The sequence below is a fragment of the Primulina eburnea genome, chromosome 12 (assembly GCF_022965805.1).
Source record: "Primulina eburnea isolate SZY01 chromosome 12, ASM2296580v1, whole genome shotgun sequence".
Classification (NCBI taxonomy): Eukaryota; Viridiplantae; Streptophyta; class Magnoliopsida; order Lamiales; family Gesneriaceae; genus Primulina; species Primulina eburnea.
The window spans coordinates 5438952-5727309 of NC_133112.1; the positions used below are offsets into that span (position 1 = coordinate 5438952).

The 288358-nt window shown below is 33.9% G+C and overlaps 25 protein-coding genes, 3 long non-coding RNA genes and 1 pseudogene across 46 annotated transcripts; 17 read left to right on the forward strand and 12 right to left on the reverse strand.

Moving 5' to 3' along the window:
- Nucleotides 1–4834: 4834 nt before the first annotated feature.
- Nucleotides 4835–8409, reverse strand: LOC140807351 (probable lysophospholipase BODYGUARD 3). Its single transcript, XM_073164163.1, has 4 exons — nucleotides 7388–8409; nucleotides 6930–7258; nucleotides 6216–6415; nucleotides 4835–5271 (listed from the first exon to the last, which is right to left on the reverse strand). The coding sequence occupies exons 1-4, from the start codon at nucleotides 7938–7940 to the stop codon at nucleotides 4947–4949; spliced, it is 1407 nt and encodes a 468-aa protein (XP_073020264.1). The 5' UTR covers nucleotides 7941–8409; the 3' UTR covers nucleotides 4835–4946.
- A 3295-nt stretch (nucleotides 8410–11704) lies between these two features.
- LOC140808356 (uncharacterized) lies at nucleotides 11705–14636 on the forward strand. Its single transcript, XM_073165457.1, has 2 exons — nucleotides 11705–11896; nucleotides 14346–14636. The coding sequence occupies exons 1-2, from the start codon at nucleotides 11774–11776 to the stop codon at nucleotides 14439–14441; spliced, it is 219 nt and encodes a 72-aa protein (XP_073021558.1). The 5' UTR covers nucleotides 11705–11773; the 3' UTR covers nucleotides 14442–14636.
- A 2634-nt stretch (nucleotides 14637–17270) lies between these two features.
- Nucleotides 17271–19573, forward strand: LOC140807391 (endoglucanase 1-like). The gene is made up of 7 exons (XM_073164222.1): nucleotides 17271–17492; nucleotides 17567–17776; nucleotides 18013–18213; nucleotides 18335–18427; nucleotides 18509–18670; nucleotides 18759–18870; nucleotides 19064–19573. Exons 1-7 carry the CDS (start codon nucleotides 17271–17273, stop codon nucleotides 19558–19560), a joined length of 1497 nt encoding a protein of 498 aa, XP_073020323.1. The 3' UTR covers nucleotides 19561–19573.
- Nucleotides 19574–20879: 1306 nt separating this feature from the next.
- On the reverse strand, nucleotides 20880–21491 carry LOC140807930 (uncharacterized). Its single transcript, XM_073164886.1, has one exon. It carries the CDS (start codon nucleotides 21489–21491, stop codon nucleotides 20880–20882), a length of 612 nt encoding a protein of 203 aa, XP_073020987.1.
- Nucleotides 21492–25004: 3513 nt separating this feature from the next.
- On the reverse strand, nucleotides 25005–28026 carry LOC140808117 (glucan endo-1,3-beta-glucosidase 11-like). The gene is made up of 4 exons (XM_073165143.1): nucleotides 27873–28026; nucleotides 26650–27767; nucleotides 26083–26197; nucleotides 25005–25392 (listed from the first exon to the last, which is right to left on the reverse strand). The coding sequence occupies exons 1-3, from the start codon at nucleotides 27925–27927 to the stop codon at nucleotides 26120–26122; spliced, it is 1251 nt and encodes a 416-aa protein (XP_073021244.1). The 5' UTR covers nucleotides 27928–28026; the 3' UTR covers nucleotides 25005–25392; nucleotides 26083–26119.
- Nucleotides 28027–37623: 9597 nt separating this feature from the next.
- On the reverse strand, nucleotides 37624–38440 carry LOC140808082 (uncharacterized). Its single transcript, XR_012112805.1, has 2 exons — nucleotides 38267–38440; nucleotides 37624–38021 (listed from the first exon to the last, which is right to left on the reverse strand). It is a non-coding gene; the product is annotated as an uncharacterized lncRNA (long non-coding RNA).
- A 1725-nt stretch (nucleotides 38441–40165) lies between these two features.
- Nucleotides 40166–44096, reverse strand: LOC140808089 (beta-1,6-galactosyltransferase GALT31A-like). Of its 4 annotated transcripts, none has more exons than XR_012112806.1 (11): nucleotides 43832–44096; nucleotides 42406–42508; nucleotides 42275–42327; nucleotides 41936–42144; nucleotides 41790–41853; nucleotides 41621–41693; nucleotides 41248–41368; nucleotides 41059–41146; nucleotides 40843–40968; nucleotides 40549–40755; nucleotides 40166–40439 (listed from the first exon to the last, which is right to left on the reverse strand). XR_012112806.1 is itself a non-coding variant. In XM_073165109.1 (11 exons), the coding sequence occupies exons 1-11, from the start codon at nucleotides 43960–43962 to the stop codon at nucleotides 40294–40296; spliced, it is 1224 nt and encodes a 407-aa protein (XP_073021210.1). In that variant the 5' UTR covers nucleotides 43963–44095; the 3' UTR covers nucleotides 40166–40293. The 4 variants fall into 4 exon arrangements, 2 of the variants coding, with proteins under 2 accessions (XP_073021210.1, XP_073021211.1); XM_073165109.1 differs by having other exon boundaries at nucleotides 40549–40658; nucleotides 43832–44095; XR_012112807.1 differs by having other exon boundaries at nucleotides 40301–40439; nucleotides 40549–40732.
- A 9717-nt stretch (nucleotides 44097–53813) lies between these two features.
- Nucleotides 53814–57156, forward strand: LOC140808041 (uncharacterized). Of its 5 annotated transcripts, XR_012112796.1 has the most exons (4): nucleotides 53814–54137; nucleotides 54234–54374; nucleotides 55117–55180; nucleotides 55313–57150. It is a non-coding gene; the product is annotated as an uncharacterized lncRNA (long non-coding RNA). The 5 variants fall into 5 exon arrangements; XR_012112798.1 differs by having other exon boundaries at nucleotides 54234–56565; nucleotides 56792–57156; XR_012112797.1 differs by having other exon boundaries at nucleotides 54234–55412; nucleotides 55556–57156.
- Nucleotides 57157–64867: 7711 nt separating this feature from the next.
- Nucleotides 64868–67409, forward strand: LOC140807407 (metal tolerance protein A2-like). Its single transcript, XM_073164242.1, is given in 3 exon segments — nucleotides 64868–65021; nucleotides 66024–66701; nucleotides 66703–67409. Coding segments are annotated over 3 exon segments (1350 nt in total). The 5' UTR covers nucleotides 64868–64931; the 3' UTR covers nucleotides 67285–67409.
- Nucleotides 67410–68876: 1467 nt separating this feature from the next.
- Nucleotides 68877–69576, forward strand: LOC140807839 (uncharacterized; annotated as a pseudogene).
- Nucleotides 69577–75894: 6318 nt separating this feature from the next.
- LOC140807454 (alpha,alpha-trehalose-phosphate synthase [UDP-forming] 5-like) lies at nucleotides 75895–79956 on the forward strand. Of its 3 annotated transcripts, none has more exons than XM_073164300.1 (4): nucleotides 75895–76149; nucleotides 76700–78789; nucleotides 78928–79201; nucleotides 79531–79956. In XM_073164300.1, exons 2-4 carry the CDS (start codon nucleotides 76799–76801, stop codon nucleotides 79828–79830), a joined length of 2565 nt encoding a protein of 854 aa, XP_073020401.1. In that variant the 5' UTR covers nucleotides 75895–76149; nucleotides 76700–76798; the 3' UTR covers nucleotides 79831–79956. The 3 variants fall into 3 exon arrangements, with proteins under 3 accessions (XP_073020401.1, XP_073020400.1, XP_073020402.1); XM_073164299.1 differs by lacking the exon at nucleotides 75895–76149 and adding an exon at nucleotides 76170–76504; XM_073164301.1 differs by lacking the exon at nucleotides 75895–76149 and adding an exon at nucleotides 76170–76464.
- An 841-nt stretch (nucleotides 79957–80797) lies between these two features.
- Nucleotides 80798–84101, reverse strand: LOC140807455 (uncharacterized membrane protein At4g09580-like). Its single transcript, XM_073164302.1, has 4 exons — nucleotides 83568–84101; nucleotides 81777–82047; nucleotides 81532–81702; nucleotides 80798–81130 (listed from the first exon to the last, which is right to left on the reverse strand). Exons 1-4 carry the CDS (start codon nucleotides 83795–83797, stop codon nucleotides 81002–81004), a joined length of 801 nt encoding a protein of 266 aa, XP_073020403.1. The 5' UTR covers nucleotides 83798–84101; the 3' UTR covers nucleotides 80798–81001.
- Nucleotides 84102–84280: 179 nt separating this feature from the next.
- LOC140807010 (ABC transporter B family member 2-like) lies at nucleotides 84281–94163 on the reverse strand. Its single transcript, XM_073163651.1, has 12 exons — nucleotides 93712–94163; nucleotides 92576–92630; nucleotides 92292–92467; nucleotides 88834–89034; nucleotides 88291–88550; nucleotides 87495–88035; nucleotides 87035–87414; nucleotides 86420–86847; nucleotides 86034–86275; nucleotides 85594–85841; nucleotides 85027–85439; nucleotides 84281–84935 (listed from the first exon to the last, which is right to left on the reverse strand). Exons 1-12 carry the CDS (start codon nucleotides 93976–93978, stop codon nucleotides 84397–84399), a joined length of 3750 nt encoding a protein of 1249 aa, XP_073019752.1. The 5' UTR covers nucleotides 93979–94163; the 3' UTR covers nucleotides 84281–84396.
- A 1753-nt stretch (nucleotides 94164–95916) lies between these two features.
- On the reverse strand, nucleotides 95917–101063 carry LOC140808137 (uncharacterized). The gene is made up of 4 exons (XM_073165169.1): nucleotides 100706–101063; nucleotides 100429–100567; nucleotides 96493–96578; nucleotides 95917–96259 (listed from the first exon to the last, which is right to left on the reverse strand). The coding sequence occupies exons 1-4, from the start codon at nucleotides 101030–101032 to the stop codon at nucleotides 96128–96130; spliced, it is 684 nt and encodes a 227-aa protein (XP_073021270.1). The 5' UTR covers nucleotides 101033–101063; the 3' UTR covers nucleotides 95917–96127.
- A 6506-nt stretch (nucleotides 101064–107569) lies between these two features.
- LOC140807744 (protein RGF1 INDUCIBLE TRANSCRIPTION FACTOR 1-like) lies at nucleotides 107570–109488 on the reverse strand. Its single transcript, XM_073164707.1, has 4 exons — nucleotides 109244–109488; nucleotides 108939–109136; nucleotides 108422–108637; nucleotides 107570–108300 (listed from the first exon to the last, which is right to left on the reverse strand). The coding sequence occupies exons 1-4, from the start codon at nucleotides 109244–109246 to the stop codon at nucleotides 108037–108039; spliced, it is 681 nt and encodes a 226-aa protein (XP_073020808.1). The 5' UTR covers nucleotides 109247–109488; the 3' UTR covers nucleotides 107570–108036.
- A 513-nt stretch (nucleotides 109489–110001) lies between these two features.
- LOC140808375 (binding partner of ACD11 1-like) lies at nucleotides 110002–183701 on the forward strand. Of its 4 annotated transcripts, none has more exons than XM_073165482.1 (6): nucleotides 110002–110005; nucleotides 180138–180172; nucleotides 181964–182067; nucleotides 182167–182242; nucleotides 182775–182858; nucleotides 182934–183701. In XM_073165482.1, the coding sequence occupies exons 2-6, from the start codon at nucleotides 180167–180169 to the stop codon at nucleotides 183507–183509; spliced, it is 846 nt and encodes a 281-aa protein (XP_073021583.1). In that variant the 5' UTR covers nucleotides 110002–110005; nucleotides 180138–180166; the 3' UTR covers nucleotides 183510–183701. The 4 variants fall into 4 exon arrangements, with proteins under 4 accessions (XP_073021583.1, XP_073021582.1, XP_073021584.1 ...); XM_073165483.1 differs by lacking the exons at nucleotides 110002–110005; nucleotides 180138–180172 and adding exons at nucleotides 180198–180488; nucleotides 180923–181134; XM_073165481.1 differs by lacking the exon at nucleotides 110002–110005 and having other exon boundaries at nucleotides 180038–180172.
- On the forward strand, nucleotides 131390–134092 carry LOC140808439 (uncharacterized). Its single transcript, XM_073165580.1, has 4 exons — nucleotides 131390–131823; nucleotides 131904–132040; nucleotides 132187–132284; nucleotides 133894–134092. Exons 1-4 carry the CDS (start codon nucleotides 131604–131606, stop codon nucleotides 134033–134035), a joined length of 597 nt encoding a protein of 198 aa, XP_073021681.1. The 5' UTR covers nucleotides 131390–131603; the 3' UTR covers nucleotides 134036–134092.
- LOC140807031 (transcription factor MYC2-like) lies at nucleotides 145739–148281 on the forward strand. Its single transcript, XM_073163680.1, has one exon. It carries the CDS (start codon nucleotides 146125–146127, stop codon nucleotides 147985–147987), a length of 1863 nt encoding a protein of 620 aa, XP_073019781.1. The 5' UTR covers nucleotides 145739–146124; the 3' UTR covers nucleotides 147988–148281.
- On the forward strand, nucleotides 156328–160120 carry LOC140807093 (heat shock factor protein HSF8-like). The gene is made up of 2 exons (XM_073163772.1): nucleotides 156328–156763; nucleotides 158774–160120. Exons 1-2 carry the CDS (start codon nucleotides 156485–156487, stop codon nucleotides 160001–160003), a joined length of 1509 nt encoding a protein of 502 aa, XP_073019873.1. The 5' UTR covers nucleotides 156328–156484; the 3' UTR covers nucleotides 160004–160120.
- LOC140807513 (syntaxin-22-like) lies at nucleotides 167985–171912 on the reverse strand. Its single transcript, XM_073164382.1, has 7 exons — nucleotides 171459–171912; nucleotides 170795–170888; nucleotides 169950–170089; nucleotides 169607–169681; nucleotides 169326–169483; nucleotides 169139–169239; nucleotides 167985–168489 (listed from the first exon to the last, which is right to left on the reverse strand). Exons 1-7 carry the CDS (start codon nucleotides 171647–171649, stop codon nucleotides 168424–168426), a joined length of 825 nt encoding a protein of 274 aa, XP_073020483.1. The 5' UTR covers nucleotides 171650–171912; the 3' UTR covers nucleotides 167985–168423.
- LOC140807935 (uncharacterized) lies at nucleotides 173028–174812 on the forward strand. Its single transcript, XM_073164895.1, has one exon. The coding sequence runs from the start codon at nucleotides 173028–173030 to the stop codon at nucleotides 174810–174812; it is 1785 nt and encodes a 594-aa protein (XP_073020996.1).
- A 1217-nt stretch (nucleotides 183702–184918) lies between the features above and the next one.
- Nucleotides 184919–190849, forward strand: LOC140808372 (uncharacterized). Its single transcript, XM_073165478.1, has 13 exons — nucleotides 184919–185105; nucleotides 185217–185278; nucleotides 185830–185895; nucleotides 186338–186416; nucleotides 186496–186566; nucleotides 186683–186784; nucleotides 187186–187275; nucleotides 187521–187595; nucleotides 188922–188954; nucleotides 189130–189207; nucleotides 189398–189439; nucleotides 189894–189994; nucleotides 190509–190849. The coding sequence occupies exons 1-13, from the start codon at nucleotides 185051–185053 to the stop codon at nucleotides 190528–190530; spliced, it is 876 nt and encodes a 291-aa protein (XP_073021579.1). The 5' UTR covers nucleotides 184919–185050; the 3' UTR covers nucleotides 190531–190849.
- Nucleotides 190850–192686: 1837 nt separating this feature from the next.
- Nucleotides 192687–193636, reverse strand: LOC140807327 (osmotin-like protein). Its single transcript, XM_073164134.1, has one exon. It carries the CDS (start codon nucleotides 193620–193622, stop codon nucleotides 192882–192884), a length of 741 nt encoding a protein of 246 aa, XP_073020235.1. The 5' UTR covers nucleotides 193623–193636; the 3' UTR covers nucleotides 192687–192881.
- A 22706-nt stretch (nucleotides 193637–216342) lies between these two features.
- On the forward strand, nucleotides 216343–220389 carry LOC140807339 (putative glucuronosyltransferase PGSIP8). The gene is made up of 5 exons (XM_073164148.1): nucleotides 216343–216798; nucleotides 218635–218893; nucleotides 219140–219341; nucleotides 219460–219607; nucleotides 219705–220389. The coding sequence occupies exons 1-5, from the start codon at nucleotides 216539–216541 to the stop codon at nucleotides 220243–220245; spliced, it is 1410 nt and encodes a 469-aa protein (XP_073020249.1). The 5' UTR covers nucleotides 216343–216538; the 3' UTR covers nucleotides 220246–220389.
- Nucleotides 220390–220786: 397 nt separating this feature from the next.
- On the forward strand, nucleotides 220787–228150 carry LOC140808373 (uncharacterized). Its single transcript, XM_073165479.1, has 14 exons — nucleotides 220787–220881; nucleotides 221872–221937; nucleotides 222049–222110; nucleotides 222927–222992; nucleotides 223437–223515; nucleotides 223595–223665; nucleotides 223802–223903; nucleotides 224227–224316; nucleotides 224566–224640; nucleotides 226023–226055; nucleotides 226232–226309; nucleotides 226517–226558; nucleotides 227015–227115; nucleotides 227660–228150. Exons 2-14 carry the CDS (start codon nucleotides 221883–221885, stop codon nucleotides 227679–227681), a joined length of 876 nt encoding a protein of 291 aa, XP_073021580.1. The 5' UTR covers nucleotides 220787–220881; nucleotides 221872–221882; the 3' UTR covers nucleotides 227682–228150.
- A 6716-nt stretch (nucleotides 228151–234866) lies between these two features.
- Nucleotides 234867–240316, forward strand: LOC140808371 (uncharacterized). Of its 3 annotated transcripts, XM_073165475.1 has the most exons (6): nucleotides 234867–234990; nucleotides 236974–237295; nucleotides 237824–238313; nucleotides 238720–239033; nucleotides 239310–239678; nucleotides 239939–240316. In XM_073165475.1, the coding sequence occupies exons 2-5, from the start codon at nucleotides 236993–236995 to the stop codon at nucleotides 239655–239657; spliced, it is 1455 nt and encodes a 484-aa protein (XP_073021576.1). In that variant the 5' UTR covers nucleotides 234867–234990; nucleotides 236974–236992; the 3' UTR covers nucleotides 239658–239678; nucleotides 239939–240316. The 3 variants fall into 3 exon arrangements, with proteins under 3 accessions (XP_073021576.1, XP_073021578.1, XP_073021577.1); XM_073165477.1 differs by lacking the exon at nucleotides 239939–240316 and having other exon boundaries at nucleotides 237824–238307; nucleotides 239310–239922; XM_073165476.1 differs by lacking the exon at nucleotides 239939–240316 and having other exon boundaries at nucleotides 234898–235100; nucleotides 239310–239923.
- A 12197-nt stretch (nucleotides 240317–252513) lies between these two features.
- Nucleotides 252514–255427, forward strand: LOC140807644 (VAN3-binding protein). The gene is made up of 6 exons (XM_073164588.1): nucleotides 252514–253066; nucleotides 253401–253791; nucleotides 254150–254308; nucleotides 254524–254573; nucleotides 254675–254732; nucleotides 255054–255427. The coding sequence occupies exons 1-6, from the start codon at nucleotides 252800–252802 to the stop codon at nucleotides 255236–255238; spliced, it is 1110 nt and encodes a 369-aa protein (XP_073020689.1). The 5' UTR covers nucleotides 252514–252799; the 3' UTR covers nucleotides 255239–255427.
- A 45-nt stretch (nucleotides 255428–255472) lies between these two features.
- LOC140807645 (uncharacterized) lies at nucleotides 255473–274302 on the reverse strand. Of its 2 annotated transcripts, none has more exons than XR_012112730.1 (3): nucleotides 274197–274302; nucleotides 268113–268210; nucleotides 255473–256260 (listed from the first exon to the last, which is right to left on the reverse strand). It is a non-coding gene; the product is annotated as an uncharacterized lncRNA (long non-coding RNA). The 2 variants fall into 2 exon arrangements; XR_012112731.1 differs by lacking the exon at nucleotides 274197–274302 and having other exon boundaries at nucleotides 255482–255728; nucleotides 256070–256260; nucleotides 268113–268584.
- Nucleotides 274303–274676: 374 nt separating this feature from the next.
- LOC140807283 (probable glycosyltransferase At5g03795) lies at nucleotides 274677–280332 on the forward strand. 4 transcript variants are annotated; one of them, XM_073164075.1, is made up of 6 exons: nucleotides 274677–274806; nucleotides 275257–275313; nucleotides 275929–276213; nucleotides 276304–276437; nucleotides 277517–277865; nucleotides 279113–280331. In XM_073164075.1, the coding sequence occupies exons 3-6, from the start codon at nucleotides 276061–276063 to the stop codon at nucleotides 279800–279802; spliced, it is 1326 nt and encodes a 441-aa protein (XP_073020176.1). In that variant the 5' UTR covers nucleotides 274677–274806; nucleotides 275257–275313; nucleotides 275929–276060; the 3' UTR covers nucleotides 279803–280331. The 4 variants fall into 4 exon arrangements, with proteins under 4 accessions (XP_073020176.1, XP_073020173.1, XP_073020174.1 ...); XM_073164073.1 differs by adding an exon at nucleotides 275091–275162 and having other exon boundaries at nucleotides 274698–274806; nucleotides 275257–276213; nucleotides 279113–280332; XM_073164072.1 differs by having other exon boundaries at nucleotides 275257–276213; nucleotides 279113–280332.
- The last annotated feature ends 8026 nt before the right edge of the window (nucleotides 280333–288358 follow it).

Consider the following 288358-nt stretch of genomic DNA (forward strand, 5'->3'; position numbering starts at 1 on the left):
CAAACTTTACATTTTTATCCTTTATTATTTAAATAAATATATTATTTTATACACAAAAATTATATTATTTTTCACCATTTAAAATATAATTTCAACAAAGTATTGTTTCTCAATTATCATGGAATAAAAGTAAATACTTATTTTGACATACCAAGTACCTATTATGGGGTTTCAGATACTTGATTTTGCTCTTTGAATATTCTAAATATATAAGCAAATACTATATTTTTGAGCATTCACCATAAATTCAGTCATTGTTGGTCTTTTCATGAAAATGGCATTAATATGACTTATTCATGTCATTTTATTTTAAAAAAAAACATAGGTCATCACTCATCATGAAATAAGATTAAATATTTATTTTCACTAACAAAATGCTTATTTTGGAGTTCCAAATGCTTGATTTTACTCTTTGAATATTCCAAATGTGTAAAAAAATATTGGATCTTCGAGTCATCATAATAAATTCAATAATTGTTGGTATTTTCATTGAAAATACATTAAGATGACTTATTCATGTCATCTAATTTTTGAAAAAACACAATTTCTCACTCATTGTTGAATTAGAAAAATTACTTATTTTGATCGATAAAATACCTATTTTCGGGTTCCAAATATTTGATTTGGCTATTTGAATACTTCAAATGTGTAAGAAAATACTTAAGTTTCAAGTAATATTGAGTGACTTTTGATTGTGTCATTTGTGAAGTTAAAATGTGATACTTAAATTGGTACAAAGAGTATCTAATTAAAGTATATAAATACATGATATTACCCCGTAAATACTCATATCCAATTATTTAAGAATGCCAAAATAAAATTTGAAGTTAATATTAAGTGACACCGATGATGATATTCGTGAAGCAAAAATGTGATACATAAATTAATAGAAATAATACATAATTCGAGTTCACAAACACTTGATTTTACCTTTTAAATACTCAAATTCGATTGAGTATGTCAAAATATATAATTTGAAGATAATATTGAATATTTTTTGATGATAAGATTTGTGAATAAAAAACGTGCTACCTAAATTGGTACAATGGTACCTAATTTGATTTCACATATAATTGATTTTACCCTTTTAAGACTAAATTTTGATTATTTTGGGATATAAAAAAATATAGTTTCAAGTAATATTGAGTGACTTTTGATGTGTCATTTGTGAAGTTAAAATGTGATACTTAAATTAGTACAAAAAATATCTAATTCGAGTCTACCTATAGTTTATTTTACTCCCTAAATGAGAAATATTTTAATTTGAGTTTTCAAATACTTGATTTCGTAAATTAGATACTCACAATATGTATTAAAATACTGGATATTCGAATAAGCAACTTAAGTTCATCAAGTGTTGGTATTTTTATGGAAGATACATTTAGATGGCATATTCATCTCATTTAATAATTTTTAAAAAAAAAAACAAATTCTCAACTAAGCATGAAAATTTTAAAGCACTTAGTTTTACTTTAGAAGTACTTAACTTGAGTTTGCAAATACTTGATTTCGTAAATGAGATACCCACAATATGTATTAAAATACTAGATATTCGAATAGGCAACGTAGGTCACCAAGTGTTGATATTTCCATGGAATAAGCATTTGGATGACATATTCATATCATTTAATATTTTTTCAGTAAAAGAAAAAACAAATTTCCAACTAAGCATAAAATTTTTAAAGTATTTGTTTTTATTTGTGAAGTACCTAATTTGATATTGTAAATATTTAATTTGTTCCATGAGATACTCATAATATGTAATCGAATACTGGATATTCGAATATGTATCGTAAGCTCACCAAGTGTTTATCTTTCCTTGAAAGTGCATTTGGATTACATATTCATCTCATTTAATATTTTTTGTAAAAAAAAACAAACAAATTCTCAACTAAGTATTGAAATTTTAAAATACGTATTTTTACTTGAGAAGTATATAATGTGATATCTAAATTAATACAAATAATACCTAATACAAGTCCACAAATACTTGATTTTACCATTTAAATACTCAAATTCGATTATTATTTGATGGTCAATATTGAGCTTTGAAGATGATAAGTAAGTCTGAGTGCTCAAATCGACGTTCGTATATAGGAGAATGTAAACGTTGTTTCGGTAACCTATAAACGTCGTTGATCTTGTGTATTTATAGAAGTCTTGAATCCAACGTCTATAAATAAAACGACTTCTTTGACATCTGATAGGATCAGCTTTATTACCTAAAAAGGTTCCTGCAAAAAGCTTCAGACAATAAGTCTTGTTTCATACCGCATTTGGTAAAACATATTAAATGACCTTGTTCAGCATTACGGATGCATTTAATACACGTCCTTAGTAAAGTAACGGTAACATTTAATATATGATCGATAGGTTTTGATTTAGCAAAAGTCAAGTTTTGCTTCTGTTTTTCTAATCTGATAAGTACACGAAGAGTACTGCTCTGTTAAGACGATACGAGAACTTCTGTTTTTATACGTTCTTCTGGTTTACTAACGAGATCAATTGGTTTTGACTATCATCACCACAATTAAATTAAGTCTATCAGAGAATTTGTTTTTTACTTTTATAAAAAAATATTAAATGAGATGAATATGTCATCCAAATGCATCTTCCATAGAAAGACCAACACTTGGTGAACTTACGTTGCATATTCGAATTACATATTATGAGTATCTCACTTACCAAATCAAGTATTTGCAATATGAAATTATGTACTTCTCAAGTAAAATTAAGTACTTTAAAATTTTCATGCTTATTTGAGAATTTGTTTGTTTGGTTTTTTTTTTTTTTACAAAAAATATATTAAATGAGATAAATATGTCATCCAAACGAATCTTTCATAGAAAACCAACACTTGATGAACTTACGTTGCATATTCGAATATCCAGTATTCTATTACATATTATGAGTATCACATGTACCAAATCGAGTATTTGTAAACTCAAATTAAATACTTCTCATCCAAATGCATATTCCATGGGAATACCAACACCTAGAGAATTTAAGTTGCATATTCGAATATCCAATATTGAATACATATTATAAAGATCTCATTTACGAAATCAAGTATTTTCCAACTCAAATTAGGTATTTCTCAAGTAAAATTAAGTAATTTAAAATTTTCAAGCTTATTTGAGAATTTTTTTATTTACAAAATATATATTAAATGAGATGAATATGTCATCCAAATGCATCTTTCATAAAAAGTCAACACTTGATAAACTTACGTTACATATTTGAATATTCAGTATTCTATTACATATTATGAGTATCTTCTATATCAAATCAAGTATTTACAAACTCAAATTAGGTACTTATCATCCAAATGCATATTTCATGGAAATACCAACACTTGGACTCTTGGAGAACTTACGTTGCCTATTCGAATATCCAATATTTTCATACATATTGTGAGTATCTCATTTACGACATCAAGTATTTGACAACTCAAATTAGGTACTTCTCAAGTAAAACTAAATACTTTAAAATTTTCATGTTTATTTGAGAATTTTTTTTACTAAAAAATATTAATTGAGATAAATATGTCATCCAAATGCATTTTTCATTGAAATACCAATACTTGGTGAATTTACCTTGTCTATTCGAATATCCAATATTTTAATACGTATTGTGAGTATCTCATTTACGAAATCAAGTATTTGTAAACTCAAAATAGGTATTTCTCAAGTAAAACTAAGTACTTTAAAATTTACATGTTTAGTTTGGAATTTGATTTTTTTTAAAAAAATATTAAATGAGATGAATATGTCATCCAAATACACATTTTATGAAAAGACAAACAATAACTGAATTTATGGTGATCGTTCGAAGATCCAGTATTTTTTTACACATTTGGAGTATTTAAAGAGCCAAATGAAGTATCTGAAACTTCAAAATAGGTACTTTATATGTCAAATAAGTACTTAATCTTATTTCATGATGAGTGAAGAACTATATTTTTTTAAAAATAAAATGACATGAATAATTCATCATAATGAATTTTAAATGAAAAACTAATAATGATTGAATTTAAGGCGATTTTTCAAAAAATATAATATTTTTTTTTACATATTTGGAGTATTCAAATAACACAATCAAGTATCTGAAACCTCATAATAAGTACTAATATTTTGATAGATGGAAAACACACAATTAATTTGGTGGGTAAAATTATATCTTTATTTAAATAATAAAAGGGCAAAAAAGTAAATTTATCTTTTTAGGTAGTTAAAACTAATTTATAGTGTGTGTCAGGTACTGATTTGTAAAAAAAATCATTTAGGTACTGAATCTGAAATTAAATATGGACAGATGTATTTTTTTCAAATTTACCCAATTTATTACCTGCCAACCTGAAATTTAATTGTGGCCACTGCATGTTCAACAGACAACAACCCAAAAGTCGTAAATCTGCGTGATTTATTAAATGAACATTCATTGAGTGAGCTCCTGACATAAAAATGCAGTGCATTTAATTTACGCGATGAATAATTATTTCTGGGAATTTAAAATTTCATCCACGTAGCAGGTTGGCAGTATTATATATGGGGCAAAAACTTGTGTGAGACGGTCTCACGAATCATATTTGTGAGACAGATATCTTATTTGGATTATCCATGAAAAAATATTACTTTTTATGCTAAAAGTATTACTTTTTATTGTGAATATCGGTAGGGTTGACTCGTCTCACGGATTCTCATGTGAGACCGTCTCACGGATTAAGATCCGTGAGACGGTCTCACATGAGACCTACTCTATATATACATATCAGTCAAAACCATGGTGAAATTAAATAAAAAATAAAAATGCAGTAAATTGAGAAACTAATTTCAAAATCTTTTGTAATTTTAACCGGATGAATATAATGCCCCGTAGGCGGCCCGTATTTGTTAAAAATGTACGTACGTTACCATGCACAGCTACATATATATGTATAATATTAATTAACCACTCGCATTCTTCCATATTTCTTCGAGCTCCCTCGCAAAAGTCTTCTGCCTCCCGACAACTATCGTAATATGATCCTTGTTTTCGACAATTTTAACGTGGGATCGTGGGATTCTGGATTTGACATGGTAACTACATTCGACTGGGATCAACTCGTCGTCTTCGCCATGATATATGGTGATGTCGCATTTGAGTGTGTTTTTTACCTCGTCCAAGTATCCTTCCATCTTCGCGGCGGCACCGCAGATTATGTTGTGTAGCGTATGCCACGCCGCCGTGTGTGTGTGACAGAAGAATCCCTCGATCAAGTATGTTCTAATCCTGGATCCATACATCAATGGTTAGACAAGGATATTGTAATATTTATCATTATATTTGTGATCAGACAGATCTTTAACTCGTCCCACCATGAAAAAATATTATTTTTTATATTATAATTAGTATTTTTCATTACAGACATAGATCATATTGACACGTTTCATAAATAAAAATATGTGAGATGTCTCTTAGATACCATCAAATCACCTTCTTTTGTGTTTCAAATAAAATAAAATTTCCAAGTATAGCAGAGGCTATATTATGATATAAATAATTACCAAGTCTCTTAAAAATTCATAGATAGATTGATTTAATTTCATCATGCGAGATGTGACGTCATATAAATTTGGGCATTAATTATGCATAATTCAAAGAAACTAATGGTCCCTAGCTATACATTTCATAAATAGCCCTTCACCCCATTGAATTATTAGGATGAAATTCGCACGTACAAATTAAATTAAAACTATTCTACATCTATAGCGCTGCAAGAATTCAACTCTTTTCATAAAATTATCTTTGGAGTCTTTAAATTTTTTTTTATAGTGAAAATTACCCTCACAAAGTTAAGGGTTTAAATATTTAAGAAGTATTTGCAATCTCTAACAAGTTATTATTTGGGTCATACTCCTATTTAATTTTATTGATATATATCTATATACTGTGGGATGTTGATTCTACTTCTACAAAAGTGATTATAGTAAAATATTATTATATAATAAATTATTTATCAAACACTATTCTCTTTCGATTTTCAAACTTTTCAGTTTTTTTTCTTAACACTATATACTTCTAATTTTTCTTAAATTCTCTATAATCCATAAAATTTAACCGGCCTATATGTCAATTTAAGTTTGTTGTAATTTAGCACAGGAACATTCTATTTGATTTCCGGTGCATGTCACGCTAATAATGTGCGCGTAGGAGAGTTAACGAACGATACACACCTATTCCTGGTGATCAATTTGGTAAGGAAATCCCAGAGACGGTGGTTCCTGGCCAGAAGTATACAGACGGTGCGGCTGAGGTGCTCGTACCAGCAAGCAACCGACGCTCCGAAAGATATGAGTGGCCACACGCGCCGTGGGGCCACCTTCCTCATGGTGTACTGTGCAGGCTGCTCGCCCTTTGGAGCTGGAAAAAATGGCTGCGATAATATTTTTCCAACCAATTAATTTGCAAACTTAAATATCAACAAGAAAAGGATGGATGCCATTTAATGAAATTATAACGTGCAATTAATGATGGAATCAGTGGTAGCCCTATTTTATTCTTTATTATTTATGTCAATAAGTTAAGATTCAAACTGGAACAAATTCAACCATAATCTCGGTTAGTTCGATTATGGGTGTGGGGGCAGTGTCCACACCCATATGAGTGGTTGAGATTCCACCTCATGGGGAAAAAAAAATTAAAAAAAAATAAAATTGGGTCAGAAAAAATTCTGACCCTTGAATGTACCCCTGCAGGCACTTCCCATAATATCAGACTTTTGTTTTTGTTTTTGAAAAATCTGTTTGTAATATCCAAGTACTTGATCCACAACCACTAGGCATAAATAAGCTATCTGCCTATCGTCGAAGAATTAATTTGAAACTTTTACGTTCAAATTACAATAGGGAATTACGAATAAAATGAAATGAACAAAAATTTGTGCTTACCGGAGCAAGCAAAGTTAATGATTTGACAGAGGCCGGATGCTTGACAGCAAGTGCAAGAGCTAAAATGCAGCCCAAAGAATGTGCCACAATGTGGAAAGATTTCACATTGTAAGGTTCAAGAACAGAGCTCTCGATCATCTCCAGATGTTCCCTTAGAGTGTACAAAGAATCATCTGGTTTCGGGCTTCTCCCGAAACCAAGCAGATCCACTGCAAGTAGTCTATACTTTGATTTTGCATTCTTCGAGAAGTTTGGGTACAATGTTTCGGTCCAAAACGCTGATGATGATATGAATCCATGAATGAACAACACATTTTCTTTCACATTGTCTGGGTTTTCGACCAAGGGCAACAAAAGTCAGTGACTATTAATTATGTGTGTGTGCAGACGGAAAAAGGTTAAAAACATTAAGATTCGTTTGCTCAAAAAGATGAGTTTTAAGGGTATTACGTACGTACCTTTTGGTTCATCAACTTTGACATAAAGTGTGTTTTTACAAGAAGTCATCCAAGAAGTGCAAGTCTTGCAATCGCAATCAGACCACCTTGGAATAGGGAATGTCTGCTTCGGACCAGTAACCCTCTCTTGCAGCATTCGAACACTGGTCGAATTTACCGTATACGTAGATCGTACGGCTCCGGCTCGTCTGTTGAGCTTCTTCGAGGAATGTATGATACCAGACTTTGATATGTCTGACATCAAGGAGGGGCGTGTGTAGAGGGTGTCGGAAATTTCTTCGAGTTGCAGTTTGTTCCAAGTTAAATGAAGTGTTCTCGATTCCCTTTGCTCGGATACTAAGATCTTCCCGTTGTAAGATGTGATTGCTTCTTTTGCTGACCAGCAATAACATGGCTTGAATTCTGCTTCCATGAAAAAATCAGCCATTTTGTACACGTAACAAAGCACGAAATCTAAGAGGTCTAGCAGAGTGAACACTAGAAAACTCAAGATTTCATTCAAGAATCTGCCTGACAATGTCAAAAATGATTTGATTTTGTCCTTAGCTCCCATTCTTTCACCACCTACTAAAGATCACTTAGAACAAGAACCACTGAGGACTTGATAGTGAAAAAATTTACAAGAGGAGACAAGATTTACAAATTGCGGAGGAATTCTAGTAAAGCTTCTCATTGGGCTGTAATTCATATATTAAGGACTGATCCATGCCCTCACTAGTTTAGTTTGAGAGGAAGATTAAGAAAGAAAAAAGGGGGTGTCGCAGCCTATTTTTGTCAAGACAGTTGGGACAATAAACCAACGTCTAGATTTTGCACGATAGCTAGCTAGCTTCTCTTATTTGTGGAAAAGTGTTGGAAAAATCTCTTTCTCCAAATTTTATCGAGGGAGAGCTAGGAAAATGCAACCCGCGGAGGTCTTCTCAGACGCGTAAACTTAGGTAAGAGATAAGTAAATGAATTCATTATTACATTAAAATCAGTTTGCTGGGAAGGGGAGAAGGGTTGGTGGTAGTTGAAATTAGTAACAACAAACAAGCTACGAGAATTCACCCCTCCATTTTCTATGCATTGCTTCTGTTCACAAATATATATATATTTGTATATCATTGTGTTTGTAAAGATTGATTTTTATACAATTTTTATGAGAAGAACATATAGTTTTATTCGTTTTATTAAATTATATCCGTTACCTAGAAGCTATCATTAAGTGATTGTAATGTGCTGCAACCACTTCTTTTATAAGTCAAACAAGATAGATAAAACGTATAAAATATCGAGATGTCCCCCATTGGTATGAACTAGGACAATCTTTTCTCTTGAACTAACTTTTGAGGTTGAGTCGAGTCAAAGTTTCAATCTTAACATAATGTAATAACTCAAAACATCAAATGATGCGAAGATTATCACCGAGACCGTGCATAGTACTCAAAACTATACAATATGCTTTTAGTTCACGATCACAATCCGGATAAGCTTAAATTTTGTATCAATGTCTTTGAAGTAACATAAATCGACCTCAACATTGAAGCTGATAATGATCTAGAAATTCCGAGTACTGTTTCTCACATGGAAATATTAGTGATGATACCCCTGTAAGATCCTGGGTCATGAATGACCCAGGATATCAAATGGATTCCCAAATCAGGATCAATTTGCAGGATGGATTCTTCTGAAGGCGGGCAAGTGCAAGCTCGGACTCTATTCCCCGGGCAACCAGACGCCCGGGCTCTCATATAAAGCCCCGGGAGATATTCTAACCGGGCCACCTCTAGAATTGAACCACACTCGAGTATGATTGATACATGCCGTCTAATCTGTCAGAACAACTTGGGCTTGAAGTGTCCTAGAAGTCATCAGAAGCTAGGGTATGGACAACCGACTTGCCATACTTAGTAGGTGGCACTGGAATCGAGGTACTTACCTCATTTTCTCCTATAAATAAGCAGTTATACTTCTCATTTGAGAGATCCCCTCTCTGGTTCTCTCTGGAGAATTCACCTTTACGCATATGTTATCACACATATTTACACCAGTAGCCTTTACTTTTATCTAAGCTACACTGGTTATCATCTCACCTGCTGACTTAAGCATCGGAGTGGCCACGCCGGACACCCCTCCGGCGCCCATTCACGAGTTTATCTTCTTATTTGCAGGTCACAGTGGAAGCTATAGCTCACGGGTTCATCTACCTTGCTCATTTTCCTTAATAAATTATTGATCTGATCCGGTGGAGCACCCGACCCTGCTCGTCCATTTCGCCGGGATCGCATCAATTAGCTATTAAACATCTCCAACAAGTTTGTTAAGGTTATATAGCTTTCGAACATTGAAATCTGTCATGTTCACAGATAATGAAGTTATATTAATGAAATTATATATAAAAACAATCGTGGAGCGTTACTCCAAATTAAGGAAATGAGTTGGTTGCGACAATGTTAGGAGATTTGTGTGTAACCAAACCATAATAAATGAGTTCCAAGAAATTCAAAGGTACAAGGCCAACACACCCTCTTGCATTTAATTATTTAAGCGAACGAACTGCCTCCTATCTCTGTTAAGCTACCTATATTTCAAACACCGACCCGTCTTTTAGCACATGCAGGACCGCAGAATCTCACTTTAAATGGTGATTCATCTATATAGATATACTAGTGGCCGGGTTTTAATTTGTAGCAGCATTCCATGTATTTATAATATTTTTTGCTCGTATAATAAATGAGTAGGTCTTTTGTGACACGATCTCATGAATCTTTATCTGTAAGACGAGTCAATCCAGGGACGGAGTCACCCCAAAGGCTGGGGTGAGCTCCAGCCCAAGGTAAAAAAATATGATTATTATGTATTTTAATTAAAGATTAGGTTAAATTTTTGTAAAACTCATTAATAAGTCAAATATTTATTGTTCCTTCAAACTTCAGCCTACGTTCCGTTGAATAAGAGCCCAGGATGAAAAAATTTCCTGGCTACTCCTCTGGGTCAACCCTACCGATATTCACAATAAAAAGTAATACAAGTAATATTTTTTCATGGATGACCGAAATAAGCGATCCGTCTCACAAAATACGACCCGTGAGACCGTCTCACATAAGTTTTTGCCATGATAAAATTATATTAAAAAAACAAGAATATTTGCTCGAATGAGTAGGAAACAAAAAGCTTTATATTCTAAGGTAAGCTTAATCAGTTACTCAATTGTATGAGAAATATTATGCTTTATAAGATTTTATGTTCGTGATGTATTTGTTATGTAATAACGTAGTTCTCAAGAGAAAAATAAAGTACTGTAAAATTTTAAAAGATACAGAAATTCGAATAGAAATCAATGATCGATGTCATGAGAAAATACATAAGATATTTATCTAATTTCCTTTTTAGTTCAATTTTAAAGAGATAATATCCTTACCTTTCATGACCAGAAGAAAATAGTAACAAATTAAGAAGATAAATACTGAGAAAATATGTATGAAATTTATGATTAGTTGGAATCTTAATTAGACTAATAAAAGAGAGACAATTAAAATTATATTCATGTTTTCTTTTGTTTCCAAATCATATATAGACAGCAAATTATAGTTTTAATGGTCATTTGTTCTTAAATTACTTTCTATATTTCATTGAAAATACACAAACTTGAATACAGAGACTTTTAGTTAGTTTATATGTATATTTTTAAAAACACAAGAGTAAAAATTATTATAAATAAAGTGTTTAGAGATCTAGAACTGGTATGCTAAAATTTAATTAAATAATTTACAATTTATGTATTTTTTCAATAAAATTCAACTCATGAACACAAATTAATTAAAATTTAATTTTAAGTTTTTTACATTTGTATTATATTTTTCTTTTTACTGATTATCGGCATGTTAAAATATATCACGGTTTATTTTCTTTGATTTTTTTCCCTCTTTATAAAAACATCAATGATTTGATTAGAGTTAGTAAACATATGATGAGTATGTCTCTTGTGAGACAGTCTAACGAATCTTTATCTGGTAGACGGGTCAACTCTACCGCTATTCATAATAAAAAGCAATACTCTTATTATAAAAAATAATATTTTTTCATTGATGACCCAAATAAGATATGTTTCACAAAATACGACCTGTGTGATCGTCTCACACAAGTTTTTATCAAATATGATATTTGAATTGATATATAATTTAACTATTTTGAGTTGCAAAATAAGTTTTAGTAAAATGATTAACGTTTGAGCATACAATTAGTAAAAAAAAATTATGTATTTGATTGTCATGGATTGCAAAATTATTAAAAAAAATAAGATATAATAATTGTCTACGTTCGAAAACGCTCGAGTTTTATATAATTATATGTGCACAAATCGGTTCGACGATTCGGTACCTTGAAATTGAAATTCGACAGATCATGGGTTATGTGCTGCGAGTGAGGCTTGCGTCGTTCTTCACCGGCGCCGCCGTCTCATCTGCCGCGGGTCTCTATTTATTGCACAAGGATTATAAGATAGCTCACCACGCCATTTCTGAACAGGTTACATGTTATGACCGATGTTTTAAATGCTTAAATTTTACGAGAGGTCCATGGATTCGTTATTGTTGGTAAATTTTGTAATTTCATAAATTAGATTCTTGATTGAAAGATACATGAAACCTTTAACATGTAATATTGTTAATTGTAGGTTAAAATGAAATCGATGTCTTTTCTTCGTCTTTTTATTTTTATTTTTTGTTTCATTTGTGGTATTCCTTTCCTAATAAACTGGGTTTAATTGCCTTGGTTAGTAGAAAATGGATTCACTAGACTTGAAGAATTAATTCAGTTTTAGAATATAATAGGTTGAGCTGTAAATATGCTCAGCTTTAGAAGTGGTGAAATTTATGTACGGCTAATTTTGGATTGCATTACATTTGCTGTGGCAGAATTTTGTGGATGAAGGGTTAACATCCATGGGTAGGCTTGTATGAAGAATGTTCAATTGTTCAATATCTTTGTTCCTGTTGAATTTCTTTAGCCACATAATCAACTCTTATTATGCAAAATATCATTTCAGTCACTTACCTTTAGGGCTATCGCGAAATGCATCCTTTATTTTTTTGAAACATTTATATTTCATTTCCAGTTTTAAACACAATCTGTCCTTTTAATTATTCAATTGTGCATTTTGTCTTGTATGTTATGTGGGCTAGTTCTGTATCTTTCCTAGTATCAAATTTCATCCTGAAGTCACCCCCTGCAAATTAATATCTCCCTAGAACAGGAAAGAAATTGGGCCTTTTTACAAGTATTGGGGGAGGGATGAAATTTTGGACATGAAATTAGGCCTGCTTTAGATATTAAAGGTACATAAATCTTTAATAGACCAGGGATTTTGTTTTGATTATCAGGTAACAATTGCAAAAGTTTGGTTAAAAGATAGTGACGTAGAAGTAATCTCACAGTTATATTTGGATGGCAAGGACGGTTGTTGACTGGTCAAGTGTTGGCAAAGATAGTTGTTTTGGTTTTAAGATCTGCCGCTGTTTGAGATACAATGAAAAGATGTTGGTTTGACTCTGGCAGATGATAAGAAACATGGTGGAAATAATGAAACTGTTGTCAAAAAGCAAAAGTAATACCATCTTCCAACATGAGTATATCATGAAGCGATATCAATCAACTGTGGCTACGTGCTCAAAAAATTTCCTAGACCAATAAATATAAACTAATGTGAGACAAGTAAGATTTGGAGTTCATCAATGCTATTAAACCACTTTGGCCGAGTATTAAATTCTAGACCATGGCAACCAACAGTAACAACTTGTTGCTTTGCCAAAAGTCTATAAATCCCAGTCAGGAACAACAATTTATGAAAGTTGTATCATTACAAGTGGGTCAGTAAAGAATCTGCGAACTTGAATTACAAAGGCATTGATGGGGCACATATTCTGTTTTTGTCCATGAAGCAGAGGTCTGTTGCGATGTGCAATCAAAATTCACACCTTTATGACCATTTGATAAATTACATGTAACTCTCTTATACGCACATCAAAATTGTCACACCTTATGACCATTAGGTAAATTACATGTAACTCTATAATACACTGTCCATCTCATACCCAAATTTCATATTAACTGGGGGATAATTTCACCATAAGAAGGTTGCATAGACTTTGTCCAAATCATGTTGTGTGTAGGAACAAATTGGCGTCTGCTGTCAAAGTAACTGAAACATCGAGGTATTTAAAAAGAAAATAAACGGAGAAGTACATTCCCAATCAATGTAATGCAATGAAAAATTTAGCAAGGTTAACGAGGACATAAAAGTGATGCTTTTGGAGTGATGCTTTTGGTAGAGGACTGGTAATAAGATAAGAAGCAGACATTCTGTCTATTGGTGATGTTAAATCGGGTGGGATTTTAATTTTAGCATGAAGGATTTATCTTTAGGATACCCATCCAGCCATTTGATTTGTGAATTCTCACTTGTGGCCTGAAGCAAAGAAGAGTAGACATCCATGATCTTGCATCATTTTAGTTGTCAAATATGAAGGCAATGTTTGCTTTCGTTTTATCTTATTTTCCTTTCATTTTCCGAGTTTAGTTTTACATCTCCCTTTGATTATTAATTTTAAATTAAATTTTCATATTTCTCCAAAAATGCCATATTGCTATATATTTTTTAAGGGCCATATTGCTATGTTTTATTGTAAAACAATGCCATATGTTTAAAAACTTGAAATACCCAAAAAAAAAAAAACCCGAAAACAATGGAAACAAAACCAATTATATCCTAAATGTTTCAGTATGAGATGGTTGGTGACAACTTTATACGACCTTATAGGTAGATCATTCTACTCAATTTTTCATGATTCTGAGGGTAGGTAATATTTTTCTTGATTGTGAATTTGAAAGTTCAAAGTTCATAAGAAATCCGGTGCTCTGAGAAACTCGAAGCTGAAAATTTTAATGTATGATTGGATATTCCTTACTTTTTTTGTAGATGAATGGCCTTTATAAATCTCTGGATGGACGTCTGTCATCTTTGGAGAAGTTAAAAGAAGTTGAGACACCAAATCGTGTCGAAGCTGCTGAGTAGAAGTTCATGCTGCACCCCATTGCACAAAAATAGCATGGCTTCTTGCTTCTTAGCTCTCTTATTTACGTTTCGGCCGCATATCCATGTAAGATCTGGGTAATTTTTCAAATGACTTTTAATAGTTTTATTTCATATCCCGAAACGTGTAATAAATGTTAATGTTGCAAGCTGAAATGTAAGATTTAATTTGAGATATGTGCTTAAAGGATTATTCCATGAGTTTTTCTCCTCTTATAATGTGGTCAAATGTTAGCCTTAGATCATCAACATGTATGTCAACTTCTATAAAAATGTGAGGGACGCGCACATGATCTAATGATATTGTAATAGATGGAGAAACAATCCCGTTGTAGCATAGACTAATCCGTGCTGAACATTGATTATTCTCACTCTATGAACTCTCCAGTAAACAGTAAACCTGTGTGCCACAGTTCTTAAATAGCTTCTCTCTTCACAGAGCTCCATTTTCATGGCCTTTTTCCGTTTTTCTTTTGGTTTTCCATCACTTAAATTCTTGCTAAATTCATGATCAAATTCAACGGGTCCAGAGGGCACAAAAGAATCCTATGTGCATGAAAGAATCCTATGACGGTCTTTTGTTGGGGCTGTATGAAATCGAATAAAAAAAGCACACCAAAATGGCTGCTGTTCTGCTGGCATATGCTTCCAGCTTCCCATCCTTTTTATGTGCATTCACGGGATACTAAAGGGGTGTTTGTATAGCAGGAATGTGTAATATATTTCCTGAGATATCTTTGAATTAGTGAATTTCAGATTTCTCTCTTACAATGTTTTCAAGTGGTTGTTTCCATCAAATCTTCCCTATTATTTCTATGCAACCTAAGATTTTCTGTATGAAATTTTAGTTTCAAAGCTTCGCACAGTATGTAATGTTCGTTTTAAAACTTTAATAAATATGCGTCAAGTTTTATGACGCATTGTTTATGGAGAAAACCTCGTTAATACAAAAGAGTAAAGTAGCATGAAATTATATATGCTGCAGTTGGGAATGGGGGCAATGTGAGCACACGTGAAATATAGAGCTTGTAGTTCCCGTGACTGCGATGCGACATCACAACTCACAAACGCCAAAACACCGTTCCAACTTTCGGTCTCTCTCGCACATTATGCTTCTGTTTTTGTGCAGATGACAATGATAATAGCACGCCTCCACCCTTTAATTACGCCCATCACCTTACCCAAATTCAACCAAAACCATTTAATTTTACACTGAAATCACGCAAGTCTCTATATCTTCTCCCTCAATGTTGCGATTGATTACGGCTGCTTTAAGTTTACCAGTTTCATGCCACTTCTTATTTTTCTTCCTCAAGAAGCAATGAGGACCATCGATATCTTTAAATCCGAGGCGCTCAACAAGTCCGCGTAATTATCGACCGGGTGTAAATGAAATGAATCGACTCGAGTCTAGCTAGTGAAATGTTGGAGCTGAAGCTTAGCTTCAGCATAGACTCGTCGAACTATAGAGTCAATTTCAAACTCATGAATTGTCACACAAGCCCAAGCAACGCCCCATAAGTATGCTGAATCAATTTCACTACTTTTTGGATGCCACTCCCAACTCAAACAATTATGACTCAAACAAAAAATCATTAATCTGGGAATTACTAGAGTTATGTCGAAATTGTTTTTATTTTGAAAAAAAGGAACAAAGGTATAATTTATCCGCTCATATTTATAAGAAATTATTTTTAAAAGTTCAACTAGGCACTGAAAATCCGAGAGGTGGTGAGTAGGATTTCAAACAAGAATATGTCTTTTTGTGAGACGTTCTTATATTTTATATTCGTTATGTAGTCTCACGGATGGTCACTCCGATTTATATGTAGAATGAAAATAATATTTTTGATATAAATAATAATAATTTTCATGAGTCAGATCGGGTCGAAAATCTGTCTCACAAACATCATATAAGTTTTTGTGTAAAAAAAATTAGTCGTTACATCAAATTTAAAAATAACCTCGTGCACGGTTCACATATTTTATACTAGTCAATATTATATTAAAATATGTGACATGTACATTACATTAAATTTTAACCTTTTATATTAAGTATTTTAATTTTGTGAAAACTATCATTTTTATTCTATAAAAAAAAACTTGTTCAACCCTTTTCTTCTCTCTTTGAATTTTCAATCAACCAACCAAAAACTAAAAACTATTTTATTGCTTAAAATAGTTATTAATGTTTTTATATTTTACATTTTTTTTCATTCGTTAGAATTAAATTAATTATATATTATTAAAAAATAATAGTTTATAAATGTAAATATCTGCTCACACAATACGTATACGTTGAAAACTTATGCTATATTAAAAATAAACCTATCACTATAACTTTCATCACTTTCACTCTCCCTCGTTTTCTCCTTGCAATCTCTACTCCTATACAAATTCTTCAATACTTAATATATTTCTATATTTATACTATTTTTCTTTAATTTCGAAATTAAATTAATTATATCTATTAAAAATAGACAAAAACTTGTGTGAGACGGTCTCACGGGTCATATATATATATATATATATATATAAATATATATATATATGTATGTGTATGTGTGATTTTGATATTATCTTAAAAGATTTTGTTCTTTCCACCATTTGGGACATTGAGATCAAAACTTTGTTTCCTCCGAACGCAACATGATGTCTGGTTTATCGCAGCTGATCCCGTGACTCAAATGCGATTTTCTTTATTTTATCTCACAAATGACACAACTGCCAACGATTTCTCTAACCGCACACACTCCTATAAATATATGCCAGTTATCACTAAATGATTAGACTCACAAGCTTTTCAAGAAAATGTCATCTTGTTCCTCAACATTAAATGTTATCATGCATGTTCTTTGCTTCTCTCTATACTTGCTTATTCTATCTTGTTCTGCCTTCACTTCCCAAGATTATTCGGAAGCCCTCGAGAAATCGATCCTCTTCTTTGAGGGCCAGAGATCAGGGAGATTAACCTCGAATCAACGTCTCACGTGGAGGGGTGATTCAGGGCTATCTGATGGCTCTACCAACCATGTAACTTATATTAGGAGATAGATGGTTTAAATAGCATTTCATTATTATTTAATATGGGGAAACTTAAATTTCAGGTCGATCTCGTAGGAGGATACTATGATGCAGGGGACAACGTCAAATTCGGATTGCCAATGGCTTTTACAACGACGCTACTAGCTTGGAGTGTCATTGAATTTGGTTACTCTATGCAAAATCAACTAGAAAACGCCAAGGAGGCCCTTCGTTGGGGAACTGATTATCTCTTAAAAGCAGCCACAGCTACTCCAGCCACCTTATACGTTCAAGTGAGGATAAAGCAATATCAACTTCTAAACATGACAAACTCGACCTCTAATCAATGTCAAGTGGCTAGCTAGTATATATCCCTTGGCCTGAGTAAGGCAACGCATATTACCGTAATGCTCCATTGTTGGATGTCTTAGACATGATAGGAAACACTCGTTTGAGTTTATGACAGGTAGCAATATGAGGCACGCCATAACAACGTGGCATTTAATGCAGCATTATCTGAATGACGCAGGTGGGAGACCCTAACATGGATCACCGTTGCTGGGAAAGACCCGAGGACATGGACACGCCACGCAACGTGTACAAGGTTTCGCCTCAGAATCCTGGGTCCGATGTAGCAGCCGAGACAGCTGCAGCACTAGCAGCTGCCTCGATCGTGTTCAAAGATTCAGATCCTCCTTATTCCAAGAAACTACTCAACACAGCAATGAAGGTGAGGCCGTTAATTATTATCATTGTATTCTTCATCGCTTGCTCAAAATCATCACAGAACTTCTTCTGAATAACATTTTTATATCTTCTGAATCACACACATATATATATTATATATGCAGTTGTTCGATTTTGCTGATAGGTACAAAGGTGCTTACAGTGACTCTCTTGGTTCCGTTGTCTGTCCGTTTTACTGCTCCTATTCAGGATATCATGTGAGGCATATTTGCGCCATTTACTTTATTAGTTTCAGAAAATCATATATTCCCAAGCTCATTTTCATGATTCGGACTCAGGATGAGCTTTTGTGGGGAGCATCATGGATTCATAGAGCTTCCGAAAATGCCTCGTATTTGGCTTACATTCAGTCAAACGGTGTCACACTTGGGGCCGATGAAGACGATTACTCCTTTAGTTGGGATGACAAGCGAGCTGGAACCAAAGTTTTACTCTCCAAGGTCACATTTCTTGTTTCTTAATTTCAGAAAATTTCAGCTGAAGGTTAAAAAGAACTCACTTTGTTTTCCTTTTCGGTTATATTTCCAGGCCTTCTTAGAATTGAATGTTCAAGAATTTCAACTGTACAAAGTGCATTCAGACAATTACATATGTTCTCTGATCCCTGGATCACCCAATTTCCAGGCACAGTATACTCCAGGTTACCTTCCCATAATACCAAACATAAATACCAATTTTAGAGACACATAACGAGAAGCGAAAGAGAAATGCAAGTTTATGGCACCCTCTAAATAGAAAATCTAGTTTCATGAGTCGCGTGACTTAATTCGTAAAAACATCATCATCTTTCGGACAATTGGTTCGATAATGTCTAAACAAAGTGTTGACTTCAGGGGGACTTTTCTACAAGGGAAGTGAAAGCAATCTCCAATATGTAACCACATCAAGCTTCCTCATCCTAACGTATGCCAAATATCTCAACTCAAATGGAGGAGTAATCACTTGTGGGATTTCTACCATCACCTCAGAAAACCTTGAGGCCTTAGCCAAGAAGCAAGTCGATTACATATTAGGCGAAAATCCATCCAAAATGTCCTATATGGTTGGATTCGGGCAGAGATACCCGTTACGTATACATCACAGAGGTTCTTCCTTACCATCTGTGCATGATCACTCTGCTCACATCGGATGTGGCGATGGATTCCAATTCCTGTACTCTTCTTCACCTAATCCGAACGTTCTCGTAGGAGCCATCATAGGAGGTCCAGACAGTCGAGATAATTTTTGGAATGATAGAAATAATTATCAACAATCTGAACCTGCCACTTATATCAATGCTCCATTTGTTGGAGTCTTGGCTTTCTTTTCACAAGAATTAACAGCACTGTAGTTTGTTTTTAGTTTGTTCCAATTCGGACTCTTCGTAGTAATTGTATTACACTTGGTCTCTCTACAGTTACTATTTTTTTGGTCCAAACATATCCCCAAACATTAATCATTAGCGAATCATTAATTAATCATTTCAATGGATGTTGTTGATAATTGAAACTCGAGAGAAATATAAATTTTTAGAAGAATTAAATATAAAATTATTTACGATTCAATTGGAGACATTTATTTAATATACCATTCTTATTCTTATATTTATATATATAAAAAATCACCCACACGCGAAAGATGTATCCATTGAGTTCCCAAGAGTCGATGGCCACTTTTAAAACTTGAAGTTAATTTACGATTCAGTTTTGATTCCCATTAGGAGATCGACATGGATTTTGGGCCAATTAAACTGTAGGACCAAAACTAAGATTTCGGATGATTGAAATATTATACGTTGTTGCTCCTCTTTCAACTTTTGGAAGTCTTGTACAAACATAAATTTAGTTTTTTTTTTATCAATGAGATATCACTCGTTTATTAGATGTACCATTTAAAAATGTGTTATCACATTCAATGGATTAGTAACACCTCATTGGTGGACATAGAGATTGACAACATATCAAAATTATATATACGTCCAATATGTGAGGGTCACATCATCAATGTTCACTTAAATATGCACAGTGATTGTACAATATATCAAAACTATATATGAACAATCATCTCTCTTTTGGGGCGGTAACACACACACACACACACACACACACACACATATATATATATATAAATACTTTTTAATATATCAAGAATATCCCTCTCAAGGTATAAAAATGATCCTATTCATTTAATAAAAAATGATACAAGTGCAGTTAGTGATATCCACTGAAAAAATTAGTTCGGAAATTAAATTGAAGACTGTGAATTGCGGGTCGAATATAAAGGTTCTTTGATTAGTAACCTACGTTCTGATATGAGGTAACAATTGGGAATTGGCTCTACTGACACAAAGATTGATTTTTTTAGAACTTCACTCAAATTTCTAGTTATCTCTAGGTGCTGTTCCAAGAGTGCACCAAAAGATGAATATATAATAAAACATATCGCAACTGAAAAATCAAATGATTTCACGTGTATAGATAAATGTTCACTTTTAAATGCAATATTATGTTAATTTCGATTATAATATAATTTGGGTCTATTGCATATCCAAAAATGGAAAGATTAGAAAAAAAAAAAAACAAATATGGCACATTACATGTAAATTGAGAGAAAGTGCGAGTAAATTAAACCAAGAAGTCCAACGTTGGATTGCACGTATCTACCAAATTTCTAGAAGTCTAACAATAAGGACGCATCTTTGTTAGAATTAGAAGCCGCATTTCTACTGCTACAAAAGCTCCACTCATCAGATCCGTACACGTAGCTCCCACACTTCCCCACAGTTCTTACGCTCTCAATGAGCTCCTCCGTCTTCTCCTCCTCCGATAATATCTCCATCAACTGCCCCGGGCTGATAACCAGCTTCACTTTCCAGAACCCACGCGCCGCCGCCCTTGATACGGCCGACTTCTTCGAGAGCCCAACTGGGCTGTGAAACGACATCCTGTAGGGCGCCACGGCCGCACCGGGTTGATCCGGGGCGCTGTTAGATCTCACGTGCCCCAACCTCGCCGCTTTTGATCCAGTACTGCCGCTGGTAACGATGTTGTCCAGCAGCGGAAGCAAGTGGTAGGACTCTCCGGCGGTGAGGAGTTGGCTGTGGGGTAACGGCTTCCAGAAGAGGTCGTGGCTCGGGAATATTCCGTGACCGGGAAACTCGTCTGTGATGGATTCCGCCGTTACAGGGGCGTGGAATTCCATTATGCCGCCGTTTAACGTCGTAACTTTGATAACGGCAGACTTGTCGCCGTCTCCCATCCCTCCGATCAAGCAGTTCCCCATATATATTAGCTGAATTGTTCGTATATGACATGTATTTGTGTGGTATTTATTGTGTGTGTTTTTGGTGGGTGATTCAAATAAAGTGCAAAAGGAGATAAAGTGATGGAAGCATTGTGGCTTTAAGTTCTTTGACGATGATGAAAGTTAAAGTAGTTATTAACATATAAAAACAAAAATAAAATGTTTGTTTTCATTAATTGATGAACATACGTGTGTGAGACGGTCTCACGGATCGTATTTTATGAGACAAATATCTTATTTATGTCATCTATGAAAAAGTATTATTTTCATGCTAAGAGTATTACTTTTTATTGTGAATATCGGTTATCAGTAGGATTGACCCGTCTCACAGATAAAAATTCGTGATATCGTCTCACAATAGACCTGTTAATTGATAATTAGTTGTTATGTGTATCAAATTTCGATAAATTTTCTAATTACGTTATAAAATTTGTCACAACATTGAAAATTCCACGTGTAACGATGTTATAAGAAATGTTATAGATGATTTTTTTAAAAGAAAAGTTTAAGTATTTGCATGAAAACATGTTACTCTAGTGGTTCAATACCAGGCCACTTTTTAGTTGAGTGAGTCTCACGTGAGACCGTCTCGCGGATCTTAATCTGTGAGACAGGTCAACCCTACTCATATTCACAATAAAAATAATACTCTTAGCATAAAAATTTATACTTTTTCATGGATAACCCAAATAAGAGATCCGTCTCACAAATAAGACCCGTGAGACCGTCTCACACAAGTTTTTGCCTTTTTAGTTATGCCAGAATCGTATCAAAGCAAATAATTTATAATTATTTCTTCACGTATAATATTTTTTTCTCAAGTTTGGCTCTGACGTGGAATGGAAATACTATTCAAAGAATTAGTTCTTGACTCCAACTCCATGATAACCAATACAAATTTACTCCAAAATTTTTTGAGCCGGTCCAAAATCATTATATCCTAGGAGAGGGATCGGGTTTTGATCATTCTTAGAATCGGACGGAGTAAGAAAGACCAGGAGCCCAAAGATGGTCCCGAGAATCCAAGATAAGACTAGATGAAAGCCAACTTGAGTAAAGAAAGAATATCTTGCTCAAACCATCCCCAGACGTACATCAAATGTGTTTTCTTATTTGGTTCAAAATTTGAACCGTTTTGAAGTTAAAACTACATTAAATAGTTCAAAATTACATTTTTGTTAGACGATTTCACATATTTTGATCCGTGAAATGAACTCAGAAGATTCATAATTATAATGAAAAATAATAATTTTGACATAAATTGAATCAATTATGTTATAAAAGGCAAAAACTTGTGTGAGACGGTCTCACGGGTCGAATTTGTGAGACAAATATCTTATTTGGGTTATCCATGAAAAATATACTTTTTGTATGCTAAAGATATTAGTTTTTATTGTGAATATGGGTAAAGTTGACTCTCTCACATGAGATTCACTTGTTGTAAAATTTATTAGTAAGACGCTTTCAAATGAATTTTCATGACAGTTGAATGAGTACCAAGATGAATGTCTGGTCAAGAATTGGCGCACTGGCAAATTTTTGCTTTTTGGTTTAGATTCCATCATCATCTATCACATTATGCATTATCATACCAAGATTGTCCCACTACATGTCCTTCACGTATTGTCCCAATTGAAGCCAACATCATTGCTTTCCTGTATATATGATAATTATTTTTCTATATACAATATTATATTTTCCATATTAAACGTTAAAAAATAATGCCCAACTTTCGAAAATTCGATTATGATATTGGATTGATCCCCTTTGTGCAAAGAGTGAAGCGGAAGCGATTATTGAATGTGAAAAATAAAATGTAAAGCAGCCCGACCCTCGAAACCATGCCAACAATTCATCCTTTTTAGCAGTTCCTAGAAGATCATGCTACCATTTTTCCTCGAATCCCGATTGTTCTTGTCCTCACTCTATATGCTTTAGCCATGTAAATATTCTCCACCCATTAATCTTTATATTTTTCACATAAAAATTTTATTTATCAATTTTTTTTGACAAGAACTTACGTCGAAAATTTATGGTTTCGTAATGATTAAAAGATATAAAAAAAATTAAAATGTTGCTACATAATTACAAAAGTGTCATAATTTAGCATCATTTTGTCAAGCCCATTAGGAAAATTTGTGTTCGTATCTTTTTGGAATCCAATCGAACTTTAAGATCAAAGTGCCTTATTTTTGTTAGTATTTTGAGATTTCCTATGCATAACGTTATTGTTGTTTACAATGCTGCTGGTGCTGCTGCTGCTTCTTCTTCTTTTAACATTGCTACTTCCTCTAAATTACTAACATTTTATGAAGCCCCTTGGGGAGTCGTATTCTCTTTTTTTTTAAAATCCTTTTTAAGTTTGTCTCACCAATTTAGCGACGGAATATGACTCAAAATGTCGCTACTTAGCGACGGTGTACGAATAAACATTCGCTAATCAACGACAGTTTTGTCTAAATCCGTTGCTAATTAGCGACAATTTTCTATCAAATGTCGCTATTTAGCGACAATGTACGAATAAACCGTCGTTAATCAGCGACAATTTAGTCAAAACATGTGCTAATTAGCGACGGTTTTCTATCAACCGTCGCTCATTAGCAACGTTTTTTAAAAAATCGTCGCTCTTTGTTTTCATATTCCGTTGCTAATTGTTTCGTTTTTTATAAAAAAAAATGGTTGTTTGATAATTTCTTAACATAAAATTTATTGTTAAAATTATTTATACAAATTTTTAAATTATCTACTCAAGTCATCTAAATAAATTATTTTAAATTTGTAAATATTTTATAAACCCATTTTTAATTTTAAGATTTATAAATATAGATAAAAAAAAATTTATTAATCTACGCAAACAAAAACTGTCGCTTAATTTTGCGACGGTTTGAGAACCTGATTTTTTTTTGTAGTATCGTTTATAATTAAAGACCAGGGACTGCACAATTATCTATAGTTTCAACAGAATCTCGATCTAAGCAAGCTTCTTGTTCATCTTAATTTCCCAAACTAAGTAATTATGTGAGCGGAGTCATCAAAAGTGTAGGAACAATCACTTGGAATGAAAACTAAAAGCAAAAATAGGTAGAAACATCCACAAAACGTTCGTAAATTTGAATTTTTACATGATGTACATCTCATTTTATTATATAATTTAAAATCGCACTTAAAGCTCTTGAGCCCAAGATCGGACTCATGAACTTTGAAAGCCCATATATTTACTGTTTAGAAAACAAATCTGTAAATAGGAAAATGATATCCATTTTGGTGTTCTCATTCTTTATTCTGGAAAGCAATTTTATTTTCTTGGGGCAATTGACATTTGAGGGTCTCATGTAACGGTAAGTAATATTCTTAACATAAAAAATAATATTTTTTATGAATAACTCAAATAAGAGATTCATCTCACAAATACGACCCGTGAAACCGTCTCACACAAGTTTTTTTCTAACAATTAATATTTTTCTTTGAGTTCATCAAAGAGATAACTGCATATCTAATAATACTGTCCAACATTTGTGGACATTTGTTGAATCTTACTAATTCAGGTAGTGTTTTCCATTGGCTACATCAGTATAATAAAATAATTTAATCGCCTATTTTCCATTTTCATTGCTACTGAAAAGTTTTACGCCTCAATTTCCACTTAGAATCAAAGATAAATTCATAAAAAAAAATATAAATAGCACTGGTCATGAACAATAAACCACCACAAATGACCCATTGGTTCCTAATTTAACAAATGACGACTAGTACCAAAAAACAGACACACTATTAAAAAATAGGTTTGGGAAATCAATGCCTTCGATATTCCAAAAGCTGCGTTCATCATTGTCATGTTTGTTCCACCGGGATTTTTTTGGTCCATAACAATCATCAACCCCTGCATATCATGATGGGCCAGGGATACATTATAATTTTGATACGGTGAACATTTACTCTGATATTTATATGACTGCACGTCAGCTCGTCTCACAAAAAGTGGTCGCTATGTAAAAACAATAGCATCTTATATGATTTCTACTAGGAGATAAACTAGCATTTTGCCATATATCAATATGAATCGATGTATTGCATTAAAAAAGAGTCATATTCTGTCGAGATCAAGTAAATCAACATTATAAAAATTGTTTTAATTTAATTTAATCTACACAACCAGATTATTTTATATAAGAATAATTTCACGAGAGTGTTAAAATTGGAACTTGGACCTAATTCTACCCAAAAGCTAACTCAAGGAGGGAGGATTGTCCAAGCCCGTTTTAACAATTAACACACCCTTCTCACGCCCAGAAATAAACATCTGGAGCATGGAGTTTACAAATGACCCAATTATGGGCTGAACGGGTGGCCTAACTATAGGCAGTCCAATACGTAACAGTAGAACCTGAGCCCTGATATGGCCTAACTCAACCCAAAAACTAGCTTAAGGGGGAGGATTGTCCAAGCCCATATATACAACTACCAGATTATTTGCTCAATCGATGTGGGACAATTAACAAGGAGAAATATATTATCCGGAAATTTGATCCAACCACCATTTTATACGAGGGATTTGATTTTAAAGAAATACCTTGCACCAGCTTTGAATGGAAGGTCGGGTGTCTGAGTTACAAATGGGTGAAAGCCATTGCAGCAGAAACCATCAACCACACTAATAGCAATGAACATCTTAAACAAAGCTTCCCCTGCAAATTACACCAACATTTCATTGGATCATTCAACAAGACATGATTTAAAAATCAATCATCTTTCCTGAATCCAATTGCAAAAGCATTTTCCAGAAGAAAAAAAATCGAAAAAAAAAAGTGGAGAGAAACAGTAGCACAGAAGTAGCAAAAGTTACTCTCCCCCCAAGAAAGAGATAAGAAAAGAGAGAGAAAGGTAACCTAGATATGGACCTTTAAAACCATTTTTCTATGTTTTCAAAGAAAAAACAGTGGTCCATGCTTTGATTATTAAAAAAAACATATAATCCTTTTGATTTTAATTGGCTCAAATTTGGGACTGGGTAGTTGATACAGGATGATTTAAAAGAAAAATAAACTATGTTTCTGTTGAATGTGGTTTAAAAATATTAAATGAACGAATCTTTCAATAAAGTAATGGTAATTAGTGTGAATTAGTAGAATAAACTCACAGCTTGATTAGCAGAAATGGACAAATAGCCGGAGGACGTGGTCCCACTCCACGGCGGTGACAAAGAAGAGGGTGTTGCTTGCCCGGAGCTGTTAGTACTCTGCAACCCCGTCACATTGAATCCCAGATTATACACTGGAGCCCCATCGGGCTTGAAGAGCCCGAAATTCCGTTCCGAAGTCGGGCCTGGCTTCAAATTCTCATTAAACAACGCGAATAAATGAACATTCAAATTCAAATTGGGCCGCATCGGAGTCCCTTTCTTCTCAGAGATCAATTTCAGCAAGTTCCCGTTATACTTGCCAGCGTTTTCCGGCGTGGCCCCGGCCTCATCTGCATCCCCCTTGGATGGCCACCCCGTTTCCGAGATCTGCAAGCACACGTTTTTGTACCCGAGCTTTTCAATGGCTGAATATGCAGCGTCAATCTGCGCGTGAAACATGTTGTCGTAATGCAGAGCCGAAACCGGATCCACTAAATTTGTACCGGGACGTGCTTCGAACAGTACGAAATCTAACGAAACTTGCTTGGGATTGGCCTTGTAGGCAAAGTAAGGGTAGGCGTTGATTAAAAACGGGGTGCCCACTTTGCAGTGAAAATCCAAAATGGCGGAGAGCTTTTGAGTAAGATCTCGGCGAAACGACCCTGATGAGGGAGGATAAGAAACATCCAAGACGCCCAAATTGTGAGCTGTAGTAACCATAACTTGCTTGTCGAGGTTGAGGGAAACCAGAGCCCCATGGATGCTTTCCATGGCGGGGAGGAGATTAGAGGAGAGAACGGAGTCGTTCAAGGTGAGGATTTCATTTCCGACAACAATGGAGGTGATTTTGGTGGAGGGTAAGTAGGATTGGACGTTGGTCTTGACCCAGGATAGGGCTTGCTTGGGGTCCCTAACCTTGGCCAAGTACTCGTTGCCGAGGCCGACTATGAACTCGAGACCCGAGTTGGCAAATGCTTTGAGGACGCGTGGGTCAGCGTCGTAGAGCTTGACTCTGGTGGCGCCGATGGATTTGAGGAGAGGCTTCACGTCCTCCGGGTGGGGTAAATTGTTGGCTATCTGCCCGTAGTTTATGCCAATACATACCGAAGCTGGTATCAAGAATGTTGCTACTGATACTGCAACATTGCCATAAATATCATAGATTTGATTTCAAATTTGTGATAAAAGCTTAAAATATTGAAAGGATCAGTCAAAAAAAGTGGTGATAGGAAAATGAGTACCTGAAATAATGAGTAGAAACGTGGAGCAACGGCGAAGAAGGAGAACGAGATTCATGGCAATCGGCACGAATCTGATTATCTCAGAGGGAAGGGGAAGGGAAAGGGGAAGGGGAAGGGGACAAGTCACGAAGCTTGGTTGCTACAAAAAGAATCTTACTTTATATATTTATTCTAATTTTACTGAAAGAGTAAAGGTAAATGGAGTGGACTGAAGTGATGACACCTGTCCCCTAACTCCTCCGGCTACAAATTCAAACTCGCCGCTATGGCATCTACGATGTGTTATTTTAAATATCATCATTTATATTAATTTTTTAATTAAAAAATTGTATTTGAAATTAAGAAAACCATAAAAGACTGTGAAACCAAACTCACACTAACTAAAAAAAATAAAATTTATTATTCCCAACATAAAATTTTCATTGAACTTATATTGAATACTAAAATTACATAAAATATGTTTTTAAAATAATATATATAAGTGAATAACAAGAAAATTTAAGAAAAATTTAAATGAAATGCAAAGCATTTTAATAAAGGTATAAAGTAAAACTATTTAGGTTAATAATAATCATAATAAAATCAAAATAAATAAATAAATTAAAGATTAAATTTTTTAAACATAGGTTAAAGTTTATAATATAAGAAAAATCATTCTAGAAATTTATTGTAAATAACCTAAAAATTAATCGAAATAATTATATTATATTATATTAAAATAAATATATAAAATATATACTAAATTAAAAAAATAAAATAAGCACATGTAAAAATTAATGGAGTGTTTGAATATTATTTTAATTAATAGGAAATAAATATTACTAATTAAATTTAATAGCTAAAATGTGTCATCATGATATACCAAGGGTTATGGATATTGAGTCATCTCATCTTTTTCTGTCCATAAAAAGACTTTTGTGAGGTATTTTATCACACAAAATCCTTTGAAATTTGTGTCTTGCGAGGAAATTTTGAAGAAAATCGTGTAATTAGGAAATAATAAAAAAATAGAAGAAAGCTCAAGGAAAAATATCAAATATTGTCTAAAAATCCCCAAATTTTTACAGAACAACTCTTTCTTAACTACAAAAACCATCATGTGCAGGATGTGTAATATTATCACGATCCCGATTGTTCCAGAAAATTTAGATTCTTGAAGAATACTTATTGAAATTTTTAGAAATTTTAGTATCAGATAGCCACTTCAAGCTCGATTTACTCATTTTTTTTTTGAACGACTTTCCCTTTGGTTTTAAAATAAAAAGTTGTTTTAAAAAATTTCTAGTTTTCATTTGTGTTGGCCGATGGCTCTGACGATCAAGGAAATACTGTTTTTTGTTGTCTGAATAAACTTGATAATCATTATAATTTTTCCAGATTTGCTATTGATCGTTCCGAATTTTAAAAGTTGTTCAACACAAAAGATGTAGGAAATTTCAAGAATCATCTCCTGTAAACCTTCCAACCGCGGTGGCTGTCGGAGCTCGGCCACACGTCTGCAAGGCACGCGTGTAACAAGTTTCATGAACTTTCTAACTTTCAAACGATTCTGCCGTATTTTTAACATTTTTGCAAAATTTGATAAATTTTGAATATGTATTTTAATTGTTATGAATTTTTAAATTGTTAATCAAAACTTATCGGTACAAGTTTTGTAAAAAAAAAAAATTTAAATATTCCAACACTTACTATCGGTCCTAACAAGTGTAAAATCCCTCCAATGATATTTATAAGTTATATTGGCTTGCGACCGACAACTAAGGTGAATAGTAAGCTGTTGATGTGAGGATTCCATACCATGAGGTTTTCTTACCGGTTTCTTCAATAATAGAGTTGATATTTGGCCTTGAATTTACAACAAAGTTTATAAACTATTAATTTGTTCAAATATTGTAATTGCATCATGTTGTGCATGTAAGGCCCAAGATTTTGATTCTGTTAATATGAGATTATGGATGATGAATCGATATGATTATAGACAGGCTATTACGACACCAGATTGGCCAAAGCATATAAAGGGTGCAATTTTTAGACAGAACTATTGGAGCCCAAGCGGTAGAAAATAACCGCCCGAGCGCCAATGTTTATCATAAGCATATTTTGGGCAGAGGATGTGGCGCCCGAGCGGTAGTTTATGACCGTCCGAGCGCCAATGCATGATAAGTCTCAAAATCAGGCAGAACCTTCCACGCCCGAGCGGTACTTTCTTACCGCCCGAGCGCCGCTTAAGAATTGTGAAAAGAAGCCACGTTTCGTTTACATGCAACTTAGGATATATATATATATACATACAAACGTGTATTCAGCAAATAAAAAGGGGAAATCAAGGGAATCTTTGAGGAAAATTCTCCGTGAAATTTTAATCGTAATTTACGAGCAATTCGTCCGTCTGATTTCAAATCCGACTTCAATACCGAGTTCCTATCGACGTAGGCTGCAACTGGACGTGAGTTTTGCTACGTTCTGACATGTTTTGAAATTATATTGTTGTCAGAATTGAATATGAGTCATATATGATGTTCTTGACATAGTAAACATCGTATAATTGAAGTCAAATTAAAGAACGAACTGTTTATGTAATTGTTATGATTTTTGGAATCGATTTGACTGAGAATTCATATCATATTATGTGTTTTGATTTGAGTATTGATCAGAACAGGTTCTGAATTGAGTTGTTTATTGATATTATATCTGTTCGGTATTGTTATTATCAGATTGGGAATGGACCGAGATAGAGTCGGGATTTCTTCTTCTTCTGAGCGAGAAGATAAAGGTATAAATTAATGTTGAGTTGGGATTGCACAACTCGAGTGAGGTTTGACTCGAGTTTCCCTAAATCACATACTTTATTTTATGGGATTGATATTTGCATTGATTGACTGATGTATTTGTTCTCTTGAATTATAGAAAGCATGTATTAGTCGAGTGATCTTGTGACAGAAGTGCCTGCTAGTCGCGGGATCGCCACGGGCACATTGCACAATGTCACAGGATAGTGTAGAAATCTTGGGACGGAAGTGTCTGATAGTGGCGGGATCGCCACGAGCACATTGCACGATGTCTCAAGATAGGATATTAGTGATAGAGCTACAGTCCATGACGGTTAGGTCAAGACACCGAATGTTTGGTTATATCGAGTAAATAGAATTGGAATTTCTTCTATTACGGAATTCGATATAGGAACACCATATTTGGTTATATCGAGTAAATAGAATCACTGTTCCTTCTATTACGGAATTCGATATAGAAACACCACATTTGGAAACCGGGATCCTTAGGCTAGGATTGAGTCTAGTCTAAAACGTAGAGTCACGAGTCGGAATGACAGTTGTATCGATTTATATTGATTGATGTTAATTTATGTTCCTGAATATGGTACATGTCAATTTATGTTCCTGATGATGGTACATGTTTAGAATAGGAATTATTCTTGATAATGATTCATGATTCTGATTATGTTACATGTTATGAATAATTGATTCATGTTCCGATTTTCATACAGGTTATGAATGTCTGTTATATGATGTTATATGATTTATATGACTGCATGTATACATGATTTATACTGGGAATATAATTCTCACCGGAGTTATCCGGATGTTGTCTTCTTTGTATGTGTGCATGACAACAGGTGGGATTGGATCAGGGTCAAGAAAAGAACGAGGCTAGAATAGATAGCGTGGCGATCCGGGCTTCAGAAGCAACTTAGGATTCAGTACTGATATGTAGTTGAACCTAGTTGAATTATTTTAGATAACATCGGAGTTGTATGTTTATGTCTAATATGTGATTTGACGTTAATTACATTACGTTTCCGCTTTGTATTTTAAAAAAAATTTAAAACCTGTTTATTATAAATGATTAAATAATTCCTAAAGACGATTAAGAAATGAATTAGCGTCCGGGTCCTCACAGTGTACCTGACAAATTATTGATCGTATTGTGCTGCATATTTAAATATTTGGATTTATTGGTTCTTGACTGGTGACTGATAGACTATTATTGTTTAAATGACTGAATGAATTGAATCTGGACAATGGTCTATGTACCAGATTGCTAATCTATTGGTCATCGTGGCTTCAGCACATAAATGTGAGTTTAATGAACAATACGTTTAACCTTGGTGTATGGTTCAAATAAACAACATGATTTTGGTACGAAAATATGAGTTCATTTTGGCTCATAATTGATCGATTGTACGAATTCTGTTTGACTACATGAGAGAACAGCTACATCGAATGTTGGTGGGAGCCATCTCATTAGCCAACACTATTCACTTCAGAGTCCTGAACTGCCACCGCATGCCACTTGACAGAATATTTTCATAATGATACATCATTACTGATACATGTCATCTCATATTGAATTATTGCGTTAATGAATTTTTCCTTGACTTGTTATAAATATATAAGCCCAATTTTATTCTCTTACTAAGTACCCAAAGAATTAGCCTCTATTTTCTTTTGTAAATTTCAGATACAAGATTTCATAAATCTGAATACGATGTAGACTGAGAATGTAATTGTTGGCTTAACAAGGTCGCGACTGTTATGTTGAATTCGTATTTTTGTTATATTATGTAAATTAAAAGATTGTATACATTTTTGCTACTACAAATAAGAGATAATGAAAATGTTACTATTCAGACGTCTACACAACTGCACTAAAATTCGTAGACCAAAACAAAATCAAGCCAAAAAGTAGTTGTAATTAAACACTGAACCAAAATAAAATGTGAGAAAAGGGGAAGAGGAAAAATTGTGAAAAAAAATGGAAAGAGTGGGGAGATCATGAGATGAATAACACAATGATGGTGAATGATGTATTTTATAAATTGAGACAGTAATAACTGAATAATAGGTTAATTACCCAACTTCATAACAGAAACATGTCTGACATATCTGAAAATTTGTTCTCATCAATTCCTTCACGTCGGTGCCAAACAAAATTACATTCTCCCTCTAATAATTTACTGACAAAAAAAAAACTTAATTAAGGTACAAGAAATTGATGTTAAAAATATATATTGTATAAGAAATCGATAGAGCCCACGTTATCCGATCTTCCATCCAATCAAACCATCACGACCTTAAACAGTCGTAAACTAGTCTCGAGTCGAAGCAAATAATACCATAAAAATTATAACTTGATGTTAAGTCAAAATTACTATGAGAAATTTTGTTAAAGTAGTCAAATCGATCCATCAATAGAAATACTCCACTTTGTCATATATTCCATACATCACACTGGATAAATATCATATTTACAAGAAAAGAGTTCTGATATAAGAATCAGGTTGATACAGAAATGAAGAAAGGTATGCTTCATCTTTGCAGTTTTTTGCTAAAAATACTCCACTTTTGTCATATATTTCATACATCACACTAAAGATAGATATCATATTTACAAGGAAAGAGTTCTGAAATAAGTTTTTGAATCAGACTGATATAGAAATGAAGAAAAGGGAATTGATACCCTGGGCGCCCTTTGGTGAGCGCCCAGTGGGCGACAGCTGAGCTGTCGCCCACATGTGCAGTTTATTTTTTTTTAAAGATTTGACGTTTCGCGACGGTTTTACAAATACGTCGCAAATGGCGACGGATTTTAACAAACCGTCGCGAAGCCCACATGTGCAGTTTATTTTTTTTAAAAATTTGACGTTTTGCGACGGTTTTAAAAATCCGTCGCAAATGGCGACGGATTTTAACAAACCGTCGCAAAACGTCAAATTTTTTTTATAAAAAGAAAAGAGGGGACAGAGGGGCGTTCCCAAATTTCGTGTCCCACCTTCGCCCAACAGCCCTTCTCCCACCTACGCTCAAATCTTTACGTTAAGAAGATTGAGCGAACTTCTGGGGCTCTCGTGCGGGGAAATATTCCGACGACATCAGAAGGTAAATCGATGTAGTTCTAAATTTCATATTCCGAAGAAATTTCCAATTTATGATTTTGAAGGTTTCCGGTGTATTGGCATACATGTTCTTTAATGTTTGTGAAGTGTAAGTCTGCATATTTAATTAATTGCACTAGGAAATGGTGTTGATGATCTAGCTATTTATGTATCTGGAGTATTTATAAATTTATTCATTTCTAGTATGTTTTGTTAAAATATATTTTATACTTGATGTTGTTTCTCATATGATTATATTGTTACCGTCGCTAATCGTGCTCGGTTAATCCCCAGACAATCCTCGCCATCACCTTACCGCCCGCAAAGATTTTCGAGCACCACCCCACGTCTGCCTAGCGCCACTGTAGATGAAATGGATCAATATAGTGGAGATGAACAATCGTACATCCCCCAAGTCGGTGATGATCAGAAACCCCAGATTGGTATGAGATTTGATTCGTTAGAGGATGCATTCTCATTCTACAACCAATATGCCCGAGAATCCGGTTTTAGCGCGAGAATGAGTAATAGCAAGAAAAGTAAGAAAACAAACGAAATTGTATGGAAGAAATTTGTATGCTTTAAAGAAGGGCATACAGATGATATTCGATGGAGCAAACAGACAAAAAAAGATCAACCAAGAAAAGAAGATTTTGGATCGATAGATGGTAATTTAAATCTCTAAATATATGTTGTTAATCATCAATATTTTTTTTATTCATAACTGTTTTGAATTTTACAGGTTCTAACAACTGGATTTGATAAAGGTTATTATTTTATCAAGTTGAATATGTGCGATGGGGTAACCATTTTATAGTGCTTTATCAAACCTCTGTCGTGGATGAAACATCGAGCTTTGAGGTTTCTGTTTCTCATCCTCTGCTTAATTGAAGAATTAGCATTGTAGAATTTTCAAATTCAATATGATAACCATTCTCTGTCAAGAAATCTTGATGTTTTAATTTTCCTGCTGCCATATTGTTGTATCGTTCTCTTTCATATGACTTATGGAACATGTATAAAAACCCGCTGTGGTCGACGTAAAACATCATGTTTATGTCGCGTAGTAAATTATTTCTAATTTCCACCTGTCTAATGCATTTGTGGGCTGTTGGGCGAAGGTAGGACACGAAATTTGAGAACGCCCCTCTGTCCCCTCTTTTCTTTTTATAAAAAAAATTTGACGTTTTGCGACGGTTTGTTAAAATCCGTCGCCATTTGCGACGGATATTTAAACCGTCGCAAAACGTCAAATTTTTAAAAAAAATAAACTGCACATGTGGGCTTCGCGACGGTTTGTTAAAATCCGTCGTCATTTGCGACGGATTTTTAAAACCCTCGCGAAACGTCAAATTTTTTAAAAAAAATAAACTGCACATCCACTGGGCGCTCACCAAAAGGCGCCCAGGGTATCAATTCCCATGAAGAAAGATATACTTAATCCTTGCAGTTTTTTTTCCTAATGCTGGATTTACGATTTTGGACATTATTTGATTTCTTTTAAAAGCGATTTTGTCATTTTATGCTAGTAGGAGAAATCTTTGCTTTGTCCCGTGAGAATTGTTCTGTCTTTGTTTCAATGTGGTGTAAAGCTTCTCTTTTATAAAGTGTAATTGAATATTTCACAAAACAAATACAAGGAATCAAAAATATATAAGAATGTGAGATTTTTAAAATAGAAGAAATATGGGTTTGATTATCGAGAATATACATTACAAACTTTCTTATGATTTAAGATGGAGTAACAAGGGAATTTGAACGACATGCAAGAAAAGCAAAAAATAGGGAACTTGATTTCAAGAATTTAGAAGACTATCTATCCGTGTATTATTTGCTAGTTGGATCTGCTTTCCTGCTCACTTTTCCCATCCTATGATTTTTCATGTCTCATCATGGGTATGGCGAGGCTTGTCGCAGTGTGGTCACCCCAAACATGGGGCTTTTCATAGTGTTTCATACAAATTGCGTTTCGGACGCAACTAAGCCAGAAGTCTCACTGGTACCATGTGATAACTTTTCTCCAACCCCAAAAGCGATGAAGCTCCAAAATCAGCTTTACTCAAAGATTTGTCAATTCTTGGTTTTGAATGCCGTCTGCATATCGGTTAATCTTTAGATATTCCTTGAAAGCCACATCTTTTGCAGCAAGAGCCTGATTCTGACCATCTGATACCAAATAAACTTCCTTCTTCCTTCTGACCATCTGATACCAAATAAACTTCCTTCTTCCATTTTACATCAAGTTTCTCCCAGGGATCCTCAGTGTTCTTTGACAGTCCAGAAAACTGAGCTGAGGATTCCTTCTCTCCCATAATGGACTCTGACCGTCTGGATTTGGTTTTTCTGTGGATCACCAATATTGCCAAAATGATCATGAAGACTGTTCGTGCTGCTGCTCCTTTTTTATCAAAGCTTCTTGCTTTTGGCCTCCCGAGATGGCCGTGCAAATAATGTCTAGGGTCTTCTGGCCAGTGTGAGACAATAAATGCGGGTTTGCCATGCTTTATAGGTAACATTTCATTCAGACGTACAACATATTTTTCCATACGATATCTAAAATCATATTTTCAAAAGTATCATACTTCTGAAAATACTTAACACGAAACTGAACATAACTTTCAATTCTTACGAATTCATTTGAATAAAGAACCTACAAAATGAAACCTGAATGCTTCATTTTTAAATTTAATCCCTCTATCACCGTACAGTTCCAAAGAGAAACCACATTAATCTTCAGAATAAATAAATATAAGGGATTCATAATCATAGCACGAACACAACACAAAGAAACTATTAAGAAAATCATTAGGATACAAGTATCACACAGCTGGAGCAACATGGTACGAATGCTTTCTCATCATAGTTTCATCACATATTAAGCACCTGCCTTTTATAATTTTGAAGTCAATAATTAAAACATTTTTTTTATCCCAAATCCACAAATATCAGCATAAATTAAGTCTAATCATGGCAAAAAAATTCAAATCCAACTATGTTCAGCATTTCTGAGTCCGGTAAACCCAAGGTTTTCCTTATAAAGCAAGCTAACCAAATAGACTCCAATATCAACCAACTTTTCATATTCAAACTCGAGTTCAAATCACATTTGGGCATCATCAAGCTCAGTTCGATTTAAACCAAGAGAAACCTTAAGATTCCAGCTTGGTTTGAGCCTATTAAGCTTAAACTTCAAGAGGACCTATTGAGCACAACATCATTAAGCAAAGCCGGAACCCTAAACCCTAAACACGTCTTCCTTTTCCTATCTACTGGAGGTTTGATCTAATCTCCCAAGAAAAAGCGTCCAGGAGCCTAATTAATGTCACGGACTAGCCTCTGATTTGGTGCCTGTCTCGCATATTTTTAAAGGGAATTCTGCCACTAAAACTCTTGAGTTTAAATGCATTAAGAGGCAGTTTTATCCATTCCACAATTGATAAACTGTACTTGTGCAAGTAATTGGAAATTCAAGTACATGAGCAGCATAAACAAAGCCATTCCAGCGCTTTCTAGAAAGAGCTTAGGAGGCAAGTCCAACAAGTAAGAAACACAAAATACGGAATTGGATTCGAGCGAAGAAACCAAGAAAATCTGATGATCCTAAAGTATTTAGGCATGGAACTGGATATTCTGGCAACAATGATTCTAATGTATGTATTTGAGCACTCATCTTCTGAGGAAGGCCACATGAAAGGTTCAATATTTCAAGAACCAAGATATCAAATTGAAACACAATGCAGCTGTTTTACACATACAACAGTCACAAACTATCAATAAAAAATCATGATCCCAATCGTCCTGTATCAGATAAATGACATGGATAATGTCATTTATTTACCGAGTCAAGCATGAGCTAGGTACTGAGATTACCAATCAAACAAATACTTCCACAAAAAGAACTTCGAGTTAGTGAAAAATGGGAATACAGTTATCAATTTCTCTTAATTCTCAAAACAAATCCCACGGGGAGAACTTGGAAAACTACCAACCATGAGAAAAACCGTAATGTTAAATCCTACTTAAAAATGATAAAATCTTTGAACTTGCCCTAATCTGTTAAAAAATTACTCCAGACTAAAATGAAAATCAACAGAAATCAATCATATCTTCACACAACCGTGTCACTAGGACTTCCATTTTTGCCATTTGATCGGTCACCTGTGGCCCGTAATGAGGGTCTCTATGAACTTCAGACCATCGAACCTTGGAGAACAGTTATCCTTCTTCCCCACAAGTGCCAACGAGTTCGTTGGTTTTCCCTTCAAAAACAACAAAGATAAAATTTTTAAAACAATTGTTTATTACAATTTGTGGGTGACTGGCCCTGCAAATATAGAAACAAGAACAGAGGGAATCTCCGAAAGATCCCATTTTAGAGAGTACATATCAAATCTAGCGATTTAAACACCAAAACAAATTTGAATTGCACATCGTCGCATCCCATAAGAAAAAAGTTAAAATTGTTGGTGAAAGAAACTATGATATGGTTAAGAAGGATGAATACCTGATTGATGCATGGGAAGATAGAGACATCACGATCGGCGTAGGTGGTGAAGGAGAGAGCGGCGGTGGAAACGGCCAACACCGATGCAACGAGAGTCCAGGATCCCTTCATCTTCGACTGTCCAACCGGATACGTTTATACGTAATAAAATCGAGTCCTTGAATATATATATAATTAAATTAAAAATACTAATTTAAAATACTAATAATATTCATAAAAATAAATAATATCGCATGTAATCGCAATAAATATCGTTCTCGTAGTGTCAATATTATTTATTTTTATGAATATTATTAGTATTTTTAATTTAATTATATGAAGTAATCTGAAAAAGTTTTTAGTAAGATAATTATGAAATTAAATATTTTTGTGTCCTCTAACATAGTTATTTTGAGAATTTCACGTTTAATAATATAATATAATAAATCATAACAAATCTAACATAAGTTGAAAAATTCGATTAAAGAAACATAAACATGTGAAAAATGAAAATCTTAATAAAAAATGCCATAATCTGAATTTGAAAAACACGGATATACGGAATTTACGATACTAAGTTTTGTCATTAGCAACTGCTACAACAAGTGAAAAAGTAAAAAAGAAAAAAAAAAATCCTTACAAACCAGAGCAAATCGGTGTAAATCGCTGGAAAAAATAAGGGTCTCGAGTGTTTATATAATGGAAATAGCGACGATTTTTAAAGGGTATCACCGGATAGTCTTTGTCGAGAGGTTTCCGAAACTATGTTTATTTTCGAAAAATGATCACCGACGACTTCCGTAAACCCGTCGAAGACCGCCGCCTATTTTAGTCGGAAACTTTGGAAGAAACCTTGAGTTACGTTGTTTGAAACTTGAATTCGAAGCTTTGAGCAATTTTCGAAATTTCAGAGATATATTTCAGATTTTTGGTTTTCGAATTTTAGGTATTTTGATTCATTTGAATTCTAACAATTGATATTTATTATATTGTTGATTGTGTGATACCCTTGTCCCACATCGAAAAAATCAAAGATTTAAAATGAGTTTATAATGGCTTACAATGGACTTCTATAGCAACTTGGGTTAATCATTTTCGTAAAGCGAGGACGGATACGAAGTAGTTGCTATAGGAGCTCATTGTGCAGTCACGCAGTCGCGGGCCCGGGCTCGGGGCGTGACAGAATGGTATCAGAGCCAGGTTACCGGCATGGAACACCGAGAAATAAGTGCTATGTCGAGGCAAAGTGCTACGTGCATGGGAGCCACTTCTTGAACCTGCGGGGCAAAGTGCTACATGACGGGAGCCACCTCTTGAACCTGTAGGAGCCACCTCTAGATTCTCGGTGCTGGTGGATCGAGGGGTCAGGCCACGACGAGGACGTCGCGTTCTGAAGGAGGGGTGATTGTGATACCCTTGTCCTACATCGAAAAAATCAAAAATTTAAAATAAGTTTATAATGACTTACAATGGACTTCTATAGCAACTTGGGTTAATCATTTTCGTAAAGCGATGACGGATAAGAAGTAGTTGCTATAGGAGCTCATTTTCGTAAAGCGATGACGGATAAGAAGTAGTTGCTATAGGAGCTCATTGTGCAGTCACGCAGCCGCGCCGAGGCGTGACAGATTGTAGGTACAAAAATTGAGCCGATTAGAGGTATCTATCAGATTTTCGAAATTTAGTTGAATTAAATGAAATTCAAAAATTCAGATTTAATTACTTGGAAATTTTTTTAATGTCACTGTTTACATTAACGAATCACGTTTGATTGATCATTAAAAGTACAAGTCCCTACCATTGGTATCATATTAAAATGTCGCTTATTTGACTGATCAATTCAAATTTCAATTAGCGACGGACCGTCTGGTGTGATCTCGATTCGCGGTGGTTTAAAATTGAAAGAAAATAATTTGCAAGTTAGTCTGCAAAAATTAGCAACAAAATTGGAGCAGAGTGGCTATATTACATCGATAATGTTACAACTCTAAAGCAATAGGATGTGCAGTTAGATATTTCTGGAAGGTAGATCAACAAATGTAGATACATCAAAAACTGGAATCGATCCCAAATGAGCCCTCGCCACAACGCTGATGAACTATTTCCATCCTTTCAACTGACTTGCATACACCGCTACAGCTCCAATCAAATGACGCGCCACAAGGGTTTCCGGCCTGCGTCTTCCACTCGCAATCTTATTTAATAAGCCAAGAACGTTATGTCAAAATATGTCATACATAGCTCTAGTTTTATTAACTAGTAAATTTGGAGGTCCAACCGTATCCAACGGAAATTATCTTTACCAGGGGGCGTTCCACAGCACAGGCTTCGATCATCAATATGCTCAACATCAAGACCAATGAACCAAGATCCAAGAGATACATCTTCGTTTGCATACCTATGAAGCACTTCTCTGCAAAGTTGGCAGCCCATCAAAAAATTTGTCTTCGAGATGATCGTCTATTCGGCTGTACGCCTGTACCATCCCTTTAACTAAGCGAGAGATCTCGCTTGGTCCATAAAACAATCATCCATATAATATGTTGGGATATATTCTCTTGTGTACACACCACACACACATGAGAAACTGATTATACCTGTTAACAGAAATATAGGTAGCCAAATCTTTGGAGATTGCATAAATTTGTCCTGTTGCGTGTCTAAAATACTTGTTTCCTTCTTCGCCAAATTTCCAGTATTCTGGTTCATGGTACTTGACTCCTCTGTACATATCAACATATTAAAACACCATATTTTTTTTCTTTCAAATTAAAAAAAGAAGCAGAAATCACCATAATCTTCAGTATTCATACTTATGTGCAAGGACAGGTCCAGACTTCATGCAACCAATATAAACACGGGGTTTCAACAGATAGCGGGCTAACAAAGAACTTATGGTACCTGTCAAAGAAAGTTAACCATCTTCGGCGAGGAAAATTCAAAGATTTATAACTTGTCACTAACTCATAGGAAAGATAATTTGGAAATACGATTTTGCTAACCAAGATTGACATGTACATCATCGTCAACTTTAATATAGAAGTTGGCATCCCACTTGGCAGCAGCGGTTGAAAAGTAAATTTGGGTTTTCGCAGACAATTCATGATACCCTTCTACGTGGTTCTGATACAAAGAAAATGTTAACAGTTAGCACACTGTGAGTAGTGATATTAAAACAGATATTTTGAATTTTGTGGCAGTGGATAGGGACCAACGGAATGGATAATTTATTGTCTGGAAACATCATCACAATCTATGAAAACAAAGCTGCAAGTTTTTCACATGATTCAAAGAATGTCTAAAATCTTCTGATTCACATATTTTGCAAGCAACAAGTCAAAATGTTAGTATAACTAGTAAAATATATAGGTTTACCAATCGCAAGAAATCCCTGTGCTGTGCATCTTCAGCATCAATAGCCCGATCCAAAACCCCACCAGGTGCAGCACTGAGCAGCAGAAAATAAGCCTTATTAATCCACATACCATGCACAGTAACGTGCATTGATTTGATCAATGAATAACTTTCATATCCAAGAAAATACCTGTGTCCTATCACAAATCGTATGATGATTCCTTTCTCTTTCTCCAGATTCTTTAAATATTCTCCTTGTATAACATATCAAATTTTCTACGTCATTGAACTAAAATTGCCTATAAGAACTTTTAAGAGATTACAAAAGGAAAGAACCTTGAGGCATCCATGTTTCTCGAATGGAATCCCTGCGTTTTCTGCTGCTGAATGCAGTCATGATCCCCATGGCAAAGAGTAACTTTGGATGATTATTTGATGCCTCTAGTCCTGATTCAGTCCCGCTATGTTTTTCCTCTTTTTCGGCTTTAGCTGCTCTTGCAGCAACTAGCTGCATTTCTAGGGAAGATATGGTTTTATCTAATGTCCTTAAGACATCGAGGCAAGAAGATAACATGAGATTAGCCCAAATTAGTTTTGATGCCGAATTGTAAACTGGAGAACCTTGATCAGCAGTAAAATTGAAAATAAACATAAACAAACAATGGTTAAACTTACGTTATTATGTTGTTTGTTTGTGAAACTTGAGAAACTATGTCAAAAGGTTCTTTCTGCAGGACAGAAATTATCAATTTATATACTGCTGAACTTGACTTACAAAACTAAGAAACAAAAAACAAATAACTCACCTTTCTCTCACATCTAGAGGCAGGATAAATGTCACCAGTCACATATTTCCTCACAGATGTATCGATCTTTTCCGAATCAATTAAATTTGGTAGGGTCCAGAATCTAAAACAAAGTATGCACACATTAATAAATGACAGCTAGAACATATGACTTTAGTTAATTCTTAAGTGAGGAGAGTCATAATGCCTCAGATGTACATTAATTAATTAATTAATTAATACAGTCAGTTTTTTTAAAAGAATACAATCAAATTTAAGAGAAAATAAATAACATCCATGTGAACAAACAACCTCTTACAAATTTCTAGTATTTCTGTCGTAATAAGAACATCTTCAGCGAATTTACCTATAAAATGCACTGGTAACATGTTCTATACTTATAAGGCATGTTGATAGTCTTAAAGCATAATTTTCGAGTTTTGAGAACATTTTTAATGCCATGCTTCTGCGTTTGGAAACATGTTTTAATAAAGCAAACAAATATGATTTCCAGGAACATGTTTTCATACATGCCAAGGAAGTTTCAGTGGATATGGAGTACTTCTCAATTCACAACCAAGTAAACAGACAAGTGCACCTAAAAAATCGGCAATTACAAAGTTTTGGATCCTTTAATTTTTTACTCCTCATAATGCTCCTAGACATGTTTAGCCAAAGAGATGAAAATTTTCTATCAACTTAACCAAGGGAATGAATTGTTTCTTGTGTTATTGATTTAAACTTTAAAGACTAATAACTTTTTAATACATCGCATCAGTTTGTTAGTTACATTGGCGGTCACATTGTAAATACATGTAAGGCAATCATTCTTGGAATGAACAAAGAATGCGAAGTTTCCTTCTTTCCCTATTCTCTATCCAACCTCCCCTTCCAACTCTTCCTTCGATTCTTCTGCTGTGGTCCTGTGGTTTTCCTTTTATTGTATTTTTTGGAGCCCACACTGGCTCAAAGAGTGACTTCATGATACAATGTTCTGATTCAAAGATAGTCATTCGTGGTAATTACATTTGAAAATTAGAAAACCGTGTTGGAGTAAAGTCTCTGTTTTTATTTTCCAATTCTATTCAAATTAACAGGAGTCTAGTCTCGAAGAAATTAACTACAAAACCCGAATCTTGAGAACATAAGCCTGTATTGTAATTTGTACACGGTCCTTTAAAGTACCCAGTTTCAACTTTTAGACATCAGCTTAGTCTCCAACAAGCTCTCGTAAAATGCAAAAAAAAGTAGGGGGAAACGGATTTAAAAAAACAAAAAAACAAAAGCTAAAGTAAAAACCAGGCATAATCTTGCAACGGGGCTCGAGATACAAATTTCGTAACTAACAATGCGAGCAATTAAATAAGTCTAGGACTGAACCAAAACATTAGGAAACCATTGCGACCGAAGAAGATGAAAAAATGGAGAGGGTAACCAAAGTAAGTACCTGTTAACGACGAGAACTCCCAAGCAGAAGCTAAAAATGCACAACGCGGAGACCCATTTGACGGAAACACCTTTACTATTTCCGCCATTGCCAGCCTTATACTTAGGTCTGCTCCCGAAGATTAACCCCATTCTCTCCGCTGTACGAACAGTGGACGCCACGCCACCTCAAGTATGATAGTAGACAACGCAAATTTGGGGGAACCTCGAGGAGTCCAACACATTTATGTTTGGAAAAATATCACACCTTTGCAAAGGTAATAAAGACAAAGTATGACCGATTTATATTGTGTATTGAAGAATGAGTTGGATGTTTGTATAATATATTTATAATTTCTTATATTTATATTAAAATGAAGATAAAATATAATTTTGATATATAAATTAAAAAAAATTTAAATGAAAACTGAACCTGCAAGATGATGCTTATGGAAAAAAGATTATCCATTGAGCTACGGGAGATCTAAATAATAACTTTTTTTAGTGAAACTTTTTCATAATGCCAAAATTATTCTTTTATGTATTTATTTAGTTTAATAAATATGCTTGAATTTTTTTATAGTTATAATTTTTTTAATAAATTTCATATTATATTTAATTTAATTCGTAGAATATTATAAATAAATTAAAAACTTTGAGAAAAAATTGTGAATAATATTTACGTTTTAGATTATACATATCGTGTTTGCGTATTCTGTTGTTTTTATAAAAGAAGATACTTTGTATCGTATATGTCGTCAAGATGTTAAAAAATATGTTGAATTATTTATTTTTTTATATGTGAGAATTTAATAATAATAATAATAATAATAATAATAATAGTAGAATTATGTTTGAAAAAATGAAAAGTAGAATGTAAAAAAATAATCATATGGGAGACTGTGAAAGTGGGACAAAGATATATTTTAATAATAACAGTGGGTTAAGTTCGGTCATAAGTTGGCGAGAGTAGTTAAGTGGAACAAAAATAATGCATTTATATTATAATAATAGCATTAAATTCAAAAGGATTAAGTGAAATTAACCTAATCTATTTTTTTAAAAAAGGATATAAAGTAATAAATTTATGCTTTTGAAAACTAAAAATATCTGTCCTATGAGAGATGCGAGATCCCATATATATTTTTTTGAAAAAAATCCGATAAATTCAAACTCAAATTCAAACAAAAGAGTGGTTCATAATGAGAAAAACACAGTGTCGAAGACTTGAGGTCGTGCTTGATGCATAATCATTTCTGTGTTTTGTTTTTTTCTGTCCGAAAATGGCATGATGGGTTGGCTGCTTTCATGATTTCATTTGAATATCCTATACTAATGAAGAACTATTAGTTAATTATCAGCTATCTATCAATCAGGGGCGGATCGGGTGGAGCAAACGTTATAATTGGCTTTAGCCACTGAGATACGTGGACGTATCATTCATTTTGGGGGGCCATGTATATATATATATCTGTTTATATATTTAGTTTAAAAAATATTAATATATACTTAAAAAAAATTTAAATTTTTTGGGGGGGCCGTGGCCCCCGTTCGCCCTACACTAAATCCGTCCCTGCTATCAAGCTGCGAAATTCTTTGAAAGAGAAAATCGGGTCTAGTTGTCAACAGAAATAGGTGAGTTCTGCTGCAAATGTTATATGGTCTGGAAGACAAGTGCGTAAGTGCCCAAAATCTCCTAACGAGAAAAAAAATTTGTTTATTAACTTATGTGTTTTCAAATTTTGAGCTCACACATATACATGTTTTCAAATTTTGAGAATAAGAACATTTGTCTGTACGTGTTTTTAGCCATATGTGTGCTCAAGAATTTGAAAACATATGATACTTAATAATAATGTGGCGTTTTTAGCAATCTTGGGATTTTACAAAAGTAATGCATGTGAGTAATTAATTAACCCTTGTTTTAAATCATCTTTCATTTATCATAATAACTCGATATTTTTAAGCAGAAACTATATTTTCATCATATTTATGGATGTTTATATATTTTTTATATATAAATCATATCTTTATCTTTTTTACAATGATATATATTCATCGTCTTCATTTTATATGTTTTTTGTTTCTCCATCATCATCATTTTGGGTGTTAGATCATGTTTATTTGTTTGAATATTTTGGCTTTCTGAAAAAATGCAATGGTTCATCAATCGCTTCATTAATAATAGGTAAAACTTTGCTGTGATTTTCAATATTTTTGTCAATTTTGAAAAGAAATTTATATTATTTTCATGTTTCTTAGAATCATGTTCTTGATTTGTCTAATATCGAACAATAGATGCGAGCTTCACATCATGAACTTGATTTATTTTTCAGTTCATGTGCATTGCTTACCAAAATTGTATCGTTTTTACATACTAAATAAGATAATTTTAATGTACCTATTTACAATGAAATTTTTTAGAAACATAGATTTTATATTTTTTTGTCGAAACTGAAATTTAAATGAAACAAATAAAGTAGATAAAGAGATTTTTAATATGGTCGGACTATCATTGTAGATCATGAGACCACACACAGCTATCCAACAATCTATTAAGAAAGCCATTGGTACAAACATTAATCGTACTTGTACAATAATGGCATGATTGATACGAAAGGATGAAAATGGATTAGAGATGTGAATGGAATGATAGTTATATTTCATTTCAATAAATTGATATCATAAAAGATTAAAAAAAAAAGAATGAAATTATTTGTAATAATCAAATATTTATTAATTAAAAATTCAAAAGGGTAGATTGCTTAAGAAATATTATTATTATTTTTAAAATAAAAAAATAATAATAATTGATACTCTATTATTTAGAAATTAACGTTGTCATATTATTATATCGTTATTATTGTAATTATTATTATTACCATCATTATTAAATTATCATCATTTTATTCTTTTAAAATAAAAGTACTCAAAATAATAATCATAATATATTATTTATTATGATCAATTATTTATTATTGTGTTGATGATATAATCATATAGATTTAAGACAAAAACTTGTGTGAGACGGTCTCACGGGTCATATTTGTGAGACGGATCTCTTATTTGGGTTATCCATTGAAAGGTATTACTTTTTATGCTAAGAGTATTACTTTTTATTGTGAATATGGATAGGGTTGGCCCGTCTCACAGATTAACATCCGTGAGACGGTCTCACATGAGACCCACTCTAGATTTACTTTTTATTGTGAATATGGGTAGGGTAAAACTGGTTGTAAGAGATCAATTGGGTGGAGTAATTTTTTTTTCCTTTTTAAACAATATTCACTTTCACTTATTGAAACAACACGAGAGAAATGGGGTCAGAGATAGGAGCGAAGAAAAAGAGAGGAGTGGGTCGATACTTTTTGTAATTGTGCACTGAGAGAATCTCTCTGTTGTAACTCTCAAACTTTCTTGGAGAATCAATAAGATTGGCTGATCTCCAGTGGACTTAGGTAGAATTGACCGAACCACATAAATCTTCTCGTTGTTTCTTTTTTCTTGCAATTTTGTCTTCTTTGAGTTATTGTGAAGAGTTCTTTCTAAGATTGTGTGTTGTATCGATTCTTGTGTGTGATTGTTCACTCAATCACTCGTTCTGTCAATAGAAATATCAGCAGTTGGTTTAGATAGAAACGTTGAGCGAATTCTTTAACAAGTGGCGCCATTTATGAGAAGCAATGGGTTCTATGAAATTCGACATTGAAAAGTTCTCGGGCAAAAGTTATTTTGGCTTATGGAGAATCAAGATGAGGGCTATCTTGGTTCAAGCCTTGGAGAGGGAAAGCTACATGTCGATCTCTCTCTCAGCGGAACAAAAGATTTATTCACATGTTGTCAAGCACTGATCAATTAGATTGATCTTAGCATTAGTAGCTCAATTAAATTCAGAGTTGGAGCAGGTGGACGTGAAGACAACTTTCTTGCATGGAGATTTTGAGTAAATCATATACATTAACCAGCACGAGGCATGCATGAAGCCAAAGCTGTACCAACTCCTCTAGCCAGCATTTTAAACTATCTTCGAGCCAATCACCAGAAAGTGAAGGAAGAGATGACTCGAGTTCCCTATGCTAGCGGTGTTGGTGGTGTGAGTCGAAGGTTTGACGTGCATAAATCTTCTTGTTGTTTCTTCTTTCTTACAGTTATGTCTTCTTTGATTTATTGCAGAGAGTTCTTTCTAAAATTGTGTGCTGGATTGATTCTTGTTTGTGATTCTTCACTTAATCTGTAATTGGAAATAGCAGTAGTTGGTTTAGACAGAAACTCTGATCTAATTCTTTAACACCAACATTAATAGAAACTGAAAAGTAACAATTATTCCTCCCTCGGATTACAGTATCGAAATAGAATTTGGAGTTGGAGCTACAGTTAACAGTCATAGATTCAACTCGATAATCGTATAACAAGAAAACCCAATTTCGAAATGGTCAACCACAATCAAGATCGATTTCAAAAACCCAAGAAGAATCCACATAATAATGTCGTGATGGATTTGATTACACGATCCGATAACCATATTTGCTGTTCGGGGGGCGGGGCAACAAAGTAGATCTACACAAAGGGCAAGTGACCTGCCCCTCGTCAAGCCACGTATCCAAACAATCCCTATGGAACACATGGCTGCAGTTACACAGCTCTCTAATCTCATCACTCCACTCAACACATTCCAAGCATATTGTGCACACCTTTATGTCAGAATCAGAGCCCACCTGTCCTAGTTTCTGAATCAAATCTTGGTACTGAATGATCGGGACCTTTTTCTTGATGGCTGCCTTGACCGTGTGGACCGGGATTGGGACGAGCGAAGGGGAAGAGCCGTCTAAAATGAAGATATAATTGTTGTCCGTGGAACTGGAGTCCTCTTGTTCTTGCTCGGGGGGTAGTTTGTAGGTACCCAGACGAGTGAGTGCGAACGTGAACAAGAATCTGAGATGGGCTAAAATGTCGAGAGATGTAATTAAGGTGGGCAGTTTGATTTTGATGGCGTGGAAGAGGAAACCCATTGCTTAGTTTGGCGAGGAAGACCAACCAATTGGAGGATTCGAGGAATGAACAACGCAAGTAAATAAAGACAACAGCTACCAGCGCCGGCGCCGGATTGAAGGGAGCAAATATAGGGGAGAATACGAGAAAGAAAGCAATGTTGTTAGATGTTTTAAATCCTTCAAATTAGCGTGCGAATAAAAATGTTCGACTTTTATATATACAAACTTGGCATTTATTTTTAAGGATGTGTTTTGTGAGACGATTTCACGAATTTTCATATGTGGGACGGGTCAACTCTACTAATATCCACAATAAAAAGTAATACTCTTAACATAAAAAGTGATATTTTTTCATAGATGACCCAAATAAGATATCTGTGTCACAAAATACAACCTGTGAGATCGTCTCACACAAGTTTTTGACTTTATTTTTTATTTCGTCCGAAATATAATTTAAACATCTATATTCAATATTATTTTTTCTATTTTTTACCGTTCATCCTTATTCATTAAATATTAGTTATTTCTAATAAATTTTCATATTATATTTCATTAAATTTGAGTGAAATGAGATTTTCTTGTGATACTTTCTTTTGTAATAATTTATATATATATATCACTTTCTTTTGTAATAATTTATATATATATATATATATATATATATATATATAAATTATTAAAAATATTTTTTTTTGAACTCACAAAAAACTTGCTCTTAGATTTTTAATGTCTAGCTCACCCTGTTTAGAAAAGTCGCCTAATCAAAATATATTATTTTTTAAATGTAAAAGGTTTTTTAAAATAGTTGTTCGAACACATATTAATTCTTAAAATAACTTTTTAAAAAATTTATTAAAAAAATTATAAAAATGTTTGGCAAAAACTTGTGTTAGACGGTCTCATGGGTCGTATTTGTGAGACGGATATATTATTTGGGTTATCCATGAAAAATATTATTTTTTATGCTAAGAATATTACTTTTTAGGCAAAAACTTGTGTGGGACGGTCTCACGGGTCGTATTTGTGAGACGTATCTATTATTTGGATCATTCATGAAAAAGTATTACCTTTTATGCTAAGAGTGTTACTTTTTATTGTGAGTATGGGTAGGGTTGACCCGTCTCACAGATTAAGATCCGTGAGACGGTCTCACGTGAGACTCACTCTACTTTTTATTGTGAATATGAATATGGTTGATCCGTATCGCAGATTAAGATCCGTGAGCCGGTCTCACATGAGACCTACTCAAAATGTTTTATAGTATTTTTGTTTTTTTACAAGTGATAAGCTCTTTTTATTTGAAATAGAATATTTTTGAAAAAAAGATTTTATCTACCATTCTTCCGTTGTAATCAAGCTGATTTGATTTAATGGGAAATTTTTATGCCGACAATATAATGACATTCCACCAATTGCCAAGGATGCATGATATTTGTAAGTAATGGAGAAATACATACGGTACACCCAACTGGTGAAATTTGAACCCAAAATCAATAGATTTTAAAGCCTCGTCATATTATTATTAGGGTAAGGGATTCGTTGTCAATTTTTTGTTGGACTTGGCCATACGCATAGAATCACTTATTTTGTGTGAACCATGTTTCTGAATTATCATATTCGGACAATAAACGATTTGAGTTACTTACGAGTGACTCGATTTGACTAAGTTCAAGTAGGTCGAGCTTGAGTCTCGTCGAGTAGCTACTCGATATATATATATATATATATATATATATATATATATATATATATATATATATATATATATATATATATATATATATATATATATATATATATATATATATGACTTCTAATTGTGAATGTTCTAATATACCCTTATTCATTTAATTTAGTAAATTAAATCAAAAATTTTTTAATGGATTCTTTATAATTATTGTCTATCTTAAATATTTTTGGATATTAATGCATGTTGAATTCATCAATTTACCCATTATTTTCTTTGTTGCAGATAAAATTTGTTACTAAAACTAGTGTATTTTTTCGTAATTGCTAATGAATATTTAATATTTATATCTTATCTTTTATTTTAAATGTCTTTGGATATTAATGCATATTAAATTTATCAATTTACCCATTTTTTCTTTGTTGCTACTAAAATTTGTTACTAAAATTAGTATATTTCTTCATGGTTGCTAATGAATATTTGATATTTATATCTCATTTTTTTTTTATTTTACATATAAATAAGTCACTTTTATAATAAATTGATTTTAAAATAATAATTTTTTTATGGATTCTTTTATAATTTATTGTATATCTTAAATGTCTTTGGATATTAATGCATATTGAATTTATCAATTTGTCCATGATTTTTCTTTGTTGTTACTAAAATTTGTTAATAAAATTAATGTATTTTTTCATGGTTGTTAATGAATATTTAATATTTATATCTTATCTATTCTTTTATTTTACATATAAATAAGTCAATTTTATAACAAAATGATTTTAAAATATGAGCTAAGAAGCATAATATATTTTGTAGATATTGAAATATGTTAAAGATTATTTGTAAGAATATTTTTTTAACGTAAAATTATTCTGTGATTTCAATTTTGCTATACTTTTCTCAAATTATTTTTTTAATTGTGGTTTTACTACTTGTACATCTCATTGTGGGATAGAAAACCTTGTATCATATATGGGTGTAACTTGCTTTAATTTTTAAAATATAATTAATAAAATTTGTGAGTCCTTCAACTATATTTTTCAATTTTTTCATAATATTATAAACACGTTATATTATATTTTATAAATTTTATATATTTAATTTAAGTTATTTTTACTAATTAATGTCTATAAATTTGTGAAACTCTTGCTATTTTTATATAGCTGATAAGAAATACGAAAAATTTAAAATTTCTAATAAAATGTTTAATATTTTAGATATAACTATAAAATAATTTTTTTTGGAACTTAAGAATTTTTATGTATTTAAATTAATTTTTTTAATTAATATCATTGAATTTATGAAGCTCTTGATATTTTTATGTAGAATAGGTCTCAAGTGAGACCGATCCGTGAGACGGGTCAACCATACTCATATTCACAATAAAAAGTAATACTTTAAGCATAAAAAGTAATAATTTTTCATGGATTACCCAAATAAAGATCTGTCTCACACAATATGACCCATGAGACCGTCTCACATAAGTTTTTGTCTTTCATTAAATTTTTGACAAATTCCAATAAATTGATTTAAGTAATAATTGAATAGTTACTCAATAATTTAGTGATTTCATTTATGATTCATTATGTATTATGATAATATTTTAGATAAAAAAATGTTTTTAAAATTAAAGTTTCTATTATTATATATTTTGTTATCAATTTTCAATTGTGTTCTAAACATAATACAAAGTATGATTATATTAGCATTATTCTATTACGAAATCATCATATATAATATATTATGTGTTATATTGTTTGTTCTTTTCAACCTATTAATTAATTTTTAATTGTATATGATTAAATTACATACATAAAAAATAATTTTTTATCTTTTCTACATATTAATTAATTTAGTATTATATATGATGAATTTATATATATAAAAGTTATTTTTCACATTTCAAAATAACAGAATTGTTATTTAATATACTCACTTATTAAATTAATTAAGTTATGTTTACCAATTCATTGTGCATTATTATTATGATTGCAACTTAATGAAGCACATGTGAGGACATATAGTGGTCACCCTAACAATTAATATTTGTGTTTAAATTATTATTATTAGTAATTAAAACTAATTTTTGTTCGATGAAATTATTTGATTAGTGAGAATAAATTTGATTTAGAAAAATGATTTTTAGAATGTAAACTAACAACTATATCATATTTGTTATGTGCAATAATTGTTTATGTAAGGTATAACAATCGAAATGTGACGTTTGAATTGTTTTACGATTTTAAAAGATTTTAGTTAATGTTGCATCGTTACTCTGATTATAACTTTTGGTAAACCGGCACATGCATGATCCTACAATTGCTATATATAAGAGTCAAAATCATGAGATCAATTATCATATATTGCAATTAGTGTAACTATTGATATTGTTGGACTGCAATAATAGTCTTTGTTGGATACATCGATCGAATCATGACGATTGAGCTACTATATAGTTTAAAACATTTTGAGTTGATGTGTAATATCTATTCTAAAAAAAGAAAAATTTAAACAAAATTCGCAAGAAGTTAAAAATTAGCAAAAACACAATTGATATTTAACTTAATAACAAGTTTAGGGGTTTATTTTAACATCATTATGATAATTTAGTTAATTAAGAGAATTTTATTTGACAGTCACTATATGCACTCCATTTAAATAAATTGTGATTTTGGTTTTAGAAAAATTTACTATTCTCTTAAATTTATTTTTATTGTTTTCCATTATGAATGATATTTGGATGAAAAATATCTTTGTTAATTTGATAGAGCTGTCATTATGTTATAATCATGCAAATTGAAATTTTTCATATAAATAAGTGAATATATTTGATTTATCGTTATGTATTTTTATTTATTGTGTTTTGATATATTTAGATTAATAAATACTCATAAACAATATGTTATTCAAACGATTTTAAAAATTATCTAAATCTCGTTAGTATATATTTCATTATTAATCACCCACGTGCATCGCACCTGTTCATTCCTAGTGTGTGTGTATATATATATATATTAATATATTTATTTATTTAAATTTAAAATTGAGTTTTTCGAGCTCGAGTAGTATAATACTCGGGCTTGACTTGACTCAACTCGATTGCAGACCTGTGTAAGATTATGGAAGATTGACTATTGATCCATATCTAATTCATTTGTTTTAGGCTTGTAAGAAATGAACCTTTGAATTAGAACTTATGCTATTTATTGAGCTAATTTATAGCTAACATGGTTCTAAAAAATAACTATAACATTTTAACAAAAAATTAAACAATAAAATCAATTGCATATTTGAAGGCCCATATAAAAGTCCATACCATGTAGGCCCGATAACATGAACGCCATTGATTCCTTGTTTCTCTCTCACTGTGTGTGTGTGTGTGAGATCCGATCCACTCTTGGGTATCCTGTGATTGTTGCTGACAAAATATGGCTACTTCTTCTCTGACTGCTTACACTGGTTCCGTTTCGATTTCTTCTACAAATCTGAATAGGAATCATCAATGGGAGAACGAGGTTGCGCTTCAATCTTCTCTATTTTTCAATTCACCCCTCAAAACCCCTCACGCTCTCCGTCTCTTCAACTCCACGCCCTCTCACCATTATTTCCATGGCTCCTCCTAAACCTGGTGGGAAACCCAGAAAATGGTATCGCCTGTTCATTCTTGATAAATTTAAGAAGTCGTCTCTTTTTTTTTGTTTATTTTTTATTCGTTGGCAATTTTGTTTTTTGAAACTGGGTAGTGATCGGGGTTGTAAAATTGGCCCTGGAGGCGGGAAAGGCGACCCCGGCTCCGCCCGTGGGGCCAGCTTTGGGTGCGAAAGGTGTTAACATAGCAGCTTTCTGTAAGGATTACAATGCTCGTAATGCTGATAAAGCCGGACGTGAGTGCTTTTGCCTTTCAAATGCAATTCTTTAAAGTCTTTCTCGTCAAAGCCAATTTTATTCATGTCAAATCATTAGAGTAATAGATACAGAATGAAAGGAGGCCTTGGTTAATCCTAGCAGTTGTGAGTTTTATGTTAAATTGATTTTACAAGAGAGGAAAGAAACAATGAAATTCCATCAAGCAATCTATATTAAGACTACTGAACTGATTCATTTGTTAAGTTATGAGAATAGTTAGAAGAAAGTTAGTAGAAACTACCAGCCAAACACAGCTTTCTGGTGGTATACTACAACTGTGGATTTGATTTTACGTTAAGAGATTGAACAGGCGCAGCGATTAAACCAAGCATTTAAAATTTTGCGTAAAATCAGAGATTAGATTGATGCAGATACACCATGCAGTGATGAGTTTCTGATGGTATGCCATGGTAATTGGTTTATTGTTGTTAAATGATGAGAATGTCAAGCAGGTGGAATAGAGGAATAGATTATGGCAAGCAATTATGAGATTTAATCCATGAGCAAATGGCCAAAAACGAGAGTACTGTTACTTTCTATTAATTTAGCATTATATAGATAGCCTGTTTTATACAGGTATAGTATAATTACAGATATAGGAGTTTCAAAGTAACACAGGAGATCGCTCAATATATTACAACAGTAAATACGTAGACGTAGACGATGGTTCAATAATTAATTATATCAATAATCACTTTGATTTGGAACGATTTGTCATAGGATAGGAGCTTCACTTTTATCCTGAAGACTCCACCTGCTTCTATTTTATTGCTCAAAGCTGCTGGTATACTCTTGCCTTTTATTTTTTTTATAAAGTTTGTATATTATGTATTTGAATTCTTTCTGCACGCATCAACCGTTTGTACTCCAATTTCTGGCATTTTCTTATATTAGCTTGAAGTATGTTCAAATATAGGGCTCATATGGGGACAAGTGAGAAAAGATCTGAACTTGGTCTCCACCATGTTTTCCTTTCTGGCAAATTATTACTGATTTAAAGAACCTCTACAGTCTAGGTAATGGAAAATTAATTAAATATTACAAATGTATGTTTTTTCATTTATCATAAAATAGAGAAAATTGTTTTCCTCTACATTCTCGTAATCATGATAAAATGAGGTAACATGGATTTGATGTTGTACTTGTTCTTCATCTTAAGGCACATGGCAGAGCATATCTCAAAGTTTTGTATATTGGTGTGGTAACCTCTGTATGTTCATCGTTCTGTTTCTTGTGGTTTCCCTTGCGCCTCTTTAATTGGAGAATCAATGCCATTAGTCTTCCATATATATATATAAAGATAAACTGAAAATTGTCACAGCGCTCTATTGAAAGACGCAATAACCAGGTGAATGAATGGTTATAGGTTATGGACATTAGACGAAGATATGATCTTTGCATGACTTTTACATCCCGGGGCACTCACACTGTCGCCATGCTTTACAACTACACCAGCTCAGGTTCACAACTATCAAACAAAATACAATGTGTAACTCAGGTAAATTTGATGCAATGCTGGTACATACGAGTAAAATTTTCCTGGTATTTTTTAGTAATAACTTACCCTGTAGGCTCGTGGGATAGTTTGACTCTAACCTTCAAACAAAATTGTTAAAATTATGATTTCCTCAAACCAAAAAAATATACAAAAATTGTTTTAAGGATGTCATATTTTAAAAACAATTTTTTGGGCAATATGTATTTTCATTAAATTTCGACATGACCTCTACTGATGTCAAACAACCCTCTTCAGAATATAATTATAAAGATACCTTGTTATGTTGTGCTGAAAGTAAGAAAGAAGATATGATTTCTTTTATTTTACCATTGCACGCTCATCCAATGTAACTCAAATTAGAAGACAAGTACTGAGAAAGCAAAGCCCCTCCATTAGCTCACAGGTTGACTGATAGATGGGCACCATTTACCTGTCATACTTTCATAACAAAGTATATTATGAGTTACCCTTCTAATTTAGTTTTTGGTCTGTGTCTGCATGAAGAAAGATAACTTTTGTGCTCCTTCAGGCCAGATAACTTATATACAAACGAACATGTTGTGTGGACGTCTGTTAGTTCTTTTTTGTTCATCGATGTAGTACATGAATCAGACTTGCTAAGCGTGGGGAAAGAGAGTATGTTTCAGAAATAAAGACAATCAGTTTAAAAGGTACATTGCATTCGTGTTATTTTATTCAGTAGATGAGTGAATCCAGTGATTCTTATATGGGATGAAGATTCCCAACAGACAACAGTGTCCTCGTTATTCGAATATAAAATTTATCTGCCACCTGTTTCTGTACTTTCTTTCTGTTGTGTTGCTAAAGTTTGTTTAGGATTGATATGGTCTTGCATTTCATGTGGTTCATTTCCTACCCGTGTATGTATATATTTAGGCGTCGAGAAAGGCTCCAACGACCCAAAGCAAGCGAAAGTCTGGGAAAATCACAATCGAGCAGCTGCGAACAATCGCACAAGAAAAGTTGCTGGACCTGAATTGTACTACTATTGAGCCGGGGATGAGAATTATAGCAGGCACTGCAGCTAATATGGGAATCGACATTGACCCCCCAACTCTTGAACCAAAAGTGAAGCAACTTGTGTAGGTCTGAATTGATTGTATCGATCTTTCTTAAGATCATACAATAACTTTTGTCCATTATGGCTACAAAATTTTCCTGTTGGCTACGGGTGTGTCGGGTTCATGCTACACCTCTAACCAAATGCAATGTCTGGAGTGTATTAAACAAAGAACGAACCGAATTCGACGTCTCTACCATAACTTGTATTTCTTTCTTTTAAATAATAATAATTTTTCCTTGTAATTGTAATATATATATATATATATATATATATATATATATGTTACTTTTTCATTACAGATAATCCGTGTATATAATTTTTTTTATAAAACAAATAATTTATGTCACAAAAGAAGCTAATTAGATTATAATTATTGACGCTTAATAGTATATCACTGAGTTTGTTTTTTTTTTTTAGCGACAAATGAAGAGAATGCTCTATAATACTAAAATATACAATTTGATTTTTAATCAAATAGTTTGGGAAAAACCAATTAAAAATAAAATTAAATAGTTTATTAAATTCGAATATTAATGTATTACATCTAAATTAAATTCCAATATCCGCCAGATAATTTGAACAACAAATCAAATTTATTTGGGAAACTCACATTTTTATCATGTATATTTGCATTTTTGCGCTTTCGATCTTCTATGTTATCGAATTTTTGTTTTAATAATCTATTTCCAATTTTTGTCTTTTGTAAATTTGCTCGTTCATGTAGTAGCACTACACACATCGATGACACATTATATCGTATTGATGTAACATCAACGTCGAAAAAAAACTAAAAAGTTGTCAAATAAACAAAAAGAACGGACTAGAAATAAAATAGACCACCAAATTCATATATAAAAAACCATATAGGATATAAAAAAACAATTTGGCCATTTTATTTTGATAGAAAATAAAATAAAATCGAACATCAAGACACTAAAAAGTTTAAAAAAAAGTGTTTCCGAATAAATCAATGATGACAAGATATCGATGAATTGTTATTGTATCCCTTATTTTTTTTTATTGCTTAATATATTAAATCATAAAGCAAGAAGTATTCGTGACGTCATAATAACATATAATTATCTGATCAAGAGATTATTACTCCTAAATTTTATTCATAATATATTATTGTTTTACACATACGATTGTTAAACGCATGTGTAGATTAAAAGAATATAAAAGGACGGACAAGAGTTGACTGACATGGGTATTTAAGATCAAATTTTGTAATTAGATTTCTTTTGTAGTAGTTGGTGATGCTGCGCCTGCCGGTTGGTTACTTGTAGAGATCTAATCAAATGAAATGGAATCGAGTTGAGTCGAACTGATTTTTTTAATATTTGAGTTTATTTGTTTATAATCGAACTGAATTTGAATTTTATTTAAAAATAAATTCATGGCTCGCGAACGTATTCGAAATTTACCGAAAATAAACGAGCTTAATAAAAATAAATTAAAAATTTAATATTCATTAAATTCATTAAAAATTAAAGTATATATTTAGAGAAAAATATAATATTCTTATTAAAATATATAATTTAATTGCAATAAATAATTTAAATACATTTTTCAAGGTGTAAAATTTATAAATATAATATTAAGACTATTATTTTTCATCTCAGAGTTACTCAAAAACCCATCAACGAACCTGTTCACAAGCTAATGAGTCGAATATTGTAAAGCTTGAGTTTGATTCGTTTATCTTATTGAGCTTCATTAAATGAGATTTTTTCTAATCAAATTTCGAATAGATCTCTAACGGTTTGATTTATTTATATGCTTAATTAGTTCAACGTGTAGGCGTAATTTGGATAGCTAATTGTATAATATCAACCAATTGCGATATTGCATTATATATTGTATGACAACATTCACAATACCGATGTATTTTAATATAACAATAAAAACGTAAATAGCTATCGGAATCTAATAAAAAAAAGTTTTTTTTAGACTTAATTTAATTGTGATGATGAAAGTCAAAATCAATAGGTCGCGATATCTAAAACCAGAAGACTATATAAAAGCATAAGCTCTTGTATCGCGTTAACAAAAGCAGTACTCTTCGAGTACTTATCAGCTTAGAAAAAACAGAAGCAGAATATAGTTTTATAAAAGCAGAACTTAACTTAAGCATAAGCAACTTAACGTCTCTTGTTTGAATCGTTCTCGTCTTAAATGTTATTTTATTTACCTAGTACTAGTATTAATTGCACCATTAATGTTGTACGAAGACATTTAATACGTCTTACTAGTTTTGGTATAAAGGAAAGACCGATTATTCTGAAAGCTTTATGCAGGACCCTTTTTAGGTGATAAAGCTGATTCTATCAGAAGTCAAAAGAAGCCATTTTGTGTACATTGGACTCAACTTTCTATATATAAGAAGATCAATCCTTTATAGAAAACAATGTTATTATCATTATCAACGCAACGATTATTCCAACGTGAGTTTTGAGCTTTTATAAACTACTTATCTTCAAAGCTCAACATACAAAAAAACAGCACATGCTTTATTATTTATATCTGATTTTCTGAGATCATTTGTACAGTTACTATTTCGTAACTCTCTTCAAGCTAAAAAAATTTACTATATCATTGGCTAAGGGTAAGCCCTACTGAAGTGGGTGTGTACAAGTATTGTATTGTAATATCCAAAGTCTTTTAGTGATACCTTCTGGAAACAGAATAAGGAGAGACGCAAAAGATTTTATAATCGAACTTTCAAAAACAACCAATGATCAACTGCCTACTGTTTTATTATTTCTCATCGTACTCCATCGTTTTCGTACTTGTTGTTATCTGCTGGATTTACATTCGAACAAGACCAGCTATAATCTCTAACAACATTCTAGCACCTTTTGCAAAATCGTCAAACAAAATAAAGAGTTTATTTACACTCTCTGTAAACTCTTTATTGATCCCCAACAGTTTTCACGATATAATTCCATACAACGAAGTACTTACTTTAAAAAAAAACGTGCTTCATGAAAACATAAGTATTCTGGTAAATGTTTAATTATTTTAAATAAATCAAGACAACGTTAATTATTAAAGTTTTAATTTATATATATTTCCAATAAATCAGCTTACAAGATAATTAAGATTAATTATTTTTTTAATTTTTTTCCCTAAAATACAATATAATAATGTTATTACGGATATGAGTGAGCATTCGACTTATTCCGTTGTTAATCGAATTGAATTTCTAGATATCGAACATTTTCAGTATTTTTTTAAAAAAAAACTGAAATTGATTCGATTTTGATGTAAACCGAACAAAACCCAAAAAAAAAAAAAAAACTGAAACGGTTCGATTTTGATGTAAACCGAACAAAACCCAACCAGTTTAAAATCAAACCGAAATAATTGATCAATCAAAAAAAGTTAAAAATTATTTTAAAAAAAAAATCTAAAACTAACAAAAATGTAAAAGCTAAAGCCTATTGTTTAAAACAAAAATTAATTATGTATATTGTGAATATTATTTAAGCCCATATAAAAATTAATATTATTTTAAAAAACATCGGTTAACCAATTTTGTAAAATAAAAAATCAAAATCCAAACGATTTAACTAATATTTTTAAAATTAATCGAACCAAAATTTTGAATTAATTCGGTTATATCGGTTGATATAGTTTAATTGAATCAAGTGATCTTCTTACCCACATATTTATATTCATAAGATAAATCGTCTCGATCCATATCTAGAACAAAAAATAATAATTTTTTGTGAGTCAGGTCGAGTTCAAGAGTCATATAAAAAAATTGACATTTTAAATTATCACGTAAAAGTTGTGTATTTATGAATACGTATAGACATAGTGCATGCATGTGCCGTTTATATCTTAAAAAAAACACTGATCTACTTATTGAATGTCTGTCATAAATTAAAATCAAAGCTGCAGTCACCATCAAACTCGAAGACCGAAAGATTCCTCTAATTGTGTCGTTTGTTACTTGCATAATTGATTCTAAGAAAATTAATGTATAAAATGTAAATAAAGTGTAGATTATCTAATATATATTTTTAGTTTATTGCATAGAAGATAAATTATCATTTTTCTTCCATATTACATTAATATTTCTAGATCGTTGTTGTTTGTTTACTCACTATATTTGGAAACAGAACAATTTTAGAGTGAGAACAACTTACAATTAGTCGGTAGGTGAAAACTGAGGGGGTATTTGATTTATTTTTTCAATATCAGCATATCTTTTATTTTTAATCAGATATCGTTAAGTTCTTGAGAATATATATATATATATATATATATATATATATATCAAACTAATTTTTTAGTAGATCCATGGAAAACTGTGTACAATAATTATTTTAAATAATATTTATTAAAATAAAATTCATATTATAATTGTTGTTGATGATGATTTTTGGTCAAGTAATGAAAGGAATTTTTTGTATAATTTTGATGTACTGGTTTTTCGTACCCAAAGAGAAGCGAGAATATAATTTTTTTGACATTCAAAATGTTCATTGAGCGTAGTATGATTTAAATCATGCATATGGTGTTTTAGAATAGTTATTTTTGTGTATATAATGTCGTCTCCAACTATTCCAGATTTTAAGTGGAGATAATTTTTTTTGCAAAACCTTACAAACGGATCTTCATTCTTCTTCAATCCTCTAATCAGGTCCATGATTAGATAACTGGATAGATCACAGTAGAGATCTAAACGATTTTTTTTTTTTTGTCGAAAGGTGATCACATGAATTTCACAAATCCGACAGCGGCGAAGTCGGGAAGACGACGCGACAGTGCTGTGGATGAGCGGTCGTGTGCTTCCAAAAGACAGGTGGTTGATTTTCTTGTGTGAGAGAGATATAGATAATTTTTGTGGACAAAAACTTGTGTGTAAAATTTATCTATGTCCTTCAACTATTGATTACACGTATATTAAAAAGTCTCTTTTTGATCTAATCAGGACTCTTATTTTATCAAGATACTGTTTTTTCATTATTCAAAAGGTATGTATTTTCCACTATTGAAAATATAATACATTTTTTATAAGATATATCTATATATACGCGCGCGCGCACACACACACACAGATGTATATATATATATATATATATATATATATATATATATATATATATATATATAATTAAATAAAATATTTATTTTAAAACATTAATGAATATATACATATATATATGTTTTAAAATAAATATTTTATTTAATTATTCAATTAATTATTAATTGACTAATCTATATTACTCTTCATGTTTCATGAGAAATTTTCATTTAATAGTTACTACTATTAATTTGCTATTTAATTAATATATTTTAAATTTACTAAATAGATAATTGTGAACTCGTTATAACCCCAATCGATAATCAGATTTATAAACTTCCATTAGACGGAATCAACTTATAAATTTATTTATAAGTAATCTATTTGATTTTTATCAAACTACAGTTGTCAGATTCAACTCTTGGAACTTGACTATCTAAAAAGGAACACAAAATCCAATACTCGTGACCATCAATGGTTCAAGAATACACAAATAGCTGTGAGTTCACAACTTCATGTAATTCAGAGCAACATTTGTTTATATTCGGGTTAACCTTAATTAGGCTCATTTTTTCATCAGCACTTTGATCAATAACGTCAAAACTCAAGTCTGATTACACCTTTTGGATCATAGTAAGAGCGTCTAATAACATCGCCCTATTGTCTCCAAGATATCACTGATAGTGCTTGCAAGAACATTAAGTTGTGGTTGGCATATAGTACGGTCCCTTTAACTTATATATCATGATCGAATCTGCAACTATTGACATAACGAGAGTTGCAAATGAATTCAATAATGATGTGTTATATCTTTGAGTAATAATAATGACATGATATATGCAACTCAGGATGTACATTTTCAAAATGTACATGTCTTACTCTGACCAGATATTCCATGTACTATTAACTCATTAGATCACATATGATATCTTTACATGTAGATGAGCGATAAGTGATAATTGCTTAGAAAGCCCGATGGAGGGTTGTTCAGTGTATCATCGAATTATCACACATATATGTGAATGGACATCTTCGTGTCCTTACCAATGAAACATGAAGTTTATTTCACATATGTTAGTCTCAAGTTCGAACGATCTTTATATTTATTTTAGGCAGCTGAATTGACTAGAAATCAATTTAGAATATACAATACGCTTCATAATGAGTTTCATGATCTTACGTTTAGAGGCATACTTCATGATACCTATTGTATATTTGAGAACATTATCTATACAGCTTGTATGAATATACATATAAAGTTAATGTCATAACTGGATAAAAAAAATATTTTTAAAATAAAGATTATTTTTACATAAAAAAAAATAAAGCTCAAACAATAAGTTGGATAATTGGATGTCTACTCTAACATATAAATGATGCATGTATTTAAGGCTAATTAACTACACGCGATAAAAATGGAATCAACAGAATGAGTCGTCAATGCCAATCAAACTAATTATGCAATTCTACAAAATTGACAGCAACACCAACACATTTTTTCCTATACATGTACATATAACTTTTAAAGTCCTTATTCTTCTTTTTTCTTGGAACTAACATACACTAATTTTTTGTGTGATGTGGGTAAATATGAAAGACTAACGTAATAGCATGTAAACTATGTTAACTGAGTAAACTATATTGGACAAACTCTATATGACTGCGAAGATAGATGCATAAAATAATTGAACATCTGACATCTTCGTAGACGTTCGTTCCCCTACCATCTCAGTTACTTCTTGGCCAACATCCCCTCCTGTTTTTCATATACATGTACTTTATAAGCTATAAAGTTCTCAGTCTTCCTTCAAATGTATATCAAATGATTATAATTGTTTGCATCCCTAAGTATATATTAAATTATGCTTCAATATACACTCGTATATAGATATTAGCTCTCTAAAATTGGTACTCATACATGAATTATTGATTTATTATCAAATCGGTATATAAACTAGTATAAATAGTTTAAACGATACATATATTATTTTTTTAGAGCATACGTATAATATTATTCGAGATTACAAAGATATAATGTAAGTACCATATTACTGACGAAACTTGAGCATGAATACAAGACTTACTTATCTCGGACAAAGAAAGTACAAATAAACAACTAAATCTATCTATATAAATTAGAAAATTATCCTCAATCGACGAGACTCGAACCTGAGACCAACAAGTCTCAAGACCTCAACCTTAACTATTGAGCCAAGAACTTATAGACCGATACAAATATTATTAAATTTCGGACTGATATATGGATTAACTGCACATAACATAAGTTTAACAGTTAACTAATGCATATATTCTAAATTTATTAAATATAACCGAATTATTTTTACCTTCTTTGAGTGAATGAGTAAAAAAATAACATTTTTACCTTCAACATCTTTCAATTCGAACATCTAAACACTTAAAAACTACATGTAATATTCTTAAATTAGAGTAAGTCTTTTGTGAGACCGTCTCACGAATATTTATCTGTGAGACACGTAAACTCTACTGATATTCACACTAAAAAGTAATACTTTTAGCATAAAAAGTAATATTTTTTCATGGATGATCTAAATAAGATATATCTCTCACAAAATACGACCTATGAGACCGTGTCACACAAGTTTTTGCCCATACATTAATTAGCATATACTAATTTTTACATATCAATTTGAATTTTATTATAAAAAGTTGAATTTTTTTTGAGAGTTAGAAATTTATTTAAATATAATATAATTAATTTAAAATCTCACGTAATCGCCGAGATTTGAAACTTTTACGAAAAGATAAAAGTAACTTATCCATATTAAAAATAGACATGTTTTAAATAATTTATGTACAAATCCTATATTAAAATAATATTCTCCTTTCCTTTTTTTTTTAAAGATACTCTTTGTAAATAATGTAAGGCAAGCAAGTTCATGACTCACGAGTGGCGAAAACAGAGGGTACAGGAATCATCCCAAAAGGTTTTTCAAGATCTCTCCCAATCTCTCTCACCATTTGCAAAGGTACTCTTTTTGCATCATTCTTTTGATTCACTCTTATCCATTTATCGATGCATGCGACGAGGGATTCTCCTCTTTTTAGATTTCTGTTTTTCTTTCACCGGAAAAAATGCGAGATCCAGTGTCTGCTAGTTCATGAGTTGCCTTTGAATTCGTTAGTTTTTGTTTGTTTGTTTGTTTCATGGTGATATTGTTATAACGATGTTCGCTTTTTCAGAAAAGTTTCATTGAATGGCATGTGTATTTCGTGGAAAGGACTTGGCCCGTTTTGTTGATTTGTGCGCATACGTCACGGAACACAGTAGAGAGATTATTTATGATTCGAATAAGATAATGGGATTTTCTTGTATGCCATTCTTATCCTGTGTTCTTCTCTCTCCGTCCTAATTATTGGCACGAGGTACTTTAATTAATGTGATTAATTAATCTTGATTATTTGTATTGGATGCCTTAGTTCCTGTTTGCTGGAATACCTGGCGGAAATTTGCGGATCCTGTTTGATTTTCGAACTCATAATTTGGGATGTCTGATTTTCCTTTGGATTTGTTTCTATGTGAATTCTTGCCTCTTGTGTTTACTGGGATTTTAACTTTTTATCCTAATTGAGTAAAAGGTTTCTGCTCGAAGTTCGCGTGGTTGCTTGATGCGTGGTTACTTGGAACTAGTAATGACTACGACATCTGAGTTTGCCCTGAATTAATTAGACTGCCATCTTATGGATTATAGGAGTTATATTTCATACTTGATGTGGTAATTTTCTAGCAATACTGGTTCCTGTTATTAGATTTATTAAAGATTTTTCCAGGCAAATTATGTGGATATTGTTTTCTCCAACTTCTTGTAGATTCTCTTGTGAACAATTGGTTTTGTGTGCTGCTTGCTCAATGTAGCTAGCTGACTATAGATAAACAAATACTCGAGTGTTTCATGGAAAAATTTGTTCTGCAACTCGTTTAGCTAAAATAAGATGAACATATAATGAAGGTCTGTGTTATGTGCATTTAGATGGATACACGAAGTCCAGAACATGGGCATGTAATAGAGGTTTGCACGGATGTGATAGCTAGAGAGAGGGGATCTGCAGGGATCAAGGCGTGTGGGGGAGCAGCATGTGGTTTTTCAGATGCCCAGAGCAGTTCTAAAGATGCCCAAGAGCGTTCGGCGTCCATGAGGAAACTCTTAATTGCGGTTGCATTGTGCATCGTTTTTATGAGTGTTGAAGTTGTTGGAGGTATCAAAGCCAATAGTCTTGCGATATTGACTGATGCAGCGCATTTGCTGTCGGATGTCGCTGCTTTTGCGATTTCTTTGTTTTCACTATGGGCAGGAGGATGGGAAGCTACTCCACGTCAGTCTTATGGGTTTTTTAGAATAGAGATACTGGGGGCACTGGTCTCAATCCAGATGATATGGCTTCTTGCCGGGATCCTTGTCTATGAAGCCATTTTTCGACTCACACATGATACAGGTGAAGTCCAAGGATTTCTGATGTTTTTGGTCTCCGCTTTTGGGTTATTAGTCAATGTTATCATGGCTATCTTGCTGGGCCATGATCATGGTCACGGACATGGCCATGGTCACGATCATGGGCATGGTTCGGGGCACAGCCATGGACATCATGAACATGAGGATCATGATCATGGCTCAGAGGATGCTCATGTGCTGCACCACCATGGAGTCAGCAGTTACCTATCATGACCCAAGACATTCCAAACACGGCGATCATCACCATATCCATGATGGGGGATCTACGGAACCTTTGCTCAAGAATTCTGATGGAGGTGAAAATGAGTTGAAAGGCGGACATGAGAAGAAGAAAAAGAAGCAATGGAATATAAATGTTCAGGGGGCTTACCTTCATGTACTTGGAGATTCCATACAAAGCATTGGGGTTATGATTGGTGGAGCTATCATATGGTATAAACCAGAGTGGAAAATTATTGATCTTATTTGTACCCTCATATTTTCCATTATTGTTCTGGGAACCACTATTAGGATGCTACGGAACATTCTTGAGGTTCTCATGGAAAGCACTCCTAGAGAGATTGATGCAACAAGGCTCGAAAAGGGCCTTTGTGATATGGAAGAGGTCGTGGCAATTCATGAGTTGCATATCTGGGCGATCACTGTGGGAAAAGTTTTATTAGCTTGCCACGTGAAAGTCAAGCCTGAAGCTGATGCTGACATGGTATTGGACAAGGTAATCGACTATATCAAGAGGGAATACAACATCAGTCACGTAACTATTCAAATAGAAAGAGAATAGATCCCATAAGTCCTGTATGTGCTGGTACTGTGTCAAAGTCTGTTTTGAGTTGAGATGCCGCAATTGTTTTCATCTGTAAAACCGTATTCTAGTAGCCAAGTAATACCTTTATATTGGGTTTTCAACTAGAGTTTTGATTTTGACGACAGTCTGCAATTCTTTCAGCTTTCGTGGATTGATTTTAGTTTGGGGTAACATTGAGACCTTTATTCACTTTTGTCTATGCCTTTTTCTTAGCTTTGGAACCAGAATATATCTTATTTCCGTGTGAATTTTTTCAAAGGCAGGGAAAGGTTGTCTTGCTCCTTTTTCAGTAAAAAAAAACACCATCAAACAATGTGGGGTTAGGAATTTAGGATATTCGAGTCAGATTTAAGGTTCTTGAATTTGCATTATGGATCTGTCTTACTTTTTGTTTGTTTTTAATTAGATTCTTATCTGAAAAATCTGAGATCCTACTCAAATATTTGAATCTGAACAACACTCGAGGATATAAATTATCATAGTCTCGCTAAGCGAATGAAGATATAAATTATGTATCTACTGTATGTGAAAAACTGGATAAATCGGAGTATGTGAAATTCTATGCTACGTCGGATATGTTTCGGTGAAACATTCACGATTTATACAAATATTGGACCCCAATTAACTGTGTATATTAACTTTGATACCATTTTTGGGAATAAATATTAAATTCATTGTGAAATTATCAAATATTTTTCGCCTCTTAATGGCTTCCAAATGCTAATATAATTTGTAAAAGAAATGCTTACAATCAATAGAACATTTTGCTTTTCTTTCATATGATATTTTTTTGTTTTAAATAATATTTGCGTATATAATGTTGTTAAACTGGATAAGTATTAATTCTACTCCAATTAAGTACTTGACCTTTTCATATTATTAATTAAAAAGATTTGGATAAATCACTAATAAGGATAATTAAAAGGGTTTTGATGAAAACCATTACTATTTTGAGTGAGTCTCATGTGAGATCGTCTCACGGATCATAATCTGTGAGACGAGTCAACCCTACTTATATTCACAATAAAAATTAATACTCTTAGCATAAAAAGTAATACTTTTTCATGGGTGACCCAAATAAGAGATCCGTCTCATAAATACGGCCTGTGAGACCGTCTCGCACAAGTTTTTGCCTACTATTTTATGGGCGAAGTAAAATTGAAAGGCAAAAACTTGTGTGAGATGATCTGACGGGTCGTACTTTGTGAGATGGATCTCTTATTTGAGTCATCTATGAAAAAATAGTACTTTTTATGCTAAGAATATTACTTTTTATTGTGAATATATGTATGGTTTATCCGTCACACAGATAAAGATTCGTGAGACCGTCTCACAATAGACCTACCCACATTGAAAATGTTGATAAACTTAAAATTTTAGATATTTAACCTGAATTAATTTTAATAAAAGATATATAATTATAATGATAAAACTAATTAAATTATTATTATAGAAATCATTTCAAATGATTTCAATATTTTATTTTAAAATAATTGTGATTATTTTAAACGGTAATTTAAATAATAAATTTTAAATCCACTCAATTCACTTTTCTTTAGTCGGTGGCCAAGTGGTCTAGTATTTATTTGGCGGGAAAGAGTAGGAAACGTAATAGGCGGCTGAATGAGCTCGTCGGTGGCGGAGGAGGTGGAGGTTCCGGACTTGGTGTGTGAACTGGATTGCGTCCAAGGCGTTGTCGATGTCCTCACCTCTGTCCGGTGGAAACGCCATCAAGTATGTTTCATAAACCTTTCCAATTTTCTTTGTGACAACTTTGGATCATAATCGATTATTATTTACCATTATTGTGATTAGGATGCTGTTGTTGAAATATCAGAACACGGGATAGTAATAATTGTCGAGGAAACTGCTTGTCTTCAAGCCAAGGTTTATCTTCGACGCGAGGTATTCATATTAGAAGTTTTCTGATGCCCAGAGTTTTAATTCTTTCACAGTAGTTCATTGAGAGAACTGCTTTCGACGTGTTCAGTTTTTGGAGTTTTATTTTGTAGCTATTTGTTAAATATGACTACGGAGCTCACGGGAGGCCAGGATTTGGGGTGAGCTTAGTGCTCTTTGTTGACTGTGTCAACACATTTTCTGTTCCTGGACGATCCGTTATCCGGGGTCTGATATGCTACTTTTGCTACGGTTTGGCACAATGGTTCCTGCAATGCATGGGGAAATACAACTACGGGATAAAAATTATAGAAAACTAAGTTTTCCTGACCGTAATATGTAAAGAACTAAGATAAAAAAAATTCTGGTCGATTCCTGAATACAAGGTTGTAAATGGCGGGAGGTGGTGGCGGGACGGTTGGTAACCACCTACAGCTCGGCCGCCTCGGCGGTGCCCAGGCGGTTAAATTTTTTTATAGATAATTATGCAATATAATCACAAATAATCACAATTTTTTTTATGTAAAATATGCAATTGAACAATGTTTAAGCACAAAAAACTTCATACAATATAATATCATCTAGATAATGTACAATTAATAAAGATTCGTCATCGTATGAATGCTATTGTGCTAACAAAGTAATATAATTACTTTTACCAAAAAACTAAGTTTAAATTTCAAAGTTTCAATCAATTATCCATCATTAAAAAAAGTAGTAAACTAAACATAATTAATGTGTGGTGACTGATGCTTGAGAGTTGAGAGTGAAAACCAAAATAAAATAAAGAAAGTGAGGTGTGTTGGGGTTTTGATATTTAAAATTAATTAACTTTGACTAGGTTTTTAAAATTGTTGACTGCAACTTAAAAATCTTGACTGTCCGCCTCGCCCGCCTGCTCGCGTCTGCTCGCCGACTCCCCAACGCCGTATAACTTGGGCCGTCTAAAACACCCGTCTCATGCATAGGCGGTGCGGTCGAGGGGCGCCTACCTGCCTAGGCGGTCGCCTCGACCGCTATTTAGAACACTGCCTGAATAATTATATGACCATGAGCTTTTTTGTTGATCTCAATTTGAGGTTGGACAATTCCTGATAATTTTAAAACTGTTAAGTTTCTCTGCCGCATTGTTTAGGAAGTGTTAGTTCGTAAAACCTAACTGAATTTTCATTACTACTGAATATGATTCATATTTAAGTTAGGATTACATTGACAAATTGACTCATTATTTGATCTTTCTGCTTCCCTTGTCTTAGATCTGTTGATTCTTCTGACACTTGAATTTGTGCGGAGATGAGGACAAGGATACCAGAGACAGTATTGCGGGGCTATAATTTTGAAACTGCTGGAAACACTCCTATGAGTTTCACGGTTAAAGTATTCCTAGTACATTGGGCCTCTTCTTTATATAAAAATGTTTGTCGCTTATCATGCAGATAAACATCAACTAATATGCTTACACGGATCTTTTGATTGCCTTTAGTTGTGATCGGCAAATATCTCGCAGGTTCTTCTCATTGACTATTTCCTCCTGAATATTCCTTTGAACGTGTTTACATTGACCGGCTTGATGTTATGCAACATCACCTGCAATGTTTACAAGTACAAATTCCTACATGCAACGACTTCTAACATTCCGAGCATTGTAATTCGATAATCGAGGGAGCAAGTTTACTATTGGGAGAAGTGGGATGTTGAAGTTCAGCACCTTGTCGCGGTTGCAAAACCCAGTGCTTCGCACCCTCGCAATGATGATTCTGCTGGGTATCAGCAACCCAGCTGCATTGCTTACATCGAATTTTTCGTCTAGCCTGAGATAGAGGAAGATAACGCTAATGATTCTTAAGACCGATCCGCTTTGATATTTTCGTGGACGACGTGCTGAAAATTATTTCCTACTATTCTAATACGTCTCATGTGCATGAGCTATAAACGAAATTAGATTTGATTTGTAGAGTGTACCTCCTAGTAGTAATTTATTTTTGAAAATTTTATAATTTATGCTGTTTAAAACCATTTAACTATAAACGAAATAAGGGAAGTTGAGTTCTCATTTGTTTAATGTACCTCCAAATTATGATTTTTTGGTAATGAGTATTTTTGTAATATGTAATAATTGAACTTTTTTTTAAAAAAACTTTTGGTAGCACAACATGGGAACTAAACATTTTCAAATTTTTAAAGCAAGTAATTTGTAAAGCTGCAACAATCGCATTTCATTTGATTATGCTACTTGACAGTCTTCACTGTTTCACCTCTGCTTTTGTTTTATGTTTGTAGTATATTTGCAAGCGATGGAACGCCTTACTAGATGTGATCATGCTTCGAGAAGGGGAAGATGGGTGATAAGTTATGATCACATGGTAGCCTTCTTGGAAATGATTGGTAGACATGGAATTTATACGCATTGATTCGGAGACCTTGGTATTTTGGTTTAGTTTTTTTTTTGGTACTTCTCATGTAAGATATTTTGATAGGCTCGTAATAGTTGTATTTTTATTAACATATTTTTCATTGTTTTAACTTCCGACATGCTTAATTAATACACTTTTGTTTTATTTTGTTGTATCTTGGAGCAAAGTTGAGCTAAAAAGATGATTTTATCATAGTTGAAGTTGTCGAGAAAAAATTGTGAAAGAAAGACAAAAACAAAAAGAAGTCCTGGATCAAGACGTGATCACGCCTTGTGACTGTACTTCTGCTACATGTGAAACTTGAGTTGGTAAGAATTAGAAGGAGTGAAATTCGAAATTTGTGAAGATTATGCTAAATTTTAGAATTCTAATTATGATGTTTGACTTATAAAAAAAAATAATGGAGAGGGAATTTGTTATTGGGAGAAACAAATGCTAGATAAAATTATTCCATAAAAACTCTATATTCCTTTTTTATATCTTTTTAACATTATGTTTTTTTTTCTTCAGTTAATGAGCTTTTCTCTCGAGTCCAATTAACCATCTACAATGAAAAGCAAGGAGGCTCAAAAATTGGATAAAATTTCACTCTCTTCCATGTGAAAGACAAGCAATTTCTCATATTCTCTCCACAACTCAAGGATAAATTTTTTTAAAAAAATTTCTGATTCAAATAATATATTTATTAGTGATACAATTGAATAATAGAAACCCCTTGAATCAGAACTTAGTAATATTAAATTTTATATTTATAGTTATTTCTTTTATTGTTGATTTCTTTTTGTATACTGAATTAGTAATATTATTTGAAACCGAGCTTCGGCCTAAGTGGTCTCACCCATTTTCTCCATGTAGGTGGCTCAAGTTCGAGCCCTTCTCACCCCATAGTTTAGGAATAAAATAAAAGTTACATTATTTTATTTATTTTTAATTAAATAAATCTCTTTTTACTGTATTTCTTCGAAAAAAATAAATCTCTCATTCATTGTGATTCGACCTTACTCACAGTTACACTCATTTTATTTAGAGAACAGGAATCTACGTACTGGTGGTTCAACAACAGCACACCAAATTTGGCTCTGTTGCCAAGGAACGATGCAAGGTTAGTTTTTTTTTTTTGCTTTGTTATTTTTCTTCTTTTTTTTATGGCTCTTTCTTCTCGTATAGGTAATTCATGAAGAGAATAAAAATTTGAGAATTTTTTGTTATGAAATAATTCGTGATGTTCCATCAACAAATATTCATAAGATTTGTCCTACAAAATGGAGATTCATTCTACGCAGCTATGTGGAATATTAAATAATTTAACAACAACATTCATGAATCATGATTTTTCTAATTATATTCTTATTAAACTCTTCCTTAAGAGTTTAGATGCAATTATACGAATATGAGTATTTAATGGGGGTACTGACAACCGGTTGTCTACTACTTAATCGAGATGATGACAATGTGATATATTTGCTGGATGATATGGCTGACTTTGACTGCCATCAGTATTGGGATCCTTCGCTGCAGAGTTGAAGCTACCAATACCACCCAAAAATTAGCCAACATGATTTTAGAGACCGACCTTTCGAGCATAAAAAAAATGCGGAATATAGTCTTGATTTAATCATAAATTGATTTAATGATATGAAAAACAAGCGTGTGACATTGAATGAGAAAGCCATGGAGCTTCAGTTTGAAGATGTTTTGGAAGAAATAGCATAAGAAGATTATCCACAGTGAAGTTGAAAGATGAACAAGCTCCTAATACTATCAATTTAAGCTCATCGATGATATTATCATACACACATCTAGAGATCTTTGTCTTTTTTCCAACACCGATTTCAAAAGATTTTGACCTGCCAAGAGCAAATATTGATGTTCTCTCCCCATGCTTGTCATTTTATATGAAGTTTTGTTGAGGAGACGAGCTTACATTATATACATGAAGCCAAACTTGAAGGCACCCACACAATTTGGTCTTCATCCCATATGTCTTCAAGTTTAACTTCATGTATATAATGTACGCTCGTCTTCTTAACAAAACTTCAATCTATGAGATTGTCTAAAAAGAGAACTATTATGATAGTATATACAACATCAAATTTATAAAATATTTAAGCTAAAAAAGAGGAATACCCAACTAACTTTGTCTATGATCACATTGAGAAGAACGAAGAAATCGATTCTTCTCATTGAGGAAGAAAATAATGGACCATTTGCAATAAAACGCTGAAAGAAGTTTTAGTAACAACTCAATTTTTTTGTAAAAATATAATCTAGATTTAATATGATATCTTTAATTGTGAATATAATAAATAAAAGGGTAATGGAATATTCAGTGCAAATTGAGACAAACAAGAAAACGATTATATTTTTATTTTTTGCCGTTGGGAATCAATTTGATGGTCAATCTCAACGCATCCGTCGAAATAGTTTACCCTTAAAATATCAGACATTATTGTGCAAATATTAAATGATTGAATAACACTTTGGTCCCCAGTTTCCTAATCTAACGAAAGAGAAATGTTGGGTCTTTGTCTTTATTTGTAATAAATTATTGGGTTTGCTCTTATTTAAGTGTATATATATGTATAGACATATAGATTCTTGATTTGTACTTCATCGTCATTAATGACCAAATTATAGCATCGGCCACCGTGTAATGAATTTAAACAAATTGTTGGAATTCCCAAAATTATACATTCTCGCAAGACCTTAATAAAAATGAGAAATTGGCTTTCAATCCTCAGCTGTCGATTTTTTTTGTGTTCAGTCTCTGAGTACTTTTTTAGTACCACATTTCCACATGAAGTGTACCACTATTTTGTATGACATGGTACCATAATTTTGTGGGTAGAGAGTGGACTCAAAGAAATGTTTTGATTGAGGATTTTTCATCAACTTCTTCCTAATTAAAAAACATAAATAAATTTAAAAAAAACAAAATCAGTCAAAACCCTAAAGTTAACTAGTAGAATTCAAATACTATATTATGTTAATGAAGTGAAGATTAAAGTAAACAACTTTATCATTATCATTCTTATCTAAAAATACTTATTAGTCCATAACGAGTGTAAAAACAATAAATTTAAACTTCAAAATTTTCAAGTGTTTTTTTATTTATACAATAATGCTTATTAATTAATAATGTATAAAAAAATTACTTTGATTTCTAAAAATACATCAATTTTTTTTCAAAATTCATTTTTCCCGTGATATCATTAGAAAAAGATAATAAAATAACATTCAAACACTAAACTAGATAGGAAAAAAATATTGCAATATATAGTACACTTTACACCAATTAAAATGTGGTAAAGACTTGTGTGAGACGGTCTCACGGGTCGTATTTTATGAGACGAATATTTTATTTGGGTCATTCATGAAAAAATATTACTTTTTATGCTAAGAGTATTACTTTTTATTGTGAATATCAGTAGGGTTGATCCGTCTCACATATAAAGATTCGCGAGACTGTTTCACAAAAAACTTACTCTTAAATGTACACATATGCATGCACTGCTTATGGATGATTACTAACTATTTATTAAAGGACAAACTTAAATAATTTGGCCAAAATATCCTTCACATTGAATAAGATAAGATTTAAATCTTATAAATCAAAGTGAAATGATTGTTTACAACAAATTTACGATAATATTATATAATAAATTAAGTATTATTTTGAATTGGTGTTTATTATATAAATGTTTCTTCATTAAAAAGCGCCTCAACCTTTTTCTTGTAATTTAATTAGTTAAAAATTACATTAAAAAAATTGTACAAAAAATATAATAAATATCTAGTTTGTACTAATTAAAAAACATATCCCTTTATCAATATTATGAACTAAATTTGTATGGTTTGGAGGTTGATTTCATTCTACATGCATGATAGAATCAAGAGCCCAAATTTAGCCACATATACACGGGGTCCACTAATTTTTTTAAAATCACATATATGTGAATCTTGTGCATCTAAATCATGTGGAGGCAGTGTCCCGTTAGGTAGCATCGACTTGCTTGGATCGGTAAATTATATGTTTAAATTAATACAAAGTGAAAAGTATATTTCTAAAAAAAATATTAAATCAAGTAAAGAAGTAATTTATACCAACTTAATACCCAGTTTCAAGGGGCGATCCCCCGATTGCATGTAAGTGCTCGTCGACATTTGTTAGGTAACGACAATTACATTGCCCTTAACCATAGTTGATTACAATGGACACAGATTTTTAGCTGTGTTGAGTTTCTTCCTTCTTGCAAATTCCCATCTTTTCTCTCTTCTTAATTTTGGTGTTTGGAAAAAGAATTTACCACTGTATAAAGATAATCTTTTGTGGGTTGTACTGTATTATTACATAGATATGTGATTATAACGAGTATTTCCCAATAACAAAGAAGCCAAAGGGTGTTAAAAAAATATTTTCTTGTTGCCACTGGAGAGCTAGCGAATGAGAATCTGATCTGGGGTATATATATATTTTTAGTGGGAATCTTTGGTGTTTTTAAGGTGACTTTTCGCACTATCTTGAAAGGTAAACGCTTCTTTACCACTCTAATTGGTTGCTGCATAGTTTTGCTTTTGTTTATTTTCAATTTTCATTAAGATTATTGCCACTTTCATGACCACTTTTAATAGTACTTGATGCTTTTTTAATGCTTTCTCTGAGTTTTTGAGCTTGCTCATGGTCCCTTCTGTCGACAAGTTCCCACACTCCACATTTTAAGAACCCTTCTTTAATGATGGAAGATGGGTTGATTGATTTCTTGTAAAAATTACCGCCTTTAACAGACAGATTTGCTGCGGATATTTGGAATACTGCGTCACTTTTTGCTCATTCTGATGCCTGGTCCTTGTTTACGATCTTGTTGATGTTGAGCTTGTTTATTGTAATTCTTATTTAGTTGATTTAGATTTATGTATAGTTGTATGAAGATTTATTAATTTTTTTGCTGTATGTTTTTTATTTCTTTATCTGCTAAATTTCGGGAATAGGACCATCATCCATTCTGCTTTAATTGAATTTATTTTTGTCTGTGAATTAATATTCCTCCCTCGTTTATTTTATCTGGTTTTGTTTGTAGAGTTCAGATTTTGATGATTTGATCAGATAAGTAAAGTGCTGAGTGCTCGAACTAATAATTATTTCAGCTGGTCTGATTACGATACAAATTCTTCAAGTAATGGTTTCGAGGTCATACTCAAATTTATTGGATCTTAACTCGGGTGGTTCACCGAGCTTCACCCGGGGGGCAAAGAAAATGTCCCGAGTTGCAACTGTGGCAGGAGTTTTATCTGAGCTAGACGATGAAAGTAGGAGCACTGGATCAGATGTGCCCTCATCTATATCTCAAGATCGGGTGATTATTGTCGGAAACCAACTCCCACTTCGTGCGCATCGCAGGGAGTCAGATGGTGATGGGGCATGGGACTTTAGTTGGGACGAGGACTCTCTTCTTTTACAACTAAAAGATGGGCTCGGAGAAGATGTGGAAGTAATTTATGTGGGTTGTCTGAAAGAAGAGATTGATCCTAGCGAACAAGATGATGTTGCTCAAACTTTACTCGAAGCATTCAAATGTGTCCCGGCCTTCATCCCGCTCGAACTTTTCAGTAAATTCTACCATGGATTCTGCAAACAGCACCTCTGGCCTTTATTTCACTACATGCTTCCTCTATCTCCAGATCTTGGGGGCAGGTTCGACCGTTCCCTGTGGCAAGCTTACGTCTCTGTAAACAAAATATTCGCCGACAAAGTAATGGAAGTGATCTCTCCTGATGATGATTTTGTGTGGATACATGATTACCATTTAATGGTATTGCCGACATTTCTGAGAAAGAGGTTCAATAGGGTGAAGCTTGGATTTTTCCTCCACACTCCATTCCCATCATCAGAGATATATAGAACTCTACCTGTGAGAATCGAACTTCTACAAGCACTATTGAACTCTGACCTTATCGGATTCCACACGTTTGATTATGCGAGACATTTCCTTTCTTGTTGTAGTAGGATGCTGGGGGTATCATACCAATCTAAACGTGGCTATATAGGGCTCGAGTACTATGGCCGTACAGTCAGCATTAAAATACTTCCAGTTGGGATACATATGCGTCAACTTTGCTCAGTGCTGGCTCTTCAAGAAACCGAGTCTAAAGTAGCAGAATTACGTGATAAATTTAGGGGTCGGACTGTTCTGCTAGGAGTTGATGACATGGACATATTTAAAGGAATTAGCCTGAAGCTTCTGGCCTTTGAACAATTGCTTAACCAACATCCTGATATGAAAGGAAAAGTTGTGTTAGTTCAAATTGCAAATCCTGCTAGAGGCCGTGGGAGAGACGTACAGGAGGTTCAGTCGGAAACTTATGCCACTGTTACAAGAATTAATGATTGTTTTGGAGAACCAGGATATGAGCCAGTGGTTTTGATCGATATGTCACTTAATTTCTTTGAGCGTATAGCATACTATGTTATCTCAGAGTGTTGTCTTGTCACGGCAGTGAGAGATGGAATGAATCTAATACCATATGAGTACGTAGTATGCAGACAAGGAACTGACAAGCTAGATGAAATATTGGGCTTGAATCCATCGGTGCCAAAGAAAAGCATGCTGGTTGTTTCTGAATTTATCGGATGCTCCCCATCTCTTAGTGGTGCTATTCGAGTTAATCCATGGAACATAGATTCTGTGGCAGAAGCTATGGATTCTGCCTTGATATTCCCTGAGCAAGAAAAACAAATGCGGCACGATAAGCACTATAAGTATGTAAGTAGTCATGATGTTGCTTATTGGGCTAATAGCTTTTTGCAAGATCTCAAAAGAGCATGTCAGGACCATGTCAGGAGGAGGTGCTGGGGTATTGGTTTTGGTTTAGGATTTCGTGTGATCGCCTTGGATCCAAGCTTCGGAAAGCTGTCCGTTGAACACATTGTATCAGCATATAAGAGGACCAAGAGCCGTGCAATTCTTTTGGACTATGACGGCACAATGACGGTGCAGAGTGCTGTTGATATGAGTCCAAACATCAACTCTATTCAAATTTTGAATAATTTGTGCATAGACCCAAAGAATGTGGTTTTTATTGTCAGTGGGAAGAAGAAAGAGATCTTAACGCGATGGTTTGTTTCCTGTGAAAACCTTGGCGTCGGCGCTGAGCATGGCTATCTTGTGAGGTAAAAAACTGTTATGTTTGGTCTGATGAGGAATTTTTTGTGTGTTTCAAATCAAAGTTGCGGGCATATCTTAAGACAAACAATACAGATGCTATAGAAAACATTGTACCTGAAAGCTCAAAATTATTTCCTTTTCAGGCCAAATCGCAATGAAGAATGGGAGACTTGTGTGGCTGTTACAGATTTCTACTGGAAGCAGATTGCTGAACCAGTGATGCAGTTGTATACAGAAACTACTGATGGTTCTTTTATCGAACCAAAAGAGAGTGCACTTGTCTGGAACTACCAACTTGCGGACCCAGATTTTGGGTCATGTCAAGCTAAGGAGCTTCTTGATCATCTAGAAAGTGTTCTGGCAAATGAACCGGTTTCAGTCAAGAGTGGCCAGCATTTTGTCGAAGTAAAGCCACAGGTTAGCATACAGGCAGTTGTAACAGTCTTTTAATATTCGTTATTATTTCCTTATGGACTTTATGTAGACTTGAGAATCCTTAGCATATTTCTTGAGGGAGATTTGTTGAAACCTGAGACACAATTAACTTCTATACATGCAATGTGCCCTGAAAGATTTTGCCACCTAGATGCATCCAGGATGTTAAATGCTAATTTATCACTTGACTTGAAAATTTACTGCGAGGGGTAAGAGTGAATCACGGTTCAACGAGTAGAGTCCATAGCCATGTAAATTTGATCCGGAGTCCATGTTATTTCCGGTTCTTTATGGTGTTTTGTCTTCACCAGGGCGTGAACAAAGGCCTAGTAGCTGAACGAATGCTCGCAACAATGCGACAAAGGGAAGTGCTTCCTGATTTTGTGCTTTGCATAGGAGATGACCGGTCTGATGAGGACATGTTTGAGGTGATAACCAGTGCCATGGCTGATGCAACTCTCTCTCCGATTGCTGAGGTTTTCGCATGCACTGTCGGACAAAAGCCGAGCAAGGCCAAGTACTACTTAGACGACACTGCTGAGATCTTGAGGATGCTTCAAGGCCTTGCAGATGCTTCTGAGCAATCTGCTAAAAGCTTATCTGTTAGCTAGTTGTCTCTTAAGATTCAAGTATTCTTTGTGAATGGAACGTTTTTCATTGAGATGTTTGAACTTTTTTAGGCTCGTTTAGCGATCTGCTGAAATTGGAGTTGTAGTAGTGTATTTTGCTTGAAATAACTTATAATTTTTTTTTTTACAATGTAAATGATGCATAATACCCGCACCAAATGCGTACTTTTTGTTCTCGGAAGTAAGAGTAGGTCTCTCAGATAGTCCCACGAATCTTTATTTGTGAAACGAGTCAACCCTACCGATATTCACAATAAGAGTAATATTCTTAAAATAAAAATTAATATTTTTTCATGGATGACCCAAATAAGATATCTGTCTCACAAAATACGACCCGTAAGATCAATTTAAACAAGTTTTTGTCCAAAATTAATTATATTTCCAGTCATTTAATTATGATAATGAATGAATACATGAACATAATAATTTATAATAAAAATTAGAGTTGGTTGGGTCTAAAATTTCTCTCTTGAGACTAACTCGCTCTTTTCTTTTTTTTTAATTTCTCTGAAGTTACTGATGTCATCATCTATAATCAATAATCTATGCCTATACAAAGATGACTTTTAATAAAATGACAATTATGTATCCTTAAGATTTCCTTCACTTTCTCATGCAAAAGACTGAAAAGTAAAACAATTAAGATATTTGGGTAGATCATGTGTCACATCAAGATTTACAATGATTGGTTAATTAATATGGATTTAATAATTTATTTATTAATCGAATTTTTTTATTAATAATTTGAATTTGATTTAATGAAGTATTAAGAATTGGTCTCGTGGTGAAAACTCGTTGGCTAACAAACACTCCATCTCCCACTCTCTTTTCTATTAATAAAATTTTATTTTCCATTGGTTTTATTAGGGAAAATAAATAATTGTCATATCTTGAATTCCATCTTCAATTCATGCTGGAGAAGAAGTTGATTACTGTGATTTATGAATTTGATACAACAAAAGTGAATACCATACCTTAAATTTTACAACAATTATTTATTTCCCATTGAAGCGCAACAATCTGTCCTTGCAAGTTTCCAGCCAATGTCAGAAAGTTCTCGACAAATGGTGCTCAATCATCACAGCCATCAGGGATTCAAGACAAAGGGAGGAAGATGGCGCTCCAATCCAGTGGATCCCAGCATTCGGCAGCATCAAGAATCGCTCCTGTTGCCCATTAATGGGGGAGTGACAGTTATTATCCCGATGACGAACATGATGGCTATAGACTGGATGTCATAGAGATCACCAACTGATTGCAACTCACCTAGGGTAATTCCAGCCTACACAAGCCCAGATGGTTATTAATTTGTATGTGCTAGCTTGAATATCCAAATGCAGATTTTAAAGAGAGGCATATCGGCAAAAGGTGTGACAGTTGACGTTTGCTCTACATTATTGTTAACAAGTTTGCATCTCTTAACTTCTGCGCTATATGTTGGATTTACGATTTTCTGGAGGAAAGTGAAAAGGAGATGCAAAATCAATGAAGTTTGATTATCGTGAACTTCTTGTCAAGCAAAAACAACCTCAATGTGTATGGATATATTGAACTATAAAAGAGAATAAAGATTTAACAAAAGTATTCATCAATTTCCTATCCTCTTGACAATCCAATATTGCTATTTCCTACTATAAAGCATCCAACTACACAAGAGTGACATAAGAATTGGAGAAGTGATACCCGAACAGTAATAAATGCTGCAGGGATGAGCCCAATGGAGGTAGCCAAGAAGAATATATGATATGGGACGTCAACAATCGGTGAAGCAAAATTTATAAATGTATTCGGAAGCGTAGGGGTCACTCTAAGGAAAAGCATGTAGTTAAGCAACCGTTGACGCCTTTTAGCAACCTGAGCATGAAAAAACCTTATTAATTCCAATAGATGTCACGAAGGAAAAATAACTCAGGTATGTGGAAAGTCACCTGGGACTGGAAAAAAGTTAATTTGTCAGGCCAAAGAGAGAAGACAAGTGGTCGACCAACTAATTTAGATAAAAAGTAGCAAGAAGATGCACCGGCTGTAGCTGCGAACACAACAAGAACTACACCTTTGACGACCCCAAAAAGTGCACCAGCAAGTAAGGACATAAAAACTGTTCCTGGAATCATAAAGGTCTGCATAAAAATGTAGACCAGATTGTACCCCACAAGAACCTGTAAGGTGTAGTCCCTTGTATAACTCTCCAGGTCATCCCTTCGGGAAAGAAGAAGTAAAATTAATAGGCATCACACATATCAGGGGTGTCATCTTCAACAAAATTAAACGGGATTATTTCAGCAAAAATATTATAAACCTACCAAAATTACAACATAGAACAAAAGGCAAAGATATCCAACAAATATAACAAGAAAATGAAACTTTACAAAAAAAATATTAGACAACACAAATTACAAGACCGAGTCTTGAACAATACACATATTCCAGTGCATGTGCTATCTACCCAATTAGGTCTGTGTATATGGGTATGCAGGAGCTACACATTTTGCTCAATTAACCAAAACTTCAAACAAATACAGAACAAGTGTAACAAACATCCAATAAGAATAAGATCGATCATCACGCTATTCCGATGCAACCAACAAGCAATAATAAATTATACATATAACTCGACAGAAAATAAGCCAGAAGGTGAAATTGAAGCTTGTCAGAGAAATAGAATATTGATGAAGTTGATTCAACTTCTTGGTGATTGAAATTCAAATGAGCTGTTATATAAAACCTTTTGCAGTTCTGACACTCAAATTTCCAGAGTAACATAGTTGGATTATATAAATAGAAATGACACAAAATTTATTTTGTGAGGGACTGATAGCCATGCTTCGTGATGCATCATTTAAGACAACTAGAAAGCACATTAATTCAGTCTCAATGATAATCTCTTTCTTCCATATCAAACAAATTGCAGTAACAGAGAATCCATAACGTATCCCATATCACTTTTCCTCCTCATTAAGACTAGTATAAATAACTTCTGTGATCTATTGCACAAGTATGTGAACTTAACTTCATTCTTGATGCAATTACCAAGCTATACACCTTTACAACATTTACCAATGTCTATGCAAGTCTAATCCTTAAGCAGTTAATGAGTGACTAGGACAAATATACATCCCCACAATCTATTTCTCACAAAAAGTGTGTCTCAACTACAGTCTTTCAAATTCAAATGCATGCAAGTGATTTCTTGTTTGATTTTGCTCATTTGACACAAAGAAAAGTAAAACTCTAGCACAAAATGAAGCACACAGATTTCAAAATATTTACGATTCATTACACAAACAAAGAGGAAGAAACTTCCAAGAAAGTCAGATAATTTTTATTCCGTAAGTACATTTTTGTTCGAAGTTCCAACGTGACAATGAGAAATTGCGTAAATTGGTCTCACGCTGAAAATCTTGTGACCTCACAACTATTAAGTTACCACTAAAGTCGAAGCGGAAGAACACAAAATTAGAAATCAAAATATACATTACAAAACCTACTTCAAAAAAAAAAAACAAAAGGAAATAAAAGCCTCTTTTCAGCTAATGTAACCTGATCTCAGATTCCAAACGATTATTTCCACAATACAAATCAGATAAATAACCAATCCATTTTACAATTACACCAGCAAAACTAATTATCAGATCTACATATCAACAACAGCAATGAATTAAAAAAACCCGAATTTTTTTTTTTATAAAAAAAGCAGCAACTAAAAAATTCTGAGAAACCTGAGGATTTGGAGGTCTTGAAGAGTACGAGGAAGCTTAAGAAAGCTGTAATCAGACGCGGGCATCGTGAAGTAAAGCCCCAACAGCCCCGACACAAACCCCAACACGACGCCGCTCACCGCCATCACCTCCCACACCGTCAGCGGGAACTTCCTCGATCTCGCTTCGTTTACATCACCGGCATTCCCAGATTTCGACAATGACACCGTTGTTTCCGATTCAGCTTCCATTTTGTCAAACCCAAAAGTTAAAATTAATCGAAAAGAAAGCTCAGGCGTCGCTTTTTCTTACCTGGGTTGTTGGAAATTATTGGCTTTAAAAAAAAAGAAAAAAAGAAACTAGCAGACAATACATTCAAGCATACATGCACGTGTGGGTAACAAAGATTCTGTGAATTTTTTTCAAAAATTGAAAATTTTGCTCAAATTCAATGAAGAGGTGGAGAGAAGGAGAGGATGAGTCGTTTCTTCTGTTTGCTTTGGAGAGACACCCACCCTTTATTCTTTCCACAAAATTTCAGGCTTGAGTTCAATGTGAGTCATTGTGTTTTCTCTAGTAGTGGTGTTATCCTTCTTTTTCACATAAATTTGTGTATTCTTTTATTTTATTATTATTTTTTTGATAGGAATGCTACTAGAGCGTATAATTTCTTTTATTATTATTATTATTATTATTATTATTATTGACAAGGAATGCTACTAAATCAGAGAGTATAATTTGAACACAAACTTTGATTTCTAAAAGAAACATGGTTCTGTCAAATACATAATGAGAAGTAGGACATATTTTGTATAAATGTTGTCTTCGAATGTCATGGTCGTTAAGTTAATTAATGTTGTTGCTGTAAATTAATCAATTTAAAATAAGCTCCATTTTTACTCTCCATAAGGCCAGAATGCGTCCCTTGCTCTATAATCTTGCCATCTTGCAACACACATATTAGATCAGCATTCTTAATGGTCGACAATCTGTGTGCCACAACAACTGTAGTCTGGTTCTTCATCAATCTATCCAAAGCAAGTTGAACCACACGTTCTGATTCAACATCAAGGGCACTAGTAGCTTCATCCAAGAGCAAGATTGAAGGCTCCTTCAAAATAGCTCTTGCAATGGCTACTCTTTGTTTCTGGCCACCCGACAGTTGAACTCCTCGTTCGCCAACTCTAGTCGAGTATCCCTCGGGAAGCGCACTGATGAAGTTATGGGCGTTTGCAAGTTTTGCTGATTCGATCACCTCATCCTCTGAAGCTCCCTCTTTTCCGTAAAGAATGTTCTCGTAGATGGACGTGGCGAAGAGGGCGGGTTCTTGTTGCACCAAGCCGATGTGTTTCCTCAATGACTTGAGTTTTAGTGTCTTGATGTCTTTCCCTGTATATGCGTTTTCAAGAGGTCATGTCATGATCATTACAAGTAAAAAATACTTGTAATATAAATTAAACTAGACTCGAGTTTTAAGTACCATCAATCAAGATTTTTCCTGACGTGGGATCATAGAACCTTAGAATGAGTGCGATCACAGAACTTTTCCCTGAACCACTTTGGCCTACAAGTGCCATGCTTTTTCCAGCATGCACCGTTAGGTTAAAGTCCTTGAAGATTATAACATTGGGTCTCGAGGGATAGCTAAACTCGACGTTCTGAAGATCAATAGTACCATCCACAGCATAAACCTCTTCTCCAACGTCATTCACAATCTTCGTCTTTCGATCGAGTACTTCAAATATTGATGCCAACCTTTGGTTTCCTTTTAGGATATCCGGTGCCATAGCTAGCGTCTCGCCCATCGCCAAGGCGGTTATGATCATTATCATGAATGTCTTCATGACCGATTTAAAGCTTGAAAGCTCCTTCTCCATGAGGATAGAACCATACCTAGAAAAAAGATGTGTTCGGTTATATTATTTGATATATTATAAGCATCATCATCCACATATACAGACCATTCATAACAATGGCATTTAAAATCTATGTTTTGTAGTTTAAAATTATTTTAATACATGGTAATAAATTAGTGAAATTAGCATACCACAAGGCAAGACCATAGGACGAGAAGATGAAAAATTGAGAAACACCATAAAATATCCCAGCAGCCTGACCCCTGCGGAATGAATGTCGAGATGGTTCAACAAGCTCGCTCTGGTAGAGATCTAGAACCTTCTCCTCGGAGCAAAATGCTGCAACTGTTCGTATGTTACTCACAGCTTCACCAGCAAGCATGTTCGCTTTGAGATACGCTTTGCTCAAGTCACCACCGAAGCCGTTCATGAAAATTCTCTGAAGCAAAATGAAAAATAATCTGTCGATGAAAATACATGACAAACACAAAAATAGACTAGTGACAGTGAGAATAATTTATTGTGAAAAATTCCAAATCCAAGAAAAACTAAGGAAAGAGGAGGAATATACTGCACGCGCGCATATATTTTGGTTTTTCATGTCAAAATGATAAGAAAAAATCATATCTACCTCGCTAATATGACCGCTGATAACTAAAGGATACATAGCTATGATTACGAGTGTGAGTCTCCAGTTCAAGATGAAGGCGATGATGAATGAAGTCGCAACTAAACCGACGTTCTGTAAAAGAATGGTGGATCGATCAACCACTAACGTTCGCAGCAAACTAGCCTCACTTTCTAGTTGGGATGCAAGCATCGTGCTCGTGTTGTTCACATCATCGAACCATCCCGTCTCATTTCTCAACATAGCTGCCAAGAAGTAAATAAGTTATGGAGATGAAGCCAAAATATCGTAAGGGACAACATATGCAGTTTATTAAGCATGAAATATGATTAATTTTCAGTTCAATGGAATAACTATTAACATAGCTGTTATCGTGATGATGAACATACCCTTGAACATTTTTTTTCTAAGGCGAAGAGTAAGGCGTTCTCCCATGATCCCGAAACAGAAATACGTAAGGCCGTGAACAGTGAGGGTTAGTACACCACCTCCACAGAAGAGCAATGAGATTTTCTTGATTTCACGACGTGTTGTGTCCCAGTCCATGTAATAAGATACTAGAGCTTGAGTGACTCCGATAGCAAAAAGTGGCATCTGAGCTCCGACTATGAACGCACCTATTGTCCCAAGTATCCCATAAACCCAATCAGGGCGAGCCATGGAATATAACCTTCTTAAAGAAATATTTGTCACTCTGGCAATCTCGTCACCACCATATTTGCTTACAGACTTCTCGGAATGAAAACTTGAACTTAGACTTCTTGCTGTCTTTTGGAATGATTCCCGCGACAATCTGATGTTTGCACCGCTTGAGTGCCTAATGACGAAAACAGGGAAAAAAAAGACATAAAGTGATATTTTTTGTGATATATATGTCGACCGTGGTGCCAGATAGGTGGCGACACAGATGAATGAGGACAGTTACTTCTCTGCTCTCACAAAAACATTGAATGTTCATTGAGAGATTGATCATCTACACTTAATCGAGTATGTGAAACTCTAACCTGAGAGATCTTCCTGTTGAATCGCGGACTGAAGGAAGGCGAAGTAATGAAGCGGTTTCATGAAGTTGAACGAGTGAAGAGTAAGCACTATCTGGTCTTGAGATGAGGTCTTCATGGCTTCCGGTTTCTACTATAGCACCGTCTTGTACGACAGCTATAATATCAGCATTTCTGATTGTCGACAGACGATGCGCCACCACGACTGTCGTCCTTCCAACCATCACATGGTCAAGAGCCTCCTGCACGCTCTTTTCTGAATCAGCATCGAGTGCGCTGGTAGCTTCATCCAACAACAAGACTGACGGATTTTTTACTATGGCACGTGCTAGTGCAATTCTTTGTTTCTGTCCACCGGATAGTTGTATTCCTCGTTCGCCGACCTAAAATATCATCTTTGATTTTTATAGTAAAGCATAACCAATCAATGGCCCAAAAATGTCTGAATTACCAAAAGAAGTACCTGTGTTTCAAATCTATCAGGAAGGTTGTTGATGAACTCAATGGCATCTGCAAGCTTTGCTGCACTAGTGATCTCTTCAATGGTAGCATCGTTTTTCCCGTAGTGAATATTGTCTCTTATCGTTGTGGCAAAAAGAGCCGGTTCTTGATTTACCAAACCAATCTGCTGCCTTAACCACTTTAAATCCAACTCCCTAATATCGTTTCCATCTAATAGTATGTTTCCTTGTAGGGGCTCATAGAAGCGTTCTATCAGAGATATGACCGTGCTTTTACCTGATCCGCTTCCTCCCACCAGGGCTACAATCTTTCCTGATGGAAAATCCAAACAGAGCTTGTCGAAAATCAGCACATCTGGCCTGGATGGATAGCTAAATGTGACATTCTTGAATTGGATGTGGCCTTCTACTTTGTGCAGTTTCCTTCCATTCTTGGAGCTGCTTTTACTCATTGTGTTTCTCTCAATCATCTGGAAAATAGAATACGCTGCAGTCTTGGCCCGAATAAACGATGTAACATTAGGTGCTGCTTGCCCAAGTGATCTGAATATTGATACATAAGAATTTAATTTTCTTGCATGATTATCATACAATGTAGCTTAACCATAAATGATCACTAAAGAAAAATGTCTGGTCTTCTAAGCAGTATCATGTTAGGCATTGGGCGTGAACAAAGATAGTTATTGTGGATCAGCTAATAAACTGAAAGGGTTCTTCTCCCTCCTAATAGACTAATGTTTTGAGTTTGTAATCTTTCTCTTATAATTAAATATCAAAGAGTGGGAATCAAAATCTTACAAGCCAGCTATAACAACATTGATCATAGTGGTGAAAGACTCTCCTCCATTGGCGATATTTTTATGAACTACCATACTAGTGAACCAAACGAGGAGCGACCACGATAGGAATAGGACGCAGTGCAAAGTCCCGAGTCCAAGTCCCTTGGCCAGCCCTGCTTTCTTCCCATATTTGTAAGTGTTCAATAGAGACATTGAGTATGATTTAACCGCTTTATCTTCACCTACAAATGCTTGCACTGTTCGGACATTACCAATTGCCTGAAAAATTGCATCAAAATTAATGATGTAAATATAGAATCTCTTGTGCATCATAGGAACTCGTTTCACATATATCTCTTCTCTCCTAGGACATTAACATGTATGCCATGCAAGTTAACCAAGATTATTCAGTAGTAAATGGTGCATGGAGTTAGGCCAAGTAACCAGTATTTTATAGAAAATGACGTTAGGTATATGATCAACATCCTGTCCCAGCATGATAATTCAACAGTGTAAATTGTTATATATCTCCCATCCTGAGACTCTGTTGTTATGTGCATACCTCTTCAGCAATTTCTCCAGCTTTGACATATGATTTTCGGGCGCTTGCAATAAGGCCAGTTGCAACATAAGCATAGAGTCCGCCAGCAAATGCAGTCATTGGCACTATTGAAAGTGTTACTAAACTTATTTGCCAAACGCTATGGAAACCAATAGCAAATCCTGCGATGAAACGGACGAAATAATGCAAGAAGTTCCCCACCTGCATTCATTTGTCATTTCATTAATTAAATCAGCCATATATGATCAGTGTTGATCAACTTATTTTATTTAAATAATAATACTATATATAACGGATGATGCATTGGAAGTGCATGGTGATGATGGACGACTTGGGTGTGTGCATAGGGATGCATGAGACCCATTGGAGTTGTCATCGAGCTCAATAACAAGAGGAAGATCCAAAAGATTCAAGGAAGTATTTTATGAGATTATGATGGGCTTAAAATTGGACGTCCACAAGGAAGAGTTGTGTATATTATTCAAGCCCAAAAAAATCAAGATGCATGAAGTCCAAGTTGGGCCAAGAAGATTGCATGTTTTGCAATTTTAATAGTTTCATATTTTGGATTCTTTTATAATTTCAATTTTTTTTAAAAAAAAAAACACTTGTGCACATTAATTTCGTGTGTTTTTTAAAATCAAATTTATAAAAGTTCTACTTTGTGTCAATTGTTCAAATTGGAGGGTCAATTGTTTTCAATCGTGTTGTTCGTTATTCTTGTTGCTAGATCTTTTGAATCTAGAGGTGAGAATACGATTTAAATCAAAGAAGATAGGTGATGACAGGCAAAAACTTGTGTGAGACGGTCTCACGGGTCGTATTTGTGAGACGGAGCTTTTATTTGGGTCACCAATGAAAAAGTATTAAATTTTATGCAAAGAGTATTACTTTTTATTGTGAATATGGGTAGGGTTGACCCGTCTCACGGATTATGACCCGTGAGACGGTCTCACATGAGACTCACTCTAACTTGGAAAGGTCTCGGGTCATTCTTGGACTCGGATGGAAAGAGAAAACTTAAACGAGTCAAATTTCAACTTGCTGCAAAGATTAGAGCATGGGTAAAATTAAGACAGAGTATTCTCGTTCGACCAGGGTACTTTAGACCGACTAGGGTCCTCTAGCAAGGACAGGATCCTCACCCCCAGACAGGGTCCTCTCACATGACGAGGGTCCTCTCGTCCGAACAAGGTTCAGGTCACCCGGCCAGTATGAGTCACCATGCATCATTAGCATGGTAATCAGTGCCCATGACAAGACACAACAATATGGGTCGCCATGCACAGATGACAGGGCATGGGCAGTTTTCAGATTAAATGTCATGGGTAGTTGTTAGATGACATATCATAGGCATATGTCTAATCAAGAACAATGTACATGCACTGTAATCGAGGTCATCTTCTCCCTTATAAATCCATAGGTTTGCTCATTTGAGAAACATTGCAATCTACTGCATTTAATAAATTATCTCTCTACTTGATGAACCTTATACTAACTTGAGCGTCAAAGTGGCTATGCCGGAAACCCTTCCAGCACTCCACTGACATTATTTTGTGGATTGTGTGCAAATTGTCTGACCCGGAGTCATCCCACCAAGGAGGGAAGACCATGCCAGATCACCCAGGCAGACTAAGCTAGAGCACTTGGAGTTAGGAGTGTCAAAATCACACACGATCTACTAACCCGACACGGTTCAACCCGAAAAAAATCAGGTTTGGGTTTGGGGTTTTCGGGTTCGGATCAGAGCGGATTGGACCCGATTGCTGACCCAAAAAACGATTAGGTTCGGGTTGACCCGAAAATTTTAATTGTTTTAAAAAAATATATAATTAATAAATATTACCTACATTTTTATTTATTATATTACTGAAAAAATATTTATTTTATATTTTATATCATAAGTTTTCATAATTTAATATTTATTTTGAATATTTTTTATTTTTTAAGTAATTGTTTATTTGATTTAGTAAATATACTTTATTTTTCTACGATTAGACTTCAAATTTAAATTATATATATGGAAGATATTTTGTTATTATGTGTTTAAATTAAAATAATAATATTATTATTATTGTTGTTGTTGTTGTTGTTGTATTTACTTTTCTTTAAAAAAAATTAAAAAAAATCAAAAACGGGTTGATCGGGTTGATTTAGATTCATGTTCGAATTGAAAGTTTTTGGGTTGGGTTCGGGTTGAGCAATTTTCGAATATTACTATTGCTCAACCCGACCCAACCCACCCGAATTGACACCCCTATCTAGGGTCATCCCACCAAGGCGGACAGACCAGGCTAGAGAATTCGGACAGATCAGGACAGAACACCCGGGCAGACCAGATAAGAGCACCCGAGGTCATCCCACCAAGGTGGGCAGACTAGGTCAAAGCACTCGGACAGATCAAGACAGATCATCCGAACAGATCAGATCAAACAGAACACCCAGAGTAAGAACAAATCACCCGAGCAGAACAGGACAAACCATCTGAGAGACCAGGCCAGATGTATACTCAGGCAACTGATGAGTTTGTCCCACCGAAGGACGATGAATTTCGTAATCATTGTGGAAATATCGAAGTAAGCGTAAAAAAGACATATACAGACAACTAAACAATATCATAAATGTCGGAAAAGGAAATATTCGGAGAGAATCTATCAAACTCATTCGGTGATATTTTTCAATAATATGAGTTGATCAGTCATGCTTATTTAATATAATAATATATATTCCACTATCAATTATGGACCCATATTAATTACATTTATATGTACGGTATGGTATGTTAGTGACATGACGTGAATTCAAGAATACAAAATAATCGACTTTTATATATATATATAAAAAAAAAAAAAACATGCAATATAATCTGGGGAATGGCAAGCTTTGTATAGCCCATTCGCATGGGTGGCCCTCACCCAACTATCATAATTAAATGCAATGGCAAAAGATTCAACAGGGCAAATTACTAGACGTAGCGCAGATGAGATCCAATTCTTATAAATCATTGAATTGAATATAAGGACATGTAGCTACACACAACGAACTAATTAAATAGAGCTTGGCTCAATATATTGATCATTATATAAAAAATTATAACAAATTTTATGAATCAACTCGATTTATTTATGATAATGATTCATATATGTAATTAATCATCCTTATTTTACGCACACGATGTCGTTTGCTGGTACATACGTGTGTGTGTGGATTGATATTATGCTACTTAGTTTGCATGTTGGAAGAAAAGGTCTCTATAATACGGTTAGCCTATTTAATTTTTGAAGAAAAAAGTTGAAAGCAATTCGAGGGAAAGTATAACGCATGGACCGCAGACGTTAATGAATGTTACGTCGGGTCATGTCGGGGGAAAAAAAGAGCAGAAAAAGGAAAATAGACCCACCCATTTAAGAAATTTACATTTTTTCCAGAGAAAATGAAAGAAGATAGGTGTTACGTACCTTTTCGGAAATAGCATCCTGGACAACGATAATATCAGTTGTAATGGCAGAAATGACTTCTCCGGTGGAAGCTTCAGTGTCGAAAAGGCTAATATCTTGATTTAGCATGGATCTCACGTACGCCATTCTCATTTTGGCTGCTTGTCTCTCCCCTGAATGCATCCAAAATGCCACCTCTGCAAAGATTTAAGAATTTTGGTGAAGGGACAGATTCGTTCTTTCCACGTGATTTATTATGTTTAGTAGTAAATATATAAATATAATGAGACAGATTCTATCTTTACCTGTCCAGGATGAAAACAGTATCGCTATGCTCAGATACACAAAATCCAAAGCATACTGCAAAAATCAGCGATATATATATATATAATATATATACATATATAAACCACCCGAATGCATGTTCATCGTGCATGCATGCAACAAGTTACACATGAAATCAGGGCTACACCCAATCAGTTTCAAATGAAAGTATATCTTGAGTACAATGATTGTTTTTTTATTGACAAAAAAATCGAGACGCAGTGTTTGAGCTGTTGTAAGATTTAAAATATTAGAATTGCACTATTACAATTTTTGGTAAAACGTCAAACGAGCGATTTTGTCGTATCAATCGATGTTACTTTTGGAGTAATTCTCTCGTTGTTACGTGGACAAAACTTGTTATTTGCATGTCCACCACACGATATGTATTTTCATAAAAACTAATTTTGGGTCCCATGCATTCATGGTTGTTGAAAGAAGGGAAATACAAGTAAGCCGTCGGATTCTAAATTATAAAATATCATATAATTACTACTAGTGAGGTGTAAATTTTCATTTTAGAAGAATTATCCAACCAAATTTAACTTGCACACTTCAGCAGCTAGTATTACATCATGGTAATTTAAAAATTTTAATCATTTGATCTCTTATGGATAGGATATTTGTTAATTGTCTCATACCAGTTGGATAAATAACCTTTGAGTTGTATATATGGGTTTGGACATAATCCTCCCCCTTAATCTAACTTTTGGGGTTTATTTAGATACAAGTTCCGACCTTAACAATATCTTGTGTGCAAGAGAGGAAATACATGATTTAGAATTCTCTGATGTTCAAAATTACTAATAACATGATTTTGAATATGTTGTAAGAAACCCGTGTCCTCTCACATGATATGCGTGCATGTTCGTTCTATTGCGTCTTTTTATTAATTTTTAATTAATATGTAAATAAGAAAACTTCCCCCAAAAAAAAAAAATAAAAGTATTTCCAAATTAATATTATGATTCTAAATGCATTTCACGGCTAGCGCTAAACATGATTTAATTACATTTAATTTTCAATAAAGAAAGTTTAACAAACGTTGAACGTTTTTCGAAAAATTTCCTCTAAACATGCCGATAGAATTTAGCATATTGTGGAAGAAAATACATACCATGCCAACTTGACGAGAAGCTTCTTTGGGGAAAAGATAAGCCAGCCCGATGATATTAATCATCTTTCCGAAGAAAATGAAGAAGATTGGAACAGAAGCACCATGGACACAAGCACCGAGTGATCCCACCAACATCAACAAGTAATCGTACCCATCTGCAAATGCAAATAGTTTCAAGAATGATACTTTCTGCTTCTTCTTCCTCTTGATTTCGTGTTTGGCCCCGGACTCGTCGAATGTTGGTGCTGCAGAATTTTGACAAGTCATTTCTAAATCTGTTATTTGTTTATCTCTGCAATCACATTTGTAGATTTAGAATAGAGAGATGTAGTGGTGATACTTTTGAGTGAATCTTTGTTGGATTTATATAATCTTTAGCTCAGGAAAAAAAAAAATTAAAGAACAGGTTTTTATGACTATTTCTTGGGTATCATATTAATGTGCTGGACGCATTGTATCCACCGGTATACATACACACACACACACAGATTATTTTTGATAATGGGAGATTTTTTATGGATTCAAATTTTGTTATTTTTGTTGGAGTACCGTCTTCTCGTACCCAACGAGCTGTTGAAGTTTAAAATTTTTAGTTTTGACGTTCAAAAAGTTTTATCGGCGTCATATGATTAAAGCATCCATGAAGTATTTAAAATTATTCACATTTGCGTGTATTTAACGTTGGACCCAGCTGTTATTAAAATAAACACAAGAGTCAATAAAATTCAAATCAAAAGTTGGTTTACTTTATCACCTTCTCTAACAATGTAAAATGGAACTATATGTGAAGTAAATGAAAGAAATATGTCGTTCTTTAACAATATTATATTAAATCAAAAACCCCATAAGGCCTGGACGTCAATAAATAAACGATAAACCAACGTGATCTAATGGTATTGAACTATGAACGTATGGATATATCTAGATTTTATCACTAGTAGCTAGCTCGCAATCATTAAATGCGCTAGCTAGTTCACGAACCACTAGTATATATACAAAGACACTTGTATAGACATATCTCACAAACTAGTTTGAGCGAAAGGCCTGTTAGACATATTCCACCGCTTCAATCACGCACGTTTGCCCGAAAACAATTTCTTCGAGAATCATTTAGGTAGAGAAAAATCCACTCTCATATAATTATGATTTAGATAAATATTTATAAAAAAAATAAATTGGAATTTTGATTGTAATTGTAATTTAGCACATGGGTATCCGTAATTAGATATAGAATCTGTCAATGAAGACTTGGCAAAGAACTTTGTGTGGCGAGGTAGTCAAATGTTTCTTTAATTAGAGGGGGGTTGGACAGCGAAATTTCTAGAGACGTGGCTCTGTGTGATAATTCAGTCTATATACAATCGTAGTCAGTAATTAGATTTAAAGCTTATTTACTCCCTCGAACCTCAACAATAGCCACCTAATTGTAGCATACATTCACATTATCCATGTAGTGTCGACGTTATCTGTGGGGGCAGTGCTTCCACAGGATCTGAGCCGTTTTAACATGTAGATCCAATTTTAAAATATCAATTTAACATGTTTTTCCAATAACAAAATGGAATTCTAAATCCATTGTTTAAAATACAAGACCAATTCCAATTTCATTCAGATCCCATTTTTTCTTTAGCCGAACATATTGACATGAATTTTAAAAAATCCACTAGAATGAAGAAAACAAGAAATTTATTACAATGATTAAAAATATCTAAGGATCTAAAATCGAATAAAGAATAAACTGCAACAAGCACTACGCAGCAGATGAAAATCGAATCAACTCGATAAACGATCATCGTGTGAGAGCGTGATGGCATGGAAGGTGATGATTTCACAGCTGCGGACAAGCCTATGCAGCTTCTTCTCTGCTACTTCGGTAGCCATGAACAAGAACAGTCGAGATCGAATATCAGTTTGGCATTTATGGTCGGATTTATGTCTTGGTCTATACATTGCATTTCCATGTTCTGATTTCCATGTTCTCATTCGTTGACCATATTTCCATTTAAATTTGAGAAGAGTAAAAGAACTGACAAAATTTATGACTTCCCATCATATGGTTTCCAAGTAAAGTCGGTGCAGCATACTCGTCAACTCCGTGATATGTGGTAGACAAAATTAGGGGATGAATAAATTAGTCTATCAGATACATAGTCTTATCCAACAAAAAAGTGAGTATATCCTCGACGCCACATGAACGAGGGCACCTAAATCAAAATACAATTTTTTTAATTCACGAAATGCGTGAACATTTATGTCGGGATAACCAGCCAAGAAAATATATTTAAAAAAAGTTTAGAAGCGTAAAGATTTATATATTTAGTCTAACACACAGTTAAACCAAAAGTTTCCTGCTTTTCTTTCAGCCAAGATAATCGATATGTAAATGAAGGTGTGAACAACCTCTTTACGGGGAAGCCTACTGATTTTTCTTTATCATTTTAGAAGTGGAGGAAGGAGATCCGAGATCTCGACTGGTAGATCTTACTATAAACAGAAGAGTCTCCACCAGCATGCCCAATACCAGACCAAGGATACCTCCAGCAGCATTCTGAGTACATAAAAATAAATATATGACCAATGTTCGAAAAACAAATTAGAACACTGAAGCAAAGATTAACACGAGACTTGGTAAAAGGCATTTCGGTTGGGAAGCCTGAAGTCCAGGTTTGTGACTCAAGGTGAGGTATCATTGTTACCAAAAGTGAGACACACTAAGGTACTTTATCTTGAGGGAAAATTTTGTCAAACAGATTTATGAGACTGATTGAGTAGAGGAGTTACCATAGCAGGAATATGGCTAAACAAGGCTCTGAATGCAGCATATCCAAGCAAGTATCCAGTAAACATTATCAGAACAACATGCAGCCCTGTTCAATCACCAAATAGGGTTTGATTTGAAGTCATTTTAGTGATGTAGATACATGAAGACAGCACATAATTGAATTGAATAAGAGACAAATCAACATTGTAACCATCAACTACCCCAAAAGTCAGGATCTTCAGAATTAAAGGGATGAGGTATCAGGTACCAACGGTAATGGCTTACAAAATAGAAACTCTTCAAGGTTGTGTTAGGATAGATGGACTGGAATTTGAATATATTTGGATCTAAATAACTCTCTTATTGATCATTTATCCATCATAAACATTGATATATGAGGTCAAAAGTGTAATGGAATAATCTGACATCAACCTAACTAAACATATATCCCAAGTAACAGGATTGAATCTGGTATCGAAAGTCCAAAATACTTTATATTAAAATCCTTCAATCCAAATACAGTCTAAAAAGTAAAAACATAGAATTTTAGAAGACAAATCATAAGAGTTTCAATAATCTCACTAGAGCTAGAAATAATAGTTTTTTCTTTATTTTTAGACCCGTTTTCATTTCTTCAGAAAGCCGGAGAACTTCTAATGAATGAAATTGAAAAGCAAAAATAACACTATGCATGCCCCACTAAGAATGATTTCCTTTTTACATGTTGTGGCTGAATGAGAGTCAATTCATCAAAATATTTACATACTATGTAAAGATGCGATGTTATATTAGATAAGTAAGAACGTAAAAGAGAAACAGCTGTTGCCATTAAATAATTGTGGATTCATTCCTAACATTCAAGATTTGAATCAGTAGTTAATATTTGATGTAGTGGGTTAGTGGGTATTGGCTAGAAAGTTTTTAACTTCTAATTAGTTTTTCTCAAACTTTGTTTTATAAAAAGCTTGTGATTTGTAGTTTGTACGCTACAGTGAATTCAGAAACTTCAATGAGAGTTTAGGGAGTGAGAGGATCGGGGAATAAGCTGAGGGATGACTTGTATAACTCTTGTAATTTAAGGAAATAAATTTGTTCTGGAAATTCTCTTTGTTTCTAATCTATAAGCTTTTTGTATTTGCCCATCCCACACGTATTCTCCCAACTTTATACGACATTCCCTTAACTATTTCCGTTGGCCAGTTTGTGGGTTCAAGGATGACATCCACAAAGTTCGATCAGGAGAAATTCAATGGGAATAATGATTTTGGATTATGGAGGATAAAATGTGAGCGTTGTTGGTTCACCGAGGCCTCAATCTTGCATTGAAGGAGGAGAAAGAATTTCCAGCAAGTTTACCGGCCTAAGAAAAGACCGATTTACTTCACAAAGCGTCACAACACACTGATCTTAAATACGGATCAATTAGAATCCTCCTAGCATTGGTGGCACGACAAACCTGGTAACTGCATCAACTTGACGTTAAAACTGCATTCCTCTATGGAGATTTGGACGAGAAAATCTTCATGGAGCAGCATGAAGAATTTGTGGGTAAGGGGCACGAAGACAAGAGTATATTTTCTGAAGAAATCAGCCAGTCCCCGAGGCAATGGAAAAAGAAGTTCAGTGCATTCATGTAAAGTCAAAATTCAAGAGATGAACAGGATCTCATCTACCTGTTGATATACATAGATAGAAAGCAAGCCAGGATAAAGTACAAATACAGAGATTCAAGGCTGGATTAAAGCAAGAATTTGAGATGGCCTTTGGTTAAGCTATCAAAATCCTAAGCATGGAAATTATGAGGGCCAGGAGAAAGAGACTTCTATATCTCACTCAAAAAAAGTATTTGGAAAGGATACTTAAAAGACTTAGTATGTTTGACTCTAAGGGAGTTCGGTTACCAATGACATCTCATTTCAAGTTGTCCAGGGATCAATCACCAAAAATCGAGGAGGAGGATCATATGAATAAAATACCATATACTAGTGTTGTGAGATCTATTATTACGAAATGGTATGCACAAGACCTGACTTAGAATATGCAATGAGTGTGATCGGCAAGTTTATGTCAAAACCTGGGAAGATTCATCGGGAGGTGTCAAGTGGACATTAAGATACTTGAAGGAATCAATGAAGATTTGGGGGACTAAACTCCAAAGACAGGGGATTGAACTCGGAGATGGAGGAGGAGCTAGAATAATTAGATGATACAGTGATTCAGATTTGTTGGGTGCAGAGACAGTAGGAAATCACTTTCTGGTTCTATATTCACCATGTCTGGGACTGCAATAAGCTGGAGATCAAGCTTGCAAGCAGTGGTGGCACTCTCCACGATTTAAGCTGAGTTCATATCATTGATCGATGTAGTAAAAGAAGCCTTATGGATCAAGAGATTCTTAAAGGAGCTCGGGATTGAACAAAACATGTGGGAAAGAGGGGAAGTGTGCATATCAAAGATTGAGACTTAAGACAATCCGGCGGATATGTTCACTAAGGTTATACCCACTGCAAAGTTCGAGATTTGTCTGGCATGGATCGAAGGCTCTTGAATTTAGGAATGAAGAGGAGATTTGTGGATTCATTCCAAATATTCAAGAGTTGAATAAGTAAAAAGTTAGTTGATGCAGTGCAATAGTGGGTAATTGGCTAAGAAGTTATTTAACTTCTAGTTAGTTTTTCCTCAAGCTTTGTTTTATAAAAAGCTCGTGATTTGTAGTTTGTATGTTATAGTGAATTCAGAAACTTCAATGAGAGTTTAGAGAGTGAGATGATCTTAGAATAACCTGAGGGATCACTTGTATAACTCTTGTAACTGAAGCCATGAAACATGTCTGAAAATCTTCTTTGTTTCGCTTCTATAAGCTTTTCATATTTACACATCACACACACATTCCCCCAACTTTATACAACATTCCCTACTATTCCCGCTGTCAAAACTCAACAACAATCGACTATCTTTTCTCTACAACTCTCCCATCCATGGTCCTTGCACTTATGGGTATCTAGACTCTATACTGCCATGAGGCAAAAAATGAAAAAGGAACGGAGAAGACTAGGTGATGTGCAAACAATGTAAGAATAGTTCAAAGCAGTATGCACACTCCTTCCCAGCTAGACATTTATAATTTTATAGGAAACAGAAGTATTGACAAGACCTATGTTAGAAGCAACTAAGTAACAAGAACAGTTATTCAGTACCTAAACGTAGTTACGACTTACGAGCACCAACTCCTAAAAAATAACAATAGGCTAAACCTTTTAAGTTAATCCATTCATTCCTAGAAAAAAACTATTCAAAATCTCTCTGGTTGGCTATCTTAACAAGCAGTGACTTAGACAAGACAGAAATCCGAACATGTTCGATTGCTGCATCCAAGGAGGTAGAGACGTAGAGTTCAATTTGAAATAAATTGCTGCCAGGGGATAATTGTGAGCAACATCACCAGGTCCTATTCCTATATAATATTTAAATTCCTTTGCATCTTTGTTGTCAATTGAACATTATCCATAATCATAAAGAAATTCACCATTTAAAAAAACAAAAATCAAGATAATTTTGAAACTAATTGTGGTTTGCAAACTAGAGAGACTGAAGAAGAGCAATAGAAGGAAAAAGGGCATGCAACATTAATCAAAATTGAAGCACTGCTATAACATTTAAAACAAATTTGACAAAAATGCAAAAACTAAACTTGGTGGCAATCAGGGACAGTTCCAACAGTAGCCAAGCAGAACAACCACATTTCTCAAACAGCAAAAATATATGATTTCTATAGGTAGTCGCCCTCTAAAAATCGCAAGTTTTGGCGTTCTGCCTTAGTCGAGTATTATGAGTTCTACCCCAGACGTCAATTTAAGTTGAGAACTCAACATTAGCTCAAAATGAAAGAACCGATGATATCATATCAGTTTTAACAAACAAACAAAAAAGTAATCCTCACGGAAAAGAAAATTTACCAAAGCCTAATTGATCTTTGTAAGAAGAAAAAGGCTCCACTTCATGCTTTCTAGGAGTAATGTCCTTCACCAATTCTTCATACATTTTCCTTTCCGCCACCTCAGCTAGTTTTGCCAACCTCGCCTTCAACTCTTCACCCTATGTATTAATTGCCAATGGCAGTATCTTCAAATTCACTACTATATCCAAAAAACTATTACTTCGAACTGAAATCCACATGGCATTGATATGAGCGTGACACATTCAAGTAAAAAAAATATCTGTAAGAGAGTATACCTTTTCCCTGGGTTTGGGGCTGGCAAAGAGGAATTCGCAACCGGAGAGGAGAGCTGATAAATCCGGTCTTTTATCCGGCTCCGACCCGATCCAGATACTTCTCAGGGATTTAAACGGTATGGATGAGTGCACGATAAGAGAGGAAGATAGATCTCTGAGATCCTCGGACAGGTGACAGTCCGTGGAGGCCGCTTCGAGGAAAGAGCTGATAGCATTGGTGGTTGATATAATGAGGCCGCCTGTTGTGCCGATCACAACAGGCGGCGGAGAGGTGGTGAGGGGATGGAGAGACCTGTCGTCGTGTTCTACCATTTGTGAGAAATGCATAAACGGGAGTGGGTTTCACACAGCTGAGGTTGAGAAGGATAGCTCGTATCAAATTTTGGGCCGAAAATTCTTGATCGTTAAGTCCAGCCCATTTAACCCATGAAGTATAGTGAGCATCCAGTACATGTATCCTGATATAAAATAATAACATTACACGACCTCGGAAAAGTGTCTGAATCGATGGAATATGTTGACATTTGATCGATAGTTAGAAATTTGATTCTCCTCGCTAATATTTTATCGGATGAGCTTGTGACAGACGACATGTATAATATACTTAGGCATAGTTTGGTACACATGATAGGATAAACATGTGATATATAATATAAGGATAAGTTAAGGATAAATAAGATGTAGGATATTATATCTAATGTTTGGTATGATTTTAATAAGAATGATATAATTTATATATTAGATTGTAATGACAAAATTAACCTTATCATAATAAATTTTATAATTTCAAAGTTGTTGCTTATGTTCATATTTTTTATCTGTTCATGCACTGATAGTGCTTGCATGATTTATTTATTTTTACCTAATTTTATAAATTATATAATATGATAATTGAGCTCTTGATTTTGTGAGTCAAGTCAAATATCAATTTTTAAATTTAATCGAGTGATACTAATAATTTTATAGAGATTTAAAAAATTATTTATATAATTATCTCGAACTCATTTATATCATTATCATATTATATAATATATAAAAATAAATAAATATATTTATTTGATTTTAATTTCTACCTACTAGCATATATTTATAAAAATCTATAAATTGAGGGTAATTAAGTCATTTGTAATGTATTTTATCATTAAATAAAAATTATCACACATAATAGAAAGGAAATTTTATCCTTCTAAAAAAATATTTATCAATGGCCCATGATAATATCATGAGCTTTTTAAAAATATACCAAACATGGGATAAGGAGGATTATTTATCAATCCCTCTCTTATTCCATGTACCAAACTATGCCTTATATGACTAACGCGACTCACATAATATGTGTTAGTTTGAGGGTTATAACGATAACATTACACAAATGGATAACTTTGTAATTCAATGTTTTCTATAGTCAGTAATGTAATCGTTCATTTAAATTATAAACAGATAAAATAATATTATTATAAACTAGCTTTACAATCATTGGTCCTCCAAAAATAAAATGTTTGCAATCCAATATAAAAACCCAAAATATGATATTATTATTTTATATATTTACAAAAAAAATAATTTAGAATAAAATGAAATAAGAAAAGAAATTTGACACCGTGTGTGAATGGACTTGGACAAGCACTTCAACCGTATCTGACGCGTTCGTAGTATAGCTTTGACTGTTGAAACAAAGGCGTTGGAATCATTCAACAACGAATGGCGATTTCGATGGTTTGGACCAACACCACACCTATTCATTTGGGCCCAAAATCAACAACAACAACAAAATCCGTAACATTTTTGATTAAAATTTAAAAAATAACCCACTTGATAATTGTAAAATTATAAAATATAGTACATTTAGAATTTGAACTCAACTCTTCTAATTTGAAAATAATTTTTTTTAAGTTTTGTTAGTATCATTTGATCAATTTAAAAAAAAAAAATTAATGACATTGTAAAATTTTGCTATCGTTTGATTTATACAATTTGTTATTATTATTATTTTACACACGCAACATGTATACACTATTACTATTACCACATACATACAAAGAATGCGGTACCTATTTAAAATAAATTTGTTTTACGAGACAAATAAATAAGTAATTTCATAATAAAGATACGAGCCCGAAATGCATCCATATTATTTGTCGTCGGCCAATTGACTCGATGCCGTTTCACAAAAAATATCTAGGACAAATTTGACGAAGTTATTAGGATGTTTCACGAGAATTCGATTCAAACTCGTACTTTGCAAAGGGAGGGGCCTACTTGTGTGACATGAATTTGTTTGTTTGTTTCCTTTAAATTAATGTAATCCCGACCTTGAAGTAAGGTGTTGAAAATCGAACGCCACTCACAACTTGACCTTTTCAATTCTAACTTTGTCTCCAGTTTCTTTTTTTAGGTATATTGCGAGACGGTCTCTCGAATTTTTATCAGTGAAACGGGTCAATCTTATCGATATTCACAATAAAAGTAATAATTTTTCATGGATGACCCAAATAAACCCGTGAGACCGTCTCGCACAAGTTTTTGTCTTTTTTTTAATTCCAATATAATATATTATAATATGATATATCGAGAAATAAACGGGTATTAGTAACATTTTTATCGATAAACATTAGCAAAAAAATGTAATTAAGAAAGCTGCTTCCATGTCTGATCTGATAAAAAAAGACATCACCATCTCATTCTTTAATTTCGTTTGTAATTATGGCGGATATAGTTTAATATTATATGATTTTTATTTTTACGAATAAAAATAGATCAGCATTTTGAAAAGGAGATATTTTATCAGTCTGCCTTATCCCTTTGTTATTAATAATTTAAAATATTGCAATTATTCAAGAAATAATGACCCCATTCAGGTAGCCAAGCGTAACGTGACAAATGACATTGATCGTTGCGAAGCTAATGTCACCAAACGTGCCTTTTTGGAAAAACTCGTACAATTTAACTAAATACGTATTAGTTTAAAAGAAAAAAAATAACTAAATATGTTTAATTATTATGATTTTTAAGCAAACATTTGTGTTAGACGGTCTCACAGATCGTATTTTACGAGACAGATATTTTACTTTGGTCATTCATAAAAAAATATTACCTTTTATGCTAAGAGTATTACTTTTTATTGTGAATATGGTAGGGTTGACTCACCTCACGGTTAAAGATTCGTGAGACCGTCTCACAAGAGACCTACTCTGATTTTTTATATTGATTTGCTATTGATTTTGTCACTCTCGAGTTAAATTTCGAATATTTTAAATCAATGTCGGTTACATTCTTTGTCCCCTCTATTTTCTTGTTTCTATAATTTTTTCTTTACCATTTTCTCTATATCTGTTCTTTCTTTCATTCTTACAGTGGTTAATATTTGTCTCCTTAATTCGGATAATCTTGTAAGAGTCTAAGATATTGCAATGATTTTTTATTTTTATTTTTTGTAATTTTTTAGATTCAAATTTCATCGCCACGGCCACCATCTTCGAATTTAGGTAGGTTAAGATTTTTTTTAATATAAATTCAAAAGCCACCAAACACGAGTAATTGGGTAAGAGAAAACACACGTGTAACTTCTTAAATATCAACTTTATCATTCAGTTTTTTTTTTTTTTTATCGAATTTAAAATAACAAAATTATTAAAATTTTATTTATTAAATAAACAACTATAATTTTTTAATCAACATTTTAATTGTACATATTAAAAATAATATTAAATAGTTTTTTTCAAAAAAAAATCAATATAAAATTATAACGTCCGAAAATCAGTTCACCTAAATCACATGCATGCATGAAAACTATTTAAATTGCTTGTTTATTTTTTTATTCAACTAACTTAAATGCTTAAATTATATATTTTATATGATTAAATGTTTATGTATGATTTCATGAAATTGAGGATTTTATCCAGATATTCGATAATAGGTCGGAGAAAGGAGATTGAGGACGACTAAGATTAAAATTTTTTTCGACAATTGTTTTAAAGGCTCTATAATATGTCCAGACATTGTGAAGTTCTTTCATTTTTCGAATCCATGCAACTGAAAAATTTTGAGATTGGAAAATGGTCATGGTATTATATAATTATCTATATAAGATATATTAAAAATTTGAAAATTTAATTTTCAATAAAATGATTTTAAAAAAATTACAACCACACAAAACAAAAAAATAAAAAAAAATTCTCGTATGGAATATAAATATTATATCAGTAGCTTTATTTATGGCTAAAGTAGTTAGTTAATTGAACAAAATGACAATGCGTTAGGACCAAAATCTAAAAGTTTTTTTAAACATCAAGCATACAAATCAGGGAGACAATGACTGGGAATTCCCTACACCTAGCTTCATTTTAGGGCGAATCTATACTTACACCGAGAGATTTACTTCTGGTTTTTGTTTCGTATAAGATAATCAACCGATCATATAATTTAAAACAAAAAAAATTAGAATCCATAAAAAAAAATCGTTTCATAGACCCATATTAAATTTTACCTCTCGATGGGTCGGAGAAATTGATTTTTTTAATAAATAAATATCGAAGTAGGTAATATTGGTGAGCACCCTCAAGAACAAATTTATTAAACATTTATTCACTATGTTAATTAATTATTTGCATCGGAAGATTATCAAAGGCCAGAGAATTTTACAATTGATCACAAATTAAGCGTTGAGTAATGATGATATTTGATACCATGCCCATCCTTTCCAAGTGGAGAACTGAGGGAGACTTCTTTTTCAAAAATAAAAAATAAAAAAATTGGTGGAGAATATATTCAATTTCCCAATATAATGCATAAGAAATATTACTTTATGATTTATATATCCAACGGGGGAGATGTACCGAAAACGAGACTAACGGTTCACGATTTTCCCAAGTGCTCCTACTCGGATTGTCACTTGCCATAAAGTTAATTCCAAATTAACTTTTTGGAATGTGTCATTTCATATATATTATTATTGCGCGCATTAACAAGGATTAATTAACGGTCACACAAAATTAAGGTTATAATATTTATATGAAAATTATTTAAAAAAAAAACTTTTTTTCGTATATTCTGGACAAGATAAAAATATATATTATTCCAAATTGGCTTCCCGACCATTGCCACTACCACACGGGGGCACAGTTGTTCGCAATTTGAACACATGCTAATAAATCATATGCAAATACCAAGCAATTCCACCCAACCTCAACATACCTAAATAATAATAATAATAATAATAATAATAATAATAATAATAAAAGGGAGTAATATTAACGATATACGAAACTGGACTCGTAATTTATTGATTGCAACAAAAGTTTTGACTTAAATTTGTGTCATATATTTTATATTTCCAAATTTCCACGCCCAACCATCTCTATTAAAGACCGAAAGTCTGAAGTAGAATAACCATAGGTATCTAAATTTTACACACAAAAAAGAAAATGAAAATATCATATAAAATTAAAAGAAAAACAAAAACTATAATTTTGATATGTTGTCCATCAATCATGTATGTTTCTATTTCCATAATTAACACGATATAAAAATAAACGTGATTGATGGACACAATATCAAAACTAAATATAACTATATTTTACTCAAAAGAGATTGATTGCGGAGTCAGTATAGAGTGAGTCTCATGTGAGACCGTCTCACGGGTCATAATCCGTGAGACGGGTCAACCCTATCCATATTCACAATAAAAAGTAATACCCTTAGCATAAAAAGTAATACTTTTTCATGGGTGACCCAAATAAGAGATCCGTCTCACAAATAAGACCCGTGAGACCGTCTCATACAAGTTTTTGTCGTCAGTATATAGGTGTGTTTGGTTGAGTGGATTAAATAAAGATAGATTAATAATCAAATATTTATCATTAAAATTTTAAAATATTTTAATAATCATTTTGACCCGATTTAAGATCCAATTTTATTAATCAAATAGTTATCCATAAAATTAGATCTTAAACCTGATCAAAATGATTATTAAAATAACTTAAAATTTTAACGATTAATATTTGACTATTAATATATTTTTATTTAATCCACTCAACTAAACACACCTTATATATCTACCGCGTTTTAAGTGATACAGGTGTTAGTCTCTTCAACAGTTGAATTTATAGTTAATTATGTTTTATATACCACATAAAAAAATATATATACTGAGTCAATATCCAATCTCCACCGTGAAAACAATCAACGGACCAAAATCAATTGGGACCCACGTAAAAAACAACTAAACCCTCCTCCCATCACCATATCATATTATTATTGTTGTTATTATAATAATAATATATTTATTAATCAAAGGACGGCTTGACCTAACAATCTGATTCCAATAACCAGAGGCACCTGGCTTTACCGTGACCAATTACATACACACACGTATGCCATCCAGAAACGACGTCGTCCCAACTCGGAATGGCGTTCCATTAGTCAACATTCCAAAAATAGCATACGTACCACCTCGCCACGTCAGCTTAACATGACCGCGGTTCGATTCCGGTTTAACCAAAGGCCAATTACTTTTCCCGATTTCAATTCATGTCGACACGAAGGATCAGACTAATTTTTTTTTTTAAAATCATGTTTATTATTGATGTCGTTGATTTCGCATTCCTTTAAAATCAAATTATCGACTTCAGAACCGAAGGACACTGATCTTAAACAATCACCGGGACAAGTTAAATTTCTTGTGATACTGTCTCACAAATCTTTATCTGTGAGACGATTTCATTAATATTTTTTCATGAATGACCAAAATAAAATATTTGTCTAACAAATAAGACCAATAAAACCGTCTCACAGAAATATTTATATTCTCCTGCATAATTCAGTTAACAAGATAGGGCATGATTTTGTGTCAAAACAAAAAATGAATTACTATGTAAAATATAATTGCACATATCTTCCTTTTTAAAAATACATGAAAGCACAAATTACACATTTACAATTCTGTCCATTGACCAAGAGGCCAATATCATAAAACCAAAACCCATTATCTACAACCACAATGTACTTGTGAGAGACCTAAAAAGATGTATGTGGATTTTATAGACCAAGACTCAATATATACTATTGTATGTTATATCAAACTTCGTAATTGCTTTATTATTATTTTTTTCCTTATTTCTAAAAACTTAGATTCTGCCCAACTATATTTCACATTCTATAATTTTTTTATATTGCCTCTATTTACAATGTGGTACACCTATATTAGAAGAAGGAGAAGAGGAGGAGGAGCTAACTCAGCCACGTAATAAGGTTTTGGGTTATATCCATTTCTTCTGTTTTTCCATATTGGTGATGGGAGGAAGCTCGTATTGTAAAGGGGCTATTCGGGAGTTTTATATTTCAGTCAGAACTCCTCCCATTGGGGCTCTATGGGGGATACCCTTTCTTCTTTTGGCGGCTCGGTGACTAGCAGACGTAGGGGGAGGCGTTGACGGGACAAAGCTGGGAAGCTTGTTGGGGCTCCGGCCTTGGACGCGGCTGCTACTGCTGCTGCTTCGGGAATCATCTGAATCCTCCACCGCCGCCGGATGTGGCCTTTTCTTCTCTGGCGACAGTTTGTTCTTTTGAATACCGTTGTTGTTCGATGTCCCGACAATCTAGTGAGTGACACAAAATCAATCACCAAGAATATGCAGATAAACGTCGTCTCAATTCACGATTAATGCGAGAGTTTAGAGTATTGATATAGGATAGAAGAAATGGTGGGATTATATGTACCTTGCAACCGAGAGAGCAGAATCTGAAGGAATCAAGAAGGCTACGCTCACAGACCTCGCAGGTGTTGGTGACGCCTTTCCCAGGCCTAGGCTGTGGCCTTTCATTCAAGAAAACAACTTTAGCACTGTTGATTATGTATGTCTGAACAGAGCTGATGTCAAGAAACTTTTGGATTTCAGACACCCTTATAACATCGTGGTATGATGACCTCCTTATCTGATTAAAGAAAAAAAGAGAAATGAGTTTCAAATTATCAATTCTTACATCCAAATGGGCAAACCCAATGAATGGGAAATGCAAAAAAAAAAAAAAAAAAACTATCAAGCTTTCAAGTCAACGCTGTGAAGGATGAAGAAATCATAGAAAAAGGAAGGGACATAAGCACTAATAAACCAAAACCAAATTGTTAAGAAGCGCAAGGAAACAAGGCAATTCACAAATGGCAGAAATTCATAGTCTGAAACAGGTGGGTCAAAACATTGAAAAAGGTTATGAATTCTGAAACAATAAATGATACCTGAATTGCGCGATGGTCCTTGTGATGAGCCAAACACAGTGAACAGAGAGGACCATTCATACAGTCCAAACAGTACATATTGCATTCACTCTTGTGTGAATCAACATGAAATTTGCATTGAACAAAGAACTGTTCCTTCAACAGCGGCTTCAGCCATGGAGGCCATCGGTTATCCTCTTCATCAGGTCCTCCAGCTCCCTAAAACAAACCAAGAAACCCGCCATTCAAGAAACAAATAAATAAAGGAACACACACACAAGAAAACAAACCAAAATGGACATCAATCAATAGCTCGTAAAAATTACCATGATTCTCCTATTCTTGGGCTTGATTTCGCGGACAGCCGTTTCTTGATTATCGATCGCCAGCTTGAATGATTCAGTAATATGCTAATGCCGAATACATAGACGTCTGGAATAGAGTTAAAGAGAAAAGTGCGTTTTGTGTGTGTAACGCTGTTACAATGGAAAGTAAAGGGTTTTTCTAGGAGAGCAAGGAAAGGAGGCTGTGGAAAGTTTTGTAGAGGCGGTGAGAGAGACACAGAAGAAGGGATGAATCGTTCTTATCCTCTCGTCTTCTCATTAACACATAAGCTATGTCCGAACCTCAACCCGAGGCTGAACCTGGAGAATGGAGATACGTTGGATGCAAGGAACTGACCTCCTCCTTTCCTTTTTATTTCATAATTTATAATAATTATAATATATATTATTATTTTATAACTTTATTTCTTTTTCATGTTGTAGTCATATTCTTTCTTTGGTCTTATCAATTAGAGTAGACGAGTTCTTTTATTATTGGGTGAGGAAATTAATATTAATTGTAAATGATACACATCTATTCGATCGCTCTTAAGGCCGTGTTTGGATCTATTAATCAACATCATTTCTAGCCAATTCCTATGGATATTTTGCTATCATCCATCTAGTTGATTCACATTGTCACACAAATAAATCGAGACGGTTCGAAATTTCCTATCCCTCGTTAAATAATAATTACCGAATTTGAGTCGAATTTTAACATTACATTATAGATTTCATACCTTTTTTCTATTAAAGATTTTTTCAAGTGAATGAAAGAATCGAGTAAAACGAATCCCAATTCTATTGCCTTGGAGAAGTAGCACACGACCATTTTCATTTAAAGATTGGCATTTTATTGTACAAATAAAGTTTCTTGTGATATGGTCTCACGAATCTTTATCGGTGAGACGGGTCAACCCTACCGATATTCACAATAAAAAATAATAATCTTAGCATCAAAAGTAATATTTTTTCATGAATGATCCAAATAAGATATATGTCTCACAAAATACTATCTGTGAGACTGTCTCACACAAATTTTTGCACAACGCCTTACACATATAAGCATCCCACTTTTGTCGACTATAATCTCTATGTATTGTATTTCTCCATTTAGTTCAATCTCAAAACATCAAATTGTCTCGTATTGAGCTGTATTTTTAAATATTAGAATACCGTAAATTAAATGGCAAAAACTTGTGTGAGACGATCTCACGGGTCGTATTTGTGAGACGGATCTCTTATTTGGGTCATCCATTAAAAAGTATTACTTTTTATGCTAAGAGTATCACTTTTTAGTGTGAATATGGGTTAGGTTGATCCGTCTCACCGATTATGATCCGTGAGACAGTCTCACATGAGACCCACTCAAATTAAATTTAGTTTTGAACAATATTTTGGAGCTGTTTTATTCTTTTCTTCTCTTTTTTTTGCCAACAATTTGAAGTAAATTTAATTAAATTAAAATGAAATCCATACAAAAAAAATTAAAAATAAAAACATTATCTTTATTTGAGAAAGTGATTGGATTGGTAAAGATAACCCCATCTTTGGGATGTGGTGCTGTTTTTTAATTGATACGCAGTTTTAACACCGTGAGGTTTAACTTGATTAACCTTTTTTGACAATACATTTATCAAATTTTATTTATTTATTTCGATATTCATTTTTTAAAAAAACTATCGAATCATTTGAAATTTTGTAGTTGAAAGTTAGACCAAATAATGTCATATGAGTAGATATCTTTGAGACGGTCTTACAGAAATTTATTTATGAAACATGTCAACTTTGATCATATTTACAATAAAAATTAGTAATTTTGACATAAAAAATAATATTTTTTTATAGACGTCTTAAATAAGATATTTTTCTCACAAAATCGACTCGTGAGACCGTATCACATGAGTTTTTATGATGTCGCACGTGGCAGGCAACATATGATCAGGTGCAAAATTTTAGTATCTACGTTATGTTTCACACAATTAAACGGAATTGAGTAATTTTTTTTAGAGTAGATGCCCTGTAAGCCAACTGTTGGCTAGAGATTTTATTGACTTAGTTGAAATTAACAATCTTTATTTTAATATAATTCATTATTTCATGGTTTGTTATTTCTTTATCTGTATACCCATGTTATCAAACATAGATAAAGACCTAGATTATACTTTAATACAAATGAATCGTAATTCGATGTTGAAACTCGTTTGTAAACACTGTGTAATCTAAATTCGTTGCTAGTCGATTCAGCTGCCTAAAACATGGATAAAGGTCACTTGAATTTGACACTAGCATCTGTGATGTTGTGTACTGTGTTTCTTGATAAGGACATAGAGATGTCCAAACATGCATATGGGTAGTCATATGATGATTATATCGAACCACCTTCCCTCGAACTTTCTAAGTGGTTATCATTCATCGAGAGGATAAGTATGTAGTTATGATTGTACACCATTTGTGGGGACCCGGATGCTAATCCAGTTCTTAATCGTCATTGCGATTAATTAATCACTTATAATAAACAGGGTCTAAATTTTTTTTCTAAAATACACAGCGGGAACGTAATGTAATTAAATTCAAATTACATATTAAACATAAACATACAAATCTGATGTTATCTACAATAATTCAACTAGGTTCAATTACATATCAGTACTGAATCCTAAGTTGCTTCTGAAGCCCGGATCTCCACGCTATCTAATCCAGCCTCGTTCTCTTCCTGACCCTTATCCTGTCCCACCTGTTGTCATGCACACATACAAACAAGACAACAGCCGGATAACTCCGGTGAGATATAAATATCCCAGTATAAATCATGTATACATGCAATCATATAAACAATATAAAAACATATAACAGAAAATCATATCCCATATCGAAATCATGACATGAAATATTAACAAGAATAAATCATATTCTAAACATGTATCCTAATCAGGAACATAATCAATATCAAAAATAAATTCTATTCTAAGAATGTACCAATATCAGGAACATCATTCAACATCCATCAATATCAATCGATATAACTGTCACTCAAACTCGTGACTCTACATTTTAGACTAGACTCAATCCTAGCCTAGGGATCCCGGTTTCCAGACATTGGCATTCCATATCGACCAACAGTAACAGAAAAGACTCCAGTTCTATCCACGTCGATATAGTATCGATCACCAGAAATAGATGAAGCTTTGTTTCTATCCACATCAGTATAGTATCGATCACCAGTAATAGAAGAAACTCCGATTCTATCCACATCGATATAACATCGATCAACAGTAATAGAAGAAGTTATGATTCTATCCACATCGATACAATACTTATCACCAGTAATAGAAGGAGCTATAATTCTATCCACATCGATAGCCAATTATCCAGTGACAGACTATGGCACTTCCGCCAATACAATATCTCATGACATCGTGCAATGTGCCCGTGGTACTCCTACCACTATCAGGCACTTCTGTCACAAAATTACTCGTCTAACACCTGTTATCTATAATTCAAGAGAACAAGTATATCAATCAACTCAATGCAAATATCAATGCAATAAGTAAAGTAAGTGATTTAGGGAAACTCGAATCGAACCTCACTCGAGTTGTGTAATCCCAACTCAACATTAATTTATACCTTTATCTTCTCGCTCAGAAGAAGAAGAAGAAGTCCCGACTCTATCTCGGTCCATTTCCAATCTGGTAATAACAATACCGAACAGATATAATATCAATATTCAATTCAATTCAATACCTGTTCTGATCAATATTCAAATCGAAATATATGCTGATCGATATCCAGTCAAGATACACTCTATTCCATATCGACCATATCATGATATAATCGAAATCACTACAGAATCTGATCAATATCAATTAACTGATGTTTCAACGGTATAACAATACAGTCTCGATAACCCCGTCAATTCAAACATCACATATATAATACCAGAATTCATAATCAATATCGATACCAGTCATAATCTCAATAACAATACATATCTGATATGAATTCTCAGTCAAATCGACTCCAAAAATCATAACAATTACATAAACAGTCCGTTCTTTAATCTGACTTCGATTCTATGATGTCTAACATGACAAGAACATCATATATGAATCTTATTCAATTCTGACAATATTATAATTCCAGAACATGTCAAAACGTAGCAAAACTTACGTCCAGTCGTAGCCTACGTCGATAGGGCCTCAATACCGAAGTCGGATTCAAAATCAGACGGGCGGATTTTCCACAAAAGGCGTAAGGATTTTCTTGAGAATTTCTCGTGCTTCCTTTCTCGTTTTATCCCTGATCCTTAACGTTTATATGTATATATATATATACACTCATGCTGCATACGAGAGACCAAGTGGCATTCTTACGTTTTGCATGACTGGCGCTCGGGCGGTAAGAAACTACCGCTCGAGCGCGGCAGTTTCTGCCCAAGATTTTCAACTTGCACCCTTGGCGCTCGGGCGGTAATATTCTACCGCTCGGGCGCCACATCTTCTGCCCGAGACACATTTTTGTTGAACATTGGCGCTCGGGCGGTCAAAAACCACCGCTCGGGCGCCACACTCTCTGCCCAACTTCCTCGAATTTCACATGTAGTCTTATTTTCATGTTCCGATTAATCCTTTCATAATCATATCAAATTATATATCAATAATTATAGATTACTAGGATTAAATTTTCGGGCATTACACCATTAGTCCAAATGACCCGGGACAACACTGAGGCTCTATATGCTAGGGATGTGCTTTGACTCGTTTACTGGCTCCAGGAGAGTCATCAGGTGGCGATGTTGGGTACAGTTGCGACACATATAAGAGCCAGTGCATTGTAGTTAGGGATTCACCGCTCACCTGCGGGTGTGGATATCCTATATGATCTGATGAAATAATAGTAATGGAATCTCTGGTTAGAATACGAGATGTACGTTGGAGAAGGATTTCACCAATAGTACACGCGATGCCATTATTATAGTTATCACATAGTTATCGAATGAATATGCAACCCTCGATAAACCAATGGTTGCAGATTCGATCGGGATATATGATATGAATGGACCGTATTGTACGTTAATCATAATCGACTAGTTCTTGCAGGCACTATCAGTGATACCTAGGGAATCATGTGGTGCTACTAGACGCTCTTACCATGACCCGATGGGTGCAATCAGCAATGAGTTCTGACATTCTTGATTAAGGTGTTGATGAAATGAATGAGGCTAATTAAGGTAAGTCCGAATAAAGGATTATGTCCTGAATCACAAAGAGTTGAGAACTCACGGCTAGCTGTATCCCTGAACTATTGAGGGCACACGAGCACTGGATCTTTTGTTCCCATTGAAAGAATAAATTCAATAAGTTGAATTTATATTATATAGTAAATTCAAGGAGTTGAATTTATGATAATTAAATTTTGATAGAATAAATTGAAGGAGTTGAATTTATAAATTTTGAAAATATAATTTATTAAACTCAAATGTTGGGTTTATTAGATATTAAATTTTGGAGGTGATATAAATTCAAAGAGTTGAATTTATAATTTAAATAAAAAAATTCAAATGTTGAATTTATAATGAATTTAATTAATTAAACTCAAAAATTGAGTTGATTAAATATTAAATTAAAATTGGTGAGGAGTATGTCTAATGGACTTGTAGGAGTACAAGTTCAACATACTAAATAATTAAAGTTTAATGGACTTTGATTAAATTAATTAAACTAGTTGGACTAGCACAATTATTTAATCAAGCTCATTAATGTTAATTATATGTATTAGGTCATGGGCTAATTATAAATAAGAGTTGAGAAGTCAAAACCCTAGCCCCCATCCACCATATTTTCGAGAACCACTCTTCCAAAGGAAAAAAATAATCGGCCACCTCTCTTGATAAAGAAGTTTGGGTTGTCTCTCAAACTTTGATGTCCTACGTAAAATCTCTTTCATATTCTCTAGTGCAATTTGGAAGAGGATCAAGCGATCTAGTCGGGGACTTGATAGGAGGATCAAACAAGGAGATCATCAAATTGAAGAAAGTTCGTTGGGATTCATCAAGAGCTAATCCGTTCATACCGAATTAGTTGGAGTCAAGTGATTTAATTCACCAAGGTATAATTTTCAACTCACTATGAATGTTTATGAAAAAACCATAGAATTGCCCAAAAATAAACATATTTTGACTGTCAAAATAAAATAAAATTTTTAAAACTTCTGCTGCGTTTGGGCATAAAAAAACCGAGATCCAACAATTTTTCTTTCAAATTGAACGGAAATCACTTTTCCCATTAATTTTTCCTCGAATAATATTTATTTATTGATTTATTGGTATAGAACTACATTTTTTTATTTGATGGACACCGTCTCACGGATCTTAATCTGTGAGACATGTCAACCATACCCATATTTACAATAAAAAATAATACTCTTAGTATAAAAAATAATACCTTTTCATGGATGACTCAAATAAGATATATGTCTCACAAATACGACCCGTGGACTGTCTCAAACAAATTTTTGTCTTTTTATTTTTTTTGGGATTATAATTGCAACATATTTCTTTGTTGTAAGAAGGACATAAATCCATGTAATCTTGACGTAGAAATCTACTTTTCCAAAAGCCCATCTTTCTTTGTATTTTTGTTGCAAAATGATTCGTTATCCTTATTTTGATTCCCAAATTTATTATGTTTTCCATTTAATGACAATAAATAAAGTCACGAAAATATTTCATCAGTTTATCTTAAAAAATGTTTTCGAATAGCTGTAAAATTATTCTCAGCAGTTCAGTTAGTTAAGTCCTAAATTTTGAAACTGTGGACTATGGGTTAAATGAACCGAAATGAGTCGATATGAAGTTTTAATAATTAAACGTGTTTACAATATAAATTCCAACCGGAGCAAATTTGAAGGCATATCACGTCCAATCCATATACTTTAGACGTGCACTACACCAAAAACGCTAAACGACAACGGATAAAATCTGTTTTCGTAGGTGTTTTAAAACTTTTGTAACTTACCGTGTTGTTGAAAGTGCGTTCAACGACAACAGCTTTTATCCGTTGTCGTAGCTACCATTTGCGACGATTTTTCAAATTAGCGACGGTTTAAGCTAAATTAAACCGTCGCTAAATATAGTGACAGTTTAGTAAAACCGTTGCTAATTTAAAATTTGCGACGATTTTGCTTAAACCATCGCTATATTTACCAATGGGTTAAGCAAAATCTTCGCTAAATATAGCAACAGTTTAAAAATCCGTCGTCGTTTGTCCAAAAAACACGCTAATCGAACTGTCGTCGATTGTCCAAAAAAGCACACTAATAGATAACAGTTTATAAAACCGTTTTCTTTGACCCCAAAATAAAACCGCCGTCTTTTAGTTTTTTTGGGACAAAAGACAACGTTTTTTAGAAAACCGTTATCTTTTTGCTTAAAAAAACAAATGTTTTCACTAATACCATTGTTAAAAAGCAAAAAACAATGGTTTTTATAAAAAACATTGTCTTTTATGTGTCGTCGAAGACATATTTTCTTATAATACTGTTATAACAGTCTGTTCAATGAAGACACTAGGTGTCACGTATTATTTTGGTGTCATAGGACAAAGCAGTGTTGGAAAGGATCAATTTTTCATCCACGTACTTAAACAAGCTTGTAACATGGATGTAAGAGATGTTTTTCTTTGGATGAAAAAAGAATTATGCCGACCAAACTTCGACCAAATTGTGATGTGTAGTTGGGTTTGGCATGACATAAGACGAATCACTCACTCTGCTGACAAACGATACAATAGGATTGAGGTGGTCTGGAACATTCTTCTATTGTATGATTATCAAAATGTGATTAAGATTGGAGTGGGCAACCGGGAACAAACCTTACAAAATCGATGGACCAGACCACCAGCTAATCGCCTAATGATGAATGTTGATGTTGCGGTTAAGAGGGACTCTAGTAGCTTCAAGGTAGGTGGAGTGGTGCGAGATCATGAAGGCAGAGAGCGATGTTGGCGTTTGGAAAAAAAATCTCGAGATTGTCATCAGTCACATATGCAGAATTGAAAGCGATTAAAGAAGTGATGTCGATTGTGATGACGGTGCAAGCAGTCGCCAACCCAGATGTGGACTTTATCTACGTTGGGGCAACTATCACTGAAGTTCGAAACCTTGTTAGGTATACCCAAGACATACACCTTAACTACAAAAGTAGATCGGCGAATGCTGTTGCTAACTCGGTTGCATCATTTGTTATTTCTTCTCTATCCCTCTTTGTATGGGAGTCAAAGAACTTTCAATTTTGGTTGACTGATCTTGTAATCGACGATCTCACTCATTCTTACTAAAATTTACAAGGTTTTACGGTCAAAAAAATAATTATATATGTTTAATCTCGAAATAATTGAAATTATCATACCATACATATTTGTGTGATAGAGAATCTAACATGTCACTCCCACAAATAGGTATGTTATCTAGATTTTGTATTGGAAATCTAACATAATATGTCAAAAATTGGTTACCTCAGAGGATTTAATTTTTATTATTTAAAAGTGTAGACACTAAATTACCTCATCGGTTTCATAAATATACTTTCACTGGCACTTTCCTTTTATATATGCTGTGAAATTAGAACCACCCAAATTCCATATATCATCGCTTATTTAATTATTGTTCATTATTCCCAATGAGATTTATTTGTACCTGACAATTAACAATTTTCGTGGGTGATCATTTTCTAGAGAGTATGTTATCTTGTGAGATGATTTTACAAATTTTTATTTATGAGACGCATCAATTCTACCGATATTCACAATAAAAAGTAATATTCTTAGCATAAAAAATAATATTTTTAATGGATGACCAAAATAAAAGATCCGTCTCACAAAATATGACATATGAGATCGTCTCATACAAGTTTTTGCTTTTATAAAATTTGTATCCGATTTCAAACTTCAATCCATATAAATACAACATAAATATTTTTTTTTTCATTGGAATTTTCGTATGATTTTTATTAATAAAAATAGTTACTCGATATAAGATTAACCAGCCAATAATTGTTCACCCACAAAAAAGTGTAAGAAAGAAAAAAACAAATTATATTAAAAAATGGGGTTTTTTACAAAAATAATTTAATTTTTAAAACTTTTTTCAAAAATAATGTAAAAAAAAAAACCTTTTCAAAACTACCCTAATCCGCTCTCACGGAGCGCGGACGCTGCACACGTGGAGCAGCGTCCGCGCTCCGTCAGAACGGACGTTGTGCCATGTAGGCATCAGAAAATATTAGCGACGGATAATATAACCACACCGTCGCTACTTTGCGACGGTTTATACAACCGTCGCAACACCGTCGCTATTTTTAGCGACGATTTATAAACCGTTGCTGAAATATACTTAGCGACGGTTTATAAAGCGTCGCTGATATTAGCAACGGTTTGGCGACGGTGTTATAAACCGTCGCAAATTAGCGACGGTTAATTATATTATCCACCTGTGCAGCGTCCGCGCTCTGCTCCACGTGTGCAGCGTCCGCGCTCCGTGAGAGCGGATTATGGTAGTTTTGAAAAAGTTTTTTTTTTTACATTATTTTTGAAAAAAGTTTTAAAAATTAAATTATTTTTGTAAAAAACCCTAAAAAATGAGGGGCCAGTCTTGACTTGGATACAAAATCTTGTAGACTTATCCCAACATAGGTTACTGGTATTCTTAAATTAACAAATAATAAGTGAAATAAATCAAATAATATATTTGGATATTAAGCAGCAAATGATTAAATGTTTATTATATTATATATTCATAAAGTGAAAAGACCAATATATCCTTCTATCCTCCACCTTTTATCCACCATCTTCCTATCCATAATCTTTTATTTTCTTGGATTTTAATTCTCAATTTATAATCTTCTAGATTTGTTCTATTTCTTTCAATATCCGCCGTCATACTGTGTGGGTTTCTATGAATTCAGCGACTTCTCATATTAAAATACTATTTCCGAAGAATCCCCATTGTCTGTTTTCGAACCATTTTTTATTTGTTCGTTATCTATATTAAAATTATTATTATAATTTTTTGAAATAAACACAAAAGCAAGAGTTCAATTTATTTGTGAGCTTCATTAAATTACATATTACAAAAACTCTTGTAAGACGATCTTACAGATCAATTTCGTGGATTGAATATCTTATTTGGGTCATCCATGAAAAAATATTATTTTTTTGTGCTAAGAGTATTCGATAGAGTTGACATGTCTCACAGATAAAGATTCGTGAGACCGTCTCATTAGACCTACTCATTACACATATATGCAAGGACCAAAAATTAATTGGGCATACCATCATAAATCATAAATAAATAAATAAATAAATATAAAAATTGAACCTACTTTATATCTAGGTAGTTTGGTTGGACTCATAATCTTAACCTTTTTCACGTTACTTTAAATTTTATTATTCAAAATCCAACCATATTGTTGAAATAATATATTTTAATATGGAAAAAATAATAGTTGAATATTTGAATGTTGAAAATAAGAGTTGTAAAGTTAGAAATTTGTGTGTGATGATGTAGGTAATGATGTATTTTATTTTTGGATTATGTGTAATGAAACTTTATAAATAGATCTCTCATTTGTGAAGAAAATCACAATTGAGTAGAGAGAAAAATATTATAAAGTGTGTAGTTTGGTAAATTTTGAGAGTTTGAGATTTTTACTTTTTACCATAAATTTTTACTTTTTCACAACACGTTATCAGCACGAAGCTCTAAAAGTCCTACATACTTTTCCAAGCTCCAAACAGAAGAAAAAGGTAACAAAAGTAATAATATTTATTTTACTGTTATTTATTTATTGTGTATTTATTTAATATACAATATAATGTTATTATTAGAAATAATAAAAATAAATTTTTCATAAACTTGTTATAAATCCTGGGAAGATGTTAAGACGGCATCCCACACTCCCGGTAAGGGATATGACAAGTATAAAAGCCTATAAGATTTTTTAAACAAAATAAATTATGACACTCATTATAATATTATGATATGATATACATAATTATTTAAACATATCTAATATTATATATACCATATTATTACCATAAAATTATACAAATACATACCTTTATTTTTTTGTACACCAACGGTCATAAATGGTTAAAACGGCTAGTTTTTGCCCTATAAATATGATCTCAGAAACACATTCAATCACTCCAACTTTCTCTTTTTCTCTAAAAATTATTCATCATCAAATTTTTCGAAGAAAAAAGAAGATGGCTTTCTCAAGGATATTTTTAATTATTTTGGTTATCATACTCACGAGTCTTGTATTTATCGGAGAATATTCTCCTCGTGCGTTTTCTTTATTTTTACAAATACTTGTACTTGTTGTTTATCCGTTACTTTGTATTGTAATATTTATTAACTAATAAAATGCATCGTAATTTTTTTTAGTACCACCATGTCAAATTTAACAAAGCTCGAATTTATTGCGCTCGACATCACGGGAAAGAATTATATGCCATGGACTCTAAATGTAGAAATGCATCTTGAATCATTGGGTCTAAGCGAGACCATTAAAGAAAATGACATATACACGTCACAAGAAAAGGCAAGAGCCATGATATTTTTGCGTCGACATCTCGACGATGGATTGAAATGTGAATATCTGACTGAAAAAAATCCCATGGCTTTGTGGAAGGGATTAAAAGAAAGATTTGAACATATAATAGAAGTTATACTTCCGACCGCCCGGGATGAATGGAATACACTGAGATTCCAAGATTTTAAAAAAGTCAGTGATTACAATTCTGCGATGTATAGAATAATCTCGCAATTAAAATTTTGTGGACATGAGGTCACAGAATCTGAGATGCTTGAAAAAACATTTTCCACATTTCATGCATCAAATATTACTCTACAGCAACAATATAGAGTATGTGGATTTGCGAGATATTCTGAGCTCATCGTCTGTCTTCTTGTGGCGGAAAAAAACAACGAGCTATTAATGAGAAATCATCAGTCCCGACCCACTGGATCAACAGCATTTCCCGAAGTAAATGATGTAAGTAAAAATGAATTTAAACCTCGGAACCAAAATCAAATTCAAAGATAAGATTTTGGTTGAGGTCGAGGTCGAGGTCGAGGTCGAGGTCGTGGACGTGGACGTGGAATTGGCCGTGGTCGTGGTCGAGGCCGTGGTTTTGAAAATAATAGAGATAGTTATTTTTATAACTCATCTCAAAAGAGCGTCCCAAACCATCCACTGAAAAGGCATCATGAGAATACAAGTGTTAACGAGAATCACTCAAAAAGATATGAAAGTTCTTGTTACAGATGTGGTACTCCAGGACATTGGTCCAAAGTTTGTCGAGCCCTTGAGCACCTTTGTAAACTTTATAAAGAATCATTAAAGGGGAAAGAAAATGAGACCAACTTCACTGAACGCAGTGACCGTTTGAGTGATTCAACTCATTTTGATGATGGTGATTTTATTAATGATTTCTCTGGAAATGATCAACATGTTGGTGGGATAAAAATGAACAATTTTGATACTACAGATTTTCTCAATGATTTTTCTGAAAATGAACAATTTAATGGTAGAATATAAATGTACAATAATTTATTTTTCATATATTAATGTTATAATGTTTTATTGTACAATTATGATATGTGTTATATTTACATATGTATTTTCAGTAATTTTATTTCATTGCATATTTTTTTGAAGTTCAAATATGGAAAATGCTATGAGCAAAGCTGAAGTTTGCATACCCGATAGTGGTACAACGCACACTATCCTCCGAGATAAAAGATATTTCTTGGAACTAAAACCAACAAAAACAACGGTGAATACAATATCAGGTCCTGTAGACTTGATTAAAGGATGTGGTAAAGCACAATTTTTGTTACCTAATGGTACAAAATTTTTGATCAATGATGCTTTATATTCACCACAATCGAAAAGAAATTTGTTGAGTTTTAATGATATATATTCCCATGGGTATGATACTCAAACAATGAATGAAGGGAATGAGAAATATATGTGCCTTATCACATATAAATCAGGAAAGAAATATGTGATTGAAAAACTACCAATGCTCCCTACTGGATTGCATTATACACATATAAGTCTCATTGAATCAAACATGGTAGTTGATAATTCTTCGATATTAACCAATTGGCATGATCGATTGGGACATCTTGGTTCAACAATGATGCGAAGAATTATTGAAAATACATATGGTCATCCACTGAAAGACCAGAAGATCTTTCAGAATAATAAGTTTCAATGTAAAGCATGTTCTCTTGGAAAACTTATTATAAGACCATCACCGGCCAAAATCCAAACTGAATCGCCAATGTTTCTTGAACGTATTCAGGGTGATATTTGTGGACCAATCCATCCACCATGTGGACCATTCAGATACTTTATGGTATTGATTGATGCCTCCAGCAGATGGTCACATGTATGTTTATTGTCAACTCGAAATGTTGCATTTGCAAGATTACTTGCTCAAATAATAAAATTGAGGAATCAGTTTCCCGATTATACAATCAAGAAAATTAGACTTGATAATGCTGGTGAATTTACTTCCCAGACTTTCAATGATTATTGTATGTCTATGGGAATCATTGTTGAGCATCATGTTGCTCATGTACATACACAGAATGGATTGGCTGAATCATTGATTAAACGTCTGCAAATGATTGCTAGACCAATGATTATGAAAACAAAGCTCCCTATTTCTATATGGGGACATGCAATTTTACATGCTGCTTCATTAATTCGCATCAAACCAAGTGCATATCATAAATACTCCCCATTGCAGCTTGCATTTGGTAAAGAACCAGACATTTCTCATCTGAGAATTTTTGGATGTATGGTGTATGTGCCTATTGCACCACCACAACGAAAGAAAATGGGACCTCAAAGAAAGGTTGGAATTTATATCGGTTATGATAGTCCATCAATCATTCGATATCTTGAACCTCAGACAGGCGACGTGTTCACAGCACGTTTTGCTGATTGTCATTTTAATGAGGAAATCTTCCCAATGTTAGGGGGAGAACAGAAACATACCGAAAAAGAAATTACATGGTATGTATCATCATTGTTACATCTGGATCAAAGAACAAAACAATGTGAAAAAGATGTACAACAAATTGTACACTTGCAAAGAATAGCAAATCAAATACCAGATGCATTTGCAGACACAAAAGGGGTAACTAAATCATATATACATGCTGCAAATGCCCCTGCTCGAATTGAAATTCCAAAGAAACAAATGGAAGATACTCATGATGTCATTAAACGCCTGAAGCGTGGAAGGCCAGTCGGTTCCAAGGATAAAAATCCTCGAAAAAGAAAATTCATAGAGAAACACGATGATCACAAAATAAAGAATGATGTTTCTGAAGAAACACATGATGATCACAGAATAGAGAATGGTGTTCCTGAAGAAACACATGATGATGAAAATGTTCTGTCAGAACCACAAACTGACGAGAATCATGAAATCTCTATCAATTACATTAATACTGGAAAAATATGGAACCGAAAAGATATAGATGAAATTGATGATATATTTTCTTATAATGTGGCAATCGACTTCATAAATGATAATGAAGATCATTAACCAAAATCTTTTGGTGAATGTAAAAATCGGCAGGATTGGATAAAATGGATAGATGTCATCCAGGTTGAATTAGATTCGCTAAATAAACGTAATGTTTTTTTGGACCTATAGTCCTTACACCTGAAGGTGTAAAACCTGTTGGATACAAATGGGTTTTTATTCGAAAGCGAAATGAGAAAAATGAAATAGTAAGATATAAAGCTCGACTTGTTGCACAAGGTTTTTCTCAAAGGCCTGGAATTGATTATGAAGAAACGTATTCTCCTGTGATGGATGCAATTACGTTTCGGTATTTGATTAGCTTGGCGGTATCTGAAAATTTAGAAATGCGTCTTATGGATGTTGTTACAGCTTACTTATATGGATCACTTGATAGTAATATATATATGAAAATCCCTGATGGATTTAAGATGCCTGAAGCACAAAGTTCAAAACCCAGGGAATGTTATTCTGTGAAATTACAAAGATCATTATATGGGTTAAAGCAATCAGGTCGAATGTGGTATAATCGACTAAGTGATCACTTGATGAAAAAGGGATATGTAAATAATTCAATATGCCCTTGTGTTTTCATTAAGAAAACAACATCCGGATACGTAATTATTGCTGTATATGTTGATGATTTAAACATCATTGGAACGAATAAGGAAATTCAAGAAGTTGTGTCATACTTGAAGGAAGAATTTGAAATGAAGGATCTTGGAAAAACCAAGTATTGTCTGGGTTTACAAATTGACAAAAAGAATGTGGAATGTTTGTTCACCAGACAAATTATGCAGAAAAGATCCTTAAACGTTTTAATATGGATAAAGCAAATCCTTTAAGTACTCCAATGGTTGTTAGATCATTAAACATATAAAAGGATCCATTCCGTCCATGTGAAGATGATGAAGATATTCTTGGTCCAGAAGTACCATATTTAAGTGCCATCGCCCTTATGTACCTTACAAATTGTACAAGGCCTGATATATCTTTTGCCGTGAATCTGTTTGCAAGATTTAGCACATATCCAACAAAGAGACACTGGAACGGAATTAAACATATATTCCGTTATCTACGAGGAACGACAGACTTGGGACTTTTGTATTCAAAAGATGCTAATCTAAGTATAATTGGTTATGCTGATGCTGGATACTTATCTGATCCACACAAGGCACGTTCCCAAACTGGATATGTATTTACTCGTGGAGGCACTGCAATATCTTGGCGTTCACAGAAACAAACGCTCGTAACAACTTCATCAAATCATGTCGAGATTATTGCACTACATGAAACAAGTCGTGAATGTGTGTGGTTAAAATCAATGACCCAACATATCCAAATTTCATGCGGATTATCATTCGATGAGAAGCCTGTGATACTATATGAAGATAATGTTGCATGTGTTGCTCAAATGAAAGAAGGATACATAAAAAGCGACAGAACTAAACATATTCCTCCTAAGTTCTTCGCATTCACCAAGGAACTTGAGAAGAATAAATGTATTGATGTTCGTCACATTCAATCAAGTGAAAACTCATCAGATCTCTTCACAAAGGCACTTCCTACGTCAATATTCAGAAAGCACATATATAATATTGGGATGCGCAATCTACGAAATTTGTGAAGAATTGTTCATGTCAACATCAGGGGGAGTTTACGTGACTGCACTCTTTTTCCCTTACTATGGTTTTTATCCCAATGGGTTTTTCCAAGTAAGGTTTTTAACGAGGCAGTACAAAACACATAATGAAGACATCATCGTATCATGATCATCATCACAAGGGGGAGTGTTGAAATAATATATTTTAATATGTAAAAAGTAATAGTTGAATATTTGAATGTTGAAAATAAGACTTGTAAAGTTAGAAATTTGTGTGTGATGATGTAGGTAATGATGTATTTTATTTTTGGATTATGTGTAATGAAACTCTATAAATAGATCTCTCATTTGTGAAGAAAATCACAATTGAGTAGAGAGAAAAATATTATAAAGTGTGTAGTTTGGTAAATTTTGAGAGTTTGAGATTTTTACTTTTTACCATAAATTTTTACTTTTTCACAACACATATAAAAATTTACTAGTGTGGTCCAAGAATTTCCCAATTCTTATGTTTGCCCATTTAATTACTTGAATAAAAAATACTAATAATAATAATTATAACATCGGTAAAAAAAAAAAAAAAACAACGATCTTGATGCATGGCACACATTAATAATCGTACAATTGCGTGCTCGAATTGTACATCCTAGGACACATAAATTGCTAAGTTAATATATATATATATATATATATATATATATATATATATTAAACACACGTGTTAAATTTAAGGTAAAGCCAAATTTCAAAAAAATGACAAGTGTGAAGTTAAATAGTAATTTTGGGGCATACACAGAATTTCATACTAAAAGTAAATAGGTTTTTTTATAAACTGGACATTACATCCTAAAAGTATTGAATTGAATGGTTATCAACAAAAAGAATACAAAGTGGTTATTAAAGTTGTGAAGCCGGATCCTAAAAAGAACCGGGAGTATTCATTTATATGGACACCTAACGTCTGTCTGTTGACATATTTTTAGGCAAAAAAGAACATGAATGAATCGACGTACAATTGAAAATATTTAAATTTATGTGTATTTTTTTAGAGTTCATCACATAAGAACTCCAAAGTTAAGTGTATTCGACTTGAAATTATAATAATCTTTAATAAGTTTCTCAGAGTGTATGTGATTGAAAACATAAAAGACTTGTAGTTGAATATGAGACGTTATATAAGGTTTCTTGACACTTATTAGATTTTGAGAAATTTTAATTAATTTTTTTTTTAGGGAGCAAAATAGAGACTTACATAATATAATCTAGAATCAATGAAAAATCAACGAAAGATACCATGTTCAACCTGTAAGACATGTGGTATTTATATATATAAGCCATCTGTTGTAACAGAACATAATACTAAAGAATTTGATATATTTTTAGAAATATTCACAGAAAACAAATACGCCAACGGATGTTTCCATGCAGACACGAGAAATTTTCAATTGATTAAATATAAAGGCACTCTACATTATTCCTCCAGAATTAAAGGTGATTATATATATTAGGCAAAAACTTGTATGAGACAGTCTCACGGGTCGTATTTGTGAGACGGATCTCTTATTTGGGTCATCCAAGAAAAAGTATAACTTTTTATGCTAAAAGTATTACTTTTTATTGTGAATATGAGAATGGTTGACCCGTCTCACAGATTAAGATCCGTGAGACGGTCTCATATGAGACCCACTCTATATATTATATATCGGCACTTGCCAAAAAGAACAATTGAATTCAATAATTGATAAAGCTTCGTCTGAGGTGTCAAATAATAGAACACAAAGACATATATACTTTGATATGTAAGATAATGCTTATGCTTTAGTACCTGTGCAATGAATGATATATGTCTACAAAGCAACAAATATTTAATTAAGAAGATAGATTAATAATTCATCACCCAAATTTAGTTGTCAAGTGGGGCATTGTTCTTGTTATAATTAGTTCGATGTCACTTATTTTTTCCTTCTGTTCTCCTCTCTGATTTATTTTTGTACTGTACAGGTCAGTATCATGTCTTTACCCGAATATAAAAATTCGAGTTAGAACTTAAGTTTTGTAGAAGGATGGAGATCAAGCCAGCACATTATCTTCCCTTTGACTTAGGCCGAAACTCAGTCTCTGAATTCATGTTAGGATCAGGTTCGATCGAGAAATGGTAGATAAGGGACAATGTACCATGTCGATCGGCGTGCTTTCTCTTTGACTTAGGCCGAAACTTAGGATGAGGAATTCTCTTTTCCTCTTTGGTTGAGTTCAGATATTTTTGCAACATCTCTCCTTGAATGAGTAGCAATAACTCCAGGTTCCAAATTTTAGTAGGAAAAGCAATCGTGCTGGTGTGGAGCGTAGCTGTGCGTGCGGAAATAGTTCGATTCCAAGTACAAGGTAATGCTCAAAAAGATTGTTTAATAAAGATGCTGAATACATTAAGCCCATAATTAATGGGCGGCCCATTAATACTTCAATGCCAATCAAAATGCAATCAGATGGGCCTAGCATTATGGGTTAAAACAATTATAGATTTCAAATGCTGGGCTTTAAGGAAGTCCAGCTAGGGATACAAGTTTTGGAAGTAATTCTTTTTTAAAAAATAAAATAAAATTACAAATACTATCAAGAGGTGTTTGCATTCGATAATCCGCACGGAATCTTATGCTACACTTGGTGTTTTATATTAGAGTGAGTCTCATGTGAGACCTCACGGATCCTAATCTGTAAGAAATGTCAACCCTAATCATATTCACAATAAAAAGTAATACATACTCTTAGCATAAAAAATAATTTTTTTTAATTGATGACTCAAATGAGAGATTCGTCTCACAAATACTACTCGTGAGACCGTCTTACACAAGTTTTTGGCTTTATATAGTACTATACTATTCTCAAACAAGCTTTGTTTTGCATGAGTTATTAAAAATTAAACCTACCAAACAATATATATAAAAAATATAATCATAAATCCTCACATAAATATGCAAAGTAGACGTGCACAATAACAAAACTGTATATATATACACACACGTAAAAAAAAGTTGTTGTATATGTGGTGTGTACATGCAGAAGATTTGGTGTGTAAAGATTGATGCTATTGCTTTATAGTTTATATATCATTCACATCATTATTTATGGCATAGAAATCATTGCTCTCCGTTTTTACATCAACAAATAAATAGCAAAGAGAGAGCGTCCGGTGGCCAGCAAATGGCGTGCTACGTAGCAGAAGAAGAACCGTGGAAATGTCCAAAACACCCCTCGAAGAGCCGGCGCAACGGCGTCTGTCCCACCTGCCTCCGCGACCGCCTCGGCAGCCTCTGCCCCGTCTGCGCTCACGTACGCCCATGCGGTTGTGTTTCCAACACTACGTCCTCCGCATCATCCTCCTCTTCCTCCTTCTCCTTCTCCTTCTTCAACAACGGCGGTGACGTCAGCCGCGCCTCTAATTTCTCCGTGGCCGAACCGTCCTTCCGCCGGTCCAGATCCCTCGCGATCCCCTTCATCCGTTCTGCTAGCCGTCGGATCAGTACGCCGTCGTTCCTGAGGAAAATTGCGACGAAGAAGACGAAAGAGAGGTGTCAATTCGATCATCTCGCTAACGATGATGAAATCAGTATTGATAGCAGCAACAGAATCAAAGAGTTCACGAGGGTGGTTACGAGATCGAGGTCAGTTAGCACGGGGACGAGGAAGGCGGTGATTGCGCCAGGTGTCCAGCGATCCGATCTCACCTCTTCGCCGGCGAAGTGGAAGCTGTGGCATTTCCCAAGCCCGATGAAAGCGTTTTGGAGCTCCAAAACCTCCAAGGTTATGGTTTGAACCTATGATCATCACCTTTGCACAGGGGTTATTTTCGTTTTTCTTTCTTTATTTTTTTTTTAAAATAAATTAAATTGATCTTCTCCCCTTTTCAGTATAGTGATTTGGATATTGCTAACAGGTAATCTGACTGAATAAAGCAGAGTCATTAAGTAATTTTTTATTTTATTTTTTGATAAAGTAATTTTTCTAAGATTAGATTATCAGATTAATTTTGTTTATATTTATAATTAATTAATAGAATATTCATTTTATAAAATTGATGTAAAAAAAAACATTGTACTCTTCTATATTAAAGTTCACATGCTAAAATATATTATTTGACCCAGAAAAATCATCGATAAAAAGCAAAATTCGGTCCACTAAAAGGAACATTTTGAAAGATAAAAATTATATTTTTACTTTTGATTGTGTGGTCATCATAATCAGCTTAAAAGTATTATTATTTTTTTGTGCTGCTTTGACTCTTTTATGCTTGGCGAAATTTCAAGGTTTGAACTTTTCCAGATGTGGTATATTGTTTGCTGAATAATAATAATTATTATTATTTAAAAAAATTAACTTCGAACTTTTTATTCAACAATCGACCAGTTGGTGAGTCGATATTCAATTGTTTTTTGTCTTAGTTTGGTTACTATTCAAAAAGATTTGAATTCAAACATTCCTTTTTATTTTTTACACATAAAAAAGAAATAACGATATGAGTTCTGATGCATTCAAATATTGTGAATATTCATTTTTTATTAGAATATAAAATCAATAAATATAAACGATTAATTTTAGTTTTTTGGAATAAAATCTAGACAAAAACTTGTGTGAGACGGTCTCACGAGTCATATTTTGTGGGACGGATTTCTTATTTGTGTCGTCTATTAACTTTTTATTTTGAATATTAGTAGGGTTGATCCGTCTCACAGATAAAGATTCGTGATATCGTCTCACAAGAGACTTACTCCAAAATCTAATTGTTTACACGACCATATTATATACTCGCACACATAATAAATTGTGATGATTTATTCCTAACTTTTTATATATCCAATTTTTTCGGATTTAAATCCTTTACAACAAATCAAATGGCTATGATTTTAGTAATCTAAAATGAAGCAAATAAAAGAGAGTGTTTGTAATAGATTATGTTTCTAAAGAAGTGTTTAAATTTATACATTATGAAAATCTGGAAAAATGAGAAGTAAGTATCATTTGAAAGAGTAGGTCTCATGTGAGACCGTATCATGGATCTCAATCTGTGAGACGGGTCAAATCTACCCATATTCATAATAAAAAGTAATACTCTTAGCATAAAAAGCAATACTTTTTCATGGATTACCAAAATAAAGATCCGTCTCACAAAATACGACTCGTGAGACTGTCTCACACAAGTTTTTGTCCATTTGAAAATACAAGTGAAAAGCTGAAATTCATAAGTGGATATATTTTATATAAGGTATTGTTTCCAAGACTGTATTTTAATTTTTTTTAGCTTCTACATATAATTTTAAACATTTCATCAGCTAGAAGTTTGGAAATATGTAAAATAAGTTCTTGCAAACATAACTTGTTACTAGAATCATTTTTAATTTATAAAACAGAATCAACATCGCACCAGATTTTGGATTTAAAAAAAAAAAAGCTAACAGATAATTGGTCTTAAAAGTACACAAAAATTATTTGATTTCGATTAGAAACAAGTGGTTGCTAAAAATGGGCAATAATGTTTTGAATATTAATGGTTTCATAATATATCTTAAAGAATGATGGGGTCACCTTATCGACGTGTCTTGTTAGTGTGTTTGTGGTGCTACACAAAAGAGTTTGATTTTTGCACATGCATGGGTTGTCCCCCTTAATTATATATACATCTATTTTAATTCCTAGACAAAATGACACCGCAATTTGGTTGTATATCTTGTCTAGCTAATACAGTGTCAATTTTAATTTATTTTCAATATCATCACTTATTTTGTTGTTAATTATTATTATATATTTCCGATTTGGTAAACTATTTTGATATTTGAAGAACACGGAGACGATTCTTTCCTCGTCCACGTACCTCTAAACGATCTCCCTTTTTCTTTTTTCTTTTTTTCTTTAAAAAAAATTAGAAGGAATAAACTTCGTAAACAATGTCTCAAAAGGCCAAGGAATATATGTGATTGGGATTATTTTGTAGCGCATAGTCTCGTGGAGATCGAAGATTAATTCTAAGTAGAATACCGTTTATAACAAGAAGCTCTTTTGTTGTAAATTTGAAAGCTTCCAAAAAATTAACCCTTTCAATCCTCATCATATATTTAGCATTTTCTTCAGACAATTCAAAAGTTGTGATAGAAGAAACATGAGTAGTTGTTTTTCGATACCAAAGACAAAGTTCGCGCAGGATGTGATCGTAGAGGAGTCTCCGGGATCGTTGGACAACCCTAAACGAATACTCATAGTTATGGATGCTCTAAGGGAGTTTTCGTTCGATATGCTCGAATGGGTATTCCGGAATTTCACCCTCGAAAAATGCTGTACTGTTACTATTCTGGGGATAATGCCCTGGCTCAACATCCCACGTATGATCCCTAGATATCTTAACTAGGTGTAGTTGTTTTTACTAATTTTTTCCATCCTTGTATCATATTTTGCTTGGTAGTGTCTTCGAAGACATGGAGTGACGTTTGGAGTTTGAATCTGGGGAATTTGGACTCTATTCAAGGGAAAAGAGATTGCAAGAATGATCCCAAATGCCAAAAAGTTCAAAGGTTAATGGAACTTTGCGCAAAATATGGGGTATTCCTCTCTCAAACCTTTCATAAAATAGAAAGTTGATCCTTCAATGATTGACTATATATATATATATATATATATATATATATATAGATTATTGGCTTTCAAAGGATTAGATTTTAGTGTTTTCTTTTTCTCTATTTTTTCAGGTAGTACCTGAGATCAGAACTGAAATGGGGCATCCTTTGAAACTAGTTGTTCTAGAGCAAATCAGCAGTCTTCATGCTACGTTGGTATTATTTGATAGGTATGTGCCAATATAATATCCCACGTAAATTAAATAATGTATATCTGCACTAGCAATGAAACTAATAACCTCACCAAAAATTAAAAAAACACTGAATAATAGGGAAATTGTGTGCGTAGAATCAGGGGCAGAGGCACTAAGGGGGCTGGGTTGGGTTCCAGCCCCCCCTAAATTTTTTTTTTTTAAAAAATAAATATGTTTTATTTAAAAAATTTGTTGATTAGCCTCAATCTGTATTTTTTTCTTCTTTAATTTCTCTATTCTTCTATCTCAAATAATCACAATTTTGATTACTTCAAATTGCCGTAACTTCATGCCGCCAGTTTTAAAAATCGATTGTAGATTCGGAAAGCCTATGGAATAAGCTTTTTTTTAATACCAAATTTTCGAAGTTTTCTTTGTCGTCTTGAAATCAGTCGTCGCCCATTGTTCGCCGTTTTCACCGAAAATATGAGAAAATCTTAATGTAGACTTTCTACCACTCGTTCTTGTTGTTCTTCGTTAGATTTCGAATTTTAAAGGTAATTTCAGATTTTAGTATTTCAAAATTTGGGTATTTTGGTTTTTTTTATTCCGATAATTTATATATATTAAATTTTTTATTGTAGTTACTATTTTGAGCCGATTGATGATATTGATAATTTTTTAGAATTTATTTGAGCATTATTTCGAATTTTCAGATTTTATATTGAGTATTGTCGATTTTTAGTGTTGATTATTTATTATTTAGATGTTTAGATGCTATAGAAAATATAAATGCGAATTTATGGAATTTTGTAGGAATTTTGGAAAAATTCAGAATTATGTAAATGGGATTTTCGAATTTATATTCAATAGTGTTTTAGCTCCATGTTTTTTAAAGTATTAAATATTAAATACTTTTGTTCTATGTTTTCATGAAGTCAATGTTTACATATTTTTTATTTTAATTTTTTTATTTAATTATTTATTTTATTAAATACAGCATGGGACGGAGCCAGCCCCATGTAATTTTAAATCCTGGCTCCGCCCCTGCGTAGAATATTGATACTTAGGGAAATATTACTTGAAACCCATTACGAAAACCAATACATAAGAAACTTATTAATTTTTATTTTGACATAAAAAATAATATTTTTCAAGATCTGAGTTGGTTTAAAGACCCGTCACCAAAATTGATACAGTCTTATAAGAGATTTTGTGATCGATGAAATAATGAAGTAAAAGCAATGTTTTTAGTTAAATTATAATGCAAAGATTTACAATGAAAGTTGAAACCCCCAAAAAAAGTTAAGCCCGATGAACCCCCTGCACCTCCCATCCTCTAGGTTTGCCTCCGATAATAAACCGAGTCTTGATTTGTGTGGATAAAATGGTTTTAAGGATAGATCGAGTTTCGGATCTTTTATAAAAAGGCATTCAAATTCACAAAACAACGGTGACATTTAAAATTCAAATTACTTTGTGTAACTAACGTGTAAATAATTAAGATGTGAACCAAGATTTTTTTTATTGTTAACAATAAAATTATAATCGAAATTCATAGATTTCAAATTCATCCATCCAAATACAACTTAAAATAATTTGAAATCAATTCTTTTCCCAAATATATTGCTCGAATATATAACAGGTACCATGACAGGAAGAACATAGAATACTATGCAGGAAAGGTTCCATGCAACTTGTTGGTGGTGAATGACAATGGAAGTGTTGATCTTATCAAGAAACACAAGCCTGTGGATAGCCAAGAACAAAGCAGTCCACCTAATTAATTCAAATCTTATACCGTATTTTGAGTCCAGTTCAATACGTAATAAACACATATTTGGTGTATATGACAAATACTAAAAAAATGTAAGGTAAAACTCCCAATCATCCCCGAATTTTCGTTAATTCTTCGATCCACCCCTCGCTTTCAGTTTTCTCCGATTTGGTCCTTGTATAGAATTTTCGGTCCTTAACTACCTGATCATTTGCCTAGACTAACAAAAAAAAAAAAAAAAAGAACCCTTGTTTCATCCTATAAAAGTTGTTATAAAAACCTGTTTTATTAAATTTATTACCACTTATAAGTACCATATTTTGTATTTTATTTTTTCAAATTCTAAAAATAAGTAAATAATTACTTACCTGTGAATATAAAATAAATTATTTGTAAATTTTGTCATCATTAATAAGTTAAATATTATAACTTGGTATAATATTTAGGCAAAAACTTATGTGAGACAGTCTGTAAGACGGATATCTTATTTGAGTCATTTATGAAAAAGTATTACTTTTTATGTTAAGAGTATTACTTTTTATTGTGAATATCGGTATGGTTGACCCGTCTCACAGATTAAGATCCGTGAGACGGTTTCACATGAGACTCACTCTAATATGTAAGGCATGAACACCTTTCACATAAAAATAGGAAAATGCATGGAGAAGTCTAGACGATAGTGTTGGATCAACTTCTCCCAATTTCTGAATGAGCAACTTAATCGATGAGCAATATTTGAGGCATAAGGACATTCACCTAAAATTAAATCTTGCAATCCCTTCCATTCACTGCACATACAACTTGCATTATTATAACCATGGTTCGCCGGAACGGTTGCGGAATGGTTGTATAAAAAAATTAATAAATTTAAAAAATTGGTAAAAAAATGTAAATATAAATTACATCATACTAAAAAATAAAATATATAAAGTTATTACAAATTAATAGATCAATACAAAACTATTTTATAATAATAGCACAATAAGAAAATACACACTAAAAATTATAACATACCAAAGCTAATACCATGAAGAGTGACGCGGAGGAGCGAGATCATTGTTATATTCTTCATCACTATCTCGTAGATTAAATTGATTTCGAACATTTGGATATTGACGTGATTGTCCATAGGGATATTGATTAGATTGAGATGACGAAATATCATTAGAATGGGATGATTGATTTTGTAATAGTGTTTCGTCACGACAATTATAGTATCTGCATCCACGATACACAGTAGAACTATCAGTTGTACTTGAAGATCTATACTCGAGACCATGACGTCCAACACCACGCCATATAGATGATGAAGATTCATTGTATCTATCACCAATATACTGAGACGACCCATAATCAAATCCACGATGTCTAATTCCATGTGTACCAGATGTTGAAAAATCAAATGATCTATCAAAAGAATCGTGTGTGGAATTATAATTACCCTGATATCCATATCCACCTGATTGATATCGAGTCGGATCATACCCAACATGCTGAGAGTCCCAATTGTAACTCATCGATCCATAATTATCTGTCATTTGAATTTGTCGATGTCCCCCCAATCCAAGACATCTTATATGTTCTTCGACACCCATGTATGGCTGAGTAGAATCAGCTGAATGTTCTTTATCACTAGCAGTAGAGAATTAACGATTCCACGGATTTTAGCGACGGTTTTACCAAAACCGTCGCCGATTTTCCGTCGCAACTTGCGTTCCGTTCCGTTCCGCTTTCCCGTTATGCGGCCGATAAAACACCGCTACAATACAATAAACGATTTGGCCTGGAACTTTGGAACAGTGGCCACTGTTCCCGTTCCGTTCCGCCCGTTATGCGGCCGTTCCGGCGAACCATGATTATAACCTTGCATCAAGAGTATGGCATGCAACATTGTCTTTAACATTGATAAGTCCAATGAAGCTGCCAAGACTTACAATATTTGTTTGTGTTGTTGATGATGTATATGATGCATTTCGTGGAGTTTTATTCAAAACTTATGCTACTTTTTTATTTCGACGCACCCAGGTCACGCTCGTATGCTTTCAAACAAGTCAAGCTTTTTTCAGTTCAAATCGGGCCCATGATTTGCACTCCTTGCGTTGGCGTGAGTGAGAATGAGCTTCAAGACCAATCATTCTTACACTTCCATAAAGTATAACATAATATAAGCTATTTTATACCACCTTGATTTCCCTGTGTGGACAAACTCATCATTCCCCGATTTTTATTCACACACATGGAAAGCTCATTAACACACACAATCTAATATATATTGTGGGGCTCTTAGCTCCTAATCATTATTACAATGCAATATGATTAGGGTTAATTAATCACATCGAAAAACGAGTTTAAATTTTCTTTACAATGAGCCCAAGTCATTTCATTTGAATACTAAAAATAGTATTTAATCTCAAGTCATAAACACGCCCACACAACATCCAAACCAATCACATACAAACATCTCATATCCTCGGGACATGCCCCGGTATATAGATACATATACATATATACTGGGAACAAGACATAAACATAAATCTCAGCCCAATCTGTGGCTCCCACCAGAAGTACCTGTCATTGTCCACACACAAATACAACAACAGCCCCCCTTGGGGGTGAGCAAAGCTCCGTATGGAACAACCAATCATATATACCACAAGTATCTAAACAATGATATATGGTATGCAATGCATGTATGTCGTAGAGGTATCAGATCAAATGCCCATCCACTGAGCACATGTCAGAATCAATCGAATCGCTATCAAATCAAATCAATGCTCGAGCTGGCACACCGGCCGATATGGGAATACACGTATGATAGCGTCGGCAAAGCGCCATCAAATCCCACATCTCATATCCAATCATATGGGGCAACAATTGTCTATGTTTTACGGGTCATATAATACCGGCATAGCGATTGTGTTCACAAACCCCGGAATCCAATCCAATCATATCAAGGTATCCAAGGATCATAGCTCAACGTGCATGTCATGTATCGATGTATGCATAAAATGATGTGTGTTAACAAAACATTTATTTTATACATCGATATCTCAATCTCAATGTCATGTATGCCACATCAAATCATCAAATAGGCACATAGACACGTATTCCAATCCAATCAATTCAACATATATCATATAATACAGATACCTGTCGTATGTTATCCGGTCGCAACATACCTCAATTCTTCGTTTCCAGTTGATGTAGCCTGAAGATATTGATATAACACTTTATCTACATCAATAACATACTCATTCCAATCAATAACATACTCCAAAATCATTAATATTAATATGAGTTTCCAATATCATTCGAAACTTCAAAATTTCATATCAAATCATAATCATATCATAATTCAATTCCGACTTCGAATACGAGTTTCTTGTCGGTTATTCTATTACATATCAGAAATTCAACTTCAAATACATGATATTCCAGCACTTTGATATTTAAAGCTGCTGGAACTAGAAGAAAATTACCTCAGTCAGAAGCCCTTGACGCGACGATCACAAATATATAATTTGTTTCGCGTTTAGACAGCGTTTTGAAGTCGATTTGGACGGAAGAATTTCGAAATCCTCGACTTATCTCTCGAACTCTCGGTAAGAATGAAGAAAGAAAGAAAAGAAACTCTAATCTTTATCCTCACCGCTTCGGCGCTCGGGCGGTAGAATTCTCGCGCCGAGCGCGGGAAGTTCTGTCCCCGAGTTTCAATTTCACCGCGCTCGGGCGGTCGAAAACTACCGCTCGGGCGCGGAAGGTTCTGGCCAAGCACAATTTTGTGCTTACACTGGCGCACGGGCGGTCATTTTCTACCGCCCGGGCGCCACATTTTCTGTACAAACATTTAATTTTGTACTATATTGGCGTCCGGCTTTTCAAATCAAGTTCGTACAACATCAATTCATATACAATGTTCATTTTCTCAATTTCATTGTCATAATCTACACCAAATATATAATCACATGACAATTTCATTAATTATCGATAATCACCACAAGATTTACGATAATACGATACACGGTCCTTACATATATTATATATATGCAATCCAACATAGCTATCGTTCGATCTCATAAGAAATTGAATAAGCCTCTGTTGTTCCTCATGGTCGAGATATTTTCGAGCACTTGCACACTGACACAAGGGAAGAATTACAAGGGCATCCCATAAATTTTTTAAAGTTGAAAAAAATACTGAGATAGAAGATGAGCCCTATGATAGATTAACAATGTCCCTTTGCAAAGAAAAAATTATTCAACAACATATTTTTTCAAATCTTTCCTTCAAATCTTCAGAGACTTTGGACGCATCATTGTAGTAGATAATTCCACTGAAAATTTTTTTTGACACCGAACTCGTGATCCAACATAAAACAATAGTGTTGCATCTCTCTCATTCATGCAAGGTTGGATTGGTGGTTGTTGGACCGACACAAGAGCCATTAATGAATCCAAGCTTGTTCTTCGTTTATAGAGCCAAAAACATCTCTCTACTCTAGACATCATAATTCTCGGTGCCAATGAGGGGACCCTGAACCAACGAAACTCTTGAAGTTTTCCGATGGGTATAAGTACAGAGGATCATTGAATCCAATCGTTCCTGAATGAACAGCCATGAATTACAAACTGACGTGATCTGGAGACTTTGATTTGTGGAAATAAAATACTGCTGATACCATGTTAAGATTCAATCCGAATCATCACAAATCTCCATTGATGGAGATAATCAATTGACTGAAGATAATGGCTCAGGGAGAGTTTTTTTCTACAGAAGAATGAAGAGCGAGAAATGATAGAACCTTAGTATGAAAAACAAGACGTGTAAATACATACTACTGTACAATTGTCATGTTATATAGGTTATAACTAAACTAACTCTACCATATAGCTCAAGCTATCGCTTATATATCTAACACAACGTGACTTTCAGAATTCAGATGATCAATTTGTGTAGCTAGATTTGGCTGAGATGCTCGAATTTCATCGTTTTTTCTTTCGAAAAATGCATCAATTTTTTGTAGTTTTTTCGTCTACAAAAATATTGACTCAAGTTTGAATAAATAATATATGAACATTTAATCTAATCAATGATCTATTGAAAGCAACAAATAATGCTATAATTAATTTGCTCATTTTAGGGGGAAAACACACAAATATGACTTAAGAATACGAAGAGTATCATTAGGACAAATAATAATGATTTTTCACATATTTATTCGTCTAATTCAGACTCTTGTTTGTCGAAGAATAATCATGTAAAAATATAACCCTATTCTAACTAAAATCGTGCACACGGTAATTTTTTTTAATCAGCATCCGTCTAGAAATTCAAGTGAAAGTATAATATATTTGGAAAAACAAAAACTTATCTCAACTAAATAAAATAAAAATCAATGGAATATTATTCACTGAATACACTTCCGGATGGTAGAAATAATACTTAAAAAAATATGAAATCGTCTCATAAGAAATCTATTTCCAGATGGAATAATAACTACTTGTTTTTTTAAAAAGAATTATATGATTTAAAATAATGAGTACTAATCCAACATATACCAAAAGAACTAGAAAAAATACCTGAAACTGAATTAATACCTAACCATCTGGAAAAGATTCAGAGGAAAAAATATTTGCAATTCAAATCGTCCGTCAATAAAGTACTTGGAGAAATTCTTTTTGTTTGATGTTTTTACTGTGTTTTGTACGTGTTTTTGTACGTGGGTGAGCCGTGACTGAGAGGGATTGGAGTTTTTGTAGGGATATATAAGCAAATCTTTTGTGAGACGGTCTTACGAATATTTATCTGTGAGACAGATCAACCTTACCGATATTCACAATAAAAAATATTAATACTCTTATCATAAAAATTAATATTTCATAGATGACCAAATAAGAGATTCGTCTCACAAAATATGACTTGTGAGACCGTCTCACACAAGTATTTGCCTATATATATATATATATATATATATATATATATATATATATATATATATATATACTTACTTTTTTGAATATATAATTTTTATATATTTCTTCTTTGAAAAAGGAAACATTACATTAAGTTGTATATATTGACCAACTTTGTTCCAATGGCCGGAAGTAATCATATTGTATTTTAATAGGTATTGCGGTATCAATGGCGTATTTTGCAATGGTGTATGGTTGACAAAACATCCTCACTCAGGGGCTTCGATATAGAAAATTCAACAAGGTAGGTCGTTGATTTACATGGCTATAATGAAATAAATTTACTTATATTTGATGCTTGAAATTGCTTCTAGTTTTTAACATTAACATCATCAACGCTATATTGACTTTAAAGTTAATAAGCATGATCGACTGTTTTTATTAACCGTTGCTAATTTGTATGACGGTTAATTTAAATTGTCGCCATGGACGACGTTTATTTTACATCGTCGTTTTAACGAACAATGGTTTTTAAGAACCGTTTCTACATGGCGACGGTTTTGCTAAACCAATGCTCACGTCAGTTGATAGAAAATGGAGATGGTCCACATAAAATAATTGTGATGATGAACACATAGTGACGATATTTAACTATTTATGATATGCGTCGCTACGATGAACACATAACGATGGTCAACTAGGACTTAACCTGTCAGCTTGCACCGGTGTTTTAAAAACCGATCTAGACCAGCTGGTTGGACTAAGAACCGATCAATAGTCCGCTCCAAATCACGCTCAAAAACCATTTTAACGGTCAAATTTGTTCACCTTGTTTTTAAGTACTTTTTAGGAATTTTTTAGAATTTAATTGTTTCTTATATTTAAAATCTTAAAATTTAATTTAATTTTGGTTTAATATATTTTGAATTTACAATGTATTATTATTATTATTATTATTATTATTATTATTATTATTATTATTATTATTATATATAAAACGATAATTCGCTTCGATTGAATTAGTTTGATCGTCCGATTAAACCATTATTTTAAGATGAAGCGATTCGATCATCGATCTGATTATGAAAACATTAACTTGAACAATACTTAAAATATTTGTACAAGATAATAACCTTTGGTCCGAATGCTAAGCATCAACTAGGACATATATATTTATATGTAAATATTGCTATACCATTTATCTTGAGGAAATGATTAATAAATCATCAACATCATATTTTTATTTGACGTCACCCTCTGTTAGAAAAAGTACATGTTTGCACTCTTTGATCAACAAGAAAATGTTTCTGCACTCTTAGCTTGGGGCCAACATTTTTATCACGATCAAATTTGGTACAAAATATTAAAAATATAGTACTAATATATGATATTTGAGTATTAAATGTTTCAAATCTGATATTAAAATATTTTTGAATACTCAAACATTTATAACAAGTATTGGTATTAGTGACACATGTCTTTTCTCGAATTAAAATCATAATAAAACATTGAAAATGTGATACTAATAGATGATATGGAAGTACCAAATGTTTCAAATATGATATTAATATATGTTTTTTTAGCACCAAATATGAATAAAAGTATTGATTAATTATTTGTCTTTTCCCAATTTTCAAATTTGTATAAAAGTATTGATTAATGATTTGTCTTTTCTCATATGAAAATTGATATAAAATATTAGATGATACTCACGGGAAATTTAGGGTCCGATTCCAGCAAGTGTCACTAGTCCAGACGCAGGTTTTGAAATTACCCTGAGCCTGAAATCACAAATAAGACCGTTAGGAGGGGGCCAGGAGGGTGTTCTGGCGTAGCCCCTCCGACGCTCAAGTCAAAGACTGAAGATATATGGGGGGAGCAGCTAAGGGTGCTGCTGAAAACAATATTGAATGAATCAACTGAACTCTCAAACCTGGTATTTATAGGAGAATACATGGGCTTGTCGTGAGCCATTCACCTGCGTGCCTTATATATGGGCCGGGAGTTTGGGCCGGATCTTGATGGGTTCATCCCTGGGGTATCATTAGATATATAATATTAATATATGATATTTAAGTATCAACTCTTTCACATCTGATACTAAATATATGATATTTGAGTATTCAAATAAGTGTAACAAATGTTGATATTAATATAATTGTTCCAATTTTATATTCAAAATATCATTTCTTGTTTTAGATGTAAACAGTTGATACCTAAATATCATATATTAGTATTATAATTTCAATAATTTGCACTCATTTTCATCAATAAAAAGATATGTAAACTCAAAGAATACATAATTTTTTTTTTTTATGTAAATCAGAGAGTGCATAAACTTTTTTCTCCAACGCTGACAGAACACAACATGTTCGGAATTAGAGATTTAAAAGCAAGTTGCACATTTATCTTATTTTGGATTTTAAGTAACTTCAGCTTGAACAATCCTTAAATTGTTTTTTCCTCTACGAGATAATAATCTTTATCCGAATGCTAACTTCTTAATTGTTTGCTCTGCTATATATTTAACTCATAGTAAAATACAGGGAAAAGTCACGTCAGCTTCAACCATCGTCTCGTCAGTTTTTTCCTGTAAAAATTGGCAACTTCGAGATAAAATGAACAAAAATAGTCAAATATGAAAATATAATGTATCGACATAAAAAATCGATAAAACTAACCGACCAAAAACAAACAAGGGTAAAGATACCGTACAAAAAATATATTTTCTGAAAATATATATTTCAAACTCCTATGTTTGGAAACACGAAAATATTTCAACTTTAAGGCAAACACAAGTGCCTCACTGTACGCCTAAATAATCCAACAAAGGTTACATAGCGAATGTGGTTGCAATAGGTATTCACGTGAATGCCTTGTGGCTTGTGATTGAAAAACATTTATGGACCGGGTCCATCACACGTTGATTGGACCAGTACATGTCATCAATATCCCACCGTCCAGTTTAATTTATTCATTTATTTTAATATAATATTTGGTTAGTAAGACAATAAATGATGTGTAATACATAAATATTACAAATCAATATATATATATATATATATGACACTAAAAAAAAAAAATTCTACTTAACGATGGAATAACTGTCGCAAATCAAATTAGCGACGGAAATTAACATCGTCGTTTAAGTTATGTTTAGGACGGTTTTTCAAAAATCGTCGCTAATTAGGGACGGTTTGAGTAGAAAACTGTCGTTAATTTGCGACGGTGTCTGAATAAATTGTCGCTAATCAGCGACTGAATATGACCTAATTAGCGACTGTTTTGCCAAAAAATCCATCGCTAATTAGCGATGGTTTATGATTTAATGGTTTATGATTAAATCATAAACCATCGCTACTTAGAGACGATTGTTTTCATATTCCGTTGTTAATTGTTTCTTTTTTATAAAAAAAATTTGTTTTATAATTTCTTAAAAAAATTATTTTTATAATTGTTTATACAAATTTTTAAATAATCTCATCAACTTATCTAAATTAATGATTTTCAAATTTGTAAATAATGTATGAAACGATTAAATTTTGCGATAATAAACAAACAACAAAATCGCTTAAGAGAGAAAAATATATCACATATGTGAAGAAGTGTGGACAAAATGGACCGAAACGCCCAAATTTATAGACAATTTGTGACGATTTTTTGAGAAACTGTCACTATTTAAGAACCATTGCTAATTAGTGACAATTTAAGGAAAGCGGGTCTCGACGGTTCCCTTTCCCCGTCGCTAATGAGCGACGGTTTTGATTAAACTGTCACTAATCAGCGGATTAGCGACATTTTAGAAACCATCGCTAAAATTTGCAGCATTTTTAAATCGCGACGGTTTTTGTTTAGACCGTCACGAGATTTTGCAGTTTCTTTATCCAAAACCGTCGTTAACACCTGAATTTTTTTTTTGTTGTGTGAATAACATATGATTTATAACTCTAATCTTTTGCCGAACGCTCGATGTAACAAATATATAATTAACTTTTATCTTATCATTTACATCAATAGCTCTAATCGAAATAAGTTAAGATCACATTGTTCAGATATGTTCCACTAAACTTGGTAAGTTTGACAACAACTCCTAGCCGTTGAATGTGGATTTTACTTAAAATGAATGCATTTATTTTATTAAAATGAAATCTTTTTTTATTTCACTATTAATTGAATAATAAAAAATCACGAAATGATTCATTCATCTAATTAATCAGTGTTAATGTACTACTCCCAATTACCTATAAAGAAAATTTATAGTTGCTATAAAAGTTTGGATTGAAGACTTGTAATCGGTTAGTTCGATTATGGGTGTGTGGGCAGTGCCCACACTCCATATGAGTGGTTGAGATTCCATCTCATGGGGAAAAAAAAAATTAAATTGGACCAGAAAAATTTTTGGCCCTTAGATATACCCCAGCAGGCACTGCCTGCAGGGGTAGGATGAAATAATCCCTTGTAATCAAACCGCCGAGTTCGAATTCGAACATAATAATAAAGCGATATGAATTATCGGATTCGGTCTCAAAGTCAATTATTAAAACGAAGATTAGATTCATGAACTTGCACTTATTAGTTGAAATATGTTTAGCAATGAACTTGATAAAGAAGTTTGTATAAGTAGCTTACTTACTATAAGGAATCCATGGTGATTTACCTTTAATTAGAAAATCCTTTAGATTAATAAGCTCATTAATTTGAACATTCAAAGAGAATCATAGAAGCATGTTCTTAGTATATTTTACACTTTCATCTTTTATCAAGTACAAAAATTATAACATATTCAAATAGGATATCTGTGTCAGAAAATTGATTCGTGAGATCGTCTCACAATAATTTTCCATGTTTCTAAAATTGGCCTCTATTAAAAAGAATTTATGTTTCTCCCATGAATTTCATATAATCGTATCATTCCAATTTTTCTTAATTTCGGCAAGCAAATTTACGGGTTACCGACCAAGCTAGCTAGAGAAGTAGTTTGAAAGTCAAACCCAACAAATTAGTAAATGCGACTGGTAATAGTAATAAATAATCATAAATATATGTATGCTGACTCTACGCGACATATTAATTGTATTATTTTATTCCTTTCAATTACAAAGATAACTATTTAAACCCTTATGTTTATGACAAAAATTTGTGTGAAATAGTATCACGTGTCGTATTTGTGAGACAGATCTCTTATTTGGATCATCCATGGAGAAGTATTACCTTTTATGCCAACAATATTATTTTTTATTGTGAATATTGATAGGATTGACTCGTCTCACAGATTAAAATCCATTAGACGGTCTTGCATGAGACCTAATATATTTTTATTACAAGAAGCATTATTTTGAAAATACCCCCCAAATTATATTAATATCTACTGTTTAATATTGATATAATTAAGTAAATAGTTTTAGTAAAATATAATAATTATAATTATGACGTGATCATCAACCGTTAAATTAAATAATACGCTTGATTTGAAATTACTAGAATTAATATTTAAATTAAAATAGTTTAGATTTTATGATAATTTTATCCAAATGTTCGATCATATGATAACTGTATTTCGGTATTCTATAAAGATAATTGCCGCGCCTTGTTAGTTTTTTTTAGAATATTTTAATTAGTTTTTATTTTTATTTTTTTAAAAAAATAGTTAAAATGGATGTAGTAATATATAAAGTAATAAATAGATTTATTGATGTATTATTAAAAGATAAGTTATAATAAAATATTATATTATATTATAAGTGAATAAATGGCGCGGCGGATTGGAGTGATTCCGATAATAGAATCGGCGTCGTGTTCGTCGAAGCCGCCGTAGCTTTCCCTTTCCCTTATGTGGACTCCCACGTCTCTTCAACACAGCAGCCACGATATTTGGCGACTTGCTTAAATTCACTTCACATTCACTCCAAATTAAGTCCCCAAAATTTCACACATACAGAATACGAATTGTTTCTCTTCTTTTTCTCGCTTCCTCCGTCCCTACTTTCCCTACCACTCTGCCATTTCTCTGAGAAATTCGATGAGAAGCCAACCCTTTTCCTACTCTGGGTGATGAATTCGACTGTTTTTGTTCGTTTGCCTTATTTGGTGAGGGCGATCATTTGATTATAACCTGCCAACACTTTTTCCAAGATTTAACGGAGACGACTCTGTGGGTAAAAACTAATCTTACGCAAATTCTACAGCTATGGGAGGTGGCGGTGATTTCTGGGCGATGGATGGGATCCCGTCTTCGACTTCTGATCCGTCTTCCTTTTGGCCTTCTACCTATGCATCTCATACTCCAAATCCTCTGCCGTCAATGGACCTATCCAAACCCACGTCCGTTGGGCAGTTTTTCAATCAGGAAACGCTGCAGCAACGTCTCCTGGCCTTGATTGAAGGCTCTCACGAGAGCTGGACTTATGCCATATTCTGGCAGTCTTCCGTTGCTGAATATGGTGGCTCATCTGTTTTGGGCTGGGGGGACGGGTATTACAAGAACGAAGAGAACAAAATGAAGCGCAAAACGGCTTCGTCACCTGCGGAGCAGGAGCACCGGAAGAGGGTTCTCAGGGAGCTGAATTCTTTGGTGTCGGGATCTCAGGATCTGGCAGATAACACCGTTGATGAAGAGGTTACTGATGCTGAATGGTTTTTCCTGATTTCTATGACTCAATGCTTCGTCGACGGGTCTGGGATTCCGGGGCAATCTTTTTACAGCTCGAACTCAGTCTGGGTGATTGGCGCGGATAGGCTTGCCGCATCTCACTGTGAGCGGGCCCGACAAGCACAGAGTTTCGGGCTTCAAACCCTTGTGTGCATTCCATTGGCAACGGGAGTTGTTGAGCTTGGCTCCGTTGAACTGATTTTTCAGAGTTCAGATCTCATGAACAAGGTTAGATTTTTGTTCAATTTCAATGGAGGACAAATGGTTTCGGGCTCAGGAACTGGCTCCTGGGCCTTGGCCGAGAATGACCCATCAGCCCTTTGGTTGATCGACCCTACTTCGTCTTCTGTAGATATAAAGGATTCATTCAATGATAATACTAGCAAGCAAATTGGTTTTGGTCATGAAAAACCAATTTCCAGTACTATAACTGAGAACCCACAGCAACAAACACAGGGGTTTCTTACTAAAGAATTGAACTTTTCAGAATCCGGGCTTAATGGAAGTAGAAACGTGAGGAATGGGGAGATACTCAGTTTTGGGGAGAGTTCTAAGAAGAGCATTTGTAGTAAAAATGAGAATTTGTTTGGCGTTCAAGAAGAGAACAATAAAACTAGCAGTAAGAGCAAGAATAAGTCCCCGGCTTCGAGGGGTAGTAATGAGGAAGGTGTGCTTTCATTTACTTCGGGTGCGATTTTGCACTCATCTGGTGCGGTGAAGATTGAAAATGGTGGTGGGGTTGAGTCGGAACATTCGGATCTTGAAGTATCCTTGGTGAAAGAGGCTGATAGTTGTAAAACTGTTGATCTCGAGAAAAAGCCGAGAAAACGGGGAAGGAAGCCTGCAAATGGCCGGGAAGAGCCTCTGAATCACGTGGAAGCAGAGAGGCAGAGGAGGGAGAAATTGAATCAAAAGTTTTATGCCCTCAGAGCTGTAGTACCGAACGTGTCAAAAATGGACAAAGCTTCACTTCTCGGCGATGCTATTTCTTATATCAACGAGTTGAAGTCGATGCTTCAAGGCGTCGAAACCGAAAAGGATGATTTGTGGAATCAACTCGAGTCGGTGAAAAGGGAATTAGCCTCTAAGGGATCGGCTACACCTACACCAAAATGTGAACCAAAGGTTTCGAGCAATGTGGTGAACACAACCATGGATATGGATGTAGAAGTTAAGATAATCGGTTGGGATGCAATGATACGCATTCAAGGTAGTAAAAAGAATCATCCAGCAGCAAGATTGATGATGGCTCTCAAAGAGTTGGACCTAGATGTTCATCATGCTAGCATATCCGTTGTAAAAGATTTAATGATTCAACAAGCAACGGTGAGGATGGAGGGTCCCTTTTTCACTCAAGATCAGCTTAAGAAAGCTTTGATAGCGAAAATCGCAGCAAGTTGATAGAATTTGGATCGACGGGACTCCAGAGAAACTCATTCTTGGATCAACAGAGCGCGAGGAAAGATTTGTATGTCGTATAGATTAAGAGCTTAGTTTAAGTAAAATCGTCAAAGCTACCCCGAGAGCCTCAGTGTCGATAGTTCTAATCCCTATCCCACAGTTGTATCAAAACGAAAGATATCTATCTAAGCTAAAGCTTTTCCACTGGTATCCTTGTTAGCGTCCAATCCCTATTGTATATAATTTAAGGGTCTCTCCTATTTATGTGATATAAAAGACAATGAATTTTGTTCATCTTGTTTGTGCTACGGCATCATCTTAAAATAAGATGATGATATTTGATTTTAAAAAAATAAATCTCAAAACTCAAATGGAAATATCTCTTTGTTTTATTCGGATTATTTCACCCTGCCCGTGTAGGCAGTGCCTGCACGGAAAGGGAACGGCCCGGATCACTCCACATGAGTGATCCGGGCCCACCACCATGTATTAAAAAAAAAAAAAATTGGCTCGAAAAAATCCGAGCCGTTAGATCTACCCTGCGGGCAGTGTCCGCAGGGGTAGGGTCTACTTTACCGTTTTATTCCCCGGAGATGAAGGCGGGTTGGGAGTCACTCGAGCTCACTCTCTGGTCATTATCGAGAAAGCAACGCGTGACTATTAATTGGATGGGAGACATGTTTTCCTCTTTTTATCCCATATTCCGTATCCGAAAATGAGGAGAATAACTAAAACAATTGCTTTTTTTAAATATAAATCTTAACATAGCATTTCATACATATATTATTTCAAAATACTAAGAGTGTTAAAAATAAAAATTTCCGGTAAAAAGTAAAAACTCAAAAAATATATCAAACTTTATAAAATTTTCTCTCTGCTCAATTATGATTTTCTTCACAAATTGAGAGACCTATTTATAAAATATTTTTGAAAACAATCCAAAAATAAGTACATCATTACATACATTATCTCACATTAATTTTCAATATTTACAACTCTTATTTTTCAACATTCAATAATTCTTTATTTTCAACTACGAGTTATTTTTTTCTTCGTTTTCTTTTTGAGTTGAAAAATCTGGCCAATCGACAATTTTCCCCATGAACCGATGCTCTAGACTAAAAAAAAAAAACATATTTTATGCGGCAAAATTTTTGGATTCGTCCCCCCACTAAATAATTGCTGATCAATAATTGACGTTGCCCCCACAAATTGCTAAAATGATTACTTGGCTTTAATTATATGAGAGCAGCTCCTTAATTTTTAATTAAATTCAAATATAAAAATTAACTTTTCATTCCATATAATGTTTATATTCTAACATAATTTTGTATAGAAGTGCAGAGCAGTTTTTATCGGGTTATAACAACATGTTTTATCTTCTTTTTTTTGGTAATTTTTTATATTTTTTTGAATATATATGACTTCATCGATCAAGACATACATATACTTAATATCAACAAAAATTAAAATATCTATGTTTATGTCGGTTTATTTTTGTTTTTTATAATTTATGTTTGATTATACTAATGTCTTATGCTTTCGCTTTAAAAAAAAAAAAAAAACTAGTTTGAAATAATTTTTTATGCACACCCTACTACCTAATTGTACAATATTACATATAATTTATGACGACTGGAATTTTTTTTCATTCTTTAATAGGTCTTTTGCAGAAGCTTTCATGGAATATATATTTTTGAGACGGGTCGAATTTGTCCATTTTTGAAGTGAAAAAAAATGTTTTTTCATGTTTCATATCGAATAAAAGACACGTTACAAAATTAATCTGTGAAACAATCTCATATGACTTTTTGTGCCAATTTTTATTTTTAAGTTGAGCAAACTAACATCCATGGATAATGTAAATAAGACATGGATAATAATTTTGAAATTTCTAATAGAATTGTGTGAATTTATATGAATGTCCTTATGTTATTTGAATAATATTAATAAATACATTTCTTTTCTTGATTTGTTTTTTCGAGTATCAATAGATTCTAAAATAAATTAAAGAACAACAAAATTTAGCTTCTATTTTTTGAAATTAAATTTACACTCTATTTTTTCAAATATATATATATATATATATATATATATATATATATATATCTTTGATAGAATTTAAAATAAATAAAAGAATAACGAAACTTACACTCTAATTTTTTAAAATGAACTATATCTTTATTTTAAACATAATTACTTTTATTTGATTTGTCTCTTTTTTCATTTTATGTGATTATTGAAATATATATTTTTTGGGATGTCTTTTGTTTGATTTCTCTTTTTCCATTAATTAAGGTATTTTGTAATAAATCGAAGGCAAATGAAATTTATATTTTTGTTCAAAATTTTACAATTCTTCAATTTTTGAGTAGTTTTTATGTGAGAGGGTATCATAAATTTATATCTATAAGATCTGTCATCGATTCGGGCCATTTACAGGGTGAAAAACAATATTCATGGATAAATCGAATAAGAGATTTGTTTAACAAAATTTACATGAAAGTTGAAACAACCTCATAGAAGTTTTTGTGACAATTTTTAAGTCAACTTGTAGCTCATATGAATTTTTGTGTCAATTTTTAAGTTGACTAAATTAATGTCCATGAAGAAAATAAATATTACCCAAATAATAAATTTGAAAAATCTAATAGAATTGAAAATGATATTCCTTACCAAACGATATCTAATAAAGTTACGACATAAACAAGGCCGTGATTATTAATTCTTTAAATAATAAAATATTAAAATACTTTATATCATAGCAAATTTCTAACAAATAAATTCTATAATCGATTTATTATTCTTATATATAATAAAATTATGAAATATTTATCAATTTAACTTTTATAATCGATTCTAATATCCTTATACAAAATTTGAAATATATTTAATCAAATCGAACATTATAATAAAGAACAAATTATTTAAATACATATCAATTTTTATAGATTTGTAACACTTTATATTTGACGAATTTCACGACTTTACCGACATGTATTCTTTCTAGCATACTTAACTTCTCATTCACATGTACTTTCAAGAACTTCTCAATGGGTCATTGATCTCATAATTATCACGATTGAAACACGTTTAACTCTGAAGTTCTTATGTGATAAGCAGAGACGGATTTACGCTAGGGCTGTACTAAGCTGTAGCCCAGCCCATTTTTTTTATTTAGCGACGGTTTTAGCGACGGTTTTTTAATAACCGTCGCTACTTTTGCGACGGTTTTAGTAAACCCGTCGCCGATGGGATCGGCGACAGTTTTATCAAAAACCGTCGCACATATTAGCGACGGTTATTGCTAAAACCGTCGCTAAAATATTAAAAAATTCTTTGATATTTTTGATGCAACAATAGATTTCATTTTAATGGAGTTAAATACTCGGTTCAATGAGTTAATCGGTGAAACTTCTTTATCTTAGTATAGCTTTAGATCCTAAAAATTCATTTGACTCATTTAACAGTGATGATATTTGCAAGCTTGCGAAGAAGTTTTATCCTGGAGATTTCACAGATCAAGAAATTGTTGTTTTGAAGTATGCATTGATACATTTATAAACTCGATGTGATGCAGAATTTAAAGGTTTCTACACTTGTTGAGTTGTGTCAGCAATTGACCGAGAGTGGACGGTCAAGTGTTTATGTTATGTTGACTAGATTGATTCATCTTGTTTTGACATTGTCTGTGTCTACTGCCAGTATTGAACAGGCTTTTTCAGCAATGAAGCATGTGAAGACGGCACTTCGCAATAAAATGGAGGTTGACTTTCTTGCCGATTGTTTGACACTCTATATTGAACGAGATTTAGCTAAACATATTGATGTAAATTCTATTATTGATGAATTTTATGTTTTAAAATCCCGTAAGGCACAACTTCGTTGAACGATATAATGTATTTTTTTTAATAATATATAATTTATCATATTGAGTTCAAGCCCACCCCAACTCTTATTCCTGGATCCGTCCCTGGTGATAAGCTTCCGAATAAAAGATGCACATTTGTACAGTCCCAAACCTGCACAATGAGTCTCTCAAGAGCCGCTCTTTGTCCGTACAATTTTTTGGCGGGAAATTTGGCTTCAGTCCCCAGCCGCCTTTTTTCTTTGTTTTCAGTCCCTAGGTACTTTTTTAGTACCACATTTCCACATGAAGTGTACCACATTTCCACATGAAGTGTACCACATTTTGTATGAAATAGTACCACAATTTTGTGGGTAGGGAGTGAATGCAAAGAAATATTATGATTGGGGATTTTTAAATAACTTCCCCATTTTTTGGCGTAGTCAATCACTTTTCACTGTCTTTTAAGCATCGATATTCACACTTTTTTTTATTAATAAAGATAATTGTTGTTCATCCATAATTAAACCCAAAATCTTGTGCAAATGATTGTGTAATACATAGCTATTTTAATTTATTTTTATTATCTGTCAACAACTTTGAATATATAATTTTCTTTTGAATTGTCTTATCATCTTTGTCAAGTAACGTATGTACATTTATCTGAACTGTTTTATTATAACCAACATCCTATTTTCTTTATATTCTTTTTTTTTTGAAATAAATCCATATTATTTTTATAGTTAATTGTATTTAAAATTATATTTATATTTTATAAGTTATATAGTACAAACAATGTTAATTATTAAATAAACTGGATAATTTCAAATATATTATCTAAATTTTAAAAAGTATTATAAATTTTGTCATGATTATAAAATTATGATAAAAAAAATTATTAGTTTTTTGACTTATTTCCACCTCAATGCTTATCTCCATTTATATTATACTTTTAAATAAAACCAAAAAATAAATTAATTTGTCAATTTTAAATATCAAATTAATATTGATGACTAATTGTGTATTAATTTTAAAGACCGAAGACAAAAAATATTGAATAAAAATATTTAGGGACCACAAAAATTAAAATGTAAACTAATAAACCAAAAGTATCACTACAACAAAAACGGATTTCCGCAGCGCGCATATAGGCTTTCCGCAGCGCACATTGCACGCTGCAAAGTTCCAAGCCGTTAAAAGTTCAGGATTATCCGCGGCGTACACGTGCAGGCTGTTAATACTATTATCAACAGCGTGCATATGTACGCTGTTAATACAACTTTCCGCAGCATGCAATGTATGTCGCTAATAGTCATAAAAAAATAAAATATTAGCGACGGTATTCGATAAACCGTCGCTCATTGGCGAAAATCAAATCTGCCAATCTGTCGCTAATTTAGCGACGGTCTTTATATTTAGCGACCATTTTATAATTTCGCGACGGTTACAAAAACCGTCGCTAAATTTTGCGTAAAAATAAAAAAAAATTACTTTTACAATTTAATAATTTTTTATAAAAAGTACCATATAACTATAATAATAATACTAATAATACACATGATTATAATTAACAATTAAAAAATTGAAACAAAAACACATATCTAAATCGTATAAGTAGAGAACATTTTAAGTGTTTGAAGTGGTGAGGAGGAAATGGAACGGAGATCCGTTATAAATAGTAAATTTGCGATTTTTTTAGCGACGGTTTTTGAAAAAAGCGTCGCCGATGTATGTTTATGAGCGACGGGTAATAGAAACCGTCGCCGATTTAAAATCGGCGACAAATTTTTCTAAACCGTCGCTAAATGTGGCGTAAAAATCGTCGCACTTTTTAAATTAGTGACGAGTTGACTTATAATCCGTTGCTAATTTAAAAAATTCGACCTCTTTTCCCGCAGCGTGCTAATAATATGCATGCCGTGTATAATATTATTGACGACGTGCGATTAATGTACGCCATTAATATCTGAACACGATTTTTTTTAAAAAAAATGATTTACTATCCGCAGCGTGCTTTTAATGCAAGCATCCATTGTAATATCCGCAGCGTGTTTTAAATGCATGCCGTTAATAGTATCAAATTAGTATCCGCAGCGTGCTTTGAATGCACGCTTTCCATAGTAATATCCACAGCGTGCTTTGAATGCACGTCGTCCATAGTAATACCCACAGCGTGCTTTTAATGCACGCTGTGGATAGGAATATCCGCAGCGTACTTTTAATGCACGCCGTTAATAGTATCAAGTTAGTATCCGCAGCATGCTTTGAATGCACGCAATATCAGCAGCGTGCTTTTAATGCACGCCGTTAATAGTATCAAGTGCAACACTATTAACAGCGCACATATTAGTGCACGCCGTGAAAAGTAGTATTCGCAGAGTGCTTTTAATGCACGCTGTTGATGACGTGCTGCGGAAAATCATTTTTCTTGTAGTGTATACTCAACGTCATGAATATTTGTATGTACTCAGGTAAAAAATATGTAATTACTATAAAAAAAAATTTCTCCTTATTTTATAACAATACAATAAAATATGGCAAAAACTTGTGTGAGACGGTCTCACGGGTATTATTTGTGAGACGGATATCTTATATGGGTCACCCATGAAAAAGTATCACTTTTTATGCTAAGAGTATTACTTTTTATTGTGAATATGGGTAGGGTTGACCCATCTCACAGATTATGATCCGTGAGACGGTCTCACATGAGACTCACTCATAAAATATTAAGCTATTAGAACTAATCAATACTGATGATTATGAAATCATTAACAAAACTGAACGATAGTAAAGATTAATCTTTTAGTTCAAACATTTCTTGATTTTCAGGTCAAATATTATATTTATTACCCAAGATACGATATCATTTTCTTATAATTGTGATATACTGTGCAAAACCTTATACTAAGAGATTGGTGGACATAACGAAGATTGCACTGATGTGGGTACCAATGGGCGAACCGTAAAACCTTAGACATGATAAACACAAATATGGGTATCATAATTATTCACTTCAAATACATGAGTTTAAATTGATTTTGTGTGAAACAATTACTCTTACATATATCAAAGTGATAGAAAATGATGAATCAAAATGAATTCAATTTTTTTTTTATGTGAAACAAATTACTTCTACATCAAGTTACTTATAATAATTTTTAAGATTTTTAAAATTTTCTCATGTTTTTTAAACAAGGTGAAGCTCAAAATATAAAAGTTTTTAAAAATATTACGGTTGTCTTCATGTTTTATGTCTGATGAAATTATTGATGAATAATTATAAAACTTGTAACTACTTTTTCAAGGACGTGATTTATGTATAAAACTTTATAACTTCAAAATATATCATAAAAAAATAGAAATGATGATGGTTGTAAAAAAAATTTAAAATTGATATTTTTGTTTTTTGTTTTATTATTTTTAATACTCATGGTCTAACAATATTATATTATAATTTAAGGTTTGTGATATTAAAATAGGTGTCATAGTGATATTTAAAATATGGTTCTGATTTGAGAACACATAAACAAATATTTTTATAATAAGACAGATTATTGCAACACCATATACTGAAATGTATATCAAACTAAAAACAACTCAATTATTCAAGAACTAGAGTAAAAATTAAAATCCGAATTTTATCGATGTATCATATATTGAATTAATCATTGAAAATGAAAGACAGTGAGGCTAAAGTTAGAAAGTAACATCCTTATATGTTTCACACGTGTAACGCTCATATATATCTTCTAGTAGATAATAAACATACTCCGACCGTGAACAGTAAATTCCACAAAATTACAATTTCTATCGTTCTTCATTAAGGAATTAATAAGTTCAGTTTTTTTTAAGAAAAAACTATTACAAGTTAAATTTAACACTGAAGGATCGATAGATTTAAAATATATCGTTTTGATTATTTGGATAAATTTATATCAGTTGAATTTAAAATTCACTCACTTATTATTGAGTGGATCTTATGTGAGACCGTCTCACGGATATTAATCTGTGATACGGGTCAAACATATCCATATCCACAATAAAAAGTAATACTCTTAGCACAAAAAATAGTACTTTTTCATGGATAACTCAAATAAGAGATCCGTCTCACAAATACGACCCGTGAGACCGTCTCACACAAGTTGTTGTTCTTATTATTTTATGTAAATATAATTATAATAAATCTGAAGTACATATAAAATAAACATAATTTCGTCGTACTTCACATTCATCCTCCAAAGCATGTCATTCCATCAAAAAGCAACCTTACAAAACTCGGGATTATTTCACCCTACCCCTACAGGCACTGCCTGTAGGGGTACATCCAAGGGCCAGAATTTTTTCTGACCCCATTTTTTATTTTTTAAAAATTTTTTTATTTCCCATGATATGAATCTCAACCCTTGATCTTGGGTGTGGGGTCGAACCTTCCCAAAACTCGTATAATATGGGGGCAGCATGGTCATTTTGTCTAACCTCTGCTTCTCCTGCGGGTATCAAATTTGATTGCATTCACATTCACACCTCTCCCACCCCCCAACCAAAATCTAGGGTTTTTTCTCCCAATATTCTCAATACTTTTTCAGCATCTCTTCAAAATCTCCCATATCTATTATGTATCCATCAATGGACATTTGATTTTTTTGCTATATGGAGGTGCCAGATTCTCGTTTGTCTTCCAGCCCCAGGAAGGTGGGGGGCGATGGGCTTCCTCCGCCGGAACCGATGCCTTCAGCGAATCTTCCTCCACCATTCCTTGCAAAAACCTATGACATGGTGAATGACTCGAGCACAGATAAGATCGTGTCATGGAGCGCTTCGGATAATAGCTTTGTTGTTTGGGACTCTTCCTTGTTTTCCAGGGACTTGCTTCCTAAGTACTTCAAACACAATAATTTCTCTAGCTTTGTTCGCCAACTTAACACATATGTACGTTATCCTCGGCCCTGTACTTTTTTGTGCTCTCTTTTTGTATTTATTAGAGGTGATTTGTCGTCTATTGGGGTGTTTTTTTTGGTTGAATGAAGTTCGACTTGGTGGTATGCGTTAATTTACTTGAATAATTTTCTGTCTAGATAGTATTGTTTGTCGTGGGCATATTATAATTTATCTGTTCCATTGCTCGGTTAAAAACAATTGTGGTTGCGTGGTGATTATTTTATCAAGTGAAAAACTTGTTAGTATTAATGAATTTGATTATTTTGGTGTGTGATGACTTAATTGTCGCAACAGAGAACAGTTTTGATGAAATATTTTAACATATGGAGCGGCCTGCTGTTCATTATGTGGTTCTGAAAGAATCTGAAAAGCAATGGGCTGCAGAATGAAATTAGTGAAGTTGAGTAGAGTCAGTTTCAGATACGCACTTGCTGTTACCACCAAAAAATGGGTTCTTGTATGAAGAGTTTCCATTAAGATAAAGAACTGGGAAGGATGACGTCCTGTAAGAGTGAAAATGTTGGGCTAGAAATATCAAAGTAGTTTGATTGATCAATTTACAAGATTCTATTGATGTATAAGTAAGAGGGTAACTGCGATCAATAATCGATTGAAACTCTTGGAGTTAGATCTGCATTATGGTTTCGTCATTATTTCTTTCTTTAAATGTATTTTATTGTGCACAACATGCTCTGTATGCCGAATTGCGACATTTCCTACTGCTTATGTATTTTCTAGCTGATAATTTCTTCAAGGCTATGTTAACTGGCTGGACAAGTACAACTCTCTCTTTAACCGTGCATTCATTGTCTCTCTGTGATGGTCCCTCTAGATGATAATCATGGGAATCATAGCCTATATTCACAATTATTGCTATTTTGTCCTGAATTTTTTGCATCAGATAAATTATAATTTTTGGGCATGGAAACTATATGGTTTCTAAATCAGTTTTCGATCAAAAAATAAAAATAAAATGGTTTCTAGATCTATCTTATTGAGCTCCTCAAACTTGATCAGATAGAATCATAGAATTGTATATGATGTCTTCCATTATAAGTAAATTGAAACCAATATTATTTAAGGACAGAAAATCCATTTAAGCTCAGTTTAATTTTGTATTATATTATGTCATGAGAGACTTGTCCTAGGAGATTATGGTCAGAAGTGCTTACTTTGGTCTGTGCCTGTTACTCTTTGTTGGCAGTGGATTTATACCTGCTAATTGGGATATATTATCATTCCTTTTGTGATGACATCTTTTTTGAAACTTAAAGGAATGTTGTTATCTCACTATTATTTTAAGGAAGAAGAAGATATTAAATATCTATATATTTTTTCTATGCTGGAAAAGGAAGTAATGCACGAATGAGTCATCGATTCAATGGTCGTTTTTTTTACCTTTAATTCCCAAAGTAAACCTGGCGGATTAAGATTAGTTATTTATGGATTTTCACTATTAAATTGGTTCCTGTTGATTGCCATGCTGTTTGCGCTCCAGGGCCTAGGCAGTCTTGTCTCTTGGCATGAGCTTGTTTGATTAGTCTTGGCTCTTGGCACGAGCTTGTTTGATTATCTTGCAAATTTACTTCCTACATATTAAGTCTGGTTATTGTTCTCTTTTTAGTATATCGATGTCACATTTATTATCAATCATATATTTATTACTCCATTAGTGTGGCAATGCCCAAGTTCTGAGCATTCACAGTCCTTTGGAAAAGTCCAAATTAATCTTGGATGTGAGTCTTGAAAGACATGGTTTTATTTTCAATGTTGCCAGAAATATATTTCGGAAATGAAATAAAGATTGTGATACATATTTGGTTTGTAAAAATTGGTGGAAATGTAATTTTAGCTAATGAAAACAAATATTGCCTGAAGTATTACTGGATAAAATAGTCTCTTTGCATGCTCTTCTATTTTGCTTATTAGAAATTGAAGAGCAATGGTTTTTTTTAAAAAAAATTATAAATACTTCCTGTGTGGGAACTTTTGGACAAACAGGGTTTTAGAAAAGTTGATCCAGACCGCTGGGAGTTTGCAAATGAGGGTTTCTTAAGAGGGCAAAAGCATCTTCTTACAGGTATCAGTCGAAGGAAGCCTGCGCATTCCCAGCCTCATCAGCAGCAACCACCAATTGGACAGAGTTCTTCTGTTGGAGCATGTGTTGAGGTTGGGAAATTTGGGCTCGAAGAGGAAGTTGAAAGGCTTAAGAGGGACAAGAATGTGCTAATGCAGGAGCTTGTAAGGTTGAGGCAACAGCAGCAAACCACTGATGGGCAGTTAAAAACAATGGTTCAGCGTCTTCAGGGTATGGAACAACGTCAACAACAAATGATGTCTTTCCTAGCAAAAGCTGTAAACAGCCCTGGTTTTCTTGCTCAGTTTATGCACCAGCCAACTGACAGCAACAGACGTATAACTGAAGGCAACAAAAAAAGGAGATTAAAGCAAGAAGATGTTTCGGATTATAATTCTGTAAGCAATGCTTCCGATGGTCAGATCATTAAATATCAACCTTTGATAAATGAGGCGGCAAAAGCGATGCTAAGACAGATTTTAAAACTGGGTTCTACAAGGTTAGAAAATGTCGTTAATGATTCAGATAGTTTCTTGATGGATAACTGTTCATCCCCGTCCACTACACTGGACTCTGGCAATTCTATAAACCATCATGTCTCGGGAGTGACTCTTCTAGAGGCACCTCCTATTGCAGGGCTGTCATTCACACCATCGGGCATGCCAATTAAAGCTTTTGATTCTGCACTGAGAACCGAGGTTCAATCAGATATCGTCTGTCCTGCTGAAATTGTGTCTGACCAATATTTCGGTGCGAGTCCTCGGATAGCAGCACAAGGGCCTCCTATTACCCTTCCGCCAGTTGGTGATACCATATCGGACATTTCTCAGATTATTCCAGAAAGCAATGGTATCATGGGAACGGAAACAGAGAACGATACTCTTATGGACGCTATATTATCATCAGCAAGTAGCAAAATCCCGATGGACATAGGTGGACTTTCTCCTGATTCTCAAATCGAATGGGACAGTGAAGAACTTCCTGGAATTGGTGATCCTTTCTGGGAAACATTTCTTCGGAGTCCATTTCCATCGGAGATTGAGACCGACTCCAATTTAACCGATGAATTTCTTGAGGCAGGCGATAAATCTCAGCGCATGGAACTGCTAACCGAGCAGATGGGGAATCTATCATCAAATGCCAAGAAACTTTAAAATAGTGCAAGTTTACATTGTAGGTAGGTTACTCCGAAAAATGATTAGATAGTTTTGTACTTTTGTAGCCCTCATGCATGGAACTTGCCTCGGGTATTGAAAGAGAAATTGTACACACATCTTTGGTCTTATGCATCGATACAGTCTATGCTAGACGGGTACGTATACGTCGCGCGATTCACTTTGTCCATTGGATCACGTGGATATCTATGCAATCAACGTATATATGCATGAAAATTGTAAGATCCAAGAATAGATAGGATATATAGTTGATGTCATAGCAGGATCAAAGGCTTTCACTTTATAAATGGATTTGGAAGAATGTTTGGAATTACTTCAAAAATAAAGATATTGAAAGAAACATCTGGGATTTGATTAAAGAAACAACTTTGATATTAGAGTAGGGTGATGAAAACGTTGCAAACCAAATTTCGAAACTTAGATTTTAAATCTTTTATTTTTCAAATTCAAATGCGTTCATCCAAGTATTTCTCTACAAAGTTCTGTTTATCATACATATCACAAGTATGAATTATTATAACGTTTGAATTTGTTTAAATGTCAATGATTCTCGTTCAAAATAAAAAATAAAAAAATGTCAACGATTCTATGTCATATATATGTCAAATTCCATTATTCGACACATTAATTGTTATACAAAATGTATGGAATAAACAGAAAGCTATACTAAAACCAACGAACTAGTAGTATGAACAAAACAGTAGCACAATGCTTAAAATAAAACAAACCGATGCCTGTATGAAAATACAGTGTCCTTAAAACAGATTCGTCCCCTCCGGGATGTGCTTCGAGGATGAACTTGGACGTCTGTTTCCCAGGATACAACGGAACAACCAGCAGTGACTTAGCACGAGACACTACTACGACGAACTGAAAGCGTACCTTTACTTTATCACCGAGATTTAACGGAGGCCAAAAGAAAAGCTAACAATATGAAATGCAAGAGAATGCAAGAGAATACTTGAGAGAAAAGATTTTCATGCACTTGAAATGATGAAATGAACATACTATTTATAAGCCCCCAAAAAGCATACCAAGAGTTATGCAAGATTAATTAACTCAATTAATCTTCCCATTAACTCAAGAATATGAAGAGCCACAAGTTTTCAAGTAACTCAAGAATGTGGAAAGTCAAAAGACATTCCACAATAATGAGCCACAACCAACTCAAGAATGTGGAGAACCAAAAGGCACTCCCACATTCATGACATATAATTTATTCAAATTTCCAACAATCCCCCACATGAATGAAAATTGATATAAATCTCGGTGACAAAGTTCTACAGTTGAATCCTGCATAGGATAGGTAGGTGTTATCCTTTGAACATTCGCTCATGAAATATATTTGCTTTACTAGCTGACCAGTAGACATGATGTCCTTGAACTGTTCTGCCATTTATGTAAATTAAGATATATTTCACACAAGACTCTCCCTGATACTATTCAGTTCTCATGATTGTGTTCGTTTTGGCCATGAACACACGCCTGGTTCTGCGAGAGGGTCTAGAATTGAGCCTTGCAATTCCTTCGAAGCGGCCCCACTTCTCTCTCACATAGGTGATTCTATATTCTTCTCATCAGAATCATTAAAAGCCGTAAGCTTATCCTCAACATTCACTGTTTCATAATAGGAATGGACTAGGGATAACCCCCACAGTGATTCTCCAAATTAATGCGATTAGGTTATCTCTTTGAACCTAGTTCTTGGGATCTCCAGTCAGCGTAGGTTGGGTTTTCCTTCGCACCAATTTATTTTATAGGCTTGAGCCCTATTCCCCTTGACGATTTTGCAACTAATTCTCTGTTTAACCCTTTGGTTAGCAGATCCGCTATATTATCCTTTGACTTTACATAGTCAACAGAGATAACTCCGGTTGAGAGTAGTTGTCTAATGGTATTGTGTCTACGACGTAATGCCTAGACTTACCATTATACATTGTATTTCGTGCCCTTCCAATTGCAGATTGGCTATCACAATGTATACATATAGCCGGCACTGGTTTTTCCCATCCTGGAACATCTTCTAAAAAATGACGCAGCCATTCAGCCTCTTCACCACACTTGTCAAGAGCTATAAACTCAGATTCCATCGTGGATCTGGCTATTACAGTTTGTTTAGAAGATTTCCACGCAATTGCTGCACCTCCTAAAGTGAATACAAATCCACTTGTAGATTTTGAGTCTTTCATATCAGATATCCAATTTGCATCACTGTATCCTTAGATAACAGCAGGATATCTGGTATAGTGCAGCCCATGATCACGAGTGTACCTTAAGTATCTTAGCAATCTGATAATTGCTTTCCAGTGTTCAACTCCTGGATTACTCGTGAATCTACTCAATTTGCTCACTGCATAGGCTATGTCTGGTCTTGTACAACTCATCAAGTACATCAGACTTCCAATGACTCGAGAGACATATTCTCACCTCGATTCTTTGATAGATGCTGACTGGTATCTATCGGGGTTCTAGCCAATGCAGAGTCATCGTTATTGAATTTCTCAATTATTTTGTCAACATAATGTGACTGACTTAGGACTATCTCTTCTGATGTTCTATGAATTTTAATTCCAAGGATTACATCGGCTAAGCCCAAATCTTTCATGTCAAATCTTGAGTTCAATAATTTCTTTGTGGATTTAATCATCTTATCATTACTACCAATGATAAGTATGTCATCTACGTAAAGACATAAAATGATATATCCATTTTCAGTGTTTTTTATGTATACACATTTGTCACATTCACTGAATTTAAATCCACTTTCTATCATGGCTTTATCAAATTTTTCGTGTCATTGCTTTGGTGCTTGTTTTAAGCCATACAGAGACTTCACCAGTTTACATACCTTATTTTCTTGCCCAGTTGCAGAAAATCCCTCAAGTTGTTCCATGTAAATTTCCTCTTCTAAATCTCCATTTAGAAAAGCAGTCTTTGCGTCCATTTGGTGTACTTCAAGATTCCGCAAGGCGGTAATAGCAAGTATCACTCGAATAGAGGTTATTCTCGATACAGGAGAATATGTGTCAAAGTAATCAAACCCCTCACGTTGATGGTAACCTTTAATTACCAATCTAGCTTTATACTTATCTATTGTTCCATCTGATTTCTTTTTCCTTTTGAAAACCCATTTGCAGCCTAGTGGTTTGCTTCCCGGAGGAAGATTTACTAATTCCACGTATGGTTTTGTAAAATGGATTCCATTTCGGAATTGATAGCCTCTTTCTATAGAGGTCCCTCAGATGAACTAATTGCTTCCTTGAAGCTTTGAGGTTCACTTTCCATCATGAAAGTGATGAAATCCGGACCAAAGGATTTCTCAGTCCTAGCTCTCTTGCTACGTCTAGGTTCAATGTCTTGATCAAGCTCTTGTTCTTCATCAATTGTTTCATATAATCTTTTGGATGAACTTGGTTCTTCCTTAGATTTGCATGGAAACATGTGTTCAAAGAACGAAGCATTTCTTGATTCCATTATCGTATTCTTGTGAATATCAGGTATTTGAGATTCATATACAAGAAAACGATACGGACTACTGTTTTGAGCATATCCAATGAAAATGCAATCCACAGTTTTTGGTCCTATCTTTACTTTCTTTGGAGTGGGTACTGCTACCTTGGCAAGACACCCCTACACTCGCAAGTATTGGTAAGGACTTCTACCTTTCCATAACTCGTATGGGCTTTTATCTAGCTTCTTTCGGGGCACCTTATTTAAAAGGTAATTTGCTGTTAGAACAGCTTCCCCCCACATGTTTTGTGGTAAACCAGAACTTAATAGCAACGCATTCATCATTTCTTTCAATGTGCGATTCTTTCTCTCTGCAATGCCATTTTGCTGAGGAGAATAAGGTGCAGTTCTTTCGTGTTTAATACCGTGTTGAGCACAAAACTCAGCAAATGGTGATTCATATTCACCTCCACGATCACTTCTTAGCACCTTAATTTTCTTGCTAAGTTGGTTTTCAACTTCACTCTTATATTGGACAAATTTGTCAATAGCTTCATCCTTACTTTTGAGGAGATATACATAACAAAATTTTGTGCTATCGTCAACAAAAGTGATGAAGTATTTATTTCCACAACGAGTTTGTACACCTTTTAAATCACATACATCACTGTGAATTAGATCAAGTGGTTCACTATTTCTTTCAATAGTTCGAAAAGATGATCTCGTTAGTTTTGCCTCAACACAAGTTTCACATTTGTGTTGTTTGTCAATTTGGAATGCAGGAATGCTTTTCATGTTAATTAATCTACGAATTGTATCATGATTAGCGTGTCCAAGTCTACCATGCCATAAACAAGAAGACTCAAGCAAGTAAGCAAAAGTGTTAACTTTATTCATCACGGGCTTAATAGCCATTACATTTAGTTTGAATAAACCATTACAAACCTAACCTTTGCCAACAAACATTCCACTCTTTGACAAAACAACCTTATCTGACTCGAAGACAATGCGGAAACCATGCTTGTTAAGAAGCGACCCGGACACCAAGTTCTTGCGGATGTCAGGCACATACAGCACATTGTTCAACATCAGTTCTTTTCCCGATGTCATCTTTAGGACAACTTTTTCTTGACCCTTGATTTCAGAAGTGGCGGAATTTCCCATGAACAGCTTTTCCCCATTCTCAGATTCCTCAAGAGTTGCAAACATCTCCTTATCCGAGCAAACATGGCGAGTGGCACCCGTGTCGATCCACCACTCCCTTGGATTCGAACCCACCAGATTAACCTATGATATTACAGCACAGAGATTCATGTTCGAAACCTCATGAGCAATGTTATCTACCACATTCGATTCTCGGTTTCTCTTCGGCTTCTTACATTCAGATGCCTTGTGACCCATACCATCACAGTTGTAGCATTTTCCGGAGAACTTTTTCTTTGACACGCCTCCTTTGGGTCCCATGTTCAACCTTTTGCTGGAGGAGGAAAATGTTCTCTTTTTCGAGCTTTGGTCATGCTCGACAACATTTGCCTTAGCGGCAACAGGAGAAAATAATCGTCTTTCCGAACTCTTGTTGTCTTCCTCGATGCGAAGTCGAACAATGAGTTCTTCAACATTCATCTCCTTTCGCTTGTGCTTCAAATAGTTCTTGAAATCCTTCCAAGCTGGTGGTAGCTTTTCAACAATAGCAGCCACTTGGAATGATTCGCTCAAAGTCATCCCCTCACCGTGAATCTCGTGAAGAATCACTTGGAGTTCTTGAACTTGGCTTATAATCGGCTTTGAATCCACCATTTTAAAGTCCAGAAAGCGACCAACAAGAAACTTCTTGGCCCCGGCATCCTCGGTTTTGTACTTTCTGTCAAGGGATTCTCACAGCTCTTTAGCCGTTTTCTTTTCGCAAAACACGTTGTAGAGCGAATCTGCTAATCCGTTTAGTACATAGTTTCGGCACAAGAAATCAGAATGATTCCATGCCTCAACCGCACTAACAGATTCAACATCTCCCTCACCCTCGTTGAGTTTAGGAGCATCCTCCGTGAGAATCTAGCCAGGTTCAGCATCGTCAAGTAAAACAGCATCTTCTGCTGCCACCTTTTGAAGTCCACACCAGTAAACTTCTCGGGTTTTTCACCGTGACTTGCTGGAACAGCAACCGCAGTAGCATGTGGGGTACCATGAGGGACAACTTGAGGAGGGACAACATGACCAGTTTCCCTTTGCACGTTGGTTTCAGTAGCCATATCTGAAACAACACGTAATGAGTAATCTGTTTTAAGATTGTTATACAAAATGTATGGAATAAACAGAAAGGTATACTAAAACCAACGAACTAGTAGTATGAACAAAACAGTAGCACAATGCTTAAAATAAAACAAACCGAGGCCTGTATGAAAATACAGTGTCCTTAAAACAGATTCGTCCCCTCCGGGATGTGCTTCGAGGATGAACTTGGACGTCTGTTTCCCAGGATACTACGGAACAACCAGCAGTGACTTAGCACGAGACACTACTACGACGAACTGAAAGCGTACCTTTACTTTATCACCGAGATTTAACGGAGGCCAAAAGAAAAGCTAACAATATGAAATGCAAGAGAATGCAAGAGAATACTTGAGAGAAAAGATTTTCATGCACTTGAAATGATGAAATGAGCACACTATTTATAAGCCCCCAAAAAGCATACTAAGAGTTATGCAAGATTAATTAACTCAATTAATCTTCCCATTAACTCAAGAATATGAAGAGCCACAAGTTTTCAAGTAACTCAAGAATGTGGAAAGTCAAAAGACATTCCACAATAATGAGCCACAACCAACTCAAGAATGTGGAGAACCAAAAGACACTCCCACATTCATGACATATAATTTTTATTCAAATTTCCAACATTAATGACTCTGATTTCAAAACCATACATTTTACTTGTTTAGATGATCAATTCTTATAGATTTAAATTCATCTACGATTGTTCCACAAATCTAAATCAGTTCATCCAACCACCAACCCCTCTTTAAGAAAATCTACCGTATCGAACTCAAAAGAGAAATGAGAGTAATTGAATTTGAAATTGGACTATGAGTACTCAAATGTTCATTCCTGAAAAAAATAACAAAAACCTTGCGAAAATCGATTGCTTTGATGGTCCACTCGGGTATATTCACGATTTTATTATTTTTAACAATATTTTTGGAAATTTCAGCAGTTATCACCAATAACATTAAATAATGTGAATCATCATGATGTAGCACACGTGGTTGGTAAAAATTCCCAACACTTGGCGCGAAATTCTAGATAAAGTTCAGAACAAGAAAATTAAACATAATGACAGAACCTTAAGCTTGGTTTGCTGTTATCAACTAAAATCCTGACTCAAACAGAAGATGAAAAGCAGACCACAAGCTTGGTGTAAATTTAACATAAAAAGGACTTAAAATCAGCTAATCCAAAAAGCATACATATATATGATCATTTTCGGTTGAGATGGGTTGAGATTTCTGTACGCCTGTTTCGAGGACCACCTGTCAAAAGTTTTGAATGTTCAAACAGAAAATGAATTAAAGTCGAATTTAACAATACGCCTGAAAATGGCATTACTAGTCAGCTTAAACATTACGAGTCCATTTGGGAAGAATATCGAAGCTAAAGAAGTAAAAGTTGATGCAGACAGTACGGTGCATGCGGCCCACGAAGTTGGCCAGGCTAGTTGAACATATAAAAGAATATTCAATAGCTTTTGATAATACATTACTAGTGCACGCCCGTTGCGTGCATATATAATGTTTATTTATAATTTATTTGATTTATATTTAAATGAGAATCAAAATATAATTATACAAACCAGTGAAGAACTATACTGTTATTTTGATATATAAATTAAGAAATAAATAAAAAAGAAAAAAAAAAAACCCAAGTAAAAATAGAACCTACAATTTGATGCTCATTAAAAATAAAAAATCTATCATCTACAATAACTTACCTTAAAATTTTAACATTTTATTAATATATATATATAATTATTATCGTATATATATATAATAATAATTATTATTACAACATGTGAAATGCCTATTACATATTACAAGAATGGGTAACTCATGTGAAATGCTTATTACATATTCGACAAAAAATTGTGTGAGACGATCTCACGAATCATATTTTGTGAGACATATATATTATTTGGGTTATCAATGAAAAAATATTACTTTTTATGCTAAGAGTATAACTTTTTATTGTGAATATCGATAGAATTGACCCGTCTCACAGATAAAGATTCGTGAGACCGTCTCGCAAAAAACATACTTTACATATTCATAAGAATAAACATTAGTATGTGATTATTATGTGAATGGTCATAACATACTAAAAAAAATGATAAAAATAAAATAAAGTAAAATGGAAATATTCATTCCATTCCCACCAATAGTCTATTCACTTTCATTCCACTCTACAAAACATATCCTAAAGTTTTTTTTCCCGTTTTATCATTTCAAATAGCAATACGACCCCATATTAAATTTGACCGTTTCATTTTATGCAATGATTCAATATACATTACCCGATTTGAATATAAATCACATCAATTAAAAAATTGTATGCAGCTGCACCATTGCACTGGTTATAGATGAGAGAGGCACCTTCCATACAATTTTAAAAAGATGGATTCTTTTATAAAAAAAGAGTGAGGTGGATTATATCTATACATGAACAACACCACCACAACGAAATCAACACATAAATGAAAGAAGTTACAAGATAAAACATGCCAAGTGAAAAACGATTTCCGATTCAACCATTTAAGTTTGTCATATAGGACGCGGATCATGAGATAGCCCCACGTGACTTGTAAATTTGTGTTATAAAGTAGTTAACCGCAAACATCAACGGATGCTTGCTCGTGTTCTTGCGTCATCTTTCTTAATACTGCCCATGTACGTGGATAACCCTGATCAGGCAGCGAGGACTACAATCACTATGAGAAGCACAATGCCAAAAATCACGAGCAATAAACAAGTCTGCAAAAAAAAACCACCAAACAATACAAATTTCAACCTGTCATTCATCAATTTCATGCTTCTCATTAGACAAAACTAAGTATGACCGTGCTCAACTCTCAACATGAGAACCGCTTGAAGCAATGCTCCCACGAAGTAATAAGTAACTTGTATGACTTGGTGCGGAATAAAACGCAAGCAAACAACTGTAGCATCACTGACGTTTCACTGCCTTTCATAAGAAAATCTAATGCAAAATTTGTATTCTAGTTTCACATCTATGCAAAACAAGATATAGCAATTGTAATTTGCAATCATAAAGTTTGTTGTCCCCACAGACAAAAAGCTTGAAACTTGTACAAACATATTACAGTTTCATTATCCTAGAGGACTTACGAATAACCGAAATCATGCGAAATTTTCATAAATGTTTTGACAATTTAATTAAGTTTCAGTAAAATTCAATGAAGTAATATCTAAATTCCCCGATAAAAAAAGGTAATATCCAACTTGCAGTAAAAACTAGAAGGCAACATAAGAACCGAGTTTCCAACAGATTATAATTCTAAAATTACACCTCGAGTTTTCTTACGTTTGCAATAAAATAGAAATAGTTTTGGATGCAACAAAGAATGGGAACAGAATTTCAGTCCAAGCTTGTAGAACTCACCAAAGACGAATTTGACCTCTGGGTTTTGGCTGCTTTGACAAGTTGGGTTTTCCCTTGAGCGGTTGCAGCATGAGAACCCTCAATGTTGGAGCTAATATCATCTAAGGATGTATAACAGATTTCTAAGTTAAATTTCTTCAATGGAATGCGTAGTCTTAATAATATCTAACACTGCGTAGGCCCTTACCAATCATAACTCCTTGCTCATGAACGAGCACAGCAAGGTCTTTGAAAATCTCATTTACTTCACCAATTTGTTGTTGTATTTCTTGTATACCCTGTTCCCTTTCATCTATGATGGCCTCGTTGAATGCAATCTCATTGTCCAATAGCAAAATTTCTTGCCTGTAGAAAAATTTATCTCGATAACATAATTTGGGATTTGAATATTAGTTTAAGGGACACAATCACTTGATTTTTGAGAGGTGAATACTCTGTCTGAAAAAGCCAAGGAAACAGAACAGATACCTTCTAGATTCGACAAGAAGAGCTCGCTGTTCTGGACTCTTCTCTGAACTTACGTCAATTTCACTAGCCGTATAGCTGCAGAAGATAAAAGTTTCAATGCATAAGTCATGGATGAACCACACAAAATGATAAATAACAGCAAATATATGATTCCTCAAAAAAAAAAGGCCTAATAATCACCATAATCTTAAATAAGCATCCCAACTTGGCTAACTGATAGTAGCACACACAGTAATACTTCATAATGAAGATTAAACGTCGTAAAATACTTTTAAAAAAGGCTCACGCAGAGCAGATCTAGTAACTTCACCATAGAGCGTAATGTCCCTCTAGCATTAATTACCTAGAAGGAAGCACTGCATGGCTGACAAAAGGAGTATATGCTGTCTCCCTCTCAGCAGCAAGCCGCTGTGCCTTCTGAAATTCTTTTAATACAGCTTGAAAATCTTTAGCAAGTTTTGCATCTGTAATTTTCTTGCTGGCCTGCAGAAAACATGATGCAATCGTGATTAGCCCTAGCATAGAGTGGGGGTTAAGCAATGGTTCAGCAAACAAGGTTGTTCATAAAATTTATAAAAATAAGATAGTAAATTGCAAAACAAGATTTATCTAGAGAGATAATTTAAGTTATGAAAATACTCGGAGGTTAAGATACTATGATAGAATCGAGAATACTGATTTAGATCAAAATAAATTATACAATTAAGCATGAGATGGCCTTCAATTAAAATTAATGTATTTTCCCCTTGCTATTAATTGGCATTCAGCCAGACCATGTGGACAACGATAAATATTATGCCGCAGTAAATTTGAATTTTAACTCACAATTAGGTCTACTTTTTACAATTCATTACTAGTTTGACTAATCTATTTGACCATATTATATGATTTTATGAAGATGATTCGAGTATAACTAATCACCGCTGAGAAAAAGATTCAGGGTAATGGAGCTCACTGATGAGATGAGAAGAGAAGATTACAAATGTTGAGATTTATCAATTCACACACTTACCAACTGGACAATTAGATAACTAATCAGTTCATTTGGCACATTTTAAAATTTGAAACTAACACCCAAAAAAGCCGGTAATCTAATCATGACAGATGCCAAGCTGGAGAAGGACACGAACAAAAAGAAATGAACTTTGATAAAAGCACAAAGACAGCTAAACAAGTATGAAAACTTACAGCGCCTTCCATACGATGGTCATTTTCACTCGCTAGTTTAAGTTTATCTGAAGTATCCTTCACCAACTGACCTATGTGTAGGCGGGTTTTATGCCTGCAGTTGAGCAAAACAAGCATAAAACTCCAAGTTACTAGATGCCAAACCAAAACAGGTATGCTTAATGTAGAATTCACATAACAACAAGAAAACCACCAATACTCTCAGAAATATTGAGTTCGAGCCAACAAGTCTATGCTGAGGTCCTTGATAAAGCATTAGTATACTTTTAAACGAATATAAGCAAATTCCAATATCAGTGCTGACAAAAATTAACTACCATTCATAACCACACCATCTGCCGATCAGCCAAACATTCCCACCATTCTAATTGGAACAGAAAACCAACCATTAGGGGCACATCCAAATAAATTCCACGTTTCTGGTATTAGAGTTTTGCCCCAGCTCAATCAGCAGAATTTCCAGAGTTGCCACTTGAGAAATCAGCTCTCGAATTTATATGTAATTAAACAACCAGACATCAAACATCAAACAAACATCATAATTCGAATTATTAGCAAATGATGACAATACATTTAAAAAAATCCCAAACAAAGTCCACCTAATGCTTCAAAATAAACACAACAATTTGATATGGAATTTAATCTATGAAAAAATAAAACTAACAGCTTTTCACGGAGCTCGGGCGTGTCCTTGGCAGTACCAAGGGTGTTAACGAGGCGCTGGAAGGTCGAGACGGCGGTGTTAATCTGGAATATTCCAGAAGCAACGGCCTGCGTCGGATCCTGCTTCCCATTCACAAGACCCCTCCTCATCGACCCCAATCCCCTGCCCGATTCAAGATCCTGAAAACTCATCCCTTTCAACTTTTTTCTTCCGCAAACCCTAAATCAAAACCCACAAACCGAATAATTGAGGAGAGGAGAGGGAAGAGTACAAAAATCGAAAGAGAGTAAAGGGAATCCCGAATCCGCCGAACGGAAAATGTTTATACAAAGCGAAGAATTGAAGGAAATTAGATCGAAAATCAAGGGGGGTTGAATGTGGTTGACGATCAATGTTGGCTCTATTTATTTTTTGATTTTAATTTATTTCAATTTTTTGTTGAATGAACAAGGAAAACTTTAAATTTAAAGTAAATAAAAGAAGAGTGGAAGTGAAAAGGATAGAATGATGTGATGTGTTTGGCAATGGCGACCAAGCCGAGGTTGGGTGGCTGCCAGCCGGCGGGCCAAGTCGACAAAAGAAGGCCACATCACATGCAAAATTTCAAGAACCTAGAATTTATATTTGGTTTTTTTTTTTTTTTTAAATTTCATCATTAAAATCAAATATTAAAAAGTATTTTCACGATTTACACTAATTTAAAGGTTTGAATTAAATAAATTGATTTCTAATCCCGAGTTTTATGGCTCTCACTCCAAATATGGTCCCTAATTCTTTGTGACACCTTTTTTAAAAAAAATTTGATGTACAAAATTTCATACTAACTAGGATTGGTTTGGTGAGTCAATTTCACCGGATGATAATATCTGACCGAGCAAAAACCTCATGGTCAGGACGTAGTTGAGCACACATCGATGCTTAAGTCAGTCTGAATAGCAAAGTTAAACAATATTGATACCCCATGGATGAGCCCATCACCCCTGGCCCATCCCAAGCCCAGGTGGAAGACAGGCCCATCAAGGGCCCAGGTATTCTCCTATAAATACCATGTTTGAGCGTATGATTAGGGATTCAATATATTGTTTTCAGCAGCACCCTTAGCTGCTCCCCCATATATCCTCAGTCACTGACTTGAGCGTCGGAGGGGCTACGCCAGGACACCCTCCTGGCCCCCTCCTAACGATCTTCTTTGTTATTTCAGGCTCAGGATAACTTCAAAGCCTGCGTCTGGATTAGTGACACTTGCTGGGAGCGAACCTTAAATTTCCCGTGAGTATCACTTGGCGCCGTCTGTGGGAACACTTGAGTTGAGACGTAGAGATGGTAGGCAAGAGAGGGAGTAGAAGAGCTACCTCAGCATCATCGCGTCCTCAGAGGGGACCCGAACAATCTCATGTTGAGACGAGACATGAACAACCTCGTCAAGAGACGAGAGCCGAGCAGCCCCTTCATGAGACAAGGGTCGAGCAACCACGTCCCAATGAGAATGTGGGGAACTTGACCCTAGAGCAGTTGGGCCAATTTATCACCCGAACAGTGGATGAGGCCATGTAGAGGAATCAAGAGTCTATGTTTGCAGAAGAGCATGTCGCTCGCCAGGAGCGAGAGGAGAATGTGGAGGGCAGTCAGAGTAGGGTGGAGGAGACGCGATCCCTCCCAAGTGAGGAGAATCCGGAGATGTGGAAGGAAATACAGATGTTGAGACAGCAGTTGGGGAGCAGAGCGCCGACACCCAAGAGAGGAAGTCCTTTTTCACTAGCCATTTTAGAAGAAAGACTTCCTCCAAATTTTCGACAGTCGAATGTGGGAGAGTACGATGGACATACTGACCCTGAGGAACACTTGGGGAGGTTTGAGAATGCGGCTCTGTTGCACCACTATTCGGATGGAGTCAGGTGCAGGGTGTTTCTGGGTACGTTGGTGAGATCAGCCCAGCAGTGGTTTAACACTTTGCAGGCCAGCTCTATACGTTCTTTTGAGGACTTCTCAGCTGCCTTCTTGCACCGATTTGCTAGCAGCAAGAGGCACCAGAAAAATTATTTGAGCCTGTTCGGGATGAAACAGCAAGAGAGTGAAACTTTGCGAGAATTTGTCCAATGTTTTAACAGTGCAGCGCTGGAAATACCAGCGGCCACCCCTAACATCATGATAAGTGCCTTCACACAAGGACTGAGGGGAGGGGAGTTTTTCAAGTCGTTGGTCAAGAAGCCTCCGTCGAGCTATGATGATCTGTTGGCTAGAGCTGAGAAATATGTAAACTTGGAAGATGCCCAACGGTACAGAAGGATGGAGAATCGACCCGGAGGAAGTAGAGTTGAGGGAGCGGAGAAAGGAGGAAGGAAGAGGGGTGCGGGGGAAAGAGAGGAAGACAGAACTAGAAGTAGAAGACAATTCTCATCCCATGTTCCTCTGGATAGGAATCGGGACGAGGTGATGGAGGTGAGGGAGCCCGCGGGGAGGTGGGAGAAGTCGCGAAGGGTTGGGTGCAGTGCTAGATTGCCTTCACGGGATAGACGAGAAGGATCCTCATCCAGGAGTCGACAAAGGACTCGCTCGCCCCCTAGGCGTGGTCGAGGCCCTCCATGGATAAATCAGAGGATCGAGGAGCAGAGAGGGGAAGATCAATGTCAAGATGTCCCTCAGGAGCTCGTCGAACCGAGGATGGGAACGAATGAGGATAACCACCCTACGAGAGGAATTATTCATATGATCTCGGGGGGTGCTACTGACGGAGATTCCGGGAGAGCTTGGAAAGCGCATGGGAGGAGGCTGGAAAACTTTGAAATATCTAGAGGTTCAGACTTACCACAAGACCCCGTCATCAGCTTTGGGCCGGAAGACCTCCGAGATGTTGTGACTCCACATAATGATGCCTTGGTGGTAACGGTCACCATTGCCAATTATGATGTAGCGAGAATATTTATTGATAATGGAAGCTCCGTGAACGTCTTGTTCAAGAGCACGTTGGATCAAATGAAGATGGAAGGATTTGAGTTTGAGCCGGTATCCACCCCGCTGTATGGATTTGCAGGACATGCCATCCCACCGCTCGGTCAGATTGTCCTTCCTCTATCTTTGGGACATGAGCCTCGGCGGGTAACAAAAATGACAACATTTACTGTGGTGGACAGCCCATCCGCTTACAATGGAATTCTGGGGCGACCAGCCCTAAAGGACTTCAGAGCTGTAGCGTCCACGTATCATCAGAAGTTGAAGTTTCCTGTGGGGAAGGAGGTTGGAGTTTTATGCGGGGATCAGAGAGCCGCGCGTCGATGTTATGAGGGGATAGTGAGGGAGGATGGGAAAAGAGCGCGTGTAGAGGTTCACATGATTAAGAGAGGAAGAAGTGAGTGACTTTGCCCCAGGGAAGTATAAGAGGAGCATAAAAGTTGGAGAAAGCACATGGCAAGGCTTCAAAGAGACTCTGAAATGCTTACTACCTCAGAAAATATTACTCTTGAATTTTTTGCTGATGTATTTCATCTTGGCATTTTCCCATGTAATCAGTTGGAATTCAATAAAATCAGGTTTCTCTTGTCAGTTCATGAATGTTGTTGTATTATGAGGGTGATAAAATAATTAAATTTTCCTACTAAGGCATGGCCTAGTAGAGGAGTACGGTGAAGGAGAAAAATTTTATTTTCCTGCTAAGGCATCGCCTAGCAGAGGAGCAGAGGTGGAGGGGGGTGTTGAATTTTATTTTCCTGTTAAGGCGTCGCCTAGCAGAGGAGCAGAGTGGAGAAGGAGAATTGAATTTTTATTTTCCTGCTAAGGTATCGGCTTAACAGAGGAGTTAGAGGGTGGGGTGTTGAATTTTATTTTCCTGCTAAGGCCCGGCTTAGCAGAGGAGTTAGAGGGTGGAGGTGGTGAATTTTTATTTTCCTGCTAAGGCCCGGCTTAGCAGAGGAGTTAGAGGGTGGAGCTGATGAATTTTATTTTCCTGCTAAGACCCGGCTTAGCAGAGGAGTTAGAGGGTGGAGGTGGTGAATTGTTATTTTCCTGCTAAGGCGTCGCCTAGCAGAGGAGCAGAGTGGAGAAGGAGAATTGAATTTTTATTTTCCTGCTAAGGTATCGGCTTAGCAGAGGAGTTAGAGGGTGGGGTGTTGAATTTTATTTTCCTGCTAAGGCCCGGCTTAGCAGAGGAGTTAGAGGGTGGAGGTGGTGAATTTTTATTTTCCTGCTAAGGCCCGGCTTAGCAGAGGAGTTAGAGGGTGGGGTGTTGAATTTTATTTTCCTGCTAAGGCCCGGCTTAGCAGAGGAGTTAGAGGGTGGAGGTGGTGAATTTTTATTTTCCTGCTAAGGCCCGGCTTAGCAGAGGAATTAGAGGGTGGAGCTGATGAATTTTATTTTCCTGCTAAGACCCGGCTTAGCAGAGGAGTTAGAGTGTGGAGGTGGTGAATTGTTATTTTCCTGCTAAGGCGTCGCCTAGCATAGGAGCAGAGTGGAGAAGGAGAATTGAATTTTTATTTTCCTGCTAAGGTATCGGCTTAGCAGAGGAGTTAGAGGGTGGTATGTTGAATTTTATTTTCCTGCTAAGGCCCGGCTTAGCAGAGGAGTTAGAGGGTAGAGGTGGTGAATTTTTATTTTCCTGCTAAGGCCCGGCTTAGCAGAGGAGTTAGAGGGTGGAGCTGATTGAATTTTATTTTCCTGCTAAGGCCCGGCTTAGCAGAGGAGTTAGAGGGTGGAGGTGGTGAATTTTTATTTTCCTGCTAAGGCCCGGCTTAGCAGAGGAGTTAGAGGGTGGAGCTGATGAATTTTATTTTCCTGCTAAGACCCGGCTTAGCAGAGGAGTTAGAGGGTGGAGGTGGTGAATTGTTATTTTCCTGCTAAGACGTCGCCTAGCAGAGGAGCAGAGTGGAGAAGGAGAATTAAATTTTATATTCCTGCTAAGGTATCACCTAGCAGAGCAGTTAGAGGGAAGAGGTGGTTGATTTTTATTTTCCTGCTGAGGTCTCACCTAGCAGAGGAGTTAGAGGGTGATGGTGTTGATTTTTATTTTCCTGCTAAGGTGTCACCTAGCAGAGGAGTTAGCGGGGGAAGGTGGTTGATTTTTACTTTCCTGCTGAGGTGTGACCTAGCAGAGGAGTTAGAGGGGGGAGGTGTTGATTTTTATTTCCCGGCCTAGCAGAGCAGTTAGAGAATGGAGATGTTGAATTTTTATTTTCCTGCTAAGACCCGGCTTAGCAGAGGAGTTAGAGGGTGGGCGCGCTGAATCAAATTTTCCTGCTAAGGCATCGTCTAGCAGAGGAGCAGGGTTAGGGAGGAAGAACATTTTTTTGGTTAGTCGATAACGAAAGTTGTTGGGGGAGCAGAGTTTACGGGGATCGACCTGCCCGGTCAGGTCGCGGGGATCGGTCGATGCGTTTGGCGAGCGTGAAGAGGCGAGCGGGTGGCTGCGGGCTGAGCGGGTGTGCGAGGCGAGATGGGGGGCGCTGGACGAGCAGGCGCACTTGGGCTAGGGTGGAATGACGTGAGGCGTGCTAGGGGGCGCCGGAGGGGGCGAGCGCTTGCCTGGACGAGCAGGCGTACTGGGGGCGCCGGAGGGGGCGAGCGCTTGCCTGGGAGAGCAGGCGTGCTGGGGGCGCCGGGCGAGAGCTTGGATGGGCGAGCAGGCGTGCTGGGGGCGCCGGGCGAGAGCATGGATGGGCGAGCGTGGCGCTCGGTGAGGGCGAGTGCTTGGCTGGGCGAGCGTGGGCTCGGCTGGGCGAGCTTAGGCGAGGGGGCGAGGTGGCGAGGGCGAAGCTTGGGCGAGGTGCTGGCAGGCGAGGGGGCGAGGAGGCGAGGGGCGAGCGTGGCGAGGAGCTGGCGCGTGGGCTCGGCTGGGCGAGCGCAGGCAGGGCGCTCGGCAGAGCGAGCGGGAGGATGGCGAAGCGCGGCGCACGGGGCTGGGCGCTTGGATGCGTGGGGCTGGGCGAGCTTGGATGGGGTTTCGGCGAGGGTAGCGAGGCGATGACTCGAGCGTGGGTGGGGAGAGCTGGTGAACGAATTGAAGAGAAAACTATAACAAGATTGCAATACGATTTGATTTGTTTCCAAATTTTTGGGGACTGACGAATGACTGAAAGATAATGCACAACTTGCACCCGATGACCCGAGGACAGCACGACTAATCGAACTTTGAACCTGCGATTCAGTTCGACTCAGGAGGGGGAGACTGGTGATACCCCATGGATGAGCCCATCACCCTTGGCCCATCCCAAGCCCAGGCTGAAGACAGGCCCATCAAGGGCCCAGGTATTCTCCTATAAATACCAGGTTTGAGCGTATGATTAGGGATTCAATATATTGTTTTCAGCAGCACCCTTAGCTGCTCCCCCATATATCCTCAGTCACTGACTTGAGCGTCGGAGGGGCTACGCCAGGACACCCTCCTGGCCCCCTCCTAACGATCTTCTTTGTTATTTCAGGCTCAGGATAACTTCAAAGCCTGCGTCTGGATTAGTGACACTTGCTGGGAGCGAACCCTAAATTTCCCGTGAGTATCAAATATAAATATACTAGTGCTTATTTTAAAACAATGAGTGAATTTTATAAGTGTGATACATGATATTTATAAAGTAGGGACATACATATGCATGGTATGAGAAGAACTCTGTTGACTAAGTTACCTTGAATAAGGTATTTGGATCTGATTTTTCTTATCTTTGGTAATTTGTAATTTGAATGGTTCGATCGTTCTTGTTCGACTATGCTCTGTCTGATTTTGAGCAGAGAAAAATGAGTTGGCTCCAATTAGTTCGTTGGGTTTCTACTTTGGTTCTAATTGTATTTCAATGAGCCAATCATTTTGGCCAATAACCCTCTAGAGGGTTTCTATAGATTTTATATTGACCAACTAGATATAGGCTGCAGGTTCTCCGTGTCCTGCTTGATCCGAAAAATGTGCAAATATTACCAAGTTCAACCGGCTCGAAACTCATATTTTACGCGCCTCTCTTCTCCTTATGAAAAAAAGGGTGAACCCCACCTCCGAGGACTCCACACAGAGCCGTCTCAAGCTCCGACGTGAAAGGAGGTAAATCAGGGTTATTTACCGACAGTAGGTACCCAGAGGAGAGGTTGGTAGGAGACCTCTCCTCTCCTTATGAGTCCTACTTAGGTGGGTCTCCATCCGTGTAATCTCACTTTTAATTTTTGTAAGTATTAAGAGAATAATCATAGGTAGATTTTACATTAATTCTCGGGCTAAATATTTGTTCTTAGGTTGTAACGCCAATTCCAACAATGGGTGGTCGAGTAGGTATTTTTTTATCTGATCTCCTGACCGTTGGTCTTGCAAAATTGTTTGGCCACGTCCACGAGCTCGGACTTATCCTCGACCTTGAAAATTTATCGTCTAACATGTCTGTTAAACAATTCCATACCCTCGGCCTCGTGCAAGACGATGTGCTCTGTCACTCTTAGTTCTGTCAAAAAGTGGTAAATATTGTAGGTGACGCGAGTAGAGCTCACTAACCTTTCTTTATGTTTGGTGTTTCCCTCCTCAGTGAACGAGCTTGGCCTATTTTGTTTTTCTAGCTGTAATAGTGGGGTTCGACCCCTCAATGAAAATTTCATCAGTAAAAAATGATGAAATTTTGCCAAGTGTTGAAATTTTTGCCGGAGCCGAGGTCCTGCTCGGGATTTAATTGAACCTGAGTAAGATATGATGAAATATTGTTGAGTGTTGAAGCCTATTAGTAAAATATGATGAAATTTTGCTAAGTGTTATTAATCCGAGGTTCCAAGCACGAGGTCAGACTTATGTATTTGTCAAGCTGTGTTGGGCTTTAAGGTATCGAACGCGAGATCGGAATTATGTATTTGACAAGCTTTGTTGGGTTTTAAGGTGTCAGAATGTGAGGTCGGAATTATGTATTTGGCAAGTTGTGTTGGGCTTTAAGGTATCGAGTACGATGTCAGACTTATGTATTTGTCAGCAGTGTTGGACTTTAAGGTACCGAACACGAAGTCGTACTTCTGTATTTGTCAGGTTGGGCTTTAAGATGCTTAGCGCAAGTTCAGACTATAAAATATTTACCAAATTTTAGTTATATGGAAACAAACAAGAAAGTGTAAAAATTTATATAACAAAATCAAAAGTATCTTCTTTTCTTGAAACAAAAATTATATTTGATTATGGCAAATTATTCACAAACAAATAAGGTGAAATAATTTCTTTAAAAAAGGTGAAATGACAAACAACGCTAATAGGCGATTTATTGTTACTAGTTAGTATACAATAAAATAATTTGACTTCTCATTTACCCTAACTTCAATAAAATAAAAATATAATATTTAAAATAAAAACAAACATAGCCAAAAATTCCACGAATAGTTTGTGGATGGAACGTTCATGCGACGTTGACGTATATATTAGTTATATTTTAAAATTAAAAGTATGATAGAAACCATTAAAGATATCAATATATATATACATATATATTTATTTATTTTTGTCTTTATATCATAGACAAATTTATCAAAATTATTTTTTTATCAAAATTATTGTATAATCTCTCACTATTTATTTAAATATATTTTAATTTTTATTTAAATATAAATCAAATAAACTATAAAAAATATTATACAATAAAATTAAAAAAATCTCGAAGCTAAGGAAACTGCCAGTATAAACCGTCAACGCCGTCGTTTATAATGTGTCAATATTATTGATATATGTGTTCAATGTTTTTTTCCCAATTCACGTTCTTGGAAAGACTCGTGTCATGTCGGTGAGTGGTGTATATCGGATGCTTATCTTTTACGCTTGTGAATGACTCGAGTTTCTGGTGTTATTTTTGTTCGTGTTATGTTGTTTTTGGCTTTCTAATGGATTGGTGTTGAATCTGATGAAATATTTGATCTGTATTGATTTTTGTGAATTGCTAATCTCTTTTTCTGCTGCGGGATTATATGAATTTTTTTAGCGTTGTTGCGTATTTTCCTTAGCCAGAGATATCAAATTCGATTCGTTTAATATTTTTAAAAGATATAGTTAATCACGCTTATGACTTTTGAACACAAGCCAGCAATTCACGTGTGAAGAAGGTAAGCGTTTTCAAAATTCGGAGATGCCTTTGCCTGGGTTGAGATTGGATCATAAGATAGGCAGGGGTAGGTCGAACATTAGATTTCTTGATGTAATTTATATAAAAATGTAACCTTTGCCCTTGTACTGTGCAATTCTTTTTAAAAAAAAATCAAATGTGCTTTGACACCATATGGTGCGAAGGATGAGGCATTAACATCTTTGTTTCACCCACATTTTGAATCAAATTCTAGAAAAGATTAGAGTTATAAACAATTGAGTTATCCATGTATGATTTATAATCCTTCATCGTCCCATCCCACAAGCCAAATGATGCCTTTGATATTGTACATAAGAATGTTTCTGGTGCCTTCATTTTTTAAATATTATTCCTTCCACGGTTATCAGAATGCATGATCTTAATCGTGAGTTCTAATTTTTGTGGCATTTGCAGTTGTGGTTGCATAGGTTTGTTATCAAGTTCTTTTGCTATGCGTTTGAGATTCAGATCTGATGACTTGTTAGCGGAGAATACCGGTTATGTGGGTTTTGAATTTTCTAAGCTTTGAGGAGTTAGTTCAACTTTTACTCTTTTGATGGATATCGAGTGAATTACGACCGAGGATCATGAGAATATGAATGAACAATTGTATACTTTGAATAAAGGCAATGGCCTGTTTTTATCTTGCTCAAATTACCCTTTTCTTTTTTATATAACCATTCCAAAAAATAAAGGCAATGATAAACCTGAACATTCGTTGTAGTTTTCGTTACTTTAAAATGTTTATGATCAGCTTTCGAGAAACATTTGTATGCTTGCATTATGTACCTACATATGAATGTCCTTTGGGTGCGTGTTTGTATGCATATATAAATGGCATTGGCACAAATGCGGGTACTTATATCTATGTTTATTCATATTCTATTGGCGTTTGTACAATTGTTTAACTGGATGGTGCTCATATAAATAAAAAAGGAATAGTGGTTGCTGTTTGTTTATGTGGTGAATGGATTAGTAAATCAACCAAAATTATAATTTGTTTGATGGGAGTTGGTCACTCTTATCTATTGATAACATATACATTTAGATCTTTTGGATAAACGGATTGGTTCGATTTACTCACATTCATTGATTCACTCATGTACAGGTCAAGCATCTATATTTCGACCTCTACATATGATACGTTACCCATGTTCATGTTCAACATAAGATTTGGAGAAAAGAATAGATAGTTTTACCATTATAGCTTTTATGCTAAATTTGTATTGACAATATACTGAAAAATGAGTCCTCTGATTGATGAACCCTGTCCTTTTGCATGCATACCAAAATCCACCATGGTAAATCTTTATGGGAAAATGCATACAGTGTTGTGTATAGTGTGGATATTGGCGCAGAATGCTATTCTCATTTATAAGTATTCCCTTCTCTATGAATCAAACATTTTTGAAATTTTATCAACTTGACAATGTTTACTTGATTTTTATGCATTAGATAACAACTGTCAAGGTCTGCAATCTCTCTCTGGGAGCATCTGAACGTGATGTCAAAGAGTTCTTTTCTTTCTCTGGTGATATTCATTATGTTGAAATGCGAAGGTTTGCTCTCTTGTTTAATGTTTCCTCCTCTGCTTTCCATAAAAATTGTTCCTGCTTTCTCATATCGACAATTATAAATTTTCTTTTTGGCTCGTTCAGTGATACAGAGCGATCACAAATCGCTTTTGTGACCTTCAAGGATGCACAAGGAGCAGAGACAGCGGTTCTTCTTTCGGTGATTTTCCAAGTTTTCTATATTTGATTCTTTTGGTTCATTCTTCAGTCTATTCTTTATAATTTCAGTATTTTGGGCTGTTGCCCGTTTTCAATTTTGTTAATTTTTCATGGTTGGTCATTCTTGTCCAGTCCTGATTGAGAAACAAATACTGGAGCGTTAAGAATAGTGCTTATAGTTTCAAGCGAAGCTATCTTTCTGGTAAAATTTAGTAGATCGAAGTTTCATGATTTCATAGAATATGTATGTAATAGCGATAATTTCTTCGATCACATTTATGTTTAGTTGTGAACTTCTCGTTCTCAGTGGTCAATTTAGATTTACTCGGGTTTATTTATATGTTGCAATTTGCAATGCAATCTTCCGCCATTTCATAGGTGGATTTCTCCTAAGCAAAATGTTAAAATCAAACTTTAATTAGAGGCAATGGATGAGTCTTCATCCATGCCTTTTTGGAGAGCAATATTCTTGTTTCCATGTCTTGTGTTGACAATCAGAAATCTCATCTGACCGATTTTTTCAAATTACTCAGGGGGCTACAATCGTTGATATGACTGTAACAGTTACTCTGGATCCAGATTACACGCTTCCTCCGGCTGCTTCTGCACCACCTCAGGTGATAATTTTTTGACATAGCATATGTTTACACTCTAGGGGTCTTTCTTACTCGATGTTGTCTTCAACTGTAAAGCCATCTGATAAGAAAACTGAAGGTGGTCCCGAATCTGCTTTGCGAAAGGCTGAGGATGTTGTTAGCAGCATGCTTGCGAAGGGTTATAACTTAGGCAAAGAGTCTGTTAACAAAGCAAAGGCATTTGATGAGAAGCATAAATTGACTTCTACAGCCAGTGCTAAAGTCGCTTCATTTGATAAGAAGACCGGACTTTCTGAGAAGATAAGTATTGGTACATCAATAGTTAATGATAAAGTTAGGGAAGTAGATGAGAAACTCCAAGTTTCTGAGAAAGCAAAATCTGCTTTTACCGCTGCTGAGCAAACCGTTAGCAGTGCTGGATCTGCCATTTTGAAGAACAGGTACGTGCTTACTGGTGCTACATGGGTGACAGGCGCTTTCAACAAAGTCACTAAAGCAGTGGGCGAAGTAGGCCAAATGACCAAGGAGAAAGTGGGAAATGCTGAAGATGATCGAAGAAGAAACATGGCAGATGACTTTACTCAAGTTCATTCACCTGAGTCGCGTAAAGTCTCTGATTCTGGTGAGCAACAGCCTTCCAAACCTGCTCCAGCACAAGGTTTAATCCTCTGATATGCTGCTTCGATATGTACTTTCGCATATATTGAGCCCGACATTTCTTTGACTATCCACCAAATCCGTGTATTTTATTAGGTGTTATTACAGTAGAGTTTGATAATTTCAGTGAAAGCATTGAATCCAAAAATATGTTATGTTACATGGGAAGATCTCTTGTTTGTAGTTGCAAAATATCCTTGAGAGCTCTCCTACAATTGTATTGGAAAATGTTAACCTTGATTGGTATTCGAAATTATCAAATTTCAGTCCAGTTTGAACATAAGCTGAAAACAGACACGAAGAACTAGATCTTTCTTCATAGCTCATTTGGAATTTTAAGAGCGGGCTAAACTTGATCTTTCCATGCTCAATTTGTCTGTGCTCAACTTCTCATTATTTGGGCAACAGGGATACCCTTATCAGTTGGAGTGAAAAGGTTATTATCTTTGTGAATAAATATAATATATTTGGTATGACTCTCAAAAACATTGTGTTAACTATATAATAAATATTCTTTTTATAAGATATATACATGGTTTCTATTTTTCTTGCCACTAATAAATATTCAACTGTTAGTTGCTTCATTGATCTATCTCATATTTATAATATTACACTATTGAATCTTACGTCTCATTTAGGAAATTAATTCCTTTAAATCAAGAGTTTTTGTTATTTGTACTCCATGAATAAATTTTACAGATAAAGTGAAATGTAGATAACACAAAATCGAGTGTAAATATTATTAGAGTAGGTCTCTCGTAAACGGTCTCACGAATCTTTATCTGTGAGACGGGTCAACCCTACTGATATTCACAATAAAAAATAATATTTTTTCATTGATGACCCAAATAAAGATACGTCTCACAAACTACGACCAATGAAACTGTCTCATACAAGTATTTGTCATATTATTATTCTATATTGTAATTTTATAAAAATATCATAACTAAACCAAATATTTAAAATATAGAATTGTCTATCACACACAATGTGTGTATCAGTTTTTAGTATATATTAAAATCCTCCTTTGGTGTCTTAATAAATACTTACTAATTAAAATTAAAATACTTTTACACGCGCAAATTTTAACTATTTTTAACCAAAAAAATTAATTTCATTAAAATATAATATTTCAATAATAAATTAGGTTTGCCAATTCATTTTTTTAAATATTTAGAAAACTATTAAAATTATTTATATACGATATATGTACCGGCGTAAAAAACTTTCTTATTGCCAATCATGATAATTAGTAATTACTATTATGATAATTATTGTATGAACACGATCATCCTTATTTTTTAGGAACATCAGTTGCTATTGGGCCAATCTATTTTAATCGGGTTAAGCCCAAATGCAACTCAACCCAAAAGGATTTAGCCCAATAAATCCATATATTTATGCCATGAAACTAAAACGGGGGAGGGAAAGTGCCCTCCCACGCCACGCCACGCCACGCCACGTTACCAAAAAGTTCATCAAGCCCTTAACAACGACGATTCTTGACCCGCAAAATACTATCTTCTTTGAAGTCGATTACTGCGGATCGTTCAGCGATGGCTATGCAAGCTGGGATAGGGATGTCGAGGATACTCTTCATCGTTGGAGCAGGTATCTTTAGATTCTGCTCGTTTATGCGTGTTTCGTTATTGTAATTTTGATGTTTTGAGTTTGATCCGACTTTTTGTGAGAGTTTTGCTTGCTTTTATTTGGTGCAATTAGGTTATACGGGAACGATACTGATGAGGAACGGGAAATTATCAGATATATTGGGTGAACTTCAGGTACTTAATCTTCCACCTCCTTTTGTATTCTGGATTAAGCTGTATACAGGTGTGAATTATTTGAAATCAATCTCTTCATTTATCTTATTGAGATTGTGTAAGCCAGGAGTGTAAATTTTCTGTCGTGGAGTTGTATTGCGTTTACGTTGAGTTGAAAAAATTTGTGAATCTCGTTATAATTTTTGTGACCTACTTATATAATTGTTGGAGAATTAGAAAGATACCGATTTAGATATGTCACCAGTTTTCTGATCTCTTATTTCTAGGCAGTATTAAATTTGACTGGATTTGTAGATAGTTGTTACAATACGTAGCTTTTGAAACGGTTTAGAATTGTTGACGAAAGGAGTCCCATCTGGAAATTGAGCATCAATAACTCTTATGTACTTTAATGCGTAAGCCTTCTCCCAGAGATGTGTGTCGTTTTGAAATGTCTTTTATGGTAAACTACCTTGTGCTGCAATATGTTCACTATGCATGTCTTGTAATCTCTACAATTGACAAATTTTCTCTTAGTTGTTTTCAAAGATCTCTTGGCTTGTGTTTGGCAGAATCTAGTTAAGGGGCTGGAGAAATCAGGGGAATCAGAAGGGGATTCTGATGCAGTTGCTAGCCAGGTATACCATAACTGATTAGGGATTAGTCAAAAAGATATTCTACTCTTTTTTCATGTTTTAAACTAAAGTCAGATTACACAATTGGTCTACTCTTATGTCCTGATCGAATTGCTTTTGGATTTCCTTCTTCATTAAACAAAAAGAGAATTCTATCATTGTTACTTTGATGCCACTCCTATTTAATTGTTCTGTGAGAATTTTTCTTGATGCTTTCTAGTGAGATGGCTACCATTGGGCCTTGGGGACATCTCTCTGCCTGGTGTATATTAGTTATTTGGAAAAAAAATTCGCTAGCATGGCATGGTATAGATTTGTTCGTTTTGGTGTAATCTTATACCTTTGAACAAAAATATCGAACTTTGGATCTGTAAAGGTGGATAACCTTTTGCTTTTATATTAAACTGCTGAAGTATTAATTGTTACGCGGTTAATTGTTTTATAGGTTCGTAGGCTAGCCATGGAGGTTCGGCAACTGGCCTCGTCTAGGCAGATTACTGTTCTTAATGGAAGTTCTGGACAAAGTTGGTATTTCTTGTTTATGCGAGACAGTTAAGGATTTATGGCTGTTTAAGTGATTCCCTCTCCTTTTCTTTTTCACAGGTAACTTAACAGCTCTAATAGTGCCAGCAGCTGCTTTGGGAGCTGTGGGTTACGGATATATGTGGTGGAAGGTAGTACCGCTTTTCATTATACTCATTTTGTTGAATTGGAGAATTCTTAAATATTCTTATTTTCTGCTGCTTTTATCCGATTGGTGTACCCCCCCTGCTGATTCTTCTTTTGGTAGGGTCTTTCATTCTCAGACTTGATGTATGTAACCAAACAAAGTATGGCAAATGCTGTTTCCAACTTGACAAAACACTTAGATCATGTGACGGAGGCCCTTGCAGTAAGTATCTATATTTCTTGATTGGTTGAGCTGTTTATTTTATTTTGAAACCTGAACTGCAATACATAGTTTTTATATAACAGAAGTTAATTTTTTTTCCTGTAAATGTGCTAGAAAACAACGCTGCATGCTATCGGATTGGGTTACTATACTTTATTCTGATAAAAGTCGATTTCAAAAATTGTTTAGTGATTTCGTTTTAAAGACTGCTCCGCTCCCAAAAGGAATTTTAGTTTTTTCTAATCAATGTCAACGACGAAACTTCCTTAATAATATGATTTTATACGAACGATGGGAACGACGGAACTCTCTTAAAAATTTGATTTTATACGGATGATGGGAACTTCTTAACAAAGGGAATTTCCTTATATCATGATTTTTCGTTTTTGATCTCTGATCAGGCGGCCAAAAGACACTTGACACAGAGAATCGAGAACTTGGATGGGAAACTGGATGAGCAAGTAGAGATATCCAAATTAATTAGGAATGAGGTATATTTTAAGTGCAATAATTTTAGCTTTGTTGTGTCAACCTCGAAGTTATATCCCTAAAATGTGTGACATGATATATTTGTCATTTGATGCGGGTGTAGTTTACCTCTGAAGGTATAATTTGCTCTTATCTCATTTTGGCACAACCTGAGTTATCAGCATGTTGGAATAGCAAGCCTAAGAAATATGTTTTGATTTGAAAATCATTCAGAATAATTGTTTTTTATAAATAACATGTGAAACAGGTTAATGATGTACGTGGAGATGTTTCTCAAATTGGGTTTGATTTGGATGAATTGCAGAGGATGGTTTCTGGTTTGGTAGGTTATATCATATAAAATTCTTAATTATTTTATATGGTATGCATTTTCTTTTCTGATAGTTTAATCTTCTTATGTTAAATCGTTTGGTAAGAAGTCATAAGATGGAGGTTCTGTATTTGGTATGGTAGTTCATCGGGAAACCTATGCTCTTGAAAAATGCTAAATTTTTATAAGAAGCAACATAAATGAGAGATTTTGGAAGTTGTGAATGTTTCTGAAAATGACTCGAGCAAATTACTCCTCTGAGGAGCTGGCTTATGCCCTTTCCTTGAATTCCATGTAGTAATGCACTGCTTTTTATTAGAACAATCTATATGTCAGTCTACGAAATTGGTATACGGAAATACAATAACAATTAATAATACGCATTTCTGATATTATTTAATTAAAGATTCAAGTAATGCAAATATCACAAATATTATATTAAGGTATAAAAGATAAATTTTTAAACTACTAAAGGATCCTTAATTGATTGTTTTAATGTTTTTTTCTGCATTCTTGTGAATTTCTTATGACATGAGCAACCACTTCGTTGAGTTTCTTTTCTGCCCTTGTCCTAGTCACCGTTTCAACTTTTTTTTTCAATCACCTGATTTCTTTACGCAAAGTTGCTGCTTGGTATCTCAACCACCTATCTGCCATAGCCCATCATTATTTTCTACATTACCACCTCATAGCCATTGTTGACCTCTTCGCTTGTTGTTGTCTTCAGCAGTTGTTTTTCTTTACTCGGTTCTTTCTTTGCAAAGAAGTAAGGCACAAAAGGGTGCTATGTAGGAGAGGGTAGGTTCTGTTTTTCTTTTTCTTTTTCTAGTTTGGGACTAATCTATATATAAGGTAAAAGGGACGATAGCCTACATTTTTTATTTGAAGTATTGAGTAGAACCTGATGCAGAAAAAGTTTGGTTAAGGATGCTTCTTTGAATCTTCCTTTGACTTGTTTTAGTTTCATTATTAGAGTTTAAATTGTGCCCACAGCAAGAACCTAAATTGCCAAACAGTTGCAACATGTCCTATTTGAATTCATCCTACTTTAGATTATCACGGGGTTGCAAGTTTAAATTGGCTGCTGGTATAACCTTTGTTTGTGAATTCTTGAGACCTCAGTATGAATTTTTTGGAACAACTTGGGACCTTAATTTTTGGTAGGATGCTTTAGATGTGTGTTTGACTTATTGGACGTTCTTCGCTTTTAAGTTAGTCTCGTAATTGTGAATAACTTTGACTGCATATTGCAAACATCATTTTTGGTTTTCTGGATAATAAACATATCTTACAATTTCCTTGTCTATCCTTTTTCTCATAGTAAATTCTAAATTGCAGGATGGCAAGTTACTCTCGTTGGAAGGCAAACAGGTGAATTAACTTTTACATTTCATTTATATCATATGAATAAGCTTCCATTACTTCATAACCTCTTCAAAAGTTCAAATTTTTTATTGTACAAAAACTTTCAAAGTACAAAATTAATTTCTCAAGACCCTAGCAATTGTGATGAGTGTTTGATTGTGCATCCTTGAATATATCATAGGACCTTGCAAATGCTGGGGTTATGTACCTGTGTAGCATTGTCAATGGAAGAAAGATGAAAATACCTGATTTGCTTCAGGTTCGGATTTAGTACTTCTCTTATCTCCTATGCAGTTGATTGTATGCTGTCTAATTCAGATTGTATACCCCGATTAAAATGGGCTAAACTTATTATTTTAGGAAATTTCATTTTCTTTTGGTAATGTATGTTTATTGTCGTTGCTCGTTACATACTACTGGTTAATCATCTTTTCGTTATTTTTTTACAGGATCAGTTTAAAATTTCTGGAAACTCAGCCCCAAGTCTAATGGTACCTCATCTATTTTCTGTTGCCACTTTGAAAAACAGAAAGGCAATGTAGAGAAAATTAACAAACAAATAATTCACTTCCGTTTGCAATGAAATGTGAACCCCATGAAAATTGTTAATATGTATATTCATGTTTCTGCTTTTGAATATTGTGTCGAAGTGAACATTTGCATCTGCTTATGTTCAAAGGAAAAAGGGGAAAGGGAGACAATTTAAAGGATTAAGTTGATTCAAATCTAACACATGATTAGAGACTGCCCAAATTTATGTCTGGGCGCCTCAACTATATTTCTGGGTGAAATTTTCATTTTTTTAAAAAAATAGTTGTTTCTATTTAAGATGCAAGGTCCACATCTTGATAATTTTTGTATAATTTCAATTACTCAAGTCAATCTATTCGTATCTTTAGTATAAATTTAAGCTCTTCCGTTTCACGTATTCCTGTATACTTGCAGGGTCTCAAGGAGATTGCAGATTCTCTGGCTTCTGGAAATAATTTGTTGACCGATGGAAATGTGCAAGAGGACTCTGATAAGATTCCTCGAACCTTTTTGAGGTATTATTTTAAGTTTTAAAATTTAATAGTATAACATATTTAAGTGGCAACAGACGTAGTGGGAGGAGTTCAATAAATTTTGACATTGCAATGGCTGTACTTATTATATTATAATCAATAACATGGACTAAATTTCACTGCTGTGTATATTCATGTATTTGAGAAGATTTGGGATTTTAAATATTATTTGTCTCTATTTAGAAAAATGGAATTTGATAATACGATCAGGATTTGAAAGAATTTTTTAAACTAGTTCAAATTCATCCCAATAAAATTGGTGGATTTTAAGTGGTTTAGATTAGGGATTAAAAAATTTCGTTTTTTCAATTTTGCCTTCAAATTCTTTTTTTTTTTGAACCACCAATGGATTCTTAAATGCTGTTTCTCAACTCTTACCAACTTCAACAATGGAATTTGAAATTCCAAATTTATTTTCTTTAATCTGTTAAAATTTATATTTTGCCCTGCAGTAGCAACTCTTCTTCTCATTATAAATCAATGGATTTAAATGCAGGACGGCTTCAAGCAAGTGTTGATCGTCTCCCCATTCGCCCTCGGTGGTCTTGTCCAGGAAGTTTGTGTCCATAAAACTAATCTGGTCGATTATGAAAGTTATTTTTATCTGTCTTGAATTGGTGAGTCTGTGTTATTTATCCCCGGAAACTTAAAATGTTGCGCTTGAGAAACTCGGAGGCTAAATAACATTGATATGTTATTTTGTTCCATCAGTAGCTTGCATAAATGCTTGCCAAAAATTTCCATGAAAGTCTATGTGAAGCAAGATTATTTATTGCTGACTAGATACCATGGCCTTAAATTAATCAAGAATATATTGATCATGGTTTTACATATTCACACATTTTGCGACTGTGGGTCAATGATGCTAGTATTTTTTTTTTTTGGGCGGAAAAAAGTATTCTTTGTATAATTCGAAAATTATTTTCGCGGTTTATATGAGTTGGGTGCATATTGATCCTTTTGCAGTGAGACCTAACTTAATTATTTTTAGTTGATTTATCAAATATGCAGCCATTATAATTTCGAAATTAATGCTAATATCTTTTTTATTTAATTGACATATTTTAATCTCTCAAGCATAATATGTGGCAGATACGATTCATTTGCAATTCAATTATAATAATTTATTTAATTTATGCTAAAATAATCTCTTCGGAACTCATCCGCGAGAGAAAGGTACAGCTTAGAAAATTGTTCCATCAATAATAATACAGAAAACATACCAAAAATCTTGCCGTTGGACACACGCTCCAATGCATTTGTCTGCCTTTGGACATTGTTATTTTTATTTAAAATTTTTAATTCTTATATAATAAACAAATCCATTATAAAATATTATGAGAATCTCTCGAAATCCAAAGAGGAGCAAGAGTCGTGAGTCGTCCATCTTGCTTTTTTCGGTCTTTCATGCTTTTGGCAGTGGCGTGCATTATGACTGACAGTATTGATAGGTTTACAAGTTCAGGAAAAGGTAAAAAAAAAGGTAATAAAATATTGTTACTCGTCTCCCAAAAATTAATTTATTTAGTTTATATATATATTTTTTCGCGAAATAACAAGTATTACTTATTTAATATTGCTTCTCCTGATAATAAAATACCGTAAAGTTCAAACAATATCTTACCAGTAAACATTACTATTTTAGACTTTCTTTTGTTTTGGTCATTTTTTATCTGTATCTAGTATCTACTATATCTTACAGATATTGTTTATTTAATAATGATCCACTCTTGCCATTATGTGAAAAAAATAAATTTATATTAAATATATTTAAAATATATATATAAACGGAAATAAAATGAAATAACAAATCTTTCAATCTATTTTGAAATATCAGCAGGTCTATTTTGAGACGTTTTATGAATCTTTATATGTGAGATTTGTCAATTCTACCGATATTCACAATAAAAAATAATATTCTTAACATAAAAAGTAATATTTTCATTGATAACCAAAATAAGATATATGTCTCACATAGAGATGGAATTCTGGGACGGGAATAAAGATGGCAAAACCGCTCCCGTCCCATTGTTAGCCCTAGTCTCACAAAATACGATCCGTGAAACTGTCTCACAAAAATTTTTGTCTTGAAGTATTGAATGTCATTTTACTTTATTTTATGAAAGATGAATTTAACGTGAGTAATATGAGTTTATTATCGTCACATGTATCCCGTACAAGAGAATTATTACAAAATAAATCATATTCGATAAATTTAATGGTTTCAATTAAAAAAAGACTAAAACAAAAAAATTCAAATTGTTGTATAACAAACAAATTTAACAAGTTAAATTTATAAAAAGCATTAATACTTTTCTGGGAAATTTTGAAAAATGATCTTACATTCATGTATATTTAAAAAATGATACTGTTTTTTTTAAATAGCATAATACAGCGTATTACATTACATGTTTTTGTAGACAAATGTTATTTTTTAAAAGAAATATAGCGTAAAGATTTCAAAGAATTAAATGACTCTTTTCCCGTGAAACACTATCCAAACAAATTAACAAAAGGAATAAAAGGAAATAACCAATGTGCATCAAGAGAACATTTTCTGGTGTTTTGGTCCGGATAGGTTACAGCAGAGCACTTGAACCAAGAATAATTCGAAAATTTATTTTTGTTTTTTTATTACACTAAAATTATGTAAATAAATTTTCATAAGAAAAAATTTAAGCTTGACAGAAATTTATTTCGATTCTGCTAGTGATCAGTTTATTAAACAAAACATAAAATATTATACTCCTTGATCTTATTACACCAAAGAGCAAATACAGACAACCATACTTGACTGATTAATTCATGGAAAAGGAAACATCTTTCACTACAACACACCACACCATTCTAGTTTTGTTCCATCGTATTATTAATGGCAGAAAATGACTTTGAGTTCGCGTGGAGCGGAGCACTCATGCATCAGAGACGGACTGTCATGCGCGTACGTGAATGTAGCTGGGCAAGCATGCTTGAAGAACTCCGAGTAACTCGACGCACGGCATGTCTGTGGGCTGTTGTAATGATGGCGGCAACAAAGCTCATCTGTCCCGAAGGCCGCGCAGCCGCTCTTACACCCCACAACTTTCCCATGCGAAGCTCTTAACTGCAGTCCATGAGGACAGGTTGCGAGCAAGTCAGACCGACAGCCCACCACGGGGCATTGTCCCTTACCTTCGTGCGGAGTCACGGTCATGGGTAGGTTGAAGCCATCCACGAGGCTGACAGCGTAGGAGGAGAGGTCAGTGTGGCCGTGGTGGAGAGAGAATTGAGCCAGGGACGCGGGGGCGGCGCCGCCGGATCCTTGACATTCTAAGCGGCCACCGCAATCACCTGTTTCACAGGAGAAGTGTCCGTTCGCGTGGGTGCACTGGGTGCGGGCCCAGATACGGCCGGACCAGTGGGCGGTGGGAGCTGGGAAAGAGCGGTGGGTGAGGCTGTTGAGGGCGAAACCACCGCGCTCAAGAACGGGGTGGCCGGCGTTGGGCTGGATGGCGGGCCAAATAGTGAAGGGACAGTTGTTTACGACTGTTAAAATGAGGCCGGAGTACGTGGCATTGCCCAAGGTCAAGAAGATGAAGAGGAAAACGATGGAAGAGAGAAAGTTGGCCATTGATCTTTACGCAATATATGTCATCGGTGGATATATATATATACACACACAGGTGGGGTTGGAACTTTTAAATTTCTGTCATTAAATTAATTTTTAAATATATATATATTTTAAATGTTTTTGTATAACCATGATTAAAAGCAACTCAAATTTTTATAGCACTAAACGCTTGTCGTTTTACAAAAAGTTATAATTGATGATAATGGTTCAACTCAAATCTTTTAAGCCGCACAGCAGTTCAAACACCACGTTTCGATCACTCTATCAAACAGCAGGGATAATTATTACATCCAACATCTTTGTTTGGGACTTGAATTTGGATGGAAAAGAAGAGAAAGGAAAGGAAATTCAAAAGAATGGGTCGTTTGGCAGATTTTAACGGTGGGAAAAGAAAGAAAAATTTGTAAGATAAAATTCCATCCAGATTTTGGAGGAAATGGAATGAAAAGTGAAAACTATTTTTTTTCTCTTCCATTCTTTTCTTTTCTTTCCCAATTTCCAAACTAAGCCTATGTAAACTCGCTAAAATATAATATCAATTTAAAATTTTAAAATTTATGTAGAGTCAGTTTCCAATGGTTAAAAGCACCAAAATTACTATGATTTCGAATTTAAATGTTTACTAGTTAAATTATTTTGTTTCTTTCTCCCTAAAAAGTCTACACACACCACAGCCACAACCTTACACTGCAAAAGCTGTACTACTTTCATGTGTCACGTTCTTCGCTTTTTTCATGTTAAAATTTGATTTTTTCAATCACTGTTATTCTTTTGCTTAAGTGATAAACACGAAACAATAAATACTTGTATTACAAATTATAGACATTATTTACAATAATAGTATAATATTTATTTTATTATTTTAATAATTAGATATTTATTAAATTATAAACTTAAATATTATTATTTAAATTTCTTAATAATAAAACCTTAGTCATAATTAAAATATATTAAATAAAATATAATAATTAATACTAAATAAATAACCTCAGATGAACAACGGTGGCAGATTGCGAAGAATTTGAAATCTTTTTTATCTCTTTTATCTATATATATATAAAAGCAGAGTTGTTGCCAAAATTGGAAAGTTCCCGCCAAAATATCATTTATAAAAAAAAAGGATATATCATGATGATTGAAATATGTGTACTGCAATAAATGATCACTTCAATTATTGTTTGCATTGATTATATCAATTCATTTAATTCAATTTTTAATTTAATTAATTTTTATATGAATTCAAATATAATTTATGTATTATATGTTTTTTATTTTTTTTATTCAAATTGAAACTAAGCTCTATTGAAAACTTAACTACATTAAATTTTTGCATTGTTTATATCAATAAATTTAATTAAGAACTGTATAAATAAATTTAAAATACAAATGATTGTAATGTTCAGTATCACTCATGAAGTAATTATTCAAAAATATATTTTGCTATTTTCAGTAATTTCATACTCAAATTACTTACTAAAAAAGAAATAAAATATTTAATTAGTTTATTTAATTTTTCTAAAAATAAAATTGATTGAGTGTTAAAAGTTATCACTATAACAAGATTTTCCTATGGATATTAAATTATCATTTAATAATCATAAATTTTTTATCTCAAATGCATATTATTTCGAAATTACCTTAATTTGAAAGAATTAATGCATTGTAATTTTCTTCCAAAATCATATGTATATTGTATATCTTGAATTGTCTTATTTAAAATTCAAATAAGAGAGCACAAGAAAATTAAAAGTGATAGATTCAAAAGAGTTTCAAATGGATATTAAATTACTCTCAATAAACATATATATTACCCTCAATAATCAGAAATGTTTGACACACAATGCATGCAATTCGATATTTCCATAATTTGAAAGAGCTAATGTATGGTATAATTCTGTCAAAAGAATCCAATATATAATTTTTGTTCATTGGGATGCCTTATTTGAATTTTAAATTATAAATAATGCAATATTGTATATTATATTAGAAACCAATTTTATTCTATTTATCTTACTAAATTTATCTACTCTAAATTGAATTCTGAAATAACTCATCTTTTTCAGCATCATATATGAGTTGAGTCCTTCCAAGATATAATGTTTAAATTTAGATTTGTTCGTTGTTATTAACTAACTACCTACATATGAAAACAACGAGACATTAAGTCTGAAATCTTTATTTCATGATCGAGAAGTAAAAAATATTATTCTTCTATTTGTAAAAAATTTAATTATTACGTATTACTAATGTGATAATTTTCTTCTATATTACAAAGTTCATGGATACATGATAGTATAAAATGTTCCATAATGAAAATGCATTAAACAATTCTAAAAAAAATACGCATCTTATTAAAAGATACCTTATAAAATTTATTGACATTGTTTTAGAATGCACATAGTAAATTTTAATACAATAACTTTTCGGATTTATACATAATTTACTTATGATCACATGTTTCATTTTTCTTTCGGAATAATAGGTTGTTGCGTATATTATAAAGAGATTTTGTATATAAAATAACAACTCGTTTGGATAAAGATATTGATGAAACAATTATTGTTTTCATTCAAATATGTCAAACACGTTCCATTTCACAAAATTGTTTGTGAATGTGGATTTAGACGAAATTACTGAATTTTTAAAAAAGTATTTCTCATTAATTTTATTGAATGTAATTTAAAAATATTTTTTTCACATGTTAAAAAATAATAATATATAGCTTCTCGAAAATTAAAGAATTAAATACATATTAAGGTTGGTGGTTGTCTTAGGCTAACACAATCTAAAATTTTGATATATGATAGTGATTATTAGCCAAAAAATTTAACCGACATGCGTTGTATTTAAGAAAGTTTTTTAAAATTAGCGAAAAAATAGTTTTTATTTTTATTTTTTATAATTATATTATTTTCTTCAATTTAAATATCTATTCATTTTTACTAATGTTTAATAATATCATCCCGTGCATCGCACGGATTAAATACTAGTTTTATTATTAAAACCAAAGTTTTAAAGAAAAGATTACCTTATGCTAGCTGAAACAAGAATCAATTACCGAATACATTGTTCCCCACAAAAATAAAGCCTTCAAAAGCTTAAAAAAACTTGTTTATTAAAGTAGTATGTATGATAATTTATTACTTTCTCTATAACATGACTTTCATAATATAGATCTTAACAATGAAACACTGAATAAAAGAGTCTTTTTTATATTTCGATTGAAAATTAATATCACACTTGGATTAGACAATGAATGACATAATGTATTTATCAATAATATTGTACTCGCATATAAATTTATGTACTATGTAAAAAACAATAACTGTAACAAAATAAAATGATAAATATGATACAAACGTTTAATGTGATTTTAATTTCAATAAATAATTTAAATTGAAATACAAATAAATTAAATGGATTATAGATCATATAATTAGAAAACAAAAACAAATTAAAAATTTTGAAAAATTTCCTTAAATACAAGATTTGTTGTTGAATTTTTCGGGTTGCTATCACTATCAGATATTGAAATTTTTTAGATCCTTAGGATTCGTAACTTTGGATACAGCAACATACAACTGACCATGAATAAAAACAAGGTCCTTCAAAAAAATTCCGACACGAGACAATGATTGCCCCTGACTTTTTTTTTATTGTCATTACATATGATACAATCAAAGGATACTATCTTTGTTGAAATTTAAAAATAAGCCTTAAACCAGAAGGCGTCAATGATATTCTTGGAATGAGCACTTTATGACCTGCATTACTTCCAGTAAGAATTCTTCCTTCCAAAACATGGTTTCTGAACCTTGTCACGATCAATCTAGAGTCATTGCATAATTCAGGAGAATGATCTATATTGGAGATAAAGTACTTTATTTAATTAAAAAAATCATACCATTTGTAATATCACTTAAGAGAGATATTGATGTTAGAATCATCATCTTAAATGAACCATGGAAACTAAATTATTGAGATACTCTGGCTCTCAAATCCATATTTTATGTTTCAATATTTACAACAAAAAATAATTAAAATAAATGGAACTAATTCTAAAAGAAACATTTATAATTATAACTCACAAGATAAATATATTCAAGTAAAATATAATTATAAATGTTTCTTTTAGAATTATAACTCACAAGATAAATATATTCAAGTAAAAAATATTTAACATGTATTGTTAATAATAGACTATTATACAATTTCATAATCAATTTTGGTCTTGAAGTATGTCAAATTTCATACATATATTTTAATTCTAAATATGTTAATTAACAATTTTTCTTGTTTTTATTATTTTGCATGAATAAAAATACAATAAAAGTGGTAGTTTATATTAAATTGACATACAATTATTTTTAATTATCTATATTAATTCGGGAATCGTTGGTATAAGATTAAAATTGACATATTGAAGAGAAAAATGATTTTATACTACTATTGAAATAAATATATTAAATCTAAAAAAAATCAAATTTAAAATTAGTTTATCTAAAATACAGATAATTTTTTTTAATCATAATAGCCTTACATCTATATATACGTGTCATTAATTTTAAATTATTGAATGATTTCAACAGAACACAATTTTTGAGACATGTTTCAAATTTTCAGAATTCATATTTAAATTTTGAATAACAATTTGAATTTGGTTTATAATTCCCATAATGGAATTTAATTTTTAGATTTGAAATTTGAAATGTAATTTAATTTTGTTTTTAATTCCAAGAAGAGATTCAATTTTCAAAAAGTTATACATGCAAACATTAATATACATTTTTAATAATGAATTAAATATATTTAGACATTTATTATAATATATCTTACTTTGTTTATTTCCTTTTTTATAATGTCATTTAGGCGGAAAGTTACTAAATCTAGCAGACAACTCTGCTTTATATATACTAGTATTTAACTCATGCAATACACATGATGATATTATTAAAGATTAGTGAAAATTGAATAGATATTTAAATTAAATAATTAATATAATTATAAAAAAATAAAAATTAAAACTATTTTTTCGCTAATTTTAAAAATAAAAATTAAATACAACTCATGTCGATTAATTTTTTGGACTAATAATCACTATCATATATCAAAATTTTAGACTGTGTTAGCTTAAGGTAATGATATGATGTTTATCGTGTTTAGTATATCGATGTTGGCTACAACCTTAATACATATTTAAATCTTTAATTTCGAGAAGCTATATATCATTATTTTTTAACATGTGATAAAAATATATTTTAAAATCACATTCAATAAAATTAATGAGAAATACTTTTTTTTTAAAAATTCAGTAATTTCGTCTAAATCTATATTCACAAACAATTTTGTGAAATGGCACGTGTTTGACACATTTAAATGATAACAATAATTGTTTCATCAATATCTTTATCCAAATGAGTTGTGATTTTATTTACTAAATCTTTTCATAATATACACAACAACCTATTATTTTGAAAGAAAAATGAAACATGTGATCATAAGTAAATTATGTATAAATCAGAAAAGTTAATTCATTGACATTTACTATGTGTATTCCAAAACAATGCGAGATATTTTATACTATCATGTATCCGTGACAAAGAAAATTATCACATTAGTAATACGTAATAATTAAAATTTTGTTCAAATAGAAGAATAATATTTTTTACTTCTCGATCTGAAAGATATATTTCAAACTTAATGTCTCTCGTTGTTTCCATATATAGGTAGTTCATAACAACGAATAAGTCTAAATTTAAACGAACATTACATCTTGAAAATATTCAACTCATATATGGGGCTGAAAAGATGAGTCATTTTAGAATTTAATTTTGGAGTAGATAAATTTAGTAAGGTAAATACAATAAAATTAGTTTCTAATATAATATGCAATATTGCGTTATTTTATAATTTAAAATTCAAATAAAACATCCCAAAGGACAAAATTATACATTGGATGCTTTTGACAGAATTATAAAATACATTGACTCATTTAAATTATGAAAATCTCGAATTGCATGCATTATGTGTAAAACATTTCTGATTATTGCGGGTAATATACATGTTTATTGAGAGTAAGAATTTTCTTTTGCTTTTTTATTTGAAATTTTAAGAAGGCAATTTAAGATATGCAATATACATATGATTTTGGAAGAAAACTATAATGCATTAATTTTTTTCAAATTGAGATAATTTCGAAATAATATGTATTTGAGATAAAAAAAAATTACGATTATTAAATGACAATTTAGTGTTCATTAGAAAACCCTGTTGTAGTGATAACTTTTAACAATCAACCAATTTTATTTTTAGAAAAATTAAATAAACTAATTAAATATTGTATTTATTTTTTAATAAGTAATTTGAGCAAGAAATTATTTAAAATAGCAAAATTTATTTTTTGAATGATTTACCTCATGAGTGATACTGAATATTGTAATCATTTGTATTTTAATTTATTTATGCAGTTTTTAATTAAACTGATTGATATAATCAATGGAAAAATTTTAATATATTTTGGCTGCGTTTGGTTTGGAGGATAAAATAAACTAATAATTAGTAAGTAAATGATAAAGAAAATGATTGTAGTAGTAATGTAATATATGGTGTTATATTTGGTATGATTTTTAAGTGTAGGATAATTTTGAATTTTTTGATGAAAGGACAAAAGTGCCCTTTCTTTTTTTTTTCTTCCACTCCGACGGCGGCGGCGACGACGTTCCGGCAACGTCGGTGCGGCCAGCAGCGTCGACGGCTGCCGGCCGGCCGGAAGTTATCGGTCGGTGGTCCGGCGTCGGCTGGTTCTCGGCAGTTGCTGGCAGTGATCGACCGGCAGTCGACGGCGGTGGTCGGTCGGAGGCGGCGATCGGCCGACGGCGGCGGCGGTCGGTGGCCAGTGGCAGCGGTCGTGGCGGGAAGTGGTGTTGAGTTTGGATATAGAAGAAGGGTAAAATTGGAAAAATATGAAGGATTAAGAGTTGGATAAATAATCCTAGGGGGTGAGGAGGTATTATTTTAACCCACCTAATATAACATAATCATTCATAGAAGGTATTGACTTGGTTAAATAATCACGCGTACCAAACGAAGGATAAGGTAGGTTAAAAAAAATAAACCCACCTTATCACAATAGAGTTTATGTGGGGACCCGGATGCTAATTCATTCCTTAATCGTCTTTAGGAATAAATAGTATAATAAACTGGGTCTAATTTTTTTTTTAAAAATGCAAAGCGGAAACGTAATGTAATTAAATTCAAATTACATATTGAACATAACATACAATTATTGTATGATCTACAATAATCCAACTAGGTTCAACTACAAGTCAGTGCTGAATCCTAAGTTGCTTCAAAGCCCGGATCTCCACGCTATCTAGTCCAGCCTCGTTCTCTTCTTGACTCTGATCCTAGCCCGCCTGTTGCCATGCACACATACAAACAAGACAACAGCCGGATAACTCCGGTGAGATATAAATATCCCAGTATAAATCATGTATACATGCCATCATATAAACAATATAAAAGCATATATAAAAAATCATCTCATATATCAAAATCATGATATAAATCCATAACAATAATAAGTCATATTCTAAACATGTACCCTGATCCGGAACATAATTCAATATCAAGAATAAATCATATTCTAAGCATGTACCAATATCAGGAACATAATTCAACATTCATCAATATCAATCGATATAACTGTCACTCAAACTCGTGACTCTACGTTTTAGACTAGATTCAATCCTAGCCTAGGGATCCCGGTTTCCAAATGTGGTATTCCTATATCGAATTCCGTAATAGAAGGAACTCTGTTCCTATTACTCGATATAACCAAATATGGTGTTCCTATATCGAATTCCGATATAACCAATTTTGGTGTTCCTATATCGATTTCCGTAATAGAGATATTCCAATTCTATTTACTCGATATAACCAAACATCCGGTGTCCTGACCTATCCGTCATGGACTGTAATTCTATCGCTAGTATCATTATCTTGAGACATCGTGCAATGTTCCCGTGGCGATTCCACCACGATCAGGAACTTCTGTCACAAGATTACTCGTCTAACACCTGTCATCTATAATTCAAGAGAACAAGTATATCAATCAACTCAATGCAAATATCAATGCAATAGGTAAAGTATGTGATTTAGGGAAACTCGAGTCAAACCTCACTCGAGTTGTGCAATCCCAACTCAACATTAATTTATACCTTTATCTTCTCGCTCAGAAGAAGAAGAAGTCCCGACTCTATCTCGGTTCATTCCCAATCTGGTAATAACAATACCGAACAGATATAATATCAATAACAACTCAATTCAGAACCTGTTCTGATCAATTCAAATCAAAACACATAATCTGATCAATGTCGAATCAAGACACAATCAATGTTTTCAAAACCGGACCGGACCGGCCGGTTGAACCGGTTCAACCGTGAACCGGCCTCCAGACCGGTCCGGACATAAATAAAAACCCGGAAAACAGGTTTAACCGGAAAAAACCGGTTAAAACCCGGTTCAACCGGAAAAACCGGAAACCGGCCGGTCTTAAGGAACCGGCCGGGTCTGTGAAATTATTAAAAAATTGCCCAGAGATCGGCGACGGTTATTTCAAAAACCGTCGCTATATAGCGACGGTTAAAGAATAACCGTCGCCATTTAGCGACGGTTTGTTTAAAACCGTCGCTAAATAGCGACGGTTTTTGATGTTTGCTACTTTTTTTATAATTAATCTTGATGTTTACTTGGGCACTTAAATTTGGTCATCCCTATTTGGTTACATGTTATGTGTAATTTGGATTTTTGAATTTGAAAAATGATTTTTATTTTGATATTTGTTGTAATTTTCATCTTAAAAATTAAATAAAAACTATAAAAACATAAATAATCAATATTTTATTATTTTATTTATTATATAAAATAAATAAAATATTAATTTTATTGATCCGGTTCGACCGTCCGGTCGAACCGGTTGAACCGGTTGAACCTTTTTTTAAGGCTTGACCGGTTCGATTAACGGTCCGGTTATAAAAACACTGGACACAATCCAATTCATATCGACAATATCACAATATAATCAAAATCACTACCGAATCTGATCAATATCAATCCCTTGATGTTTCGACGGTATAACAATACAGTCTCGATAACCCCGTCAATCAGAACATCACAGATATAATACCAGACTTCCTAATCAGTATCGATACCAGTCATAATCTCAATAACAACACATATCTGATATGAATTCTCAGACAAATCGATTCCAAAAATCATAACAATTACATAATCAGTCCGTTTCTCAATCTGACTTCGATTCTATGATGTCTAACATGACCAGAACATCATATACGAATCCTATTCAATTCTGACAATATCATAATTTCATATCATGTCTAAACGTAACAAAACTTACGTCCAGTTGTAGCCTACGTCGATAGGAACACAGTACTGAAGTCGGATTTAAACTCGAACGGACGGATTGCAGTAAAAAGGCGTAAGGGATTCTGAAATCCTTTCTCGGTTCCTTTCTCTGATTCTTCTTTCAATTTGAAAGAATGAATTGTAGATATACATACATATATATATATATATATATATATATATATATATATATATATATATATATATATATATATATCTCCCGTGCATGCCCAAGCCAAGTGGCTAATTTTTCTCATTGCACATCTCGCGCTCGGGCGGACATAAAGTTCCGCCCGGGCGCGGAACTCTCGGTCCTCGCCTATTAAACAATCGCGCTCGGGCGGACATAAAGTTCCGCCCGGGCACGATATGTTCGGCTTTCTTCCCTCAAGCATGGGCGCTCGGGCGGACAAAGACTTTTGCCCGGGCGCTACACCTTCGGCCGAACTTTTATGCTTTCATGTACTTAGTCCAAATCTTATCTCGGAATGGCCCGGCTATAATCACATCAATTCATAATCAATAAATCATCTCCGATTACAATAATCAAATTCGCGGGCATTACAGTTTCATTATAATTTGAGTAAAAAAATAAAAAAAACATATAATACATAAATTACATATGAATTAATATAAAAATCAATTAATTCAAAATTGAATTAAATGAATTGATATAATAAATGTCAACGATAATTGAAGTCGTCATTTATTGCAGTACAAATGTCAATATTAATGATAAATCTCTCTTTTTTCAGAAATGACATTTTGACGAGAAATTACTATGTTTGGCAAAAACTCTACTTATATATATATATATATATAAATTAAAAAAAAAACAGTTTTTCTTAAAGATTTTCCAAAAAATTGAAAATGTCATTTATATATAGTTTTTTGTGATTTAGTATTCGATGATTTTAAATTTCGATCATAGTTTTTTGGTTTTTTTTTAGCAATTTTAGTATTTTTTAGACATGACTGACATGCTGCACTCATGATGAAAAATGATTAAGATTGTCAAATAGAAAAGATATATGACTAAGGCAACAATTTTGCAAGAAAAGAACCAAAATCGGTGAGAGGTAAGTAAATATATAATAAAAAAAAATAAAGTTTTCTAAAAGATTTTCCAAAGAGCAATGAAAATACAGAGAAATGTGTACTATATGGTGAAATGCGTAGAATTTCATTGCCGCCCACGAACCATGGAGGACCACGATGGCTTTGAGACATCCGTATCTTCATCACAAATGTGTATTGTCTGATATTTTGAGAATAAAAAAGACGTATACTGATAAAATCACTCGAGGGAGTTTCCCCTCTACATCTGGTCTTCCTTTTTCCTGCCCGATCCCCTCTTTTTTGCATGGTTTTCCTTCTTTGTCTTTGGACCTCCACCATATTGATGTATTTTTTCTACCCGAGAGTATATATTTGAAATTCGGAGCAACTTCTTTACCAAGGATAGGAAAAATCCCTTTCCCAGAGCCCAGTGGCAAAGCCACTTTAAAGCCCGAGTGACTCAAATATTTTTTAAAAAAATTTATGTATAAATTTTGGATCATTCTGTATTAATTGATTTTAGCCCGGGTGGTTAAATTTTTTTAAAAAAAAATTCTAGAGTTTTCAATCTTAATCCGGGTTGTTCGAAATTCTTGGCTCCGCGCTCTGAGTGAAAGCTATGGTTTTGTTTCGGGAGCATAAGATGGCACTTCCAAGGCTACTTTGTCAAAATTACGGATATACGCCCGCAATGATTCATCCTCAATTTGTTTTAAATCGAACAGGTTGAAGACATCTTCTTATACCTATTGCTACTGCTGAAAATATTGTAAAAAGATGCTCTTGAAATCTTTGAAAGGATGGATACTCTGAGGCTTGAGATTTTTGAACCAACATTGGGTTGAGTTCACCAGCATGGTTAGAAAAGCTTTGCACTTGATTTTGTCTTCGTAACGATGCAACAGGATCATGTTCTCGAAACGGGTCAGATGTTCATCTGGATTAGTGTTCTCGTCATATTCTCTGATCTTGAACGACTTGTAATGACCATATAAGGGCCCGTTTATTATTTGGATGGAGAAAGAACATACACTCGCCTGGGCTCGCTAGGAAGACCCAATTTGTCCTTCCAGTCTCTTCACCTTCCTCTTCAGATCTTCCAACTCCTCGGCCGTGATGAGATCCTTGGAACCTTCTTGGGAACTCTCTCCCTACTTACTATTGTTTGAGGATGAGATTCATCCTCGGACTCTTCTTCTTAGTACACATGGTTGTTATTGGGAGGCAATTTCTCCGCTATGGTTTTTCTCACAGCTGCTGCTGTTCAGTGAGTGAACTGTTCTAGAGTGAGAGAAAAAGTTTGTTGAAGGGGTGGATTTCTTTGGGACACCTCTGAATTCATTGTTTCCCTTTGGGAATCTTCTATCCGAGCTTATTTTCGAGTGGAAACCATATCTACATCTATAGATCTGTTTTCCCACAGACAACGCCAATGATGAGGCCCAGCTAAATTGAGAGAGCTGAGTGGACAGTTTACCGGGTTGTGTTATGTTCCTTCCTTGTGATTACTGGTGACTGAGCAGAATAATCTCGGGCTAGATGAACTACACACGTTGAATAACGAAGAGCATTAGTGGGGCACCGAAAGGGTTTCCTACGCAGTCATTCCGACACTCAAGTTAGTTGATTATTTATACAAAGGCAAGGAAAGTGCTCTATAGTGAGTGCTTGTGAAAAATATCGAAGGAATGTCCCAATGACAGAGCAAACTTGTTTTCAATGCTTAGTCACTTTTCATAAGCAGACAGCTGCCCATACCTTACCTCCTGACTAGGGGTGGGTACGGTACGGTATAGCGTATCGAACTACGGTATCGTATCGAAAATATCGATTGATAAGTGCAAGTTTTGCACTTAATTTATATTAGAATCCATTTTGAATTATGCTTGTTTCGAACAGAATTATGCGTTTTTTGGTTTGTTTTTGTTGTCATTTCAGGAATGGTGAAAATAGCGATCACGAAGCCAAGTGAACCAAGAGAACAATGAAATGCCATGAACCCTCGGACAGAACCTCGCGCGCGCCCGCGCGAGATCACGCGCAGCCGCGCGCAATGAGATGCATGATGATCGACAGTGGTGCGCGCGCCATCGTGCCAACTCTTGCGCATTCGCGCGCACCGATACAAGCGAATGACCAGTGGTGCGCGCGCCACAGCGCCAAAACACGCGCTATCGCACGCACAAAGATGCAGCAGAAAACCCGAGAGCAGCGCGCGCCAGCGCCAGATCTCGCGCACCCGCGCGCGCAGACCCGAGACAGACGCGCCATCGCGCCAACTCTCGCGCACCCGCGCGAGCTAGCACTCGGCAGATGAGCAACACCATGCGCGCCATCGCGCCACTTCATGCGCCATAGCGCGCGCCGCGAGTCCAGAAATGTATAAAAAGTGCGATTCTTAGGTCATTCAGGGGGACGCAGCCGTCACGGGAGAAATACCTAGGAGAGCAGCCGTCACCATTGAAACACACGAAATTACACCTTCTTGGGAAGAAAAAGAGGTGAGAAATGGAGCGCATACACGGGACAGAGATTCAGAGTGCGAAGAATAATCGCAAACACGAAGAGCGACGGATCTGGGGACAGAGACGACACTTCGGATTTGTTATCTTTCCTTTTGTTTCTTCGTTTTAGTGCGTAGCGATGTCTAGAGTCATAAACATGTCTTGTTTTCTCTTGGATTTCGTGATGAACTAATCTCCTATTCTAGAGAATGACGTAGCTTTGTGGACACGATAATTTGACGTGGTTATTTTATTTGATTGAATTCCATTTTATGTTTACTTGTGTTCTCTGTATTTAATGCACTGCAATTTACTGGCCATAAATTGTTTGTTATTTGATTAATTCTACAACTCGGGAGAGAAACTAGGATTATAGATCATTAGAACACATCGTTAAATGTTTATAGCGTTCGGAAGGCGTATAACTTTAGCGAGGCTTAGTAAGAACATTGTTTGCATTTATCTTTTAAACTTAGATTTTTATTAGGAATAATAAAAGTGAAGTTTAATCGGTACACTTTATTCGTCACTTGGGAAAGGGGAATAAAACAATTAAGTGTTCTTGGCCATTAAACGATTGGAATTCAGGAATAATAATTCAACTGTGAATAATTGTCGTGGAAACTTTGCGAAATCATTTCTCTAGATATTTTATCTCATTGGTACTTCTCAATTCGGTGATTTAATTGAGTCATTGTTTTCTAGCTATTCAATTAAACAAACCAATTGGATTATTGATTTTTCTAAATAAAGTTTTGGCTATTTTAATTACAAGAATTGATATACATTTTTATACACACTCCTCGTGGGAACGATATCTGTACTCTAACCAGTACTAAAACTTGGCACCGTATACTTGCGGTAGTGAAAACACGCAACATCGATCTGGAATTTTTTTTCATACCGATACCGATACCGGAAATTCGGTATACCGCACATTCGGTATGAAAAAAGTTCATAGTCCTTCAAGAGCTCGATCCATCGTCTTTGCCTCATATTAAGTTCTTTTTGGGTGAACAAGTACTTGAGGCTCTGATGGGCTGTGAAGATTTCACATTTAGCACCATAGAGGTAGTGCCTCCAAATCTTTAAGGCGAAGACAACCGCTGCTAGCTCCAGGTCATGAGTAGGATAATTCTGCTCGTGCGGTTTCAACTGTCTTGACGCATAGGCGATCACTCTTCCTTCTTGCATGAGTATGCACCATAGGCCCTCCTTAGAGGCGTCACTGTAAATAGTGAAATCTTTATTCTCTGCTGGCAAGATCAGCACTGGTGTGGATGCGAGTTTCTCTTTCAGTGTCTGGAAACTTTTCTCGCAATCCTCACTCCAGGTGAATTTAGAATTTTTCTGTGTGAGCTTCGTCAGTGGCACGGCTATCGAGGAGAACCCTTCGACGAATTTTCGGTAATACCCTGCCAATCCAAGGAAGCTTCTGATATCGGTGGCGTTCTTCGGTCTCGGCCACTCTTTAATCGCCTCTACTTTCCTTGGATCCACTGACACCCCTGTTCTCGAGATCACGTGTCCTAGAAATGACACACTTCTCAGCCAGAATTCACACTTGCTAAACTTAGCATAGAGCTTATTCTCTCTTAAGATTTGCAGAGCAAGGTGAAGGTGCTCTTCGTGGCTCGCCTCGTCAGGAGAATAGACGAGAATATCATCGATGAATACCACTATGAACTGATCCAGGAATGGCTTGAACACTCTGTTCATAAGGTCCATGAATGCTGCTGGTGCGTTGGTCAGACCAAATGGCATCACTGTGAATTCATAGTGCCTGTATCTAGTTCGAAAGGCTGTCTTGTAAATGTCTTCAGCCCTGACCTTCAATTGGTGATATCCTGTCCTGAGATCCAGTTTTGAAAAGACGGCGGCTCCTTTAAGCTGATCGAACAGATCGTCTATCCGAGGTAGAGGGTACCTGTTCTTGATTGTGATCTTGTTCAATTCCCTGTAGTCGATGCATAATCTCATACTTCCGTCTTTCTTCCTTACGAAGAGTACTGGAGCTCCCCAAGGGGACACACTTGGTCGAATTTGCCTTTTATCTAGCAATTCTTGGAGTTGTTCTTTTAATTCCTTGAGTTCGGCTGGTGCCATCCTGTAAGGTGCTTTAGAGATTGGTGCTGCACCGGGAACCAGATTAATTTCGAACTCAACTTCGCGGTCCGGAACTGTCCCTGGGAGTTCTTCTGGAAAAACATTTGGGAACTCACATACTATTGGGATGTCTTCTATCCTCAGTTCAACTTCTCCTTGCACTTCGCTGATCATGGCTAGGTATATGTCTTCTCCGGATTTCATGGCCCTCCATGCTTGGGAAGCGGAAATGAGTGATTTCCGTTCCTTGGATTTACCATGATACACGATCTCCTCCTGATTTGGGGTTCGGAGCTTAACTCTTTTCCCTTTACAGTCCACTATCGCATCGTTTCTGGCTAACCAGTCCATCCCTAAGATTACGTCGAAATCGACCATGATCAACTGTATTAAATCAGCGCTAAAAGTCTGATCACCAATTCTGATTTTACAGTCTCTGTAAATCTCGTCCGTTTCCACGGCCCTGTTAGTAGGTGTGGCTATTCGGAAAGGTTCGGTTAGCTTATCGGGCCTACATCCTAACTTCTTAGCAAATCTCTTAGACATAAAGGAATGGGTAGCACCGCAGTCAAATAATGCATAGGCAGGTACTGATTGAATTAGAATGGTACCTGACACGACCTCAGTTGCGTCGTCAGCCTCTTCCTGAGTCATGGCAAAGATCCTAGCATTGGGTTTGTCCTCCTTTGGTTTACTAGGGCCTGCTCCCGTATTTGGCCCAGTTCCTCTGTTTGGCCCTGTTGGTCGGTTGGCGGCAGTAGGACATTCTGCAATTCGGTGTCCCGCTTTCCCACATCCAAAGCATACCCCGCTGGCCCTTCGGCATTCCCCGGTGTGCTTGAAGCCACATGTTGAGCATGGCTTGAGTCCTTGATAGTTAGTGGCGGTGGATTGCCCAGAGGGAGGTCCACCTTGATTGGGCCTCTTGAACACTGGTCTCCCTTGAGAAGGCTGGCTGTTAAGGGGTCGCTTGTTCCTGTTTTCCCCTTCTCTTCGACGAATATCAGCCTCGGCTCGGATAGCTGCGCCTAAGGGTGGGCACGGGTCGGGTTTTTCGGGTTTCAGGTAGTTCGGGTCGGGTACCCGATTTTTTCGGGTAGCATTTTCATTACCCGACCCGATTCTGGACACTACCCGCTTTTCGGGTACCCGATAAAGTCGGGTTCGGGTAGGGGTCGGGTTCGGGTTTTTTTTTAAAAAAAAATATCATTTTATCATTTTGTGTCTACCAAATAATATATGACGAGAAAACAAGCTTCTCAAAATAATATTGTCTTGTGAATGTCTACAAAAGTTAAACACAAAAATATTTATCTCAAAACATAGAATGAGTATTATAATTAACAAATCTTTAAATCGAGCATAAACTATTTAGATGCATATATAAGAAATTAACAAGTCTAATCTTGAAAATTCAACTTAGATCTTCACCAAAAAAATCAGAATCAACTTCTTATTTGACTTTCAAAATATCTTCTGGAATATTTCATCACCTACATAAAAAGATGTAAATTTATTAACAAAAAACTGAACATCATAAAACAAAAAATAAAGTGTACCAATAATTCATGTTTTTCATCAATGCAGGAAACAAACCTGAGAAAAATAAAATGCAAGAAAATAATCAAGAATAATCAAATGAACTGAGAAAAATAAAATGGAATAAAGTGTACCAATAATTCAAGAATAATCAAACATTAATAATAGATGTATCAATACCCAATTTTGTCATTTATAAGCCCACTGCCCATATGTATTTTTTAAAAACAATCGGGTACCCGATCGGGTAATTCGGGTACCAATTCAATATCCGAACCCGACCCGACTAAAATATAGTCGGGTTCGGGTATTACCCGAACCCGACTATTTACCCTATTTTACCCGAAAGTTGCACCCGATCGGGTTTCGGGTCGGGTAGAACCCGAAAAACCCGACCCGATTGCCCACCCCTAGCTGCGCCCATAAGATCTGCAAAGTTGGCAGGCTGATAGACTGCTAAGGCTGACTGGATTCGACTGTTCAATCCTCTCTTAAACCGGTGTAGCTTCAAAACTTCGTCCGCCATGATTGCCGGAGCATACGACCCAAGAGCGTTAAACTGAGATGTGTATTCCACTACGGACATATCTGGAGCTTGTGTGAGATTTTCAAATTCACTCAACTTCTGCAATCTGACTTCCGCTGGGTAGTACTGTTTCAGAAATGTCTCTCGGAAGTTCTGCCATGTGACTGGTCCGGTAGCGGTCAGGGCTGGTGAGACTGCTTCCCACCACTTAGCTGCTCTGTCCTCTAAGAAAGGCACAACCACATCTACTTTGAGTGCCTCGGGGACTTCCAATAGTCGCAGTTGAGTCTCGACGCTCTTTAGCCAACTCTGGCCAATTTCAGGATCGGCATCACCGCTGAAAGTCGGACACCTGTTCTTATGAAGGGATTCGTAATGAAATTTTACTCCATGCGGTGGTGGTGGTGGAGGTGGTTGATTGGTATTTGGGTTTCCCAACCCTTGCAGTATCGTGGCCACTATAGTGGCAATGGCCATAAGGTCGGCTCGGCTTAGATTAACTGCAGGCGGTGGTCCATTTGCCTGTTCATCCTCTTGTCTCTCTTCGCGATTAGCGTAACGCGGGTTGCGGTTTTGCCTTGGGGGTCTGCCGGCCATTTCCTACAATCGCAAGTTCTAAGAATTTGTACGAGTAGGTTTAATGCAATAGATTGCGCAGAAATAAATTTGAAATCAATGAAACAAATAAAAGATTTTATTGATTTCTCAAACAGGAAAAATAACTGAACATGACCAATCTAAACGAAATAAACAAATGTACTGAATAAAAGACATGTAGCAACAACGGAAATAAACTACTAAAAAGAAACGGTCCACTAAACGTTCTAATCTGCTATCTCGCCATTCCCTACTGCTACGTCAGGCGGGGCTTCTTCATCCTCGGATTCTGGCATCTCGGGATCCAAGAACTCTGCAAGATGCATCTGGAGGTTTTGATTTTCTGATTCTAACTCAGCAATCTGTTCCTTGTGAGTCAGAATCTTTCCTATCGCAATATCCAACTCACTTCTTGCGTGCGCGTAGTTTGCATCCTTCTTCTGAATGATCACCTTTTCCTTTGCCTTCCTTTCTTCTACCTCCTTGATTAACTTTTGGTTACACTCCGATAGTTGCATGACCACGTCCCATGACTCGTCGATCCTCAGCTTATCTCTCCGTCGTGCTTCAGTTAACTCTGTAGTGCGCCTATCCATTTCCTCCCTTGCCTGTTTAGCTTGACCCAATGCTGTGACTAATGAGTCTCGAAGCTCGGAATTGTGTTCGTTGACGAGCTTTAACATTTCGAAGACCTCATTTATTTTTTTCTCTTTTACCTCTAGCTGGGTCGTCAGGTCCTCCACCTGTTGTCTCCTCTTGAAGTTGGTAGCCCTCATCCTTCTGATGGTCTTCTCATGGTTCCTGAGGGCCCATCCGTTAGAACTCATAATATTCTGGGTGTGCGCGTAAGATTGGTGACCATCCAACTGAATCGATTCGATGAGAGCAATCGGGGTCACTTTCTTACGAGCGGTGAGACGCGTACGAGTCATTTCCTGGGAACAATAAAGAAAGGAAACGCTCAGAATATATACAAAATATAGGACAAAATAAATGTCAAGAATTTATAGAGCAGGGTATTGAAATTTAGGTGAATGTTTTTTTTTTTTTGAAATTTCCGAAAATTTCCGGAATAGGAGGAATCGGCGGGTTGACTCGATGGTTCGGCCGAGTTGACTCGCCGGGTTGACTCGCCGGAGTACGGTCGGAGTAAAAGCGCATGTCCGCAACAGTGTAAGGGTCACGGAACCGGTGACGGCACGTCCAGACTCGGTCGGAAAGCTACCTAATTTTGCCGGAGAATCGCGCAACTCGCTCACTAAACTCGAATTTGGGCGTTTCCGATCGGTCGATCCGATCCTAAAATTGATTGGTGCTAAATGTTGCCCATGGATTGCGTATTATATAGGTAAAATTAATTTAAAACCGGAGTGGGAATGGTAGAGTAATTGGACGAAAATATTTTCGGTGTTTTAGGGTTTATACCCAAATTCCTAGATCTGAAATTACGGCTTCACCCGAACTCTAAATCTTAAATTGGTTGGGGGCTTTTGTTCGTTTCGTCGAGACAATTCTAGAACAGGTCTCCGATCGAAAACGCGTTACCGGAAAAGGCCGGAATTGGCGGAAAATATCGGCGGCGCACGTAAGGTGCTGTTTGGCCGAAATACGAAAATTTCCGAAAACTTTTCCAAATTTTTTTTTTGAAACTCGTTTCTTCCACTCGGATTTTGAATTTGGCGGCTTTGATACCACTAAAATGTCACGCCCCGAAACTCGGGATTGACACCGACGTCGCTTATCAATCACAAAATCGAAAAACGACCAGCCTCGTAGCACAGTATAAACCGAAACCAGTTTATTTCATAAATTCGTAAAAACAACCATTGTCTTTACAACTGAATAAATTGAATAAATTGCGGAAGCGTTTACAATTAAAATAAACCTACTAAAATTCTTAAATCTTTGCAGCATAATTCTCGATATTTAAATAATTTCACCATCTCCAAAATTGATCTGACTCTTCTTGCTCAACTTTGTTCCTCTGATTTCTCTTCGGATTTATCTGGGAAGGTTGTAAGGGGTGAGTATTTTGGGAAATACTCAGCAAGTGGGGGTCGTTCGAGTACACAACAACATGCATAACATTTTCGAAATACATACACACGCACACCATGTATACTTTGACTCATACCACATTCGTATCCTTGACCTGACACTGAGATTCATCTACTTTCAATGATTTACTGATATCAGTCCCTAATTTTTACTCCTCTAAGGGGACGAGGCCGTATAGCGGTTATCTCCCCCACCGCGTCAGGGTACGTATGGTTGGGATTCCTACCCATATCAAGTTGAATTCTCACAGTGTCAAAACATTTATTCATGCAAAATATCGTAACCAGAAGGGTGTAGAAGAAGAATTGTACTTGACCGAAATTTCGAAAATAAGAAAATAAATGCACCGAAAATACACAGTTTAAAACAAGCCCACTTACCTTAAATTTCTTGAAGAAAACTTGAAAAACTACGGTGGCTGGACTGCGGCAGGGCTTCGCTGTGCTCGAAAAAAAAACCTAAGGAACTAGAGGGGATTCTCGAAAATTATGGTATGATATGAGGTGTGAATTTTGAGTTAGGTGACCCTCCTATTTATAGGGGTTGGATGCTATCTCGATAGGTATCATCCGTGTATCAAATCTCCAACAAAATCGTGATCTAAATCTTGGTGATACGCGAAAATCTAATCTTTATCCAACCAAATTTTCGAAATTTGTATGATATATAAACTCTTGAATTCGAAATTCTAGGGTTGGTATTATCTCATGCTTGATTTTTATCCCGGTATCAAAAATTATCTCAAATCTTAGCTCTTTATCTGCTTAATATTAAATAATATACATGATATTATTATTCACTAAAATCTTGCAAAATCTCATATCCTAAAATTTAAATAAAAATCTGGTATCCAAAATATACTGTCATGATAAAACGATAACTTAAAATCTTGGGTTTTACACTCGATCACCGGTAAGATGTGTCACATATGAGGATTCCGGTCCCTAGACTACCCATGGATATGGTCCTTGATCCATCATCTTGGCCTCTTATGCTACTCGGTCTATGTTGAGAGCCCATATTTGTATGATATGTAGGAGTCTGATCGGCTTCCCGAGTTGTTGCATACTCATGGATGGTTTTAATGAGGTACTTTTTCCTTATTCGGCTAGCTTTCAACCCATCTTCTCTTAGCCTCCAGTGTAAAGCTTTGGGTTTGTCGTCTTTCTTACTTTGCTCGAGTCCAGAGACGATCTTAGAACCCTTTCTGGGATTATCAATCAATTAAATTACATTCTCATCGGCGTTGTGGACGTGCCTAAGCTCAGCCGACTCTTTTATATGGTTCCCGATTGGGAGAAGTACAACGATCTAGCATATGACCTCCAGATGGGTCGAGCTCGGACCAAGACAAGGAAAATTAACTCGCCGGAATCCTTTTTGTGGCATGTCTAAATATTGTTGTCACGAGCTTCATTTATTTGTTCATCAAGTTGTTCGATCCACTTAGGCTCAGTGAGAATGTATTGCAAATAAACAATAATATTGTCCATGGTGAGGAAGCATATGCATTGTGGAGATAGATTTGAGAATCCAAAGCTTAATTCCGTGTATGATATTTGAGGACTAAACATCAATCGCGCCAAGAAGTTATTTAATAATTAGTATAAATTCATAGATTTCAATAGACTCAATTCGAATTCAAATTCTGTATTATTTTTGTACTTGAAAATAAGGCTAAACTATCTTTTAAACCGCCAACACTCGAAAAGAAGTATTTATCATGTACCACATTTGGTTACGACTAGTTACCGCATTCATTGGCGTGTTTATTGTCCAAAAAACAATTAACATATAATTTACTGAGTTCTTCGATAATTAAAAAATACATTAATATTAATTCAATTCTCAACCCTATTAGTGGGATTGATTAAAGAATTCGTAGCAGCTATATAATAATATTCAATTATATAAATTATTAAAAAAATAAAATATTATTTATTATTTAATATTAAATATTATGATACGTCATTTTTACGTGGTAAACGAGAACCATGTCCAGCTTGAAAACATGTGGACTTGGTAAACATTGACTAAGAATTTCATACTCCACTAAGCTTTTGCTTTGGATAACTCAGCTGACCGAGTCCTAAAAAATCTACTATAAAAAATAATTTAATTTAGTTTATATCTCCTAACTAACATATACTTTTAATTTATAACATAAGATAATACGTTAATAATTTATGTATGCTCAACATTTTCTTTATAATGAAATTATATATAAAAAAACCTTTTACGTTTTAAAAAAAAATTCATTCCAAAGCATTACATATAATAATAATTTTTAAAGGAGTAAGTTTCCAATTTAAATTTCTGTTATAACACAATATTTATTGTAATAAATGACGAGAAATTTAATATGTTGTCCCAAGTGGGCATTACATTACGATACAATAAATGTCATATAAAATTTGATTCTTAAGTAAAAATTTTATTTCATAATTTTAAATGTAAAAATTTATGTGAAACGATCTCACGAGTCGTATTTTTTAGGACATATATCTTATTTATATTATGAATGAAAAATTAGTACTTTTTATTGTAAATATGAGTAGAGTTGATCCGTCTCACAGATAAAGATTCGTGATGCCGTCTCACAGAAGACCTACACAATTTTAAAATATGACTTCACCATAATCCAACCTGAGAAATCAAACGTTTTTTGGGATTTTAAAAAAAATGGGTTTCATCTAGTTACAGTTTTTATTTGTTTATGTCTGGTTTTTTTCAGGTGTATTATTTTTAATAATCACGATTTATTTATTAAAAAATATTTTAATTTTTGTAATTTTTTGGGCAGGGAAGAACAAGTAGTACTTAATTTTCATATAAGAAAGAACAGCTGTTCACGTGCCTGCTCTGGCCCTTTCCTTTCGGTTTCCCTCACGCGCATATAATTCTATTATTATATCTCATACTATATAATCAATACATCGAACAGCCAATGTGCTCAAAACTGTACAATTTCAATTCTTTTCCTCGTTCAAAAAATACACAGAGATACGAAGCACGCACGCGGTTGGGTTTTAAGTCTGATCAGATTTCAAGAAAACCCAGATGTTTTTTGCATAAAGTTTGGTAGAAAAAAGTAAGTAAAGATGGGAGAAAGGAGGGGAAGAGTCGCGTTTCTGAGTTTGGTGTTGAGTTTGGGTTTATTGTTATTGTCGTGCGAAGCGAAGACGGAGAGACCGGCGCACAAGAATGCGTATGCCACAATGATGTATATGGGGACTCCGAGGGATTACGAGTTCTACATGGCCACGCGCGTGATGCTGAGATCCCTCGCAAAGCTTGAAGTCGATGCTGATCTTGTCGTTATTGCCTCCATGGATGTTCCTCCCCATTGGATTCAAGCTCTGTGAGTATTACTATTCATTCAGTTTATTACATGTCGATTCCGACCAAGTTGTCGGAATCGAACTCAACGCGGTCTTAAAAAACATGGGATTGTGGTGAAAAAAATGTGTGGTATATTTTTGAAAGCGGTGAAAATTTGAATTAAATAATTGTTAAAATTGGGAAACGCATCCCACGCACGAACTTGCCTTTGTCTATTGGCATTTCCTAACGTTGTGTCTTTTTTAGAAAAAAACAAAAAATGATTCTAGCATCAAATTATATTCCTTTTTTTTAGTCGGTTGACATTTCAGTTTTTGTATTGAGTTAGATTTATTAATTAATATTTCTAAAAAAATACAAAAATTTAATTTAAAAGTGATCCTTATCGTCTTAAGAAATAATGGAAATGAAATTTAACAGGCAAATCAGCCTGGTCAAAGGATTGGGTTCATTCTTCTTTTTTCCAACAACTTTTGACTCTCTCGTTTTTTCTTCCTGATCAATTTTATGTTACTTATTTGATATGTTTTATTTATTTATTTTCAAATTAATCAATCCATGATTTTGCATTTATTTCGAAATCTCAAGAATTTTTGTCTGTGAGACGGGTCAACCTTACCGATATTTACAATAAAAAGTAAAGCTCTGAGCATAAAAAAGTAATATTTTTCATGGATGAATTAAATAAGAGATCTGTCTCACAAAATACTACCTATGAGACTGTTTCACACAAGTTTTAACCTACTTTGAATTCCGAAATCGAGTCGAATAATTGAATTTAATTATTTCATAGGTAATTTACTCTATTCACAAGATTTGAATGCGAGGCGAGGCGTTGAATAGAAATAATTAATGGGACGGAAAAAATTTTGAATTATATATATGATTTATGTTCATATATCACCATTATTATATGAACATAAAGAAAGCAATTGTTTCAGTTAGTTTGATTTTTTCAATGGGTTGATTTATTTAATTTGATTTTGTGTACGAACGATCGACATGACAAATTATTAAATTGACATGGGTTTACTGGATCATTGACTATTTATTAACTCAATAATAAAATAAATATGATAAGTTTTGAACTATTTTTAATTAAATAGTTTATTAGTTTCAAGTATTTGGCAAGAGTGGAGGGGAATAATTGGATCCACGTTCTTTTTTAAAAATATTGTCATCTACTTCCGAGAAATTCATCCACCCTAGAATATATTATTTGTAACTCAGAGGAAGTCAAAGTCTCTTTCAAGTTGGTGTATTATATATTTGCCAGCAAATGAATAATTTAATAATTTTATTTATTATTTGTCCAATTTTCAACCAAATATAGCATTATTTTTACCGACCTACTACGAATATTTCAAACAATTTAAAGTACTTGGACGGTCGGACCTATATGATTTTTGAGTTGGTCTAATGTAAGGTTGTCTAATGGACTTAGCATAAAAAGTAATATTTTTTCACTGGATGATCCAAATATCCATCTCATAAATATGACCAGTGAGATCGTCTCATACAAGTTTTTGGCATTATTCTTTTACCACCTAATGTATATACTACAACTTGTTAACTATTTTTTTAAAATCGAAATAACAAGTTTAGTTTCATTTTATTTGCTTATTTATATTGTTCAATTATATGTTTGGTGACACAGAAAGAGGTATTTGATCACCTTCATCATCAGTGATTTTGTCATATAAATTTCCAAGCTGAGTAATTAACTATAAGGCATCTCAAAATCCTTACTCCATGCATTCAGATGTTTCTTGATGGTATTAAAACCACTACACGAAAATGTAAATCGATAAACAAATAGCTCCGAGGAAATCAATGGTTTTTTGTGGTTTTTCAGAGAAGAGGAGGATGGTGCGATAGTGATGAAAGTTGAAAACGTGAAGAATCCATATGTAAAAGATCCGAATTCGGGTTGGAGATTCACGAAGACGCTGAACAAGCTGTATGCGTGGAAATTAGTCGAGTACGAGCGTGTGGTCATGCTTGATGCTGACAATCTCTTCCTTCAAAAAACTGATGAACTCTTTCAATGTGGGCAGTTCTGTGCTGTTTTCATCAATCCCTGCATCTTCCACACCGGTCTCTTTGTGTTGCAGGTATAACCTTTACGTCCACACCATGTATGAAGATAGAGTTGTCAATTAATTAATTAATTATAAGGCTACATAATGGATTTGTTTAGCCTTTAGTCTTGGAGAGTTGGAGGGTGACACAAACTTTCTTAAATATGTTATCCTGTTGATACATGGTGAACATCTAATCAATATAATAGAGCAGAAAATTTGAAGTGAAATGTGTTTACTTCACCGAAATCCCATCCCTAAAATGGCCTAAATTTGCAGCCATCTTTAGAGGTTTTCAATGATATGATTCATGAGGTGGAGATCGGCAGAAGTAATGCTGATGGAGCTGACCAAGGATTCTTAGGAAACTACTTCCCAGATTTACTTGATCGACCAATGTTTCACCCTCCTTCAAATGCCACGACACTCGATGGAACCTACCGACTTCCTCTAGGCTACCAAATGGATGCTTCTTATTATTGTAAGTAAACACATTAATGAGAACCCATGGTTTAAAAAAGTATTCGTGTCTACATATAGCATTAGCATACGCTGATCAATTAGGATCAAATAATTATTTCTTATTTATATGTCTCCAGATCTCAGACTACGTTGGAGTGTGCCGTGTGGGCCTAACAGTGTCATCACATTCCCGGGAGCTCCATGGTTAAAACCATGGTACTGGTGGTCATGGCCTGTCCTTCCTTTAGGCATTCAATGGCATGAACAACGACTTCAAACTCTCGGGTAAATCAACCATTGAAAAAACATAGTTTTTTCCCTTTCTTGACCAAACGTGTGGTCTCATGTTCGTTTTGTGATGTGTATTTGTTTTTGCCAACAGCTACGCTGCAGAAACCCCTATAGTGTTCATCCAAGCTATATTTTACTTGGGAATCATGGCTGTGGCGCGTCTAGCTCGCCCCAATTTATCAAAACTATGTTACCGGAGAGAAGAAAAGAGTGTTTTCCTTGTACAGACTGGCTTCAAACTGATTGCTCTATGGTCCGTTCTTGCTGCATACGTGGTTCCATTCTTCCTCGTGCCTCACACAGTTCATCCAGTCATTGGCTGGGGCCTCTACTTGCTTGGGGCATTTTCGCTTTCTTTCATCGCTATCAACGCCTTTCTCTTGCCTATGCTACATGTACTCGTGCCATGGCTAGGGATTGTCGGGGTCCTTTTAGTGATGGCCTACCCTTGGTATAACAACGGTGTTTCAAGGGCACTGACCGTTTTCGGATACGCATTTTGCAGCGCGCCCTTTCTTTGGGTATCGCTGGTTAAAATCGTGTCATCCCTTCATGTTTCGCTCGATAGGGAAGCTTTCTTGCCCAGATTCGGGGAAAATGTGTCGCCTTTGGGGTTCAATAAGTTGTACTAAGAATTTGTATGAGAAATCTAATGTCTTTTGATTTGTTAGAAAGGATTTTTTCTTCTTTTTTTCTTGGACTAGCTTTATGCAACTATTACTTGATCATATAAATTTTTTTATTGGAATGACTAAAGAAAACCAGTTGGTACTGAAGGTGTGCAATATTCAACTGATTTGATGTCAACTTGTTATGTGCATTTCTATGAATTCTTGAATATTAAAAATTCAGCCATAGACCTCCGGTTACCGGATCTAATCCTCGACGAAAAATAAGAAATTCCATTTGCTAAGAAAATACTTATATAGTAAAATATTATTTCGGTCATAAGGTTGAGTTATTTTTTTTAATTTAATTTTTTGAAATAGGTTGAGTTATTATTTTAAGGAACTAAACTTTAGACTTTAACGCAACTCTGTTAGATTTTATATTGTAATTGGAAATTACCGTTATCTGACAAAATAAATAAATATTCAAAAAGTATTAAATACAAAAAAGTATTAAATAATAATAAAAATTAAATTAATTAATTAAAACGAATAAATAAGAAAGAGTGTAAACAAGCCGCAGCCGCTGGTCCACATCTTCTTCTTCTTCACTCGTGCTACACATCGCCGCCGGTCTCCTCTCTCTCTCGCGCTCTTCAGGTGTAAATCCGTCTCCTTATTCTATCTATTATTGGTATCCCTGTAGTTATTCAGTGGAATGACACTTTTCTGATTGTTTAAATTCAAATCCTAAACAAGAATTTGAAGGCTTAGTTCGTTAATCTTACGTGCGAAATTCGTGATTGATTTTTTGCGCCTCATTCTTATCTAGCAGATATATACTCATTCCATGTCTTAATTCCGCATATTTTTAGCCAGATATCCCAACTGTTTATTGTTCCCACAAATCATCCGACATCATGCTATACCCAATGCATATTAAAACGATGGAACTTAGATTTCTATTTGCATTATTTGCTATCTGCTCGGTCTGAACAAAGTTGGAAGAAATCTTCGGAAAATATGTTTTGAGGATATTAATAGCTCTTATTATTCTGTAATGAATGCAATTTGACTTGTTAATCATTTCAAATTGAGCTTGTAATTGATTAACAGTAGGATAAATACTTGTAATTAGAGTAGTTTTATTAACCTTCAGGATTAAATTGTAAATGCAAATCTTGTGTTTTTCTTTTGTTGTCTCTTACGAATGATTGTTTCTGTTAAATGAAATGAAGTGAGAAATTGACTCCTATTCCAAATCCACCCAAATATCATTTATTCATCTCCCTCGAATTCGCTTAATTCATGGATGATTGTTTCTCTTAATTATGATAATTATTGTCTGAACATGATGATCATTATTTTTTGAGGAACTTCAGTTGCTATCAAGCCAATCAACCGTCAGTTGGATATGTGAGCTGGTTTTTAATTAATTCTGCATTCTGATTTATAACCAATTAAATAATCAAATATTTTAATCCGGTCAAGCCCTAATGCATCTCAACCCAAAATGATACATTTAGCCATTGAAACTAAAACGGGAAAGTGCCTTCCCATGCATGCCTCGCCACGTACCAAAAAGTTCATCAATCCCTTAACAACGACGCACCCGCAAAATACTATCTTCTTTCAACTTGGTTACTGCAGATCATTCAGCGATGGCTATGCAGGCTGGGATAGGGATTTCAAGGATACTCTTCATCGTTGGAGCAGGTATCTATAGATTCTGCCTGTTTATGTGTGTTTCGTTATTGTAATTTAGATGTTTTGAGTTTGATCCGACTTTTTGTGAGAGTTTTGCTTGCTTTTATTTGGTGCAATTAGGTTATACGGGAACAATACTGATGAGGAATGGGAAATTATCAGATATATTGGGTGAAATGCAGGTACTTGATCTTCCACCTCCTTTTGTATTCTGGATTCAGCTGTATACTGGTGTGCATTATTTGGAATCAATCTCTTCATTTAGCTTATTGAGCTTGTGTAAGCCAGGAGTGTAATTTTTCTGTCGTGGAGTTGTATTGCCTTTACGTTGAGTTGAAAAAATTTGTGAATCTCGTTATAATTTTTGTGACCTACTTATATAATTGTTTGAGAATTGGAAAGATATTGTTTGTGATACGACACCTTAGTTTTTTGTTTTTTGTATCCCTTATATCAAGTCAGTGTTAAATTTGACTGGATTTGTAGATAGCTGCCACATTACCTAGCTTTTGAAACAGTTTAGAGCTTTTAACGAAAGAAGACCCATCTGGAAATTGAGCATCAATAACTCTTTAGTTACTTTAGTGCTCAAGCCTTATCCCAGTGATCTCGAGGTGTCCAATAAAATGTTTCAATTGGGAGTATTTCACACACAATTTGGTTATGCCCTTTTTCGTGGTAGCATCCAGCAAACTTCAATTTTCTTCGTCACATTTGTGCAATTGTATAGATATTGAAGGATTTGAGAAACTTTCTATTTGTTGATAATTTTGGCCTCTCATAGTCATTTATAATTATTGGGATGCAAATTGGTGTCCAATTAAGTGATAAGACTGTTATTTCATAATTTCACGGTGTTAGTGTGTTGTTTTGAAATGTCTTTTATGGTAAAGCTACCTTGTGCTGCAATATGTTCACTATACATATGTCTTGTATTCTCTACATTTGGCAAATTTTCTCTTAGTTGTATTCAAAGATCTTTTGGCTTGTTTTGGTAGAATCTATTTAAGGGGTTGGAGAAATCAGGGGAATCGGAAGGGAATTCTGATGCAATTGCTAGCCAGGTATACCACAACTGTTTAGGGATGACTCAAAAAGTTATTCTACTGTATTTTTATTTTTTAAACTTAAGTCTATTTACATTTTACACAATTGTTTTACTCTTGTGTCCTTATCGAATTGCTTTGGATTTCCTTTTTGAGTAAAACAAAAAGAGAATTTTATCATTGTTACTTTGATGCCACTCCTATTTAATTGTTCTGTGAGAATTTTTCTTGTTGCTTTCTAGTGAGATGGCTGGCTTTGGGCGTTGGGGATATCTCTGCCTGGTGTATATTAGTTATTTGTAATTTTTTTTGTGCTAGCATGGCATGGTATAGTTTGCTCTTTTTTGTATAATCATATACCTTTGAACAAAAACATCGAACTTTGGATCTGTGAAGGTGGATAACTTTTTGATTTTATATTCAACTGAAGTATTAATTGTTATGTGATTAATTGTTTTATAGGTTCGTAGGCTAGCCATGGAGGTTCGGCAACTGGCCTCGTCTAGGCAGATTACTGTTCTTAATGGAAGTTCTGGACAAAGTTGGTATTTCTTGTTTATGCGAGACTGTTAAGGATTTATGGCTGTTTAAGTGATTCCCTTACTTTTTCTTTTTCACAGGTAACTTAACAGCTCTAATAGTGCCAGCAGCTGCTTTGGGAGCTGTGGGTTATGGATACATGTGGTGGAAGGTAGAACCGTTCATTATTCTAATTTTATTGTGTTGGAGCATTCATAAATATTCTTATTTTCTGATGCTTTCGACAATTTGCCGTATTTTTTCTTTTGCGAGTTTGGCCCCCACCTGATGAATCTTCTTTTGGGTAGGGTCTTTCATTCTCAGACCTGATGTATGTAACCAAGCAAAATATGGCAAATGCTGTTTCCAACTTGACCAAACATTTGGATCATGTGACTGAGGCCCTTGCAGTAAGTATCTGAGCATGCTGATTTCTAAACTCAATAAGCAACTTTGTTGTCTTTTTATAAGTTCTGTTTATTTTATTTTGAAACCTGAATTGCAACATGTAGTTTTTATGTAACAGATGTTAACTTCTTTTCCTGTAAATGTGCTAGGAACAAACTTGCATGCTATTAGATTGGGTTACTATACTTAATTCTGATAAAAGTCTATTTCAAAAATTGTTTTAAAGAAGGAATTTTTGTTTTAGTAATCAACATAAGCGATGGAAACTTCTTAACTAATGGATTTTCTATATATCATGAGTTTTCATTTATGATCTTCTGATCAGGTGGCCAAAAGACACTTGACCCAGAGAATCGAGAACTTGGATGGGAAACTGGATGAGCAAGTAGAGATATCCAAATTAATTAGGAATGAGGTATATATTAAGTGCAATAATCTTAGCTTTGTTGTGTCAACCTCAAAGTTATATCCCTAAAATGTGCTACTTGATATATTTGTCATTTGATTCGGGTGTAGATTGCCTCTGAAGGTATAATTTGCTCTTCTCTCATTTTGACATAACCTGAGTTATCAGTATGTTGGAATGGCAAGCCCAAGAAAATACGTTTTGATCTGAACATCATTTAGAATAATCGTTTTTTAAAAAACCTAACTTGTGAAATAGGTTAATGATGTACGTGGTGATGTTTCTCAAATTGGGTTTGATTTGGATGCATTGCAGAGGATGGTTTCTGGTTTGGTAGGTTATATCTTCTAAAATTCTTAATTATTTTATATTGTATGCATTTTCTTATAGTTTAATCTTCTTTTGTTAAATCATTTGGTAAGAAGTCATGAGATGGAGGTTCTGTATTTGGTATGGTACTTCATTGTGAAACCTATGGTTTTGGAAAGTGCTAAACTTTTATATGAAGCAACATAAATGTGAAATTTTCGAAGTTGTGAATGTTTCTGAAAATGACTCGATCAATTTACTCCTTTGAGGAGCAGGCTTACACCCTTTGGATTCATTGAAACCTATGCTTTTGGAAAGTGCTAAATTTTTATATGAAGCAACATAAATGTGAGATTTTCGAAGTTGTGAATGTTTCTGAAAATGACTCAATCAATTTACTCCTTTGAGGAGCAGGCTTACACCCTTTGGATTCCTTGAATTCATGTAGAAACGCACTACTGTTTATTAGGACAATCTGTATGTCTGTCTACGAAATTGATCTACGGAAGTACAATAATAATTAATAATATGCCTTGCCGATATTTCTTAATATAAAGATTCATGTGATGCGAATATCACTTGTATTATATTAAGTTATAGAAAATAATTTTTTAAACTGCTAAAGGATCCTTTATTGATTGTTTTAATGTTTTTTCTGCATTCTTGTGACATGAGCAACAACTGCGCTGAATTTCTTTTCTGCCCTTGTCCTATTCACTGTTTTAAACTTGTTTTTCCATTTCCTGCTTTCTTTACACAAAAGTAGCACCTTGGTATCTCAACCGCCTCTCTGCCATAGCCCATCATTATTTTCTGCATTACCACCTTGTAGCCATTGTTGATTTCTTCACTTGCTGTTCTCTTCAGCAGTTGTTTTTCTTGCTATGTAGGAGAGGGTAGGTTATGTTTTTCTTTTTTTAGTTTGGGAGTTGGGACTAATTTATATACAAGGTAAAAGGGATGGTAGCCTACATTTTTTTATTTGAAACTGAGTAGGACTTCATGCGGAAAAAGTTTGGTTAAGGATGGTTCTTTGGATCTTCCTTTGACTTCTTTGGATCTTGCTGTTTTCTATTCTAATGCATCCTGCTTTAGATTATCACAGGGTTGCAAGTTTAAATTGGCGGTTGATGATTATGAAACATTTATTAGCTGCAGATATAACTTTTGTTTGTGTATAATTTAGACCTCATTATGTATTTTTTGGAACTTGGGACCTTAATTTTCAGTAGGGTGCTTTAGATGTGTATTTGACTTATTGGATGTACTTCACTTATTTTAAATTAGTCTCATGATTGTGAATAACTTCGACTGCTTATTACAAACATTATTGTTGGTTTTCTGGATAAACGTATCATACCATTTCCTTGTCGATCCTTTTTCTCATAGTAAATACTAAATAGCAGGACGGCAAGTTACTCTCGTTGGAAGGCAAACAGGTGAAATGACTTACCTTTTAATTTATATCATATTGAATAAGCTTCCATTACTTCATAACCTCTTCAAAAGTTCAAATACTTTTATTGTACAAAAACTTTCAAAGTACAACATTAATTTCTCAAGACCCTAGTAATGATGATAAATGTTTGACGGTGCATCGTTGCATATATCATAGGACCTTGCAAATTCTGGGGTTATGTACCTGTGTAGCATTGTCAATGGAAGAAAGATGAAAATACCTGATTTGCTTCAGGTTCGGATTTGTTACTTCTCTGATCTGCTATGCAGTTGATTGTATGCTGCCTAATTCGGATTGTATACCCCGATTAAAATGGGTAAAAGTTATTACTCTAGGAAACTTCATTTTTCTCCCTCAAATTATTTCTTTTGGTAATGTATGTTTATTTTCGTTGCTCGTTACATACTACTGGTTAATCATCTTTTCGTTATTTTTTTGCAGGATCAGTTTAAAATTTCTGGAAACTCAGCCCCAAGTCTAATGGTACCTCATCTATTTTCTGTTGCCACTTTGAAAAACAGAAATACAATGTAGAGAAAATTAACAAACAAATAATTCACTCCCGTTTGCAATGAAATGTGAACCCCATGAAAATTGTTAATATGCATATTCATGTTTCTGCTTTTGAATATTGTGTCGAAGTGAACATTTGCATCTGCTTATGTTCAAAGGAAAAAGGGAAAAGGGAGACAATTTAAAGGATTAAGTTGATTCAAATCTAACACATGCTTAGAGACTGCCCAAATTTATGTCTGGGCGCCTCAACTATATTTCTGGGTGAAATTTTCATTTTTTTTAGAAAATATAGTTGTTTCTATTTAAGATGCAAGGTCCACATCTTGATAATTTTTGTATAATTTCTATTACTCAAGTCAATCTATTCGTATCTTTAGTATAAATTTAAGCTCCTCCGTTTCACGTATTCCTGAATACTTACAGGGTCTCAAGGAGATTGCAGATTCTCTGGCTTCTGGAAATAATTTGTTGACTGATGGAAATGTGCAAGAGGGCTCTGATAAGATTCCTCGAACCTTTTCGAGGTATTATTTTAATTTTTTAAATTTAATATTTATTACATATTTAAGTGGCAACAGACGTAGTGGGAGGAGTTAAATAAATTTTCACATTGCAATGGCAGTACTTATTTTATTCTAATCTATAACATGGACTAAATTTCACTGCTGTCTATATTCATGTATTTAAGAAGATTTGGGATTTTAAATATTATTTGTAGCTATTTAGAAAGTTGGAATTTGAAAATAAGATCAGGATTTGAAAGAATTGATTAAACTAGTTCAAATTCATCACAATAAAATTGGTGGATTTGAAGTGGTTTAGATTGGAAAATAAATGAAAATGGAATTAGGGACTAAAAATTTTGGTTTTCAATTTTGCCCTCAAATTCTAATTTTTGAACCACTTATGGGTTTCTTAAATGCTATTTCTCGACTCTTGCCACCATCAACAATGGAATTTGAAATTCCAAATTTATGTGCTTTAATCTCAATTCCAGTTAAAATTTATATTTTCCCCGCAGTACTTGCAACTCTTCTTCTCATTATAAATCAAGGGATTTATATGCAGGAGGGCTTCAAGCAAGTGTTGATTGTCTCCACTCTCCCACTTCGCCCTCGGTGGTCTTGTACAGGAAGTTCATGTCCATAAAACTAATCTGCTCGAGTACGAAATTTCTTTTTTATCTGTCTTGAATTGGTGGACAAGAACTTGTGTGATACGGTCTCACGGATCGTATTTTATGAGATGGATATCTTATTTGGCACATCAATGAAAAAGTATTACTTTTTATGCTAAGAGTATTACTTTTTGTTTTGAATATCGGTAGGGTTGACCCGTCTCATGAATAAAAATTCGTGAGACCGTCTCACAAAAGCATTACTCGAATTGGCGAGTCTCTGTTTTTTAACCCCGGAAACTTAAAATGTCACGCTTGTTAAACAAGATTATTTATTTCTGACTAGAGACCCAAGGTTTTAAATTAATCGAGAATAAATTGGTCATGGTTTTACATATTTACATTTTTGTGAATAAATAATTTCAAATTGCAACTTAATGTTAGATAATAGAGGTTTTATCTACTGAATTATGGTAATTTGTCTCAAAATTAAGTTTGAGATCTTTATTGAGAATTAACTTCTGGTATCATGATTTGTTTTAATAATTATATAATATATATATTGATAAAATGTTAAATTTTAATGTAAATCACATATAACTTATCGTATAAATATATTGTGTAACAAAGTTATTTCGTTGCCCTAAATTTGGCATCGATCTAACTTCTCCACATTTTTTCCCATCACGTTTCTGCTCCACGCCTCCAGCTCCCGTCAAGGCCTTGGAAGCTTCACGTTTCTATTTTCCCTGCCCTTAATTTCAACCAATTTTTCTCTCCACAACGACATTGTTAATAAATATTTTTTAACATCTGGATAATGCACTTATTTATAATTACATAAATATCATGGTATTAAGTCTTTTACCTTATTTAATTTTACAGAATATTTATCGAATCAAATACCTTAAAAAATGTTTTACATAATATATAATAATTATACAATATATTATCCATACGGAACACATGTTTCACGTGTAATAGTAAATGATAAATTTTGAGAGAGTGGGTACGATGATGCTAGTAATTTTTTTGAAGGAAAATAATTTATTTTCTCAATATATTATTTGGGAGCATATTGATTTTACCGCCTAGTACTGAAGCTCGGTAGAGTAGATGCTACCTGTGGGGGCAGTGTCCTCACAGGATCTCAGCCATTGATTTTACATGGTGATTAAATCTGGGCCTTTGATCACTTCATGGGGTGTATGTGTGTTTAAATCTGGGCCTTTGATCACCTCATGGAGACAGTGCCTCACAAGATAGGGTGAAATAAACCCTGAAGCTCCATGATGCGACAATAAATGTCATTACATAGGAGTTGTACTATCCTTTCGCGGACCATCATTACCATTTTAACTCACCTTAACGTAACGAAAACATGTACAATTTTTAGCTTTTACAAAAGTAGTAATTCAATAGTAATATAATGGTCTAGTTAAGCCACCATTTCAATAATTTTCATCTTATTCAAGGTCATATAATTATGAACATGAAATTTACAATAAATAGAAATAAGATAGACGTTAAGTTTTTGAGGACTTAATGAGAGAATAAAATTGAGTTTACGTATAGTTTATAAGTCAAACGATAATGTATAAGTGCAGTAATTCAATATGAGATAATATATATTAGTAATAATGTATAGTCATAAAATATCGTGTCAAGTGATATATAACTGTTTTGGAATCTGAAGTGAAAAACGTGAGCTAAAGAGGTGGTTCCTACAAATATTAGATGTGACACTTTTCCCCACATCTCGAATAAGATCCGTAAAATCGATCATATACAAGCCAATGTGAACTCACATTTTTGGACCGAAATCACATTGTTGAGATAAACCATATACCTGATTTTTTTTAAATCCATATGTGATACTCTTGTCCCACATCTTAAAAATGAAAGATTTAAAATGAGTTTATAATAGCTTACAGTGGACTGCTATAGCAACTTAGGTTAATCATTTTCGTAAAGTGATGATGAATACGAAGTAGTTGCTATAGGAGCCCATTGTGCAGTCACGCAGAAGCGGGCCCGGGCTCGGGGCATGACAGAATGGTATCAGAGCCGGTCACCGGCATGGAACATCGGGAAATAAGTGCTATGCGGGGCAAAGTACTACGTGCATGAGAGCGACGTCGTGTTCTGAAGGAGGGGTGATTGTGATACTATTGTCCTACATCTTAAAAATGAAAGATTTAAAATGAGTTTATAATAACTTACAGTGGACTTCTACGACAACTTACGTTAATCATTTTCGTAAAGCGATGACGAATACGAAGTAGTTGCTATAGAAGCCCATTGTGCAGTCACGCAGGCGCGAACCCGGGCTCGGGGCGTGACACCATATACCAGGTTTAAACTCATTGTTCATTAGAATCACATTTCTGAGTCGAAACTACGTCGTCAAGTAGATTAGCAATCTGATACGTAGACAGTTATCTAAGGCTCAAGTCATTCAGTAATAGTTGATCATTAATCAGTCACGAATTAATAAATCCAGAAATTCAATATGAAGTACGATATAACTAAAAAAAATAAGAAATGTACGATGTAATAGATGATAAATCATTAGTTTATAAAACTTTACGATAAAATACAGGTCGAATGCCAAAAAAGACCATAATTATGAGAAAACCTCAACTTGTAACTTACTTTACCCGAGTTTTTCCAATATTCCTAAAGGCAATGCCTAATGACATAATCATAATGTTAATAAAAGATTTAGATGTGATATAGGGCTTTTAATCATTCTGAAACCATGCAGTTTTATATAATCGTATATGCATCAATAGACCTTGGAAAAAATTCATAACAAATAAGATGCATATACAAAATTAAGAAACATCAGCAGAATTTCCAAAAAAGGTTTAGTTACCAAGAAAATATGTTAAAACGATTTCATATACAAAAATTCGATGCGAGTGACTTATTATTTATGTCACAAAAATTCAAAGAAAATAACATTGAACATCCAAAAATATAGTATTTTATTTTTTCTTAAATATATTTTGAAAGATAAGATGTTTGAGACGACGGATGACCCCACTTTACTTAATATTGAAATCCAAATATTCTTTCTATTTACTTCATGGTAAAGTAATGAACCCGTTTTAATTCTTGCTGGTATTGGAATTTGCATGCATTCGTTGCCGGAAAACTGCACGTCCGGTGATTTTGACAGGGAATCAACCGGCAAGAGTGTAAACCATTTGGAACAAATTTTGTTCAGATTATACTTTCAAATCAGTTTACAAATGGCTTCTTCTTCTCTTCTATCCTCAAGGTTTTTCAACGGGATTTGCCATTTTTCATGAAATTTTCTTACTCCATTCTTATTTATACTATTTTCTATATCACCTTCTCTTCAAAGCAATCAACTATTTTTTTAGAGATTTTTTTTATTGTACATCAAAAACAAAAGTAAAAAGTGTTTGAAAATAAAATTATAAAGCTAATACAAGCTAAAGTTTGAGTATTTAGAGATTCACACTTATTTTTTTAAAAAATTCACAACAACATCATTAACATACATAATATTTGTCTTTTTTAATTATCTAAATTTTGACCATCAACGATATATTTACATAATTATTATTAACTTTTGAAAATTTTGTAGCAAAATTAATTTATATTTTTATATAATGAGTGTTTGAAAATATATAAGATTTTTTTAAAAAAATAAAAATACAAATGAAAAAATGTGTATAAATGTGAAAATATGTAAAATAAATAAATAAATGTGGAAATATAAATTATAAAAAAATGATTTTTAAAATATAAAATGCTTGTAATAAAATATGATTTTGAATTTCATGCATTTCATTTGAAACTCTTAAAAACTCATATATAAACAAAATTGAACATTTTAAAAAATCTTCAAAAATATTATTAAAAATTGAGAGTAATTGTGTAACATGATAATTTTTTAAAGATTCAAATGTCATATTGTAACTTTATATCGTTAAAAAGAACAAAAGCAAGAAAACATATTTTAATCTTGCTTATAACTTATAGTTAAAACTTAAAAGTTATAGAAATTGAAGCAGAAGCTGATTTTCATAAAGCAGCCAAAACACTTTCACTCATCTAGCTTCTAAGAATTACTTCTTAGAATCTTTCACAAACACTATCTAAGTAGATTAAGTGGTTGACAAATTAATTATACCAGTCAATTACGCATACACGTTGTGTGTGTGAAATTAAAATAGTAATTTATATAATATTTTTTAATTTTATTAAACATTTAATTTTATGTTTAGTTTAATAATAAGTGACAGAAATTAGTGAGGTGTCATGGTACAATTTGAAGGGGCAATATTAAAAATAAGTTGCAACGACAATATTAAAAAAATAAAATTAGTGTAAAGACAATTTTGGATACAAAAGATAGTATCCTCTAAGTAACATATTTTTTTATATAATAGCATAGATATGTCGAACTTTTGTTAAAATAAATTCTTTTTGTTTTATTTATAACATTAATTAAAATTTGATAAAACATATCAAAATTTGGGGCGTAGCATAATTATTTTAGTTGATTTATCAAATATGCTGCCATTATATTTTCGAAATTAATGCTAAAATCTTTTTATTTAATTAACATATTTTAATTTCCCAGAACATACGTGTACAAGTCCTATTTTCTATGTTGTTGAATGTAGATAATAGTAATTTAGTATGTATTTCTATTGGAGTTGCTTGAAGGCTGTTTCTGGATTTGGATTCTATTTGTGATAATGTAATTGTTTGTTTGTCATCACAATTAGAGCCATTTTTAGCTTCTTCTTTAGCTTTCAGTTTTGAGTTTTAAGCTTGAACATTATAAGTTTTGAATATATAAGATAACTTCAAGTTCAAATGTGAGCTCGAAATGAAATTTGTCGAGTTTTTAAATTTCGAGTCGAGCTCAAACCTCTTGAATTAGTTTCTTGATTGAATTCAAATCTCAAGTTGTTTCCAATATGAGACATATATGATTCATTTGCAACACAGAGTTCCCTCCACCTTCAACAAGAACTTCCGTGCGTCGATTTATCTTTTTCTGACATTGATTCTCAGCTTCTAACTTCAATTCTCTCCAGAGATATGACATTAGAAAGATTCTATCTTAGGTCCGGCGGGTTCAATAGATTTTTAAGTTTGTTTGCCTTCTAACCGAGGCCGGTGAGCCATCTGAAAAATTCCATGCGAAGGTTTATTCTTCTCAAGCTACGAGCAAACTTCTTGCCTTACCTGTGTTTTCTGTTGAAAAATCGGGTACATGAGTTTGTTTAAAAAAAATGGATAATTCATTTGTATGTAATTTTGACATTATTGATTTGAAAATGAATTCTTATTTAAAAAAAAATGGATGAAAGATGTTGGAAAAAAGTAAATATTAATTTGAAAATGAAATCTTATTTTTTAAATCGTTATTTTGGTGGTAATATAAGCAAGATAACTCGACAAGTTTTGAAATTGACATGGACTTCAAGGACTTGGAGGATTAGACCCATGAAGAAATAAAAAAAGGTAGTGTATGTGAGCAACAAGAAGATGTGGGCGTAAAAAATGAGAAAAAAAAAAAGCAGCGTAGAAGAGGTGTGAGGATAGAGAGAGGTCGAGAAACAAGGGAGAAAGAGTAGATCAGAACAGAGAAAATAAGAGAGAGGAAGATGAGAGAGACGTACAAGTGAAGGGAAGAAGCTGAGAACAGAGGTAAACAGAAGACTACACAACAACGAAGAGGAAGTGGCATAAACATGAGGAATTCCTCAACACACGCCAAAAATCACTGGGAATCTCTCGTATTCTTTCTTGATTATGCTTTATTCTATGAATTTAAATACGAGTTTTCACTTTTATGTTGAATTTATGGATTAATTTTCTTTATGTTAAGACTACAATATGGCCAAACAATACTTTATTTGATATTTTATTTATTTTCAATATATTATTTTTCTTGATTTTAATTATTGATTGATGTTGGTTTAATATTTTTTGGTAATAGCCTGATCAACTATTTACATGTTTGTTGATTAATCACGAATCGAAAGATGATTGGTTAAATATAGTAAGAAAGATGTCATCAACACATTGTTAAACTGACTACAAATAGTATTCGGTTTCAGTGTGTGGTTTTAGGTGAAAACTTAAATTCCACGAAGAGTTCATGTGCTTAGATCTAATTAAATTCAAATAGAGATAATTGGACAGTTAGATTTAAATATGTTTATTAACTCGAGGAATCGTTTAATAAATAAATTGAGGATTTCATCGTGATTGTCAAAAATTAAATAATTAATTGAATTTTAAATGTGCCAACATAGTAGAGTTTGGTACCGTTGTGTCTTACTTTTTTATTTGAATTCGAATATCTCCTTGATCTTTGAATCCATCGGTTTTAATTACAGTTAATTTATTTAATAATTTATATTAATAATCCATATATCATCTTTTTATTTATTTGGTCTAACTTAAGTTAAGTGATAAAAATTCTAGTAATTAAATATTAATCTCTGTTAGGATCGATACTTGAGCTCATCATCCATTTAATATAATTGACATAGTTTGTTACAAGATTTATTCTTAACCAAAATCATCGGTCAATGACCCAAAAAAATAACACCACTTAATTTTTAATAGTTGAATACTCTGGCAACAAGTATGATAAAAAATAAAATAAAAACTAAGATTTTAAGTTAAGTAAAAAACACAAAGAATTAAAAATTCAATTTTTACTCAATCAATTAATAATTTTTCTTTAAATTTTAAGTACTATTAATTTTAATTTACGGAGTTTATTTAAAAAATTTCTCCTTAATTTTATTAATATAGTAATGAATTTTAAATAAATACAAACTCATATATATATATATATGTAAATAAATGATTTATCTTTAAAATAATTAAGTTTATTTACTAATATATATTTTAAAAATTATTTCAAACTGAATCATATTATGTATGTCAATTAATTATTAATTCAAATAAATTAATAAAAAATAATATCTTATAATTAGATATAAAATCATAAATTTTTATAAAAATATTATAAAATTTAAGAAATTCACATAAATATATTAATAAAATAATAAAAATATATCAAATTAACAAAATCCAATTACTGAAAAATTCATTACAAATCATCAAAATTTTAGATTAAATACCACCTTAGTGTGGAGGATATTACAATAAAATAAGAGAGGGTAAACAAGCCCTAGCCGCTGGTCATCATCTTTCTTCTTCTTCACTCTCTGCTACACATCGTCACCGGTCTCCTCTCTCTCGCGCTCTTCAGGTGTAAATCCGTGTCCTTCTTCTATCTACTCTATTCGTATCCCTGTAATTGTTCAGTGGAATGGCACTTTTTTGATTGTTCAAGTTCGAATCCTAAACAATAATTTGAAGGTTTAGTTCGTTAATCCTACCTCCAAAATTCGTGATCGATTTTTTGCGCCTCATTCTTATCTTGCATACCATCACAACATTTACATTTATGGGGCGGTAGTTTAACTTCTATTTTGCGAATTTTGGTATTTTTGTTCTTGCATTTATTCTTTTTTTGTGGGTTCTGAATAATTACGCTTATGGTCTTGGTGGATAGGCTGAGCCAGAACTGGTGATAGTCATGCTTGTTAATTTGATTTTTCTCGTTTTAGTAGGATGCATCTTGGTGGTCTTACAGTGCCTGTTCGTTTATTAAAAGCAAATAAAGTATGGATTAAGGGCTGATATATACTCATTCCATGCCTATGCATATTTTTAGCTAAATACCCCAACTGTTTATTGTTCCCACAAATCATCCAACATCATGCTATACCCAATGCACATTAGAAGGATGGAACTTAGATTTCTATTTGCATTTTTTGCTATCTGCTCGGTCTGAACAAAGTTGAAGAAATTTTCGGAAAATACGTTTTGAAGATATTTATAGCTGTTATTATTATGTAATCTGTAGTGAATGCAGTTTGACTTGGTAATCATTTCAATTTGAGCTTGTAAAATTGATTAACAGTAGGATAAAAACTTGTAATCAGAGTAGTTTTATTAACAGACAACAGTCAGTATGAAATTGTACACGCAAATCTTGTATTTTTCTTCTGTTGTCTCTTGCGAATGATTGTTTCTGTTAAATGAAATGAAGTGAGAAATTGACTCCTATTTAACCCCAAATATAATTTATTCATCTCCCTCGAATTCTGTTAATTTACGGAGTTCAATCAGATCAAAGTGCTAAATAGAGGATCAAGTATATATTAAAAACTCTACTTACCCATGCCTTAAATCCATTTGACAAATTGAGTTCTGTGCTGATGTAATATCATTATTATATTTGTAGCAAAGCTAGATCAAATGAATGTTAATTTGAGTGGTTCTTGAATATCCATTGCCATGACAGTTTGATTTCTACCAACGAATGATAAATGAGTGTTAGTATGACATGTATATATCATGTTGTTCTGTTGATGCTAATTACATTTTGGTGCTAATAGTTTGGATTTCATGCTGTCTTGTCTGTTTTCTTGTTCCTTGCAAATAAAAGTGATGGAGAACTATCAGTGTACCAATCCTTTAAAAATATTGAAGATATAATATATGAAAACCATCTCAAGTAACTCTGTTTTTATCCTGCTGGTTTTCTATGGTGAAATTGCTGTTCTTGAAAATATTTTTTGATTAAGCACCCCTAATTATAGCTGTGGGAAGTGAATTTCCTGCAAATGCTGATAGTCCAATGTCTTATTGTCAGTTTTAAACTGTCAAACACAATGTACAAAAAAATTGCTTATGATTCTAAACCATTTTAATGCATTGTTTTGCTAAGCATAATGGGTGTATTAGTGTATAATAACCTACTCTCTTGTTGCCAGAACATTGACATTTGGTAGTTGCATTCCAGGCTTATGCATCCTATTTACTTTATGAAAATTTTCTTCATGAGGCTGATGCCTTTGTGATTTTGAACTGGTAGTATATGGTTATCACCTATTAAGTTTCCAAGTTCTGGTAATTCAGAAGATCAAATCACGTTCAAGCTTTTCCTAATTAAATTTCATCGATCTTTTGGAAATAAGAAATTTTGATTGATTATATATATATATATCTCCCTGGAGGTTCTCTAAATACATAGTTATGTGTCAATTGTGATCATGCTTTGAAGTTGATGTAGTTATTTAGTCTGGATTTCTTGTGATAGGGATGCTACATAATTTCTGTGTATGCCAACTAGCAATTTAGCTTACCTGATTACATTTTATGCTTCTTCTTTTTGTTGAAGCAGTTAATTTTACCAATCTGAGATGACCAGTAGAGAAAACATAGACGTGGATGACGACTTTAGTGAAATATACAAAGCATATACTGGTCCTCTGGGATCTAATGCAAACAATGCACCAGACAATACGACAACAAGAAAACGATCTTGTGCAGGTTCTGATGAAGAAGAAGGATCCCGCGATCCAAATGCCGTCCCAACAGATTTTACTAGCCGGGAAGCAAAGGTTTGGGAGGCTAAATCTAAAGCTACTGAGAAGAACTGGAAGAAAAGGAAAGAGGAAGAAATGATCTGTAAAATATGTGGTGAATCAGGCCACTTCACGCAGGTTCTTTTTAGTCCTTTGTTTTAAGTTTTTAAAATTTTATTTTTACATGCCTAAATTTGGTGCAAGGATGAATTGGAAGCCAGGTTGCCCCCCCTTTTCTCCACTCCCTTAAGGATTCCGTAGTCTGTATATAGCATTTAACATTACTGTACAGGAGACTCCTGCTCCCAAGTTTTTAGGTGGTTTTTTTTTCTAAATTTGAGAAGGTTAAGAAGGTGGTGTCTAATTTTGTTTTTCAATTATTAAACAGCCAAGATTGTTAAAAAACAGCTGGTATATATATGTGTGTGTATTTATTTATTTTTAAATATAAAGGTGTAGGGGCGTGGGCATTTTCTTAACCTAATTTGACTTTCTATTTTTGCATCCTAATTTGACTTTCTACATGGATGTTCTCCAAGCATAACATATTTTATCAAGTGAATTATTTCTCCGTGTTTGCATAGGAGTCCATGACAGTGCATGCTTTTGGGTAAGATTGCCCTGTTTTGTGATTGTTTTATGTTTGGTAAATCATGCTGTTTTTAGGGCTGCCCATCTACTCTCGGAGCTAATCGCAAGTCTCAAGATTTCTTTGAAAGGGTTCCTGCAAGAGATCCTCATGTCAAAGCATTATTCTCTGAAAAGGTGGTGAATAAAATCGAGAAGGATATTGGTTGTAAAATCAAAATAGAAGAAAAATTTATTATTATTAGCGGCAAGGATAGGCTAATCTTGAAAAAAGGTGTTGACACAGTTCATAAAATTAAAGAAGAGGGAGAACATAAGGATATTCATAAATTCCCTGAAGAGGCTGAGCACAAAGTTTCTTCTGGTTCCCCTATTTCCTGGTTCAGGTCACCTGAACGTAGAAGTCCCGTTACCTCTCGATTAGGAAGAACTGATTCCTTAAAGTCTCATCCAAGCCCTCATAATTCAGCACATAACCCACACAAGTATGGAAGACCGGACAAATTTGTGGAAGACCGTGTTCGTGATGATTTGCTGAAATTATCGAGTGGTTCTCCCCAAGGTAAAAGTAGATTTTAATTTGCCAGAGCTTTTGAATAGCACTATATCAGCCTTAGTTCTTTGGTTCGGAGTTCCTGTCTGAGCCTCTCATCTGACAGTATTCTTACGTATGTTGTCCCATTTGTCTAGTGTACCTTTTCCATTAATACTTCTAGTTGCTTATCCATTTTTTTTTGCAGCAAGAGGTAAGTTTTACACTCAAGCCTTCTGTTTGATTCTGAAATAACATTGGTGGTGGTTCTGAAATGAAAGGTTGGACTCTCCAAATGAATTTTTTTAATTGAAAGCTGTCAAGTCTCATCTTGCTTCAGATGGATTCACTAAGAGAATTTTAGATAGTGTGTCATGATAAAGCTGCCAACATTGTTAGAGATCTTGAATGAAGTGCTTAATACAGTCTTCCTTTGGTGAAGCTTCTGGTAATGATGGAGGTAGAGGTAGAGGTCGAGATCGAGCTAGCCGTTCAAAGTCTCCTGCACGTCCATCTTTCATCGGAAACACCTATAATTCAATTGATAGTCACAGTCAGAATAAAGGTGTCTATCAGACGGATGGATGGAATCTTGACAAGAGTGAAGCTGACGACCTAAAATTGAGTCATAACGTTGACCACTCTTCCTTTCCTAGAACATTAGAAGAATTAGAATTTCAATACAAAAGGGAGGCAATGGATCTTGCTAGACTCCGCGACAAAGAAGAAGATGAGGAAAATTACAGCCATCGCGAGGTTTGTTTTACATCATTATGCTTCTGTGTCGAAGTCATTCAATTTGTTGTTTACTAGAACATGTTGAGTAATACATCAATCTCAACTTATTAGTATCAGTCGGAGTTTCATCTTGTTTAATTTGGAAAATATCTGGATGCTATCTTGTTCTATGTGCTGATACCCTTTGGGCCGCAAAAAATATTCTTTTGTTGAATCGTTCTTTGGGTTTGTTTCAATTTTCCGCAAAACATATTTCTTTTATTGAATCGTTGTTTGGTTTTCTTTCAATTTAAGACTGTTAGGGAAATTAGGGAGAGTTACATAAAAAATGTGGCTGTGCTAAAGGATACACACGCAAAAATCTGGGAAGAGTTTCTTCACCTAGAAGGTCAAAGGAGACAGCAACGAGCACTTCATCGTGTCCCAGTTTCTGGGTTTGGTGGTTACAAACAACCAAGCTATCAAGGTTTTGATAATTCAACTGGTAATCTTCATCATGCTGGAGCCAGTGTACCAATGGACTCAAGGGGCAGGTCCCAAATTGCTATGGAAAGTTATCCTACTTCTAGACCTCCTGACACTTATGTTGAAGTTCAGCGTCACAGGCGTGATGATTTTGGGAAAGCCTATAATCGATACTAAATTGGTTGATTAAAATTGTTGGTGAGTTGTCTTATCCCTAGTCATTCTACCAATGTCTGCAACCATTTCAGCAGGATTTAGAATTTATTTACCTGAGAATATTGTTTTGTCAGATATGAGACAGGCCGGTATCCCCTAGTGGGAATACAAGAGTTCTGTATTGTAGACATTAGTATATACAAGGGCTTTTCCATCTTTAGAGTGGGAGGCAGAATTTGTAAATGTGATTTACATATTTTTCTACATCTATGTAGTCTAAATTATCAATTAAAAATTTTCAGGATCTTCGCTACAAGTAATTGCGTAGGGAGCCCTCATTATAGGTAAGTTATATCCATCATGTTCTCAGCTCCGGAAGACTTGTGCTACTGTTTGCTGATGTGAAACTGTTATCTATTACCTCTAATGTGCAAGAATTCATTGGAGAAAGGTCTCTTCGTTGTGGCCTGTCACTCCATGGATTTTCGATGTTTTAATATTCACATGCTTCGATTCGAAGAAATCGAACCTCGTTGGCAGCGATGATGGCTATGTTTCTTATTATTTTCTTTTTTTTTCGTGTTGTTTCTTGGTTGGTCTTGCTTCTATATGTGACAGCGGAGAAGCTGGTTTTTGTTCCTACCTTTCGAAATGAATAGTACTCTAGATTGGTTTCTCAAGATATTTTGCTACAAATTCAAGAGATGGTTACGGCTCCAAACTTGAAAATAAAATACTTATTTGAAGACGAATAGATACCAACTCGAGCACAGCAGGCATCTAAAATTAAAATCGAATTTGAAGCTAAAAGCTAATTTAAAAAAAAAACTCTTAGAGCAAGAAAGGTCCTATATATGATATTTGAGTGTCAATTCTTTGAGATTAGTACTTATATATAATATTGGATTGCACAAACAAGTATAAGAAAAGTTGATATTAATATAGTTTTTTCTAATTTTTACACTCAAAATCTTGTCTTTTGAACCATATTTAAATAATTGATACTGAAATATCACATACCAGTATTATATTTCAATGTTTTGTATCGATTTTCATCCATGAAAAAATATGAAGCTCCAATGAGTGCATAATTTTTTTGTGTGAACCAGAGAGTACATAATATGATTCATCAAATTTATTTTGGATATGATATAAATTTGGGAGCGATGGTGCAAATTGATCGGTTTTTTTTCCATAAAACAGTCTAGTTGGATTTTTTTTAAAAGCAATTTTTCAAATAAAATTAGATTCCTAATTTTTGCGGTCTATTTATTTATCAAGAACAACAAACTATTTGCCAAACAGATAAACGAGAATCATATATAGAAAGGAAGGAAAAAAACAGATCAATGAGTCCAAAGGACACACACACACACACACAAAACTATACACACACACACACACACACACACACACACAGATATATATATATATATATATATATATATATATATATATATATATATATATGGCGTTGTGCTGGCGCCTAGCGGTTTTTTTTATTCTTTTTATTTTTTTAAAAAATCTTTTTATTTATTTATTTAACAGAATCACGACAAACGCTCAAAATCACAGAATCCACATAAAAAAATTCTTTTTATTTTTTGTCATTCACGCACAAAAAATCCGAAATCGAATTTTTTGTCATTACGAGACAGATATTTTATTTGGGTTATTAATGAAAAATATTACTTTTTATTGTGAATATCGGTAAAATTGACCAGTCTCACAGATAAAAATTTGTGAGATCGTTTCACAAGAGATATATTCATAAAATTTATATCATTATTTTTATTATATTATGCTCAGAATATATTTGACATTGACAAATATAGAAAGTACGGAAATTACGTCGGAGACTAAGTTGGATTATCATTAATTAAATAACTCGTGCACTGCATTCAATTTCCTTTAAATAAATTCTCTCGGAATCAGTGCATTACATATTACTCTAACCTTTTATTTTACTCCTAATTATTTATTTACTTTATTCATAATTATAGAATTCTGGTTCAAGAAAAATCCTCATTAGATTAAAAGAGTGTGTTTAACAAAAATATATTATCAAAGTTGATAATATATATATACTTATATACTATTATAAATATATTAGTTTGAATTGTGAATTTACTTGGTTATCCTTTTCTAACTATTACTTAATTAATATTTACTTGGTTATCCTTTTCCAACTATTACTTAATTAATGTCTTATTTATTTATCTAGGTGACTTTTCAATTTTCTTATCTTATAACCTAAATTTTTTAATTAATACATTTTATTTTACTATGCATTATTTCACATACTATGCATTATTTCACGTCAATATATTTTATAAGCTTTATAATAAAAAATGGTTCGGATTTAATTTTTTTAAACTTCAAGTTACATGAACATATAAATTTTTGGTTAGTGGTTCGGATTTAATTTTTAAAACTTCAAGTTAAAAAAACATATATATTTTAAACCTAAAAATAGTTCAAACTTTATTTTTTAAACTTCAAGTTAAAGGAACATATATATATATATATATATATATATATATATATATATATATATATATATATATATATATATATATATATATATATATATATATATATAAATATTTTGTTAACAATTTAGAACTTAATTTTTTAAACTTTAAGTTTAAAAAAACATATATGTTTTATAAATAAAAATAATTCAAACTTTATTTTTAAACTTCGATTTAAATGAACATATAAATTTATGGTTAGTAAATTTTAAGTTACATGAACATATAAATTTTTGGTTAGCGGTTCAGATTTAATTTTTTAAACTTTAATTTAAAAAACACATATATGTTTTATAAATAAAAATAGTTCAAACTTTATTTTTTAAACTTCAATTTAAATGAACATATAAATTTATGGTTAGTAAAGTTCAAGTTACATGTAAATATAAATTTTTGGTTAGCGGTTCGGAATTAATTTTTTAAAACTTCAAATTAAAAAAAAAACATATATATTTTATAACTAAAAACTAGTTCAAACTTTATTTTTTAAACTTCAAGTGAAATGAACATATAAATTTATGGTTAATATTTTTTAAACCTAAAATATAATTTCTATTTTTTTAATATATTTTCTATGTTTTATAACCAAAAATGGTTCGAATTTAATTTTTTAAACTTCAAGTTACATGAACATATAAAATTTTTGTTAGCAGTTCGGACTTAATTTTTTAAACTTCAAGTTAAATAAATTTTTTTTAGTGATTCGAACTTAATTTTTTAAACTTCAAATTAAAAAAACGTATATGTTTTATAACTAAAAATAGTTCAAATTTTATTTTTAAACTTCAATTTAAATGAACATATAAATATATGGTTATTATTTTTTAACCTACAATATATTTTTTATTTTTTAAATATATTTTCTATGTTTTTTTAAACTTCAAAAACATAAACATATAAATTTTTTGTTAGCGGTTCGGATTTAATTTTTAAAACTTCAAGTTAAAAAAACATATATGTTTTATATCTAAAAATAGTTCAAACTTTATTTTTTAAACTTCAAGTTAAATGAACATATATATAAATTTATGGTTAGTATTTTTTAAACCTACAATAAATTTTTCTATTTTTTAATATATTTTCTATGTTTTATAACCAAAAATGGTAATGACTTAATTTTTTAAATTTCAAGTTACGTGAACATATAAATTTTTTGTTAGCAGTTCAGACTTAATTTTTCAAACTTCAAATTAAATAAAAATATATGTTTTATAACCAAAAATAATTTAAAATGTATTTATTAAACTTCAAGTTCAATAAACATATACATTTGTGGTTAGTATTTTTTAAACATATAATATATTTTCTATTTTTTTTAACAAAAAATGATTCATACTTAACTTTTTTAGTTTAAAGTTAAATGAATATATAAATATGTCATTATCTCATTTATATGTATCTATAACACTCATCCATACATTTTTGGTGATCTAAAATTTGATTTGCATATGTTTCAATATATAAATTTAGCTTAAATAAATATTTGTTGATGCTTTATTTTATTTGAAATAATTGTGAGGTCATCACGATGTAAATAATTTTAGTTCTTTATTTTTTCTAATAATAATAATAATAATAATAATATATTGTGATTTCACCGAATTATTAAAGTGAATATACTCATATAATTGCTCTAAAATTTGTTGATTTGACTGATTTATATATTATTAATGTATGTTCTTAATTTTTTAAATTTAAGTTAAATGAACATATTAATTTTTAGTTAGAGGTTCATATTTAATTTTTTAAACTTCAAGTTAAATAAAGTTAATTTATTTAATTGATAGATTGATACATCATTATGCATTATTTTCCCAATTATATGTTAATAATTGATATATTTTTAATTTAAATTAGTTTATTTATTTATTTAATTGATACGTTAATAATTGATATAATTTTAATTTAATTTAGTTTATTTTTTATTTATGTTGGAAACGAAATTCCGGCGTTTGACAAAAGATTAACCAACTGATTCTAGCAACTGAATTGGACTAACTGATTGACGAAACTGAACACGTCATCAGTCAACTGATCGCTTCAACTAAAGTCTATTTCATCGTCAACTGATCTTTATTAGCTGATCTCTCAGCTGTACACGTCATCAATTGAAAGCGACAACCGACAAATAGTACAACCATCTGCAACTGGTAGTGGCTCGCCGAATTTCAGAAATGAACAGTGTACTATTGTCAGGATATATCGACGTGGCAATCAACGGTTAGAATATTCAAATATCTTTAATGTTACCGTTGAAAGGGAAGCCTATAAATAGTCGAAGGCAGCAGCTGAAGATATATCGCATTCTCAGTTATCTTACTTGCTGTTACGCTGCAAAAATATCCGCTCACATTCAGAAATCAAGCTCACGCTTATCAGTTTTATCAGTAGTATTCTAGACTACGCTCTTGAGCTTTCATAGCACTTTGTAATCGATTGATTAGAATTTCTAAGTTGTACTAAGATCAGTTACGATCTGTAAAAGTGTTGTATACTAAGACTTTCAGTATTGGCAAAGTGATAAGTCCAAACTGAAGTGGGTCAGTACACTGATTTGTATTTGATCAAAGTCTTTTAGTGAAAATCCTATCTGCGTGATAGAAGGGGTGACGTAGGAGTTATTCAAGTCTCCGAACATCCAGAAACAAATTGTGTTGTTATTACTCTCAGTTATCATTTTCAATTAGATACTCTATCTTTCAGTCAGTTAGTTTTCCGCAACTGTTTATTCAGTTTAACTGATTGTTGTTGACCGAAAAGATATTTTAGATTCAGTTTGTAATACAACTGAAATCAGTTTGTCGAAAAATTAATTTAATTGAGCAGTGTTTATTCAACCCCTCTTCTAAACACTATTCACCCGATTCACCGATCCTATCAATTTAATTGATACATAACTATTCATTATTTCAAATAAAATTGAATGCTATTAATATTTCTTACATATTTTTTTATTATGCATTCTTTCACATAAAAAAGTATGCTATTATTAATATTTTTTAAAGGTATATTTTCTATGTTTCATAACAAAAAATAGTTCAAACTTAATTTTTTAAACTTCAAGCCAAATAAAAATATACGTTTTATAAGCAAAAATGGTTCGAACTGTATTTTTTAAATTTCAAGTTAAATGAACATATAAATTTGTGGTTAGTGGTTCAGAGAATAAAATATAAATCAAACAAAGAGAAGAAAATTTTTTTTTCTGTTATATATTTTATTTATTCAGCAATGGGCCTTTTATAGGCAAATACACATATGAAAAAAACCATAAAAATAGCAACAATATTTGACCACTAAACCATGAAATAACAAATATGCTAATATAATTATTTTCTGTAATACTTTGTTAATAATAAACAATGACTAACAGAATTTATTTGACAAGACAGATAACTAAGTACTTCGACAAACCTTTAACAATTCAATAATATCTCCCTTAAACCGATAAGGTATACATCGGCTTATAAGAACATCATCCCTCAAATTTGTTTTGTAGTATGCTAATACCAAGTAGCTCCCTTAGTTTATGAAATGCAGGCAGTTTCAGGGATTTGGGAAACATGTCAGCTACTTGGTTTTCATTTTTGCAATAGATGAGATATGTTTCATTCTTTGTGAGGTCACTTAAAATTGATATTTCACATCAATGAGATTGCTTCTTCCATGGAGGACTAGATTCTTTGATAGTTTTATGGCTAAACTATTATCATAATAAATTGCAAAAGGATCATGATTCTTGAATTTAAGCTCTTCAAGAATTTTTCTCCACCAAATAGCTTGACATGCACGTGAAGTTGATGCAACAAATTTAGCTTCAATGGTTGATAAAGTAACAATTGATTGTTTCTTCGAAGTGCATGGAATAACCGCTTGATCTAAGAAAAAAAATCATATCTTTAAGTTCTTTTTCTATCATCTCGATCTCCTTCCTGATTGTTCTCCTTTCTTATAGTAGAGACCGAGTTCTTGTGTTCGTTGTCGGCATAATAAAATCCTCTTAACAGCTTAAAAATGCATTCTGTAGGATTCTCAATGTATCTGCTTATGAGACTGAAAGAATACATAATATCCGACATTGTTGCTGTCAAATACATTAAGCTTCTAACAATTTGCTTGTAAACTGTGTTGTCAATTTTCTTTCCTTCACAAATTTTTGTTAGCTTCAAACCATAGTCTATGGGAGTACTTGCAGAATTGCATTTCTTCATATTAAATCTGCACAAAACTTTTTGAACACGTTGTGAAATAAAAATCTCATAAGTAGATTGAACTAATTCATACCAAGAAAATGATGCATCTTGCCAAGATCCTACATATCAAACTCAACCATCATGGACTTCTTAAATTTTTCAAACATGACACTATCATTTTCAGATAATATAAGATCATTAACATATAAACAAACAATGAGATTTTTCATTCATCTTCAATTTTGTACAAAGTTTATACTCATATGGACTTTTTGAAAACATACCTTAAAAAATAAGTCTCAATTTGACTATACTAAGCTCGTGGGACTTGCTTTAGCTCATACAAAGTTTTTTTCAATTTATACACTTTATGCTCATTTCCAACTTAATATAACAAGGAGGTCGATGAATACATATATGTTCTTCTAAGTCTCCATGTAAGAACGTCAATTTCGTAGCCAAATAGAAGATAGACCATGAATATTGTGCTACTACGACAATTACCAATCTGATCGTATCATGTCTTGCAACTGAGCAAATATTTCTTTATAACCGACTCCAAACTCTTGTTTGTAATCTTTTGCTACCAACGGTGCCTTGAATTTTTCGGCTTTCCATTTTCTTTCAATTTACTCTTGTAAATCTACTTCACACATCGTTTTTTGACCTTTTGGTAGCTCGATGAGTTCCCAAGTTTTATTTTTATCGATGGATGTGATTTCAGCATCCATTGCCTTCTGCTATTTTGATTCTTTGACACCTTCTTCGAAAGCTACTGGATCACAATATGAAAATAGAGCAAAATGAACAAATTAATCTTCAATTTGGTTATTACCAGTTACCTCATAATTTGTCATCCATGTTAGCTCTTTTTCTAAATCGTTGAGATCTTTGTTCATTTTCTGTCTCATTCACTGAAATATGTTGATTGATTATTGATTGTTGCTTGTACTCTACAGATTATGCCTTCTCCAAAAGATGCTGAATTTCTTCTCCATTTTCTCCATCAAAATCAGCTTGAATTGGTTGTTAAACAGTATTTTCATCAACGAAAAACTACTGAACATCATGAATATTTTTGACATTGGGATAACTGCATCTACCGATTATCGTGTTAGTATATATTTGGTTCAACTTTGAACACAATTCTTTTTCTGTGCATATATTTTACCTTGTTGACTTGTAACTCAACTGAGTTGAGATAAAGCGATTGTATTTTGTTAGCTCAAACCAATAATACCGAAAGTTTTAATAGGTATTCATTCACCCCCTCTAAACATCTAGCCGGTCCTAACAACATATGAGATTGAGTACATGCTGATAGTCATAGACTAAAAAACGAAAGCTAGAGAAATCCACCATTCATTGTTGCAATTGCAATTATTAAATAACAAAAGGACACTTGGTTATTGTATGTTGTTGAATTAGTCAAATATAATTGACATAGTATATTGATAAAATAATGAATTCCTTCAAAAGCATTGCTTAAGAATTGATATGTGCATTAACCGATATTTGAACAGTTGTTCATTAATTATTTTAATTTTAATTATTTAAATTATGTTTGTTTCATCCTTTTATTTTAATTTCAATTTAGTTTATCAATTTATTCAAGTTTTTGTTCAAGTTAATTAAAGAATTGTTTTTAATGTAGATTTGTAATATATCAAGTTTTGTCGGACGATATCCGTACTTGTTATTAAAACTTGACATGTACACAGAAATAACAAATAAAATTACATAACAAAAAGTAAATTTATTTAAAATAAACATGTGAAAACATGTAAATTTCATATATGTAATTAATATGAATTTATAAAAAATATAATTTTCATTTTTATTTATTATATCAACTAATTTTATCTCAAATAAAATCGTTTTCACGTGCAACGCACGTGCACTTTTTTAGTATATCTAACATACATATAAATATAGGAGTTCTAATTGTGAATTTTCTAATATACCATTATTCATTTAAGTTAGAAAATTAAATCAATGGTTTTTTTAATGGGTTCTTTTAGTAATTCTTGTACATTTTAACTGACTTAATTTGGACATTAATGCATATTGAATTCATCAATTTACCAATAGGTTTTTTTTGTTGCTACTAAAATTGGTTGCTAAAATGAGTTGATTTTTTAATGGTTGCTAATGAATATTTAATGTTTTTATCTTATCTTTTATTTTACATATACATACATCACTTTTACAACAAGTTGATTTTTAAATATGAACTAAGAAACGTCATATTTTTTATTTAAATTTAAATATGTCATTTTATTTTTGTGACACTATTTTTTTCTTATATATATTTTTTTTAATATTTGCAGTTGTTTTATGCTTATTATTTTTATTTAACATTATTGAAAATATTATATGCATAGAAAATTTAAATCATAATGTGTCTACATGTGCTTGCAAATTTAGAATTAATGTTCATAGTGTGTTTTCCGTGAAATGGGTCAACTCTACCCGAATTTATAATAATAATAATAATTAATATTGTTGTCATAAAAAATAATGTTTTTCATTAGTGAATCAAATAGGAGATTCGTCTTACAAAATCACTCATGAGGCCCTCTCACAAAATTTTATATGTTATCTTATTTATATATTTATTTTATTTAGCAAAATCACAATTGATATTTTATTTAATAAATGTTTAGTAGTGGTTTTATTTTAACATTATTATGATAATTTAGTTAATTAAGATAATTTAATTTGACAATATTTTGTCTATGTTTACTTCCTTTAAGTATATCGTGATTTTGATTTTGATAAAATTCATTATTATGTTATTTTTATTATTTTCCCATTGTGAATTATATTTGGATGAAAATTTATATTTTCTAATTTGAGAGAGCTGTCATTATATTATAATCACGCGGATTGAAAGTGTCATATGAATAAGTTAATATATATGATTTATTGTCATAATATATTTTCATTTTTTTGTGTTTTATATATATTTAGATTGATAATACTTATAAACAATATGTTATTCGATTTTAAACATTATCTAAATCTCATTATTATATATTTCATTATTAGTTATCTACTTGCATAGCACATATATATTCCTAGTGTGTGTGTGTGTGTGTGTGTGTATATATATATATATATATATATATATATATATATATATATATATATATATATATATACTAGGAACGACACGTGCGATGCACGTGGGTGACTAATAATGAAAAATATAATCTCGCGAATTAGATAATATTTAAAATCGTTTGAATAAAATTTTGTTTATGGTATTTATTAATCTAAATACATCAAAAAACAATACATTATGACAATAAATCATATATATTCACTTATTTATATGACATTTTTCAATCCGCTGATTATAACATAATGACAGCTCTCTTAAATCAACAAAATATTTTTTCATCAAATATCATTCAAAATGACAAAGACAATAAAAATAAAATTAATAGAATAGTGAATTTTACCAAAATCAAAACCACACTGTACTTAAATAGAGTACAGACAAATGTCAAATAAAATTATCTTAATTTACTAAATTATCATAATAATGTTAAAATAAAACCGTTAAAACTGTTACTAAGTTAAATATCATTGTGCTTTGTTAACTTTTAACCCCTTGTGGATTTTATTTAACTTTCTATGTTTTTTTTTAAAATACATATTATAGATAATTAATTTTATATCAGAATCAATCATTTATAAATTAATATTGGTGATTAATAATTTCAGTGAAATAAAATTTTTTAACATAATATCACTCAAATAAATATGTATAGTAAAACACATATATAAAATAATATGTAATATTCAGTTAAAAAATATCGTATGTAAAATTGTAATATATAACAAATGATAATAAATTATCAACATAATTCATATTTATTATAATGATTATTTTAATTAAAAAAATTAACAGGATTATATCATAAATTTAGTTCAAAATTAGAAAGTAATTTTCATTCTTTTTAATTTATCATTACTTTTTATTTATATGAATAAAGTTGAAATAGATCAAACTAATCAAATTATTCTGTAAATAAAATATAAATTTTTTTTGCAAAAAATCATATAGAATCTACATGAACTCAATGTTCATTTTCATTGGAAAAGTATCATAAGATAAATGACATTTACTGACATGATTTTAATAAAACTTGTAGAAAAGTGTAAGCTTGAGATATATATTGAGATATTACTTAAATATCATAATTTAATAAAATAAAGTGTAATATTAAGATATTTTGTAATATTTGTCGTTAATTCAACCAAATAATGAAATAAGGTTATTATCATTTTCAATCACAATCCTTAAATATATTTTCTCAAATAATTTATAACACGTAATTAATTTAGTTAAATTATCGTAATATTAATCGAGTTATACCTGATCACAAATCAAATGATTTCATCCGAAAGCAAACCAATATACTATCTTAACCACACTTCACCTCAACTATTTCATCATGACAAATTTTGAGTGGAGGTGATAATGACAATCATTTACCCACACATATGCTCCGTTGAGTTGCAATAATAATAATAATAATATTATTATTATTATTATTATTATTATTATACTATTTATTAGTAATCATGACTTAGTTAATGTGGTGTGATACATGAATAATATTTAAACAACATGAACAATTTTGAAATTTAAAAATGAGGTTAAAAGTTCTTGATGTGACAAAACTAAAATAAATATAAACTAATATATAATTCGGAAAATGAGAACTTAAAATGACTATCAAAATAAATCATCGGAAATTAATATAATCTCATAATTTTGTGAAAGATGATAAATTTATTAAATATATTAACCGAACTGTAGAAAAGATGAAGGAAAAGAAATGGTAACAAAACACGAACCATCGATAAATTAAATTAATTAAATCAAAGAAACTAACATAACATCAAATAATTAAGTTAAAAACTAATAGGAGGAGGAAAATAGATAATCACTAAAAGATCCAATGCATTAAACAAATTAATGTAATAAAAGTAAAATAAATATACACTATATAGTTTGGATAGGGGAGCTCAAAATAACCATAAAAATATATCCTTAGAGACCAAGATATAATCTTCAAATTTTGTGAAAAGCGACGAGAAGTAACCGAACTCTGAAAAAGAATAATTCGGGAGAGGAGAACTTAAAATTACTATCAAAATAAATCATTGGGAACTAATATAATCTCATAATTTTGTGAAAGATGATAAATTTATTATATAGATTAACCGAACTGTAAAAAAGACGAAAGGAAAAAATGGTAACAAAACACGAACTGTCGATAAATTAAACTAATTAAATCAAATAAACTAACGTAACATCAAATAATTAAGTTAAAAAACTCATAGAGGGAGGAAAATAGATAATCACTAAAATAAAATGAAACACTAAAAAATCCAATGCATTAAACAAATTAATGTAATAAAAGTAAAATAAATGTACACTATATAGATTGGATAGAAGAGCTCAAAATAACCATCAAAATAAATCTAGAGACCAAGATATAATCTTTAAATTTTCTGAAAAGTGACAAGAATTAACCGAACTCTGAAAAAAAAACAAGAAGAAGCCATGTAGAATTGCAAGACGGGAAAAAAAGGAATGAATTCAATGTTTCAATGAATATTACTGCTCATATATTAATAATAAATAATTATTTATAGTTATTTAAGACAAGCAAAGAAATTACAAGTTAACCCATATAAGAATACAACTTGCTAAGCTAGATAAAGAAGGACATATAGAGAAATTCACAATTGGAAGTGGTATATTTAAATTTAATTTATTAATAATAATAAAATAAAATAATAAGTAGATAGTTATAGTTATTTAAGACAAACAAGAAATTACAACTTAACCCATATAAGAATATAACTTGCTAAGCTAGATAAATAAGGACATATAGGGAAATTCACAATTGAAAGTGGTATATTTATATGTAAGTAGATATATATATATATATATCTCTTAAATTTGGGGGGACGATTCAACGAACGTTTGACTACTAAAGGAATCCTTTCAATAAACATATGCATAAATAAATAGTGTGGTTGTAATGTAGTTGGCTATTCAAACAACATGGCCCCTTTTTTTTTGGGCTTCAAAGCACGAGACCGTATGCTTGCACAGTTTTTGAGGAACCTGTTCCTCTGTCCCGAGAAGGATCAACCGTCCTCCTCCATTTTTTAATACTTTCATACATAGATTAATAAACATTTTTATGTATTCTATTCCATGTTCTTCCCTTTCAATTTTTTTTTATGCTTTAAGCCTTTAATTTCGCTCCGTTGCATGGAAATCTTGGCTCCTTTCGGTATTTGTACGTCACCTTTATAAAATATGGGTCTGACTCAAAAGTTGGCAACACTCGCTAAGTCTTGTTGATCTTGGGGGTTTGTTATACCAAATTACTCAGAATTATCAATGGGTAGCGCTCAAGTTCCGGTATGGAAAAGGAATGTTTCGGAATGGCTTCAGTGTGTAGATCATGAGGACGATGAAGTCAAAGGCAAGTCCAGTTTACCTGTGATAACTGAGCCAGAAACACCCAATGAGCCAATGGAGTTCCTGTCCAGGTCTTGGAGTCTTTCGGCAAATGAAATATCCAAGGCACTTGCGAAAAAGCAGATGCCGCCTGAGTTTGGAAGCAGTTTAGTTGCGATTCAGGAGACAGCGACGGCGAAACAATATGTAAGTTAAGCAAAATCAAATGAACCTCAATCATGTCTCGTGCTGGCTCGAGTTACTTAGTTAAAGACTTAAAGCTCAGCTTGAGCTCAATAGTGGGTCGGGTCGAGATTGACTATCAGGCTCGAGTACTTGTCCAGCACAGATAAATCACAATTTTTCTTTCATTTTTTTTAACTAACATTAATCTAGTGCTTCATCGAGCTCAAGTAGCAAAAATCTTTTCGAACTCTACTCAATCTTGACTCAACTTGATGTGATTGCACCCGATCCAACATAGTAATTAAGATTCATGCATGGAACCTCCTTTCCCTGACAAGTTAGCAACTTCCTGCAGTCAGGCAAGGTGATGAAGCCTGTAAAAGGTGAAACAAGTTCGGGGGCAATTGGAAGGCTCTTGTTTCAGCACAAGGAGTCATGTAACAGTGGTAAAATGGTGAAAAAGAAGGACAAGGCACGCATGGAAAATGCTCACATGCATTCTGTTGTCTCTGTTGCCGGACTAGCTGCAGCACTGGCTGCTGCTACTGCAACTGAGAATTCCAAAGGTTCGAGCTCGAAAATGAGCATGGCATTGGCCTCAGCCACACAGCTCTTGGCCTCATACTGCATCGAGTTGGCTGAAATATCGGGTGTAGATCACCAGCGTGTGGCGTCCATAGTCAAATCATCAGTAGGCACTTGCACTGCAAGTGACCTGCTCACTTTCACAGCTGCTGCAGCGACCGGTATAAATCCATCTCAGATAATTCTGTTATATTTCAAAGGGATAAATTGACTTTCCATATCGAACTCTCATCGAAAGATTAACCAACTAAAACCTTCTCATGTTTACGGTTGATAGCTGGACTCAATGCACACAACTCTCTTTGTGGTGAAAGTGATTCTTACATGATCATACACGAATCAGAGTACTCAGAGTCAAAAATATCCTTCTAAATGACATATATATTCACCTTGGTCTAATTTCATGGATAGCACATGCAGAGGCCGATTTAGCATCCCGACTTTGGGATAAATTTATTAATCAGCTGTTTCTTAAATTTTAAGTATTGATTCTTACAAATCTTCATATATAATTAACAGCCTTGCGGGGAGAAGCAGCTCTGAAAGCAAGATTGCCCCAGGAAGCAAAGAGGAGTGCAGCCATAAGCCCATATGAGAAGGGCATGATAGTTGCTCAAAGCAAAATGCAGGAAGAATACATTCCTTGTGAAGGTGACTTGCTGCAACACACCCAACAAGGTATACCCTCAATATCAAATACCTCTCTTGATTTAGTAGCAAATCGTCGAAATCTTAAAGTTTCTGAACTCAAATATCTTATAAAACATCAAGCAAAACTCATTAACATTGGTCCTAAATATTCACTTTGATTCATGCTCGAACAAATTGTTACTTACATGCTAGCAACAACGGTTATTTCGAGGAGTCTAATTCTCGTTTCTTTGAATTCTTAGGTGGGTTAAGATGGAAACATGTCTCTGTATTCATCAACAAGAAATGCCAGGTATGTAGAATAATGTGTAGATGTAGAAATGAACATATAAAAAATATATATGCTCATACAAAGTCTTGCACAGCTGACCGAAAGAAATGTTGAGGTTGCAGGTAACAATAAGACTCAAGAGTAAACATGTTGGTGGAGCCTTCTCCAAAAAGAAAGAAAGTGAGTTCTCAACATTTTGCTAGCAGCACTCATGGTAAATTGTATAAGCATGAAATGCAATAAAACATGAGTAAAAACCTCAAATGCTTCGAACTGAATATTGTAAATTCACGTACTCTATATTTAATGTTGTTGACACTTTACTCCCTTACTATTTACGGAAGAGATGAATGCAAAAGACCTATTTCTAAATTAGTTGATGAAATCTCTTAGCCTAACTAGAAAGATGCGATTTTTATGTGTTTAATGCATGACCAGTAATCCTTGGAAATTTGTCCTAATAATGAATATTAAAGAGAGGAAGTATTTGGATATGAACAGGTATCTTGTACGAAGTGATTGATGAGAGTGATGGATGGCCATTCAAGAAAGAAAGGGACAACTTGGAATTGTACTTTGGTGTTAAAACCTCTCAGGGTCTAATGGAGTTCAAATGCAAGACTAAGATACACCGACAGAAGTGGGTGGAAGGTATACAGAGCATTATCCACCGAAGAACTAATTGAAAATGTTGAAGATCAATGATAACATCTGAATACTTCGCGTTAATACTAAATGGCACGTTATGTATATCAATAAATTTCTCGAATCAAATCTTCACGAGAAAACGATTTTATCTGAGATAAAATTAATTAATAACTCGATAGGTTTTTAAATTGATAGCTGAAACGTCACTCTAATTTTGGGGTTGTGGACCAATAAGCAATGCATGTACTACGAAAAACAATTGTCGGCTTGAGGATTTGAGCTGTCAATCAATTTAATAATACAAGGTACTTTAGCACAATGGTTTTCCAATAAAGTTTTTGTCAATTCCACGTAACAGATGATAAGATTATACCGCTGTTACACTGTTATGAGGATAAAATCAAGTGTAAATTGTTCTTGACGACTCTGGTTGACTCGATCCAGAGATGGTTTGAAGGACTGTCCCCTCAAAGTCTTCCCATTCACGGATCATATCAACTGACTTCTTGGCTTCCACTTCCTTACTTCCTGATAACCAGGCTAGTCTTGATTTCTTGACCGTTTTTATGAAACACTCAATACATATTTAAAAGGTATCAGTATAGATACATATACGGAAGGTCTTACTTGAAAGCAATGAATAAAAGGTTGGACTTTGAATCCATAGAAAAACAGCCGAATCCAAGTAAAGCTTTAATAACACAAATAATAATCAGCTCAATGCTAACAAAGTCAGTCTATAAAAATGTCGGAAGCAAGTAAAACTGTTAAATCCGAAACAAATCTTTGACACTGTGCAATTCACTGTTGAAAAATAAATCGGTCAACTTTATAAATGTGATTTTTTAAAAATGGAAACTAGCATTTACCATCATGCTACCTTCCCAGTGCTTCACCCATTCGGATCCTGTCGCTCTTCTTGATGCAAAACTTGAAATCTGATGAGAAAGGTGTCTGTAGAATATTGTGAATTTGGAGCTAGAAGAACTAGCACCGCAGTTCGATTATTTTTTTGGAATAAAGACTAAAGAAGAATGGATCCCATGTTGAAAGCAGCAAGCTGCAAATATAACATTGAGACAACTGCAGTTAATAATAATCAGCTTAAAGTAAGGAGACAAATACTCATCAGCCCTATTTGTGTTCTCTTCCAGGCTATAACTCAAGTATAGCCAGCTTGAGCTCAACATTAGTCGTGCAAAAGCTCGTGGGACGGCTTATGAGTCGTTTTCAAAATTCTTTTTATAATTTTCCTAATATATATTGTATAATTCATTATTATATGTTTAAAACTATTCTTAATACATATTATTGTCAATTATATATACAAAAAACTACAAAAAAGTTTATGAACCTTGAACTCAAGCTAAAGCTCAAGCTTCTTCATTTTGAGTTTAAGCTTGAGCTAAAATTAGGTTTGTAAACAAACCAAATCATTCGCGAGCTATTCGGAGATCGGCTCGATAAAAAGCTTGTTTGAGTTCGTTTGTTAATCATATTAAACCAAGCTCAAGCTCGATTTTGAGCTCGACAACCTAATCAAACCAAGCTCAAGCCTAAGCGTATTCGGCTCGGGAGTTCGCAAACATGTTCGTTAATAGGCTCGCGAGCTCGAACTCGGCTCGTTTAAGTGGCTCGTAAGCTCGAGCTTGACTCATTTGTTGAGTTGACAAATAAAAATATTAGTACTAATAAAAGTTAAACTTTTATGTCTAATATAAAATTAGTTCATAGATATATTTAATTTTAACAAGCTCGAATCAAGCTCAAATTCAAGCTCATTTGTATGTTTTACGAACTCGAAAACGAGCCGAGCTCAAGTCAGGCTTGCTAAATATGATAAACGAGCTATTAATAAACCAAGCTCGAGCCCGGCTTGATTAACATGATAAACGAGCTTTTAACGAGTCGAACTCGAGCTTTTCACGAGCTTAGTAATTTCAAGACAAGTCGAATTCTAGCCTGATGATAAAAGCTCGAATAGCTCGAGCTCTATAAATCTTAAACGAGCCAAATTCAAGCCAGATTATAAAAGCTCGAATCAAGCTCGAGCTCGAGCTTGAATTAATCTTAAACAAGCCAATCTCAAGCTTGATACTGTTCGACTTGGTTTGGATTGTTTACATCCCTAGCTAAAATATCTTTTTTTGGATCACCTATACTCCCAACTTTGCTATCCCATACACGATTTCCAGTAGTGGTGCAAGCAAGTTGAAAGACTCGAATAAAGCTCGACTTGAGCTAGGTTTTGGACAAGTCATGTTTTTGCTGACCTCAAATTACTCAAATGCTGTCGAGCTTCCCTAGTTATGCTATTCATTTATATATCATTTTTATAATGTATAAATTAATATTACTGATTTTATAAAGATTTCTGATATTTCTTGCAGCACGCTCATTTACTGGAAAAAAATGACCTACGTGGGAAAGGGTTAAGAGCTCAAGAAAGTTCAGGCTTTAACATAGGTTAATGAGATGAAGCAGGTATAAATGATTCAAAAGCCATATGCAAATTCAAGATCTGTTAATTCAACTGAAATATTTCCGATCAAAGCAATAAGTCGATCATATTTAAACTCTCAAATACACTAAATTCTTTCTAAATCCAGCATCATTAGATCAGCTGCATGTTCAACCCCGAATACCATTCCTTTGAATAAATAAGACAGGAACATCTAAAAGTACAGAATTTCAATGATAACTTCCCAGGATAGTTTAAACCATTGAAATAGGCAATTCTCTTAGGACACAGATTAACAAGACCAAATAATCATTTTTATTTATGTTTGCAGCTACTTTATCTTGGTTTTATGCTATTTCACAGTGGCTACCTGTTTAGTGTGTGAAAGGAATTTTATTCCTTGATATACTTTCCATGTTTATCTTTAATATTTTGCCTTTCTAGACGTGTGAATAATATTTGATATGATATTATAATATTTTTATGATATGATATGGCAATATCTTTAAGATATTATCCTTATGTTTAAAGAGTTTGTTTCCTAATGAAATTGCTTTTTGTCTAGGTTAAATAGGACTACAAGAAGAAAACGGCGGGTGACGACAAGTAGAGAGACGAAGGAGTTCGAGGAGTTTGGAGATCGAAGCTATCTCGTACTATTGTTTAAGTGTTGCCGAGAAGTGCTTACATCCGATGACGACAACACCTAATCATTGTGTTGATTAGTGTGTTGAATCTTTGAAGACTTTTTACTTCTCGGTTGATGCATCCCTTGTATATTGGTTATACGGTTTGTTAGACGTTTAGGATGCAATTTGTTACTCGCCTTAATAAGGGAGTTGTTTTATTCTTTCACTAGTATTGGTTTTTGTAAACTTACAAGTTTTCTAGTGAATTATTTTGTCCTGAGGCACCGCACAAGTATTTTATACTTGTGCATAATTCATATCTCGGTTGTCACTTTATTATAATTCACGTTGTGTGTTAATTTGTCAAAACGTAACTTCCGCTGCATGTTGTCGTGAGTGTTGCAACACCTACGCACAACACCTATATTCTGTAACACACAACACTGATCCTCAACTCACACATACACTGTGGAAACAGAACTTTCAATTGGTATCAGAGCTTCCACTTGACGCTACTAAGTGAGATCCTGTTTTGTTTTGTTTTCAGAGTGAAAAGGGATCATGGAAGGATCAACAAATACTGTTTTTAGGCCTCCCGTGTTGGATGGATCAAACTATGCATTGTGGAAAGTAAAAATGAGAGTTTTTATTAAATCCATTGATGAAAGAGCTTGGCAACGTGTACTTGATGGTTGGAGTCCACCAAAACTCGAGGATGCTGATGGAGACACACGGCTCAAACCTGAAAGTACATGGACTGTCGATGAAGTGCAATCTTCAAACTACAATTCCAAGGCTCTCAATGCTATATTTTCATCTGTTGACACAAGGATGTTTAATTTAATCACCACTTGTGTATGCGCCAAAGATGCTTGAGAGATACTCCAGAAGCACTGTGAAGGATCCGCAAGTGTGCGTAAAACTAGGCTGAGGATGGTGTCATCAAAATTTGAAAGCCTGAGAATGGAGGACAAGGAGTCTATTTTTGAGTATGACTGCCGGTTGAGACAACTCTCAAACGAATCACATGGTCTAGGAGATCCCATACCAAATGAAAGACTGGTGAACAAGGTCCTAAGATCTCTTCTTGAGAGATTCAATGTCAAAGTCTGTGCTATTGAAGAATCTAAGGACACTTCAACGATCAACCTGGATGAATTAATGAGTTCTCTCAGAACTTTTGAGATGAATCTTGATTTGCAAAGGAAGGATAAAGGGAAGACAATAGCCTTTGAAGCCTCAACCGAATCTTATGATGAAATCTTTCAAATATCTAAAGAGGTGGATAAGTCTGATTTAGGTGAAGAATCGATCTCTCTGTTTACTAAGAAATTTGGAGATTACTTGAAGACTATGAGAGAAAGTAAGATAATTGGACAAAAATCTGAGTTGCCAAATAACTCCACTTCTGCAAAAGCTCAAAAGTTTACTCCTATGAAAGGACAATTTCGACCGAAAACCGAATTGCAAATCCAATCAAATGTCAAAAATCTGGATTCAGTGCAATGTAGAGAGTGTTCCGGATATGGACATTATGCCAATGAATGTGCCAATCGACTTCGAAGAAACAAAGGCATGACTGTCACTCTAAGTGATGAAGAGTCTGATGATGACCAAGAATCAAATGAATCTGAAAAACATATATCGTTGTCTGCTGTGATCAAGGAGAAACGCTTAATGCAAATCAACCCATTGGGTGTTGCCACCGGTGTTGCAATACTTGGTCGCAACATCTCGTCAAATTCCTTATGTCTCAATTCTACAACCCTTAATGAATCAAGTCAGTCTGAAAATCAAGAAATAGATGATGATGAGATCACTCTGGAAAGTGTGCAGACAATGTATGAAGAATTGTACGAAGACTGGATCAAACGAAATAAATTGAATGCAATTCTATCCAAAGAGAACACTGAGTTGAAGTCTCAAGTATCACGACTTGAAGTAATCTTGAGCAAGAAAGATCTGGAGCTATGCAAAGTCAAGGAGGAGCTTGAAAAATCATCTCAAATTTTTGCCAAGCTTAATTCAAGTACATCTAAACTTGATTCACTTCTAATGAATGGAAAGAATGACAAAGCTGGACTTGGTTATTCAAATAGCTTGTTTGAAATTGGAGAATCATCCAATACTGAAAGAAAGCCAACTGTCTTTGTCAAGTAAAAGGCTGAAACTTCGAATGTTCCACACACTGGTAAAGGTGCTCCATCGAAGAGGCAATTGTCTACCAAGAAGTCCAAGTCTAGGAAACGTCACTTCATCTGTCACTACTGTTTTAGACCTGGTCACATCAAACCCTACTGTTTTAAACTTAGAGATGACTACAAAAGATGGGAATCTAAACAGGTGTTGCCACAGGTGTTGTACAACACTCGGCGCAACACTGCCAACAGGAAGCCATCGGTAAAAAAGGTTTGGGTACCCAAGGCCAATATTAAATGTTCTGTTATCTATACTTCATTAAAAACTAACATTGCAGGTATATGGTACTTTGACAGTGGCTGCTCACGCCACATGACAGGCTCTAAGGACCATTTGATTGACTATGTTGAATTACAGAATGGTCATGTGACATATGGAGGAGGTGCAAAAGGAAAAATTGCTGGCAAAGGAACCTTGAATGTTGATGGATTGCCTAGTCTACACAATGTGCTTTATGTTGAAGGGCTTAACTCAAACTTATTAAGCATAAGTCAACTTTGTGATGATGGTTTATATGTTAAGTTTGATAAAGACAATTGTGAAGTTTTTGATAATACTAATACTTGTATTTTGTCAGGTACAAAGTCTGCTGACAATTGCTATCAACTTGGAGAAGACCTGGTGTGCAATCATTCAAAGGTGAGTGAACTGAACTTGTGGCATCAAAAATTAGGTCATGCAAATTTCAAGACACTAAAGAATCTTGGTAAGTACGATGCTGTGAGAGGTATGCCTAATTTATCCTCTGGAATTCCTTATGTTTGTGGTGCATGTCAAAAGGGTAAGCAGACACGTGTTCCTCATCAAGTGTTGCAACACTTTGGGACAACACGGTGTCTTGAACTGTTGCACATGGATCTTATGGGTTCAATGGAAGTGGAAAGCCTTGGAGGTAAGAAGTATTCATGTGTTTGTGTGGATGATTTCTCTCGCTTTACATGGGTAAGATTTCTTAGAGAAAAATCCGATACATTTGAAGTTTTTAAGAAATTACATGCTAAGATCACTAATCTACATAATCTGAGTGTTGGAAAGATAAGGACCGATCATGGTAAAGAATTTGAAAACTCACACTTTATATCATTCTGTGAAAAGAGAGGGATAACTCATGAATTTTCGGCCCCTAAGACTCCCCAACAAAATGGAATAGCCGAAAGGAAGAACAGGACACTGCAAGAAATGGCTAGGGTCATGCTAAGTTCAAAGAATATTTCAAAAAGATTTTGGGCTGAGGCCTTAAACACAGCATGTCATATTTCAAATCGTGTGTACTTAAGGAATGGTTCTACTATGACATCCTATGAAATCATCATGGGAAAGAGGCCGAACCTGAAGTATTTTCATGTTTTTGGGTGTGTATGTTATGTTTTGAATGATTGAGACCATCTTGCAAAGTTTGATTCTAAAAGTGACAAATGTTTATTCCTTGGCTATTCATCCAACAGTCGTGCATATCGCATGTATAATCTTAGAACAAGGACGACTATGGAATCTATTAATGTTGTTTTTGATGATCTTGCAGATCTGACGGGAAAAACAATCGAGGATGATGTTGATGGGCTGCTGAATGTAAGTGAGCCACTGCCTAACACAGCTGTTGCACCCGGTGTTGTAACACCGAAGCCAACACCTGCACTGGCAGAAGCAAATGATGAACCAGAAGAAAATGGGGAAGATGATGTTGATGTAACAAATGGGTCTGACATTCCCAGCAAGATTCAGAAAAATCATCCTTCGTCCCAGATCATTGGAGAGACATTTGAAGGAATGCAAACTAGAAGAAAGGAGAAGGTGGACTATCGGAAAATGATGGGACTAGTATGCATGACTTCCGTATACTCTCAGGTAAGCCATTCTTGTTTTGTTTCTCTAATTGAACCCAAAAATGTTAATGAAGCCTTAATAGATGAATTTTGGGTCAATGCTATGCATGAGGAACTTGAACAATTTGTTAGAAATGATGTGTGGGATTTGGTTCCTAGACCCGATAATGTGAATGTTATTGGAACCAAATGGATCTTTAAAAACAAAACTGATGAATCCGGAATTGTTGTGAGAAACAAAGCTAGGCTAGTTGCTCAAGGGTATACTGAAATTGAAGGGATTGATTTTGATGAAACATTTGCCCCTGTTGCTCGAATTGAATCAGTCCGACTTTTACTTGCTATTGCTTGTCACATGGATATAAAATTATATCAAATGGATGTGAAAAGTGCATTTTTGAATGGCATTTTGGAAGAAGAAGCGTATGTAAGCCAACCTAAAGGATTTGAAGATCCACACCACCCGAACCATGTCTACAAGTTGAAAAAGGCACTGTATGGACTGAAACAAGCTCCACGGGCATGGTATGATAAGCTTACGGAATATCTGCTTGACTTGGGCTTCAAACGAGGTGAGGTTGATAAAACCATTTTTATTAAAAAGTCAAAGCATGATATACTTGTGTGTCAAATTTATGTGGATGACATAATCTTTGGTGCTTCTTCTCAAAAGCATGTTGATGATTTTGTTAAATGTATGTCTACCACATTTGAAATGAGTATGGTAGGAGAATTGAGTTTCTTTCTTGGTTTACAAATTAAACAAATGCATGATGGTATTTTTCTATGCCAATCTAAGTATGCCAAGAATGTGGTAAAGAAATTTTCTACTGAGAACACTAAACACATGAAAACTCCAATGGGGTCGACTGAAAAACTATCCAAGGACGATGTTGCTGCAAGTGTTGACAACACCCAGTATCGCAGCATCATAGGCAGTCTCCTTTACTTGAGTGCAAGTCGTCTCGACATCATGTTTAGTGTATGTTTGTGTGCCAGGTACCAAGCTGATCCTAAAGTCACTCATTTAAAAGCTGTTAAAAGAATTTTGCGTTATATTTCTGGAACAGTTGACTTAGGCTTGTGGTACACCAAAGAAACAAACACCAATTTAGTGGGTTTTAGTGATGCTGATTGGGCAGGAAACCTAGATGATAGGAAGAGTATCACTGGTGGATGTTTTTATCTTGGTAACAATTTGGTGTCATGGTATAGTAGAAAGTAAAATTGTGTATCCTTGTCCACTGCTGAATCTGAGTATGTCACAGCTGCTAGTTGCTGTTCACAACTTTTGTGGATGAATCAAATGGTTAAAGATTATGGATTCAACAGTGACACCTTAATTGTATACTGTGACAACTCAAGTGCAATTGATATTTCAAAAAACCCAGTACAACACTCTCGAACGAAACACATAGACATTAGACATCATTTTATTCGAGATTTAGTTGAGAAGGGTATAATTCGAATGGAATTTATTATTACTGATAACCAACTGGCTGATATCTTTACAAAACCATTGGACTTTGAGAGATTTTCCAATCTTAGGAAGTCTCTCAGCTTGTGTGCACAATGATCACTCACGGATGTTGTCCTCGGTGTTACAACACCCGCGGACAACACTTAGCATGCATGTACATTTTATTTTTAGGATGCTAGACATATTGCATACATCCTGTTTTGTGTGTAGCCTGTACAAGTGTAGGATACTGAATGGCGTGCTCTCAGGTGTGAATCGAACTTTCTATCAAAATTCTCTGAAGTATGAAGTGTGCTCAAACTAAGTCGTAAAAATGTGAAGATGTTCATGTACTACATGATCTTATCCACTAATGACTTCGAAATATTCTTGAGCAATAAGGTGCAAAATAGAAAAGAGGATGAAATAGATCAAAATTTTTGTTTAGAAGAAAATGGAAAAAGCTACCTAGAGGAGTCCAATAAAGACCGTTCTTCTAGTGTGGGAGCTACCACTTCTAAGTCAGAATACAGATGGAAAAAGCTACCTAGAGGAGTCCTTTGAAGACCGTTCTTCTAGAGTGGGAGCTACCATGCCTGAATTAAACATGTTTAAGAAAGTTTGAGTCCAACCTGTGAGTGTTGCCAAGAGGTGTTGCCAACACCTAAGTACAGACTGATCATAGTTTTACCACATGCGTGTTTATTTCATTTCTGATCATATCATAGGCATAAACTTAGGTCATTCATACTGCTGTTTTGTGAATTCATCATATCCAGTGGGGTGCCAGTTTTTAATTCATGAAATTCGAAAAATAACCTAACCAACTTAATCTTGAATATTCTTGATTTCTAACTGATTGTGGGGTTAATTTGATGTGGCGTTTTGTTCTGATTGGTTTCTTGAAATAATAATTACACCGGTTCAGAAAAAGTTACCGTTGGGTGAGCGAAAAAAAAAACTGATTCGGAAAGGGCTGTAGTCGCGGCTTAACAAAATATTACCGTTGGAGGGTAATGCTTAAATTCTTGCGGGGGTATAGAGACTAGCTTTACTGTTTACTCTTTCCCTCACATTCTCAATATTTCGCATACCCTTGCTGTTCATTTGTTTTTCGCGCAAATCATTTGTGAAAATTTCTGTGCAGTTCGAAATCTTTCTACCACTTTGTTTCGTGATTTTGCTGATGGCTGGTTTTGATCCTCAAGATATAAGGAGTGAAATGGCTGCAAGTATGGGTGGTGAGTCACCGGACACAACACCCTCCACCGAAGTTAATGTCGAGGGAAAGGAAATTGTGGCTCTATCAGATGAACCAATGCCACTGGAAACTATCGTCCCTGGGGAACCTGGGAATGAGATTGATGTTGAGAATCCACCAGATTTCGAAGCCCTGAACAGAGCATTTCCCCCTGCCCCCATGCGCAGAAAGTCAAAGAGACAAGCAGGGTTCGACCCTGACTTTGTTCCAACCAAGAAACCACGGGCATCTACAACTTCTAATCTTCTGGACACCGATTTCTCATCGGGGGACGACTCCGATGATGCTGATTTTGAGTTGGTGGCTCGTCCCAGACCAACTGCTGCAGCAAAGGTATCAAGTTCCACCTCTGATACTGGAAAACAAACCCCCACTCAAAATCCCCAAAGTCCTGCTGGTGAAGGAACCTCAGAGAAGGCTGAAGAAGATGAACAATCTTTGGCGGAATTTCTTGCTCACCTTAAGGAAGAAAAGGCTGCCCAGAAACGAATTTCCAAGGAGGATGAGCCTGACTAAGAAATGCTGAAGGAATTTGAACAAAATCAACCTGGAGCTCCTGAAGATTCCTCTTCAACATCTGTATCGGATTTTGAATCTGAAGAACAGAATGATGAGGGTTCTGAAGATATTAGTTCTGAGGGGAATGAATCTTTCGAAGAAGAAGCTGCCCCTGATGCTGCCGGTGTTGAGGACGATGTTGACAACACCGAGGACCACACTGACTCTGCTAACTACGACTTGAGTAAGTCATTCTCTCCCAAATTTTATTCTGAAGATGCCATGGCATTATGGCCGCTGTTTGTTCAGAGAGAGATGATAGAAGAGAAAAATATTGATGTTAGTGCTTATGGGAGATACAACCTGATTGAGTTTCTCAAGAACCGAAGGTTGCTGTCAACTGTCACTACAGCTGTGCCCTACTGCCGTCGTGTAGTGCTGGAATTTTATTGCAATCTCTTGAAGAGTGTTGGAGATGAGGACTCTGTGAAGTTTGGAAGGGTGTTTGTACGTGATCGTATTTACAATTTCTCTCCGTCAGTGATCAATGCCTTCTATGACACTCCCGATGTTGAGGAAGCTGACGAGGATCTTGACATCCATGCTGTAACATCCGTGCTGACTGGAGGTGTGATCACCATGTTTCCTGACTATCCTAAGAAGCTGAGTGCTGCTAATCTCACTTCTTTCTACTCTGTTCTCCATAAGACTTCCATCTGGAATTGGACGCCGTCGACAAATTCCACCGCTGTGACCAGAACACAAGCTCTGGTCCTCTTTGATATCGGCACTGGAAGGGCCTTTAATTTTGGGAAGCTGGTCTTCACAACAGCATTGCAATATGCTGAGGGGGACTTCAAGAAGACTAAACTGCCATATCCCTCACTGATCTATGGCATTCTGGAGTCTCAAGGATTCATTCCGGATATAGATGAAGATTACTGCCCTGTTAGAGACTCCCTGAAGATCTCTCCTGCATACTTTAAGGGCCACCGAAAGATTGATCTGCCCTGGCAAAGTTCGAGTGTTGCTTCGGATGTTGGCCACACTGAAGACACAACATCTGAGCCCCAGCCTGACACTGCTGATACATCTGAGCCTCTAACTGCGAGTCTACCTCCTACACCGCCTCCTGGTTATGTTACATTATCTGTCTCCTATATTCGCGCTCAAATTGACTATGGTCGACAACAGATTGCTCATGCCAAGCAGACCATTGATTATTACGAAAATCAAGTGGCAGATTATGAGCTTCTACTTGCTGCCAGCTACCATTCTGGACAAAAAGGGGGAGTAGATGATACAGCTGGAACCAGTGGAGCCCAAATGGATGAAGATGCTGATGGCAGTCATGATGAATAATGATATTTTATTTTGCGTTATTTTCTCTCTTGATGTTTCTAGTACTTCAGTTGTTCTTTTATTCTCTCTGATATGTGTCACTCCTGATTAATGAAATATTCCGGTGTTATGATCTACATTGTTGCAATATCTAACATACAACACTGGCCAATTGTATCTGTCATCAGGTGAAGGCTTAAATTCAGGGGGAGTCACTGAGTTATCCATTCAGGGGGAGTTCAGCCAAATACCATTTGAGGGTTGTTTTGTCCAGAAAGGCAAAAAGGGGGAGATTGAAAGGAATTTTATTCCTTGATATACTTTCCATGTTTATCTTTAATATTTTGCCTTTCTAGACGTGTGAATAATATTTGATATGATATTATAATATTTTTATGATATGATATGGCAATATCTTTAAGATATTATCCTTATGTTTAAAGAGTTTGTTTCCTAATGAAATTGCTTTTTGTCTAGGTTAAATAGGACTACAAGAAGAAAACGGCGGGTGACGACAAGTAGAGAGACGAAGGAGTTCGAGGAGTTTGGAGATCGAAGCTATCTCGTACTATTGTTTAAGTGTTGCCGAGAAGTGCTTACATCCGATGACGACAACACCTAATCATTGTGTTGATTAGTGTGTTGAATCTTTGAAGACTTTTTACTTCTCGGTTGATGCATCCCTTGTATATTGGTTATACGGTTTGTTAGAGGTTTAGGATGCAATTTGTTACTCGCCTTAATAAGGGAGTTGTTTTATTCTTTCACTAGTATTGGTTTTTGTAAACTTACAAGTTTTTTAGTGAATTATTTTGCCCTGAGGCACCGCACAAGTATTTTATACTTGTGCATAATTCATATCTCGGTTGTCACTTTATTATAATTCACGTTGTGTGTTAATTTATCAAAATGTAACTTCCGCTGCATGTTGTCGTGAGTGTTGCAACACCTACGCACAACACCTATATTCTGTAACACACAACACTGATCCTCAACTCACACATACACTGTGGAAACAGAACTTTCAGTGTGCTCAGTATTTTCCATATAGCACAGTGGAAGGAATAAGAGAGAGGCAATAACTCATAAGGGTACCATTCTGCATGTAATATAGTTTTATATCCACATGCATGCATCAAAGTAGCATGGAATGTGAACACCAGATTAGATAATGAGGTCATGAATCTCATATATATCAATGTCAATAATCAGACAGGTAATGAGTCCCCGGTAAGCATCACCTTTAAAATGCCGACAGACAAGAATATTCCGATCAACTATCCGGTGGTAATCTCCATGATTCAAGTAAATCACGCAGTAAAAAAGGCCTTTCATTGGTCTGCATTGAAAGAAACGGAACACATTCAAGTCACACTTTACCATTCTATAATTCTAAATCATCTATTTTCTTTTCAAAAAACAAAATAAAAACAGAATACTGTAGACATATGGGTTTAAACCAAAACTAACCCTGATATTGACTAAAACAGAGGTACACTTACGAAGGTCGAGCCAGTATATAAATCGGGCCCATGATTTGCAACTCCCTGCGCCAGCGTGTGCGAAAGAGAGCCTCTTGACCAATCATTGTTACACAATATAAACTTGTCTCTGCCACTTCATTTTTCCAATGTGGGACAAGCCCAGCTTTCTAAATTTTCATTCACTTACATGGAAAAACCCATAGACCTCAAGCCCATAAACCTCACATTTAATCCAACAAACTCTACACCATGACTTGTGCTTCCCAACTCACTCAATACACAACGGCCAGTATCGTATAGTTGCGATGGTTGCACCAGGAACCAACAAAAAATTTCCTGCGCAGATTTTAATCACTGGCTACACACATTATATATTTCAACAGCAAACAACAGCCTTGCATCATATATAAATTTATCAGCTTTACCTTTTTTAATATACTGTTTGTTTACTGCCTCTTTACTTATTCAATAGTCAAAGAAATCTCAAGTTTTTGCAAAACTAACAGACACTAGCCAGATAAACATTCATAATTTTTGCCTGTACTGAAGAATACTAATAATTTCTCGATATCAGTGTCCTGATCTCTGTCTGGAGTCTGGACCTTGTATCAGTTAAATATGAAGCATGTATCCTTAATGGAAACCTAGTGGAGATGCATGGATGCACCACCAGGTTTTGAACAGAACTTTAGTAGGAAGGCTGCAAACTTAAAATATCTCCATTGCTTACAACAGTCACAAAGCCTCGTTAAAACTTGGGAGAGAGTTTTGAAGATTAATGAATAATTTCTCCAGGGAATTTTTTTTTAATCTTATTTGATAGCTTCCTATCTATGAAGAAGTACATTGTGTTGGTTATAGTGTTGGTTATACTATTGTAAGAGAAACGTGTTTCCATTAGTACGCTTTCCTTTCATTTGTTAATTGTTAGGTTAGCACTTTTACGGTTTACAGTATTAGACATATAAATAGCATGTATTCTTCAGTACGTCTTTCTTAATACATTGGAATTTCAGCTCCATGAGAGCAGAGCTTTTCCTTCTTCGTTTCTTCATTTAACATGGTATCAGAGCAGGCTCGTTTTTGATCCTGCATTTTGATTCAACACGAAGATCTAGGTTACGCCAATTTGAGTCGCGTTTCTTCATCTCAATTACCTTGCTGAAATTAGCTGTGTTATTGTTGCGATTCTACCTCAGTAGCTGCATTTAATAGATCGGCGGAGACTTTAATTGATGGCAAATCAAGGTAATTTCAATGATCCTTTGTTTTTACACCCTTCGGACACACCAGGAATGAATCTAGTGAGTGATCAATTGCTTGGCGTGGAGAATTACGGAGTTTGGAGTCGAGCTATGTTAATTGCTTTAAGAGCTAAAAATAAGATCGTTTTTATCGATGGTTCTCATCCGCGACCCGCTGCTGGACATGCTTCCTTGCATCAGTGGGAGCGGTGCAATGCTTTAGTGCTTTCATGGATAATGAATACAGTATCTAAGGAGATCTATGGAGGAATTGTGTATTCAACGGATGCTTCAATAGTTTGGAGTGATTTGAAAGAACAGTTTGATAAAGTGAATGGATCAAGGATTTTTTCTATTCATCGCGATATAAATCGATTGGTTCAAGGCAGCAGCACAATCTCAGCTTACTATTCGAAACTCAAACATATGTGGGATGAATATGCATCTCTGGTTACTCTTCCGTCTTGTGAATGTGATACAGCTAGACGATACTTGAATCATGACCAGCAGCAGAAGTTACTTCAATTTCTTATGGGATTAAATGATAGTTACATGACGATTCGTAGCCAGATTCTTATGATGAATCCACTACCGAGTGTTGGACAAGCTTTTTCTATTATCTCACAAGAGGAATCTCATAGATCATTGATTTCAGCGGATTCTAAACCAGTATCTGTGTTTTATTCTGTGCAACATAAAGCTGAAGAACCAAGAAAAAATCAGCCATATTGTGAACACTGCAATTGGACAGGACACACGAAAGCTACATGCTACAAGTTGGTTGGTTATCCGCAGGGACATCGCTTATATGGACAGCAACCTCGTGGTGACAATTGGAGGAATCCGAAAACCTATGTGAAACCAAAAAAACCTGTTGTAGCGGCAAATTTAGTGGAAGACAACAGTCATAAGGAAACCGATGGTATTTCCCCTGTTCCAGTTTTTTCTCAAGAACAATATGCTGAAATTATGAAATTGTTGGGAGGCCACAACACACATGTCTCGAATACTCCAGCAGCTAATATGGCAGGTAATGAACTTCCAAGGTCTTGCACTAGTTGGATAATTGATACAGGTGCAAATGAACACATGACTGGATGTTCACTTCTATTGCACAATGCTAAATCCATGGCTGATTCCTTTAGTTCAGTCAAACTGCCAAATGGTAACAAGCTGTCTGTTAGTTACATTGGATCAGTATGCTTGTCACCATCAATTACATTGCACAATGTGCTTTGTATTCCTCATTTTCAATTCAACCTTTTGTCTGTTTCTAAGTTTACCAAATCTCACAACTGTTCTATCACATTTTTCCCTCGTTTTTGCATATTTCAGGACCTGATGAGTGGGAGAATAGTTGGGATTGGTAAAGAAGAGAATGGATTATATCATCTTAATGATAAGTTGTTCAGAAACTTTAGCCTTTCGAATACTGTAATGTCTCTGCCTTCTTATAATCCTAGTTGTAATACTTTGCATTATCAGAATAATGTTGTGTGTCAAAGTTCAGTTTCAGTTGATTGTGATACTTGGCACAAAAGGTTGGGACATATGTCCATTTCCAGAATGTGTTTGCTCCCTTTTTTATCAAAGAATATGTCATTAAAGCATTGTTCCATTTGTCCTCAATCGAAACAATCTAGGTTGTCATTTCCAAAGGTAAGCTTGACAAAGTCCAATTCTCTTTTTCAACTCATACATATGGATATTTGGGGTCCATTTAACACACCAACATACAACGGAGAAAGATATTTCTTAACAATAGTTGATGATTTTTCAAGAGGTACTTGGGTTTATCTCATGCATTCTAAGCTTGATGTATTCCACATTCTTAAGCAGTTCTTTGCCTTAGTGCATACTCAATTTTCTGCTCAAATTAAATCCATTCGGTCGGATAATGCGACTGATTTCTTTAAGTCCGAATGCAGTGAGTTCTTTGCTTCACAAGGTATTATTCATTTCAGTTCATGTCCTTATACGCCACAGCAAAATGGGGTAGTAGAACGCAAACATAGGCATGTTCTTGACATAGCACGATCCTTAAGGTTTCAAGCTTCCCTTCCTTTAAGATTTTGGGGTGATTGTGTGTTGACATCTGTGTATCTCATCAATAGAACACCAACTCCCATTCTAGGATCCAAAACGCCTTTTGAAGTTTTGTTCAACAAAGTTCCAGCATACAATCATCTTAAAGTGTTTGGTTGTCTTTGCTATGTTAATTCCCCAACCATTGAAAACAAATTTGCTGCTCGTGCTAAAGCTTGTGTTTTTCTGGGATATTCCAATGTTCAAAAGGGCTATAGAGTTATGAATTTACAGAGCCGAAAGATTGTTATTTCTAGGGATGTCGTATTTCATGAGGATTTGTTTCCATTTGCCTCAAATTTGTCGGATTCTCCACCATTTCCATCATCATTCGATTTTCCAGAATGCTTTTCCTCGAATGATTGTCCTATGCCACAACCAAATGAGCCTCCAGTCCTTCCGATACCTAGTAGTGATCCTCAATCTTCACTACGAAGGTCTCACCGAACAAGAATAGTCCCTCAGTGGACACAAGATTATTCTTGTCCTACATTACCACAAAGTCATTCTGCTAATTGCATATATCCCATTTCTCGACATCTTTCTTATTCAAAGTTCACACCCTCTTACCAACACTTTGTGGCTGCTATATCATCAGTCACAGAACCTCGCTTTTACCATGAGGCAGTGACAGATCCTAGATGGAAGAAAGCTATGGATTTAGAGCTTGCAGCTTTGGATTCTAATCATACTTGGGATGTTGTCGATCTCCCTACTCATGCTAAACCCATTGGTTGTCGATGGGTCTATAAGATTAAACATCATCCCGATGGGACAGTTGATAAGTTCAAAGCTCGTTTGGTTGCAAAAGGGTATACTCAACAACCGGGGATTGATTTCCATGATACTTTTTCCCCCACCGTCAAGATAGTCACCATCCGATGCTTGATTAGTTTGGCTGCCCAAAATAATTGGCCTTTGACACAAATGGATGTTGCCAATGCTTTTATCCAAGGTGATTTGGATGAAGAAATTTTTATGAAACTCCCGCTTGGATATCATGCTCACGGCCTTAATAAGGTATGTCGCTTGCGTAAGTCCCTTTATGGTTTAAAACAAGCCTCAAGGCAGTGGAATCATAAATTTGTGGGACTCATGCAAACTGCTGGTTTCACACAATCTCATCATGATCATTCTCTCTTCACTAGCCGCGAATCTCAGCATATCACCATTCTAGTGATTTATGTAGATGATATTATTATCACAGGCAGTAGCTTGGACTTGATTGCGAAGATCAAAAGTTTTTTACATTCTCATTTGCAAATTCGAGATCTCGGTAAATTGAAATACTTTTTAGGAATTGAGATTGCTCGATCACCGCAAGGCATCTATCTTAATCAACGCAAATATGCGTTGGAACTCATTGCTGATTCAGGTGTTTCTGGTAGTAAACCACGTGACACACCCATGGAACAAAATAAGAAGCTGACCACTGTGGAATTGGATACCATACTTGCTCCAGATACATCCAGCTCTCCTACTGATCCTATATTGAGCACTCCGGATTCTTATCAAAGGTTAGTTGGTCGCTTGCTTTATCTTACTATCACCCGGCCGGATATTTGTTATGCAGTCCAACACCTTAGTCAATTTATGAACTCTCCAAAGAAATCTCACATGGATGCTGCTCTTCGAGTGGTACAATATCTCAAGAGTTCCCCTGGTTTAGGCATCTTGCTCACAGCCCGGACCTCACTCTCTCTTTTGGCCTATTGTGACTCCGATTGGGCTTCTTGTCCTATGTCACGAAGGTCTTTAACTGGTTTTTGTGTAAAGCTTGGTGATTCTTTATTATCCTGGCGTACAAAAAAGCAACAAACTGTATCCAAATCTTCAGCGGAAGCAGAGTACCGCGCAATGGCTGCTACTACTCATGAAATCGTTTGGATCCGTGGGATTTTGCTTGATATGGGCGTCCAGATTCTATCTCCAGCAACCATTTTTTGTGACAATAAGGCAGCCCTTCACATCGCTGCTAATCCGATGTATCATGAACGTACCAAACATATTGAAATTGATTGCCACGTGGTTCGTGAGAAGATTAATATGGGCATTATTCAAACGGCTTATGTTTCTTCCAATGATCAGCTTGCTGACATTTTTACCAAGAGTTTGGGGAAGGATCAGCATCATCATCTTCTATGCAAGCTTGGTACTCGAAACTTGTATCAAGCTTGAGGGGGGAGTGTTGGTTATAGTGTTGGTTATACTATTGTAAGAGAAACGTGTTTCCATTAGTACGCTTTCCTTTCATTTGTTAATTGTTTTAATTGTTAGGTTAGCACTTTTACGGTTTACAGTATTAGACATATAAATAGCATGTATTCTTCAGTACGTCTTTCTTAATACATTGGAATTTCAGCTCCATGAGAGCAGAGCTTTTCCTTCTTCGTTTCTTCATTTAACACATTGGGATTTTAGCTAGTCGATATTTCTCCCATAAATTAACAGATTGCATTCATCTTTGTACTTCCTATCACTACTATAAAAGGAATTGAGATTTCATCCAAACCTTAGTGCAGGATGGAACACTGAACATCATACCAAAAGCTATATGTGCTTTTAAACTGTATGGCATTTCAAACACCACATTTGTATTGTTACAGTGCGAAGGACATCGTTGTTTGCAACCCAATAACTGAACCAATTAGCAACTATATCAATTGAATATGTGGTTTTGGCTATGATACTACCAAAATTTACAACAGAGTAAAATACAATTCGAACCTTTTATATATCACAATATCTCATACACCACTTTTCGATTATTGTGCTTAGAGAAAATCTCCTTGTGTATTTGACTATTTGTATAAAATGATCGTAAAATAAAAAAATATCGATGAGCTTCATCTTTTTTATTTTTAAATATAATGATCCATCGATATTTTATACAAAACAAAAATGAGACATCTAATCACTAAAATTAGATATGTAGCATAAATAAATAAAATAATATAAAATTAGATTATAGAAAGTCGTTAACTTCCCTCCACCTCATCCTATTTCTCCGTTGGTAAAATTTCACTTTCCTTTCCCTTTCTCTTTCATTTTCACTCAATTTTCGCTCCCTTCGTTTACTTTCTCTCATTCACCGGTTTTCTCTGATCGCTCGTTGTTTCGAGGTAGCTTTGAATTTTTACCTTTTCGTTTCATCTCCATGCAATAAACAGTCGCCACTAAATTTAATCATGTTGATGTATGTGTTAATCTGCTTCTTTTTTTATATATAGAAATTTATGAATTTTAGCTGGCCCTTATTGATTTGAACAACAGATACGAGATTGGTTTTTGTTTAGAAATAGTTTATTTGATGCAAATGACTTTAGATGAATCATATGGATGTTATTGTTGCCATCGTGTTCATGAATTCTTCTGAAAAAATGATTTACTCTTTTGTTTTCTTCAGTGAACTAATATCTTGAGTTCTTCGGAATTTTTTTGATTATTTTCCAATGCAAGGGCCTTGGCCTTGTCCCCTGTATGCTTTTTGTTCTTGATTGTTTTATCTGAGTCCGTTCCTTCGGTTTCATCTCCGTTTGAAATAATATTAAATATTTCCATTTTTTTCCCAGGGGGTGGAAGGGTGAAAGGAGGAGTTAGTGAAGTTGGTCAGCAATTGTTTCCGGCCTGTAATTCTTTTTCCCATGTGGCACAGGAAAAATTCACCGAATCATATATACTTTTTTTTAATTCTGAATGTCTGCTGTATATAACATGTTTTGGCCAGAAGATTTTTAAAACTTTTCTGATGTTAGGTATCCGTATGGGATAACTTATAGTTATATGTGCCATGGCGGGTTAGTGTTTCTAATCTAACTTTGTCTCTGCTGTATTTATATGGTGAGAAAATGAGCCTTCAGCAATAAAATGGTAGTAGATGTGTTATCTACTCTGTCTTGGCATCTAGTCATGAAGAGAATTTGAAAGTAAAATCGGAGTTTTGGTCTCAAAAAACATTTAACACGTGGAAAGCGCAAGAGACATCAATCTACTCGTTGAAGTGATGATCAGCAGATATCTTTTGTATAATTTTCGAGGTTGAGTTTATTCTTACACTTTTTTAAGGCAAGACAAGATACACTGTTTACAAAGGAATGACTAAGCTGTTGCTGCGGCTTATAGTAGTTCTGATTTTTAGAATTGACTGGAGGAAGTTGTTTTTTGTTGGAGCAGTTCTTACAATAATTAGTGTTGTGATTCAGATTTCTTCACTTCCTTATCCACTGAATGATTGGATTTTTCAGCCACCCACTTCAGTTTCATCCTATAAACAAATTAACAATAGTGTACATTTGGGTAAAACTAATCCTCTGCCGGTGAATAGCCATCTTGAAATCACTCAAGATGCCCTTGTTCCTGATTCACTCAATTCTTCCATGGAACTGAATCAATCAATGATAAATTCTGCCAAGGAAGATAGAGTTTCAAGAAGGAGGAGGAGAAGGAGAAGGAGTAACGTAAGGTCGATTGATATAGTTACTCCACCCTCCTATCCTTCTTTTGTCAAAAAACTGCCTAGCCGCTTGTTGGTACGTATTGCTATTGTTAATATTATTACCATTGAAACTTGAAAGTTTCAAGCAAACATTTATCTCTCATTTGACATCTTCTCTGTGTAGAGGTATCTATCGTTGTTGACACCAAATGATGCACTTGCATTTGCTAAAAGAGACATTGAGAATGCCACAGTAGTTAGTCACGATGATCCAGAATTATATGCCCCTTTATTTCGAAATATCTCCACTTTCAAGAGGTATATCTTGTGATACCTATATATCAGATATTCTTATTCACATTTTGTGCCATACGCATCATATAAGTAACTGATAACTTGATTGGCTTTATTTTGTATAGAGTTTCGTGGTGATTTTGAAAATAATTTTGAGTTAGTATTTGGTTATGATATTTGAAATCCAAAGCAATATGTAGAAAAAGATGTTTTGTGATATCATATAGAAAAGATGAAATAGAGTAAATGATTGATGTTGAAAAGGTGATTAAAGAAGATATTCAATGCTTATGCATAAACTGACCGAAAATTTGGAAGTAATCGACCACTGCGATACGGGATTTGTCGGTTGTGTTGATTAAATAAAATCAACATAATGTTTTTGCATTCTTATGTTTTCCAATGGAGCTATATCACAAAGAAGTGCATAGCAGACTTGACTGTTTCTTCCACTTGGAGGCTATGTTTGTTTATTATTTTGAGGCTGTACTGAATGGTGTTTTGTGAAGAGTTCTGATTCAATAAAATCAACATCATCTTACTTTCTTACATTCCCCGCTACTTCTTAAAATTTCTGTACATTGGTTGGAGGTTAGTTTCATTCTTAATTTTCAGTTTCACATCATGATCTTGATACACTATATTGTTATTTGCATATAGTAGATCATTTAAAGTTGTAACATTTGGCTCTGTCACTGGGAATCAGCCCATTTCTAAATTGATGACGGATCTGAATCAGGGGTTGTCATAGGCTGTTGTGATTGAATGGGCCAGCAGATCAGATTGAAATTTGGTGGTTGGGAGTGTAGCCTTTCATTCAGATCTGGACTTTACATCCAGATTCTAACAAGCAAATATTAACAGTATGGAACAAAGAAAGTGAACTTATTTTTTATTCATTCGATTCAGTTTATCATGTACCACTTGCATTATTTATATCATACATAAGGTAAAGAGTTCAAAATTGAATGAGCAGCTTGCCAAATATAGAATGCATAGAAGTTCTGCATGTCCTGAGTAATCAATTGTCATAAAACTTTTAAGTCACGATTTTCTCCATTTTAGTAACCTTTTTTCTTTGGGGAAACATATTTTCGCTTCAGGAGCTATGAATGGATGGAATGGATGTTAAAAGTTTACATTTATCAAGAGGGAGAAAGACCTATTTTCCATGAGCCTCATCTTTACGGGATTTATGCATCTGAAGGATGGTTTTTAAAGTTGATGGAAGAAAACAGACAATTTGTGACAAAGGATCCTGAAAAGGCTCACTTGTTCTACCTACCATATAGTGCTCGCCAGTTACAGATGGCTCTATATGTTCCAAACTCGCATAATCTGAGGCCCTTATCAATCTTTCTTAGGGACTATGTGAACACGCTGGCTGCAAAATATCCATTCTGGAATAAGACTCATGGCTCAGACCATTTTCTAGTTGCTTGTCATGACTGGGTACTGTAATTTGCTGACATGAACACTTACGCACCCAGACTATAAAAGCAGCCTTATAGGCAGTTATTATTTCAGTATGCACCAAGAAGTGATATGACATCAGTCAACAATTTAGTTAGCTGCAAATTTGTTTAATTTTGTGTTTATGCAATTTGAATCGTTTTCCAATACCATACATACTATCCTTCAGGATCATGCTTCACTATTTAGTTTTAAATGACTGTATAATGTAAGGCATTCAACTTGCTTCATTAATATTAGGAGTGTCAATCATGCCTGGTAAACCGAGGCTCAGTAAACCATTTAAACTGCTTCGAAACTGCTCTGAGCTACAACTCACACTTCTTCCCCAAGATTCTCAAGTGAGATTTGCTGAAAAAGGAAAGGAATTTCCGTAAACCTTAGTTCATCACAGCTTAGATTCCTTGCTTTCCTATTATTGGTGAAAAGAAGGGTTATACTACGTGATAGTGCGAGATAATAGTGTTTAACTTTTGTGGGACCATTTACGGAGCCAAATAACCATATAGTTTTAAGAAAAGCAGCAACACTCAGTCATAAGGTAAGACTTTGCCCTTGGATTAGCAACTTTGCCTGAAGCACATGTGTTAAGGCTCAAAGCACAATTGCCATTATTATTGGTTTTTACACGGCAAATTTCTTCGTGCATTATATTTTTTAATATAATGGGGTAGTTTGCTTTGCCTCAAGCCTTGCCTTGCCTGGCCCCTTGCTAGGCTCAATGCACTTGCGTGGTTTTTTACTTACTATGAGAATAACGTAGGATTTTGTGTAAGTTTTAGGTAGTTTCTCACGAACTGAAGAAATAACTGCTCCATGTTTTTGTTGTTTGAGAATCCTTGACTATGACGGGGCTCTGCTTTTTCTTTTTTATTACTAGATTGTGTGTAAGTTTTGCATTCTAAGTTTTAATTTTGCAAATTAGATTTTCTGATGATTTTAATATGGTGTAGAATGTACATTATGATGTAAATCAAGTATGGTCATGAGCAGCTGCAGATTTCTCTTGGTTTTATATTGAATGTTTATTCTCAAAGAAGCCAGAGGATGAACATGTTGTTTTAGCATATTTAATTTAACGGTAATCAACAACTAGAAAGCTGTCTATTTTCTGCTGTTCATCTATGCTTATTTACTATGGGGTCTAGACTCGCAGGAGTTGAGTGTTGCCTAATGTTTCAAAAATCAATTTTCTTAATTTTCTCTGTTGCATTATCACTTCACAGGGTCCTTACACTTTAGTCCTGCATGAGGAGCTTGCAAGAAACACTATTAAAGCTTTATGCAATGCAGATGCGTCTGAAAGGATCTTTATTGCAGGAAAGGATGTGTCATTGCCTGAAACTACCATAAGGAATCCTAAAAGGCCCCTTAGAAATGTTGGTGGGAAAAGGGTGTCACAGCGTCCAATTCTTGCGTTTTATGCAGGACGCATGCATGGCAGGGTTCGTCCGATACTTCTCAAGTACTGGGGCGACAAAGATGACGACATGCGGATTTATGGGCCATTGCCTAATCGAGTATCAAGAATTATGTCGTACCCCGAGCATATGAAATCCAGTAAATATTGCCTTTGTCCCATGGGATTCGAAGTCAACAGTCCAAGAATCGTTGAGGCCATATATTATGAGTGTGTTCCTGTTATTATAGCTGATAATTTTGTTCCTCCCTTCAGTGAAGTTCTCAATTGGGATGCCTTTTCAGTCACTGTTGCTGAGAAGGATATCCCAAAGTTAAAGGAGATACTCTTATCCATCCCTTTGAGACAATATCTTATCATGCAAACAAATGTGAAGATGTTGCAGAAGCATTTCCACTGGAATGCAAGACCAGTCCGATATGATCTGTTCCATATGATACTTCATTCTTTATGGTCTAGCAGGCTTAATCAGATTCAGATACCTCATACTTCGTGAGTTGCCGAGGTTTTTTTCCATATGGGATTTGCTGCTGAAGCAATGTTCGGTGAAGACATGAGTTTGGGTAGAGGTAGTTCAACCTTATATATTTCTCTTGGAAATTTATTTTCGAGGGCGTATTGATAGATGTGACAGGTGAAGGCAAAATTCTTTTGGGGCCTCGTTTCCTATCTACACCGAAATATGTGCGCATAATTTCTAATCTTGATATTGAAACTGTGAAATGCCACATTGAGTGCATTTGCTTAAAGACTTGGACATGTTTACACGAATTGTGACTCACAAAGCCAGATTGAGGGTTGCTTTCCCAAATTCTTCATCTTTAACGAGCCTGGACGTATTGGTGCATCAGTTCAATTTCTGCAACCATGAATGGAAAAGTTCAGGTATCATGAGCCTTAATTATAAATCTGTTTAGAATATTGCTTTCATACAATATCGTCTGGTTTGGGCAATAGCTTGCCGAAGGTCATGGGATACTTAGAGGAAAAGCGTTTGCATTTTTGCGTCGCGACCTTAGCCATTTAAGAGATCTATCATTTTGTTTGACAAATAAAATCCGAAAAACAACCAAACTAGTAATATCTATTTTATGAATGATAGATAAATTTCCGTCATTACAGTGAAAATTCTCAAAAACGAAATCGAATTACGGAACTATTTTATAACTTAAATATTATCGAAATAACATAATTAAAATAAGCGTAATATTCAAATCCTTGTTCGTCATCATCTAACTGCTCTTCGTTCTTATTCAGAGAGAGTGAGAGAGTGAGAGGTGAGGGTTTTGTGGAACACTCAGCAATTGAAGTCGATCGAACACAATATATATAACAAATGCATATGATTTTTTTTAAAAAAAACATATGTTGATAGAACATATTTTATACAAAACATAATCATATATCATTGATATTTCATCTCATTTTTCATGATTTACTGATTAATCTCTAATTGTTAATCATCTAAGAGGTGACGTCATATAACAAATATTATCATCTACTGCGTCAAGGCTATATCACAATTACTATAACCCGCAGCGTAAGGGCCATATCATATTTCGAAATTCTTATCCATATCAGATTCGAATCATAACAGTGCTTGGACAAAATTCTTAGACAGAACACAGAAGAAGAATGCATGTTCCATTGATTTAACACATGTTATATTCGAAAATGTAAGCCCATTTACAGATTTTTCTTAGAACATATTGCTGCTTGAAACTCGAACTTGAATAAAACTCTGCAGCACTTTGCCTCCTGTCTTTCTATCTTTCTCGAAAATATGTGTGATGTGCTTGAAAATTTCGAGCATAAGATCATGAATTCTTGCTCCTATAATTGTAAATTTGCATCCTCATACACAACCATAATTGTGTCATGATCATCTATATTCGAACTCAAATCTTTCTCATAGAAGAAGCTTATACCACTATACCATCATCTAATCAATATTGGTTTTTTGGAATACAATATAAAAAGGGAGATCGAACTTACCTCTATGAGTTATATCATTAGTGTGTCAATATTGTTTAATAATTTTAGTTTGGATATTTGTGATAGTGAGGGTGGCGACTCGTTGATATTAGTGCTTTCTGAGTTGGTAATTCACACTTTACCTTAAATATGTATTGGGTTCATTTTATATAACTCAGGCAGTGAAAAAAAAATTGGTTCATTTTATATAACTCAGGAGTTAAAAAAAAACAAACAAAGAGACACGAGATTAGAACTTAATTTGGAGTTGCTAGAATTTAGAATTTTTGTGATTAGTTTTCCGGATGTCGAGGCATGTTGCGGCAAACATTTGAGATTTTAGACATCTTTGGCACGCAATCTTGTTAAAAAAACATGCGTTTGATTTTACATTTATTTTAATATATGCGCGCCTGCAATTTTCAATAACAAAATTTACTTCTCTCCCTCGATTTCAAGAAAAATTTTGACCCAATCCAACCATGGTTCGTAATCGTGGTCGCGGAGGTCATTGTTACAGTTGTCATTATATTTCATGGAACGTTCACGACACAAATATTTTTTAAAAATTAATATAAATTGAAAATTTTAAAAAAATATTTAAAAATATGTAAATCAAAATAAATATCATTTAAATATATTATTTGATGAAAACAAGATAGTAAATATATTTTTTAAATTTTATTCACACTTTATTGAATCACAAATCATATTTTTGTTATATATCGAAATTTTCACAACCTTCTCAAAATTGAAATATATTATTAAGAATGTTTTGGGTTATAATCAATTAAAATTTTGAAAAAAAAATAATTGGAAGAAAGAAGATATTGTACCTTATAAAATTTTGTGGCTTTCAACGCAAATATTAACTTTATAATCTCCAGAATTCTAGAAAACACCACACAAGGATTTAAAATACTTATATTGACTTAGACGAAATTAAACAATTCAAACAAAACACCAAAAGCCCAAATATTTATCAAATTTCAACAACTTTGAAATTAAAAATACACAAGATAATGAATATAATGTATTACTTCAAAAGAAACAAAATATAGAGAAATATAATGTATTACTTCAAAAGAAAACACAATATATTCATACCTTATAATTCTGAGTACGACATAATTTCAGCTGCAAAATTGAGTATGTATATGTGTATGATATGCAAATCAAGAAAAATGGTAAATTTAATCATTACAAGGTGTTTTCAAATCAAATAATAAACTACTTTACAACAATGCAATGTACATTATTTGAAAAGATATCTCGCAGATAGAGGTTCACTAGGAGATATTATTTGAAAATATATTTTGTATCTAGATCGACCAACTTGACCCAGATGAGTGGGTCGAGCTCTTCAACTCGAGCGAAAGAGTGGGTCGAGCTCGACCCAGTTGTGAATAGCTCGACCTGAGCTCTTCACAACTTCTTGGGTAAAAAAAAAAAAAAACTCTTTGGTCAAGCTCTTCACAAAAGTTGTGAAGTTTGTGAAGAGCTTGGGTCGAGCTCGACCCTACCTCGACCTCGAGATGGGTTGAGCTCGGGGATGAGATCCAAAGCATCAACGTTCACATCTCGAAATTTTGTCAAGGTAGGCCTCGTTCTCATTCTGGAAAGTCTGGAACCGTTTCTGCAACCCATTCCCAAGGATAAAACACTTCTTAAGAACTCTTACATTAAATCCTCTATTTCACTTTTACACTTATGATTGTAGATACCATGATTTTGTGTTTTGGTGTGATGAAGAATGAATGAATATTTATAGGCGAGGTTTGAGAAAGAAAACAAAAAATTAAACATAATTGAATTATAATCAAACTTAACATTTTTTACTAACTCAAATAATGTGTTAATTATTTGTAAAAAAATGATGTGCTATGATTCAAAGTTATTTGCTTGAAAATAGCTTGATTTTTCTTAGAAATTCTCTCCATCGTACCATTTTGTGAATTCGATCAAACCTGCAACAGTCCTACAGTATTACAGCTTCCATTTCGGAAATATCTTGGTCATCACATAAGATCCATTTTCATATGTGTGAATCTTTTCAAGTTTTAACATCTTCTTCTTCAATATATCACATATCCAATGATAGTGAACATCAATATTCTTTGATCTTGAATGTATTGAAGGATTCTTTACAAGATGAATTGCACTCTGAATATCATAGAACAACTTATATTGATTTTGCACAAAATTTAATTCCTCCAAAACCCAAAACCCTTTCATCCATAACAAATCCTTCCATGTCCCAGTTGCTACAATGAACTCCGCTTCAATTGTTGACAATATCACACTTTTTCAACCGTGACTACCATGACATATCTAATGGAACATTTTTTCTCAAACTGTCACCGGTCTCCGAACTTCGTTCAAGCTTGAAATACTCCTAAAAACTCAAATAAATGTAATATAGTAATTCATGAAATAAAAACATGTAATCATTATTTAGTGCATTTAAAATAATAATTTTGACATTTTAATAACACCCTAAATTTACATGCAGTCAAATTACGTCGTTCAAATTTCTAAACCTTACATAACTAATGAAACTGAATCAAAAATTTATTGTTAAACAAATAAAAACAGTACATATATAGAAATGTAAAAATATTAAATCTACCTTAATAAGATGATATCTTAATTTATATATAATTAATTAATATATAGAAAATATTAGATAATTGATAAATGATAACATTTTTAAACCAAAATTAGTAATTTGATATTTTGTTGGAATCGAGAAAGAGTTTAGAGGGGATGAATGAACATTTTCAAATTTTTGCTTTTAAAACTTTGATTTCAACCGTTTTTTATGCGGTTGAAAATTTTCTCAAACGGTTGGAAATGTGAACCACTATTAAGTGCGGAAAACGGTTCACAATTTCCCATGACAGCTTAAAATGTTGACAAGCTTTACTACACAATGAAGCTGAAAAATATGTGCTTGCGAGAAATAAACGACACAAGGTTTTTATGGATATTCATAGATTGAATACTCCTACGTCACACATTCTTCTTCTTCAGGAAGGATTCCACTAAAAGACTTTGGCTTTACAAACTTTGTGCAACAGCCCACTCCAATCAGGACTTATCACACTGCCTATTTTGGGACTCTTAGTGATCACTTTACACGTCTGGATTTTAAGAACACTAGTTCACCAGACATCAAAACTTAACCAAATAACCAAAAGGTTAGTGATATGAATAGTCTGATTTAAGTAGCACGAAAGAGATCATTAAATGATCAAGTATCTTTCTGTTGAATGCGTGCTGATTGAGCGATGAGTCAAGTAAGCTTTTAGTGCGCTTTTCAAAGTGTGCAATCAGATGATAGTTTTACAGCTGTGAATGGTGTGGGTTTTTTTTTTCTCTCTTGCTACTTCTCTGTTAATATAGCCAATTGATCCAACGGTCGGGAAGGACAAGTAACGTTAACCTGAGCCTTTGAAAAGATGTGTCACTGTCATATTTAAGAGCATTAATTGTTCTTTAATCGATGCATTTATTGTTTTTTTTTGCTCAGCGTAGTTCTGAATCACATCTCTTGAGGAGTTCCTTTTTATGGTAACTGATTTCAGCATCAAAACTTTGTATTCTGTACTTGATCTCCCTTTTCTGGGATATAGAAATAAATGCAGATTATTCTTGGGACTGGTGTAGAGATAAGTTGATTTTTGAGGCGGTGAAATTCTTTGAATGTCTAGAACCGGTCAGAGAATGTCTTTCAATAATTGAGCAATAAATAGCTCTCTTTAATGATTCGGTTTTGAGAAAGATCATTCAAGTCCATGCTTCTTTATATCCAAACAGTTGAATTTGTAGGCGACCTGAAATTCAAGCGGTTAGTCTTCTTTGCTTCTTGTACTTTAGCCGGTTGAACTATATTTCAGTTGCTGAGCTGGGTGGTTGAACTGATACCTGTTACATATATGAAAAACGGTTGTTCTTGAAACAGTGAAGTGATGTCTTGATTTTTTCATATACCAAAATTCTTGGGTAATAATGATTTCTTAACATATTTGTATGTAATATATTATGAATAGATCATTCTAAGATTATGTAACATTAATATTTAGTTGTAAGTCATTGTCACGTCTATGCATGTTTTAGGTGGTTGATGTTATTTATATTTTGTAATATACTTTATATTTTAGAGTGAAAAAATTAAATAAAATTTGAGTCTTCTCAGGTCTTAAAATGAGAGAATCAGATACCAAGACTAATTCGTATTATCAATGTTTGTGTGATAACATAGTATTAGCAAACTAGCGCACACAATGCATGCACATAATTAAATTTTAATATACCAATAAGTGGTTGTGACTCTATATCATAGATATAAGATAGATTTATGTTTTAGAGTGAATTAGCTTATAAATAAGAGTTTCTTTATTTTGTAAAGAAAAAAAGTAAGATATAAAGTTAGTTTTTATATATAAGTCACCCATAATATATATTACATTGTTACACTTACAAGTGGATGTGATTAATTTTATTTTAATTTTATGTCGATTCATATTTTTATATAGGTTGTAATCCATTGTTGGCAAAAACTTGTGTAAGACAGTCTTACATGTCGTATTTGTGAGACAGATCTCTTATTTGGATCATCCATTAAAAAGTATTACTTTTTATGCTAAGAATATTACTTTTTGTCGTGAAAATGTGTAGGGTTGACCCGTCTCACATATTAAGATCCGTGAGACAGTCTCACATGAGTCTCACTTTCCATTGTTATACATATAGTAAGATTGATCCGGAAATGGTTTAATATTTAAATAACATGAATTGTGGACTCTCTTATAAGATTAAAATTAACCCTTTAAAGCGATCTCCAAAGCTTTAGATAATTGGGATATTTTTACTATATCTGATCGTATACGACTCTTTATTGTACTTAATAATATATATACACATATAATAAGCATAATATCTATATTCGTTATGACTCCAAATCACATGTATTATTAATATATTATCATTTCATATAGTTAACATAGAGATAACGAGAAAAGGTAAAATATTTTATATGAGAAGATCAGATATATTTATATTTTGTGATTAATTATGTATGTTGTTAAATATCAGTTTTATTCAATTATATATATTTTTTAAGTATTTTTTCGATATTATGTTATGTGATATCGACATAGATGATGGTGCTTCGGATTATAATTGCTATAAAAAAATGAAAAACATAAGATTAAGATTGAAATTTGACAACACAAATAACAAAATCTGAACTAAGAAAATACATAAGACTAAAAATGCAATTTTCTCACTCATATCGATCCGGAAGATACAAAACTTATTATTTATCAAGTACATGTTTTCTTTTTTCTTTTTTTTTTTAAAAAAAAGAAAAATCAAGATCCGGCAACATATTCAGTTCTTTAGGGTTTATTTCATCCTACTCATGTGGGCATTGCCCCCATGATAAGATGGATGGTCAAGATTTGCTCATACATATATATGATCCACTTTTTTGGAAATTGTATGTGTGGCAAGATCTTACTCGTTGAAATGAAGTGAGGGTAGTACCCACATAGATAGGATCTCATATACCGTTCTTTAGATGATTATTACATCAATCAATATTTATCCAATGATATATATAACAAACCCTATCCCGCCAACTTTGTTATCGTACACCTGTGACATATTGTGAGAGTTGGATTTTTATAGAGCTGGTTGTAAAAACGCCAATGCGACAGATAATAAATAAAGTACCAAAAATAGGACTTGTTTATTTAAAAGCGTGAGGCACCTAATTTACTCATTTTAATTATTAGTTAATTAGTTTTTAATAATAAATTAATTATTCAATTTGATCCTATTTATTGTGCTTTACACCACACATTCAATTCATCAATGGACGTCATAATCATTAAACAGTAACCCAGCTCTTTAAAATCAACTAATTTTATAACATTTATTTATTTATTTATTTATTTATTTATTTGTTTTTTTGATGGGGCTCACACACACCGTCATAAATAAATAAATATATATATATATATATAAAAGTAGGTCCAAATATTAAACAACGTTTTTACATTAGGATGTAAGATTTAATTGATTAATTAATTGGTGAGTGAAAGTTAATTCATGCGCAAAGTAAACTTTTTTAAAAAGTTTATAATTAAATTAGTATTGGAGAAGTCGGGAGGTTTTATTATAAAATATAGACTATTCAATATTCAAACATAGAGGTGTACAAAATTTATTTTACGGTTTAAACCCAACAGTGGACGAACACACGGTCGCTAATCGTATGTCATCATTGGATAATCCATCGAGCTGAACGTAGTAGACTGTAGACCAGGTCAACCACACTAGGCTGCGTGACAGACTAGCTAAAGAAATTATTGGCATGGAATATAAGTACTCGTGATCAATTGGTTATAAGTATACATACTTCGTCGAGTTGGACACTCTGAAGAGGCTGATTATGCATTTTTTTAACTTAATTTAGTGAAATTATAATGTAACATTTTATATTATATTTCTAATTTAAGTAACAAACATCTAGAATCGAAGTTCCATTACTAGATAGAAGGAGCAAGAAGATAATTATAAAATGACCTAACTGAGATGTAATATGTAAAGTGTAACTTTGCACCTCCTGAAGTGGAAACCATTAAGTTCGGTGATTGTCTGCCTCAATCATCCATATGACCATATCCAAGTTGGTTCTACGTGTGACAATTCATTTGCCATTTAATTAATTATTTTCATTTCCAAATATTTTTTTTTGTGACGTGATAATTAATTTATAGTAAAGTTGAACGTTCATACTTTCTAGCACAATCGACATAATGGTGTCTGACTCATGTGTGTGTGTCTATATATAATAATAATAATAATTAATATTTGTTAATAGAGTGAGTCTCATGTGAGACCGTCTCACGGATCTTAATCTGTGAGACGGGTCCCTACCGATATTCACAATAAAAAGTAATATTCTTAGCATAAAAAGTAATACTTTTTCATGGATGACCCAAATATGAGATCCGTCTCACAAATATGACTCGTGAGACCGTCTCACACAAGTTTTTGTCTTGTTATT

Excerpts from the sequence above, each read along its gene's own strand:
- LOC140807351 (XM_073164163.1), bottom strand. The coding sequence starts at position 7,940 with ATGGGAGCTAAGGACAAAATCAAATCATTTTTGACATTGTCAGGCAGA. Across the intron at positions 6,416-6,929 it reads CATTAACTTTGCTTGCTCCG|CCATTTTTTCCAGCTCCAAA; the intron begins GTAAGCACAAAT and ends ATATTATCGCAG. Across the intron at positions 5,272-6,215 it reads AAATTGATCACCAGGAATAG|GATTAGAACATACTTGATCG; the intron begins GTGTGTATCGTT and ends GTATGGATCCAG.
- LOC140808356 (XM_073165457.1), top strand. The coding sequence starts at position 11,774 with ATGGGTTATGTGCTGCGAGTGAGGCTTGCGTCGTTCTTCACCGGCGCC. Across the intron at positions 11,897-14,345 it reads ACCACGCCATTTCTGAACAG|ATGAATGGCCTTTATAAATC; the intron begins GTTACATGTTAT and ends CTTTTTTTGTAG.
- LOC140807391 (XM_073164222.1), top strand. The coding sequence starts at position 17,271 with ATGTCATCTTGTTCCTCAACATTAAATGTTATCATGCATGTTCTTTGC. Across the intron at positions 18,214-18,334 it reads TACTCAACACAGCAATGAAG|TTGTTCGATTTTGCTGATAG; the intron begins GTGAGGCCGTTA and ends TTATATATGCAG. Across the intron at positions 18,671-18,758 it reads CCAAAGTTTTACTCTCCAAG|GCCTTCTTAGAATTGAATGT; the intron begins GTCACATTTCTT and ends TTATATTTCCAG.
- LOC140807930 (XM_073164886.1), bottom strand. The coding sequence starts at position 21,491 with ATGGGGAACTGCTTGATCGGAGGGATGGGAGACGGCGACAAGTCTGCC.
- LOC140808117 (XM_073165143.1), bottom strand. The coding sequence starts at position 27,927 with ATGAATCTCGTTCTCCTTCTTCGCCGTTGCTCCACGTTTCTACTCATT. Across the intron at positions 27,768-27,872 it reads GTTTCTACTCATTATTTCAG|TATCAGTAGCAACATTCTTG; the intron begins GTACTCATTTTC and ends GCAATGTTGCAG. Across the intron at positions 26,198-26,649 it reads CCATTTCTGCTAATCAAGCT|GGGAAGCTTTGTTTAAGATG; the intron begins GTGAGTTTATTC and ends TGTAATTTGCAG.
- LOC140808089 (XM_073165109.1), bottom strand. The coding sequence starts at position 43,962 with ATGGGGTTAATCTTCGGGAGCAGACCTAAGTATAAGGCTGGCAATGGC. Across the intron at positions 40,969-41,058 it reads GGACCTGTCCTTGCACATAA|AGGAGTCAAGTACCATGAAC; the intron begins GTATGAATACTG and ends TGATATGTACAG. Across the intron at positions 40,440-40,548 it reads GTGCTGTGGAACGCCCCCTG|ATTGCGAGTGGAAGACGCAG; the intron begins GTAAAGATAATT and ends TTATTAAATAAG.
- LOC140807454 (XM_073164300.1), top strand. The coding sequence starts at position 76,799 with ATGGTTTCGAGGTCATACTCAAATTTATTGGATCTTAACTCGGGTGGT. Across the intron at positions 78,790-78,927 it reads GAGCATGGCTATCTTGTGAG|GCCAAATCGCAATGAAGAAT; the intron begins GTAAAAAACTGT and ends TTTCCTTTTCAG. Across the intron at positions 79,202-79,530 it reads TTGTCGAAGTAAAGCCACAG|GGCGTGAACAAAGGCCTAGT; the intron begins GTTAGCATACAG and ends TGTCTTCACCAG.
- LOC140807455 (XM_073164302.1), bottom strand. The coding sequence starts at position 83,797 with ATGGAAGCTGAATCGGAAACAACGGTGTCATTGTCGAAATCTGGGAAT. Across the intron at positions 81,703-81,776 it reads TAACTTTTTTCCAGTCCCAG|GTTGCTAAAAGGCGTCAACG; the intron begins GTGACTTTCCAC and ends TTTCATGCTCAG. Across the intron at positions 81,131-81,531 it reads CAGCATTTATTACTGTTCGG|GCTGGAATTACCCTAGGTGA; the intron begins GTATCACTTCTC and ends GGGCTTGTGTAG.
- LOC140807010 (XM_073163651.1), bottom strand. The coding sequence starts at position 93,978 with ATGACTTGTCAAAATTCTGCAGCACCAACATTCGACGAGTCCGGGGCC. Across the intron at positions 87,415-87,494 it reads CTGATAGATTTGAAACACAG|GTCGGCGAACGAGGAATACA; the intron begins GTACTTCTTTTG and ends ATGATATTTTAG. Across the intron at positions 85,842-86,033 it reads TCAGCGGTCATATTAGCGAG|AGAATTTTCATGAACGGCTT; the intron begins GTAGATATGATT and ends ATTTTGCTTCAG.
- LOC140808137 (XM_073165169.1), bottom strand. The coding sequence starts at position 101,032 with ATGCATTTCTCACAAATGGTAGAACACGACGACAGGTCTCTCCATCCC. Across the intron at positions 96,579-100,428 it reads CAAAGATCAATTAGGCTTTG|GGCTGCATGTTGTTCTGATA; the intron begins GTAAATTTTCTT and ends GTGATTGAACAG. Across the intron at positions 96,260-96,492 it reads TTAGCCATATTCCTGCTATG|AATGCTGCTGGAGGTATCCT; the intron begins GTAACTCCTCTA and ends TTATGTACTCAG.
- LOC140807744 (XM_073164707.1), bottom strand. Across the intron at positions 108,638-108,938 it reads AGGACCATCGCGCAATTCAG|ATAAGGAGGTCATCATACCA; the intron begins GTATCATTTATT and ends TTCTTTAATCAG. Across the intron at positions 108,301-108,421 it reads TCTGCTCTCTCGGTTGCAAG|ATTGTCGGGACATCGAACAA; the intron begins GTACATATAATC and ends GTCACTCACTAG.
- LOC140808439 (XM_073165580.1), top strand. The coding sequence starts at position 131,604 with ATGAGTAGTTGTTTTTCGATACCAAAGACAAAGTTCGCGCAGGATGTG. Across the intron at positions 132,041-132,186 it reads AACTTTGCGCAAAATATGGG|GTAGTACCTGAGATCAGAAC; the intron begins GTATTCCTCTCT and ends CTATTTTTTCAG. Across the intron at positions 132,285-133,893 it reads ACGTTGGTATTATTTGATAG|GTACCATGACAGGAAGAACA; the intron begins GTATGTGCCAAT and ends AATATATAACAG.
- LOC140807031 (XM_073163680.1), top strand. The coding sequence starts at position 146,125 with ATGGGAGGTGGCGGTGATTTCTGGGCGATGGATGGGATCCCGTCTTCG.
- LOC140807093 (XM_073163772.1), top strand. The coding sequence starts at position 156,485 with ATGGAGGTGCCAGATTCTCGTTTGTCTTCCAGCCCCAGGAAGGTGGGG. Across the intron at positions 156,764-158,773 it reads TTCGCCAACTTAACACATAT|GGTTTTAGAAAAGTTGATCC; the intron begins GTACGTTATCCT and ends TTGGACAAACAG.
- LOC140807513 (XM_073164382.1), bottom strand. The coding sequence starts at position 171,649 with ATGAGTTTTCAGGATCTTGAATCGGGCAGGGGATTGGGGTCGATGAGG. Across the intron at positions 169,484-169,606 it reads CTTCTTGTCGAATCTAGAAG|GCAAGAAATTTTGCTATTGG; the intron begins GTATCTGTTCTG and ends ATTTTTCTACAG. Across the intron at positions 168,490-169,138 it reads AGAGGTCAAATTCGTCTTTG|ACTTGTTTATTGCTCGTGAT; the intron begins GTGAGTTCTACA and ends TTTTTTTTGCAG.
- LOC140807935 (XM_073164895.1), top strand. The coding sequence starts at position 173,028 with ATGTTTGCAGAAGAGCATGTCGCTCGCCAGGAGCGAGAGGAGAATGTG.
- LOC140808375 (XM_073165482.1), top strand. Across the intron at positions 182,243-182,774 it reads AGACAGCGGTTCTTCTTTCG|GGGGCTACAATCGTTGATAT; the intron begins GTGATTTTCCAA and ends CAAATTACTCAG. Across the intron at positions 182,859-182,933 it reads CTGCTTCTGCACCACCTCAG|CCATCTGATAAGAAAACTGA; the intron begins GTGATAATTTTT and ends TCAACTGTAAAG.
- LOC140808372 (XM_073165478.1), top strand. The coding sequence starts at position 185,051 with ATGGCTATGCAAGCTGGGATAGGGATGTCGAGGATACTCTTCATCGTT. Across the intron at positions 186,417-186,495 it reads TAATGGAAGTTCTGGACAAA|GTAACTTAACAGCTCTAATA; the intron begins GTTGGTATTTCT and ends TCTTTTTCACAG. Across the intron at positions 189,440-189,893 it reads ACTCAGCCCCAAGTCTAATG|GGTCTCAAGGAGATTGCAGA; the intron begins GTACCTCATCTA and ends GTATACTTGCAG.
- LOC140807327 (XM_073164134.1), bottom strand. The coding sequence starts at position 193,622 with ATGGCCAACTTTCTCTCTTCCATCGTTTTCCTCTTCATCTTCTTGACC.
- LOC140807339 (XM_073164148.1), top strand. The coding sequence starts at position 216,539 with ATGGGAGAAAGGAGGGGAAGAGTCGCGTTTCTGAGTTTGGTGTTGAGT. Across the intron at positions 218,894-219,139 it reads CCGGTCTCTTTGTGTTGCAG|CCATCTTTAGAGGTTTTCAA; the intron begins GTATAACCTTTA and ends CTAAATTTGCAG. Across the intron at positions 219,342-219,459 it reads AATGGATGCTTCTTATTATT|ATCTCAGACTACGTTGGAGT; the intron begins GTAAGTAAACAC and ends ATATGTCTCCAG.
- LOC140808373 (XM_073165479.1), top strand. The coding sequence starts at position 221,883 with ATGGCTATGCAGGCTGGGATAGGGATTTCAAGGATACTCTTCATCGTT. Across the intron at positions 221,938-222,048 it reads ACTCTTCATCGTTGGAGCAG|GTTATACGGGAACAATACTG; the intron begins GTATCTATAGAT and ends TGGTGCAATTAG. Across the intron at positions 226,310-226,516 it reads AAATACCTGATTTGCTTCAG|GATCAGTTTAAAATTTCTGG; the intron begins GTTCGGATTTGT and ends ATTTTTTTGCAG.
- LOC140808371 (XM_073165475.1), top strand. The coding sequence starts at position 236,993 with ATGACCAGTAGAGAAAACATAGACGTGGATGACGACTTTAGTGAAATA. Across the intron at positions 237,296-237,823 it reads AATCAGGCCACTTCACGCAG|GGCTGCCCATCTACTCTCGG; the intron begins GTTCTTTTTAGT and ends TGCTGTTTTTAG. Across the intron at positions 238,314-238,719 it reads TGGTTCTCCCCAAGGTAAAA|CTTCTGGTAATGATGGAGGT; the intron begins GTAGATTTTAAT and ends CCTTTGGTGAAG.
- LOC140807644 (XM_073164588.1), top strand. The coding sequence starts at position 252,800 with ATGGGTAGCGCTCAAGTTCCGGTATGGAAAAGGAATGTTTCGGAATGG. Across the intron at positions 253,792-254,149 it reads CACAGCTGCTGCAGCGACCG|CCTTGCGGGGAGAAGCAGCT; the intron begins GTATAAATCCAT and ends TATAATTAACAG. Across the intron at positions 254,309-254,523 it reads GCTGCAACACACCCAACAAG|GTGGGTTAAGATGGAAACAT; the intron begins GTATACCCTCAA and ends TTGAATTCTTAG.
- LOC140807283 (XM_073164072.1), top strand. The coding sequence starts at position 275,779 with ATGACTAAGCTGTTGCTGCGGCTTATAGTAGTTCTGATTTTTAGAATT. Across the intron at positions 276,214-276,303 it reads AACTGCCTAGCCGCTTGTTG|AGGTATCTATCGTTGTTGAC; the intron begins GTACGTATTGCT and ends TTCTCTGTGTAG. Across the intron at positions 277,866-279,112 it reads TAGTTGCTTGTCATGACTGG|GGTCCTTACACTTTAGTCCT; the intron begins GTACTGTAATTT and ends ATCACTTCACAG.